Source organism: Scyliorhinus torazame, chromosome 21, assembly GCF_047496885.1.
Source record: "Scyliorhinus torazame isolate Kashiwa2021f chromosome 21, sScyTor2.1, whole genome shotgun sequence".
Classification (NCBI taxonomy): Eukaryota; Metazoa; Chordata; class Chondrichthyes; order Carcharhiniformes; family Scyliorhinidae; genus Scyliorhinus; species Scyliorhinus torazame.
Genome location: NC_092727.1, coordinates 33,366,388 through 33,654,745, shown reverse-complemented (window position 1 = coordinate 33,654,745; position 288,358 = coordinate 33,366,388).

The following is a 288,358-nucleotide window of genomic DNA, read 5'->3' as shown; positions in this document are numbered from 1 at the left end:
GGGTGCTCTTTCAGAGGATCGATGCAGACTAAATGGGCTGAATGGCCTCCTTCTGCACTGTAGGAGTTCTATATTCTATGTCTATGTCAATCCCAAACTCTGATTGGCACAGAATTTCAATTAGGATGAAATGTCAGATGGCATGCGCAGCCACCTGTATCTTCCGAATGGCATCCAGAATTTAGTCAGAAAACTGCTGCTTTCATCCAGTGTCACCTTGCCAGGAAGCATCTTTTGCACGTAGAATGTCTTTGCCTTGGCAAGTTGTGGCAAAATTCCTTTATTGGCATGGGGCAGTCAGAGCTCTTCAAAGCTTTGTTTAGATCCTTTGGGTCAAGGCACATTCTCAACTTTGCAGGTTGCTTCACAGCATCCATGCTGCTAATCCAGTCTGGGAGTTGTCACTTTTTTGAATAGCCCCCTTTTTTCCATCTCATTTTTTAAAAGCTGGATTTGAGGGCAGCTGGAGCTCGTCTCAGCAGATGCTGAATTGGTCTCGCACTCTGTGGTAGTCACCACTGTTGTATTATATTGTATATATGGTATTATGGTAAGGCCCCTGTACTACAGGTATGGGGGTAGATCCCTGCCTGCTGGCTCCACCCAGGAGGTGGGGTATAAATGTGTGTGCTCTCCGAACAGCAGCCATTTCGTAAGCTGCTGTCGGAGGCCACACATCTCTGTGTAATAAAGCCTCGATTCCATTCGACTCTCGTCTCGTCGTAATTGATAGTGCATCACACTCTCATCAACTTCAAGCTGATATTCATGGGGAAGGCACCCAAATCCTGGAGACGCATCTTTTTACTTGGGTGACACGATGGCACAGTGGTTAGCACTGCTGCCTCACAGCGCCAGTGACCCCGGTTCACTTCTGGCCTCTGGTGATTGGCTGAGTGGAGTTAGCACTTTTTCCCGTCTCTGCGTGGATTTCCTCCGGGTGCACCGGTTTCCTCCCACAGTCCAAAGATGAGCAGTTAGCTGAATTGGCCATGCTAAATTGACCCTTAGGTTCGGTGAGATTACGAGGATGGGGTCAGAGCGTGGGCCTAGGTCGGATACTCTTTCCAAGGGTCGGTGCAGACTCGATGGGCTGAATGGGTTCATTCTGCACTGCAGAGATTCTATGCTACTCCTCTAGGTTCTGTTCAGCAGTTAATGCACTGAGATATATTGTAAATCCCTTTAGGTTCGTTTGGGGTTACCAGTCCAAGCTTTAGACTGGTTCTGGCTGAAATGGGTGGCTGTTGTATACCGTCTACGATCTGGAGCTCTAGGTTGTGCTTTTTGTCATTGCTTTGGGCTCTCAGGTTACTTTCTCCTCTCAGTATGATTATTAGGTCATCAAATAACCTAAAATTCCTTTCCAGGGCTTTGTTTTTGGATCGCCATGTTGAGTCGCTTTGCCAGGTGTGTGAAGATCCTGATGTTACACGATGCATCAGTGTCTATCTGACACTTCTTGCTCACTTGATGTTCTCCTTCTGCTGTCATCATTCCAACAATCGTAAGCCATTTATCACCGAAAGACCTGTTGTATGGTGTATGTGGGGCGGGATTCACCGAACCCCCGCCGGGCCAGAGAATCGCCGGGGGGCAGCGTGAATCCCGCCCCCGCCAGATGCTGAATTCTCCGGTGCCGGGGTTTTGGTGGAGGCGGGAATCTCGCCGCACCATTCGGCGGTGTCATGATATACACCAGTATATCATGGTGCAGATACACACACACTGATGGACACACAGCAAGACCAATCAACACACATTGTCATCCCCCATAGCATGCGCCAGCTCGTCCTGGAACAGATACACGAGGGCCATCTTGGCGTGGAAAAGTGCCGCCGACGGGCCCGAGAGGCAGTGTACTGGCCCGGCATTAAAGAGGACATTGCCAACACAGTGCTCAACTGCCCCACTTGTCAGCGCTTCCAGCCGGCCCAACCACGTGAGACCCTGCAGCCCCATGAGTTGGTCACGTCACCATGGACGAAGGTGGGCATCGACCTGTTCCACGCACTGGGTAGAGACTATGTCCTGATCGTGGACTAATTTTCGAATTACCCGGAGGTGATACGGTTGCATGACATCACCTCGTCTGCCGTCATTCGTGCATGTAAAGAAACATTTGCTCGACACGGCATCCCGCTCACAGTTATGTCGGACAATGGCCCCTGCTTCGCCAGCCAGGAATGGTCCAACTTTGCCAGGCGGTACAATTTTGTCCATGTCACATCCAGTCCCCTGTACCCCCAATCCAACGGCAAAGCCATCTAGTCAAACGGCTCCTATGCAAGGCTGCCGATGCTGGGTCCGATTTCCACCTTGCCTTGCTGGCCTATCGCTCCGCCCCGCTGTCCACTGGCCTGACGCCAGCCCAGTTACTCATGGGTCGCACCCTGAGGACGACGGTGCCGTCCATCCATGTCCCAGCTCTCGACCACGTTCCGGTCCTTCGTCGGATGCAGCTGCCTCATGCACAGCACAAGGCGGCTCATGACTCCCGTGCAGCTGATCTCCCTGCTCTGGCTCCAGATGACAACGTCCGTGTCCATCTTCTCCGGATGGGGGCTGGTCGGCAACCGCTGTTGTCCTTCGGCAGGTGGCCGCCCACTTGTTCTTGGTTTGTCTACCGGATGGCTCTATTCTGCGTCGCAATTGACGCGCCCTTCGTCTCATTCCACGCTCGCCACGTGATCCTCCACTGTCGCCTCGCCCTCCTCCTGACCCTGCCATGAACTATGCAGAGCTCACTGTCCCTCTGCCTCCGCCTGACTCTGATGCAGTCCAGCCCGCTCCTGAACCGACGGCTCTCGACCCACCCTTGAGGCAGTCAACCAGAATTCGTCGCCCACCTCAGAGACTTAATTTATGAACTTTGCGGACTTATAGACTCTCTGAATTGTTTTGTTGCTTTGTTTGATCGTTTCCTTGGTTTGTACATAGTGTTGATCTTGTTATTCTTGTCGCAACTGCTTCTTGTTGCATACTGCATACTGTGGGGTTACTGGGTAATGGGGATAGGTTGGGTGTGTGGACTTGGGTAGAGTGCTCTTTCCAAGAGCTGGTGCAGACTCGATGGGCCAAATAGGCTCCTTCTGCACTGTAAATTCTATGTAATTCTCTGCGCCAGGCACCTTCCCATGTAAATAGCTTAGTTCTCATGTACGTATTCCTGTAAATATGTCTTCACACCCCACACGTAGTTAGGAACATTCTCACCATACATTATTTATTGCCACACATATACATTCTTTTATAAAAGGGGGGATGTCATGATATACACCAGTATATCATGGTGCAGATACACACACACTGATGGACACACAGCAAGACCAATCAACACACACAACACCGCAGCCAATCACCAGTTAGAGCACACTCACTATCTAGACAGGGGGCATCAGAGTTCCCGCTCACTCGGGATGCAGCCTCCTAGAAGGACAGAGCTTACAGTTTACAGCACAGATCCTCACCATGTGCTGAGTGCATAGACTGGTTCGGACAGGCATAGATCTTTAGTTTAATCTATCATCGTGTTAACCCACAGTGAAAGTATGTTCAACAGTTTCTAACTTAATAAAATAGTGTTGCACTATTTTTAGTGTTGGTGGCCTGTATGTGTTCCACGGATCCAGAACACCCAACACATCAAGCGGCAGCTGGCAGCCACTCCCCCAGCGATTCACCGGCCCCGATAGGCCGATCGGTCACCCGTTTTAGGCCGGTCCCACCGGCTTAAATTAGACCTGGTACTTACTGGCGGGGCCTGGCTCCACGGGCTGCCTCCAGGGTCCTCGGGGGTGGGGGGGGTGGGGGCGCTGGGGGGATCTGGCTCTGGGGGGTGCCCCAACCGTGGCCTGGCACATGATCGGGGCCCACCAATCCGTGGGCGAGTCTGTGCCGTGGGGGCACTCTTTCCCTCCGCAATGGCTACTGTCGACTTCCGCCATGGTCGGTGCGGAGACAAACCCCCCTGCGCATGCGCTGGGATGACGCCAGCACTCGCTGGCACACCCGCGCATGTGCCAAATCGCGGCAGCCGGCAGATGCCCGTCGGCGGCGGTTGGCGCACGCCAAGCCCCTTCCACGCCGGTTGGTGCGGCGCCAACCCCACCGTCACTGGCCTAGCCCCTGAGGGTGCGGAGGATTCTGCACCTTCCGAGCGGCCCGACACCGGAGTGGTTCACGCCATTTCTCGGGTAGAGGAGAATCCCACCCGTGATTTGTCAGAATCGCCAGTGGCCACCTGTGAAGGCTTGTTTTGCTTCATTCTAGCCAAACACGTGTGTGCAAAATTATTTGGCATCTTGTTGTTAGAATTTGGTTATCTCCAGGCTGGGCAAGGCTTCTTTACCTATGTGTGATGTCCTCTGCGGTATTTTCATCCTGCACTTTGTGACCTTTCTGCTCTTTCGGCCTGGAATGTGTATCAGCGGGATGCAAAGCCAGGTCTGTCTGCTATGAATATGCTCCAGCGGATGATTCACAATCACAGTGCTTCAGCGCACGTCGATCGCCTTCTTGAAAGTAAGTTTCACCTCACACAGTAGATGTGCTCTCACTGCAGGACCTCTTGTCTAAGACAATCCTATCTTCAATGAGATCACCTTTTAGATGCTCGAATTCACAGGATCCTGCAAGCTGTGTTATTGCAGTTACAAACTGATCAAGAGACTCTTTTTGCCTTTGAACCCTAATATTGAACACATACCTTTCGTAAGTTATGTTCACGTGGTGTTGAAAGCATGCCTCCAAGGCTTTCAAAATTTTTGCAGTCTGTTTTTTCTGTGCTTCGGAGAGATTTAAGGTGGAATAAAATTTGTAACAGTCTCGCTGGCTGGGCCTATGCTTATTGGAGTTGTTGTACCGTCAATAACGACGCTTAGCGAGCAAACGGTAAAGAAGGCTTTAATAAGCTAAGAACTAGCCTGGTGCCGAGACGGGTGCTAACAGAGGTGCCGCCCACAAGGCGGCCCCTGATATACGGCTCCCAGGTGGGCAGAGCCGGAGGCGGAGTCCGCCAGGGTTCCAAGCCCGGTCTTAAAGGGGACATCACCTTACATGGTGACAAGGGTACAGTATTACAGTAACCGTTCATCACATTCACCCCCTGTTTAAAAAAAGTCCGGCGGGGGTGAAGTGCCATCGTAAGTCCATTCGTCTCGGTGGCCTGATCGTCCTTATTGACCTCCTCAGCTCGGGTGGTGGTGCGGCGGACACGGACGTCTTAGTTGAGGGTACGTCCGGAAGCACGGTGGTCGGAGCTTTGGGTAGGGGATCGGGGTGCAGGGGGAATAGGTGGGGCCGGGGGTAGCGGTGCTGGTGCCTGCGGGGTGTGTAGGGGGGCGCTAGGGGGCACGCGCGATAGGTGGCCACCAACGGGGAGTGGGACCAGGAGGGGGTGTGTTGTAGGGGGTGCCGGGTTCTGCAGACGAGCGGCGTGGGAAGGGGCATCTATAGCGGGGGAACCAGCGGGTGCCAGATCCCGGAGGGAAACCGTATCTTGCCTGCCGTCGGGGTATTCAACGTAGGCGTAACTGGGGTTGGCGTGTAGTAATCGGACCTTCTCGACCAGGGGGTCCGTTTTATAGCTCCTCGTGTGCCTCTGGAGAAGAACAGGTCCCGGAGCCGTCAGTCAAGGTGGAAGTGAGACCCCGGAGGTAGACTTCCTGGGGAAGACAAACAATCGGTTGTGAGGGGTATCATTCGTGGCCGTGCAGTGGAGCGACCTAATGGAGTGTAGGGCATCGGGCAGGACCTCCTGCCAGCGGGTAGTTGGGAGACCTCTCGACCGTAGGGCCAGAAGGACAGCCTTCCACACTGTCGCGTTCTCCCTCTCCACCTGCCCGTTGCAGTTGAACACGTGGCTGCAGGAATGGTGTAGGAGGGAGGGCTTCAGGTATTTGGATAATTGGAGCGCATTCTGGGGAAGGTGGGACCTGTACAAGCAGGACGGGTTGCATCTGAACCAGAGGGGCACCAATATCCTGGGAGGGAGGTTTTCTAGTACTCTTCGGGAGGGTTTAAACTAATTTGGCAGGGGAATGGGAACCGGATTTGTAGTCCAGCAACTAAGGTAGCCGATATTCAGGACGCGAAAGCGTGTAATGAGGCAGTGGGGAAGGGAACACTGACAAAGGAGAGTACTTGCAGGCACGGAGAGGGGTTGAAGTGTGTATACTTCAACGCAAGAAGCATCAGGAATAAGGTGGGTGAACTTAAGGCATGGATCGGTACTTGGGACTACGATGTGGTGGCCATCACGGAAACTTGGATAGAAGAGGGGCAGAAATGGTTGTTGGAGGTCCCTGGTTATAGATGTTTCAATAAGATTAGGGAGGGTGGTAAAAGAGGTGGGGGGGTGGCATTATTAATTAGAGATAGTATAACAGCTGCAGAAAGGCAGTTCGAGGAGTATCAGCCTACTGAGGTAGTATGGGTTGAAGTCAGAAATAGGAAAGGAGCAGTCACCTTGTTAGGAGTTTTCTATAGGCCCCCCAATAGTAGCAGAGATGTGGAGGAACAGATTGGGAAACAGATTTTGGAAAGGTGCAGAAGTCATAGGGTAGTAGTCATGGGCGACTTTAACTTCCCAAATATTGAGTGGAAACTCTTTAGATCAAATAGTTTGGATGGGGTGGTGTTTGTGCAGTGTGTCCAGGAAGCTTTTCTAACGCAGTATGTAGACTGTCCGACCAGAGGAGGGGCAATATTGGATTTAGTACTGGGTAATGAGCCAGGGCAAGTGATAGATTTGTTAGTGGGGGAGCATTTTGGAGATAGTGACCACAATTCTGTGACTTTCACTTTAGTAATGGAGAGGGATAGGTACGTGCAACAGGGCAAGGTTTACAATTGGGGGAAGGGTAAATACGATGTTGTCAGACAAGAATTGAAGTGCATAAGTTGGGAACATAGGCTGGCAGGGAAGGACACAAATGAAATGTGGAACTTGTTCAAGGAACAGGTGCTACGTGTCCTTGATATGTATGTCCCTGTCAGGCAGGGAAGAGATGGTCGAGTGAGGGAACCATGGTTGACAAGAGAGGTTGAATGTCTTGTTAAGAGGAAAAAGGTGACTTATGTAAGGCTGAGGAAACAAGGTTCAGACAGGGCATTGGAGGGATACAAGATAGCCAGGAGGGAACTGAAGAAAGGGATTAGGAGAGCTAAGAGAGGGCATGAACAATCTTTGGCGGGTAGGATCAAGGAAAACCCCAAGGCCTTTTACACATATGTGAGAAATATGAGAATGACTAGAGCGAGGGTAGGTCCGATCAAGGACAGTAGCGGGAGATTGTGTATTGAGTCTGAAGAGATAGAAGAGGTCTTGAACGAGTACTTTTCTTCTGTATTTACAAATGAGAGGGGCGATATTGTTGGAGAGGACAGTGTGAAACAGATTAGTAAGCTCGAGGAAATACTTGTTAGGAAGGAAGATGTGTTGGGCATTTTGAAAAACTTGAGGATAGACAAGTCCCCCGGGCCTGACGGGATATATCCAAGGATTCTATGGGAAGCAAGAGATGAAATTGCAGAGCCGTTGGCAATGATTTTTTCGTCCTCACTGTCAACAGGGGTGGTACCAGGGGATTGGAGAGTGGCGAATGTCGTGCCCCTGTTCAAAAAAGGGACTAGGGATAACCCTGGGAATTACAGGCCAGTTAGTCTTACTTCGGTGGTAGGCAAAGTAATGGAAAGGGTACTGAAGGATAGGATTTCTGAGCATCTGGAAAGACACTGCTTGATTAGGGATAGTCAGCACGGATTTGTGAGGGGTAGGTCTTGCCTTACAAATCTTATTGAATTCTTTGAGGAGGTGACCAAGCATGTGGATGAAGGTAAAGCAGTGGATGTAGTGTACATGGATTTTAGTAAGGCATTTGATAAAGTTCCCCATGGTAGGCTTATGCAGAAAGTAAGGAGGCATGGGATAGTGGGAAATTTGGCCAGTTGGATAACGAACTGGCTAACCGATAGAAGTCAGAGAGTGGTGGTGGATGGCAAATATTCAGCCTGGATCCCAGTTACCAGTGGCGTACCGCAGGGATCAGTTCTGGGTCCTCTGCTGTTTGTGATTTTCATTAATGACTTGGATGAGGGAGTTGAAGGGTGGGTCAGTAAATTTGCAGATGATACGAAGATTGGTGGAGTTGTGGATAGTAAGGAGGGCTGTTGTCGGCTGCAAAGAGACATAGATAGGATGCAGAGCTGGGCTGAGAAGTGGCAGATGGAGTTTAACCCTGAAAAGTGTGAGGTTGTCCATTTTGGAAGGACAAATATGAATGCGGAATACAGGGTTAACGGTAGAGTTCTTGGCAATGTGGAGGAGCAGAGAGATCTTGGGGTCTATGTTCATACATCTTTGAAAGTTGCCACTCAAGTGGATAGAGCTGTGAAGAAGGCCTATGGTGTGCTCGCGTTCATTAACAGAGGGATTGAATTTAAGAGCCGTGAGGTGATGATGCAGCTGTACAAAACTTTGGTAAGGCCACATTTGGAGTACTGTGTACAGTTCTGGTCGCCTCATTTTAGGAAGGATGTGGAAGCTTTGGAAAAGGTGCAAAGAAGATTTACCAGGATGTTGCCTGGAATGGAGAGTAGGTCTTACGAGGAAAGGTTGAGGGTGCTAGGCCTTTTCTCATTAGAACGGAGAAGGATGAGGGGCGACTTGATAGAGGTTTATAAGATGATCAGGGGAATAGATAGAGTAGACAGTCAGAGACTTTTTCCCCGGGTGGAACAAACCATTACAAGGGGACATAAATTTAAGGTGAAAGGTGGAAGATATAGGAGGGATATCAGAGGTAGGTTCTTTACCCAGATAGTAGTGGGGGCATGGAATGCACTGCCTGTGGAAGTAGTTGAGTCGGAAACATTAGGGACCTTCAAGCAGCTATTGGATAGGTACATGGATTACGGTTAAATGATATAGTGTAGATTTATTTGTTCTCAAGGGCAGCACGGTAGCATTGTGGATAGCACAATTGCTTCACAGCTCCAGGGTCCCAGGTTCGATTCCGGCTTGGGTCACTGACTGTGCGGAGTCTGCACGTCCTCCCCGTGTCTGCGTGGGTTTCCTCCGGGTGCTCCGGTTTCCTCCCACAATCCAAAGATGTGCAGGTTAGGTGAATTGGCCAATGATAAATTGCCCTTAATGTCCAAATTGCCCTTGGTGTTGGGTGAAGGTGTTGAGTTTGGGTAGGGTGCTCTTTCCAAGAGCCGGTGCAGACTCAAAGGGCCGAATGGCCTCCTTCTGCACTGTAAATTCAATGATAATCTATGATTAATCTAGGACAAAGGTTCGGCACAACATCGTGGGCCGAAGGGCCTGTTCTGTGCTGTATTTTCTATGTTGTTCTATGTTGTTCTATGTTGTTTCCCCGTGGGTTATAACTGGTCGTTCTGCTCGAGGCAATGCCCTTGCTGAGCAGATACTGACGCAGTTCATCGCTCATGAACGATGTACCCCGGTCGCTGTGGATATAAGCGGGGAGACCAAACCGTATGACGATGCTGTGCAGTGCCTTTATAACGGTGGCAGAGGTCATGTCGGGGCAGGGAATGGCGAATGGGAAGCGGGAGAACTCATCGATAACGGTGAGGAAATAGGCATTGCGATTGGTGGATGGGAGGGGCCCTTTGAAATCCACACTCAGTCGCGCAAAGGGGCCCGAGGCCTTCACGAGCCGAGCCTTGTCTGGCCGGTAGAAGTGCGGTTTGCACTCCGCACAGATCTGGCAGACCATGGTCATGGCCTTGACCTCCTTGGTTGAGTAAGGTAGGTTGTGGGACTTGATAAAGTGGACGAGCCGGGTAACCCCCGGGTGGCAGCAGAGGTCATTGTGGAAGGCTTGCAGGCGATCCTCCTGCGCGTTGGCGCACGTGCCGCGGGACAGGGCATCTGGGGGCTTGTTGAGCTCCCCTGGACGATACTTGATATCGTATGTGTAGGAGGAGAATTCGATCCTCCACCTCAAAATTTTATCGTTTTTTATTTTGCCCCGTTGCATGTTAGCGAACATATAGGCGACCGACCGTTGGTCGGTGACGAGGGTGAACCTCCTACCGGCTAGGTAGTGCCTCCAGTGCCGTATAGCCTCCACAATGGCTTGTGCCTCCTTCTCGACTGCAGAGTGTCGAACCTCGGAGGCGGTGAGGGTCCGGGAGAAGAACGCTACTGGTCTGCCTGCCTGGTTGAGGTAGCAGCCAGGGCAATGTCTGATGCATCGCTCTCTACCTGGAAGGGGATAGTTTCGTCCACCGCGCGCTTGGCGGCCTTGGTGATATCAGCCTTGATGCGGTTGAAGGCCAATCGAGCCTCAGCTGAGGGGGGAAATATGGTGGGCTTTATGAGAGGGCGTGGATGCTGGCCCTGCCCGCAGAAGTAGCACGGTGTGCCCCCAGGATAAGCGGGTTGCGCGCGGCGTAGGCCCGTTACGTTGCTGAGTCTGAGGAAGTCCGAGGGGGGCTCGCAGATTACGTACCCAAATTATGTCGGGCCACCTCCAGCGAGGAGGCGAGCGTTAGCATGTCCTGGAGGTCTTTTGCCCCGTTTTCGAGTAGCCGCTGTCGGATGTAGGTCGAGCAGATACCGGACACAAACGCGTCACTGATGTGCAGGTTCACATGGGTTTCCCCTGTCACATCCTGATGGTCACAGTCCCTGGCAAGCGCGGTGAGTTTTTCAACGAATTTGTCTAGCGATTCCCCCGAGCGCTGCCGGCAGGTAGAGAGCAGATGCCTGGCGTGTACCTCATTGATGGGTTTGACGAACCACTTGCGTAGTAACTCGACTGCCTCTTCATAAGTAGTCGCCTTTTCGAGCGTAGCGGAGAATCTGTGACTCACCCGGGCGTGGAGTAGGCACAGCTTGTGTGGCTCCAGGATGGGTGTCTCTGAGGAGTCCAGATAGGCCGCGAAACATCGGAGCCAGTGTTTAAAAATTTATTTTGCCTCCGGTGTCCATGCTTCCAGGTTGAGCTTCTCTGGTTTCAGACCTGCGTCCATCCTGATGTAGTTTAGCTTATTAAATTGTTGTAACCTCAATGACGACGCTTAGAGATTAAATGGCAAAGAAGGCTTTAATAAGCTAAGAACTAGACTGGTGCCGAGACGGGTGTTAATCCCCTTATATACGGCTCCCAGATGGGTGGAGCCAGAGGCGGAGCCAGAGGCGGAGTCCCCCAGGGTTCCAAGTCCGGTATTAAAGGGGACATCACCTTACATGATGTCAAGGGTACAGTAGTACAGTAATCGTTCATCACAGGAGTTTAGATGAATGAGAGGCGATCTTATTGAAACAGATGTTGCGGGATTCACCGTTCCCGAGATGAAAGGCTGGATTCTCCGTTTCTGCAGCTAAGTGCCGATGCCGGCATGGGATCTGTGGCATTTTACTGTGATATTGACCCTCACCGATTCTGGGACCGGGTAAAACTCCTGGCTCCCGTGCCAAAAACGGCTGGAGAATGGCTTGGTCCGTGGCTGGAGAATGGCTGGGTCCATGGCTGCGCATGCTCATGTGCGACAACCTGCAGCGGTCTCGCCATACAGCATGGTGCCAGCCATGTGCAGACCCGACCTGCCAAATACGGCCAGCCAGGACAGCCCCTTGCCACCCCCCACCAGTCCCCCCAGCCCTCCCCACCCTGGCCAGCAGCATGGCTCCCGGCCGACTGTGGCAGCGCTGGTCACAGTCCGCGGCCACCGCGCCGAGTTACCCACCATTCAGACCACACGTCAATCAGCCCATCAGGGGTGGAGCATCGGGGGAGAGCCTTCCGATGCTGTGCCAACGCCATTCCAATGGCGTGCGGCACGCAACACGGTGACGCTATTTCAGATTAGGCGGAGTCTTGAAAACCGGCATCAAACTGGCGGCGCCCCCCGATTTGGGCGTCGGAATGGATTCTCCGCCCGATTGATGATTACGAATCCGCCGTTGGGCCACGGAGAATCGCGGCCAAAGTGTTGACGCCAGGGCAGGATTCATGGACTTCTATGACAGCAAAACTGGCATCACACCTGGACCAATTTAGCGCCCGTTAAGGGACCCACCCTATCACCAGCAGGTCCTGTAAGACACAAGATAGGGGTGCGTGAAGCATGGGTGAGGAGGTGATGTGGGTATGGCGGGGAGGGGAGGGGCCTGAGGGGGGAACAGAAAACCCACAGTGTTAGACAGTTCGATGCATGCATCCCAGGGGGTTAGTAGCTGGTGGCTTCAGTGACCAGGGCACCCAGCAATGGCAGCCGGTATGGGCGCCGGCATGTGGTGCAGGGTGGGGGTTCGGCTGCCCTCCGGTTGGGGAGGTGGGGTAACAGGTGTGTAGGACAGGGATTGGTGCCAGGGGCACAGAGTTGCCTACTCATTCTGGCCGGCCTGAGGAGCCTGTACAGTTTCCTCCGACACTGCTGGCCGGTCCAAATGGTGTTGCTCACAGCACTGACGGCCTTCGCCACCTGCGCCCCTGCATGGCGAATATCGATGGCTGGCAGCCTCCTTCCTGGGCCGGGGTACATGGTCGCCCGCCTCTCCTCCAGAGCGTCCAGCAGGGTCTCAAGCTCGGCGTCCACGAAACGGGGTGTCACTCTCCTCGCTGCCATCTTGTTGGCTGGGATGGTGTATGTGGGGAGTGAAGTGTGTATATGCGGTTGCAGCTTGTCAACTTCCTGAGTGTCAAGCGCGAATCCGGCGAATCCCGCACCGTTTCTCATTGGAATCGATTGTGTTCTACGTGACGCTTCTACATCTTATGTTTTTATGATAGGCTGAATGTCTATTGGATGGGAAGTTCACTTCACAAGGCCGAAGCCTATGAGAGTCAGTAGATGCATTGGGAAGTGAGAGACATTCTTCCTCCTCTCTGTCATTTCTAATGTTATTATTCTAATTTAAATTAGAATAATTGATCCCACCTATTAACACTGTTCTATAGTTTTTGCACCTCACTGTGATTTAACCAAATGGAGTCTGTTCTTGACAACACAAGGACATCATCCCTCCAGCATTGCAATATTCTCCTTAATCAACATCCCAACCCTCCTCCTCTCTTTGCTACCTGACCATTCCAGAAAACCTTGCACCAGGAATATGTTTCACTCAATACCGCCATTTTAGAAGCCAGTTTTCTGTTGTTGCCATGGCATTCATGCAATCCATAGAATCATGGAATCCCGACAGTGCAGAAGGAGGCCATTCGGCCCATTGAGTCTGCACCCAACTCTCCAAAAGAACACTGTGCTTGGCCCACTGCCCTGTCCTATTCCCATAACTCCGCGCATTGTTCATGGTCAGTCCATCTAATCTGCAAATCTTTTGACTGCGGGAGGAAACCTACGCAGACACGGAGAGAACGTGCAGACTCTACACAGACAGTGACTCAAGTCTGGCATCAAACCTGGGTTGCTGGCACTGTGAGGCTGTAGTGATAACCACTGTGTCACCGTCTCCTCAACCTCACATTCATCTGCTCTATTTGTCAACTTCTGACAGTGGGAATTAGAAGCACTTTTCAGGTAACTACCTTTGAGGTCCTGCTTATTAATCTTTCTCCTAGATCTGCCTGTAGGAACTTATGCCCTATTTCTACCCAAATCATTGGTATCGATATGACTCTCTTGACCACTCTTCATCACTAATCACTCCAGAATGTTTTTCAGCTACTCCGTGATACATGGTAGCACAGTGGTTAGCACTGTTGCTTCACAGCACCAGGGAGCCGGATGCGATTCCTGGCTTGGGTCACTGTCTGTGCGGAGTCTGCACGTTCTTCTCGTGTCTGTGTGGGTTTCCTCCGGGTGCTCCGGTCTCCTCCCACAAGTCCCGAAAAATGGTGCTTATTAGGTGAATTGAACATTCTGAATTCTCCCTCAGTGTACCCGCACAGGAGCCGGAATGTGGCGACCAGGGGATTTTCACAGTAACTTCATTGCAGTGTTAATGTAAGCCTACTTGCGACACTAATAAAGATTATTGTTCTTCTACCAGAAAGGTAACTATCATTCTAGAATCATGTTTGTGGCCTGACAGATCCCAGTCTGTTCCCTAAGTACTGAATTTCCAATCAGGTTTGCATTTCTGATCTTCCTCCCCCTTCCCTGAGCCACAAATGATGTCTTAGACTTGCCTTGGATGTTCCAGAGGAACCATTGCCCTCATCAGTGTTCAGGACTGAATACTGGTGAGAGAATAGAGTGAGATGCATTCAGGGGACTCCTGCATTACCTCCCTGCTTCTCCTTGTGTGTCTGGTGATAGCCCTTGGCATAAAGTTCTACATTTTTTCTTCGGACACTGTAGAAGGGACTTTAGTTGGCGGATTAGTTGCCTTAATGCCCTGTATTCATTTTAACCAGCTGCTTGACTATATTTCATGGAAATAGGCCCTTGGGAAAGCATGATGGATATTTAGCCTTATTTTAGTCAAGAAGTTCTGTATGAAATAGTCAGAAGGTCATACAATGTAAACAAGCGTACAGCTGCACATTGTTTTGCTGACAGCATACAATTATTATTTTTCTTAGGCAAGGAACCCAAGGCCTGTTATTAAAATCTAACTCCGGCCTGCTCATTTTTCTGTCTCTTGCTAATCTATAGAATGCTTTCTGTCCTAGATATTGCTCACTGTATCATATAAATTGCCTGCCTTTACCTCTGTAAAGCGGGGACATTTGGAATGACTGTATGACTGTGGTCTCTCCAACCCCCCCCCCCCCCCCCCCGAACTTTGTGTTTAATTAAAGGACCTTTGGCGAAAACTCGAAGTGCTGACTTATAATTTCTTCGACAGACACATTCTACTCATTGGAATTCTTCACTCAATGTGCTTGATGGGTAACATCCTCCTAATCTCAAAATTCACACCAAGCTATCCTCTCTGCATTTTCGCAGTCTCCTCCACACTAAGCAACTTATCCTCAGTACTGAGCCTAAACCTAAACTCATTGAGCAAACATCATCTCCTCCTCCTACATACACCTATCGCATAAATTCCTTATCCTTAAGTCCCCAGGCTCACCATATTTCATAGCTGATCCAAATGTGAGGATTTGATTGCTCACAAGGTATCTTCTAGCCATCTCTTTGTCACCATGTGACTTTAGCTTTGCTCAAATCCACCATCTTTAACATCTACAGGTGGAAGGAACAGTCTCAAACTTGCTCACTAATTCTCTCAAGCTCCCAAACCTTACTTGTGATTCTTCACAATAAAGGTAAAGCCACCATAATCCCAGATGACCATAGGCTGCTTTCCCTTTTGAGGGGGAGAGCTGACTGGTGGTAATTTAACCTGAGGATCATCACAGATAAGGTGAGGAGCACGGTTATTTCTGAAGCCCAGGCCTTCATATGATAACCTCAGCTGATACGGGAATTGAACCAACGCTGCTGACCTCGCTCTGCCTAATCAACCAGCTGTTTAACCAACTGAGCTAAACTGGTTCTTGCCAATCACAGCAATGGCTGCTGTTGACCTGCTAAATTATTCTTTGTCCTCTCGGAGTGTCCCACCAATTGAAGTTCACTTTCCCTTACTCAAGCCCAAGGGCCATAACCTTCAACGGGTGTGGCTTCATTCATGCACTTCACTTTCTTCAGTCAAATCCTGATTACTTAGGAAAGCAGTGTCAAGACGGCACAATGCCACCCATGTCTCCACGTCCAGCCACCCTGCAGCTTTTGCTACCTTCATGCCCATTTCCTACTCAGAGCCATCTAATCCTTTGAGAAGTAATAATGAACAATTAATCATGTGAAAGCATTATGTAAGCACATATTGAATAAGCTCACAATATTACTAGATTATTTTCCTAATAGCACAGGTTATTTCTGCAAAAAAGTAGGGGAAGATTCAGCCTTTCTAATGCCAGCAAGGATAATTTTACTAGTTCATAGCTTATATTAATCTGACTACTTTTGGTCTGTCTTCAATGCAGGAGTTAAATAAAATCGACAGTATGAATATAAAATAATTTTTAAAAGGATAAGGAGTTAAGTCGGAGATTCAGTTAAATTATCGATATGGTATTTAGTTTCAGTGATGTAGGTTTGACTTTGAATTCACTGGTCTGTTCCTAACAAGGTCACATTGAATAAAATATTCAAAACTGTAAGAGGGCCTGGAATCAATGTTGATTCTCTCAAGATAACAAACACATGAGAACTTTCCATTTCTTTCACAGTGCTTCCAGTTTTTACATGTTTGCCAAAGTTAAGTATATTAGTGCTTGGGGATGTTGTCCATCAAAACTATGATACCATCCTTTACTCAGTTCTGTTTTTGAGTTTGTAGCACCATTGTGTTCACATATCTCAGTCTAATCTTCTATACCTGTAGTGCTAAAATTTACATAGACCAGGATTGTATGGCCCCACCACAATGTGTCCCCTCCCCAACCCCGGATGCAGTGTGCAATTAAATTGCTGTTTAATTTGGTGAGACCGTAAAATCCCTCTGGGTGAAAGGGGGTGTAAATCCTGGCCATAGCCAGGAACAGATGCCCAAAAGGCCACCAGGTTAATAGTTAAACTTAGTGATCACTAACCACGAGCACAGCACAGCACTCCTCTGTCAACTTTGGCCTTGGCTTACTTAGATAACAGACACTTTGGAAGAACTTTGCTAGGCCCCACACTGCCTTTGAACCTTGCACACAATAAGCTTCTTATTCGTAAAATCGCAGGGGCAATAACCTGTGATAACAATCTATTGGTGACAATAGATGGAAAACTGTGAGCCAAGTACTGTAAATCAGGCACCATGACAAAGCCTTGCCAATGAAGTGGGTCTCAACATTAGCCATCTCACTTATCTTACAATGAACCATCAAGGTCTAATTATCTTTTGTAGTCCACTGCTCAATGGGTTTGTGCAAAAACTATTTTGCTTAATTATAACAGGTTAGCAATTGAATTAAAATAAAGGAACTTTGGATAAGTGTAATGGGTTAAAAATTTATCTTGGACAATATTGTGGAAAAGGGATACTGAATTAATTTTGTTACACGCAATGCCTGATATTCAGCTGCATTGCAGTTCATGGAATTATCACTGGCCGCTGCCTACAATGAGCAGCCAATCTGATACCACCCATTCTGTTCTCGCGCACCAGACAAGCACAAAGTGCCTTGAGCCATATGAAGAAATTAAATGCCTTAAGGCCAAAATGCATTTGGCCAAGTTGTCACTTGGTTTGACCTATGAGCATGCATCAATGGTTATCTTAGATAATAACCACACCCAGTGTTTCTGTTCTGGGTTTCAATTGGCCTGCGTGAGAAATAAAAATGTTTTTAGACCTAGATCTTAATTCATCCAAAAAAAGCACTTGGTTTTCCAAAGCTGCTGACACATTCAAAAGTGTAAGAAAAGAAAATGTAAGAAGAAGGAATTGAAGACAGCAATTCCATTGAAACATGAGCATAGACACAGAAAAAAAGGGAAGACAATCATCTCTCTAAAAATTCATTGGTTATGAGTAACTGTTCTTTCCTTCACATAATGGTGGACAAGTTTCACTCTGAGCAATATACAGTTAAGAGCTCCCTCTGGGTTGCTGCAACAACGCACTACATTTTATACTTTAATGCAATGCAATTTTCCATCTGGAAGACCAGGACCAGCTGCAGTGGCATTGGTTTGTTCAGTACTGAGTTATCACTGTCTGACTTCACTCCAGAGCTAGGAATTTGTTCATAAGACAAGCTTAAGTGTGCCTCAGCTGTTACTGACCTTATTCTGTTTTCAGCAATGCCCTGCAGCAATATATAAGCCTTTCTACTCTGTTATAATGTAGCATGCGTAATGCTAAAGGATGAAAGCAAGTTCAAAGCTAATATCCTGCTCTCGGACTGCTGAGAGACTTTGTACGTTGATGCAGCAAAGAAAAGGGATGGCACGCAAACTAGATTTTTGACACTGTCCTACCCATAATGTCAGGATCACATAAGAGTAAAGGTTGACTCAGATGTCTTTACAGTCTTCTTAGTAACATAAAAGAAATCAAGGATGACAAAAGGTTATTTGAATCATTGAAGCCCATCCTGTTGATGTCATGCCTCAATCAATCTGGTACTGATGCTCAATTCCTATTTTATTTATTATCCCTTGCTGGAGATGTGCAAAACATCAGCGAGTCTACTGTGATAATTGATATAGTCAGGTTAACACCACGTTGGCCAATTCAACTGATTGCTGGCCTGTAAGGCTCAAGCAGCGAGAATGATATCCGAATGATGTTTTTTTTCATGGATCTCAGAGGAAACAGCTTTTAAGTAACTTGTTATTTGCTAAAAGGCTGCAACATAGGAATAGGCTATTCGGAATGTCATATAAATGCTGGCACTCTGCGAGAACAATGCAGCAAGTCCCATGTCCCTGTCCTTTCTCCGTAACCCGACTGATATTATCTGTTCACTTGCATATCCGATACCCTATTGAAAATCACAACTGAATCTGTCTCCACCATGATTTCCAGCAGTGCATCAAGCCTAACCACTCTCCTCATAAAAAATACTTTTTTTGTGTTGCTGTTGGTCCTTTTGGCAGGCACCTTAAATGGACATTGAGCTAGAGGGGATACCAAAACCATCATTTCTGCTGGTTTCTTACCTAAGATTATGAAATAACCCCTTTATTTAATTCGAATGTTTCCTTCATAAGTTGTAAACAGACACAAATCTCAGCGGATGTTTAGCAACCATTAGCATTTATGGATTGAAAGACTCATTCCATTTCTACATCCACAATTGTTACCTACCCCCGCAAAAATAAAAATTAAATCATGTCACCAGCAGGAAGCACCTTTGTTCTGTTGAAGATGTACTTCAAGAGTTACATAATCATCTAATCCTCAGGGCATCTGCACAATCTGGTGGAATGCAGAATAGTGTACAGTATTAATATTCCATACACAATCCAGAGGAGACTTGAGATTCCTTCCGACACAGAATGTGTGTCTCCTTTCACCTACAATGGTTCACGCTAATGTGCACAGGACAAAAGTGCTAACGTGCAACTGACCCTATAAATCTTTAAGTGCACTGCCAACAATTTCTGAGGGAAGGTGTCTGTCGGATACAGCTTGAGCATTTGATCTGGGTTCCAGATGATTTTCTTTTAGCTCCTTACCCACAGGTGACAGGCACTCATTTTTAATGTCAGCTATGTCCTATAATAATACCTGCATCCATTGCTATCACTGACATCTCCTGCTCCTATCTCTGAGACAAAATGCATGAGGCAATTCAAACCATCTTGTACTTTAAAATGGTCAATATTGTTTTCATCTGGAGCTACTTGACTGGGCAGGAAAGTGTACTCCATGTCAGGCACTTGTGCAATAGAATAACATGCATTAAAAGGAACAGTAATTTTGTACTGCATTTCGACCAAGTTGATTATTTTTTCTCAATGTGTTTCTGCTTCAAGCACAGAAAAGCTCCTTTGCTTTCAACAGAATGAAGTTTCCAGTATCCCATACCGCAACCCAGTTTGAGGTTTCTGTGATCCAGATTGTTCAATTAGTGTTGAATTGTGGAGTGTTCTTGCTGTGGGCACTGGCCCATTGGGAACTGTGCTGAGGATGCCAAACCTAAGTGTGTTTGAGATCCTTATCAGTGATCAAAAGGAAAAGACATGCATTCACTATGCCTGAACTGTTTGCTAACATAGATTCTGAGAGTAAATCCTCTTTATTGCCCTATCCCCAGTTATTAAGATTTTTCTTTCATCTAAAATATCCAGATAGAGGGGTAGTCACCCCCTGGGTCAGATTTTGAGCCTGCGTCAACCAATTCTCGCCGGTTCAGTATCAGCATCTCAGGGGGAGGGTGGGTCACTCACAGGCCTTTGTGGACTTTCATGCCTGGAAAACTCATGGTTTAATGGGGGCTGGTGGCAGGTTTGCAGGCAGCGCTTCTCATGTTCTCCTTGCTGGGCTGGTGGTGATAGAACCACTGAGGGATTGCCCACCCAGAGTGGCAGCTGGAAAGTGGTTGGGTGAATCCATAGGGTCAGTACAGGGGATGACTCAGAGATTGTTGGGTAGGGCACCATTAAATGCCAGGCTGCATGGGCAGAGTGGAGGCCTCTGACAAGGGCTGTTTTCCAGTCTCATGAGGCATGAGGACCCTCACACAGGGAAGCGGATGGCTGCAGTGAGAACGAACCCCCACACTCGGGCCACACAATAAAACCAGAGGGCATGGGATATCTGGAAGGTCAAGGCCAATGGTTATGGAGGCCAATTTATGGGATTAGTGTACGGTGGCTGGATGTTCAAGTTGGAAGGTTCCATTAACACGCAGCCCTTGAGAGCTAGGGGAAGGAAGGTCGAAGTTGACATGCTAATTTCAGTCTTCATATGCATTAGGTGTGCCTTACGTGCCACAAAAGGAAGCCAGTAGCCCAATCAGGTCCACGACCTTTCCTTGATGAGTCCATTGTGCCATTTTAGTCAACACCGTGCTGCTTGTGTATGCCACTGATTTCCATCCAATTTTTAACCATTTGGAAGTGTAGCTCCAAGCATTGAACTCTAAAGCTCATACTCACAGCGACATACAGGGAAGTACACAGATATGGCCCCAATGCAAGGTGTTATGGTGAGGTTATCATCAGTCACCCCATTCAAGGGATGATAGGGGGCCGCATCATGTTCCCACATGAGGTTAGAATGCAGGTCCATTGAATGCACTCAACTGCCCTCACTCCTCATACATGGACCGCTGAGGCTCTCAAGGCTTGAAGCATTTCCTTCAGGTGGAGTTGAGAGGAGCAACTGTGGAGAAATAGCTATTTGGTGATAGTGGAGGGAATGATGTTCAAAGGAAAGGTGCTCACATAGGGGAATGCATATGGGAACATAGGAACATAGGAATTAGGATCAGAAGTAGGCAATTCTGTCTTTCGAGCCTGCTCCGCCATTCAATCAGATCATAGCTGATCTCTTCCTCGTCTAAAATCCACCTACCCACCTGTTGTCCATATCCTTTAACCTGCTTTTGTTTAAATCAGAAATATATCTAACTCCTTCTTGAAACCATTTAATGATTCAGATTACACTGCACTATGGGGCAGCTAGTTTCACAAATTCACCATCCTCCGCGAGAAGTAGTTTCTCCTCATCTCAGTTCTACATCTACTGCCTATCAACCTATATCTGTGACCTCTCATTCTAGATTGCCCCACAAGGGGGAACATTTGGTCTACATTTACTTTATCAATTAAATTTGCTATTTTATACACTCGATTAGATCCCCTCTCATCCTTCTAAACTCCAGCGAGTGTCAGCAAAAGCTGTTAAATCTCTCCTTACATGTCAACCCTTTCATCCCTGGAAATAATCTGGTGGACTCCCTATGAACTGCCACCAATGCCACCACATCCTTCAACAAATAAGAAAACCAAAACTGGACACAATACTCCAGGTGTGGTCTCAACGACACCCTATACAATTGCAACAACACTTCTCTACTTTAGTACTCCAGTTCTTCTGCAATAAACGCTAACATTCCATTTGCCTTTTTTTTTTAATTTAGAGTACCCAATTATTTTTTTTCAATTAAGGGGCAATTTAGCATGGCCAATCCACCTAGCTTGCACATTTTTGGGTTGTGGGGGCTAAACCCACGCAAACATGGGGAGAATGTGCAAACTCCACACGGACAGTGACCCAGAGCCAGGATCGAACCTGGGACCTCGGCGCCGTGAGGCAGCAGGGCTAACCCACTGCGCCACCGTGCTGCCCCCATTTGCCTTTTTAATTATATGCTGTACCTGCATGCCGACTTTCTGTGATTCATAAACAAAGCCCTTTGCCCAGTCGCATCTTATACCTGCTTTCCATTTCGATAATAATTTTTTTTTGGCCAAAATGGATAACCTCGCTCTTATCTACATTAAACTCCATCTAAAAAATCATTTATATAAATCGTAAACAGTTGAGGTCCGAGATCTGACTCCTGTGACACCCCGCTGGTTACAGTTCGCCAACCAGACAAGGATTCATTTATCCCGATCCTCTGCTTTCTATCAGTCAGCCAATCCTCAATCCATTCTAGTACTCTACCCCCAATTCCCTGCGATCTCAGCTTCAGAATCAGTATTTTATGCGGCACCTTATCAAACGCCTTCTGGAAGTCTAGATATACCACATCCACAGGTTCCCCATTGTTCACCTTGCTGGTTACGTCCTCGAAGAACTCAAGCAAGTTTGTCAAGCATGACTTAATAAAACCATGCTGACAATGGAGGATTGACCTTTATCTTTACAAATGTTCAGTCATCTCCTCCTTAATGGTTGATTCCAGCAACTTCCCACCACAAAGTCAAGCTAACCAGTCAAGTTTCTTACTTTTTGCCTCTCTCCCTTTTTGAATAGGGGCAACACATTAGCGTGTTTCCAATCCACCGGTACCCTTCCAAAATCCAGGGATTCCGAAATATCATAACCAATATCCACTAACTCCGCTGCCACCTCCCTTCATACCATAGGTTGCAGGCCATCAGGTCCTGGAGACTTAATCCCATCAGTTTATTCAATACCGGCTCCTTAGTGATTAACTGTAGTTTTTGCAATTTGTTTTTTGAGTGAATGTCCCAGATTCTGAGAGGGCTGGGGGTCAAGCTCAAGGGCTCATTCCTCAAATGGAGTTAGGGTCTTGAGCTCTGTCATCACTCCTGCCAGCTGTGCCCTCTAATGCCTGTTGTGCTTGTGTTTTTTCCTGCAATGAGATGGGTGGAGTGTAAAGATAAAGGTAAAGTCACCAGAGTCCCAGATGACCATAGGCTGCTTTCATCTTTGAGGGGGAGAGATGACTGGTGGTGATCTAACCTGAGGATCACCACATCTCAGGCAAGGGACAAGATTGAGAAGTGGGGCCTTCATGAATAACCTCAGCTGGTACGGGAATTTAACCCATGCTGCAGGCCTTGTTCTGCATCACAAACGCAGCTGTCATTCCCACTGAGCTAAGCCGGCCTTCGGGGTAGGGTTTCGGCAGGCGTCATGTCGCGTCAGTTGGGGATGAAGTGTGGCATATGTGGGAGGTGAGTGGGAGTGGGCATTTAAGGGGCACGTGTAGCCATCTCAGATGGCCACCTGCAAAGGACCATGGGAATTATGGCCAACCCAGGACTCAGACTGACTCAGAGGTTGTGTGTGTATTTGCAACCCAGATAGCTAGACGCGATCGAAACCCCCGCTAGTTTGCATTCTAATGGCCCATTTCCCCAGAACAAAAGAACAGTGCTCAGGTAATCGATACAGATACAGACTAATCGGCGCCATTCCCTTTACTCAGAGAGCCCAAACAGCCAAGGTCAATGACCGCTCAGGACACGCCCCGCCATCAAGGCACCCGCCCCTTTATTGGACAAAATCGAAGGCAGTGATCGAAGCCTGTTGAATTATTGGGTCCAAGTTAAGGACCACCCCAAAGAGCATGAAATCCCAGAGGGATAAGAAGAGACACAGCCATGTGCTCGGTCTCTCTTGGATCCGGCCTATGCCAATCCAAGTGCAGCATAACGACCAGACAGACAAGTTCAAGACCAACAATCGCTACCAGATGTATGAGCCCAGCAGAAACAGAGCCACTTCTTCCACCCAGCCACGCAAGATCCGGACAAAGGCATAGAGCTGGTTGCCCTGAAGTTAAGTATGGGTTATTGTAGTTGTTAGGTGTAGTTTAACTTGTAGTGTTTTGTGTTGCATGTCGAAGTAATCCTTGTGTGTAAATAAACCATCTTTGGACTTGAACTGACTAACTGGTTGTGAGGTCCTTTGATCGATATCCGGTAAAGCCTGTGGTGGTATCATTTGATACCTGGTGACTCTAAAGAGCACCATTATTAATTGACAACCTTACCCCGGTGCCGAAAGAGCACCATTATTGGCGACATCTGACGGGACTCGAATTAGATGTGATTTTGTCACTCCGAGAGAACCCACAAAACTTTGAAATCCAATTGTGAGAAAAAGGGAAAGAACCACAAGTGTGAGGCCCGTATCGATCAAATCACGAAGATTCGGAAGTGTGTATTAACTTGCATGCGTACTAACAGGTATATAAGGGTGAACTTGTTAGATTTTGCATAAAACTATCGGGAGTATTGTGAACCGGAAAATAGCCTAAGCCATACCCGCTGTTCGAATCACCGTCTTATTCCCCCTGTCCCAAATTAATGGTAGGAAAACAGAGATTAACGATAGGAAACAGAGATTAACGGTAGGAAACAGAGATTAAAAGTAGAGCAAGAGAGAACAGTAGCAATGGCCACAAAAGCGATGGAATGTTTAATGAACCCGCAGGAACCCGAGGTCGCAGCGACCAACAGAGCAGAGTGTTGTGTTCTGCTGCTTCGGATAACACAGGCTGCCTCATCCCTTTCATGGTGTTTATGTCATGCCCCCTTGTGGTGATGCCACCTGAGTGTCCTGACTGCCCATTAGTTGTGTCCTATTCTGAGTGTTCATTGGTTGCATGTTTGCATATCATGACATCTCCCCCCCTTTCTTTTTAGATGTATATACATGTGAATGTGTCTGTCTAATGTGACTGACTGAGGAATACAGTACCGAGCAAACAAAACAAATGCTCTTAAGTCCAGCCTCTGAAGCTTGTGTCTGATCCTCGCCGACCGCCGGAGAGGTTGGTGGAGGGGATGACGGTGTCTTGACAGGCGAGTGGGAGGCATGACTGGTGGCCTCGTGGTTCGAGGTGTCTGGAAGTAGCAATTCGACATGTGAAAATGGAGGGAAAGTGATTGTGGGAAAGCAACTTTTTGCAATGCCCTTCGATTCTTTCGCACAATGGGGCCATCAGCCATACGTATGACATAGGATATTGGCGCGGCCTGTTGAACCACCCACCATCCGGTATCTTGATCCTGACTGTGTCTGCCGAGGATAGCACGTCCAGGTCGGTGGCATGTGCGTCATAACCCTGCTTCTGGCTGTCGCGAAGCTGCTGCATCTTCTGGTGATCAAGGTTGGGCAGGTGTACGGCTGGAAGCGTCGTCCGCAGGTCCCTGTTCATCAGCAGTTGAGCTGGTGACATGCCAGTGGACAAAGCAGTCACCCGGTACGCAAGTAGTATGTCGGAAGCAGAGTCCGAGGCCTTGCGGATGAGCTGCTTAATGATGTGAACCCCTTTTTAACTTTGCCATTGGACTGCGGATAGTGCGGACTGGAGGTGACATGCCTGAAATTGTAGCTCTTGGCAAACGTGGACCATTCTTGACTGTGGAAGCACGGGCCATTATCGCTCATGACGGTGTTCGGGATGCCATGCCGTGAGAATGTCTCTTTACACCCTTTGATGACGGTCCATGAGGTGAGGTACATACATAGAATTTACAGTGCAGAAGGAGGCCATTCGACCCATCGAGTCTGCACCGGCTCTTGGAAAGAGCACCCTACCCAAGCCCACACCTCCACCCCATCCCCCAGTAACCCCACCCAATACAAGGGCAATTTTGGACACTAAGGGCAATTTAGCATGGCCAATCCACCTAACCTGCACATCTTTGGACTGTGGGAGGAAACCCACACACACATGGGGAGAACGTGCAGACTCAGGTCTGGCAGCTTCAACACTTCAGGATAGTTCGAAAAGTAATCGATGATTAAAATATAGTCAATGCCAACCTTGGACCACGGAGCGGTCTCTAGGTCATGTGGTTGGAGCGTCTCCTTGCTTTGCGCTGGTTGGAACCTCTGACAGGTTTCGCAGTTCAGGACCATGTCCGTGATGTCCTGGCTGACGCCGGGCCAGTAGACAGCTTGCCGGGCCCTGTGTCTGCACTTTTCTACGCCCAGGTGCCCTTCATGAATCTGCCGCAGCACCATGCTCTGCAGACGTTGCGGGATGACTATCCTGTCCAGCTTGAGCAGGATGCCGTCGATCAGCGTCAGGTCATCCTTGATGTTGTAGAATTGAGGGCATTGCCCTTTCTGCCAGCCATTGCTGAGGTTGTGGATGATCCGCTACAACAGGGGGTCTTTGGTCGTCTCTTCTCGGATGAGAACGATCTTCTCATCTGTTGCCGGGAGAGTGCTTGCACACAGTTGTACCTGCAATTCAATGTGCTGGATGATCTCCAGTGGTTCACTGGGTGAGTTGACGGAGCAGGACAATGCATCGGCGATGCTGAGCTCCTTGCCAGGTGTGTACACCAAATTGAAATCATACCTCTGGAGTTTGAGCAGAATTCTCTGCAAATGAGGCGTCATGTCGCTCAGGTCCTTTTGGATGATGTGGACCAGAGGCCTACGATCCTTCTTAACAGTAAACGTTGGCAAGCCGTAGACATAATCATGAAATTTGAGGATGCCAGTGAGAAGAACTAAACACTCCTTCTCAATCTGCGCATATCTGGTCTCAGTGGGTATCATTGCACGTGACGCGTATGCTACTGGTACCCAGGATGACGTGTCGTCTCTTTGAAGCAACACCGCCCCAATGCCATCCTGACTCACAGCTGTGGATATCTTGGTCTCTCGGTCTGGATCAAAGAATGCAAGGACGGGTGCAGTGGTGAGCTTGGCTTTCAGCTCCAGTCACTCTGTTCGATGCTCCGCCTTCCACTCAAAGGCGGTTGATTTTTTCACCCGGTTGAGTAGGGCCGTGGTGTGTTCGTGGCCAAATTCGGGATGAACTTGCCAAGGAAATTGACCATTCCCAGGAAGCGCAGTACAGCCTTCTTGTCCTCGGGGACTTTCATTACCTCGATGGCTTTAATTTTGTCTGTGTCCGGGCGCACACCGTGTTGCAAAATCTGATCGCCCAGGAACTTCAGCATGAATGTCCCAAAACAGCACTTGGACCTCTTTAGCTTGAGGCCATGATCATGTATGCGTCGGAATACTTTCTTGAGTCGTGACACATGTTCCTCTGGGGTTGTGGACCAGATTATGATATCGTCAACGTAGACACGGACGCCTTCTATTCCCTCCATCATCTGTTCCATGATGCGATGGAAAATCTCTTATGCTGAGATGATGCCAAATGGCATTCGGTTGTTGCAGAATCTGCCAAAAGGTGTGTTGAAGGTACAGAGCCTTCTGCTGGATTCTTCAAGTTGGATTTGCCAAAATCCTTGGGATGCGCCCAATTTTGTGAAGAAGCGCACGTGTACCATCTCACTCATGATTTCTTCCCTCTTCGTGATGGGGTAATGTTCCCACATAATGTTTTTGTTTAGATCCTTGGGGTCAATGCAGATGCGTAGGTCCCCCGAAGGCTTCTTTACGCACACCATCGAGCTGACCCAGTCGGTTGGTTCAGTGACCTTGGAGATGATGCCTTTTTGTTGTAGACTCGTGAGCTCTGCCTTCAGGCGCTCTCTCAGTGGAGCAGGGACACGTCGTGGTGCGTGGACCATTCGGTGTTGCACACTTTTGATGCGCTGCTGTTGGAATTGAGAGCGCTGGCTCCTGACTGGTGGTGCAGATCTGCACAGGGCTGCATAGTGGTTTGGTTTCCTACAGTTTAAACATCGTCTGCCTCTTGCAGGGCAGTTTTGTTTTAAATGGGCTGTGCCGCAGTTCGCCCACGTCATGACGTCAGCGTCATGACGCTCAGTGCATCGTTGCACATGCACGGTGCGGTTCTCGGATGTCTGGACCTGCGCAGTGCGGTTTTTGGTCGCTTCGTGTTACTGAGCGCCTTGCGCATGCGTCGGGCCCCGGGAAGAGCGCGCAAAATGGCTGCTTTCATCAATGTGGAGGCACTGAATCCGGGAGATGGCCTGAAAACACTCCACCTCATGGGAGGCTTGTTTTTTACTTTCTGCCGTTTTGTACTGTGAATAGCGATTTTTAGAATGCTCATGCACGGTACACATTTCAATCGCAACTGGCAGGGTCATATGCTTGATTTTCAACAATTGCTCTTGCAGAGGATCAGAGTGGACTCCAAAAATGATTTGGTCTCTGATCATGGAGTCAGTGATATCACCAAAGTTGCAGGATTGCGCTAGCAGTCTAAGGTGAGTTAGATAGGAGTTGAAGGATTCGTCTTTCCCTTGCATCCTCTGCTTGAAGATGTAGCGCTTGAAGATTTTGTTGGTGTCCACCTCGCAGTGAGTGAAAGGAGTCGAAGATCTCTATCGCCTGGTCACCCGCAGTGGTGAGTAGAAGAGCTATCTTCCGAGCATCAGTCACGCCATTGAGGTCGGATGCTTCCACGTATAGTTGAAATTTCTGCTTGAATGATCGCCAGTTGGCACTAAGATTGCCAGTGGTCCTGAGCAGTTGAGGAGAGCCTGTATTCAGTAGCTGGTTGTCACGGATCTTGCTGAGTTGAACGAAATAGATTGAACAGTCACTCCTGGCATCATGTTGTGTTATGCTGCTTCGGATAACACAGGCTGCTTCTTGATGCAGTCTTAACTAAAGGATGCTCCATACTCTGAAATGTGTTCAACGTGTTTATTGAACTATTAAGACAGTTCTCAAATGAGTTTGACTCTCTGCTAATCTAACTGTAGTAACTCAGTCTAACTGTACCAGCTTGCTCTAAGCCACGTGCTGGGGTGTGATGCTGCTGATCAACCCTGTCTAACTCTGTAGATGTCTGTCTGTGGAAAGAGGCCGGGTGTGAGTGCCTCATCCCTTTTATAGTGTTTATGTCATGCCCCCTTGTGGTGATGCCACCTGAGTGTCCTGACTTCCCATTGGTCGTGTCCTATTCTGAGTGTTCATTGGTTGCATGTTTGCATATCATGACACAGAGCAGTGCCCCATATGGGAAGAGGAATTGAGGAATTATTTGAAGTGGAGTTTTGTTCAAATGATGTGTCAGGTCCAGGAAGCATAGGACAAACCTGGTGGGACAACCTAACCGTGGTACATAAGAAAGACGCAGCAAAAGTTCGAAAGCCGATGGTAAGTGTCCTGTTTGGCACAGTTGCGAGCCACAGAGGAGGTTGTGAGGATGCTCCGCAGACAGCTAGTTGAGAAAGAGGAGAAGAATGAGGGAAACTACAGTGAAAGTGAAAAGATTAATGAGCAACTCCGGGATCAGTTGGCAGCTAAAGATAAAGAGATGGCTGATGTCAAATGGGCACACCAATCTTGATTAGTTCACTTTAGCAGCTTTCAGACCCAGTACGATAAAGCCTACCAAGATACACAGCCCGCAGTCTTGGTACAAGAAGAGACAGAACAGCAGGTAGCACAGTTAACGAGACAATGCGCGGATTTAAATGCAGTTTTACGAGCGCTCAATAGCTCCACTACAGAACAAAGACAGAGCACAGTGGATCACACGAAATGCAGACAACAAATAGAGAAGTTGCAGTCACTGCTGGCAGTGCAAAACGGATTCAGAGATACCTTTGGACAAAATTTAGATGAGGAAGGTGCCCCCAATTGGCAAGAACGAAATGAAACCGCCCAGAGTTATGTGGAGAACACAGAAAATCGCAATAGAGCCCCCCATGCCCCAAAAAGGAAAGCACCTGCACCACTGACTGCACAGGCAGCACACATCCCCATGAATCACCACACAGCGCACGTCATCGGATCGGGAGGAGACCGATTGCGTTTACACCACCCCATTATCCATCACCCAATTGATAGATGCCTCCGCTAAAATTGATCTATTCGAACCCACCGCAGACCCGTATAATTTCTTTGAGAGAGTGCGCCAGCAAAAGGTTATGTACGGTCTTGACGAAAGGGAGGAAGTTAAACTTATAGTAATGAGCCTTGACCAGTCCGTCAACTCAGCTTTACCAGAACCCCAGAATGTAGGAGGAGAAACCCTACAGGAGATGAAAATGGCCATTTTAGATGCGATCGGGTACAAGAAGGGAGACCCCGTAGAATGTTTGAACCGTTGTAGGCAAAAGAAGGGAGAGCATCTGACCGCATTTGCAGGTCGCCTTTGGATCCATTTTAAAGCAGTATTTGGGGATTTGAATCGCGCACTTAGATAACGACGACACAACTAAATGGGCCCACACTTTAGTCTCCCACGTCACAGAAGCAGGCCAAAAGGCTTGTGTGAATTACGACCCCGCAAACTCCACACACAATGAAGTTTGGGTTTTAAAGCGACTCTCCAGAGCTTGGGAACAATCCCTACACAGTAAGACAGATCAGGAACAGATAGAAGCAAATATGCACCCAGTCAGGACTAACCAGGACCCAGCATGGGTAAATGAGGGCAGACATGCAGGACAGCACCCCAGAGCACAGGCACCACGAGGTTGCTATAATTATGGACACATGGGACATTACGCCCGTGAATGATGACAAAAACCTCGAACCAGCAACACCACCAACAACCAGGCCCCCCACCTAGGAACAATGTTAGGCCCGTACATAGCGCCCGTTCAGATAATTTAGCAATCAATACCACAGATTGACAGTGTTCGGACTCCCCAACTTGGGTCTGCGACACACTCTGGGACAAATCAGGCAGACCAGTAGTCACAGGCACAGTCTGGGGACATCGAGTAGAATTTATTTGGGACACAGGAGGGTCCCGCACCACTTTAAACTCCTCTACAATGTTCCAGCGTGACAAATGGACCAGCACAGACACCATCACCGTTTGTGGATTTACCGGACACGTACAGCAGGGATAAATCTCAGCCCCCATAGATACTCCGATAGGTACCATTAGCACCAGACACCCCGTTGTTTTAGTCGACTTGCCCCAAACAGCCGAGCACATTCTAGGAATCGATTTTATGAGCTCCCACAACCTTTCCTTTGATCCTGTGAGCCCCCGCTACGCTCACAGAAGGGAATTATGAACATAGGATTTGCTCAGTAGGAGACTATTGGTTTGATCCGCAAACAATTAGTACAGACCAGACAATTAGAGAGGTCCTCAGAAAACATAAAGCTTCCTTCGCCCAACACAAACACGATTGTGGGAAGATCCCAGGAATGGTCACAATTTCACATCCCGATCCCAAGCCCCAGAAGCAATACGGTTTCCCACAGCAAGCCGAGGGTGAGATTTCAAAAGTCATCAATAGCTTATTAGATCAAGGAGTAATTCGGCTGGTAGCCTCAACAAATAATGCCCCTATTTGGCCCGTAAGAAAACCCAATGGTTCTTGGCGACTGACAATCGACTACCGAGAACGTAACAAGCTCACCCCTTTAGCAGCCCCCACCGTTGCCACGAGTCCCGAGACCATGCTCAAGCAGGGAGTACAGGCAAAGTACTTCACAGTGCTGGACATCAGCAATAGATTTTGGTCCATCCCGCTAGATAAGGCCTGTCAATATAAGTTCACGTTCACATTTCAAGGGTAGCAGTATATGTGGACATGCCTCTCGCAAGGATTCCACAACTCCCCCTCCATTTTTCACCGACAATTGGCCAACGGACTTTCCAAATTTTCCCGCCCCGAATGCCTTATTCAGTATGTGGATGACTTACTCCTACAGACGGACACAAGGGAAGAGCATGTAAAGCTTCTTTTGGAATTACTTGGCCTCCTACAATCCATTGGATGCAAGGTCAACCCCCAAAAAGCCCAGATCTTAAAAGAAAACGTTCTTTATTTTGACACCATTATCACACACGTGAAGAGAGAGATCGAACAGAAGCGAATTGAGTCAATAGTTAAATTGCCCCTGCCCCACAATATCACTGCACTCTGGTCATTCTTAGGATTAGTTGGATATTGTAGGAACCATATAGATGGTTTTGCCACAAAAGCAGCCCCACTCTAAGAGCGCCTTAAAAAGAACACCCCATTTGAATGGCTTCCTCCGCACACAGACAAAATCGATGAATTAAAACACGCCCTAGGCACAGCCCCCACTCTCCCTATGCCACAGAAGTAGCAACCACCAACCGAACCCTATCAGCAGTACTCCTACAGGAAAGACATGACCGCTTAGGACCCGTAGCCTATGCCTCACAAATTTTGGATCCCGTAGAGCAAGCATTCACAGCCTGTGAACGGCACTTGCTTGCAGTCTTTTGGGCAGTACAGTATTTTGCATACAGCACAGGCCTTAACCCAGTAATGATTTTAACCGAGCACACCACAACGCAGCTGTTGTTAGATGGTAGGCTAAAGGACGAGTCAGTCAGCCAGATCACAGCAGCTCGCTGGACACTGTTGTTACAAGGAAGGGACATTGCAGTCAAACGTACAAAGACCCACACATTTCTAGCAGACAACCTTCAGTATGCAGGGACCCCCACATGAGTGCCAGATCATAGCAGCCCAACACCACAACCCTTTATTCTGAAATCACTGCACACACGAGCAGGCAGTAAAACACAGAATCCACAGACCATAGACGTTTTAAAAATTTATATAGACGGTTCCTCCACTAGAAAATGGAAAGAGAATAACTGGTTGTGGAATTTATGTGGAAGACGCACAGGGATGCTCAATAGAAGAAATAACTTTAAAATTGCCCGGCCGCCTAGGATCACAAGCAGCAGAACTAGCAGCCATAGCATATGTAGTGCAGCACCCCGATTCCTTTCCAATCCCCACAGACATACATTCGGACAGTTTATATGTGTGCAATAGCTTGACAGAATTCCTGCCCCTGTGGAAATCTCGAGGATTCGTATCCGCTGATTGTAAACCCCTACCCTCAGCCCCATTGTTGAAACACCTTCTTAGGACAGCTAAAGACCGCACGTATGGCATAATCAAAGTGAGAAGCCATCATCGTTCCTCCCCACCCGGTAATGTAAAGGCAGACGCCTTAGCTAAGTCAGGATCACGCCACGGTCACTTTTGGCAACCCCCGAAAGTGAACCGATACACACAGTCCAGGTTTCTCAGACCAATATCGAGGATCTATCCCAGGCCCAAAAGGTAGACGACACTCTCAAACAAGTTTTAGACGGTAACTTCCCAGCCTCCTACGACAAATGCAAGGACTCACTGACGGTACAGGACAGTATAGTTTTGAGAAATGGAATTTGTGTGGTCTCGACCCAGGACAGAAACCAGATAATTTACCAGTTTCATGACGGACACGGACATCAGGGGATAGACAATACCATTGCCCATTTAAAACCTTTGTGCTGGTAGCCCGATTTAAAAGCAGATGTCACGCATTATGTTGAGAATTGTTTAATCTGTGCACAGAACAATCCTGAAAGGTACTCCAAGAAAAGACAATTGAGACACACCCAACCTGTTAATGGCCCTTGGACAAATTTGCAACTCGACTACATTGGCCTCCTCCCCCCTGGCAGGAATGGTTTCAAATACGTATTAGTAGTAATCAACACCTTTACAAAATGGATAAAAGCATTTCCCTCGCGGACAAACACTGCAAAGGCTACAACTAAGATTTTGACCCAACAGATATTTACATGCTGGGGACTGCCCCGTAGTTCCCATTTCACCAGCAGAGTAATGCAAAATGTTCTAACGATTTTCGGAATCAAACAAAAGTTCCACATTGCGTATCACCCCCAATCCAGCAGCATTGTTGAATCACACTTTAAAAGCGACCATTAGAAAGATGGTGCAACAGAATAATACCACATGGGACACAGTTCTCCCATTCACCCTTATGATTATTCGGAACACAGTATCCAGTTCCACAGGTTTCACCCCCCACACTCTCATGACCGGACGGCCCATGAAAAAAATTGAATATTTATTCGGTCTCGATTTGGCAAGCCCCACAGTCACTGCCCTCACCCATGAAAAAGCAGTCCAACAGGCAATATTAAAGCAGCACAGCTCGATGCAGCTGTCCAACTTGGCGCTAGGAAAAAGCAGAGTACGGCCTGCTTTGATAAAACTGTCCACCCCGTAGAGTACATAGTCGGTCAGCAAGTAATGGTTTCCCTTTACAATCCCAGTTCTTTTCTCTCCCCCAAATTTGCAGGACCCGACTCCATTTCGGACAAAGTAAGCCCCTCTGTGTACAAGATAATGTACCCCAACGGTAAAACTGGTTGGTTCCACATCAACCAGCTGAAAGTCTATGGAACCCAATGTAGCCACTCCCACCACATCTCTTTGGCAATAGGAGACGATTCTGCCCCGCTCTTTGACAACCTAGTCCAACCCTCCCCCAGCCCTGACAGCGCATCCACACCCACAGACCCAACCTTGTCTCCGCCCACAGGTACGACCTTCCACCTTGAGCTTGACTCCGACGACAGCGCCAGCCTCCCTGAATTAACCACGATCACTGACCACTGGTACAACCTCCCCGGCCCCAGTCACTCCAGCCCCCAGTACCACGACCAAGACATGTTTGGCCCCCTGTACCTTCTTCCACAGCCACAGCCAGAGCCACCGCCACCGCCCGACAACAGTAACTTGCCCTTCACTGCCACCGCCCCTACGCCTCATGACAAACAAATCCCTTTTTTGCACCGCGACAACTCTTGTAGACTGGTTAGCTATGATGATTCGGATTCCACGACGGCCCACGCAGCCACAGCACAAAAACGGCAGACACGAGTCTGACAACCGGGATATGGTGATGATTCAGATTCTGACTCGGGTTATGGTAATCCATTTACAACGCTTTTTGATACAAAATACTGAGGTGTTCAGATGATGAGCAAAGGGAGCCGCATAAGAATTACGTTTGGTGGAGCCTGCCCGCTTTTTAATTTTTCTTCTTTCTTTTTTCTTGTTACATGGTTTTAATTAGTGTCGGCCTCACACCCAATTTCTTGATAGAGTCATAATTACTCTTCCGACGCCATTTACTGATCAATGGCCATTAAAGGAACAGTTGTTGGATCTCACATGTGTTACAAATTGTTTCCGCTCTTTTACGTCACCCAGGTAGGGAATAACGGTACTAATCCCCGCCCTGCTTGAGGACCCCAACTGCATCCGATCAGTTAAGCTCGGGTAGTGAAGCAACGGCACTGATGACCGCCCTACCCGGGGATTCCACCCATTCCTGACCTGCCATGGTCCACACGCACCTCATGTTCCCGTCACTTTGAGTACTCTGGAATAGCTCTTTCCACTTTTCACTGTCTTTGGCAGGTTTTAGTTTTCTCTTAGTTTCCCTTCTCTGCTCTTTTATTGTGGTTTAAAGGATGCCCTTTGCCACAATCTGTACACTCATCCCTTTACCTTCCGTGACCGTCTGCTCATTCCCCACCTGCTATTTACACGTTTGACACACTTGGTTGCCACATATGCTGCTACACACAAACTATCTCTGGACCCTGGGATGACCAAACTCTATAAAACTGGCCGCCTTAAAATTCCGCTAGTTAAGATGAGCCTCAGCCATCACTGGTTGCAGTAAAGGAAAGACTGGATGGAGAAATTGTCCGCCCACTCCCAGCATCGACCACGAGCTGCGAGAATCTCTGCACTTACAAAGACATTTTTCTTTTGACAATGTCTCGTCTCTCAAAATGTTATTTCAAAAAAAAAAATGAGGGAGTCACACATGGTGACAATTCTAATGGGTAATTAAAGTTAAGGAGAGAAAGACAAATAAACGAGATATTAACCGAAGATAATAACATATTATGCTTGCACCCCCAGGAATATACGGAAAATGGAAGACAAAAGACAAGATGAAGAGAGGACTGATGACCTACATTGTGATCATCGCTGGTCTCCTACAACTGTGCGCGTTACAAGCTTCTGTACCACACACCACACCAGCCCCGAACACCACCATTCAACATGACACCCCTAGCCCGGGCACCACACCACACATAGAGATAGACACTGAAACCCCCACTTGGTACGGAAACATTGCCAAATGGTACCCCCTTTCATGCACAGTAGAGGCCCTTCTGGTAATTGCAATAATCTGCAGTGTCATCCAGACACTTAGACTCTGCAAATGGCGAAAAAGAGCCTCCCACTCCCCGATATAAACACTCCGAGCCCCCTTCTTTGGAATTCACCCAACTCAACAAACACTGTAATCGCTGATAACAATAAAGACGTATACCTTTATAACTTTGATAGATTAAGTAGAAATGTGATGCTGCTGTTTTTAAATTTTGTATTGTACATAAGTTTGTTTTGATATTTGCCAGCAGCATGAGAGTAGCTTAGATAGTGATAGGTAGATGTCCCCTTGTGAGATTAAGCTAAATGTGGAATAGTGAAATGTTTATAGTGACCCGTTAGAAATTATGAATGTATGATGTGTTAATAAAAATGTAAGGTAAATGCTCCAAAAGCATAGGACAGAGAGGTGTAGAACCTGTCCTTGACCAAGGGTAACCGGCACACCAGGGATGGATAAGGGATCAACAGTGTGATCCATCATGCTTCGCGTTCAGGATCAAGAGGACGGGATGTAGCCATCTCAGATTGCCACCTGCAAAGGACCATGGGAATTATGGCCAACCCAGGACTCAGACAGACTCAGAGTTTGTGTGTGTCTTTGCAACCCAGATAACTAGACGTGAGCAAAACCCCCGCTCATTTGCATTCTAATGACGCATTTCCCCAGAACAAAAGAGGTGTACTCAGGTAACCGATACAGATACAGATTAAACGGCGCCACTCCCTTAACTCAGGGAGCCAAACAGCCAAGGTCAATGACCACTAAGGACACACCCTGCCATCAAGGCACCCGCCACTTTATTGGCCAAAATTGAAGGCAGTGATCGAAGCCTATTATTGGGTTGAATTATTGGGTCCAAGTTAAAGACCGCCCCAAAGAGCGCAAAATCCCAGTGGGATAAGAAGAGACACAGCCATGTGCCCGGCCCATGCCAACCCAAGTGCAGCTTAACGACGAGACAGACAAATTCAAGACCAATGATCGCTACCAGATGGATGAGCCCAGCAGAAACAAAGCCACTTCTTCTACCCAGCCATGCAAGATCTGGACAAAGGGCTTGTCCATCTGCATTGAGCTGGTTGCCCTGAAGTTAAATTTAGGTTATTGTAGTTGTTAGGTGTAGTTTAACTTGTAATGTTTTGTGGTGCATGTCGAAATAATCCTTGTGTGTAAATAAACCATCTTTGGACTTGAACTGACTAACTGGTTGTGTGGTCCTTTGATCAATATCCGGTAAAGCCTGTGGTGGTATCGTTTGATACCTGGCGACTCTAAAGAGCCTCATTATTAATTGGAAACCTTACTCTGGTGCTGAAGGAGCAACACACGGGAGCTAATGAGGGGATTATGGTGGCGGGCTAGGTGATGCATGACAAGTGATGTGACCCCACATGGTGGGTGGGAGAGAGATCACGATGGAGGTGTGAGGGTTGTTTTAATGGTGCTGAGGCAGACATGGAGAGGCAGACTTACCCTGGCTGCACAAAAATGTGGGGGCCTGTATCAAGAATACCCCAGGGAAATTGAATATTGGCAGATTGAGGCCAGGGAGGGAACGATTGGTGTCGAAAAGTTGTGAGAAGTGAAACCAGTGGACAGAGGCAGGGGAGATAAATAGTAGAAGAAACAATAGTACGGGCAGCACGGTAGCATTGTGGTTAGCACAATTGTTTCACAGCTCCAGGGTCCCAGGTTCGATTCCGGCTTGGGTCACTGTCTGTGGGGAGTCTGCACATCCTCCCCGTGTGTGCGTGGGTTTCCTCCGGGTGCTCCGGTTTCCTCCCACAGTCCAGAGATGTGCAGGTTAGGTGGATTGGCCATGATAAATTGCCCTTAGTGTCCAAAATTGCCCTTAGTGTTGGGTGGGGTTGCTGGGTTGTGGGGCTAGGGTGGAGGTGTTGACCTTGGGTAGGGTGCTCTTTCCAAGAGCCGGTACGGACTCGACGGGCGAATGGCCTCCTTCTGCACTGTAAATTCTATGATACCCTCAGTCTAGGTGAGTGAGATAATCGATTTAGAGCTGAGAGGAGAGAGTTGTCCATTAATGAGGAGGCTGCATACAGTAGCCAATAAGCTGATTCAGGCTAGTTTTGTGCTGGGTGCAAGCCTGCTATCTGATCCTAGGTTGCCACATGTTTATCGCACACCAATAAGGTGCAATCGAGCAGTGTTCACAGGCAGACTCAATTTTATTGTATTAATTAATACATTTATTCACACAATTAATGTCAGGATGTGTCACAATTTTTTAGCTGTCCATCTATAATGTTAAAACTATTTTATTTGACAGTTCTCATATGACTGTTGTTAATTCACAGAGTTGAAAGGTAGTGGTGCTCTTGGCAGAGTCATTGGGTTGCTGATGAAATGATGCTATTCAAATAGCTTCTGTTTTGGCTATTTAATTTTAACAAGATATGTAGATGGTCCATTTGGCTTCAAACATTGAGACTATTTCACACCAGCACTGAAGAAAAGCTTTGAATTGCAGTGGTTAGATTTAAATATCCAAAGATGTCTTCTCTCTCAGTGGTCCTAGTCTCACCATCTACAGTCATGAATCTGGTCATCCAGGTAAGAGGTGCCTTCCATCATCGGCACCAGTTTCCAAACGGAACTAAAATTAAGATTTAAGATTATAATTCTAAACTTCAAAGCCTGCCAGTTTAATCTTTGCTTAACATTTGCATGGAGGCTTCATCGTCCTCACTGGTTGAAGTTTGAGCGTTTAGATGCAAAACTCAAAAAAGTGTTAACCACAGATGCAGATTCTGCACTGGAACTTGTTAGCATGTTGCAAAAATACATTTTTTTAAAAGACGGAACAGCTCATTAGCTGCAGCTTCTTTGAATTTTCACCGAGTCTACCCATCTATTGAGTTATGTACTCTGGGATAACACAGGCTGCAACTGGATGCAGCTTTAACCAAAAGATACTCCAGATATTGAAGCTAGTTCAATCCGATTTATTGAACCAGTAGCACAGTTAGCACAGTTCTCTATGAGTTCGACTCTGCTAACCTAAGTGTGGTTACTCTGTCTGACTGAACCAGACTAGCTCTTAGCCACGTGCTAAAGGTGTGATACTGTACATACACCCTGACTCACTCTGCAGCTGTTCATCAGTGGAAAGAGGCGGAGTGTGAGCGCCTCGTGCCTTTTAAGTTAGATACCATCCCTGAGTGTCCTGCCTGCTCATTGGTCACGTCCTGTTCTCTGTGTTCATTAGCTGCCTGTCTGTGCCTGTCTGTATATCATTATCTGCATGTCTGCATATCATGACACTATCAATCCTGGAACAAATGTTGAAGGTATGGAAATGACTCCGGCTGAGAAGATAATGAAGGAAGATGACGTGGGAAAATTCATGCCTCAGCTTAACTAGCCTCGGCTCCTGAAATGAATGAAGAAAAAAACAGTGAAATATTATTTTGTTTAAAATTGTATCATGCCCAAGAAACAAGATGACATTTTTCAAGACACAATGACACATTCCAATATAAACATCATTAACATGCAGTGTTTGGGAAACAGAGGGAAAGGTTTGACAAAGGGTCACCTGGACTCGAAACGTTAGGTCTTTTCTCTCCCTACAGATGCTGCCAGACCTGCTGTGATTTTCCAGCATCTTCTCTTTGGTTTCATATTCCAGCATCCGCAGTAATTTACTTTTACCCAGGGAGAAAGGTTTACTTTTTAGGTTTGACAGTGATGAAGGGAATCCATAAGTAACAAAAAAAAATTGCAAAGACCTATTTAATAAAGTTTTCATTTGGAATGTGCAATGCTTACATTATCTGAGTGACTGAAATGTTAACAGACCTAACATGAAGACTTAATGACTGATTCATTCATTGTTAATTAAATGGATCAATCACTATTAATGAATTGTACTGTTCACTATGAATGAACTTGATTTGTGTTGAATTGTAATTGTGTTTTGTTTTAATGCACTCACATCACTTTAGGACACTCTGATCCTCTACTAGGACAAATCCATAACCCTGCAACCTAATTTTTCAGAGTGCCGTCAACACAATATGACAGAATTGAAGTTTGCAAAATCTCATTATTGGCATCCTTCCACTTGTGTAAGGGAATGGACATCGAGTGGATGAAATTCCTTGGGCATGGGGTAGCTTCTTATTGTGCACTTTTGCTAAATATTTTAAGAGACCTACAGGGACAGGCAGCTTCTGCCACATGTCCCTGAAAAGATGTGGCTATCAGATGTCATTGTGGGTTGTTGTTTTTGATGTTGACACCTATTGCCAAGCTGCTGTAGCCTTGGATCATCCTGAGGACCAGTGATGACTCAATGGTGATGTCCCCATCTTCCTCTGCCATCAGCTAATGTCTCCAAGGTCTGATAGTTAATGTTTCGGGCCTTCATGTCACACCTGCAAGCAGCCCTGAAGCAGAATGTGGCGGGTCCTCCTGACACAGTAGGCCGTGGTGGGGGAGAGAATCAAGCAGGAAAATTGGTTAGCCCTCTGGGCCCCCTCCCTTCACGGAGCAGAGTGTTTGGCAAGCTGAAGGGCGCAGCCAGAAGGCCTGAGGTGAGGGAGAAAGCGACAAGGTCAAGTCCGAGGCTTGTGAGTGGCAGGAACCTAGGATAGCTTGGGGGCCCTGCGGTTGGCCAATGAGCCAGGAAGGAGATTTGGAGACATAGTCAGTCAGACTGGCAGTACACCTGAGTACGAGAAACTTTATAGAGAGATAGGAGAGCAGGACTGCCACCAGGGGCTGAAGCAACAGTGAAGACTGGTGAGTAACGGTGATGAGGACCTGAAGCCATGAATTGGGAAGAGATCTGGAGAATTAACCAACAATATTACCTGTAAATCATTTGTTCCTCAAATATAAGCTTTCCCTTGAAAGTTTAAGCATCTCTGATGCCAGTGGAATAAAGGAAACTTTAAAAAAAATCTTTGTGCAGTCCATGGGCTTAAATCCAATGTTGCAAAGACTTTAGGTGACCCACTGGTTGCCTGGATCTGGTTATGACTCTGTGCAGAAAGTCCTTAGCAAAGCAACCGTCTAGCACCGTGCGAATGTGCCAAGTCTGCGAGGTTTCTTCTGCATGATTAGTGACAACATATTTGGGAGCTTAGCCTTTGAGAGAACTGCATTATTCATGATATCCTTCCAAGATATGTCCGGAATATGCCATAAACAGTGAAGATGCAAGTTTTAAAAAAATATTTACAGTGCAGAAGGAGGCCATTTGGCACATTGGCTGAGCACCTTGGAAAGAGCACCCAACTTAAACCCAGGCTTCCACCCTATCCCCGTAACCCAGTAACCCAACCAAACCTTTTAGACACTAAGGGGCAATTTAGCGTGGCCAATTCACCTAACCTGCACATCTTTGCACTGTGGGACGAAACCGGAACACTCGGAGGAAACCCACGCAGACAAGGGGAAATAGTGCAAACTCCACACAGACAATAACCCGAGGCCGGAATTGATCCTGTTACCCATGGTGCCGGGGACGGGGGGATGAGTGGCGGGTACGGGGGGATGAGTGCCGGGTACGGGGGGATGAGTGCTTGGGACTGGGGGATGAGTGCCGGGGACGAGGGGGATGAGTGTCGGGGACGGGGGGATGAGTGCCGGGGAGGGGGGGGTGACTGCCAGCGAGGGAGATGGGGGGGATGAGTGCCGGGGGCGGGGGGATGAGTGCCGGGTATGGGGGAATGAATGCTGGGTACGGGGGGTGAATGCCGGGAAAGGGGGGGTGAGTGCCAGCGAGGGAGACGGGGGGGGATGTGTGCCGGGTACGGGGGGGGTGAGTGCCGGGGAGGGGGGGGGTGATTGCCGGCGAGGGGAACGGAGGGATGAGTGCCGGGTACGGGTGGGTGAGTGCCGGGGAGGGGGGGGGTGAGTGCTGGGTACGGGAGGGGGGTGAGTGCCGGGTACGGGGGGATGAGTGCCAGGGATGGGCGACAGCAACTCCTCCTCCCTCGGGGTTCCCAATGGCCCCCAGGCCTCTCCATGGGTCGAGGGTGCGAACGGACCGGCCATCCGACGCCCCTCCGACACCTGGCGCTGCCAGTCCTGGAGGCCTGTGCTGGCATCGACAAGGGTCTGCAGGTTTGCAGCCATGGAGCTCAGGGAGTTGGCCATCCCTATCTGTGACTGTGCGACTCCGGTTAGCACATGGGCAATGGCGCCGGTGCCCTCAGCGATGGCCTGCTGAGACAGGGCCACGGCATTGAGCGCCTCTGCCATCTGCCGCTGGCGCTGGCTCATGGCCTCCTGTGAGAGGGCAGCCATGTCCTGGGCCACAGACGCCGCCTGCACGGAAAGCCCCAGGCCTCGCATACTGCTCCCCATGTCTGACACCGTCGCATCCATTGCCTCCACCGCGGACGCCACCCGTGCGGTGTCGGCCTGGGTGGCACGCATGACCGGCACCACTCCCAGCTCCTGGACGCGGGTGGACTCCTCCACCTGCGACTGCAGCCGCTGCAAGCCGGTCGTCACCCTCTTCCCTCGTCCCAGGTTCAGTGGTTGCATCGGGGCTATGGGTGGGTGTGGAAACTCCAGGAACCCGGGATCCATCTGGGCGGCAGATGTTCGCTTGCGCCAGGATGCCCTCCGACCTCCCAGCCCCTCTGCTGCTCCTACCTCCACCTGCTGTACCTGTACGGCTGTGTTGTGCGCACCAGTGAGTGTACCAAACGCCTCATCACTAAAGTGCCCAACCGAGGTGAATGTCTCTGCGATGGTGGAGGGTGTTGGAGACAGCAGTGGCGTTGTGTGGTGCGCATCGTCCGACTCTGAGTCCATGGTACTTTGGGGTGGCGGTTCGTCTCCACCCATCCACTCTGTGTCACTGTCCTGTATTTCGGTTTCCTGGTTAGGGGTCTCCTGGGTAGGGCTGTCCTGGGTAGGGCTGTCCTGGGTAGTGGTTTTGTGGCTCGGCTGCGACGGGGGCCTATGGCTGCCCCCCCTCGTCGCTGGGTGGCACACACTTGCGTTGCCGCACCCGTACGAGACGGGGGCGTGGTCTCCCTATTGCTCCAGGTCTCTCCGTCTCCCGTGGTCGCCCTGGGGCATCCTGCAAGCATCGCGTGCCAGAGGGTCCGGGTCTCTCCGTATCCCGTGGTCGCCCTGGGGCATCCGGCGGGCATCGCATGCTAGAGGGTCCGGGTCTCTCCGTATCCCGTGGTCGCCCTGGGGCATCCTGCGGGCGTTGCATGCCAGAGGGTTCGGGTCTCCCCGTATCCCGTGGTCGCCCTGGGGCATCCTGCGGGCGTCGCGTGCCAGAGGGTCCGGGTCTCTCCGTATCCCGTGGTCGTCCTGGGGCATTCTGCGGGCGGTCGGCATCTGCGGGGATGGATGCCTCGACATTTGTTCCTGCGATACACAATGAAGCATGCATGGTTAGACACGCAGGCGGTGATATGGGGGATGGGGGATATGGGGGAGGGAGGATATGGGGGATATGGGTGAGGGGGGGATATGGGGAGGGGGATATGGGGGATATGGGGAACGGGATATGGGGAAGGGGATATGGGAGATATGGGGAAGGAGGATATGGGGGATATGGAGGAAGGGGGATATGGGGGAGGGGGATATGGGGGATATGGGGAGGGGGGATATAGGGGAGGGGGCATATGGGAGATATGGGGGAAGGGGGATAAGGGGGATATGGGGGAAGGGGGATGTGAGAGATATGAGGGAGGGGGTATATGGGGAGGGGAAATATGGGGGATATGGGGATGGGGAGGTATGGGGGAAGGGGGATATGGGGGAACTCTCAGAAGCATCTCACAGGAATCAATCACTGACCGTTGTCAGCCAGAACCATGGCCCTGGCCAACCACAGGTTGGCAACAAGCAGTCGAGCTGAATTCCTCCAAGCTGGTCCTTTAGATTCACCCGGGAATTTACCATAAGCAGCCTGAGGTCTGACTTGTACAGCCAGAGCCAGGAAAAAAGAAAGTGTCTTCCAGAGAATTAGTATGTTCAAAAAACTATCAGAATGAAAGCCACAGCAAAAGCATTACACTGGGCTCAGTCTGTTGGATTGAGTTTGAGGTAGAAGCTCAAATTGTTTCGAATCATCAGGCGAGAGGGGGGATGTGGTCTTACCCGCCATTGCACTAAGTGAAAAAAAGTAATTGACCCCACCCGGCGCAGTTGTTGACCGCTAACATTCTGATTGGTTGACGTGCATATGTGAAACAGGGCAGCTCACTGGTGGGCAGCCTCTGATTCGCCTGCCCGCCATCAGCTCACCGCATCCTCACTCTGGGCACCATACTTAAACGGCACCCCTGCACAGCTCTTCAAAGTCTGCAGGCCAGAGCTGGTCCACAGAAAACATGGTTCCCAAAGGGAAGAAGCCTGCTGCTCTGAAATTCAATGACATCTTATTGGGAGTGGCCTTTGGATGCAGGTGAGGCCTGCCACCATGTCCTCTACTCCCACTCCGGCCACAGGAGAACCAGCAAGGTCACGTATCCGGCTTGGGAGGCGGTGGCAGCGGTGGGCAGTGCCAACGCTATGCAGAAGAGATCAGCCAACACCCACACATTGTTATCATCTGCCCTGGTATGTGTCTTGCTCACGCGCTTTCCATCTGTCTTCATGCAGGACAAGATAGCACACGATAAGAGGGAGACATCCCAGACCGGGTGTGGAGTCCCCGATATCAAGGACCTCACAGAGTTTGAAAACTGTGCCATAGAGCTGGCCGGAGAGGACACCGGCTGTACCTGTGCCGACGGTGAAGTGGGTGGCGGCCACCCGAGTGAGGATCCTGCGCCAACTCAACCCTCAGACATCCAGACAGTGAGAGCTTTCTCCAGTTTTAGAGTTACCTGCCATGCACTAATGATCTCTCCTTTCTTTCATAGGCACCTATGGGAAGCTCCCTAGGACATCTACACGTCAGGCCCTCAGCTCCAGCCCCGTCAACACCTCGAATGAGGAACTCGAGGACATCACAGCGCTCACCCACACTGTCAACCAGTGCGCACACACCTCAGTGGGACTTATTTCTTGAGCAGCCTCAGGGTCATGAACTGGTGAGGACAGTGCACAAGCTGGCCCACAGCAGGTGGAGGCAGGGGTATCCGAAGTCGTTGGCACTCAGTAGACTGCTGGAAGCCATGATTCTGCTGAGTCCGAGTCAGATGATGAGCCTCTGGACTCAATCCAAAATTGGTTGCTGGAGCTACAGAGATCATCAGCTGCATTCCTCATCTTGCAATAGATAAGGAGGAATCCGTCCATGTACAGACTGAGGCATTAGCTCCGACATACCAATGCACCGAAGTCAACTAGATTGGCAGCTACCCTGGCGACTTTGGTCAAGGACATCAGTTGTGCACTGCTGCAGGAGTAGCACTCCATCACTGGAGCCATTGGTGGCATCCATCAGTGGCTATGCAAGGGGCGGGCGAGGCACCTTGATCTCACTCCAGCTGCCCCTTCTCCCGCGAGCCGGGGGCCCTCGCGCAGACATTGGCAGGAGGACCAGCAGCTGTACATACCAGAATCATCCACCCAGGTGACTCCAGGACTCTCCAGACAATGTAAATCCCCTCTTCCTGTGACCCCTGTAGTGATCTCTGTGTGTGCATGTACATAAGGGGTTAATGTGTAATCGGTAGAATCAGCACTAGGGCAGCACTAACAGGGGTATAAAATCAAACTCATTCTGTTTCCCACTCTCTTTTGGGTGTATTGTGATTGGAGGATAGAAGTGTAGATTAGCTCAGAGTGTTAGTGTAGATAACCATAGTTACTGCATTTAGATGTTGTTAACTTTATTGCTGATATAAATGTTAAAGTAAAGAACTCACAATATTATTGTTTTAGTTACTCAATAAATCTTTTGTTATTACTGGACAACTTTGAGTCTTTCTCATCAAGATTCAGAAAATCCGCACAGTGGTGAGCACTGCTGCCTCACGGCGCCGAGGTCCCAGGTTCGATCCCGGCTCCGGGTCACTGTCCGTGTGGAGTTTGCACATTCTCCCCGTGTTGCGTGGGTTTCGCCCCCACAACCCAAAGATGTGCAGGGTAGGTGAATTGGCCAGGCTAAATTGCCCCTTAATTGGAAAAAATGAATTGGGGACACTAAATTTAAAATAAAAGATTCAGAAAATCTCGACAACTGTGTTGAGTAACATATATTACATTCAGTATTATGTCGTAACACACTGCCGGAAGTGTAATAAAACAACCCCATCACCTCCAGGTTCACAGGCTGAGGGGCCTGCACCTGTTTCACAGCAGAACACCCAAAGCAGGCCAGCGCTTTCCAGGTCATGGACCTCCAGAGGAAAAATGCAAGGGCATCACAGACAAGAGGGTTTACCAGTCAACGGCAAGATGTAGCAACAGGGTTAGGAAAAACAATTTAGCAGCACCAAACAAACAAACAAAGAACAAAGAAATGTACAGCACAGGAACAGGCCCTTCGGCCCTCCAAGCCCGTGCCGACCATGCTGCCCGACTAAACTACAATCTTCTACACTTCCTGGGTCCGTATCCCTCTATTCCCATCCTATTCATGTATTTGTCAAGATGCCCCTTAAATGTCACTATCGTCCCTGCTTCCACCACCTCCTCCAGTAGCGAGTTCCAGGCACCCACTACCCTCTGCGTAAAAAACTTGCCTCATACATCTACTCTAAACCTTGCCCCTCTCACCTTAAACCTATGCCCCCTAGTAATTGACCCCTCTACCCTGGGGAAAAGCCTCTGACTATCCACTCTGTCTATGCCCCTCATAATATTGTAGACCTCTATCAGGTCTCCCCTCAACCTCCTTCGCTCCAGTGAGAACAAACCGAGTTTATTCAACCGCTCCTCATAGCTAATGCCCTCCATACCAGGCAACATTCTGGTAAATCTCTTCTGCACCCTCTCTAAAGCCTCCACATCGTTCTGGTAGTGTGGCGACCAGAATTGAACACTATACGCCAAGTGTGGCCTAACTAAGGTTCTATACAGCTGCAACATGACCTGCCAATTCTTACACTCAATGCCCCGGCCAATGAAGGCAAGCATGCCGTATGCCTTCTTGACTACCTTCTCCATCCGTGTTGCCCCCCTCAATGACCTGTGGACCTGTACTCCCAGATCTCCTTGACATGCAAAGTAGCATGGGAGTTCACAACATGTATGTAATGTACACAAATGTAAATGGAATCACACTCATTTCACATTTCCAGTGTGTATGATGAGCTGTCTTGCTGAGAATCACATGCGATACTTTGATACCCCTAATTATCGCACTTTACTATCATGGGAATTGTTTCTTTCGAGTGCCTACGGTATGCTCCACTAATACTCAGCTAGCAGAATGAGGCTCATTTTACCTCCTCTCTGCAGACTCTGAGACCACTGCACAGGCATCATCAACTACTCCATTTGCAGCTACCCTTTGTCACTGAGGAGCTAGCCCTGGATCCTGTGTGGTTCCTTGAAGATATTTTCGATCTGAACCTACTCCGGATGTATGAGTTGTGGATATTTCTTGGGGATCTGGCGCATGCCTGCATGGTCAATGTCTTATGGAGGCAGGCGAGCTCAACATTGAGCAAGTGGTGGCCTTTCCGGTTTATGTACTGGACATGTGAGTTCTTTGAACCCTGCGTCTTGTGAGGCATCTACACAGCATCTCAATGAGCATCGTCTCCTGCGTTCAGAGGAAGCCCTGCTGGCCGTTGGTCTTGAGGGCACTGCTCCTCCCTTTGGCAATCCAGATACCTCCATCTCAATCTTCTCCTTCTTACATCCTGCCTGTAAACGATAATGCAGGCACGATGGATCTATGTTCCATCTTCCTGAAGGTTTCCTCTCGGCAGTATCAATGAGAAACATACAAGCTTCAGCATTAGTCTGTAAAGATCCTCGCTCTGTCAATGACTCTTCAGTGAATGGGGGTCCAAAGCTTTGCTCTCATGCAGGAGAGTACTTCCCCTGAATTGATGACCAGTGTGGAGTGCACAACACCGCCCCCCCCCCCGCCCCTCCTCAGCATGACCACCTGCTGTGACATTGCTTTGGCCAGGCACTTGGATCTGCTGCTTTCAGCCCAGCCACTGTGATACTCATTCACTGAGCTCTTATCCTACATTCTCAGGAATAAACGTGAGGGTAACTGTTTCTTCAGAAAATAAGACAATGTGAGGGGGGCCTGATTCTTCTCTTCAGTGAACCGTTGGGTGCCAACTTTCCAGCAGGCTTCTGGATCATGGCCATTAGCCCAGTTGCTGTGGAGTTCATTATAACTGTGTGTGATGAACGGTTACTGCCTTGTCATCATGTAAGGTGATGCCCCCTTTAAGACCGGGCTTGGAACCCTGGGGACTCCGCCTCTGGCTCCGCCCATCTGTGAGCCATATATAAGGGGCTGCCTTGTGGGCTGTGCAGCAGTTAGCACATGTCTCAGCGTCATTATTGAGGGTACCTCAATTTAATAGACTAAACTAGATCAGGATGGACGCAGGCCTAAAACCAGAGAAGCTCAATCTGGAAGCACGGACACCGGAGGCAAAGGAAATGTTTAAATACTGGCTGCGGTGCTTCAAGGCCTACCTGGACTCCACAGAGATTCCCATCCTGGGTCCACGCAAGCTTGAGCCTACTCCACGCCCGGGTGAGTCACAGAATCTCCGCCACGCTCGAAAAAGTGACGACTTATGAAGAGGCGGTCGACGAATTCATCGAGAAACTCACTGCGCTTGCCAGGGACTGTGACCATCATGATATGACAGGGAAAGTCCATATGAACCTGCACATCAGAGTCGCTTTCGTGTCCGGCATCCGCTCGACCTACATCCGGCAGCGGCTGCTCGATAACGGGGCAAAAGACCTCCAGGACATGCTAACGCTCGCCTCCTCGCTGGAGGTGGCCCGATATAACTTGGGTATGTACCCCACGGACACTGCGAGCCCCACTCGGACTTCCTCAGACTCAGCCGTATTACAGGCCTGCGCCGCGCGGCGACCCGCTCACCATGGGGGCACACCGTGCTACTTCTGCGGACAGGGCCAGCACCCACGCCCACGCTGCCCAGCCCGCTCCGCGATCTGCAGTGACTGCAGGAAGAAGGGGCATTTTGCGAGGGTCTGCCTGGCCAGTCCCAGGGGCCAGAAAAACAAAGAACAGCCCGCCCGAAAGTCAGGTTCTCAGGCCTGCAGGCCTCGCAATGCGGCTGTGCACTGACACGACACGACCCCTTCTGACGCGTCATTAGCCTCGTGCGAATCATGGGAGCGGCCATCTTGTCGGCGGCCATCTTCTCGACCCGACACGTGCGACCGACGGCAGCGGCCATTTTACGAGTCCGACTCAGCTGAGGACTTGGACGACCCGTGAGTGGGTGCGATCACCCTCGACCAAACTCGGCCAAAACACCTGCAGAACTCTATGATGCAGGTCCAGGTCAACCGGCGCGACACTGCATGCCTCTTCGACTCCCGGAGCACGGAGAGCTTTATCCATCCTGAAATGGTAAGGCCCTGCTCCCTACGCACCCATCCCGCATCCCATACCATAGCCCTCGCATCTGGGTCCCACTCGGTACAAATCAAGGGGTACTGTATTGCGGATTTCTCGATCCAGGGCGCCAAATACCCCCATTTCAAATTTTATGTCCTCCCTCGCCTCGGTGCCCCCCTGCTGCTCGGACTGGATTCCCAGTGCAGCCACCGAAGCCTGACACTGAAGTTCGGCGGACCCTTGTCCCCCCCCTCACGGTATGCTGCCTTGCGACACTGAAAGTCGCACCCCCCTCGCTATTCGCGAACCACACTCCCGACTGTAAGCCAGTCGCCACCAGGAGCCGGCGCTACACTGCCCAAGATATGGCTTTTATCAAGTCAGAGGTCCAGCGTTTACTGGGAGAGGGGGTCATCGAGGCTAGCAACAGCCCTTGGAGTGCGCAAGTGGTGGTAGTCCGGTCCGAGGAGAAGAAACGGATGGTCGTGGATTATAGCCAGACCATAAACCGATTCACGCAGCTTGACGAGTACCCCCTTCCTCGCATCGCGGAAATGGTAAATTGGATCGCCCAATATCGAGTCTTTTCCACGGTCGACCTGAAATCCGCCTACCACCAGCTCCCCATCAGACCAAAAGCTCACCCCTATATTCCCTTTGAAGCAGCCGGCCGGCTCTTCCACTTCCTCAGGGGCCCCTTCGGTGTCACAAATGGGGTCTCCGTCTTTCAAAGGTCGATGGACCAATACGATGTGCGGGCTACATACCCGGACTTGGACAATGTCACCATCTGCGGCCATGACCAGGAGGGGACCATGACGCTAACCTCGAAAAGTTCCTCCAAACCGCCCAAGCCCTTAACCTGACCTATAACGAGGAAAAATGCGTTTTCCACACCACCCGGCTGGCCATCCTCGGCTATGTCGTGGAAGATGGGGTCCTAGGTCCCGACCCCGACCGCATGCGCCCCCTTAAGGAACTCCCTCTCCCCCGCAGCCATAAGGCCCTGAAACGGTGCTTGGGGCTTTTCTCTTATTACGCCCAGTGGGTCCCCAAGTATGCGGACAAAGCCCGCCCACTCGTAAAGATCACCATTTTTCCCCTCTCGGCTGAGGCTCAATTGGCTTTCAACCGCATCAAGGCCGACATCATCAAGGCCGCTATGCACGCAGTGGATGAAACCATTCCTTTCCAGGTAGAGAGCGATGCATCAGACATCGCCCTGGCTGCTAACCTCAATCAGACAGGCACACCAGTAGCGTTCTTCTCCCGAACACTCACCGCCTCCGAGGTTCGACACTCTGCAGTCGAATAGGAGGCACAAGCCATTGTGGAGGCTGTGCGGCGCTGGAGACACTACCTCGCCGGTAGGAAGTTTACCCTTCCCGACGTTCCGCTGTGGGAAACGCGGCGGCCATTCCCAGCTGGAGCACACAATCGCGACCTGGTTTCATCGCACCATAAAACAAATTTCCGGCTTTCCCGCAATATTTTCTGTTCCTGCCCATCGTGCCATTGTCTAATTTGCTCAGTGTGCCCATTTAGTCATTGTTGCTTGCATGTGTTTTCTTCAAATTCGCATGGCAAAGATTGTTTTGGTATTTACAATTTAACCTTGGAGTCCTGCTGCTTATTTGTCTCCTCTCTATTCTTCTGCAGATTACATTATTTAAAAGATTATCGTCTACCAAGTCAGGTCTTAGCAAGACTTGCCCACTATTCTCATTTTCATCTCACAACCAACTGATTTGGTTACAGTTTTTAAGTACATAAGCCATCATCTATCTCAAACTTCCCTGTATCAGACACTCTCCTCGCAGCAACAAAAGCAATAAGTATGTCATGTGGGTCCTGAAAACAGTCTACATTAACATTTAGAAGCAATCTTCTCCTGGGCTATGTCATCTGTATTATAAAGAGACAATAGCTCCTGGCCATCTCTCTCAGTATACTGACTGGGGCTGATTGAAACCAACTGCTCGCTTTGTCCCCCTGGTCCAGCTGCACACCAAACACCTTGGCCGGGATTTGCCGACCCCTCACCGGGTCGGAGAATCCCTGGGGGGAGGCGCGAATTATGCTCCTCCGCCTCACCTCCAGCTGCCCTATTCTCCGGCGCCATTTTTCGGGCAGCGGCGGAATTCCCGCCATGCCAGTTAGGGGCCATTGACAGCGGTCCCCCCGGCGATTCTCCAGGCCCCGATGGGCCGAGTGGCCATCCATTTTTGGCCAGGCCCGCCGGTGTGAATTACTCATCTCACGCACGGCAGGACCTGGCAGGTAAGTATGTTGGGGCGGTCCTGGGGGGGGGGGGGGGGGGGATCCGACCCTGGGGGGGCCCCCACGATGGCCTGGCCCGCGATCGGGGCCCACTGATCTGCGGGCGGGCTTGTTCCGTGGGGGGACTTCTTTCTCCCATAGTGCTCCACCACATTGCCCGGGGGCCGGGGCAGAGAAGAGAACTCCCACACATGCACGGACAGAATCCAGCCAGTCCCCACATGCGCGAGATCACACAGGCCGTTCCGCGCATGCGCGAACTCGCGCCGGCCCTTCGGCGCCAGCTGGAGCGGCGCCAACCACTCCGGCATCACACTAGCCCCCGAAAGTTCGGAGTATTCCTCTCTTTTGGGGGCTGTTGACGCCGGAATGGTTGGTGCCGGTTTTCCCGCCGGCGTGGGGACTTAGTCCGCAGAAGGGAGAATCCCGCCCCTTGACTTTCTCCCAGATCTCTGCATTCTCTTTTAAATAAAGCAAAAAATCAATCAAATAAACCAACGAGATGGGATAACAGCCCCGGGTGCGGCACTGTAACAAAAATATCAAAACGTCAAAGGATACAGATCAAATGAAAATGTTGGCCCTAGTGGGTGATGCAGCCCAATTGCCATAGCACCCACCAGTCGCAGAAGGCCTCAGGCGTACCGACGGACACCTTGTTCTCCCTCTCAAGGACCACCCAGCTGTGCATATACCCACAGGAGATGGGCAGACTGTGGCTGGACAGCTCCCTCAGATTTCTGTATATGGGGATTGGTCAAGAGAATTATTAACAAAACAAATTACTTCTCCCATGCGCAATGCTCCCGAGAAACACCATCTGGTCGTGGCCCAATGAATAGGGCCACGACCAATTAATGATTCTCATTGGCTCCAAGGTACATTAGCAAAATCTACTATGAGTTAAAGACAGTTTACTGTCTCAGGTTGAAGTGGTGTTCAAAAATGCACAGAGTCAACAAACTGAACCGTTTCATTTTATAACAAGTCCTCTCTCTGCAACAATAATCTCCTCTCCCCGACCCTACCTCCAGTCATTGGCTGCAATGAATACAGTAATCCCTTGCATGCAAATTTGATGTCATATTGTTTTAATAGAAAGTTATTTTGAGCTCCTACTTTGTCCAAATGGCCAAGTCACAATAGGTAGGCACCAACTGTGTTGAGGTATTGTATAAGACAAACATCCAAACCTTTGTGCACTTTTGCCTTTCTCCAGGGTAACGATGGATGGGGAATAAATGCTGGCCTAGTCGGCAATGCCCACATCCCGTTAATGAAGTTAAAAAAATCTTTAAGCACATGATAAAAGGATTTTTTTTTATTAATAGTGACTGAATAGGGCGGCACAGTAGTCAGGCATCCGAGTTCAATTCTGGCCCTGGGTGACTGTGTGGAGTTTACACATTCTCCCTGTGTCTGTGTGGGTTTCCTCCAGGTGCTCCCAATCCTCCCACAGCCCAAAAATGTACAGGTTACATGGATTTGCCATGCTAAATTGCCCTTGGCGTCCAAAAGGTTAGGTAGGGTTACTGGGTTTCGAGGATGGGGTAGGGGCGTGGGCTGATGTTGGGTGCTCTTTCGGAGGGTCAGTGCAGACCTGATGGGCCAAATGGCCTCCTTCTGCACAGTAGTGATTCTATGATTCTATAATGTTAATTATTTCAAAAATTGTACCTCAGTCAAAATAAAACTTTGGAAAGATCAGCTCAGCACTTGACTGTAATTACGTATATTTATTAATAAATTATATTTCAGATCCAACCAATTAAGAAAATAATTCTCAGCATGAAACTACACACAGATTTACTGTTGTGCATGCCATTCCGGAACTTTCCTCCAATGCCCAAGGTCATCTAAAGATAATGAATAGGTGCAAACTGAGAACATGGGGCTTTAGAGTATCACAAGGCTGTCTGTATTACAATGTCAACCAACCGCAGATATTGGCCTTTGTTCACATGCAATGTCAGTTAAATTGACAGCGCCAGAATAGAAATAGTGGCTCCATCGTGAATGATTCATGGGACAAGCAGATTAGACTCGACTGCATTCTGAAGCATTGCCATGGGAACAGGTAACCACTTATTTTCTATATCGTCCATAATCACAAAAATGTTACTGACCCAAAAAGACAATAACTGAAAATTTGATTGACCAAGCTTTGGTGTGTTAGATTCAGCAAAATGACACAAATCCACAGACACATGTATAGAATAAAAGCAACTCACACCTGTGTCATGCTTCCAATGTAATAAAACATCTCAATGCGCAACATTGAGGTGAAAATAAGCAGAAGCTGAGAAGTAGAGGCAGAATAATTGGAATGATGATGAAAAACTAATCAATCAGACAGTCTTAGAGGAAGAAGACTTTCAAAGGGTGGGCAGCAAGCAGAGGTTTAAGAGCACTGAAATAGCTCACAGCTGAAAGTGGAAGAGGGAATCCTGAGGAGGCTAGAGTTTGAGTATCGAAAGGCACATACTAAAATAAACAGGCTGAATAAGTTTGATAGATAGGTGAAATCATACAATCCCTATTGTGCAGAAGGAGGCTATTCGGCCCACTGAGTCTGCACCCCCCCCACCTTCCCCCCCCCCCTCCCCCCTATCCCCGTAGCCCCACCTAACCTCTACACCTTGGGACACTGAGGGGCAATTTAGCATGGCCAATACACCCACCCTGGACTGTGGGAGGAAGCCAGAGCACCCAGAGAAAAGGTTGTAGAGAGCTTTTTTGATCAGTATGCCCACTTTCACATTAATACATAGGTGGATAGAGAGGTGAAGGATACAAGGTCCAGAGGTAATAGGAATGGGATTTAATTCAGGACAGAGTCCGAGTGATAGCATTTGGGAAGAACACTCAGGAAACCAGGAATGGCAGCACTAAAGTAATCGAATCAGAAGGTGATAAGCCTTTCAGCAGTGCGGATAGGTCAAAGGTAGGCAATATTATGAAGTCGAGACAAGGCAGTAATTGTGACGGCAAGTCTGGGGTTTGAATACAATTCGTGGTGAGGCAGGGCACTGAATTGCTTCCTCCCAGGCTTTGCCTGAATGAGTTGCCGAGTTGGAGCAGAAATAAATCAGGTGCTAATGTGTTAGTTAAATTTAAATTGAGAAAGGAAATATTTTGAGAAAGAAAATGCTGAAAACCTATGAACATGTCAGAGCAGGCCATTTCTCCCAAAAAGCAGCTCCGCCATTCATGCAGATGCTGACTGATGTTACCTTAAATTCAGTTACCTGCCTTTGTTCCATATTATCACCTAACATAAAGCCAGCAATCTCAGCAATTTCAGTGGATGCCAAAGCTAGAGCGAAAAACGGGGACTGAAAGGATACCGGCAGGTAAAATAAAGTAAAACCCTAAGTTGTTTTACAAATACATTAAGAGTAAAAGGATAACTAGGGAAAGTGTGGAGCCCATTAAAAACCACAGTGGTAATTTGTGTATAGAGCCGAAGGACGTAGGTACAATTCTAAATACATACTTTGTGTCAGTGTTTAATCATGACAGGGACTGTGTGGGTAAAAAAATCAGGGAGAAGTACTGTGAACAAAGAACAAAGAAAATTACAGCACAAGAACAGGCCCTTCAGTCCTCCAAGCCTGCACCGACCAAAATGTGATAAAATGAAAGAAATTAACATAGGCAGAGAAATGGTTCTGAAGTGGTTCATGAGCCAAGTGCTGGAAAATGGGATTGGAATACTTAGATGATTGCTTTTGAACATGCCGACACGATGGGCTGAAGGGTCTGTGCTGTAGACCTCTCTGATTCTATGACTATCCTGCTCCTCACACTTTGTAGCTTCTTTACATTTAGGGCCAAATTGTATGACATTATACTTTCCAAGACTGACCTCACTCTCCCATAGTTAATCTATCAATGCCCTTTGCAGCTTTATGTTCCCACCCCCTGCCCACACCCCCCACCCACACTTACTGTGCCACAAATATGATGAAACCTTGAAAATACGGCACTTTGTTCCACTGTTCATATCATTGCTGCATATCATGAAAAGCTGCTACCTCAGTACATATCCCAAGGAAACACATACCACTAATCACGTCATGCCAGTTGGCATACATACTCATTCTGCCTTTGTCTTCTACCTCCTGAGCAATTCCATACCCTTGTCGAAAGGTTGTCTACAATTCCGCATGGTCTCACTTTTGCTAGGATCCTCTCGTTGTGCAGCCTCAACAGTTACTGACCAGAAGTCCACATAAATAACATCCAATCACAGCCCCTCATCTGCCACATTTGTGATCTCCACTACAATTCCAAATGAGGTTTGCTGCCCTTTCTAAAGCAAAGTGTGCCTTAATCCGTATACGTGGACAAATGACTATGAGACTCAGTTTATAAAACAGAACAATATTTATTCACGCGCACACAATGGTTATTCAATCACCCACTCCCAATCATAGTTTACACTATAAACCAATAGTTCCAAGATCTTAAACTTAACTTAGCAGTGACTGACAGTAAACATGCCACGTGTAAAGTTACATAATAATATGGTGCAGATTTGAATAGTTCCTCGGATTTAAAATAAGTAACAAAACCTATGTTCATTTACAAATATTAAATAATAATCTTCAATCGTAAAAAATAAAACAAACACAGGAATACAGCCACTCAGGGTCCACGCCTACTGTATGACAGACAGCAATCAATGTAGAGTTCAAATAGTACATGGAGGCAAGAAACTTCTCGGAAAATTGTGATTGGTTCAGTGATACCCTGTCCTACCAGCAGAGAAAGAAGGAAGAGAGAATGCGGGTAGAATTGAGCAAAAAAGATAGGAAATGATGGAAGTGAAATCAATCAAGAAGTAAGATGGAAAGAGAGAAATGGTGAGGATGAAATAAATGGGTGAAAAGGAGTGGAATAAGAAAGAAATTGGGAGAGTTATGCTATCGTACAAAAATTGAAAAAGCAAATTGATGTAGTAAATACTCAAGGTTGATTTGCCCTTTTGTACAGACCGGCATGGTTTTACATGGGCTGGGATCAACTCCGATTATTTACCTAATTGCGTCTGCGTAATCATGAACAGCTGTCATCAACCTGAATAATTCTGTATTTCTTCATAACATTTCTCCCATTGTAGAAGGAAAAGTAGTCTACAGCTCATTAAAAATTTAATATTTTTCATTTTAAAATAATTAGAACACAGCAATTGAATATGCAAAAAGCAATTACATGACTTGCAATGAAGCATCATTTCACCATTATTTAAGTCACTGGGGAAATTCTTTGAGATGCTTGTCGTAACATCAGTCTCTCTGGAGCACTCCTTTGTGACAGTAACCTAGAGGGACTCAACTCCCCAGTTATCTTTGTACAAAATGATTAAAGGTGGATTGTTCTGGGCCCATTAGAAGCAAAGCTATGTCAGTTTGCAGATAATGATTTTCCCCTTTTCTCTGAGGATTTCACTGTATCCTCCTTCACAATCACACAAGCTCGAAGGTATCCACTTCCCAACCCAGCCAGCCATGAAAATAACAAAGGAAATTTTTGTGTATGTCAGGACAACAGTCCCAGTAGACTTAAAAATGTTTTATGTGCATCAACCGTTAAAATTAGTTCTTTATTTGGCTTGCATTTTGTAGTGTTCTATGGAGCAATTTTCCTCATACTTATTTTTAATAATAAATGTCTTAAGAGAGAGTGGAGAAGGAGAATATGGATTCATTAAAGGCGGATGCAGACAAGAAATGAATGAAATGAAATGAGGAATTTGCAGACATGGTAAATGCGAACTCTCATGGAACCGTAGAATCCCTACAGTGCTGAACGAGGCCATTCAGCCCATCGAGCCTATACTGACCCTCTGAAAGAGCGCCCGCCTTAGTCCCACTCCCGTGCCCTACCTCTGTAACCCCACCTAACCTTTGGACAATTTAGGCAACCTTTGGACACTAAAGGGTGATTTGGCATGGCCAATCTGCCTAACCTTTGGAGGAGACCGGAGCACACGGAGGAAACCCTCGCAGACACGGGGAGAAAGTGCAAACTCCACACAGTCACCTGAGGCTGGACATGAATCTGGGTCCCTGATGATGTGAGGCAGCAGTGCTAACCACTTTGCCACCCTTTGTAGCTGTTTTCATCGTAAAGAACGAAGACAAAGAACCAGTGGCAGTAGAACCTAAAAATAAGTCAGCGGGGGGAATTGTGACAGATTTAACAAAAGTAAGAAAAATATAATGCAAGAGATAACGGGATAGACAAATCCTCAGGATCTATTGAATTCCACCTAGTTTGTTAAAATAAATATGTGAAATAGGAGTATGACTATGCCATTCAGCCCATCAAGCCTGCTTTGCCATTCAATAAGATCAGAGCTGTTCTTTTACCTCAAAACCATTTTCTTACTCTATCCACATATCCCTTGATATCTTTTGTGTCCAGAAATCCATCGATTTCTGTCATCAACAGACCTCTATCGGTGGGATTTTCTAGTCCCAACCGCCCATGAGAACAGAAATTCCAGCCCAAGGTGACTCATCTTCGGCTAGCTGAGTTCTGTATAAAAGGCAAACATAAAGTACACTCAGTAAGCTTGCAGGATGAAGGAGACACATCCTGAGTGAGAGACAGCCAGAGTGGGGTTTGGAACTTGGTAATTTGGTGCAGTGAGGTAATTCGGTGCAGAGTGGGAGGAGGTGCTTTTTCCCTATCGTTTTGTTTTCTTACTTCTGGCTTCTAACTTTTAATCTGCAGGGAGAGATCCAGAGAGCATCCCAGGAAGGTAAGTGATTTTTATTACTGTTTCAAATTGTGTGTGTGTGGGGGGGTGGGGACTGAAGTGACATCACAGTAAAGCTGTGACTTGGTTGGGAATCAATAATATTGCAAAACAAATCTAATTGATTAACTAGATAGTGGAATAACTAAACCTGAGGGCAGAGATTGATATTTAGCATTTAATTTTACAGTAAAAGTCTAGCGACAGGGCCATATAGTTAATTGTAACTCAATCTAACAATAATTCAAGTGTTTATTTCAAATTAATTAACTAGTGCTTAAATGTCACCTAGCGGGGTGCAGTGCTCCAACTGTGAGATGTGGCAGATCTGTGACACTTCCAGCGTCCCGGTCGATTACATCTGCAGCAAATGTAACCAATGGCAGCTCCTCACAGATCACGTGGTTTGGTTGGAGCAGCAATTGGATGCACTTAGGAGCATGCAGGTGGCGGAAAGCGTCACAGATAGGAGTTATGGAGATGTGGTCACACCCAAGGCAGAAAGATGGGTGACCACCAAAAGGGGCATGCAGTCAGTGCAGGAATCCCCTGTGGTTGTCCCCCCCTCAAACAGGTATACTGCTTTGGATACTGTTGGGGGGAATAGCTTATCAGGGGAAAACAGCAGCAGCCAGAGCAGTGGCACCATGGCTATCTCTGATGTTCAGCAAGGAGGATCAAAGCGCAGAAGAGCAATAGTCATAGGGGACTCTATAGTCAGGGGCACAGATAGGCGCTTCTGTGGATGTGAAAGATACTCCAGGATGGTATGTTGCCTCCCTGGTGCCAGGGTCCAGGATGTCTCAGAATGGGTAGCGGGTATCCTGAAGGGGGAGGGCAAACAGGCAGAGGTCACGGTACATATTGCTACTAACGACATAAGCAGGAAGGGGCATGAGGTCCTGCAGCAGGAGTTCAGGGGGCTACTAGGCAGAAAGTTAAAAGACAGGACCTCTAGGGTCGTAATCTCGGGATTACTCCCTGTGCCACGTGCTAGTGAGGCTAGAAATAGGAATGATGTGGAGATAGGAAGATAGTGCAGCTAAACACGTGGCTAAACAGCTGGTATGGGAGGGAGGGTTTCAGTTTTCTGGACCATTGGGAGCTCTTCTAGGGCAGGTGTGACCTGTATAAAAAGGACGGGTTGCATCAAAACTGGAGAGGCATAAATATCCTGGCCGCGAGGTTTGCTAGTGTCACATGGGTGGGTTTAAACTAGTATGGCATAATGGTGGGTAAAGGAGCAATTGGTCAGAAGGTGAAAAAATTGAGGGAGAACTAGGGAATAGGGCCAGTATGGCTCTGAGGAAGATCAGACAGGGAGATTTTCCTTATATAAGGAAAGTTGGAAGGAACTTAAGCAAGGAGCCAGAGGGCTAAAAGGGGTCAGGAAAAGTTATCGGCAAATAGGGTTAAGGAAAATCCCAAGGCTTTTTGCACGTATATAAAAAGCAAGAGGGTAGCCAGGGAAAGGGTTGGCCCACTGAAGGACAGGGGAGGGAATTTATGTGTGGAGCCAGAGGAAATGGGTGAGGTACTAAATGAATACTTTGCATCAGTATTCACCAAAGAGAAGGAATTGGTGGATGTTGAGTCTGTAGAAGGGTGTGTAGATAGCCTGGGTCACATTGAGATCCCCAAAAAACGAGGTGGTGGGCGTCTTGAAAAATATTAAGGTAGATAAGTCCCCAGGGCCTGATGGGATCTACCCCAGAATACTGAAGGAGGCTAGAAAGGAAATTGCTAAGGCCTTGACAGAAATCTTTGGATCCTCACTGTCTTCAGGTGATGTCCTGGAGGATTGGAGAATAGCCAATGTTGTCCTTTGTTTAAGAAGGGTAGCAAGGATAATCCAGGGAACTACAGGCCGGTGAGCCTTACGTCAATGGTAGGGAAATTACTGGAGAGAATTCTTCGAGACAGGATCTACTTCCATTTGGAAGCAAGTGGACGTATTAGCGAGAGGCAGCACGGTTTTGTGAAGGGGAGGTCGTGTTTCACTAACTTGATAGTTTTTCGAAGAGGTCACAAAGATGATTGATGCAGGTAGGGCAGTGGATGTTGTCTATATGGACTTCAGTAACACCTTTGACAAGGTCCCCCATGGCAGACTGGTACAAGGTGAAGTCACACGGGATCAGAGGTGAGCTGGCAAGATGGATGCAGAACTGGCTAGGTCATAGAAGGCAGAGAGTAGCAATGGAAGGGTGCTTTTCTGATTGGAGGGCTGTGACTAGTGGTGTTCCGCAGGGATCAGTGCTGGGACCTTTGCTGTTCATAGTATATATAAATGATTTGGAGGAAAATGTAACTGGTCTGATTAGTAAGTTTGCGGACGACACAAACGTTGGTGGATTTGCGGATAGCGATAAGGACTGTCAGAGGATACAGCAGGATTTAGTTCGTTTGGAGACTTGGGCGGAGAGATGGCAGATGGAGTTTAATCCGGACAAATGTGAGGTAATGCATTTTGGAAGGTCTAATACAGGCAGGGAATATACAGTGAATGATAGAAATCTCAAGTGTATTGACAGTCAGCAAGATCTAGGTGTACAGGTCCACAGGCCACTGAAAGGGGCAACGCAGGTGGAGAAGGTAGTCAAGAATGCATATGGCATGCTTTCCTTCATTGGTCGGGGCATTGAGTATAATAATTGGCAAGTCATGTTGAAGCTGTATAGAAACTTAGGCCACACATGGAGTATAGTTTTCAATTCTGGTCACCACACTACCAGAAGGATGTGGAGGCTTTAGAGAGGGTGCAGAAGAGGTTTACCAGGATGTTGTCTGGTATGGAGGGCATTAGCTATGAGGAGAGATTGAATAAATTTGGTTTGTTTGCACTGGAACGACGAAGGTTGAGGGGCGACCTGATAGAGGTCTACAAAATTATGAGGGGCATAGACAGAGTGGATAGTCAGAGACTTTTTCCCAGGGTAGAGGGGTCAATTGCTAGGGGGCATAGGTTTAAGGTGCGCGGGGCAAGGTTTAGAGGAGATGTACGAGGCAAGTTTTTTACACAGAGGATAGTGGGTGCCTGGAACTCGCTGCCGGAGGAGGTGGTGGAAGCAGGTACGATCGTAACGTTTATGGGGCATCTTGACAAATACATGAATCGGTTGGGAATAGCGAGATGCGGACCCAGGAAGTGTAGAATATTTTAGTTTAGACGGGCAGCATGGTCGGCACAGGCTTGGAGGGCCGAAGGGCCTGTTCCTGTGCTGTACTTTTCTTTGTTCTTTTGTTCTTTGTATGGTCAACGGATCTGTTACCAATCCGTCAAATTATCCATCCAGCTGCAACGATTCCTGCGGCAGGCAGGACTGGATCATTTAGGTCAATGACTAACTCACTCAGATCTCTCGGGTAATGAACTCCAATGATTCACCACCTGACAAGTGAAATGATTCCTCCTCATCTCAGTCTTAACTCATCTGTACCTTATTTGGAGACAATTTCCCCATGTTCTAGATCCCTCCCCCCCCCCCCCCCCCCCCCCCCAGTCAGGGGAAATCTCCTTCCTGAATTTACCCTGTCAAGCCCTGTAAGGGTTTTGATCACCCTTCCCATTCTTCAAACATTCCCAGGACTGGTACAGCATGGGGTTAGATACAGAGTAAAGCTCTCTCTTCACTGTGCCTATCAAACACTCCCAGTATAGGTAGAGCACATGATTAGTAAGATCGCGGGTGACACCACTGATTAGCAAGTTTGCGGATGACACCACTGATTAGCAAGTTTGCGGATGACACCACTGATTAGTAAGTTCGCGGGTGACACCATTGATTAGCAAGTTCGCGGGTGACACCACTGATTAGCAAGTTTGCAGATGACACCACTGATTAGTAAGATCGCGGATGACACTACTGTTTAGCAAGTTTGCGGATGACACCACTGCCTAGTAAGTTCACGGATGACATGAAGGTTGGTGGAGTGGCAGGCAGTGTTGAGGATTGTTAGAAAAAAAAGCAGGACATAGATAGGTTGGAGACTTGGGCAGAGAAATGGCAAATGGTGTTTAATCCGGACAAATGTGAGGTGAAGCATTTTGGTATTTCTAACATAGAGGGGAAATATACCATAAATGGTAAAACGCTTAGGAATATAGAAAGTGAGAGAGATCTGGGCATGCAGGTTTACAGATCTATGAAGGTGGCAACACAAGTGGACAAAGTAGTCAAGAAAGCATATGGAATGCTTGCCTTCATTTGACGGGGCAGGGAGTATAAAAACTGGCAAGTCATGCTACAGTTGTATAGAACCTTGGTAAGGCCACACATTGTTCTTTGATTAGATACAGAGTAAAACTCCCTTTGCACTCCCATGCAGCACGGGGTTAGATACAGAGTAAAGCTCCCTCAACACTGTCCCCATCAAATACTCCCAGTACAGGTACAGCACGGGGTTAGATGCAGAGTAAAACTCCCTCCACACTGTCCCCATCAAACACTCCCAGGACAGGTGCAGCACGGGGTTAGATACAGAGTAAAGCTCCCTCAACACTGTCCCCATCAAATACTCCCAGTACAGGTACAGCACGGGGTTAGATGCAGAGTAAAACTCCCTCCACACTGTCCCCATCAAACACTAGCAGGGCAGGTATACAAGACCAGTTCAAACCAGAACCAGTCAATTTCCAAGATTTACTCATTTTCCCTTCTGGGAGTAGATCAAAACTGTACACAAGAGGAGAAGAAATTACAGATGAATTAGTCATAATTTTCTAAAGTTCTCTTGATTTAAGAACTTGCCTACAGAGTGGAAAATTGCAAATGTTCTTCCATTATTTAAGAACAAAGGGATAAAAGTGAGGCAACGGCACATCAGTCAGTTTAACATCAGTCGTGAGGAAGCTCCCGGAATCTATCATCAGGGAGAGAGTGACTGAGCGGTGAATACTTGAACGATTATGAGCTGATACACAAGAGTCAATGTGGATTTGTGAAAGTAGGTCAAGTCAGATAAATCAAGATGAAACTTTTGAAGAGGTCACTAGATCTTCAAAAGGCATTCATCAAGGCACAAAACGGTACTGAAGGAATGGAAAGTTGCATATCCAACTTTGCAGATTGCAACAACGACTCCTAACGCTATATTGTCTTTAACGTGATAAAACGGCCCAGCCGCTTCTCATAAGCATTATCAAACAGGAGATGCTATCAAGCTACATAAGGAGCTGATAAGTACCCTGGGAGGCATAGCCATTTCTGTAGATGAGAGCAGAAAGTTAGGAAGTGTCCTTCTAAATGAATGAGCAGAACAATGGGTGGGATCTTTGGGTCTGGCTGATGGAGGCCTTGTAGCCAGCCAAAATGGCTGATTCCCGAGTATTTGGTCAAACCCCGATCTAAAATGGCGAACGAAAGAAGCTGATGGGAAAATCAGCCAACAGGACTCAAACCTGAATTCACCCACACTTAATAATTTTTTGGGGGCCTTTGGGAAGATTCTCCCCACTCTAGCCCACACTAAGAGATGTTTTCAGCAGTGGGGAGCTGAACTTCCCGGCGAGACTGGAACCTCAGAGATCAGGCCGCAATTTTGAAAGGGTGCCTCGATCTCTAAGTGAGCCTGAGGGTCCCCACACCCCTAACCCAAGGGCAATGCCAACCCCTGCTGGGCATTGCCCATGGCACCATGGCAGTGCCAATTGAGTGCCCAGTTGGCACTGTTGGGGTGTCCGTGTGCCATAGGGAATACTAGGGTACTTACCTGCCTTGTTCCCAACCACCCAGGGGACTCTAATGGCCTACCAGACCCCGGAGTGCCATCATGCCTGGCCTCCGTTTGTGCAGATGGCTACCAGTACTAATCGGTGCCCGGATGAGGCCTGGTCGGTGACTCCCAGGCGCCAGGAAAATGCAGCATAGTGGCTTATTTAAATATGATTATCTGGATCACACCCAGCATCCAGATTGTGCCAGGCCCTGGGCATCAGGTGACTCACCCAATGTTTTGTGCCCGACGTGAAGCCCGATTTGGGCCTCGCTGGTGATGCACCCGGCACGCCTGAATCAGCAGCAGTCGCATTGCAGTGGTTGAATCGCACCTGGAGTTTCTTTCGGGTTTGCCGGTCACTCTGAGAATGCCACCATAAAATATTATTGATAAAAACCATGCTTCGTTCTATGTACATACATAAATATCCATGTACATCTCAGCCCTCCGCACAAGGTTGCACTTCTGCTTCCCACCAGGTCTCAGTCTCTTGGATATTTTATCATAGGGCAGGATACTCCGGCCGTTCCCACCGATGCAATCGTTTGATCCCACCGATGGCGAGGTTTTCCGATCCCACCAAAGGTGAGACCCCGCGGCGGGTTCCCTGGCGACAGAGGGTGCGAACAACCGGGAGATCCAACCGCCTGCCATTGGCGGGTCACCTCTGCTGTCACAAAACACGCTCCGGGGTGGAAAATCCCGCCGATTGTTACATCAGTATTAGGTGATGCTAACCCTCTACTGTACAAGAAGTTTGTATTCTCGTTAGTTTAGAAGTTTGAGACATGATCTGATTGAAGTGTTTGACAGTAAAAAGGGATTTGAGAGGGGTGACATACTGAAACACAGAATCAAGAACATTAAAATCAGAGCTGGATCATTTAGGAGTGTTATCAGGAAGCCTTTTTAAAGCAAATACTCATAGAAATTTTGAACTTTACCCCTCAAAAGGCTGTAGATACTGGATGAATTGATACAGCTAAAATTGAGATATTTTTTTTGTTGATAAAATTACTAAGTGCAATGGAGCAATGGAGAATAATTAGAATTGTGGTTCAGATCAGCTATGATGGAAATGGAAATGGAACAGAGTACAAGGAGCCTGACTGACTTGCTCCTTTACCAATGTTCCAATATAAAATCCATGTCCTGAGACCAGGCCCTGCAGCTACCAAGAAGCAGTGATAGCAATAACCAGTAACATGACTTTAGCTGTTAATCTGCACTCTCATGAATAAATTCATCATGACACTGGCATCTAAAAATTTTGATTTGGTGCAATCCAAAGCAATCAGGGAGAATTAACAGGACATAACTGATTTCCAGGATAGTAATTATTTTGTGGAATTATTCCTTTCCCCAATCCAACACTTGCCGACTACGCCACTGATCTGTGGCACGATTCACTCAAAGATTTTGAAGTGTCTTTTTGGGAGCTTTTGGCGGGGTGTTTCGTGTCAGCCACATCGGTGAGATTGCCGCCTGTATTCACCCGTACTTAGGACCAAAAATGAGACCCCCCCCACGTGACTCTCACCATGCCTGACTCCCTCGTCGCCCGATTCACCCGATTCATGCCTCAGCGTCTCGCCGCTAACAAGGGGGAGCTGCTTTTAAACACTCCATCACCACTCACTCCCAATCAAGAAATGAGGGAGGCAGTGCGGAGACCTGTTCCTCGGTTTGGGAATGCCAAATTGGCCAGGCTTCTCGACGCAGTGGAGAAACCCTGTTCCGTTGAAGGGGTCGGAGAACCAGCAGCAGGATCAGCAATGCCACCTGTGAGGCAGTAGCAGCGGCTATCAGTGTGGACAGCATGACCAGGAGGACTGCCATCCAATGTTGGAAGAAGACGAATTACCCCCAATGTGCTGCAAGGATACGTTACCACCTCTCTCATGGTATCAATCCCACCTTCCACCCATCAATTTCCCAAACCTCTCCCCCCTTCCCCGCAATACACTGGCTGATACCTCGCACTTCCCCAATGTCCGGTGTTCAAGCTTGTCTTCAGAACCCCTTAGCACCCACCCCTTCATATCTAGCTGTGGTGTCCACATGTGCCACCTGCTATAGACCCCCTGAACCATCAAGCGTGCGGCTCACAATGCCCGCTCTTTTTCCCCGCAAGATACAATATCCCACAATAAGAGGGAAAGGGGATGTCAGAGGTCCGAGTCCTCACCTCTTATGAGGAACGGGCGCTGGAGATCACGGGGTTGCCCGAGGAGAGAGCAATGACTGACAGCGAGGTCAACCTGCACCAGAGAGCTGAGGATCCACTGCCCCTTCATTCAGATGCCTCGTCTCAAGTGAGTGGTTAATGTCCCACAAAACTATCCTCTCTCACTGACCACATGTTTATTGTCTTGCAGGATCTCCATATGATGAGGCTGAGCCATCTGGAGTTGTGCCCCCACTCGTCCGCCACACAAGAGAACATCATAGAGGAGAGCGTGAGCAGACCACCATCGACTGTCACAGCTCCCCTGCACTTTTCAAAAGCGCAGAGACGCACACTTCGATGGGCAACATTAGTGGACAAGCGTAAGGAACACAATCTGGGAGCACCACACAGTTGCTGATGCACATCAGGTGGAGGCAGGAACATCCATAGGAGGCAGCAGTTGGAGATCTGCAGGATCTCAGGACTCAGCTGGGTCCAAAGCAGAAGTTGAGTCTCTGGACAAGGTTCTCCCAGAGCAGACGCCAATGATAAGATACAGCTGTGACATTCTGGAGGGTGCGTCAGTGATATTCCAGCAGCTGCAAGGTTGAATAGAAGAGTGCAAACTCTTCAGATGCAGGAGAAAGTGCGGGCAATGTGCGGCATCCAGGCCAAGACTACTAAGGATGTAAATGGCTGGCACAAGGGGACATAGCTTTAAACTGAGGGGTAATAGATATAGGACAGAGGTCAGAGGTAGGTTCTTTACGCAAAGAGTAGTGAGGCCGTGGAATGCTCTACCTGCAACAGTAGTGAACTCGCCAACATTGAGGGCATTTAAAAGTTTATTGGATAAACATATGAATGATAATGGCATAGTGTAGGTTAGATGGCTTTTGTTTCGGTGCAACATCGTGGGCCGAAGGGCCTGTACTGCGCTGTATTGTTCTATGTTCTATGTTCTATGTCGCAGTTGATGAGGGACATGTCTCAGACATAGGTGGACATTACTAATGCACTCCAGAGTGTGGCCTAGTCACTGAGGACCATCGCTGAGGGCATCTACACCATGGTGCAGAAAAAGGGCAGTCTCCAGGGCTGGCAGTGTCAGATGACTCAGAAACCTTTGGAGCTCACTCCAGCTGCCCCTCCATCCAATGGAGTCACTCAGGGCCCCTTAGGGCACCCTCAGAGAGGATGAAGTGCTGTAGCCCAACCTGAGGTCTTCCAGCAAGGAGACTACGGTGATTTCCATTTGTTCTGAATTCCCACCCCGCTCCTGACACTGCACTGTCTCTTTATTGAGCTGCAGTCTTCTGTGGCACATGCTGTCCGTCAGGTCATGGAAGGACCAACGACAACGGTACAGCTTAGCCTGTTGCTGGCCCCTGTCATAATGTGTATATTGACTGGGGTGTAAAAGGTTAACAAGTTAATGATAATGATTCATACCACTAGAGGGAACCACAGACAAGTCATATATATATATATATATATATCATGTGACTTGGGGATTCTGGGATTAGAAAATCAAGAAGTTTAGATAGTAAAAGGATTAGATAGTGAGGTGTGAGAGAGAGAGAAGTTGTATACTTGAGTTAGAGAAATCATAGTTCAATACAATAATCTTCTACGTTAGGAATGTGAATGAATCTTAGCTAGTAGTGTAAAGAAATGTATAGTTTTGTTTGTTAACAATGCTTTGTGTTCTTTATTCAACACTGTGCATCCGAGCCATCCAGGTAATGCAGAATAGAGAACATGACAGCCCCCTCACTCTGGTCCCCTCCTCTGTCTAATGGGTGGTCGGGTGTTCAGGATGTGTGGCAGCTACCTGCACTAGTGGTGGTGCCTCCAGCCTGCATTGGCACTGCTGCTATCTTCGGCGTCTGCCACCTCGGCTGCTACAAGCAACACGAAGGCAGACTCAGCGGGATCCATACCAGCAAACATATTTGTATCTGAAAGGAACTGGAGAAGGCGAGAGACTAACAGTCGGTTAGGGCTTCCGTGCTGGGATTCTCAAATCCCCCAGGCCTCCCCGACCCTTAACATGACTGTCCCTTCTTCTCTCAGAGTGCCATCCAGCAAGCCAGTTGTGCTGGCAAACCTCGCTCTGCACACTCACCCCTGGGTAGATCTGGAGCCCATGGATCTCAGACCACTGCCAGCAACATTAGGGAGGCCGTCTCAGCTGTCCTCTGCTCATCCAGAGTCTTACTCTTTAGCCGCGACAGGGTCTTCAGTGGTGAAGCCTTGGTCTTTAGCAGCTGCTTCCATGGTGCTGACACTCTTAGAGTTCAGGCACTCTGTTCAAAGATTGCTGGATAGGCAGTGCCGTGATCATCCTCTCAGGCATTGCACCCGTGGCTTTGAGGAGGCACTGGAGAATTCAAGGGTGTGACGTGCTCTCACAACTAGCAAGGCCAGTCCCTCCTTTGAGATAGCCTTCAGCTGTGAAGTTAAAGGCTGTTCATAGTCACCAGGGGTGAAATTGACTTTCATGAGAAAAGTATCTGTCCTGGAAGAGTTTGGTTGGACAGACATGCTACAGCTGTGGTTGCCCCTGTTATGGGTCTCCACAATATTTAAAGATGGCTTGAAGGCCTCACAAGCGCAAAGCTCCTCACTCCCCCCCGACCCAGGGGCAACCCCTGGCCTGGACCCTGCCAGTCCCCCAACAGGCCTCACCCCTCGATTGGTCTCCATTCCCCCGAGCACTGGGACAGCAGTTCCGGTGCTCTTGAACTGCATGCCAGTAAATGGAAAGAGCTACTCACCTCCTCAGTTCCCCTCGGCTGCCATTGCGCCAGCTTCCACTTTTTAAAAAGGAGTACTAAACGATGCCCGTGTAACTTCTCACAGGGGAGTTGGGTGACTCCTGGGAGGCCACTGCATTCCATTTCAATCTCGTTAATGAGATAGGAATGAATGCAAATTAGACTTAATTACCTTCTCGCCATCTTTGGATGAGATCCGGATTTCGCCATCAGGATGGGGGCGGGTGAATTTCAAAATGGTTTCTGCCCGACGTGCAGCTCGATTTTGGCCTTTCCCGCTATTCACCTGGCATGCCCAGATCTGCTCTGGGAGCAGCGCAGTGACTGAATCATGGCCTTTGCCTCTTTTCTTTATGAATATTAAGAAAAAGTACGACTCATTCATTCAAAGGATACTGGCAAAGGATGAAAGTTTCATTTATAGCTTGGTTTTATATAAATGGCATTTCATTCAAGAAAGGCTGAATACAAAACATCAAAACATCTTACTTAAACTAAGAGCATTTCCCATGGCCGCACTCCCATACCACCCCCCCCTGACAGATTCTCAAAAAGCTCAGTGGTAGTAGTCACGCTCAGAATGTGGAACCAAATGCGACATCACTTTGGCCTGACAGGGATGCCCACCCGAGAGGAAACAAGCCAAGATACAATCAAATGAAAAACCTCCTCCACAAGGGGACAACAACATTCCCCAGATACCAGGATAATCACGAATGGGCAGACTACTGACTGAAGGCAAACTAGGAGACGAGAAATGTGCGACATACATGGATGACTACTGGAGGAGGTATGATCATGAGACAGTGGAGAAATGGGAGGAAGAGCTAGACAGGGAGATGGGGGAGGACTTTGGACCGAAGCACTGCACAGGGCAAACTTCATCTCCACATGTGCAGGGCTAAACATAGCGCAGTTAAAGACAGTGCACAGGGAGAGCCTAACCAGGACATGAATGAGCAGGTTCTTCCTGGAGGTGGAGGACAAATGTGAATGGTGCCCAGGGAGACTCAACCAAACACTCCCACATGTTCTGGTCTTGCCCCAAACTTGTCAGGTGCTGGATGTCCTTCCTTGAGGCCATGTCCAAGGTTGTGGGGGTGAGGTGGAGACGTGCCCTTCTGTGGCGGTCTTCGGGACATCAGAATAGTCAACTTTATGAGGAGAGGGGTAAACGCCCTAGGCTTTGCCTCCCTGATTGCCCGCTGAAGACTCCTGTTCGGCTGGCGGTTAGCAGCACACGCAAAGCTGCAGACTGGCTGGCTGACCTGGCAGAATTTCTCAAACTAGAGAAAATAAAATACACTATTAGAGGATCGGAGGAAGACTTCCGCAACACATTGAGGCTGTTCACCAACATGTTCCAAGACTTGTTTGTAACCAATAGGTTAAGATGGGTGAGGGGGGGGGGGGTGGGGGCACCAGAACAGACCACAAAACAAAGAGAGGAGTGGGATCCGGGGGGGGGGGGTGGGGAGGACAGTGGGGAGGGCAAAACACCAAGGGAAATGGGCAAGTGGGAGGAGAGAACCAAAAGGGATACAGGACAATAAGTGAAAGCAACCACGGCGGCAAGCGCACCCAGCGGACACCAGCCCCCCGCCCCCCATCTCCAGCACGCTCAGCACCAGGAGACTGCCAAGGTGGGGGGGTGACCAAGGCCGCACAGCAGTAACGGCAGGGGGTTCTCAAACAAGGACCCCCCATAACCGTAAAAAAGCCCCCTCTCAAGGGAAACACCACCAGCTATCGGCCCCACATGAACTAATAGGCTCACCTCGGGCCCCAGTCTGGTCCAGCTGGCTCTCAGATGTCTTTTTCATTACTTTTTGTAGATTTTTCAACTTTCTTTTAGTCTCAATAAGCGCACCTTGTAATATAACTTTTGCATGTCGACACTATATACTCTGTGAATGATAATTGAAGCTCCTGTTGGTGTTGGAATTTTTTGATACATGTGTTGGTTTTGGCTTGTTTTGTAACTTTCGATATAAAATGTAAAAAGCCCAATAAAAATATTCAAGAAAAACAATGAATGTAGTCTGAAACACATACCTTAACCAATTTTCAACAGCAGCATTCAATATTTTCATAAGCTTTCTATGTCCACGTTTCTCAATAATATATGCTCCAGCAGTATGCTAAATTCATGTAATAGCTTAGTTGCTTGGTATCCTAATTTCAAAGTGGCCATTCCAACAATGTTAGGAGGAGATTAAATCTAATTTGTTTTTACAGAATTACTATGAATTTTGGCACGATTAGCTTTAGTGATTTTATTGATGAATGTATATAGCTTGTTCAAACATGCATTAAAATGTTGAACAAGATTCCTCCAAGCCAGTGAATTTGATGTGAAATCTGAAAAACTGTAGCTCTCATTCTGGTCTTCCTGCAGCTCAATAGCACATGGTACAGCAAACTGTAATTTACCAGAGGAACGGCCATGGTGTCAATGGGTCAGGATATTTTATGTCACGACTTAGTTTGGAGCCCTCAAACCTGTGTGATTTATGAACAATTCAACACAATGCATTCAATGGGTTCTGAACTTACAACACTGTAAGGTGGTACGGTAGCACAGTGGTTAGCACTGCTGCCCTACAACGCCATGGACCGTGGTTCAATTCCGACCTCGGGTGACTGTCTGTGTGGAGTTTGCACATCCTCCCCATGTCTGGGTGCTCCGGTTTCCTCTCACAGTCTAAAGTTGTGCAGGTTAGATGGGGTTATGGGGATAGGGCAGGGGAGTGAGCCTCGGAAGGGTCCTCTTTCGGAGGGTTTGTGCAGACTCGATGGACCGAATGGCCTCCTTCTGCACTGTAGGGATTCTACTCTATATATATTACCCAAAACATTTATATAAAATGATTTTATCTTCTAACATAAATGGCAATCATTTGAAGTGCAAATTTGATGAATACACTCTTGCCTCAGGGGATTGTAGATTCAAGCCCACCACAGGTAGTTGAGCACATGATCCAGGCTGATAGGAGGACGTTGTACTGGTGGAGGGGCTATCCTTCTTGTTGAAACATTAAATCGGGGCCCCAGCTGTCAGATCTGGTGGCTGTAAAAGATACCATGATGCTCCCTGAGGAGAAGCAGTGGATCTCTCCTGTGAACTGTAGTCGACAAACATCTCACTCAGCATTGTGAGAAGAGAGCAACACATCAATCAGCCATGATCCTCATGAATAACGGAGCAGGCTCGAGGGGTTGAGTGGCCTACTCCTGCTCCTTGTTCGTATGGTTGGATGTATGCTCATTTATCCCTTTGCTACTTGTAGGATTGGACTGTGCACCAAATGGCCTCCATCTTCATCTGTGAGGTGTACTTCAAACGTCGTTGGTTGTGAACCACTTTGAGGTTCCTGAGCATGTGAAAAGCCTGGAGCTGGGTTATTTGGTCCCCGGTCACATGTTTCTCGGCTGCGTGCTGTTCACTGGTGGGGGGATCCTATCCTGCCGCCGATTGTCAATGGGATTTCCCATTGAAACCACCCCACGCCGCCAGGAAACCCACTGGCGCAGGTGCGTTGCCAGCAGGAAATGTGACCGGAGAATCCTGGCCCAGAAATCAAGCTCTTTTTTTACAAGTTTCAAAACTTCCTTGAAAAGCAGAAAAGAAAGTTCAGACAAACAGAACAAGTGATCACATCCTCATATCAACACAGCTCTTCGAATCATAGACTCCCTAAATAATCTACAAAATAATAGACGGAGTCTGATTGGAATATAATAGAACATGATATTGTTGCAATAAACAATGCACTTGCTTGAATAAGCTCCTTGAAGAGTGAAGTGCATAGAATGAAGGCAGATTAAGTGGAAGAGAGGCTCCATGTTCTGCTGAACAACATATATCAGCATGGAAAAATAGAAAATTCTGGGCTTGTTAAGTGTTGAATCCAAATTCAAAACACCATGCATTTACAATCAATTCCATTATATGTTTGGGTACATTTTGAGCAGATTAGACATCCTACTGTGAAAGTGGACAGTCTCAGTAAAACAAAATGACACATTATTTTTTTAACAGCAAGAGCACTAAAAGCATTTTAGGCAGTGGGTTATATAATGGGAGAAAATAAAACATCCAATATGTGCCTGAAGCTGCTGTTCGCAACTCAGTATTCACGGATTTAATGATAATAGATCAATGATGTAGAAAATGGAACCCTTTTCATATTAAACAGTTGGGCGCACAAATGTTTTAAAGCTTTAAAAAGAACAAAGGGAAGAAAAACACTCAATTATAAATAACATCGATTTTCTTTTTCATGCAAAATATATTAAAAGGGACAGCACAGAATAAGGTTGTGAGCACCACAGGCTCATTTGGGGGGAAAAAAGCTGAGAAATTATCTCCTTGCTGGGAACTGCACTAATAACCATTGCGCGAATTCTCTGAGCCCTCAATTCAAATATTCGCTATGTGCCGAGAGCCCTATAATCTGCCATTGCCATCTCCGCAAATATTATTGTTCAGGGGTCCTGTGATCTTTCCCTCACTGCAATGCTTTATTGCGATGCTGTTTCGCAGTTTAAATTATCCAGCTGCATTTCAATAGCTATATTTCGTACTGTGTTAGCCAGTGGATGCATAGCGCTTTATTTGTGCTGTGGAGCTATGTGCACCTATGAAACTCAATCTTCCAGCCAGAGGTTGCTGCAGATGGTTTTCACATCTGGTTCACTATTAACTAACTAAACGTTACCAATGGTACGGATTTGCAGCGAAGGTCATTTTTCAGATCAGAATATCTTCTATAAAACCATGGTGTGAAAACACAAAATGTATTTTCTTTTGCCTAATCACCTGGAGTAACGCACATTTCCCCCTCATCTAGGTATGAACGGAGAACAAATAGTATCCCGGAAGTTTGCTGATGACTGTATTTCACATTGGCTGTTCCAATGACAGTCACTCGTTGAGCCTCCATATATTTATCGAAAATGAATTTGACTTGGCGTGGATTGCAGAAATCTAAACGTTTCAAGTTACATCTAAAGCTGACACTGGAGACATCTGATCATTAGCATGTCTTTTACATTTGGATGATGAATTTACCTGACACTCAGACCATACTTTTTTTCAGCACCTTCATGTTAAACTTGCCATCGTGTTGATGTATCAGGATTATTGGCATAGAGTCCCTCTCCTTCAATAAATTTGCTGATGTGTTTGGTGGGTTCAAGGCTCTTTCTCAGTAGACTGCATGTGATTTACTCACTCAAAACCAACATGCTTAAATGTCAGCTAAACAAGGACAACACTCTTTGTTCAGTCATCACCTTGTAAACTATGCGTGGACTAATCTCTGATTATTGCATTTGCAGGATTGATATTTCTTTTAATTGTTACTTCTGCGGAGCATGAGGTGGATGCATTCCTTAAAACAATGTCATCTTGTTGGTGCTCAGCCTTCCTGAAGTCTTAAGGTGCAGCTGTTACAATTACGCCTTTGGGAGATGTTAACGTTGAGGCCCCACCTGCCATCTCAGGTGGGTGTAAAAAAATCCCCAAAATTGGACAAAGAGCGGCAGAGGTCTTTTGGTGTCCTGGACAAAATGTGCCCCTCAACAACCATGACCAAACATGTTCAATGGTTATTTATCTTGCGACCTCACTGAATGCACATTGGCTGACAGGTTTTCCTATATTACAACAGCGACTGAATTTTGTATTGCCTGTGAACTTTGTGACATCCTGTGATTGTGAGAGATTCTGACTAAATGCAAATTCTTTCTTTATATCATAAGGTGATAAATAATACAGTACATGCTTCTGGTTGCTCCTGGTTACTGTCATCTTCCCCAATCTCACTGTTTTTCATTAATTTTATTTTTTCTATCTAATCTAATTTATTTTATTTTATTCATTTCTCTTAAAGAAAAGACTTTTTAAGACATTAAGTTTTTTTTTCTTTTCCATCCTGTTTTACAACATCCACTTTTTGATTGGGGGCAGAACTGGCTGGGAAAGGTGGGAATTAAGTAAGTTTGGTAGGTTAAAATAAGAAGGAACAAGGTGCTGCATGGAAAAAATTATTTCCCCACACTAAACGTAAAGGATATGATTCAATATTTTATCTTTAATTTTCCCTTTAGTATTACAGCTCTAATGTGAAGCCCTGAAGTACAGAATAGAGGTATTTCACAAAACATGACCCAGAATTTCTAGTCACTTGCCATTTTAGTTCTCCACCTTGCTCCCGCTCTGACGTCTCTGTTGGCCTCCTGCAATTTTCCAATGGAGATCAAGGTAAGCTTGAGGAACAGCACCTCGTTTTTGAGTCAGCACTTTACAACCTTCTGGACTCGACATTGAGTTCAATCATTTCAAGACCACAACTTCTATCCCAGTTCTGCTTCCATTCCTATGTTGGTTTGGATTTTTTGCTAATTTTTCACTTTTCCTTTGATTTCATATGGCGATTATTCACGATTCTGCCATTCATACATTCATACCTTCTCGTGTGTAGGTAGGGTTGTGTCATCAATTTAATCTCAAAACCAATCACTTTTATGGTCTATTTACTGTCATAAGTAACAAGGTAAAGGAGGTCATTTTAACACTAACACTAACTTCCTAAAGCCATTTTACATTCTGTTCTTCATATTCATATGTATTAACTAAAAATATTGATTTTGTATTAGAAGCGAGTCATGAAATAAATGATTATAAAATAATTAACCTTGATTCAGTTCAAAGAGTGAATAATCTTAATCTAGAAAATGCAGAGTTAACAGAAACTGTTCAGAAATCTTTGATAAGCTCCAGGATATCAAAGGTTGCCGAGGTGTGGTTCATTGTTCACAAAGATTAACAAGTTAAGAAGTTACTGTCTTTCATTTGTCCTTTTGAACTAAGGTGTTATCAATAAAAGATTGATATCACAGTGGTTAGCACAGTTGCTTCACAGCTCCAGGGTCCCAGGTTCGATTCCCGGCTTGGGTCACTGTCTGTACGGAGTCTGCACATTTGTCTCCCTGTGTCTGCATGGGTTTCCTCCGGGTGCTCCGGTTTCTTCCCACAGTCCAAAGATGGGCAGGTTAGGTAGATTGGCTGTGCTGAATTGCCCTCAATGTCCAAAAAAGGTTAGGTGGGGTTACGGCGATAGTGTGGAGGTGTGGGGAGAAGGTGGAGGTCTGAGCTTAGGTAGGGTGCTCTTTCCAAGAGCTGGTGCAGACTCGATGGGCAGAATGGCCTCTTTCTGCACAGTAAAATCTATGATTCTATTTTATAAATAATGACCAATTAAATTATCATAAAAGCTGGAACCAATCAACAGTTTTTCACCTTTTTGAAAATCTTCTTTTTAAATAAATTTAGAGTACCAAATTATTCGTTTTTTCTCAATTAAGGTTTTTTTTAGCGAGGCCAATCCACCTACCCTGCACATCTTTGGGTTGTGGGGGGGGGGGGGTGGAGGGAACCCACGCTAACACAGTGAGAATGTGCAAACTCCACACAGACAGTGACCCAGAGCTGGGATCGAACCCAGGTCCTCAGCAACGTCGGCAGCAGAGGTTGACAGGTTAACAGTAGCCTGAAGCAACATGACATTAAAATCGTGCTCCTGTAAAGGGTTCACTGCCTGCCAGGTTTTGAAGTTTCAGGATAATGCCGAGCTGTCAATCTCCACAAGCAAGTTCAAGATCAAAGACCAGAGACCTGAGAGGGAGGTGGAAGTTACCAGCATTTCAAATAGATTGCACAACCAGATGAAATGCAAAAGCTAATATCCAAAAGTCTGATAATTAAACCATTTTGTTAATAAACTTACTGGATGTGCTATCCAAAGACTCCTGTTGTGCCTTGTGCCTCAGTGAGTTAAATCTCTTATGAATGAAAGTGAATTAAAGCTATTTGAAAACAAAGCTGGTTTGCACGGCAGCATGGTGGAACAGTGGTGAGAACTGCTGTCTCATGGCGCCGAGGTCCCGGGTTTGATCCCGGCCTCGGGTCACTGTCCGTGTGGAGTTTGCACATTCTCCATGTGTTTGCGTGGGTCTCACCCCAAAAAGATGTGCAGGGTGGGTGGATTGGCCATGCTAAATTGCCCCTTAATTGGAAAAAAAGAATCGGGTACTCTAATTTTTTTTTTAAAAGCTGGTTTAAGCAGATCAAAATTAAAAGAGCAATCAAAATTATTACATTAAAATCTTACACGAGACACATCTTTTCTTTCTTTACTTGTTCAATTAGTAATTCCTTCGAACTTGCACCACCAACTGATCTGTTCTGATATCTACCCTATCAAAGGCTTTCCCATTTGTTCTTTTCCACGTTTCCCCTTTCGCTTTCTCAAAACATGTCTAACTTTTTCCAGTTCTGATGAAAAGCCAATCAACTGAAATGTTCTCAGTTTCTCTCTCTGCTGATGCGGCCGGACCTGCTGAGCGTTTCCATCATTTTTTGTTTTTTCTTTTCATTTCAGAACTGATGAATGGCATGGTGGCACAGTGATTAGCACTGCTGCCTCAAAGCTCCAGGGACCCAGGTTTGACTCTGACCTTGGGTGACTGTGGTGTTTGTACATTCTCCCTGTATCTGCATGGGTTTCCTCCGGGTGCTCAAGTTTCCTTCCGAGTCCAAAGATGTGCAGGTTATAATAATAATAATCATTATTAGTGTCACAAGTAGGCTTACATTAACATTGCAATGAGGTGAAGGGGCAGCACGGTAGCATTGTGGTTAGCACAATTGCTTCACAGCTCCAGGGTCCCAGGTTCGATGCCCGGCTTGGATCACAGTCTGTGCGGAGTCTGCACATTCTCCCTGTGTGTGCGTGGGTTTCCTCCGGGTGCTCCGGTTTCCTCCCACAGTCCAAAGATGTGCAGGTTAGGTGAATTGGCCATGCTAAATTGCCCTTTGTGTCCAAAATTGCCCTTAGTGTTGGGTGAGTGCTCTTTGAAAGGGCTGCCGTTGCAGCTTTGAATGGCCAAATGGCCTCCTACTGTACTGTAAGAATTCTAACTGTGTTGACAATTTGTTTTTATTTGTTCTCCATTAGTCACAACCCTGTATGATACGCAAATTATCAGGATGATCCTCATTATGTTTCTCCTGGGGTCAGGTGAAGAATGATGTCAGGCCTGCGAACCGCAGAAGCAGATGAGAGGAAAACATGTTGCAGGTGAGTGCCAAAACAGGCTGGATCGAAGGCCTGCCTTGGCTCTCTGAGACTTGGTCCCAGGAGTTTCAGAAGATTTTCGACCATCTAGCCCTCACCTACGCATACTCCATATGTTCGCACACTCCCATATCAACTCAATGCCAACCCATGCACCCCACCAACCCCTGATGGCCCCTTATACTCCCATGCTAACTCACCCAGTATCCACCATGGGAAGACCTCATGAGTCATGTGGAGATTAAAGTAACTTCTAAAAATTGAATCCACTCTCACTATATGGACTACAGTGAAAACTCCACTTCAAAAGTCCCAAATCTTTAAAACCTCCTAAAATGGTTAACCTTTTATGAAAACAACCAAACTTCTGATCCTTTTTTAGACTCGTTAAACTGTCAAGTCAAACTGTGAACTCAGCATCCCCTGTTGAGATAATTTCAGCTGTTACAGTACTGGGCCAAACTCCAATTATCTTCGAAAACGGGGTGAGTCGCTAACAATCTTTAAAATTTAAGAAACTTATAGCCAAGTTCCGCACACATGAGTGCGGCCTCAACCGGGACCTGGGATTCATGTCATATTACATTCATCCCCCACCCTTTGGCCTGCGAAATCCTACCAACTGTCCTGGCTTGAGACAATTCACACCTCTTTAACCTGGGGTTACCCCATCTCTGGATCTGTAAAGATTTAATCACCTGCTAATGCTCGCATTCCTAGCATTGTTTGGCATCTTTGAATTTGTCTATATATGTGTTTCTGGAACAGACCTCTTCATTCACCTGAGGAAGGAGCAGCGCTCCGAAAGCTAGTGACATCGAAACAAACCTGTTGGACTTTAACCTGGTGTTGTAAGACTTCATACTGTGCTCACCCCAGTCCAACGCCGGCATCTCCACATCATTTCAAATTTAAGACTGCGAGGAAAGGATACTTCACCCCAGGAGTGATTCCACTGACGAATAGGGATCTTTCATATTAAAATAAAGTTTATTATTGACACAGTATTAACCACACTAACATCTCAGAAACTAGCTCTACAATTAACAGTTAAACAGTTCTAATAAAAACAGGGAAACACCTTAACTACTACCTTCTTTATTTACTATTAAGCAAAGCCCATTATAGGTCAAAAGCCACTTATAATTAAAGCTAGCAGGGATTCTTGCTGTACTATTGTGTAGAGGTTACCTTTCAGAAAATGAGAGAGAGACCCTTTCAGGAACAGCCTGCAAATCCTTCTGTCTTTGTCACACCAAGAAATCCAACTGCCAAATCATGACCTCCCCTTTTATTATCTCTTAATTGCAGCTTTAGCAGTCACTGGGCGGGATTCTTCGCCAGCAGGATGCCCCATTTTGCCAGCGCCTGGGGGTTTCCCGACGGCGTGGGGCTGCCCCACAATGGGAAACCCCATTGACCGGCCGGCATAATGGAGAATCCCGCTGGCGGGTCGACGCAGACATGTGGCGAGGAGTGGCTAAGAATCCAGCCCACAGAGTCTGGATAATTTAACCTAAGTTCTTTAATAATATGACTGCACATATATAGATAATATATTTTAAAATTCCTACATTCACCACACAGCTTTTGAAACTTGAGCCAAGCATTCACAATGAATAGCCCTTTGGAAAATAACAACAAAGAACTCCATTGAAGCTGGTTAAACAGATGCCACACCAGCTTGCCTATCAATCAAAGCAGTCCAGCAGAGGAATTTTTTTTTAAATTGCTGACAGCTGCAACAAGTTGTTTTTATCATTTGTGGAAGCTAATGTGGAATGTGGAAGTTAAAATAATCCAGTTATGACAGTTAAGTAGACCTTATCCATCCTTCAAAGAGGATTTATATCTACTTAATAATTTTGTGACTCGCACATGGTGGCTGTTTAGCACAGGGCTAAATCGCTGGCTTTGAAATCAGACCAAGGCAGGCCAGCAGCATGGTTCAATTCCCGTAACAGCCTCCCCGAAAAGGCGCCGGAATGTGGTGACTAGGGGCTTTTCACAGTAACTTCATTTGAAGCCTACTTGTGACAATAAGCGATTTTCATTTTTCATTTTCATTTTTTTCATGGGTTAAGGCCTTTACAACAGCCAAAATGAGGTATGTTTGAACTCAACGCTAAGTTCACATGACCCTGGTGAGTTTGGGTTTCCCTTCTGTGTGAATCACATCCTACCCACTTCTGCCTTGAAAAAAATGGATCTGTCAAAAATGGTGGTCAGACATCTGCATCCAGGGCCACCATTTTTAAAGGTTCATGGGGGCTTCCCAACTCTGCAAACCTGTCTCTAATGTTTCATGTTGAGGACAAGGTCAGGGTGAGTTTTATGACTGACCACTGTACCATCCTAGGAATATCATCTCAACAGTTTATAATTTGGGTCAAATTAATTTAATTAATTTAAGGAGATTTAATTAGGTATTACATTTGGCATATTACCAAATTAAAATGTGGACGTGGCTCAAATCTGGAATGCTTGAGATAAATAGCATTTAGTAGCACCCTACGTAACTGCAGAAGATGAAAAAGAAGTAGAAAGATATGGGGCGAAATTCTCCGTTATCGGCGGAAAGTCCGCCGATCGGCGCAAAAAACGGCGCAAATCCCACTTGCGTCACGTCATAAAAATGGGCCGATAGTCTCCGGCCTGAAATGGGCCAGCAGCGACGTGACGGGATCCACGCTTGCGCAATGGTTCACGCCGTGCAGCGTCATACGCGCTGCACGGCGTGACGGCTCATAAGGCCGCGCAGCTCCCCCCCACCCGACCGGAACACCCGACCGCAACACCCGACTGGATGGCTAGCCGTCGCTCAGCCCCGAGGTTCGAGTCACGCGATGTGGAGGCGCTCCTGGACGCGGTGGAGCAGAAGAGGGACGCCCTGTATCCCGGGCACGGCCGCAGAGTTGCCCCACGCCACAGCCGGCGTCTGTGGAGGGAAGTGGCAGAGGCCGTCACCGCTGTGGCCCTAACACCACGGACAGGCATCCAGTGCCACAAGAAGGTGAACAACCTCATCAGAGCAGGCAGGGTGAGCCTCCCCATATCCCCCCCTCCCCATATCCCCCTCCCCCATATCCCCCATATCCCCCCCTCCCCCATATCCCCCCCACCACCATATCCCCCCTCCCCATACCCCCTCCCCCATATCCCCCCTCCCCCATATCCCCCATATCTCCCCCATATCCCCCCTCCCCCATATCCCCCATATCCGCCCCTCCCCATATCCCCCCTCCCCCATATCCCCGCTCCCCCATATCCCCGCTCCCCCATATCCCCCATATCCCCCCCTCCCCCATATCCCCCCCTCCCCCATATCCCCCCCTCCCCCATGTCCCCCATATCCCCAAGTGAATCCAGCACTAACCTTAACCTCTGCAATGCACGCGCAACCGATGGCGTGCATTCATATACCTGCCTAACACTGTTGCCTTTTACCCCTGCCACCAACCGCCCCCCCCCCCCCCCCCACAGGAGAAGCGCGCACACAACAATAGGGAGCATGTGAGGACTGGAGGAGGGCCCGCTGATTAGAGGCCACTGACCGTACACGAGGAAAGGGCCCTGGAACTGGCTGGCGGACCTGAGGACCGGGAGGTTGCTGATGCAGAGGTCGGGGCCCCACGAGCAAGTGACCCACCAACAGCCCGTCCCCATATCCCCCCTCCCCTATATCCCCCTCCCCCGTATCACCTGATCACTGCCTGATGTCTAACCATGCATTCTTCATTGTGTATCGCAGGACCAAACGTCCAGGCACCCATCCCCGCAGATGCAGACCGCCCGCAGGATGCCCCTCAGAGACCACAGGAGACGGAGAGACCCGCACCTTCCAGCATGCGACGCCCGCATGATGCCCCTCGGAGACCACAGGAGACGGAGAGACCCGCACCTTCCAGCATGCGACGCCCGCATGATGCCCCTCGCACACCACGGGAGACGGAGAGACCTGGACCCTCCAGCATGCGACGCCCGCAGGATGCCCCTCGCACACCACGGGAGACGGAGAGACCTGGAGCAACAGGGAGACGACACCCCCGTCACGTGCGGGAGCGACCACCCAGCGATGAGGGGGGCAGCCACAGGCCCCCGTCACATCCGAGCCAGGACACCACTACCCAGGACACCACTACCCAGGACACCACTATCCAGGACACCCCTACCCGGGACATCACTACCCAGGACACCCCTACCCGGGACACCGCTACCCAGGACACCCCTACCCGGGACACTACTACCCAGGACACCCCTACCCGGTACAGCACTACCCGGAACAGCACTACCCGGGACAGCACTACCCAGGACACCCCTACCCGGGAAGACGAAATACCGGACAGTGACTCAGAGTGGATGAGTGGAGACGAACCCCCACCCCAAAGTGCCATGGACTCAGAGTGCGACGAAGAGCACGACACAACGCCACTGCTGTCACCAACACCCTCCACCATCGCAGAAACACTCACCACGGTTGGGCACTTTAGTGATGAGGCGTCTGGTACACTCACTGGTGCGCACAACACAGCCGTCCCGGTACAGCAGGTGGAGGTAGGAGCAGCAGAGGGACCGGGCGGTCGGAGGGCAGCCCAGGCCAAGCGAACATCTGCCGCCCAGATGGATCCCGGGTTCCTGCAGTTACCACACCCACACATAGATCCGATGCAACCACCGACACGGAGACGAGCGAATAGGGTGACGGGTGGCTTGCGGCGGCTGCGGTCGCAGGTGGAGGAGTCCACCCGCGTCCAGGAGCTGGGAGTGGTGCCGGTCATGCGAGCCACCCAGGCTGACACCGCACGGGTGGCGTCCGCGGTGGAGGCAATGGGTGCGACGGTGTCAGACATGGGGAACGGTTTGCGAGGCCTGGGGCCTTCTGTGCAGGCGGCGTCTGTGGCCCAGGAAATGGCTACCCTCTCACAGGAGGCCATGAGCCAGTGCCAGCGCCAGATGGCAGAGGCGCTCAACGCCATAGCCCAGTCTCAGCAGGCCATGGCCCAGTCTCAGCAGGCCATAGCCCAGTCTCTGCAGGCCATGGCCCAGTCTCAGCAGGCCATGGCCCAGTCTCAGCAGGCCATCGCTGAGGGCATCGGCGCCAGTGGCCATGTGCGAGCCGGCGTCGCACTGTCACAGACAGGGTTCGACAACCCCCTGGGCTCCATGGCTGCAAACCTGCAGACCCCTGTCGATACCAGCACGGGCCTCCAGGACTGGCAGCGCCAGATGTCGGGGGCGCGTTGGATGGCCAGTCCGTTCGCATCCCCCACCCATGTAGAGGCCTGGGGGCCATCGGGCACCCCGAGGGAGGAGGAGGTGGTGTGGTCCGTCCCGGCTCCCCCTGTAGGGGAGGTCCCGGTACACCGCGACACCTTGGACTCCCCCCCTTCCGTCCCAGGTGCATCGGGTGGGCAATGGGCAGGACAGGCTGGCAGCTCGCCATCCCAGTCGCCCGGGCCGCAGCCTGGCCCATCTAGGCCAGGACGCCCCAGGAAGCGGCCGCCAAAGGGATCCAGTGTCAGAGGGCAGGAATCACAGGAGTCCACCTCCAGTTCTGCTGTACCGTCTGGGGAACCACATAGACGTAGTCAAAGGGCCCGTAAGGCTAAACAATTAGACACTGAGTAAGTTGGCACGGGTGCAGGGCACAGATGAGTTTTAGGGGCTAGGGCACGTGCATGAACTCCTTTGGTTATTAAAGTCAATGTTACACCTACCGAAGCTGCCTTTGTGCTCTGTCCAAAGTGTGCGGGCGTGTCATGTACGTTGAGCGCAAGTGTGTGTGTGACGGGTGGTCTTACCTCAGCCCCAGGTGAGTCTGCCCCCTTCCCCTGGGCCGCCATCAACATCCCCCCGGGCAGAGGACGGGACCGTGCGTTGCAGTGTCACAGCCGCATGCAGGGATGGTCCGGGTGGATGGTGGTACTGTGGCCATGGGTCAGACATAGTCCAACGATGTAGAGCCAGGAGCTCATCGGAGGCGGGTTGTCATCATCCTCCATGGCCTGCGATAGACACGCGTCCACCCGCAACTGGGTGAGCCCGGCCCGTTGTGCCGCCGGTGGATCGGCAATTGGGGGGGGGGGGGTGGTGTGCATGCGGGTGGGGTGTGTGGGGTTGGGGAGGGGGGTGAGGGTGCTGGGTGGGTGGATGGGTGGGGGGTGTGGGTGGTCGGCTGTTGTCATGGTGTGCGGTCTGTGGCCATACTACCCGATTCCCACGCCCATCTAGTCAGTGAAGCGGGCGTCTATCAGTCTGTCCCGTGCCCGCTGGGCCAGCCGGTAACGGTGGACAGCCACCCGCCTGTGTCTACCCCGTCTGCCCTGACCATTGCCCCCATCCCCCTCATCTGGGGAGGACTGGGCCTCTTCCTGCTGCTCCTCCACTCCGCCCTCCTCTGCCTGCGGCACATCGCCCCTCTGCTGGGCTATGTTGTGCAGGACGCAGCACACCACAATGATGCGGCCGACCCTATCTGACCGATACTGGAGGGCGCCCCCAGAGAGGTCCAGGCACCTGAAACGCATCTTCAGCACGCCAAAGCACCTCTCGATCACTCCCCTTGTCGCTACATGGGCATTATTGTAGCGGTTCTCCGCCTCATTGCGTGGCCTCCGTATAGGCGTCATCAGCCACGATCGCAATGGGTAGCCCCTGTCGCCCAGCAACCAGCCCCTCAGCCGGGGATGGCGTCCCTCGTACATGCCGGGGATGGATGACCGCGACAACACGAATGAGTCGTGTACACTGCCTGGGTGACGGGCGCAGACGTGCAGGATCATCATGCGGTGGTCGCAGACCACCTGTACGTTCACTGAATAGGTCCCCTTCCTATTAGTGAACACAGCCCTGTTCTCTGCAGGTGGCCGCACGGCGACGTGCATCCCATCGATCGCGCCCTGGACCATGGGGAACCCAGCAATGGCAGAGAAGCCCACGGCCCGGGCATCTTGGCTGGCCCGGTCCACGGGGAAGCGGATGTAGCGGTGCGCCATGGCACAAAGGGCATCTGTCAGTGCCCGGATGCACCGATGCACCGATGTCTGCGATATGCCGGACAGGTCCCCACTCGGTGCCTGGAATGACCCCGTTGCATAAAAGTTCAGGGCCACCGTAACCTTGACGGACACGGGGAGAGGGTGTCCCCCGCCAGTGCCACGCGGTGACAGGTGTGCCAGCAGGTGGCAGATGTGTGCCACGGTTTCCAGGCTCATCCGGAGTCTCCTCCTGCATTCCCGGTCCATGAGGTCCTGGTATGACTGCCGGGGCCGGTACACACGGGGCGCCCTCGGGTGCCTCCGTTGCCGTGGGGCCGCGACGTCCTCCTCGTCCTGTCGGTCAGGTGTCCCTCCAGCCTGGGTGGCTGCCGCCTGCCCCTCTGCGGCAGCCTGCGCCGCCTCTCTGGCACGCTCCTCCTCCTCCTCCTCCTCCTCCTCCTCATCCAGGGCAACATAGACATGAGCGGCTGCCACCACGGCGGCCAACATCGCTGGATGGTCTGAAAACATGACGGCCTGGTGGGGGGGAGGGGAACAACGACATGTCATCATTGCCCATATCCCCTCCTCCCCCCAGCCAGGTGGCATGGACCGCATGGGTCCAACTGTTGGAGGCTGGCACCTGGCCAGGTGGACCAACTCATTTGCCCTCCCATCACCCACCCCGGCACGGACCCCCTCCCCAACCCCCAACCTCCACCCCAGTACGGACCCCCCCCCCAACCTCCACCCCAGCACGGACCCCCCCCCCAACCTCCACCCCGGCACGGACCCCCTCCCCAACCTCCACCCCAGCACGGACCCCCCCAACCCCCAACCTCCACCCCAGCACGGAACCCCCCTCCCAACCTCCACCCCAGCACAGACCCCCCCCAACCTCCACCCCAGCACGGACACCCCCCAACCTCCACCCCGGCACGGACCCCCTCCCCAACCTCCACCCCAGCACGGACCCCCTCCCCAACCTCCACCCCAGCACGGACCCCCCCCAACCCCCAACCTCCACCCCAGCACGGACCCCCCCCAACCTCCACCCCAGCACGGACCCCCACCCCAACCTCCACCCCAGCACGGACCCCCACCCCAACCTCCACCCCGGCACGGACCCCCCCTCCCAACCTCCACCCCAGCACGGACCCCCCCCAACCTCCACCCCGGCACGGACCCCCTCCCCAACCTCCACCCCAGCACGGACCCCTCCCCCAACCTCCACCCCGGCACGGACCCCCCCCACAACCTCCACCCCGGCACGGACCCCTCCCCAACCTCCACCCCAGCACGGACCCCCCCCCAACCTCCACCCCGGCACGGACACCCTCCCCAACCCCCAACCTCCACCCGAGCACGGACCCCCCCAACCTCCACCCCAGCACGGACCCCCCCCCCAACCTCCACCCCGGCACGGACCCCTCCCCAACCTCCACCCCAGCACGGACCCCCTCCCCAACCTCCACCCCAGCACGGACCCCCCCCAACCCCCAACCTCCACCCCAGCACGGACCCCCTCCCCCAACCTCCACCCCGGCACGGACCCCCCCCCAACCTCCACCCCGGCACGGACCCCCTCCCCAACCTCCACCCCAGCACGGACCCCCCCCAACCTCCACCCCAGCACGGACCCCCCCTCCCAATCTCCACCCCGGCACGGACCCCCCCCCCCCAACCTCCACCCCGGCACGGACCCCCCCCAACCCCCAACCTCCACCCCGGCACGGACCCCCTCCCGGCACTCCCCCGGAGCCCAGCCTACTCTAACCACCCCCCCCCCCCCGCCGCACACACACAAGCCGAGACACACCTCTCCTCACGCAATCAGTCTGCGGCCACGCCATTTCCTGCCCAGAGCCAACCCCCCAGGCCGTCACTCACCTCCTCGTTGGTCGGCGTGAGCCTGGAGCACCGGGTCACGCCGATGAAAAGGAGGTTTGATTCACGTCGATGTGAACGGTCATCACGTCGACGGGACTTCGGCCCATCCGGAAGGGAGAATATCGGCAGGCCGAAAATCGGCTGCCTTGCGCAGACCCGTGACATTCTCCGCGGCAGCGGCGCCATTAACGCCCCGCCGACTTTTCTCCCTTCGGAGACTTCGGCGGGGGCGGGGGCGGGATTCACGGCGGCCAACGGCCATTCTCCGACCCGGCGGGGGGTCGGAGAATGACGCCCATGGTAGCGCCTGATAAAGTAAGTCAAGAGGAGGCTTAAACAGACTATAAATTGGCATAGTCCTGTGGCTGAATCAACGGTTTCTGTGCTGTTAATACTATGTTATATGAAGTAATGTAGTTACATTCATTCCCTGAAATATGCAGCCTGCTAAAATAGTCAATTATGCTGTCATCATTAAAAGATCCTCTCTACAGAAATCAGATGTGAATTAGAAATACATTAAAATTAGCGACTAACCATTTTTGAACACTTACAACTTTTCTATGTCTGTGGGCTGATCAAATGATGGAATGTCACAGCTAAAGGATTAAACATTTCCTACATTTCCAACCTTTTGTCTGCATGAAGGCAATATAAATCATATACAACATGTTTCTTCAAAGCTTACACTGCTTTATCCTTGAGCCCATCCCAGCACAAGTTACAACACCTCCCATTGGGTCTGGAGGCAGTATCAGTTCCGACAAATAGGCATTCCCATAAAATATTTTGAGCCACGGTTGTGCTTGCATTGTATTCGCAGGATTTGCATACTTTAGGACCTGTAGTACGATTGTCAAATCAACTACGCTTGAGAGACATATAGTTTAAGAGGCACATAGGAGTGGCACTGTGGTTAGCACTGCTGCCTCAAAGGGACAGGGACCCGGCTTCAATTCCAGCCTTGGGGGACTGTCTGTGTGGAGGTTGCACTTTCTCCCTGTGTCTGCATGGGCTTCCTCCGTGTGCTCCGTTTCCTCCCATCGTCCACAGATGTGTAGGTTAGGTGGATTGGTCATGCTAAATCACCCTTTAGAGTGGGGTTTCCAGAATAGGACGGGGAATTGGGCCTAGGTAGGTGGCCTTTCGAAGGGTCTGTGCAGATTCAAGGGGCCGAATGGCCTCCATCTGCACTGCAGGGACTCTAAGATCCTTTGATTCTATGATAGTTAGCAGAATATTTGCGTCTATTGGTTTCTGCTCGATTACACTGAAAATTAAAAACACTGTGTCATACTATGGTTTTACTTTGAGTTATTGGATGCAGTCACACAGTTGCTTCTAGATTCATGCTGCTTTTTTGGCACTGTGAGAAGTAACATTTGGATAAAAAAATATTTTACACAGATAGATTTGATGATTAAAAAGTGAGTAACTTGTCTTGGAATAAAATGAGTCAACAGAAATCCAATAATTTCTGTTCTGGTTTATTGTGCTACACTTTAGAATTATCAGCAAAACATTTGGTTGCAATTGTCTGATTGAATGTTTTGATTCTTCAGCAGAGCTCTCCCAATGTTTTTTAACACCACAATGTTCTTACCAGTACACTTTCTGCAGATGTCAGTATGCTCCATGCTGTGTGCAAGAAGATTAATTGGATAGACGAGCAGGGCATGAAAAACATAATGCCTTACAATCGAACCTGTCAGCCTGAAGGATCAACACATTTGCTTTAATTTTCAGCCGACCGTTTTTAGCTCCATTTTGCTCCCCATCTCCCATCACCTAGCCAATCTAATTCTCATGAACAGTGGCTTTAGAATCTATCTTTGTCAGTTCCAATCTCTGAACTACCCTCTGCAATCTCTTCCTTTCTAGTGCCAGTTTAAAACCTCGTCCCCTCTTGAATTTTATTGCACATGCCGAGTCTGTTTGGGATCTGACCTGGTTTCTGATATCCCTTTTTTACCTCTGATTTCTTATTGATTCCAGCGTAAAGCTGCCAGACCTTTAGGGTGAGATATGGAAGCGTTGCTTCAGCATTACACTTTCAATTCAGTTTGACACAGCGGGCGGGATTCTCCGCAAAGGGCGCGATGTCCGCTACCCGGCGCCAAAAACGGCACGGATCAGTCCGGCGTCGGGCTGCCCCAAAGGTGCGGAATTCTCCGCACCTTTAGGGGCCAAGCCCTCACCTTGAGGGGCTAGGCCCACGCCGGAGCGGTTTCCGCTCCGCTGGCTGGCAGGAAAGGCCTTTGGCGCCACGCCAGCCGGCGCAGAAAGGACTTCGCCGGGCGACGCATGCGTGGGATTGTCAGCGGCCGCTCACGGCATCCCCGCGTATGCGCAGGGAGGGGGTCTCTTCCGCCTCCGCCATAGTGAAGACCATGGCGAAGGCAGAAGAAAAAGAGTGCCCCCACGGCACAGGCCCTGCCCGCGGATCGGTGGGGCCCCGATCGCAGGCCAGGCCACCGTGGGGGCACCCCCCAGGCCAGATCGGGCCACGCCCCCCCTAGGGACCCCGGAGCCTGCCCGTGCCACCTTGTCCCGCCATTCAAAAGAAGGTCTAATCCACGCCGGCTGGCGAGGGTTGACAGCGGTGGGACTTCGGCCCATCACGGGCCGGAGAATCGCCGGGGGTGGGCCCGCCGACTGGCGCGATTCCCGCTGACCGGCGCGGCACGATTCCCGCCCCCCGCCGAATCTCTGGTGGCGGAGAATTCGGGACATGGTGGGGGCGGGATTCACGGGCTTCATTCTCCGACCCCCCCAGCGGGTCGGAGAATGGCCGTTGGCCGCCGTGAATCCCGCCCCCGCCGGTTGCCGAAGTCTCCGAAGGGAGAAAAGTCGGCGGGCCGTTATTGGCGCCGCTGACTTCGGAGAATGGCACGGGTCTGCGCAAGGCAGCCGATTTTCGGCCTGCCGATATTCTCCCTTCCGGATGGGCCGAAGTCCCGTCGACGTGATGACCGTTCACATCGACGTAAATCAAACCTCCTTTTCATCGGCATGACCCTGTGCTCCAGGTTCACGCCGACCAGCGTGGAGGTGAGTGACGGCCTGGGGGGTTGGCTCTGGGCAGGCGATGGCGTGGCCGCAGTCTGAATGTGTGGGGAGAGGTGTGTCTTGGGTTGTGTGTGTGTGTGTGCGGCGGGGGTGGTTAGAGTGTGCTGGGCTCCGGGGGAGTGCCGGAGGAGGGTCCGTGCCGGGGAGGAGGATGGGGGGTCCATGCGGGGAGGAGGTTGGGGTCCGTGCCGGGGAGGAGGTTGGGGTCCGTGCCGGGGAGGGGAATGGGGGGTCCGCGCCGGGGAGGAGGTTGGGGTCCGTGCCGGGGAGGAGGTTGGGGTCCGTGCCGGGGAGGTGGATAGGGGGGTCCGTGCCGGGCAGGGGGGGGGTGCGAGGGCAAGTGAGTTGGTCCACCTGGCCAGGTGCCAGCCTCCAACAGTTGGACCCATGCGGTCCATGCCACCTGGCTGGGGGGAAGGAGGGGATATGGGCAATGATGACATGTCGTCGTTCCCCCGCCCCCCCCCCCGCCCCCCCGCCCCCACCAGGCCGTCATGTTTTCCGATCATCCAGCAATGTTGGCCGCCGTGGCGGCAGCCGCTAATGTCCATGTTGCCCTGGATGAGGAGGAGCAGGAGGAGAGTGCCGCAGAAGGGCAGGCGGCAGCCGCCCAGGGCTGGAGGGACAACTGACCGACAGGACGAGGAGGGGGAGGAGGACGTCGCGGCCCCACGGCAACGGAGGCACCCGAGGGCGCCTCGTGTGTACCGGCCCCGGCAGTTATACCATGATCTCATGGACCGGAATGCAGGAGGAGACTCCGGATGAGGCGGGAAACCATGGCACACATCTGCCATCTGCTGGCACACCTGTCACTGCGTGGCACTGGCGGGGGACACCCTCTACCCGTGTCCGTCAAGGTTACGGTGGCCCTGAACTTTTATGCAACGGGGTCATTCCAGGCACCGAGTGGGGACCTGTCCGGCATATCGCAGACATCGGTGCATCGGTGCATCCGGGCAGTGACAGATGCCCCTATATGCCATGGCGCACCGCTACATCCGCTTCCCTGTGGACCGGGCCAGCCTAGATGCCCGGGCCGTGGGCTTCTCTGCCGTGGCCGGGTTCCCCATGGTCCAGGGCGCGATTGATGGAATGCACGTCGCCGTGCGGCCACCTGCAGATAACAGGGCCGGTGTTCACCAATAGGAAGGGGACCTATTCGATGAACGTACAGGTGGTCTGCGATCACCGCATGATGATCCTGCAAGTCTGCGCCCGTTACCCAGGCAGTGTACACGACTCATACGTGTTGTCGCGGTCATCCATCCCCAGCATGTACGAGGGACGCCATCCCCGGCTGAGGGGCTGGTTGCTAGGCGACAGGGGCTACCCATGCGATCGTGGCTGATGACGCCTATACGGAGGCCACGCAATGAGGTGGAGAACCGCTACAATGATGCCCATGTAGCGACAAGGGGAGTGATAGAGAGGTGCTTTGGCATGCTGAAGATGCGTTTCAGGTGCCTGGACCTCTCTGGGGGCACCCTCCAGTATCGGTCAGATAGGGTCGGCCGCATCATTGTAGTGTGCTGCGTCCTGCACAACATAGCCCAACAGAGGGGCGATGTGCCGCAGGCAGAGGAGGGCGGAGTGGAGGAGCAGCAGGAAGAGGCGCAGTCCTCCCCAGATGAGGGGGATGGGGGTAATGGTCAGGGCAGACGGGGTAGACACAGGCGGGTAGCTGTCCACCGTTACCGGCTGGCCCAGCGGGCACGGGACAGACTGATAGCCGCCCGCTTCACTGACTAGATGGGCGTGGGAATTGGGTAGTATGGCCACAGACCGCACACCATGGTAACAGCCGACCACCCACACCCCACACCCATCCACCCACCCAGCACCCTCACCCCCCTCCCCAACCCCACCCACCCCACCCGCATGCACACCAGCCCCCCCCCCATTGCCGATCCACCTGCGGCACAACGGACCGGGCTCACACAGTTGCGGGTGGAGGCATGTCTATTGCAGGCCATGGAGGATGATGACAACCCGCCCTGCGGTGAGCTCCTGGCTCTACATCGTTGGACTATGTCTGACCCATGGCCACAGTACCACCATCCACCCGGACCATCCCTGCATGCGGCTGTGACACTGCAGCGCACGGTCCCGTCCTCTGCCCGGGGGGATGTTGATGGCGGCCCAGGGGGAAGGGGGCAGACTCACTTGGGGCTGCGGTAAGGCCACCCCTCACACACACTTGCGCTCAACGTACATGACACCCCCGCACGCTTTGGACAGAGCACAAAGGCAGCTTCTGTAGGTGTACCATTGACTTTAATAACTAAACGAGTTCATGCACGTGCCCTAGCCCCTAAAACTCATCTGTGCCCTGCACCCGTGCCAACTTACTCAGTGTCTAATTGTTTGGCCTTACGGGCCCTTTGACTACGTCTACGTGGTTCCCCAGACGGTACAGCAGAACTGGAGGTGGACTCCTGTGATTCCTGTCCTCTGACACTGGATCCCTTTGGCGACCGTTTCCTGGGCGTCCTGGCCTAGATGGGCCAGGCTGCGGCCCGGGCGATTGGGATGGCGAGCTGCCAGCCTGTCCTGCCCGTTGCCCACCCGATGCACCTGGGACGGAAGGGGGGGGAGTCCGAGGTGTCGCGGTGTTCCGGGACCTCCCCTACAGGGGGAGCCGGGACGGACCACACCACCTCCTCCTCCCTCGGGGTGCCCGATGGCCCCCAGGCCTCTACATGGGTGGGGGATGCAAACGGACTGGCCATCCGACGCCCCCCCGACATCTGGCGCTGCCAGACCTGGAGGCCCGTGCTGGTATCGACAGGGGTCTGCAGGTTTGCAGCCATGGAGCCCAGGGGGTTGGCAAACCCTGTCTGTGACAGTGCGACGCCGGCTCGCACATGGCCACTGGTGCCGATGCCCTCAGCGATGGCCTGCAGAGACTGGGCCATGGCCTGCAGAGACTGGGCCATGGCCTGCTGAGACTGGGCTATGGTGTTGAGCGCCTCTGCAATCTGGCGCTGGCACTGGCTCATGGCCTCCTGTGAGAGGGCAGCCATGTCCTGGGCCACAGACGCCGCCTGCACGGAAAGCCCCAGGCCTCGCAAACCGTTCCCCATGTCTGACACCGTCGCACCCATTGCCTCCACCGCGGACGCCACCCGTGCGCCTGGGTGGCACGCATGACCGGCACCACTTCCAGCTCCTGGACACGGGTGGACTCCTCCACCTGCGACTGCAGCCGCCCCAAGCCAGCCGTCACCTTCTTCGCTCGTCTCCGGGTCGGTGGTTGCATCGGATCTATGTGTGGGTGTGGAAACTCCAGGAACCCGGGATCCATCTGGGCGGCAGATGTTCGCTTGGGCTGGGCTGCCCTCCGACCGCCCGGTCCCTCTGCTGCTCCTACCTCCACCTGCTGTACCGGGACGGCTGTGTTGTGCGCACCGGTGAGTGTACCAGACGCCTCATCACTAAAGTGCCCAACCGAGGTGAGTGTTTCTGCGATGGTGGAGGGTGTTGGTGACAGCAGTGGCGTTGTGTCGTGCTCTTCATCCCACTCTGAGTCCATGGCACTTTGGGGTGGGGGTTCGTCTCCACCCATCCACTCTGAGTCACTGTCCGGTATTTCGTCTTCCTGGGTAGTACTGTCCCGGGTAGGGGTGTCCTGGGTAGTGCTGTCCTGGGTAGTGGTGTCCTGGGTAGTGGTGTCCTGGGTAGTGGTGTCCTGGGTAGTGGTGTCCTGGCTCGGATGTGACGGGGCCTGTGGCTGCCCCCCTCGTCGCTGGGTGGTCGCTCCCGCACGTGACGGGGGTGTCGTCTCCCTGTTGCTCCAGGTCTCTCCGTCTCCCGTGGTGTGCGAGGGGCATCCTGCGGGCGTCGCATGCTGGAGGGTTCGGGTCTCTCTGTCTCCCGTGGCCTCCGAGGGGCATCCTGCGGGCGTCGCACGCTGGAGGGTCCGAGTCTCTCTGTCTCCCGTGGCCTCCGAGGGGCATCCTGCGGGCATCGCATGCTGGAGGGTCCAGGTCTCTCTGTCTCCTGTGGCCTCCGAGGGGCATCCTGCGGGCGTCGCATGCTGGAGGGTCCGGGGCTCTCTGTCTCCCGTGGCCTCCGAGGGGCATCCTGCAGGCGGTCTGCATCTGCGGGGATGGGTGCCTGGACGTTTGGCCCTGCGATGCACAATGAAGCATGCATGGTTAGACATCAGGCAGTGATCAGGTGATATGGGGGAGGGGGGATATGGGGACGGGCTGTCGGTGGCTCACTTGCTAGTATGCCCCCGACCTCTGCATCAGCAACCTCCCGGTCGTCAGGTCCGTCAGCCAGTTCCAGGGCCCTTTCCTCGTGTTCAGTCAGTGGCTTCTCATCAGCGGGGCCTCCTCCAGTCCTCACATGCTCCCTATTGTTGTGTGCGCACTTCTCCTGTGGGGGGGGGGTGGTGGCAGGGGTAAAAGGCAACACTGTTAGGCAGGTATATGAATGCACGCCATCGGTTGCGCGTGCATTGCAGAGGTTAAGGTTAGGGCTGGATTCATTTGGGGATATGGGGGAGGGGAGATATGGGGGAGGGGGAATATGGGGGAGGGGGTTTATGGGGAGGGGGGATATGGGGATATGGGGGAGGGGCAATATGGGGAGGGGGATATGGGGATATAGGGGAGGGGGATATGGGGGAGGGGGGATATGGGGAGGGGGGATATGGGGGATATGGGGGAGGGGGGTAATGTGGAGGGAGGATAAGGGGGAGGGGGGATATAGGGGGGATATGGGGGATATGGGGGAGGGGGATATGGGGAGGGGGGATATGGGGAGGGAGGATATGGGGAGGGGGGTTATGGGGAGGGGGATATGGGGGAGGGGGGATATGGGGAGGGGGATATGGGGAGGGGGGATATGGGGAGGGGGGATATGGGGGATATGGGGAGGGGAGATATGGGGGAGGGGGGATATGGGGGAGGGGGGATATGGGGGGGATATGGGGAGGGAGGATATGGGGGAGGGGGATATGGGGAGGGGGTATATGGGGAGGGGGGATATGGTGGAGGGGGATATGGGGGAGGGGATATGGGGGAGGAGGGATATGGGGGATATGGGGGGGGATATGGGGGATATGGGGGAGGGGGGATATGGGGAGGGGGATATGGGGGAGGGGGGATATGGGGGTGGGGGTCTATGGGGGAGGGGGGATATGGGGAGGGGGGATATGGGGGATTTGGGGAGGGGGGATATGGGGATATGGGGGAGGGGGATATGGGGAGGGGGATATGGGGGATATGGGGGATATGGGGAGGGGGGATATGGGGGAGGGGTCTAATGGGGAGGGGGATATGGGGAGGGGGAATATGGGGGATATGGGGAGGGGGGATATGGGGAGGGGGATCTGGGGATGGAGGATATGGGGAGGGGGGATATGGGGGAGGGGGGATATGGGGAGGGGGATATGGGGAGGGGGGATATGGGGGAGGGTGGGATATGGGGGATATGGGGAGGGGAGATGTGGGGGAGGGGGGATATGGGGGATATGGGGGCGGGGATATGGGGGAGGGGGATATGGGGGAGGGGGATATGGGGAGGGGGATATGGGGGATATGGGGATATGGGGGAGGGGGATATGGGGTAGGGGGGATATGGGGAGGGAGGATATGGGGAGGGGGGATATGGTGGAGGGGGATATGGCGAGGGGGATATGGTGGAGGGGGGATATGGGGAGGGGGATATGGGGGAGGGGGGATATGGGGGAGGGGGGATATGGGGAGGGGATATGGGGGAGGGGGGATATGGGGAAGGGGGATATGGGGGAGGGGAATATGGGGGATTTGGGGGTGGGGGGATATGGGGGAGGGGGGATATGGGGGAGGGGAGATATGGGGGAGCGGGGATATGGGGGAGGGGGGATATGGGGGTGGGGGGATATGGGGGAGGCTCACCCTGCTTGCTCTGACGAGGTCATTCACCTTCTTGTGGCACTGGGTGCCTGTCCGTGGTGTCAGGGCCACAGCGGTGACGGCCTCTGCCACTTCCCTCCACAGACGCCGGCTGTGGCATGGGGCAACTCTGCGGCCGTGCCCTGGATACAGGGCGTCCCTCCTCTGCTCCACTGCGTCCAGGAGCGCCTCCACATCCCGTGACTCGAACCTCGGGGCTGAGCGGCGGCCAGCCATCCAGTCGGGTGTTCAGGTCGGGTGTTCCGGTCGGGTGGGGCGGAGCAGCGCGGCCTTATGAGCCGTCACGCCGTGCAGCGCGTATGACGCTGCACGGCATGAACCACGTGCACAAGCGCGGATCCCGTTACGTCGCTGCTAGCCCATTTCGGGCCGGAGACTTTCGACCCATTTTTCCGACGTGACGCAAGTCGGATTTGCGCCGTTTTTTGCGCCGATCGGTGGAGTTTGCGCCGATAACGGAGAATTTTGCCCCACGCCAGCTGCCGGCGATTCTCTGACCCGGTGAGGGGTTGGAGAATCGCGCCCAGCGTTATTATGCCTTGACCAAAGCATGTCACTGTGCCACTGCCCAGAGATGTATAAAAGGGCAGCATGGTAGCACAAGTGGCTAGCACTGTGGCTTCACAGTGCCAGGGTCCCAGGTCCGATTCCCCGCTGGATCACTGTCTGTGCGGAGACGGCACGTCCTCCCCGTGTCTGCGTGGGTTTCCTGCGGGTGCTCCGGTTTCCTCCCACAGTCCAAAGGCGTGCAGGTTAGGTGGATTGGCCATGCTAAATTGACCTAAACTACCAAAAAGGTTAGGAGGGGTTATTGGATTACGGGGATAGGGTGGAAGCGAGGGCTTAAGTGGGTCGGTGCAGACTCGATGGGCCGAATGGCCTCCTTCTGCACTGTACGTTCTATGTTCTATGTTCTAAAACCAACGTACCGACACAACAAAATCTGGCAATGGCCTGAACAGTATTTTTCAAAATTCATGCTCGTCATTTACCTGTTTGAAATTTTGTGATGTGCTAACAATGAAATAAAATCGCTCTGCTTTAAATTCAGTCATCTGAAAAATAAAAGCAGCAGCTCTCCCCACAGGACTAAAGAGAATCACGTACCAACATTCCAAGTTACCAATCAGGAAGTTACTTTCAACATCAAACCAGGGTACCACAAAATATACCCGCCACACTGTTTGAGAAGTTCCAAATGACCGTGAGGTTTCATACACAATGAAAACATTTCTAAAACGCTCTCTACTCTGAAGGCAGAACAGTTTAACTCTGAACACAGGTGAAGAAACAGAAGAAGAAAGAAGAATCCAACTTGAAGCTGCACAGTGCCTTTCGCATCATTTGGATGTTGCAAATGTCTTCATCGTCCATTAATTACTTCTGAAGGGCGGTCGCTGTTCTTGTGGAGGGAAATGTATTTCAAAAGGAAATTGATTGGCACTTGAGGGACATAAACTTGCAGAGCTGTGGGGCTAGAACGAGGGAAATGGGACTCATTTGGTCGCTCTACAGAGAGTCAGCAGAGACTTACTGGGCCGAATGGTCCCCCTCAGTGTCGTGATGACTCCATGACTCTAAGCAGCACAGTAATTTGTGCAGAGTAAGGTTCCACAAACAGCAAAGTGGTTGATGCACTATCAATTACGACGAGACAAGAGTAGAGTGTAATCGAGGCTTTATTACGCAGAGATGTGTAGCCACCCACAGCTGCTGCCAAAATGGCTGCAGCTCAGAGAGCCCATACATTTATACTCCGCCTACTGGGCGGTGCCAGCAGGCAGGGATCTACCCCCGTATCTGTAGTACAGGGGCATTATCGTAATACCCCTCGTATGTGCTATATACAATACAACAGTGGTGACTACCACATTTACCCCCTGTTAAAAAGAGTCCAGCGGGGGTGGTGGGAAACTATTTACATTCAGGTGTTTAACATTTTAAGGAAAAGTTTACAAATTCAGACGATCAGGCGCCTTGATCCGTCGGCGCGAGCGCCACGGTTCTGGTGGCGATTTTGGCGTCGGTTCGGTCGTCGGTGACTCCGGGAACGTGTCGACCTCATCTTCATCCCCGGGTGGGACCAAGGAGAGGACAGATCATCCTGGAGTGGGGGCTGTGGTGGGGTGCGCTGCGGGGAGGGAGGGTGGCGCCGGGGCAGAGGGGGCGGGAGGTGTGGGGACCCAGCTGGTGCCAGGTCCCTGAGGGAGACTGTGTCTTGGCGGCCGTTGGGATACTCTACGTAGGCGTACTGCGGGTTCGCGTGAAGTAGCTGTACCCTCTCAACCAACGGGTCCACCTTGTGTAGCTGCACGTGCTTGCGGAGGAGGATGGGTCCTGGAGCTGCCAGCCACGTTGGGAGCGAAACCCCGGAGGTGGACTACCTGGGGAAGGCAAAGAGACGTTCATGGGGAGTTTCGTTAGTCGCGGTGCAAAGGAGCGACCGAATGGAGTGAAGGGCGTGGGGGAGAACCTCCTGCCAGCGGGAGGCCGGGAGATTTCTGGACCGTAGGGCCAGCTGGATGGCCTTCCAGACCGTCCCATTCTCCTGCTCCACCTGCCCATTTCCTCGGGGGTTGTAACTGGTCGTCCTGCTCGAGGCGATGCCCCTGTTGAACAGGTACTGGCGCAGCTCATCGCTCATAAATGAGGATCCCCGGTCGCTATGGACATAGGCGGGGAAACCGAACAGAGCGAAGATGGTGTTGAGGGCTTTGATGACGGTGGCAGACGTCATATCAGGGCATGTGACGGCGAAGGGGAATCTGGAAAATTCATCGACCACATTAAGAAAGTACGCGTTTCGGTCAGTGGAGGGGAGGGGCCCTTTGACGTCCATGCTGAGGCGTTCAAAGGGGCGGGAGGCCTTCACCAGGTGCGCTCAGTCTGGCCTGTAGAAGTGCGGTTTACACTCCGCGCAGACCTGGCAGTCTCTGGTGATAGCCCTGACTTCCTTGATGGAGGAGGGCAGATTGCGGGCCTTTTTTATGAAGTGATAAAAGCGGGTGACCCCTGGGTGACAGAGATCATCGTGCAGGGTCCGGAGTAGGTCCACTTGAGTGCTGGCACAAGTACCTCGGGATAGGGCATCGGGGGGCTCGTTGAGCTTACCGGGGCAATACAAAATCTCATAATGGTAGGTGGAGTGCTCAATCCTCCACCTCAAGATCTTATCATTTTTGATCTTACCCCGCTGTGTGTTGTTGAACATGAAGGCAACCGACCGTTGGTCAGTGAGGAGAGTGAATCTCTTGCCGGAAAGGTAATGCCTCCTATGCCGCACAGCTTCAACGCTAGCTTGGGCCTCCTTTTCGATGGAGGAGTGCCATATTTCGGAGGCATGGAGGATGCAGGAAAAGAATGCCTGGTTGAGGGTGGCGGCTAGAGCGACGTCTGATGCATGGCTCTCAACTTGGAAGGGGAGCGTCTCGTCAACCGCATGCATCGTGGCCTTGGCGATGTCGGCCTTGATATGGTTGAAGGCCTGGTGAGCCTCGGCCGTCAGGGGGGAAAACGGTGGAGTGAATGAGTGGGCGGGCCTTGTCCACATAGTTAGGGACCCACTGGGCGTAGTACGAGAAGAAGCCCAGGCATGGTTTGAAGGCCTTGGGGGAGTTCCATGAGGGGGCGCATCCGAGCGGGGTTGGGCCCTAGCACTCCGTTCTGGACCACATAGCCGAGGATGGCTAATCGATTTGTGCTGAACACGCACTTCTCCTTGTTGTAGGTTAGGTTGAGGAGTTTAGCTGTGTGGAGGAATTTGGAAAGGGTAGCGTCGTGATCCTGCTGGTCGTGGCCGCAGATGGTGACGTTATCCAGGTACGGGAAGGTGGCCCGCAGTCCGTACCGGTCAACCATTCGGTCCATCTCCCGTTGGAAGACCGAGACCCCGTTAGTGACGCCAAAGGGAATCCCAAGGAAGTGGTAAAGGCAGCCGTCCACTTCAAATGCGGTGTACGGGCAGTCCGTCTTGTGAATGGGGAGCTGGTGGTATGCAGATTTTAGGTCCACTGTCGAGAAGACCCGGTACTGTGCAATCTGATTGACCATATCAGATATGCGTGGGAGGGGGTACCCGTCGAGCTGCATGTACTGATTGATGGTCTGACTGTAGTCAACAACCATCTTGTTTTTCTCTCCAGTGGTTGTTGCTGGCCTCGATAACACCTTTCCATAGCAGCCGCTGGACCTCAGACCTGATGAAGGTCCTGTCCTGGGCGCTGTTCCGTCTGCTCCTGGTGGTGACGGGTTTGCAATCCGGGGTGAGGTTTGCAAACAGGGAAGGCAGGTCGACCTTAAGGGTCATGAGACCGCAGACAGTAAGAATCATAGAATTTACAGTGCAGAAGGAGGCCATTTGGCCCGTCGAGTCTGCACCGGCTCTTGGAAAGAGCAACCCACCCAAGGTCACCTAAGGGGTGGTAGGGGCCCGCCAAATTTCAGGGTTAGGCTCTGGAGGTTGCACTCGAAGTCCAGGCAGGGTAGCAAGGCAGCGCAGAGGTCGGGGAGGATGTAGAGCCGGAAGCTGCTTAACTCTACGCCGTGGATGGTGAGGACGGTGGTGCAATATCCCCGGATTGCAACGGAGTGGGATCCGGAGGCAGGGGGATTTTCTGGTTAATGGGGTGTACTGTGAGAACATAAGAACATAAGAACTAGGAGCAGGAGTAGGCCATCTGGCCCTCGAGCCTGCTCCACCATTCAGTGAGATCATGGCTGATCTTTTGTGGACTCAGCTCCACTTTCCGGCCCGAACACCATAACCCTTAATCCCTTTATTCTTCAAAAAACTATCTATCTTTATCTTAAAAACATTTAATGAAGGAGCCTCTACTGCTTCACCGGGCAAGGAATTCCATAGATTCACAACCCTTTGGGTGAAGAAGTTCCTCCCAAACTCAGTCTTAAATCTACTTCCCCTTATTTTGAGGCAATGCCCCCTAGTTCTGCTTTCACCCGCCAGTGGAAACAACCTGCCCACATCTATTCCCTTCATAATCTTATATGTTTCTATAAGATCCCCCCCTCACCCTTCTAAATTCCAACGAGTACAGTCCCAGTCTACTCAACCTCTCCTCGCAATCCAACCCCTTCAGCTCTGGGATTAACCTAGTGAATCTCCTCTGCACACCCTCCAGTGCCAGTACGTCCTTTCTCAAGTAAGGAGACCAAAACTGAACACAATACTCCAGGTGTGGCCTCACTAATACCTTATACAATTGCAGCATAACCTCCCTAGTCTTAAACTCCATCCCTCTAGCAATGAAGGACAAAATTCCATTTGCCTTCTTACTCACCTGTTGCACCTGTAAACCAACTTTTTGCGACTCATGCACACTAGCACACCCAGGTCTCTCTGCACAGCAGCATGTTTTAATATTTTATCATTTAAATAATAATCCCTTTTGCTGTTATTCCTACCAAAATGGATAACCTCACATTTGTCAACATTGTATTCCATCTGCCAGACCCTAGCCCATTCACTTTTCCTATCCAAATCCCTCTGCAGACTTCCAGTATCCTCTGCACTTTTTGCTTTACCACTTATCTTAGTGTCATCTGCAAACTTGGACACATTGCCCTTGGTCCCCAACTCCAAATCATCTATGAGGGAGCAGCGCCTTACCGTATTGGGGAGGATGAAGCTTTCAGTGCTCCCGGAGTCCAGAAGGCAGCATATCTTGTGCCCGTCGACCTTCACTGTTGTCGACGCGGACGCGAGGTTGTGCCGTCGGGCAGGCAGGGATCTACCCCCGTACCTGTAGTACAGGGGCCTTACCATAATACAGTATATATAATGAAACAGTGGTGACTCCACAGAGGTAATGATTACCTCAGAGGATAGAAATGGGTTGACATCTTTGTAAAATTATCAAGGCTTAATGTCCCACCTGAAAGGCAGCACTCAATGATGCAACACTTTCTTTTTTGCGATGCAAGATACAATTTAAGAACGAAACACTAACAAACTGTGAGAACATTTGTAAACGAGGTTAAGGAAGTCCTTCACTCATCTCGCAGGGAATCCTTGAAACAAAGGTCATGTCACACCCAGTACAAGTGTGTCATATTCGTGACTTTAAACAAGCGGGAACAATTTCTCCCTACCTCCTCTGTCCAGAGCAGCCTCTGCATGATTTCAAACACCTCGATCAAATCTCCTCCCAGCCTTCGTCTCTCCAAGGAGAATAGTCCCAACCTCTAGAATCTGAAGTGTTGGGTACTCTGACACACAGACGAACCAACACGGTTGCGTCTGGTACAACGCAGTTTTATTTCATTGAACTATAAACATAGTAAACTCTGGTATTCAGCAGATGGTGAGCCTCTGAGTGGCTGGCAATGAGGTCTGTGCCCAGAGCTCTCTCCTGCTCGAGTGCCCAGGAAGTGTCGTTTTCCCTGCTTTTGTACTGTGTATGCTCTTGTCCGTGATTGGCTGTCGTGTTGTGTGTGTTGATTGGTCCGTTGATCTGTCCATCATTATGTGTGTGTGTATGTGCTGTGATGTTTCACCTGAATATCATGACAGAATCTACCCTCATAACTGAAGTTTCTCTTTCCCCAAAATAATTGCAGGAGTCTCAGGCACAGAACAATCGTCACCTGCCAACTTGTTGGGAGTGCACAACTTCAGAGAGGAGCCTCTGGAGCTGACTCTGCCCAACACATGAAACCAAGTAACATTTATACAGTTCACGCTACGTAGGCATCGATATGGTTTACATTTGAGCATTATCCGGTTCAAAATTTACATTAAACAAGCTGCATATGTGCACCCAGGCAAATTTAGTGTTATCTACCCTTCATCTTTCTATTGATTCCTCTCCAACCTCCCTACTTAATGTTCAACCAATATATGTGTTTGGTCCAACATGTTGTTAGGAAAACATGTTGTTGACCTTTATCCTGACGACTTGTAGATTGTGTCTGAAGAACACGCTGTTAAGGCCACTATGAACCTTATTCTGACTACTGCAGATGGTGCCATATCAGCTTTTAGTGGACATCTTTATAAAATTATCCTTGACTGCTTTAGTATTGTTATGAGCCAGAGTTTAGAGAACCCCAAAGTGTATGATGGAGTTCACCTGACCCACAACTTTTAATAGATTGCGGTATGGGGAGCACACGGCCCACTCTACAGGCGTGGGACAGCAGAAATGGAAAAGTATTTTTTAAAGCAAAACAATGTTTATTCTATGAACTCAAGTTAACCTTTTTAAAACATACAGTGAACATCTTAGCAACCATTAATTCAAATACCACCCCCAAAGAATACAACACTAAGTAATCCTTAATAAATTCCCAAACAACATCCAGAAGACAAAAGAAACACCTTTTAATAGAAGCACATTAGGTTTACATTCACTACTGAGAACATTTATAATTCTGAATTCACCAAATGAACAAGAGATAGTCTTTTCATGACAGAGAGAACAGCAGTACACCTGCTTTGTCTGGCTTCAGCTCCAACACTGAAAAACAAAACCAAAAACACACAGACACACCCAAGCTTTTCTCAAAGTGAAACTAAAAAGCAGAGCCAGAGCTCAGCTCCACACGCACTCTGACATCACTGCAGTAACATGAGCAGCCAAACATTTCTTAAAGTGACATTCTCATGACAGTATACTGTACTACACTAAATAAATTCAAAAATCCCTAAGAATAATTGTTGATTGCACGGATAGATTGTTGTTAGTAAACCTTAATCATTTGTCTCCCTACAACAGCATCATGAACAAAATCTCAAATGCAATCAGGAACAATATCTACGCATGATAATCCCACAGATCACTGCAAACAATTGAAAGACAAGGTTACCATTACAATATTTGGCCACACCAACAGATTACCTCTGCACTTTAGAGATTCATAGATTCATCAATTCTAAGTCCTTAAGTAATGGCAACTAAATATGAACATGTATGTTAAACAGAAATACTTTGTTCGAAAGGAGAACATACCTTTAAAAAGAAAGAGGGATGTTGTGATATGCCTTGAAGAAATATCAGCTTGATATCACCAGAAGTGAAATGCATCATGTAATCCTGTCTTAGTTTTACTTTGTCTTGAGCAGAGAAACCACTTAGCTCTTCATCGGTTTTCTCCGTCGGTGGGATCTTCTGCTTCACCGGCAGCACACACGACGGCGCGGGGTGGCAACAATGGGAAATCTCATTGGCCAGCTGCAGGAATGGAGAATCCCACTGCGGTGGGGCGGCCGCACCGCAAAACAGGGCTGGCAGGACGGAGAATCCCACTGCTGGTGTCTTCAAGGTTTATATCTAAATGTAAGTGTTCTTAATGTGCATAGTCTTAATAAATGGTAGTTCTGTGGCAAGTAATTCACCTCCTGACTCACCAAAGCCTTCCCACAATCTACAAGGCATAAGTCAAGATAATGATGAACTACTTCCCATTAACCTGGATGAGTGCAGCTCCAATAACATTCAAGAAGCTCAACACCATCTAGTACAAAGCAGCCCACTTGATTGACACCCCACTGACCGCCTGAAACAGCTACTTGCTCCACCACCGACATAGATTGGCATTCTGAGTGCACCAACTACAAGGTGCACTGCAGCAACTCATCAAGGCTCCTTCGGCAGCATCTTCCAAACCCCAAATCTTTCCCACTTAGAAAGACAAGGGCAGCAGATGCATGGGAACACAGCCATCTTCAGGTTCCCCTCCACTCAGCATCCTGACTTGGAAATGTATCACCTTTCCATCACTGTCAATGGTATTACGGGCCAGGGTTTAGAGAACACCAAAGTGTATCATGGAGTTCACCTGACCCACAACTTTTAATAGATTTCGGTTATGGGGAGCACAAGGGCCCACTCTACAGGTGTGATGCAACAGAGAGCTAAAGTATTTTTAAACAAAACAATGTTTATTCTTTGTGTCCAGTTAACATGTTATAAACACACAGTAAACATCTTAGCAACTATCAACTCAAATACTTCCCCCAAACAATACAGTACTCTATAAGTAACCCTTGATTTTTCCTCGCAACATCCATAAGACAAATACCTTCTTTAACAAAGATAGCAGGTTTTAATTTATCTACTGAGAGCAGTTATCACTTTTAAATTAGCAAGTGATCTGAAGACATTCTTTTCATGCAGAGTGATCAAAATTACACCTTGTTTGGCTGGATGCAGCTCCAACTCTGAAAACGAAGCCAAACACACACTGTAGCTGCCAGCTCAAAAACAAAAGTAAAAACAGACAGACAGCCCAGCTCCACCCACACTCTGACATCACTGCAGCTATTTGATAAACACCCATTTCTTAAAGGTACTCTCACATGACACCTCCCCCCAAGAAAAGAAAAACCCATCAATTTCAAGATGGTTTCATTTTTCAACTTTTCACTTTCCTTTCAGAAATATTGACAGGGAATATACATTTTTTTTGAACAAAACAAAACACACAAACATTTATAATAACATAGTCCATTTCAGTTCTTCTTCCTCCACAGAACCTGCTTCCATTCATCACATTTGTGACAAAGCATCGGCTATCACGTTTTCTCGTCCTGCCACATGTATTATTTTTAAATGAAATGGCTGTAACAATAAACTCCATCGAAACAGTCTTGCATTGTTATTCTGGAATCGCTCCAAAAACGTCAATGGATTATGATCAGTATATATAATTGTGTCAGATGGATTGCTGGTCACATAAATTTGAAAATGTTGCAAAGCCAGCACCAAGCTCAAAGTCTCCTTTTCAATCATTGAATACTTCTCCTGGTGAGAATTCAATTTCTTTGAAAAATAACAAATAAGGCTGCTCCAGTCCTTCATCGTCGTCTTGTAGAAGCACCACACCTATGCGTCACCTACATCACTCGCGTCGACAGCCGCTTTGAATGGTTTTGTATAATTTGGGATGGCTAACACAGGAGCAGTGGTTTACACAGTCTTCAGGCAGTCAAGTGCCTGTTGACACTCCGCTGTCCACTTAAATTTGCTACGCTTCTTTAGCAAGTCCGTCAGTGGAGCAACAACACTGCTAAAGTTCGGCACATATTTCCGGTAAAATCCACTAATGCCAAGAAATCACATTAATTCCCTTCATGTCAAGGGTATTGGAAACTCCCCAATAACGTTTGTTTTCACATCCCATGGGACCATTCGACCCTGTCCGATTGTATGGCCAAGGAAAGCGGCTCGGCTTTTCCAAATTCACTTTTGGCTAGGTTTACCACCAAACCCACCTCCTGAGGTCGATCGAGTAACTCTACCAGATGTTTGAAATGTTCTTTCCATGTCTGAATGAAAATTACCAGATCGTCGATGTATACCGCATAATTGGGTAATCCAGAAACAACTTTGTTAGTTAACCATTGAAATGTGGCTGGAGCATTTTTCAAACCAAATGGCATAACTTTGAATTGGTATATCCCACCTGGAGTCACAAATCTGAATTCTCCACTGGCAAAACTACGAACTTTGGATTTCTTGTCCGCTACCCGTTTCATCACATTTTGTGCAACTTTCAAATGTTGTCTAGCCAATTCACCTGCTCTATTTAATTGTTCCTTAAAATTGACACGTAATCCAATAATGTAAGTTCTGACTGCTCACTCACCAATATTTCCTTAATCAATTTAAGTGGTCCTCTTATCTCATGGCCAAAAATTAGTTCAAAAGGACTGAATTTGGTTGACTCATTAGGTGCATCCCTAATTGCAAACAGTACGAATGGGGTTCCTTTATCCCAATCCTCTGGATAATCATGACTATAAGCCCTCAACATTGTCTTTAATGCCTGATGCCACCTTTCTAATGATCCCTGCGATTCTGGATGGTTCTGATTTAAATTGTTTTATTCCTAAGCTATCCATAACTTCTTTGAATAACCTAGAGGTAAAATTTGACCCTTGATCCGATTGTATTTCTGTGGGTAGTCCATATCTGGGAAACAATTTAAATAACTCCTCCACAAAAATTGCATGCTCGAATGGCCTCTGGAAACCAAGTAGACACATCCATTTTCGTCAAAAGATATTGATTCCCACATTTCGTTTTAGGAAGCGGTCCTACACAATCAATTAAGACCCTTGTAAAACGTTCCTCAAATGTTGGAATGGGTATTAAGGGCATTGGTTTGATCACTGCTTGAGGTTTCCCTATCACTTGACATGTGTGACATGATCGACAAAATTTAACTTCATCTTTATGTAGTCCAGGCTAATAAAAATGTTTTTGAATTTTATCTTGAGTTTTCCTTACTCTCAAATGACCTCCCACTGGTACCTCATGTGCTATTCACAACACCTCCTTTCCATACCCTACCGGCAATACCACTTGGTGAACTTCTGCCCACTTTTCATCCGCCTGCATATGTAAAAGTCCCATCTTCTCATCGAGACATAATTTTTACAGTAATAGCATTCTGGTATACATGCAGATTCCTCTTCCGTGTATGCTTTCTGATACATCCGTTTTATTTCTATATCTTTCTGTTGCAACTCCGCCAATCCTCCCGAACTAAAAATATCCGCCTCATCCTCCACTTGTTCTCGTTCTTTTCCAACCATCTGATCAAAAATCATTTCTGATAATTGAACTTCAACTTCATCTTCACTCTTTGATTTCTCCTCTTGTCTTAACCTGTGACTTTGCGACCTTGTTACTGCACAATCCCGAAAAATCCCAGGATATTCGTCCTTCAACACTTCAGTTGTCTGATTTTCCACTGGCTTATCAACCACAGTAGACATCACTCCCACCTGCGATCGAGCTATTTCATTACCCAAGATAAACTGTATTCCTGGACAAGATAGTTTCTCTATTACTCCTACTACCACTTCACCACTCTTCACTGGACTTTCCAACCTTACCTTATATAATGGAACACTACTCTTCTCACCCTGAATTCCACATATTACCAACTTTTCTGGCAATATTCTTCCCAAACTACATAACTCCTCATCTCTTACCATTAGTGATTGACTAGCTCCCGTATCTCTTAAAATTGTGACTTCTTTGCCTGCTCCTTCTGGTACACATGAATAAACTACCCACACAAGTAAATTCATTAAAAATATCTGACACCTTCTCATCAATCACCTCTTGATCATGCTGTACAATCTTTTGCACCTCCTTCACTTCACTTGGGCTTTCCTTTCCCACTTTAATAAACCCCACTGTCTTATCCTGTTTTACCACATCAGCCTGCCCAGCGCTTGTCTTCAACCTCCAACACTGACCTAGTTTACTACAGTGAAAACATTTGAAACTTTTAATTCTCTTCCACCCTCCTGGATTTCTTTTTTAATCTGATGTACACTCTCCTTATTATCTCCCATCAGATCACCTTTACTTCTGCCACTTGAGTATTTCTCTTTTCCCCAGTTTCTATCCCCCACAAGCTGAAATTGATTTTGGAAACCAAGCTTTGATTTATGAACTAATTCATAATCATCTGCCATTTCTGCTGCTAACCTCGCAGGTTAAACCTTCTGCTCTTCCACATGAGTTCTCACTACATCAGGAATTAAACGTTTAAACTCCTCCAAAAGTATAATTTTTCTAAGAGCTTCATATATTTGGTCTATTTTCAACGCCTTTATCCACCCATCAAAATTACTCTGTTTGGTCCTTTCAAACTCCATGTAGGTTTGACCAGGTTCTTTTCTTAAATTTCTAAACTTTTGTCTGGAGGCTTCAGGCACTAGTTCATATGCACCTAAGATGGATGTTTTCACCTCCTCATACGTCCCAGATACCTCCTCTGAAAGTGATGCAAGAGCTTCACTAGCCCTACCTACCAGCTTTGTTTGAATCAGTAGTACCCACATGTCTGGTGGCCATTTCATTTGTTTAGCTACCTTCTCAAATGAAATGAAAAGGGCTTCTACCTCCTTATCATCAAACCTTGCAATGCTTGGACATATTTAAATAGATCCCCACCAAGCCTTTGACTATGACGCTCTTCCTCTTTATCGTCATCACTATCCACTCCAACTGTACATTCCTCTTTACATCCGCCAATTTTAACTGACTGTCATGTTTCATGGCCATTTTCTGAAGTTCAAACTCTCTCTCTTTTTCCCTTTCCTCACTTTTTTTTTTCTTTTTCCCTGATCTGTACCTCCCTTACTCTTTATTTTTGTTCTGCTAGGGCTATTCTTTCTTTGTTTCTTTCTTCTCTCTCCTTTTCTTTTTCCCTTATGTGTAGCTCACGTTCCCTCACTTTTTCTCTTTCCTCTCTCTTTTTCTTTTCCCCTGATCTGTATCTCTCGTTCTCTCTCTTTTTCTCTTAACTCTCTCTCTCTCTTTTTCTTTGTCCCTCATTGCGTATTAAAGCTGCTTTAATTTTTTTCTCATGTTACAGTTGTTTAATCTGTAACTGAATTTTTGCCAGTTCTAATGCGTCAGACTGTATCTCAGGCAATTTTAAATGCCCAGCTAGTAAGTACCTCTTCTTTTCACATGCTGCCAGGTAACGTTAACTGCAATGTTTTTGCCAAATCTAAAAGCCTTTTTTTAGTCTCTGTTCGTAAGGTACTGCGTGTGACCTTCTCAACCGCCAAAATCTTCCGAGCTTCTGAACGAACCATTGTCCACAACACACTCCCTACTTAAACCGGTATACCACACCAGAAAAGCAACCACAAATATGTTCACCCCTCACTGTCTTTAAGTTCACTAAGCCAATCCAATCATGAAAGATAAACTTTTATCCCGGACAAGCCCCCAATTTATTACAGGCCCGGGTTTAGAGAACCCCAAAATGTATCATGGCGTTCACCTGACCCACAAACTTTATGAGATTTTGTTTATGGGGAGCACAAGAGCCCACTCTACAGGTGTGATGCAACAGAGATCTAAAGTACTTGTAAAACAAAACAATGTTTATTATATGAATCCAGTTAACATTTTATAAATACACAGTAAACATCTCAGCAACTATCAACTCAAATACTTCCCCCAAAGAATACAGTACTCTCTAAGTAACCCTTGATCTTTCCTAGTGACATCCATGAGACAACTACCCTCTTTAACAAAGATAGCCGGTTTTATATTGTTTACTGAGAGCAGTTATCACTTTTAAATTGGCAAGTAATCTGAAGACTTTCTTTACATGCAGAGAGATCAAAATTACATCTTGTTTGGCTGGATGCAGCTCCAACTCTGAAAACGAAACTAAACACACACTGTAGCTGCCAGCTCTAAAACGAAAATGAAAATAGACAGACAGCCCAGCTCCACCCACACTCTAATATCACTGCAGCTATTTGATAAAAACCCATTTCTTAAAGGTACATCCACTACAGCTATTTGATAAACACCCATTTCTTAAAGGTACTCTCACATGACAATGGGTCAAAAACCTGGATCTCCTACTCTAACGGCTCCTATGCCACATGGATTGCAGTGGGTCATGAATTTATCAGAGAATTTATCATAGAATTTACAGTGCAGAAGGAGGCCATTGGGCCCATTGAGTCTGCACCGGCTCTTGGAAAGAGCACCCTACCCAAGGTCCACACCGCCGCCCGATCCCCATAACCCAGTAACCCCATCCAACACCAAGGGCAATATTGGACACTACGGCAATTTAGCATGGCCAATCCACCTAACCCGCACATCTTTGGACTGTGGGAGGAAACCCGAGCACCCGGAGGAAACCCACGCACACACGGGGGGAATGTGCAGACTCCGCACAGACAGTGACCCAAGCCGGGAATCAAACCTGGGACCCTGGAGCTGCAAAGCAATTGTGCTATCCACAATGCTACCATGCTGCCCAAGCGACACACAACCACCTTCTAAAGGACAATTAGGCATGGGCATTAAATGTTGGTCTACCTAGCGACGCCCACATCCATGAATACATTTTTTTTAAAATTAGAAATTAAATTGATCAATATGCTGCACTGACGAGAATGTCTAAAGTTTTAACAGATTTTTATTGACAGCTTATCCAGTTTCATGGATAGATTAATTGGAAATTAGAAAGCTTTTATAAATTACTCCTTTTAAAATTACAATTGTCTAGAAATTAGAGGATGGCACTTAACATGTGTCAGTCCAATCTCATAGATGGTAACCTGTTCATTTGATATCAGTTCACTCCTCTGCTACAAGAACAGATAATGGAAGCTTTAAGAATTTAATTTACATAAAATAGTGAAGTATTTTCTAATCCCTCAGTTGTGATATTTCGGCAAAAGTCCTAATTTCTGTCGCTAATATTCTTGATCTTTCCAATTAAGTTAACTTATCTGACAAAATTAATATTTTTTTCAGTCACTCAGATTGTTTTTATTGCTCTCTATCACGTTTCGTTTTGTTTTTTGGTTTCCAAATCGGCTGGCTTGTTTCAGAGAATTAATGATCTCCCAATCCCTCGGTTATGTTATTTTTGCAAATGTGCTCATTTCTCTTGTTTATCACGGTTTCATTTTTTTTCTTCAAGTAAGCTAACGCACTTCAGAGGATTAATGGTTCTCATAACTAAGTCAGGAAGTAATATATTTGCAGGCCACTGGGACAGGGTTGCCATGGCAGCTGACTAGAAATGAGTTATCGGTGACACCATGTAGATTTTTGCAAGGAGCAATTTGTAAACCTGCATATTTTGGTTTTTCCTCCAATTTTCTCTGCTCTCCCAAAAACATTAGCTCGGACTGCATTACAGTTCAATGGTGACACTTCTTCACCAGCACTACAGGATGTGAGTGTTTACAAGATATCACGAGCAATGCAGGTAAGCCAGGTCCCATACCTGTTAAAGCACACAAGTACATTTTCCAGCAATAGTCTTTGGATTTTAGGGGCAGCAATCTTAGCTGATATTTCCCTTTTGGAAGCCAATTGTAGCACCCCACAAAACCTCCTCCCCCCTTCTCCCAATCCTGCCTTGCTTCACAGCAACTTAATCATTGCAGACTGGGATCCAAACTGAGGCCATCCTGGTCTATGTAGCCCACCTCCAAGTTAGGCATTCTGCATCACATTGAAACTTTATGCTATCATTTCACAGCATCCAACAATTAGCTTATATGGGAAAGGAATCAGCAAGTTTAAGAAAAATCCTGTACACGGTCATTCATTAACACAAACCCTTGTGTATTATATTTGCAGGATAAAGGAATTGAAATGTTGAAGCACGTGGGGTTGAACGTAATAATCAACAGAAGTTTATTTGATGGCTGTGAACGGTACAAAGGCTTGCTCTCGACGGAGGGAAAGATCACAAAGTACCCGATGATGTCATGGACTATCACGTGACTGCACTCTTAAAGTGACGAAACTCGTAACGTCTCTACCCTGGAAGGCGTCACAGTCTCTTTTTCAGAAGGAAGGCTAGTAGCAACGGAGGATTCATTGGCAATCTCTGCTTCAGTAGATTGACCAGGCGTCGCAGTCACACAATCTGGTTGTATGGAAGGCGGTTCCTCCTGAGGTAAGCAGAATCGTAGAATCATAAAATCTACAGTGCAGAAGGAAGCCATACGGTCCATTGAGTCTGTACCAGCCCTTGAAAAGAGCAACCTACTTAAGCCCTCGTCTCCACACCATGCCCGTAACCCAGTAACCCCACCAGTTTTTTTTTTTTGGACACCAAGGGCAATTTTAGCATTGCCAAAGCACCTAACCTCCACGCCTTTGGACTGTGAGAGGAAACCGGAACACCTGGAGGAAACCCACGCAGACATGGGGAGAAAGTGCAAACTCCACACACACAGTCACCCAAGGGTGGAATTGAACCCCAAACCCTGGAGCTGTGAGGCAGCAGTGCTAACCACTGTGCCACCGTGTCGCCCCCCCTGTTCTTGCATAGTTCTGGTACACACGGTACTGGCATTTTGATGTGTGTTGGTAACAGCTGATCTGCATGTTGTCTCCACACTAGCTCAGCTTCAGTTTGTGCTGTATGGGAGATTAAGCCAGTTTGCGTCAATACAATTGCAGGAACCCACTTCTCACTATGGTATAGCTACACAACAAAACTTGCTCTCCTTGTTCGTCTCAAGATTTGTGAATGCTGATTCCATTCTACCGCCTCTCCTGTGGTAAGAGTCGATCAAGGGCTCCATTTAACGGAAAAGTTTCTAAGTGTGGTAGCGAGCGGGAACTGCCATGAGCAGCCCGAAGCTCGGCCAGGCAAGGCCGTCACCGCGATAATACGCTAATTGGTCCACTTAACGAGGCACCAAGGGCTTCTCGCCGCAAATCATGGTCCTGCCGGCTGATTCGGCAGGACCGCGCTCGCCAGCTCTCCGCTAACAATGGAGAGTAGAACTTAAACCGATCAGTTGCCCCTTAGTGTCCAAAAGGTTAGGTTGGGTTACTGAGGATCAGGGGATAGTGTAGAGGCATGGGCTTAAGTAGGTTGCTCTTTCCAAGGGCCGGTGCAGACTCGATGGCCAAATGGCCTCCTTCTGCAATGTAAATTCTACAATTCTATTCTATGATTCTATGAAGTGACAGCTGCAGTCAACTCAGAGAGTGTGACCAGGAGGACAGGCACCCAGTTCCACAAGAAGGTCAATGACCTCCAACGACAGCTCGGTTGAGTTTGTACCAGACGCCTGACCACCCCCCCCCCCACCCCACACACACACTCCCCATCCCCCCTATACTTCCCATAAGGCCCATCTCCCCAAGCCTCCTCCCCAACCCCCAATCAACCCCCCCCCCGCCACGATGAACCACGCGTGAGGCTAACGTTGCCCCCTCTGTGTCCCCGCAGGAGAAGCTGGTCCACAACCGGCAGGAGAGGTCCCAGACGGGTGGCAGGGTGCCGGACATCAGAGTCCTCACCCCCTATGAGGAACGGGCCTTCGAGGTTGTGGGGTAGCCGAGGACAGAGCGGTGATCACTGTAGAGGTCGGCGCACCATACAGAGGTGAGGATCCACCAGCCCTCATCCAGATGACCTGTCAAACGTGAGTTGTTAATGCCATACAGACTGACGAATCCCTCGCTCTGACCACATGACCATTCTCCTGCAGGACCTGCAGCCAACGGCACCAGCCAATCCGGGGTACTCCCCCCCCGACTCCCAAAAGAACACCATGGAGGAGAGCTCCACGGATGCCACCGTTATCGAGGCACAGCTGTCATCTGCACCCTCCACCAGCACTGAGACACACACCTTGGTGGGCGACAGGAGTGGTCAAGCTTCTGGGGCACATCCTGGTGAGCACTACACAGCTGTTGATGTGCATCAGTGGAGGTAGGAACGAGACAGCATTCGGAGGTCTGCTGGCTCCCAGAACCCAGCTGTGTACCAGCCAGATGCTGAAACTCTGAATCAGGTTTACCCAGAGATGATAGGGTGCTGCCGTGAGATTCAGAGGGGGATGTCAGCAACGCTCCCACAGGTCGATAGCCGAATGAAGGAGAATGTCCCAGTCCCAGGTGGGCATAGCCAAGGCGCTGCAGAGCATGTCCCAATCTCAGGTGAGCATTGCCGAGGTGCTGCAGAGCATGTCCCTGTCACTGAGGATGTGTCCCGGTCACAGGTGGACATTGCTGGGCGCTCTATCACATGCTGAGGAGCATCATCAAGATCGTCGACACAATGCTTGCAGATATTGGGGAGCCACCCTGACTGGCAGAAGAAAATGATGCAGGGCAGCCGAGGCTCAATCCAGCTGCCCATCCATCCTGAGGTGAGCCCAAGGGTCCTATGCGCACTGACAGTGAGGAGGGGCACTGGGTGTCAACCCAGAGCCACCCTACCGAGTACAGTAAGAAGCCTTACAACACCAGGTTAAAGTCCAACAGGTTTGTTTCAAACACTAGCTTTCGGAGCACTGCTCCTTCCTCAGGTGAATGAAGAGGTATGAAGAGGTACATACCTCTTCATTCACCTGAGGAAGGAGCAGTGCTCCGAAAGCTAGTATTTGAAACAAACCTGTTGGACTTTAGCCTGGTGTTGTAAGACTTCTTACTGTGCTCACCCCAGTCCAACGCCGGCATCTCCACATCATCCTACAGAGTGCCAGCGGCGGCCACCAGCTCTACTGTATTCCATCCCCTGACAATAGCATGTCACTCAGTCATCACTTCGATGGTGCATGTGCCGCTAGCAAGTGCGCCGGAGCCCTCCGGCCCCAGAGGACACCCGCCAGGGCATCGAAGGCCAAGGGACGCAGTATCAGCAGGCTGTCTCCACCTCTGATGTGCATCCCGGAGACACACCTAGATACAGCGGAAGAGTGCGGAAGACTAAGTTGGTCAAGGATCACTGAGGGGAGAGGGATAGGGGGTACAGGGTTCTGGGGAAAGGGTGGGGGAGGATCTGGGAGGGGTAGGAAGAGTGGGGTAGCACCGTCGGGAGAATGGGGCAGTTGGGGACATTCATGTACATCATTATAATCTGTTGACCTCAACCAATAATACGCCTCTTGTGTGTGGCCAGCTCTGCCACAAATTTTGCTATAGTTATCCGTGTTTCAGCAATGAGTTTTAATGTGAATGGCTCATTTTTACACAGCGATGACACAGCCGTTTCTGGGTAGACTTTCTCAGGGTGGCAGTTTATGGATCCTTGTGCCTGCTCTGAGCTGAGAAGCCTCCTTAGCACCCAGCTCCATCAAACCATCTATGGGTGGAATTCTCCAACCGCCCCCATCCAGCGACCAGAGAATCCCGCCCGAGGTCAATGGATTTCTCCATTGTCCACGTCTCGCTTGTGGAGTTCTTGCGGCGGGCGGGGCAGAAGAATCCATCCCTATATCTAAGGCTGTCTTCAGACTTAAATTTTGTTTCATTAGCATTATTCCTAAACCCACAAAGCAATCTCTAATTGCATCACAATAATAATAATAATAATCTTTATTGTCACAAGTCGGCTTACATTAACACTGTAGTGAAGTTACTGTGAAAAGCCCCTAGTCGCCACATTCCGGCATCTGATCGGTTAAACAGAGGGAGAATTCAGAATGTCCAATTCACCTAACTGCACGTCTTTCGGGACTTGTGGGAGGAAATCGGAGCACCCGGAGGAAACCCACGCAGACACGGAGAGAACGTGCAGACTCTACACAGACAGTGACCCAAGCGGAAATCGAACCTGGGACCTTGGCGCTGTGAAGCAACAGTACTAACCACTGAGCGACCATCCAGAGAGTCACCAAATTCATAACACACCGTGAGGCGTTTTAGACTAGCTACAAACTGTACTATCTTTTCCTTTTCCAGCTGATTCCTTCGACTAAACCAAAACTGCTCCACGATTATTAATGGTTAAGGTGCGCAATGGTCCTCTAATATTTTAACCAGTTCTTGATGTGTTTTGTCACCGGGTTTCTTGGGCTGGACCAGAGTAAATGAAATGTTTTACTACCAAAGATATAAGGAAAGCAGGGATCATAATATCTTGTGAAACCTCGTTGTCTAGGATACAGTTGTGAAGTATTTCTGCATATGATTTCCAATTTTCAGCTTCTTCCTCAAATGGGCTCATGGTGCCAAATTTGCCCGCCATTTTGCAGTGTTATCTGCCTCTCGGTGTAACTTCAATTAAATAAATGGTCTAGTTAATAATGTTGAATAAGCCAATTGTAGCAGGATGTGATGCCAGAATTCATTTATTTTTGCCCCACTGTACCTCCGTGTCTTACTCTGCTGCACGAGGCACGATCTGCAGCCTGAACTCCTCAGGATGCCCGTTTAAATTTTTAAAGGGACCTTCTTTTTTTAAATTTGTGCCGAACCAGTCCGATGCCAGGTATTGCCTTTTCTTTCCTATACTTTTTTCTCTGTCCTTTCTGTGGTTCTGTTCCAATTATGGCAATCAGTGAATTTGCCCTTCTTTCTATGTTATTTATGTCCCAATGCTTAGAATCACCAGGTATCAAATGATACCACCACAAATTTCGACCGGCTATCGATCAAAGAGCCAAACACCAGTTAGTTAGTTCAAGGTCAAGGGTACTTTATTTATACACAATTAGTCATGCAACATAAACACTACTAGTTAATTACACCTATCGATTAAGACAACCTGTACTTAACTTCGGGCACCCGGCTTAGGTCAGAAAACTGGCCGCTGTTCGATGCTGGATCTATCGAGTCTGAAGGAGTAACTGCTGCTCAGCTGGGCTCATCCGTCTGGTAGCGAGTGTTGAACTTGTACTTGCTTCTGCTGTTGCTGCACTTGGAGATGGCCGTGACCGGGGTACCAGGACTAAGAGAGGAGGAACATGTGGCTGGCTCTTCCTCTTATACTTAGGGCTTTTGCGCTCTTTTGTGCTGTCCTCCGGTTTGGGCCTTACTAATTGGGTGATCCCTGATCACTTTGTTCGATTCCTTAGCCAATAAGTGGGCGGAGATCTGGATGGCTGGGCGTGTCCCAAGCGGTCACTGACCCCGTTGTTTGCATTTCCCTTGAACAGAGAGTGGCGCCAAAATGTCTGGGACTGTCCCGGTTGCTCGAGTACCAGTCCTTTGTCTCAGTGAAGATGGGCCATCAATTGCTAATCGGCCCCATTAAAATGCTAATTGGACGGAGTTTCGATACTGTCTGGACGTCTTGCTTACAAATATGCATTTCAGGCACTGAACCTGCCTGAATCTTGGCTTGTCCATTTTACCCGCTAGGCTTTGCGAGTTTCTCTGTACCTAGTTGGAAGTGGCCAACCCAGATGGCTACACAGGTACAAGGTGAGATGGCTGACCTACTGTTGAACTGCCTCAACATCGACCATTGAAAGCTTTGACTTTCTTTTCTTCTTCAGAAAAGATTTTGTCTTCTGATCCGTTCCTCATCGCAATTTGTTTTTATCCTGTTGTGTATTGTACTTGCAGAATTAAAGAATGGGAATGCTGAAACACATGGGTTGAACGCAATGATCAACGCAGGTTTTTGAGATGGCTGTGAACTGTCCAAAGGCTTGATCTAGACTGAGGGAATGCCCGCAAAGTAGCTGATGATGTCACGGACTATCACATGATTAGACTCTTAAAGTGACCAAAAAGCAACACAACACAACCGACATATATAACACAAACAGCAACGTAATTAAACTCTAATAACATTGCTTCTTATTTGTCAATAAAATGCCTGAGACATAAAACTTTTAATACGCAGGTTATAAATATTGTCTCAGTTTATCATTATCACAGCACAGTTTACCTTTTACATACTCGTCAGCATATAAAAGTGGAATTTGAGATAACTGATGTTGCGATCTCTTCTCACCAACCATCCAGCAAGTTATATCTAAGCTTTGTGTTTTGCAATACATTAAGATTATTATGAGAAATACAAACTGACAGCAAAACTTTGAGACCACTTCAGCTGCAGTACATTAACTTTGGAGAATCTCAAACCAGTCTGAACTATACCAAGTACACATCAAATTGTCAACTCTGCCCCGGCTTTTCCAAGGAGGTTCTATGTTTTCATTTCCATCGCCCAATCCAGTCAAACAGCTTTTTTTTCTCATCTTCAATATTGTTCTAAATCATAAACAAAAGTGTTGAAAGGCTTTTTAAAAAATGTTTTGGATTATGATGTTTCTGAAGACAGTCTCCAAAAGATGAATTGTTAATTCCTGTGCAATCAGGACAATCCTGGAGGATTATAGAATCACAAATCAAGGGCGGGATTCTCTGCGAACTGGCGGGGAGGGCCACTCCGGCGACGAGGAGTGGCGGGAACCACTCCGGCGTCGGGCTGTCCCGAAGGTGCGGAATCCTCCAGACCTTCAGGGGCTAGGTCGGCGGCGGAGTGTTTGGCACCCCGCCGGCTGACGAGGAAGGGCTTGGCGCCACGCCAACCGGCAGCAAAAGAATCCGCCGGCCGGCGCAAGTTGGCGCATGCGCGGGAGCGCCAGCATGTGCTGGCATCATCCCAGCGCATGCGCAGGGGGATTCTTCTCCACACCGACCATGGGGGAGGTTGACAGCGGCCGGTGCGGAGGGAAAGAGTGCCCCCATGGCACAGGCCCGTCCGCAGATCGGTCGGCCCCGATCGTGGGCCAGGCTCCCGTGGGGGCACCCCCGGGGCCATATCCCCCTCCGCACCCTCCCCCAAGGACTCTGCAGGTCGCCCGTGGAGCCAGGTCCCACCGGTAAGGACCTGTTGTGATTTACGCCGGCGGGACCCGCTGAAAATGGGCGGCCACTCGGCCCATCGCGGGCCGGAGAATCACCGGGGGGGCCGGAATCCCACCCAATAGAATTTACAGTGCCGAATGAGGCCCATCGAGTCTGCACCGACTCTTGGAAAGAGCGCCCTATTCAAGCCTACACCTCCACCCTATCCTTATACTAGGTGATCTCTAGTATACCCCAAGGAAGGTGAAAGGGGAACATGGCCCGTTGCAGTGGGTAACCAAGATTCAACTTTTGGAACTGGAAGAATATTTGCCTGTGCAGACTGATCAACTTAAAAAAAAAATCAGTTGGATTCCGATTGGTAATTGTATGTCCAAATATTCTAGAAAATATTCCAGAAAATTATACCTCATCTGAGGAAAGATGTGGAGATGCCGGCATTGGACTGGGGTGAGCACAGTAAGAAGTCTTACAACACCAGGTTAAAGTCCAATAGGTTTGTTTCAAACACTATCTTTCGGAGCACTGCTCCTTCCTCAGGCGAATGAAGAGGTTTGTTCCAGAAACATATATATAGACAAATTCAAAGATGCAAGACAATGCTTAGAATGCGAGCATTTGCAGTTAATTATGTGTTCACAGATCCAGAGATAGGGGTACTCCCAGGTTAAAGAGGTGTGAATTGTCTCAAGCCAGAACAGTTGGTAGGATTTCGCAAGCCCAGGCCAGATGGTGGGGGGTGAATGTAATGCGACATGAATCCCAGGTCCCGGTTGAGGCCGCACTCATGTGTGGAACTTGGCTATGGGTTTCTGCTCGGCGATTCTGCGTTGTTGCGCGTCCTGAAGGCCGCCTTGGAGAATACTTAACTGGAGATCAGAGGCTGGATGCCCTTGACTGCTGTAGTGTTCCCCGACTGGAAGGGAACATTCCTGCCTGGTGATTGTCGCGCGATGTCCGTTCATTCGTTGTCGCAGCGTCTGCATGGTCTCGCCAATGTACCACGCTTAAGGACATCCTTTCCTGCAGCGTATGAAGTAGACAACGTTGGCCGAGTCGCACGAGTATGTACCGCGTACCTGGTGGGTGGTGTTCTCACGTGTAATGGTGGTATCCATGTCGATGATCTGGCATGTTTTGCAGAGATTGCCATGGCAGGATTGTGTGGTGTCGTGGTCACTGTTCTGAAGGCAGGGTAGCTTGCTGCAAACAATGGTTTCTTTGAGGTTGCGCGGTTGTTTGAAGGCAAGTAGTGGGGGTGTGGGGATGACCTTGGCAAGATGTTCATCTTCATCGACGACGTGTTGAAGGCTGCGAAGAAGATGTCGTAGTTTCTCCGCTCCGGGAAAATACTGGACGACGAAGGGTACTCTGTCGGTTGTGTCCCATGTTTGTCTTCTGAGGAGGTCGTTGCGGTTTTCCGCTGTGGAGCATTGGAACTGTCGATCGATGAGTCGAGCGCCATATCCCGTTCGCATGAGGGCATCTTTCAGTGTCTGTTAATGTCTGTTATGCTCCTCCTCGTCTGAGCAGATCCTGTGTATACGGAGGGCTTATCCATAGGGCATGGCTTCTTTAATGTGTTTAGGGTGGAAGCTGGAGAAGTGGAGCATTGTGAGGTTATCCGTGGGCTTGCGGTAAAGCGAAGTGCTGAGGTGACCGTCTTTGATGGAGATGAGTGTGTCCAAGAATGCAACTAATTTTGGAGAGTAGTCCATGGTGAGTTTGATGGTGGGATGGAACTTATTGATGTCATCATGTAGTCGTTTCAGTGATTCTTTGCCGTGGGTCCAAAGGAAAAAAATGTCATTGATGTATCTGGTGTATAACGTCGGTTGAAGGTCCTGTGCGGTGAGGAGGTCTTGTTCAAACTTGTGCATGAAGGTCATCTGAGGAAAGTTTGATGAAATTCACACATTTTATACCTCATGACCTAAGTAAAACATTTGAAGGAACGATATTAACTTTCCTCATAGAATAACAATGGAATTGATCGGGTAAGATTTCAAGGATAGCAAACGATCCTGAGAATCAGTGCCTAATGTACAGCCGCCACCTCCTGTACTCCCACTGCCATTTAACCCTCACTTGAGTATTGATTGGCAGTGTGCTGCTCCTGCACAAAGAGGTTTATTCTCCATCACCAAATGTGAACTATTCTGCTGTTGATGTGGAAGATTACACTGGTTGTGAGCTCCCTGGAGAACTCAGGTTTGTCTCAGAAGCAGCTTGAGACAGATGGGTGAAATTGGTCAATGCCAGTGCTGCAATTGGGTCTGAAAGCGAATCACCAGACTCTCTTTTAAACTGTGTTTGGTGTTATTTGCAGGCGATAGAAAAGTCCTCAGTGTTGCTCTCCTGTTATTGACACATTTCATTCTCAGGGGACTTGAGAAGTTAAATGAATTTTCAATGTTTTCTTTCTCGTTCCTTTTATTTGTGAATTCGCCATCCTTATCTGCAGGGTCATTGGAGCAGTTTGTTTTCCCCCAGCATCGACTGGGTGGCAAGCTATTTGTTCGCGACTGCAAGAACGTAGAGTCAAAAGGCTCGCATCTCTCAAATGCGGTTCCATCGTGCCCAGGAATTGAAACCAAACCTTAACTGCAATGGGAGGAAGATGTTGACTGCTCCTTCGCCAATCCTTGAATGCCCAGTTTACTTGGACAGGCTTTGGGGTAGGCACGTACACAGTAGTATCCCCACCAAATGATGAGGGAGATAGTATGACATTATTTAGTAACCACTCAAATGCTTGCATCTGTTCTGGAGGTCAGCTTCCAGCACATACCAGTGAAAAGCCCGGAAGGACAGGTGTGAATATAGGCAGGACAGAGAGCAGTGTTATGGGTTTCCACTCTATTTTATTTTATATTATATTTATTCGTTCACAGGGTGCAGGCATTGCTGGCCAGGCCAGCATTTATTGCCCATCCTCAATTGCCCTCGAGAAGGTGGCAAAGCAGTGAGTTGCCATCTTGAACCTCTGCAGCCCACTTGATGTTGGTACACCCACAGTGCTGCTAAGAAGAGAGTTCCAGCATTCTAACCCCCCTCTCCCTGTGGTGTTATGTATCACTGTAAATACACAAGGGGTTAATATGAACATACTACACCTAGCTAGACACCAGAGGGAGCACCAGAGACATCATGACACACATACATTCAACCAATAGGTCAGTAAGATAGGACACGACCAATGGGCAGTCACGGCACACCCAGAGGTGACACTGCCACAGGGGGGCATTACACCAACCCATATAAAAGGACACAGCACACATGCTCAGCCTCTTTCCAGTGGACACACTTAGTGAGTACAGACAGGGTTGATTTGAAACACATCACACCCACCACGTGGATTGTAGTCTGAGTAGCTATAGCAGGATTAACAGGAGAGTCAAATCCAAGTGCGAGAATCGTTAACAGTTTAATAAATGTGTTAAAGCTATCTCCAAGTCTGAACCTTCCTTTGTCAGAGTGCACATCAAGAAAGCAGCTTATGCTATGTCAAGAGCAAAACAAAACTTGATACCAGTGAGTGACTGTTTAAATCCATATAGTTTCAACTCAGCTAACAGTGACAACCAGCAAAAGCATCCAGGCAAGTTGTTCGAGATTCCGGTTCTACAGTCATACAGGTGCCACGGCAATCTCAGTGCAAACTGGTGTGCATTCAGGCAAAGGTTTGAGATCTTCCTGATAGCAGCTGACCTACAAGACGTGGCCGATGCTGAAAAGACAGGGATTCTGCTCACCATCGCGGGTGCAAGAGCAGAAGAAATCTTCAAAACATTCAAGTTCTCCAAAGGGCAAGACAAGAGTGAATTCCAGAGCGCAGTCCTTGCATGAACAAGAAGTGACTCCAGTGACACAAGCCTCCACAGCGAGCTCGTGGACAGACTCCACGATAGAAGCAACGCAAGACTCCAGAGCGCAGTCCTTGCATGAACAAGTGACTCGAGTGACACAAGCCTCCACAGCGAGCTCGTGGACAGCCTCCACGATAAAAGCAACGCAAGACTCCAGAGCGCAGTCCTTGCATGAACAAGAAGTGATGACAGTCTCCACAGCGAGACCAATGCACGATTCCACACAATGCAAGACTCCACAGAGGGAGTGACACAAGCCTCCACAGCGAGTTCGTGGACGAACTCCACGATGGAAGGAACGCAAGGCTCCAGAGCGCAGTCCTTGCATAAACAAGACCACGAGGGTCTAGCAACCTCCTCTGAGCAACCAGCAACAGACGATGGAAGTCTACCACGCTCAAGTGAACAACAGAAAGACTATGAAAGTCTGCCATGCTCAAGTGAACAAGAAGAAGACTATGACAGTCTACCATGCTCAAGTGAACAGCAAGCACACTATGACAGCCTACCACGCTCAAGTGCAAAGCAAGAAGACAATGAGGCTCTACCCACTGTATGTGCGACAAGTGACGACGGCATCCCACTTCCCATACCAGATGTACAACATGACAGACCTCAGCTAGTGTGTACAGAAGCACTTGACAATCATGGTGAGACTACTGGTGACTCCTGTGACACCACGTTAATTCAAACCTCATCCACACAAGCCTCTCCACAAGCAAATGTATTCCTGAATGTTTTGACTCCAGGGGATGGGGAGCATCAAGAAACCTCAGCTGACTCAAGTGAACCTGCAATGACTCCGGATGGGGAGCATCGACAAGCCAAAGCTGATTCAAGTAAGCCGGATATCACTCCAGGCGGGGAGAGCCGCAAACTCAGTGACGGCACGCTCAAGGAAACAACAGATGCCACAAAGGACGCTGACACGAGTAACTGTGTGAAGGACCCGTATTAGCCACAGACTGTGGTCCTTGAGTGCAACAAAGCACGACAAAAACAACAACACTGGGACTACGACTGGTACGACATGGTACAACTCTGCAAATGAGGGACACGGTTACTGCTCAGCTCAGTACAATGACATACCATGGCAGGACGATGCATCTTACCAATTCACGTTTGCTACACTACCAACAGGCAACCCGGCTTTCAGGACAGACGCCATCAAGAATTGCTACCATAAGCATCGAAAGAAAGAGTCCAAATCAGTCAATGAAGTGATTTGAACATTTAAATACCTCCTGATGACCAAACATCAGGACACACTTGGCGTTCACAAGGGAATGACAATGTCACCATTGACACTTCTATACTAGAACATATAAATTCATGAACTATTGGACTCATAACTTTTATTTTGTATTGTCTTGTCCTCAAAGTTATCGCAACTATTATTTGGTCTTGTATACTATGGTATTGTTATCACAGTCATCATAACTTGTACATAGCATCGCTTATCTACCTATTTTGTTCAATTTTCTTTAACACTGTACAGAAAATATGTAACACGAAAAAAGGGGGGATGTGGTGATATGTATCACTGTAAATACACAAGGGGTTAATGTGAACACACTACACCTAGCTCAACACCAGGGGGAGCACCAGAGACATCATGACACACAGACATTCAACCAATAGGTCAGTAAGATAGGACACGGCCAATGGGCAGTCACAACACACCCAGATGTGACACTACCACAGGGGGGCATTACACCAACCCATATAAAAGGACACAGCACACATGCTCAGCCTCTTTCCAGTGGACACACTTAGTGAGTACAGACAGGGTCGATTTGAAACACATCACATCCACCACGTGGATTGCAGCAGACTGGTTAGTTAGCCTGAGTAGCTATAGCAGGATTAACAGGAGAGTCGAATCCAAGTGCGAGAATTGGTAACAGTTTAATAAATGTGTTAAAGCGATCTCCAAGTCTGAACCTTCCTTTGTCAGAGTGCACATCAAGGAAGCAGCTTATGCTACGTCAAGAGCATAGCAAAACACTCCCTAAAGCAAGGGGCAGGGGGAAATCAGGCCCTTCTGTGTTTTCAAAAGTACACACATTTTGCACAGCTGGCCGATCAAGCAGGCCTCTTGTGCATATTGTTCCTCAGATAATGTTCGTCAATAAATTATCTCAACAGCAAGGCATGGGAGATAATGCCAAATTCACAAAGAGGTAGTGTTTTAATAGACTGCTGCACTCAAGCAGATCTTTCCAAAAAGGAACTCTTTAGGCCCAGATACAGAGCAGATTATCTGTACGATTCTGCAGCATTAAATGTTTCAATGTGACTGAAAATACAAACTTCTTAGATTGCAGAGTGACTTTGCCCTGTTTCACTGTATGTGTTGCAATACAATAGAGATCAAGACCCTGATGTTCACCTAAAGGTGGCTTCGAAGTTATACAATGTGGTCTGAATCTGCAATCTCGACTCAGATGGAACAATTAATGTCGACTTCCCAGTTTTGTGGCTCCAAATGGCTTTGTGGGTGTGATGAACAGCCAGGTTTCAGCTTTATTTAACAAAACAAAACGCAAATGTTTAGGACACAAAGCACTCAGGCAGCACTCAGATTCAATGGCGCAGTGCAGGAAAAATTGCTGGGCGTAGTCAGAAGCAGGGGAGACAGACATTTCCTCAGTGATAGGAGGAAAAGACATGCAATTCTCACCAAGAAGGCTGGTTGGACACAGCTGAAGAGTTTAGATGAAGCATTGCAAGTGGCTTAATGTCCTAATTAGGCCAGGGAAATCCAATGGATTTGATGAGGTAACTAAAACCCATCTTTAAACACTGATTCCCCACCACCCTTCCATTGTATGGACCCACACACCCTTTTCATTCTGTTTTGCTAAGTATTCTCTATCACACACTCCTCACACACACTCAACTTTCAGAAGCACCCAGCCTTCAATTTCTATGCATTTCCTCACCCTCCCCACATTTATCCAACCACGATTGCCATCCACTCGAATCCTTATGATTTCAGTCTCACAGTCACCCTCACTGATTGCGCTGCCTCCAGGGGGTGAATAACTTATCTTCATTCACTCGCAGGTCTGCCTTTCTCACCCCTTCTTGAGAAGGGAGTTTGGATTGCTCGGAAGAGGGACAGCAAGAGGACTACCACATTGAGTACAGCTCTCACATACAGAGGAGGAAGGCCCTGGAGGTAATTGGCATGTCTGCCTCCTGTCAACGGGACAGGGAGGAACAGTGTGCTCAGAGAATTACACATACCACTGACATGCACACATTGACTTTATTTCATTCTTACAGGTTGGCCATTACACTTGCTGTGTGTGAGTCCAGGAAGACTAAAGAAAGGAATGCGGTTTAATTCTGGCAAAGTCACAATCTTGACAACCACAATTCTCAGTTTCTCATCATTCAATTATTGATCTCTCCCTCCACTGAAACTCGAAGGGATATAAAGGCACACCTGGCACCCTGGGCAGCAATGCAAGCAGCTGGTTCGGTAAGAGGTGCCCATTCTTCATCCTCTCTGTCTACATTCTTCCCATCCAAAGACAAGTGATGAGACACTTCATCTTCTTTCTCCTCCTGCATCCTCTTGGTGGCACAAAGTTGTGTTGGGCACAGCCCGCCGACATCATTGTGGACACCCTCAGTGGGGTCGATCGAAGGACACTTCCCGACCTATCTCAGAACATGAAGCACATTTTTAACATCCTAATGACTTGTTCAATAGCATGCTTGGCGTTCCGTGAGACTGTTGAGTGTTCCTGTACTTCATTGGTGAATTCTTCACAGGGTGCGTGCGCCCAAGTTTGGAGGGGACATGCTCTGTCATCTTTTAGACAGCCACTAAGTCTGCTTAAACCTCTTCTTGTGGTTCCATGCCAAATGTTTGTTGTGTTATGCTTCTTCATGTAGCATAAGCTGCTTCCTTGATGTATGCTCTGACAAAGGAAGGCTCAGACTTGGAGATAGGTTTAACACATTTATTGAACAGTTACCAATTCTCCTACTTGAGTTCGACTCTCCTGCTAATCTTGCTATAGTAACTCAATCTAACTAACCAGTCTGCTCTAAGCCATGCGGTGGGTGTGATGCTTCTGATCTGCCCCTGTCCTTCTCTCTGAGTGTTGCCTGTGAAAAGAGAAAGAGCATGTGTGCCCTGTCCTTTTATATGGGTTGCCCGCTTGTGGTAGTGTCACCTCTGGGTGTCTTGACTGGCCATTGCTCGTGTCCTATTCTAAGTGTTCATTAGCTGTCTGTCTGCATGTCATGATGTCTCTGGTGCTCCCTCTAGTGTTTACTTAGTCTTAGTGTATTTACAGTGATGCATATCACCACAATGTTCATCAACGGACACATGTCACTTGTCGTTTGTAAACATTGCTGGTCATTGTAATGCTGCTCACACTGCCATGCGTGTGCAGTTGGTTCTGCCCTGTACCTGTGGGAATCCTGTCGTAGAGACAAATTAAAGTTTCCACTCGTTCTGGCTGTTGATAAGATTGGGGAAATTTACTGCCTGACCCTGTTATCAGTGACCTGTCTCGTGTAGTCAAGTGCAGTCCACTGGGGGAATTTGGGTCAGATGGCAATTGCATCCTGGAAAGCTCCTGAGGCATAAAATGTTGACAATCGTGGTCACTTCCACAGCCATTAATAACATGCACGCACCAGGCTAACAGGCAGCAGGCCTTCCTGGAAAGAACTACAGATGTCTGTCATGTGATAATGTCAGCACAACTCCCCTGATCGGTCCAGAAAGCTAACTGTCTGTCTGTAAATCCTACGTCACAGGCTGTGCCTCCTGCAATCTCCAGCCCTCTCCACCTCTGCCCTCTGTATGTGCTGATCCTACCCCAACATATTGCCACTGCGGCAGATGGTGGCAGTCTTTCCCCCAGCTGATTTTTCTGTCAAACATATCTACATGCCTCCCATCATGATTTTGTCACTTTGCAAGCCTCCCAAGCTGAAAAAGAGCTGCATCCACACAAACAAGCTCTGCCAAACATTTGTCAGAGGAATCTGTGGCACCAGCTGCTAGAAGTGAGCAATATTTTTTCACAATGGACAATGGGAAGTTTAAATACACACCTGAAACTTGCCTCGCTTTCCCTAGTTCGTTCCCCAAGCTCTGGAAAGCCCTTGCTGCTCAAGTACAATTTGGAGCCAAGTTAGAAACAATTTAAAAAGAGCTCATTAATATCTCCTATGGAGTGTAATTGTGCCAGCAAGTATCCACCTGCCCAAAATAATTAAATCCCTGGCTTTGGAAAGTCACATTCACACTACCGTCCAAACGTGCCTCCATTGGCAATGCTCCCAATCAAAATTTAACCCTGTCACCCATTCGCATCCCAGCTGATTCTTGAGAGTTTAAAAGTCCCGCTGATAATTTATAAATGTAACAGATTTTTCGTGACCTGGCACTCTGACAAAGGACAAAACATAATTTTGAGCCTTATACAAAACTACGATTCAGCTTTTTCCAAATCATTTTACACACTTTGCTGTTTTTAAAGCTCTTACGTCAATATTAAATGTTGGCTATATTTTACATCATTCCAGTCTATATTATTGTTAAATTGTTTTTAAAGGAATTGCTGTGGGACATTATTTGGGGATTAACTTTGGGTTCCTAAAGTTATTCTAGCAAAACTGAAGCTGGCGATTAATTGCCTGTATTTCTGTTTTCAGCTGGTTCATGTGATCTTCCACCCAACACAAAGGGTTGGTCACTGTTGAACTGCCTGAATAGCATATTTAATTGTTCAGTCATTTAAAGGTCACATTCATACAAAAGAGAGTTGTGGAGAAGTTATTGATAAACTATTATTCATTTGACGGTCCTTTATCTGGGAAATGTGGGTTCAGGCCGGCATCATGTGTCACACAGATGTTCACCCTGCTGTTTCCCTGATCCTGATCAATGCTTGGGAAGATTGGCCAGTTATGATTTTAATATCATTTTGGGCTTACATGTGTAGATGGCTATCTTTAAGGAAGAATGTGGCGGGTTATGGAGAGAAGGCAGGGGGATGGCACCAGGTGAGTTGCTCATTCGGAGAGTTGGTGCAGACACAATGTCCAAATGGCCTCGTTCTGCAGCCAAACAATTCATGGAGTCATAGAATTTACCGTGCAGAGGAGGCCATTCGGCCCATCAAATCTGCACCGGCCCTTTGCAAAGTGCACCCTACCTAAGCCCACACCTCCACCCTATCCTCGCAACCCAGTAATCCCACCTTTGTGTGCACAATTGTGTGCTTCCGTATGATAAAGTCCAAAATCCAAATTCTATTTCTTTGAAATTTATAAGTTTGAATTGTTTTCTGCTCTCTGCCGCCATCTGAAACTTTTCCTTCTGTGACAATCTTTCAGTAATATGTACTGGATTATAGGTGGTGAGCGTGCTATACATTTGTCAAAATAACAACAGGCAGTTCAGCTTAATACAATTCATTATGCAATAACCAAAATCTTCATACAGAGGTTTTTTAAATCTTATTTTTATATGGAATGAAACATTCACAGTAGTGTTTGTGATATCTCTTGAGATGACAGTGGTAGGAAGGGTTCGATAGGTGTTAATGGACTTAGTTCAACTTTGCTTTTGTGATTTATGCGAGCATTTCCACCTCTTGATGCGCCGTATAGAGAATATTTGATGGCTTGCCGTGTTTTCAAGGTTACCTCGGAGCACTTTCACAATCTTCATCCAAACCCCAAGGGTCTTCTACAGCCTTGAAAATATTCCCAAACATAATTTCCATCTTATCAGAGCTTTACTCTTGAGAATTGTACTGAAGTCTGTATCTGTGGTTAAATCAGTATTTTGGTTACCTATTTTTGCTGTGCTGCTCCACATAAAAAATAGATCACAATGTTTCATGACACATTCTTTGGTGGTTATAGTGGGAGGGGTTCAGAAGGTGTTAAGTGCTTATTGAAGATTTACGATTATGATTTATGCTATCATCTGAACCTCCTGCTGTACCCTGCAGAGATAGGGAGAAAGAATGTTTTTCAGCATTACAAAACAAAATTGGGATTGTAACTTGGTGCAAAGCATGATTATTAATGAAAAGAATGTGTTTTGAGTAACCTAAGGTGTTCCAGCAACATTATAGCTGTCTAACATACAGATAAGTTAGTTTATAGTGTACAAAATTCACCCAAACTATTATTTCCCATTTATTTTTAGATCGAAGAAGTTGTTTTTGGTCTTCAGTTTAGTTACAGGCAGTGATGATGCTTTTGTGAATAAAACACATCAAGTGTGGACAACAGCTGTTAAAGTTGATTCATTCTCAACAACAACAATATTCATTTAACAGCAAGCCCAAAGACACCATTATGATAAATGTTTTGTGAAGCATTTGATTTGCTTTCAGCTCACCTACCTCTGGAAAAATCTTCAACAACTTTCCAAATATGTGTCCATTTCTCATTTCCTCTAATAATTTTGCACAAAGCAACAGGAACCATAAGACTCCGTTTTCAATATCGGTTGTGGCATCCACAAAGCAATCCATGCCATTGTGGTACTCATTTGTCACGGAAGGTCTCAGCTGTGTTGGTGGGCACTGCCATTGTCCTTCTCCAAGGTTGTGAGTATTACATCCTTAATAACTGTCTATTGTGGGTTATATTAAGAGTACAGAATATATTTTGGGTGGGATTTTCTAGCCGGTTCTGCCAGCAGGACCTTTTAGTCCTGCCAACGGTTCCCCCTGCCGTGGGTTCCTCGGCGGTGGAGGGTACAAACAATGGGAAATCCAGCACATCACAAGTCCGATGATAGGGGGCGCAATTCCAGATTTAATCTTAGGAAATGAAGCTGGGTAAGTGGATGAATTAGCAGTGGGGGACCATTTTGGTGATAGTGACCATAACCTAGGTAAGTTCAGCATCATTATGGAAAAGGACAAAGCTAGGACAGGAGCGAAAGTTCTGAATTGGGAGAAGACAAATTTTGCAGAGCTGAGAGATGAGCTGGCAAGAGTGGACTGGATATAGCTATTAGAAGGAAAAACTGTGTCAAATCAGTGGAAGGCTTTCAAAAGCAGAAGTCTACAGGCCCAGCGTAAATATGTCCCACCAAAGAAAAAGGGGGCTACTGCCAAATCTAGAGTCCCCTGGTTATCCAGCTGCACACAGGCCACGATAAAGCAGAAAAAGAAACCTTATGACAGTCACAAAGGATATTATACGATACAAAGCTGAGAGGTGTATAGGGTGGAGTAAAAATGGAAACTAGGAAATCAAAGAGACAATATGAAAAAATTGAGACTACCAGAGATGTGCATAGTAACTTGTGGGTTAACTCAGAAGATGTAGGAAGGGTTCTCAGTGAGTGCTTTTTCTCTGGAGCGACTCGCTGGGGGGCTTCTGCCAGTGCCGGGGTGGTGGGCAGGAGGTGGGCTGTGGGGATGGGGTGGATGGACCATTGGCCCTCTCAAAGAAGGGAAAAGGTTTCTTCCTTCCAACCCTAACCAAGCCCATTTTGTACACCTCAATCAGTTCCCCCCTCAGCCTTCTTTGCTCCAGCCTCTTTTCCTAGCTGAAATGCATCAGCACAGGCAACATCCTGGTGAATCTCCTCTCTGCACCCTCTCTAGTGTAATCACATCCTTACAGAAGTGCGGTGACCAGAACTGCACACAGCACTCTATCTGTAGCTGAACAAACATTTTATACAGCTCCATCATAAACTCCCTGGTCTTATATTCTATGCCTCGGCTAATAAAGGCAAGTGCCCCACCTGCCTCCTTAATCAACTTATCTATCTGTCTTGCTGCCTTCAAGGATCTATGGACATGCACCCCCAGGTCCCTCTGGTCATCTGTACTTCCTAGTGTCCTATCGTGCATTGTGTATTCCCTTGCCTTGTTAGTCATAAATGACTCACACCTTTCAGAGTTAAATACCATTTGCCACTGTTCTGTCCATTTGATAATCCCACCTATGTTGGCCTGTAATCTAAGCCTTTCCTCCTCTATGGTCTTTCTTTAGTGTTTGGATGGCTACCTATGGCAGACTGAGGAACAGACCCAAAAGAAGGTCCTCTGACTTGCCTGTGTCCCTCTACAGCACGTAACCAAAGATCAGGGTCATCGGACTGAAGTAAAGCCAGAAATTGAGAAGCAATGCTCTTTAATAATTGAATAGGGTCTGCAACCTCTCGTAGCCAAGATACACATGAAAAAAAGACTCAACCAGGCAACGAGAGGTAAAGCAGCCCAGGCATCATTGTTAATCTTGCTGCCAATCCTAACTGCAAGTTTTGGTTTTGCTGGGCGCAGTCTGCATTATTAGATCCACACTGCAGAGCACAACCTCACACTTAACCCACATTTCCTTTGTTTCTACACAATGCAGCACAACAGCATGTTTTAATACAGTTGACGTAAGTATAATCACCGCTCGCCACAAAGAGTGGGGGTCATTGGCTTAGCTTTAATAATTTGCACAGATTCATCATTCACAGGCTGAAAGCAATTTTCTGCAAATTCTGCTGGATTGCCATACTCTAGACCCTAGCAACATGATAAATGTGCCTTATCCCCAAGTGAATAGGGTCCATTATTCTAGTTTACCTTGCCTGTAAGTAAAGTGCGCCATTAGCATGAATTTACTTTCCAAGCAAATAATTTTTGTGTTACAGAAAGAGGGTACACCTCAATGTATTAATAAGCACAGACGGTCAATGTTTGTGAATACAGAGTAAAAATGCTTGCATTTCACTATTTGGAATTGCTCACACCTACCTCACTCATCTTCTTGAGGAATTTAAGAAGTATTTCAGGCATAATTACAAATCATGTAAAATAATTCTTATTTCTTTTCTCCGAAGATCTGTAGCAATTTCTAGCCCATTTAAAATATAAAAGAAATTAAATTTTCCAGCGTATTGCAACCACCAAAAAAACCCAGCTGTGGTGTTTATTCAAACTGCCGATTCCGTGGACCAGAGTGTGAAGTAGAGATAATGGTGAGGTCAATGACACTCATCGTATTCACATTGAAAGCAGACAATATCTTCTAACAAACCCACAGGTGCAGTTAAAGACAGAAATCGTGATTGCAGTTTGGTGTCCAAGATGATCTGCTCCTCCAGGAATTGTGTGAGAATGATATCTTACTGAGAAACATGGTTGCGTACTCGGAAAATAATTGAATCAGTGTATGACAGAACATCTAGTTCAAGACTAGTTATTTAATGTTGAATAAACTGTGGGTAGGGTAAACTACTGCAAACCAAACTGTGGAGCTTCTAACCATGCTACGGACATCTTCTGTAACTCTGGCCATGACTGGCTCTGTCTGGTTCTAGTGTCCCGTTCCTCTTGTACCTCATATTCAGAGGCTATATAAACTTGTCATATACACTTATAAGAACATGAGAACATAAGAACCAGGAGCAGGAGTAGGCCATCTGGCCCCTCGAGCCTGCTCCGCCATTCAATGAGATCATGGCTGATCATTTGTGGACTCAGCTCCACTTTCCGGCCCGAACACCATAACCCTTAATCCTTTTATTCTTCAAAAAACTATCTATCTTTATCTTAAAAACATTTAATGAAGGTGCTCCTACTGCTTCACTGGGCAAGGAATCCCATAGATTCACAACCCTTTGGGTGAAGAAGCTCCTCCTAAACTCAGTCCTAAATCTATTTCCCCTTATTTTGAGGCTATGCCCCCGAGTTCTGCTTTCACCCGCCAGTGGAAACAACCTGCCCGCGTATATCCTATCTATTCCCTTCATAATTTTATATGTTTCTATCAGATCCCCCCTCATCCTTCTAAATTCCAACGAGTACAGTCACAGTCTACTCAACCTCTCCTCGTAATCCAACCCCTTCAGCTCTGGGATTAACCTAGTGAATCTCCTCTGCACACCCTCCAGTGCCAGTACGTCCTTTCTCAAGTAAGGAGACCAAAACTGAACACAATACTCCAGGTGTGGCCTTACTAACACCTTATACAATTGCAGCATAACCTCCCTAGTCTTAAACTCCATCCCTCGAGCAATGAAGGACAAAATTCCATTTGCCTTCTTAATCACCTGTTGCACCTGTAAACCAACTATTTGCGACTCATGCACTAGCACACCCAGGTCTCTCTGCACGTTTTAATATTTTATCATTCAAATAATAATCCCTTTTGCTGTTATTCCTACCAAAATGGATAACCTCACATTTGTCAACATTGTATTCCATCTGCCAGACCCTAGCCCATTCACTTAACCTATCCAAATCCCTCCGCAGACTTCCAGTATCCTCTGCACTTTTTGCTTTACCACTCATCTTAGTGTCGTCTGCAAACTTGGACACATTGCCCTTGGTCCCCAACTCCAAATCATCTATGTAAATTGTGAACAATTGTGGGCCCAACACTGATCCCTGAGGGACACCACTAGCTACCTATTGCCAACCAGAGAAACACCCATTAATCCCCACTCTTTGTGTTCTATTAATTAACCAATCCTCTATCCATGCTACTACTTTACCCTTAATGCCATGCATCTTTATCTTATGCAGCAACCTTTTGTGTGGCACCTTGTTAAAGGCTTTCTGGAAATCCAGATATACCACATCCATTGGCTCCCCATTATCTACCGCACTGGTAATGTCCTCAAAACATTCCACTAAATTAGTTAGGCACGGCCTGCCCTTTATGAACCCATGCTGCGTCTGCCCAATGGGACAATTTCCATCCAGATGCCTCGCTATTTCTTCCTTGATGATAGATGCCAGCATCTTCCCTACTACCGAAATTAAGCTCACTGACCTATAATTACCCGCTTTCCGCCTACCTTCTTTTTTAAACAGTGGTGTCACGTTTGCTAATTTCCAATCCGCCGGGACCACCCCCGAGTCTAGTGAATGTTGGTAAATTATCACTAGCATTTGCAATTTCTCTAGCCATCTCTTTTAGCACTCTGGGATGCATTCCATCAGGGCCAGGAGACTTGTCTACCTTTAGCCCCATTAGCTTGCCCATCACTACCTCCTTAGTGATAACAATCCTCTCAAGGTCCTCACCTGTCATAGCCTCATTTCTATCAGTCACTGGCATGTTATTTGTGTCTTCCACTGTGAAGACCGACCCAAAAAACCTGTTCAGTTCCTCAGCCATTTCCTCATCTCCCATTATTAAATCTTCCTTCTCATCCTCTAAAGGACCAATATTTACCTTAGCCACTCTTTTTTGTTTTATATATTTGTAGAAACTTTAACGATCTGATTTTATATTCTGAGCAAGTTTACTCTCATAATAGTTCTTACTCTTCTTTATAGCTTTTTTAGTAGCTTTCTGTTGCCCCCTAAAGATTTCCCAATCCTCTAATCTCCCACTAATCTTTGCCACTTTGTATGCGTTTTCCTTCAATTTGATACTCTCCCTTATTTCCTTAGATATCCATGGTCGATTTTCCCTCTTTCTACCGTCCTTCCTTTTTGTTGGTATAAACCTTTGCTGAGCACTGTGAAAAATAGCTTGGAAGGTTCTCCACTGATCCTCAACTGTTTCACCATAAAGTCTTTGCTCCCAGTCTACCTTAGCTAGTTCTTCTCTCACCCCATTGTAATCTCCTTTGTTTAAGCACAAAACACTAGTGTTTGATTTGACCTTCTCACCCTCCATCTGTATTTTAAATTCCATCATATTGTGATCGCTCTTTCCAAGAGGATCCCTAACTGTGAGATCCTGAATCAATCCTGTCTCATTACACAGGACTAGATCTAGGACCGCTTGTTCCCTCGTAGGTTCCATTACATACTGTTCTAGGGAACAATCGCGGATACATTCTATAAACTCCTCCTCAAGGCTGTCTTGACCGACCCGGTTAAACCAATCGACATGTAGATTAAAATCCCCCATGATAACTGCTGGACCATTTCTACATGCATCCGTTATTTCTTTGTTTATTGCCTGCCCCACTATAATGTTACTATTTGGTGGCCTATAGACTACTCCTATCAGTGACTTTTTCGCCTTAATATTCCTGATTTCCACCCAAATGGATTCAACCTTATCCTCCATAGCACCGATGTCATCCCTTACTATTGCCCGGATGTCATCCTTAAATAGCAGAGCTACACCACCTCCCTTGCCATCCACTCTGTCCTTCCGAATAGTTTGATACCCTCGGATATTTAACTCCCAGTCATGACCATCCTTTAACCATGTTTCAGTAATAACCACCAAATCATAGTCATTCACGATGATTTGTGCCATCAATTCATTTATCTTATTCCGAATACTACCAGCATTTAAGTAAAGTACACTTATGTTGGCTTTTTTACCTCTGTTCTGAATCTTAACACCTCGATCAGTAACCTCTCCTAAGTTATATTTCCTCTTAACTTTTCTCCTAATTTTCCTTGTCATTGAACCCATATCTTCATGTAACAACCTGCCGCGTCGCTTACCATTAATGTTTTTACTTCCCGTTTTATTCCTTTTAGTATTACTGGGCCTATTCACTGAGCTCCCCTCAGTCACTGTACCTTGTACTGTCGCCCTTTTTGATTTTTGACTATGGCTTCTCTGCCTTACACTTTCCCCCTTACTGCCTTTTGTTTCTGTCCCTGTTTTACTACCTTCCAACTTCCTACATCGGTTCCCATCCCCCTGCCACATTAGTTTAAACCCTCCCCAATAGCTCTAGCAAACCCCCCCCCCCCCAGGACATCGGCTCCAGTCCTGCCCAGGTGCAGACCGTCCGGTTTGTACTGGTCCCACCTCCCCCAGAACTGGTTCCAATGCCCCAGAAATTTGAATCCCTCCCTCTTGCACCATCTCTCGAGCCACGCATTCATCCTATCTATCCTGACATTCCTACTCTGACTAGCTCATGGCACAGGTAGCAATCCTGAGATTACTACCTTTGAGGTCCTACTTTTTAGTTTAACTCCTAACTCTTTATATACACTGTTACTGCACATCATTACAAGAGGCTCCATGGAAATGTGGTTGAATGCTTAAGTTTGGTGTATTTACCTCTTAGGCATAAACTATAATTCATCGTTATGATTCGTCTGCATGGGTTTCCTCCGGGTGTTCTGGTTTCCTCCCACAAATCCCGAAAGACATGCTTGTGAAGTGAATTTGACATTCTGAATTCTCCCTCTGTGTACCCGAACAGGCGGTAGAATGTGGCGACTAGGGGATTTTCATACTAACTTCATTGCAGTGTTAATGTAAGCCTACTTGTGACAATAAAGATTATCAGGATATCAGATTATCTATTTCAGTATAAACAATTGTTGACTTCGTGATAAATTGCAATCACTGTCATTACTCTGTTGTGTCGATCATTAATATTTTACAAGTGCTATTCCTTCAGGGTTTAATTATTGCTGGAGATCTAAAATACATTTTTTTAAAAATCTTTCCTCATTGCTGCTATTCTTCTCTCATTTAATCAAAACCTGTCTTCCCCTCTCTTCACTTCCTTTTCCAAACTTGATTTGATGGTGGATTGACCATTCTAACTGACACTTCCTGACCCAGACTCTGCCCTGCTCATTAATGATTCCTCACTCCAATTGGTTAAGGGGGTGCACAGTTCCTTGCGCTGTTAACACAAATGCCATAGAGGGTACTGCGCTTTTTATTTGAATCACAGGCTGACTGGAACTTCTAATACAAAAGTCCAGCGAAAGCGTATATTTAAGTGTGGAGTTAACACTTTCTCCCGTGGGTTTCCTCCGGGTGCTCCGGTTTCCTCCCACAATGTGAAGATGTGCAGGTTAGGTGGATTGGCTATGCTAAATTGCCCCTTGGTGTCCAGAGATGTGCAGGTTGGGTTGAGGGGGGTGGGTATTGGGATGGGGCAGTTAAGTGAGCTTGGCTGGAGTGCTCCTTCAGAGTGTCAGTGCTGACTCGATGGGCCAAATGGCCTCCTTCTGCACTGTCGGGGCTCTAAGTAAAATTACATGAATAGCTGACCAGAATATTTAGGTCATTATTGACCATTAGTTCAGCTGCTTGTATGATGAAACATTTATATTAACAATGATAGATTGAGAAAATTGTTTTGAAGGAAACTATGTTAAATCATAACATATTGCCTTTCACTTGTACTTTATGTTCACAAAAAAGGACACCCATGCATCAAACTTAAAATTGATTTCCAGTCAAAACCTAAGTACAACAACTTGTACACGTCGGTAGATCTACACAATGTTGCCTAGTTTATAGATCAAGATATTTATTTTTCATATTTGGCATGTTCCCTTTCTTGGTCTAGTCTTTCAAATGTGGATGAACAACTAAGCATCACAGGATATAAAGAGTTACTTATTTACCGGGTATGGATGTCACTGGCTGAGCCAGCATTTATTACCCATCCCTAATTGCCCTAGAGAAGGTGGTGTTAAACTGCCTTCTTGAACTGCAGCAGTCCATGTGGAGTAAATACACCCACAGTGCAGTTAGGGATGGAGTTCCAAGATCTTGACCCAGCGACAGTGAAGGAACAGCGATATATTTCCAAGTCAGGATGGGGAGTGGCTTGGAGGGAGACTACCAGATGGTGGTGTCAGGGTAAATCTGCTACTTGTGTCCTTCTAGATGCCAGTGATCGTGAGTTTGGAAAATAATACCTAAAGAGCCTTGGTAAGTTCCTGTAGTGTATTTTGTAGATGGTACTGTGCTGCGGTAATGGAGGGAGTGAATGTTTGTGGTAACGGTGCCCATGAAGCAGGCTGCTTAGTTCTGGTTGGTGTCCAGCTTCTTGAATGTTGTTGGAACTGCATTCATCGAGGCAAGTGGAGAGTATTCCATCACACTCCTGACTTGTGCCTTGCAGATTATGGACGGGCTTTGAAGAAACAGGAGGTGAGTTATTCCCACAAGATTCCTGCCCTTTGATCTGTTTTCGTAGCCACGTTATTTACATGGCTAGTCCAGTTCAGCTTCTGATCAATGATAACTCCCAGGATGGTGGTTATGCAGAGCAATGGTGACACCACAGAGTACTCTGTACCCTTTCTGCATTTGGACATGACCTGCTTCAGTGACGGAGAAGTCGTGAATGGTGCTGAACATTGCACAAGCATTAGCGCACATCACCATGTCTGCCCTTATGATGGGACGAAGGTCATTGGTTAAGCAGCTGAAGATGGTTGGGCCTTGAACACTACCCTGAAGTAGTATATACAAAGATATGAATTAGGAGCAGGCTTAGGTCATTTGGCCCTTCAAGCCTGCTTCGCCAATGAATAAGATCATGGCTGATATGACTGTGACCTCAACTGCACATTCCCACCTGCTCCAATAGCTTTTCGCATCCTTGCTTATCAAAATCCCTCCACCTTAAAAACATTAAAATAAATTACTTTCACCACCTTTTGAGGCAGCTCCAAAATGTTATGACCGTCTCAGAGAAAAAATGTTGCCTCATCTCCGTCTTAAATGGTCGACCCTTTATTGTTAAACATCAACCCTCGTGCTAGTCTCTCACAAGAGGAAACGTGGAGCTGGATTCTCTGGTTCTCTAGCTGTGTGTTTCTCGGTGGCGTGCCTGCAATCCGCTGACAGCAGGGTTATATGCACCCGCTGCTTGTCAATAGGATTTCCCATTGAAGCCACACCACGCCGCCAGGATATCCGCAAGCGGGGGTGCGCTGCCAGCGGGAAAAGCGAATCGCACTGGCCCGAGAATTCCGGCCATCCTCACCACATCCACCCTGTCAATACCCCTCAGGAGCTTATGGGCGTCATTCTCCGACCCCCCGCCGGGTCGGAGAATCGCCGGGGGCTGGCGTGAATCCCGCCCCCGCCGGTTGCCGAAGTCTCCGGCACCGGGGCCAACCCCCACGATTCTCCGGCCCGGATGGGCCGAAGTCCCACCGATAAATTGCCTGTCCCACCGGCGTGGATTAAACCACCTTTTGAACGGCGGGACAAGGCGGCGTGGGCGGGCTCCGGGGTCCTGGGGGGGGCGCGGGGCGATCTGGCCCCGGGGGGTGTCCCCACGGTGGCCTGGCCCACGATCAGGGCCCACCGATCCGCGGGCGGGCCTGTGCCGTGGGGGCACTCTTTCCCTTCCACCTCCGCCACGGTCTCCACCATGGCAGAGGTGGAAGAGACTCCCTCCACTGCGCATGCGTGGGAAACTGTCAGCGGCCGCTGACGCTCCCGCGCATACGCGCCCCGAGATGTAATTTCCCCGCCAGCTGGCGGGGCAACAAAGGCCGTTTCCGCCAGCTGGCGGGGCGGAAATTCCTCCGGCGTCGGCCTAGCCCCTCAATGTTGGGGCTCGGCCCCCAAAGATGCGGAGCATTCCGCACTTTTGGGGCTGCGCGATGCCCGTCTGATTGGCGCCGTTTTGGGCGCCAGTCGGAGGACATCGCTCCGTTTCGGGAGAATTTCGCCCTATATGTTTAAATCAAGTCAACTCCTACTCTTCTAAACTCCAGCGGATACAAGCTTAGCCTGTCCAACCTTTCCTCATTAGTCATCCAGTACATTCTCAGCATTAGTTTAGCAAACCGTTTCTGAATGGTTTTCAATGCATTTACATCCTTCCTTTCATTAGGAGACCAATTTTGTACAGAGTACTCTAGACGTGGCTTCACCATTGCTCTGAATAACTGAAGCATAACTTCCCTACCTTTGTATTCAATTCTCTTCAAAATTAACGGTAAGTGGCCGTAAGTTCCACAGAGTGGCAATTTCCGTCAGATTGCCACTCTCGGTGGACTTAGCTTCATTGGGATTCTGAAGCAACTGTCACCTAACATTCCTCTCTCACTCAGGCTGGGTGAGGCAGGAGCAGCGGAGCGCGCCCCCGGCAGCAACTGGGGTGAGAAGAGGTAAGTTCACCTTTTTATGGCAGTAGCTGCCATCAAGTGGAGGTTTAAAGGGACAATTTAAAGAGCGCAGGTAAGTTGTAAAGGTTAGCCAATTGGAGAAAGATTGTGCGGGGGAGAGGGGGGGGTGGTGTTTGATCAGAGGGGTCATTAGTCTGCGATGAGTGGAGTCGGTCAGGTGGGGTGGTGGTGTTGCTAACTTTCCGGTTGTTCAATTGCTCTGTTTTATTACCTTTGCTCACAAGTCGCCAGGTATCTTTATGATACCGCCACGAGGTTCAAATCTGAGTAATGATCAATAACTCAATACACCGATTAGTAAGATTCAAATCAAAGCACATTTATTGTACACCGTAATCACTACTCATGCACAAATTCTACGCCGAAGCTACTTCTACAACTAACAGGCCCATACTTAACTTTGGACTGGCCCACCAGGTCAAGGGAACAAATGGCCTTTCATTCAGGTTCTGAGTCTGCGGGATTCGAAGTTGGTACGGGTTGGTAGCTAGGAGCGCCTATCTCGTAGTGAGCGTTGAATTAAGACTTACTTCTTTCGGCGGTCACTGCACCGGTCATGGTCAATGTTGATTCGTGTTGCTGGGTGACCCGGGCAGGACGAAGAGAGAGCTGAAGAGAGACCAATTTGAACTTGGGGCTTAACTCTTTGTCCCAATCGATTGGTTCAATTTCTCCAATACTGGAGGGGTACCCTGATCGATGGGCGGTCTTGAGGTGTTCGTTCACCTCCTTTGTGTTGGCTCTTGCTGGCGCCGGGGAGTCTGGCTTTGCTTTGTGTGTCCCAAATGTTACTTATTGTTCCCGGGGATTGCTCATCAGTATGTGTGGATGGCTGCTACATTGTTATGCTGATGGTCGCTGGTATTGATGTTGTCTGGAATTTTGCAGAGTTAAATACACAGCAAACCTGCACCTGCTGGTTTCTGTCTGTGTTGGCTGACTTTCCCATCAGCCTTTGCCGTTCGCCATTTTCAATCGGGAGTTGGCCAATTTAGGTGGCTACACTGGTATGGCGTGCGGGGGGGGGGGGGGGGGGGGGGGTCAGTCCAGGAGGTCTGAGGGTCGGACCAGGAGGGGGGCTCGGCAGTGCACTCCCGCCTCCGGGTTTCCTGGGGCTATGGAGAGGCTTCAATGGGAAATCCCATTGACAAGCGGCAAGAGTAGAGAATCCTGCCGCCAGCGAATGGCGGGCCACCAAAAAACATGAGGCAGGGAGACCGGAGAATCCAGTCCATGATTTCACGAAACCAGATTGGCTTTGCATGATTGCTCTGAATTTTTCCAAGTGTCCTGAATAATGCCTTTTAAATAGTGGCATAAGTGTCAATGGTATTGTGGTATCGTCACTAGGCTACCCCTCAGAGGCCCCAGATTCAAATCCCACCATGTCAGATGTGGAAATTTGAGTTCAATAAAAATCTTGGAACAGTTTTAAAGCATATCATGATCAGCGGCAGATAGGGGGTCAAATTGTTTTGTTCCAGCAAGTCAGAAGGTTTGGACCAGCCTTCATTCAATCCACGGCAATTCTTTATTTTCCAGGCCTCAGAGAGAAAGATTTCAATTAGGACACACCACAACAACTGTTGTTACGTTGCAAGTGGTCTTGCAATTGAAAAAATGTATATTGATTGCTTTGGTCACAACTGATTGACCTGCTGATAACCTTCAGCGACACGATAGTGTCTTCCTGTGTTTGTACTCAGTAGCACTGTGTCTCTCGGCCAGTGTATTGGACAGCAAAGCAGTTAACTTCTGTGGAGAATTGCCTCCTTTCTGACAATTCTCCGAGCTATTTCAGGTGGCTCTCTGTGAGTTTTGATGTTTACCTTGAGTTTCTTTAGTTCAGGATGTCAGAAGGCAGGGCAGACTGGAGGGAAATTCTTTTTTTTTAAATGTCCAATGTCAAATTGCTTCCATTCCCTCACCACTCACCACTGTACATAGCCCAGAATGCACAGTGCTGTTTGGGATCAGCTTTGTGGATGTGATTTGCTTTCACTCCATTTAAGAATGAAGAATTGCAAACTTGCACTGATGGATGGTGCTATAAATTATAAATGTGACACCTACTGGAACTGAAAATTGTGTCCAGGTGCAAATAACAGTTGGAGAAAACCATCAAATTTGTAAAAGTTGTTTTTTTTCAGTTTAAGTGCATCTGAAATAAATAAATGGAAGGTTTGGTTATGGTAAAACTAGCTGTAAGGGTAAAACCATCTACACAATTAACATAGTGTGCTGGTGAGCCAATGTGGCATAATGGTATTATCAGGGGACAACTAATCCAGAGACCCAAGATAATGCCCTAGGGACTTCGCTTCAAATCCCACCATGGTAGATGGTGAAATTTGAATAAAATATGGAATTAAAGGTCTAATGATGACTGTGAAACTATTGCTGATTGTTGTAAAAACCCATAGGTTCACTAGGGAAGTCATTTCTTGGTTTGGCCTACCTATGACTCCAGACATCAATGTGATTGTTCTCTTAGATGGCCTGGCAAGGAGTTGTATCAAATCACTACGAAAAGGCATCAGAAATGACAATGGTAACTCAATCTTCCTTGCTAACATCTGGGAGTTTATGCCAAAATTATGATCACAGTCTCACAGACTAGGCAAGAAACAACCTGAATAATAACACTCTTGGAATCATACCGTACAGACAATGGCTCAGACACCACCATCATCATCCCTGGATCGATCCTGTCCCACCGGTATGACAGCCCCAGCGAGGTGGCAGCACAGTGGTGTGCAATCGCGAGGGAGTTGCCTGGGAGTCCTCGACATCGACTCTGGACCCCATGAAGTCTCGTGGCACCAGGTCAAACATGGGCAAGGAAACCTGATGCTGATTGCCACCTACCGTCCCCAGTCAAATGATGAATCAGCACTCCTCCATGTTGAGCACCACTTGAACAGGGCACTGAGTGGCACTATGAATGTACTCAGGATGGGGCACTTCGATGTCTATCACCAAGAGTGGCTTGGTAGCACCATTAGAGACCGAGCTGGCTGAGTACGAAAGGATGTAGCTGCTAGATTGCATATGTGGCAGGTGGTGAGGGAATCAACAAGAGGGAAAAACATAATTGATCCCATCCTCTCAAACCTAAATGTCACAGATGCATCTGTCTATGACAGTAGCGGTAGGACTGACCATCGCACAGTCCTTGTGGAGACTAACTCTCGTCGTCACATTGAGTACATCCTCCATCATGTCGTGTGGCACTACCATCGTGCTAAATAGGATAGACTTCAAATAAATCTAGCAATTCAAGACTGGGCACCCATGAGGTGCTGTGGACCATCAGCAGCAGCAGAATTGTACTGAACCACAACCTGTAACCTCATGGCCTGGCGTATCCCCCATTCTACCATTACCACCAAGCCAAGAGATTGACCCTGGGTCAATGAAAAGTGCAGGACGGCATCCCAGGAGCAGCACCAGGCATACTTAAAATTGAGGTGTCAACCTGGTGACGCTATAACTCAGCTATAATGTACCAAACAGCGGAAGCAGCAAATGGTGGTGGACAATCAAACATCTCACTGGAGGAGGAGGATCCACACATATCCCCATCCTCAATGATGGGAGAGTCCAGCATGTAAGTGCAAAAGATAAGACTGAAGCTTTTGCAACCATCTTTGGACAGGAATGTCAAGTGGATGATCCATCTCGGCCTCCTCTGGAGATCCTCAGCATCACAGATGGCAGCCTTCAGCCAATTTGATTCACTCCCCATGTTATCAAGAAACAGCTAAATGCACAGGATGTTGCAAAGGCTATGGCCCCTGATAATATTCTGGTAATAGTACTGAAGACTTGTGGCCTAGAAGTAGCTGTGCCCCTAACCAAACTGTGTCACTACAGCTACAACACTGGCACAGACAATATGGATAATTGCCCACTATACGCAAGAAACAGAACAAATTCAACTTGGTCAACTACTGCCCCATCAGTCTACTCTCGATCGTCAGTAAAGAGATGGAAGGGGTCATCAACAACACTATCAAGCAACTCTTGCTTAGCAATAACATGCTCACTGACACTCAGTTGGGTTCCACCAGAGCCACTCAGCTCTGAACCTTGCTATAGTTCAAACATGGACAAAACATCTGGGCCGGGATTCTCCGAGCCCGCGCCGGGTCAGAGAATCGCTGGGGGGGGGGGGGGGGGCACGAGAATCCCGCCACTCTGCTGCAGCATCGGGTCGCCAATTCTCCGACGACCGGAAAATCGGCGCCCGTGCAGTCGCCGCGGCACCGGTCGGGGCCCGTTGAAAGCGGCCCCCGCAGCGATTCTTTTTTTAAAAATTTAGAGTACCAGATTATTCTTTTCCAATTAAGGGGCAATCCACCTGCACAGCTTTGGGTTGTGGGGGTGAAACCCATGCAGACACAGGGAGAATGTGCAAACTCCACATGGACAGTGACCCGGGGCCGGGATCAAACCCGGGTCCTCAGCACCGTAGACAGTCCCCCGCAGCGATTCTCTGCGCTCAACAGCCGAGTGCCTGCCGAGTTCCGCCGGCGTGGTTCACATATGGTACCACCCGACGGGACCTCGGCGTTCTGGCTGCGGGGGGCAGGGGGAGCCGGCTCCAGGGGGGGGACTCCGTGGTGGTCAGGCCCACGATCGGGGGCTACCAATCGACGGGCGCTCTCATTCCAGAGGGGGCCTATGTTCCTCCATGCCGGGCCCCTATAGGGCTCCGCCATGTTGCGCATGAGCCGGCGCGGAGACGGCAACCACGGGCACGCGCCGGCGCGGACACGGCTGTTGCGCACATGCGCAGACCCGCGGCATCCGTCGCAGACCTGCGGCGGCCGTGCAGGGCCAGCTTTCGGCGCCGGAGCAGCCCCCAGCACTCCGGCACCATTCTAGCCCCCTGAAATCTGGAGAATAACTGGGCCAGGAGGCCCATGACACCAGCGTATACCACTCCGTTGTTTACGCCGGCGTCAACATTTGGACAGGATTTCGGAGAATCCCGGCCCTGAACTCCAGAGGTAAAGTAAGAGAGACTGCCCTTCACAACAAGACAGCTTGAAACGAGTATGGAATAATAATAATCTTTAATATTACATTAACACAGCAATTAAGTTACTTTCAAGGGGGAATCAAGGGGCCCGAGCAAAACTGGAGTCAATGGAAATCAGAAGGAAACCCTCCACTGTTTGGAGTCATACTTGACACAAAGGAAGATGATTGTGGTTGTTGGAGGTTAATCATCTCCATTCCAGGAATCACTGCAGGAGATTATCAGGGTAGTGCCCCAGGCCCAACCATCCTCAGTTGCTTCAGTGATGACCTTTGCTCCAGCATAAGATCAGAAATGGGAATATTTACTGATGATTGCAAATGCTTTGGAAGTGGTTCAGAGGAGGTTTACTATATTGATGCATGGAATGAGCAAGTTGCCTTATGTGGATAGGTTAGAAAGGCTGGGCTTATTTCCACTAGTGTTCAGGAGAGTGAGGGATGACTTTATCAAAGTATATAAACTTATAAGATAAATATATATATTTAGAAATTTATATAAATAAACTTATATATAAACTTACAAGATACTGCGAGGCTTGGATAAAGTGGATGTGGAGAGGATGTTTCCACTTGTAGGAAAAACTAGAACCAGCCGACACCATCTCAGACTAAAGGGACGATCCTTTAAAACAGAGATGAGAAGGAATTTCTTCAGCCAGAGGATGGTGAATCTGTGGAGCTCTTTGCCGCAGAAGGCCGTGGAGGTCAAATCACTGATTGTCTTTAAGACAGAGATAGATAGGTTCTTGATTAATAAGGGGACCAGTGGTTATGGGGCGAAGGCAGGAGAATGGGGATGAGAAAATATCAGCCATGATTGAATGGAGGAGCAGACTCGATGGGCCGAATGGCCTAATTCTGCTCCTATGTCTTATGGTCTTATATAAGATTCTGTATGGTATTGACAAGGTGAATGTTGAATGGATGTTTCCTCTTGTAGGTGAGTTCACTGTTGTAAAATTAGAGGCCGCCCTTATAGGACAGAGGTGTGGAGAATTTATTTTTCTCAGAGAGTTTTACGACTTTGGAACACGCTACATCAGAAGGTGGTGGAAGGAGAGTTACTGAATATTTTTAAGGTGGAGGTAGATAGCTTCCTGATGGGCTAGGGAATCAAAGGTGATCTGGGGCAGATGGGAAATGTGGAGCTCAAGAAAACAGACCAGCCATGATCTTATTGAGTGACGAAGCAGGCTCGAGGGGCCGAATTATCTACTTGTGATTCAATTTTGTGTGTTTCTATGTTCAGCACTATTCACAACTTCTGAGATCCTGAATCAGTCCATGTCCAAATGAAGCAAGACCTGGACAACATTCAGGCTTGAGCTGACAAGTGGCAAGTAACATTTGTGCCGCACAAGTGTTCGGCAATGTTTGATAATACAGAGGGTGAAAAGAAAGAGCTTGCATTTGTATAGCACCTATTGTGATCAGGTGATCAGATTATTAGTATTGATATTTTCTTTTCATCAACATGGGTGAAAACTCAGAATGTGAAAGCTAAGCATAGCCAGACCTTGTAATTTGCAAACTACACAGCTGAAAGAGACCGTAATCATGCAAACAGGCTTTGGACAGTCAATACCCCATCAAAGCCAGGCAGGTCTGCAACTGCTTGGACAGATACTGACAGCAACATTGTTTCAGAATGAACTGTTGTTTACACCTCCAGTGAAGCCACATTGTTTCAGAATGAACCATTCTTTACACCTCCAGAGAACCTGCTTTTATTCGGAGTGCTGCTCAGACTTGGTGGCACCCAGCCCAGCAAGGGGCCAAAGGCATGGCGTGACCTGACAGTTGGAAGTTCAAAACTATGTTCTGTGTTTCCAAACATGGAGGCAGCCACCCCATTGGACCTTCCTGCTCCTCACCGATGCGAGTATTGGACAGGCCATAGAATCTTGGAGAAGGGTGCGAAGAGGAGTATAAAATGACAACCTGGAACCCCAGCCTTTGATGATTGCATTGGAGGTGGTTCAGAGGAGGTCTCCTGCCTTTGCACCTTTATCAAGGGCGCCTCCCGAGAGAACTGCCCCGGCGAGACGACCCGAAGACCAGAACCGGTCCTGGATGAGAAGGGAAGCACAAATCAATGACTGCAGATCCTGAGACATCAGCCAACCCTCAAAGACCGAGGAACAGCCTGTCCCAGCCTCATTGAAGAGTATTACCAGTCTTTTCAGGTAAACAGTTTGAATACAGTGATAGGGACCTGTGGATAGGGTGTAGCAAACCCCCGGAAGCGGGTGTCAGAAGTAGGTAGCTAGGGTATAGTGGAGGCTGTTTATTTCTAGAGTGGTCCCAGGTTCGATCCCGGCTCTGGTACTCTGTCCATGTGGAGTTTGCACATTCTCCCTGTGTTTGCGTGGGTTTCAACCCCATAACCCAAAGATGTGCAGGGTAGGTGGATTGGCCATGCTAAATTGCCTCTTAATTGGAAAAAATGAATTTGGTATTCTAAATTAAAAGAAAATGTTGGACCTTCACCCTGAATCTTTTCTCCTTTGTCTATCTCCCTGCGTAATGCACCTGAGTTAAAGAGGGCTACTGCAAACTGGTCAAGGTCAGTCGGAGTACATTGACCCAACTCCTTTCACTTTGCAACACTTTCATGATCTCAGGATATTCCAAATCTTTTACAGTCAGTCAAGTACTTTTGAAGTGAATTCAAAATGTATTAACTATGAAATGTGGCAGTTAGTTTGCACACAGCAAGCTCCCATACATAGCAATGTTTTGATGTACTAAATTAGAGCGTTAGTCTAGACTGTGCTTAAGTGACTGGAATGGGATTTGAACCTAAACCTTCTGACTTAAATGTGTGAGTACTACCATTAATCCATTGCCAATACAACACAGCTTTGGCTTTGGTTCAGTCTCCCTTACACTGCAGTGATCATACAGGAATTGGAGCATATTTCTCGCACTTTTCTCCGGAACAGGCTATCGTCAGTATAATGCCACCACATTGTTTGTGAAGGAAGAAAGCGCAATCATTTCTGTAGTAGAAAGATGAATCTTCACTTACCATTTATATTTATAAGCGTTGGTCGCGAACATCTTCAACTAATTCGCTACCACAGAAGAATTTTAAAAGGTTAATTCACTGCCGTTTGAAATCCAAACAGTGCTACTAACTGTGAGAACTTGGATGTTGATGACGGTACCTGTATGCTGCACATTACCACTAGTTCATCGGAAACTTGGTTTCGGGAATGCAATCATTCTGCACTGTTGCAAAAGAAAGCTGATGAGTTTGATGCCAGGTTTAACCTTTGGATTGTCACAAATTGATGTTGTTGTCTTCCTCCTTGTATAATTAATCAAGCGATAATGGATGCACATGTGTAGTTCTACAAAAACTAAGAGCTTTGGGACCGAAAAGCACAACTGTAGGTCAAAGCTGTCAATCATGCAGACTCGGTTTTATTGAGCGCAAGAGCACACAACAATTTATTACCGTTACTTAATCAGGTCAGAGGGATTTTTGTAATTGCACTTTGCAATTTATTTTCAGATTTTGAAAAACCTTTATTCAAAACTGGCAACCGTTACTGGATAATGGAGTGAATGTTCTGCATTGATTAGCTGGTGGGGCCAAGCAAGACGAGAACAAACTCCCCAAATTAAATGAGTTGTATTTTGAGGTCAAAGTGACAGCAATCACCACCGACCTTGAAGAAAGTTGACCACAAAAATCTAATGATCTCATGGATTTCCTTTTCCCAGTGGCAGTTTAAATCCAAGTTGAAGGGATTCCCAGAGGTGCAGCCGCAGTGAAATCACGAGGCAGACTAATCAGCCAATCACATTGAAACATTCTCACTGACAGTAAACCAGGAAGTTAAAAGAAAAACTACAGCTCCCTTCACTTTTAATTTAAAATTTTGCAGACAGTGAAATAAATGATTGTGGTTGCATTAAGATAGAAGTTAAAATATCATGGAAAAACTTTAACATAAATATTATTTTATAATATGTGAACGCTTTTACCATAATGGAGAAATTTAATAATCCACAAATATAAAATTAGTTTTTCAGAGCAAGTGAAGGTGTTTAATAGTAATGATGAGCTTAGACATCGTTAAAACCTAGCTATACCTTGTTCACCAAAGTATAACTTTCTCATCGGCTTTTACAGTGAGACTAAATGTGTAAAATTGGATTGACTGATCAATTAGGGATTGCAATCTATGATTGCCTCAACAGCATACCCTCTGAAAGAGAGTATGGAATCGATGACAGGATTTCCCTGTTATTCGGCACAAGTGTAGACTCCCAATGTTGCTGTCAGTTTCAACGGAGTAATAGCAGTGAATGCTGACAGCTTCATTAAGGTGGAAGTTAATGCGCTCCCCCTTGGCAAGTGTGATAGCAGGAAGGTCTTCTGAGGTCAGGAAAAGTGCCATATAAATGCCAGTTCTTTCTTACCAGTTACATTTTGTGAGATGTTTGTTTTCATCATCTTATTCAATTAACTGGAAACAATGCTCCTTCCAGTCTGTCAGCTGTGTTGCCCTCCAATATTTCCCTCCCATAATGTTTCGCTGGTACGTTATGATGATGGAGAAAAAAAACATGGAATTTTGCATGGAAATATTGGACTTTAAAAATTACCTTGAGTTTTATATTTTAAAAATGGACACAGACCCCAGCCACTGACAGGAAGAGCTGCAGAAGGTTTCCCTGAGGAACAATGGAACCCATCCTTGTACTTCCAGGCAAGGTAATTCTAAAATAATCCAATGACTGATTGCCATCTCCAGCAAAGACAAACAAATATAATGGCTATCTCAGCCAAAGACCCTGGGTATAATTGCCTAGAACGGTTCGTGGACTCCAGTTCAAATACACAAAGATGGGATTTTTTAAATGGCCAAGAGAACTGCCCAGTGTCTGTCCATCTATCTATCTGTGTGTGTACTGTGGGAAACAGCAGCTGGACGTTTTCCACACTGAAGGTATCACAGTAACTGATGCAGGGTCTCTGCCAAAATTAACCAGCAAGAGCATCTATAACTCTCTCTCTCTGACTGTGGAAGTCAATCAGCCAGCAGAAAGATCACAGCTGGAAGAAGAACCAATATCTCTGAACCAAACCACAGGACATCTGAATCAAAGCATCAACCTGCAGAAGTCAATCATTATTGGAATCAATTCGTAATGGTCGCAACCCTCTTCATTTATGCCTCACGACACAAGGACTGTTCCATGTCACCTTTCATTTTTTTAAACTTTCCATTGAACTCAATTTTTGCTTCTAATATATATGAATGCATATGGATGTGTTTTACCATTTCTCCTTACCGTTTTAGTAGTTAATAAACTTAAATCTATCTTACCTCAAGAAAACCTGGTTAAAATGAACCCTTTTTAAACATGCAAATTGGGCTTGGAAAAGATACCCAAAGGAAAGGGAACCTCGTTAGATTGAGGGTGAGCTTTTCCACTCGTTCCCACCAGCGGGAACTTCTGCTCCCACCGACGGTGCCCTCCACCCTGCCCCCCCACCCCACCCCACCCCCACCCCCATGGTGTGGGTGCCCCTTTGGCAGAGGGTGCAAACAAAGGGAAACCTCAGTGACAGAACTGGAGGATCCTGCTACTGGTCAATGGCAGGCTGCCTCCAAAGCTGCAAAACATGCTGGGGGGGGGGGGGGGGGAGGGCGGGGAGGGGGGGGCGGGCGGAGGGGGGGTGTTGGCAGAACGTCTTGCCCTAAACCTTTGTTGCTACCGGCAGAGAGTATGTTGAATAAAGTTGATAACAACCTTGAGGATATCTCAGCTGTATGGTGACAACTCCAGGGGTCTTGCCCAGGTCAACCACTTGTGGTGAACCTCACTTGGGTTAGTCTGAACAGGTACTATCATACTTACTTTTTATTCCTCGCTCATATTTTGTTAATTTCTCTGAATGTGTTGAAGTTGTTGTTGAGCTATAGTTCCTGATATAAAAACATGCTCGGGGCGAGATTTGTTTCAGGTAGGGAAGGTGAAAGAATTTTGGGTGCTGTTTTTCATCTTGCACCCTTCCATAACACACCCGGAAACCTATTTCCAAACGTTCTGGATACCATTGCCGTACATTACAGACTTGACATTTCGACTCTTCTTTGGAACTTTGGAGTTATTGGACTCAAAACCTCCGTTTGTCTCTCCAGAGATACTGCCAGACCTGCTGAGCTCTTCCAGCATTTTCCAGCCCTTACAAAGAGGACCCTACTCAAGCCCACGTATCTACTCTATCCCGTAACCCAGCAACCCCCACTTAACCTTTTTGGACACCAAGGGCAATTTAGCATGGCAAATCCACATAACCCGCACATCTTTGGACTGTGGGAAGAAACCGGAGCACCCGAAGGAAGCCCATGCAGACACGGGGAGAACATGCAGACTCCGCACATACAGTGACCCAAGCCGGGAATCAAACGTGGAACCCTGAAGCTGTGAAGCAACTGTGCTAACCACTGTGCCTACTGTGCTATCCCGGTATGAGGTATGCGTTGACCCCGTGCTGGGGCTCTACATTGGATGACCCTGTAGAAGCTGGAGATGAGTCAGGAATGCAGCTGAACTGTGTGGCTGTGCTGCGAGTGGCCCCTATTCGCATCACTATGCGCATCAACAGGCAATTAATTAAATTGGAATTGGACACGGCTGCTGCCGTCTCGGTGGTGCCGCACCACGTGTTTGATCGGATCCGACATGGGGTGAGTTGATTGTCATGAGCTGATTCAGCCACCCGTCTCGCCATGTATACCAGGGAGTGTTTGTCTATTGAAATGAAAATGAATGAAATGAAAATCGCTTATTGTCACAAGTAGGCTTCAAATGAAGTTACTGCGAAAAGCCCCTAGTCGCCACATTCCGGCGCCTGTTCGGGGAGGCTGTTACGGGAATTGAACCGTGCTGCTGGCCTGCCTTGGTCTGCTTTCAAAGCCAGCGATTTAGCCCTGTGCTATTGTGGTCTTCATGCTCACCCGGTGATCTACAGATGCCTTTCCCTCGTTGTGGCATAGGAGGGCAGCCCCAACCTGCTGGGTCGGGATTGGTCGCACCCTTTGCAGCTCGACTGGCAGCGTATACTGAAGGTAGAAATGGGCGGCCTCTATCTGGTGCTGCAGAAATTCCCTGACGTTTTCATGCCCAGCATTAGAAACATTAAGGGGTCCTGGCAAAAATCCATGTGGATCCACAGACCTCGGCTAATTTTGGTTACTGCTCAGCCGGTCCATTATCCGATCGTTGGTAAGGCAGAGGTCAAACTGCAGTGATTGGAGAGCCTGGGTACAATATGACCGTTTCTTTTTGCCGACTGCACGGCACATTTGGTTCCGGTGATGAAACCGGATCAGATTGTCCGCCTTTGCTGCAATTACAAATTAACCGTCAATACGGCTTCATGTTTAGGTCGCTACCCACTTCCTCGAATTGAAGATCTCTACGTCATCTGGCTGAAGCGTTCCCCTACTGGAAGGGAACATTCCTGCCTGGTGATTGTCGGCATTGGCGAGACCATGCAGACGCTGCGACAACAAATGAACGGACATCGTGCGACAATCACCAAGCAGGAATGTTCCCTTCCAGTCGGAGAACACTTCAGCAGTCAAGGGCATTCAGCCTCTGATCTCCGGGTAAGCGTTCTCCAAGGCGGCCTTCAGGACGCGCGACAACGCAGAATCGCCGAGCAGAAACTTATAGCTAAGTTCCGCACACATGAGTGCGGCCTCAACCGGGACCTGGGATTCATGTCGCATTACATTCATCCCCCACCACCTGGCCTGCAAAATCCTACCAACTGTCCTGGCTTGACACAATTCACACCTCTTTAACCTGGGGTTACCCCATCTCTGGATCTGTAAAGATTTAATCACCTGCTAATGCTCGCATTCCGAGCATTGTCTGGCATCTTCGAATCTGTCTATATATATGTTTCTGGAACATACCTCTTCATTCACCTGAGGAAGGAGCAGCGCTCCGAAAGCTAGTGACATTGAAACAAACCTGTTGGACTTTAACCTGGTGTTGTAAAACTTCTTACTGTGATATAATGATGACAGGGGCCATGGAGGCTGAACACCTGAAAAACCTTGAAGCAGTGATTTTCAGAGTATGGTGTCCGCCTACGCAAAGCAAAGTGCCTCTTCAATGTGATGGAGGTGATGTATTTAGGGTATCGGGTTCACCGGGATCGTCTAAAACCAGTCGCCGACAAAGTACAGGAAATCAAGATGGCCCCTGCAACGTGTGACACTACGGAGCTTTGATCCTTCTTGGGCCTGATCAATTAGTATGGCCATTTTATCCCATACTCAGCGTCAATCCTGGCCCCCTCCGCTTTCTTCTACAGAAACACCGGCCCTGGGTTTTGGGTGATGCACAGGGGCTGCTTTCCACTTGGTAAAGTGGATGTTGGTTTCATCCAGAGTACTGACTCATTTCCACCCAGCTATGCCCCTGTATGTGACATGCGACGCATCTTCGTAGGACATCAGCGCCATCCTTTCCCATTGCACGGTGACAGCTACGACCGTCCGATAGCTTTTGCTTTGAGGCGCTGACATCCGCAGAGCGTACCTATATGCATATAGAGTCTGGCAGTTGTGTCCAGAGTCAAAGTTTTAATCAGTATGTTTACGGCTGCCATTTATTCATAATTATGGATCGTAAGTCACTGCTTGGTCTGTTTCACCCAGATCCTAAGGTGGGCCCAGTATTCTTTGAACACTGCCCGGGCACGTTGATAGTGCATGCAGATGCATTGAGTCATTTCCCCTTGCCCGTGATGTTGGTAGATCCACCCATGGCCGATGATTGCTCTCCTAAATTTCAAGGACACTCTGACGGCTGCTTGCATCCATGAGTGGCCACAGTATGATCCGGTGCTGGCTAAGGTGCGACAATTAGTTTTGCCCGGAGCACCACCACGACAGCTTCCAGTGGAATTAAAGGCTTTCTCTACCGAGATGTTGGAGCTGACCATCGAGTGGTGTCCGCCTTTGGGGCATGAGAGTCATTGTCACAGAGAAAGGCCAGCTGTTAGGTCAGAAAGACCTTCATGCTGTACATCTGGCTGTCTCCAAAATGAAAATGCTGGCCAGGAGATACGCCTGGTGGCCTGGCATCATTGTGGACACTGAGCTGGTGGCCCAGCACTGCCCTGTTTGTCAAGCCCATCAGAAGCTTCCGGCAGCAGCACCTCTGCACCCAGGGGAGTGGCCTGGACGTCCCTGGGCCCATATTTGCTGGCCCGTTTTTATGCTCACCTTGGTTGATGCACACTCAAGTGGCTGGAGGTCCACAAAACGGCATCCAAAATCTCTAGCGCAACCATTAAATGGTTTGTTGCTCCCCCACATCGGTGCAAAAGTGCACTGCACACAAGATTTCCAAGGGCATTGCCCAAATAGGCTTCGCACCTGACGAAGAGGTCAATGCCCATAACTTTGATGAACTGTGACCATCGTGTAGACTGGGTGGTCGCATGGACGCTGGGATGATGTAGGTACATAAGCCGTCAGTTATTGGTAGCGTGGGGGTTTTTCCCAGAGCACGGCCAGCATACAGCATGTAAAAGCCGCTCAGAGTGCACAATAATCTGTTATGGCTCTAAGGCCTTGGCCGCCAGTCATTGGAACCCAGCGCTTCTACACAAATATTCAAAATCCTCAGCAAAGGCCTCTTTACTCTAACAACAGCAACTAGGAGATTCGTTAATTGAAGCATCAGTCATTCAGCCTTGTTAATGAAGACCATCAGGCACCTGCAATTATCAATCAGATCCTTTACGATCCTCTAAGTGACTGTTCTTAGTGCATGTTTCAATTTCTTTGTCAAGATGGCATCTAGCGCTAAAGGCTGGGTCAAACCAGGAGGACAGCTCAAGTCCTCATCATGGCTATGTCGGAGTCTTTCTCAGCACCTAAAATCTCCAGTGAAACTCACCATCTTGGACTTAATCCGGCCTTTGTTTTTAGATCTGTAGTATTCAAGTCTCGATTCAAAATAGTTTCCAATTGTTTCAGTTTTAGGTACCATCTCCAGTAACATCTGTTTCTTTGCTTACATGGAAGCAAGTGTTCTTCGAACACTGAATTGATTCCAACTGAACAGATAAGAAAACACACTTAAATAGATGTGAGTGGATTCAATATTTATTAGGGAGAGACAACAATGTGTTTGACATTTGCCTTTCCATCTTTGTGTTCCAAGCCCAACAAAAAAGCCAATATTTCGTTTCAACCAGCTTCATTCATTTTAATCACTTTTTTCCCCACAAAGGAAGCTCAACAAAAAAAAAACATATTTGGATGTCAGGTATCTTCACATACGGGCAGCATGGTGGTGCAAGTGGTTAGCACAGTTGCCTCACGGCGCTGAGGTCCAAGGTTCGAGCCCAGCTCTGGGTCACTGGCCGTGTGGAGTTTGCACATTTTTCCTGTGAGTGTGAGGGTTTCGCCCCACAACCCAAAAAGATGTGCAGGGTAGGTGGATTGGCCATGCTAAAATTACCCCTTAATTGGAAAAAATTAATTGGATGCTCTAAATTTTTTTTTAAAAAGGTATCTTCACATGCGCATTGAATTGGCTGATAACCTGTGTTGGGTAGACTTGTGTATGGCAGGGTCGCAGTGCAATGTTGCTACAGTGGAGGAAATGACAAATAAATGGACAAACGGAGAATCTCAGTTGGTTTTATTTTCCTTTCACCGCGAGAGAATCCTACTTCCATAGAAACGTCAGGGCTTGGAAAGGACAAGGAAGGTATAAATATGGAACGCCAACACCGAATGCTAGCCAAAGCCTAAAATATTATGGCCTTTATATCTTCATAACTATTACTCATAACTATAACGGACAAACGTTTAACATTTTCACACAGAATTCTTCAGTACATGCTAAGCCTAGGTTAGACAACATGCTGTACCCGATGTTATCGGTCATCAACTGTCTTGCAGTTCCTATTAAGTGCTCTCCTGCTGCTAATAAACGGCCTTAAGAAGCACTAAAGTTATTTTGAAACACTGCTTCAAAGGTAGTCGATGTAGACTACATCCATCATTGGAGATGGACGGTGATATCAGCTAATACCTGCCCTCCTCCCTCACAAACGGGTATCTCCATGGGTGATATTGAGGACACTAGTATGGACAGTGCACGTAAATGGATGTAGTTTATATAGCCCTGCTTTGAAGAAACAATTTTTAGCCCTAAAATCTAAAACTTCTCCTTGCCCAGATACCGGGCAGCACAGTAGCATTGTGGATAGCACAATTGCTTCACAGCTCCAGGGTCCCGGGTTGTACAGCTGCATCATCACCTCACGGCTCTTAAATTCAATCCCTTTGCTAATGAACGCTAGCACTCCATAGGCCTTCTTCACAGCTCTATCCACTTGAGTGGCAACTTTCAAAGATCGATGAATATAGACCCCAAGATCTCTCTGCTCCTCCACATTGCCAAGAACCCTGCCATTAACCCTGTATTCCGCATTCATATTTGTCCTTCCAAAATGGACAACCTCAGACTTTTCATGGTTAAACTCCATTTGCCACTTCTCAGCCCAGCTCTGCATCTGATTATATTGTTGGGCAATAAGAGCTTTAACTTCAAAAGTAGTGAACATGCAATTAGGAGGCATGTAATCATGAGGAACTGTTGTATTGTCAGAGGTGGTGAGCTGGATTCTCCGTCCCGCTGCGCCACATTTCTATTTCACCCCGCCGGCGGAATTCTCTGTTCGTTTACGTCGGCGGTATTCTCCGTTCCCATTATGGTGAATGGAGTTTTGACCAAGAGCCAAATTCTCCCATTCTCGCTGGCAGCAGTGGTGGGGAGGACTCTGATCGGACAATCTTGGCCTTCATCTTTTCAAGAGAAAAGAGCTAAACCTGTTCAATCTTTTCTGACTAATGTAACCTCTCAGTTCTAGCATCAACCTTGAAAATCAGTTTTGCTCCTTATCCGCTGATTCTGTACCCATTAGAGACCAGGGGCGAAATTCTCCGGAAACGGCGCGATGTCCGCCGACCGGCGCCCAAAACGGTGCAAATCAGACGGGCATCATGCCGCCCCAAAGGTGTGGAATGTTCCGCATCTTTGGGGGCCGAGCCCCAACATTGAGGGGCTAGGCCCGCGCCGGACGAATTTCCGCCCCGCCAGCTGGTGGAAAAGGCCTTTGGTGCCCCGCCAGCTGGCACGGAAATGACATCTCCGGGCGGCGCATGCGCGGGAGCGTCAGCGGCGGCTGACAGCTTCCCACGCATGCGCAGTGGAGGGAGTCTCTTCCGCCTCCGCCATGGTGGAGACAGTGGCGGAGGCGGAAGGTAAAGAGTGCCCCCACGGCACAGGCCCACCCGCGGATCGGTGGGCCCCGATCGCGGGCCAGGCCACCGTGGGGGCATCCCCCGGGGTCAGATCGCCCTGTGCCCCCCCCCAGGACCCCGGAGCCCGCCCACGCCGCCTGGTCCCGCCGGTAAATACCAGCTTTGATTTACGTCGGCGGGACAGGCAATTCCTGGGCGGGACTTCGGCCCATCCGGGCCGGAGAATCCAGCGGGGGGTCCCGCCAACCGGCGTGGCCCGATTCCCACCCCCGCCCAATCTCCCGTACCGGAGACTTCGGCGGGGGCGGGATTCACGGCGGCCAACGGCCATTCTCCGACCTGGCGGGGGGTCGGAGAATTTCGCCCCTGAGCTGTGCACAGCACTCCTAAGTGTGATCCATCCAAGGTTCTACACCAACCCTCTCTTCAATTCTAGCCAAGAAAGGAACCAAAGTATTTTTTTATGGCCTTATTACCTTCCATTGTTATTCTGAGCAATTTGTGTTTCTACAATCCTGGATGCCTTTGTTCCTCGCTTCCATTTAGACTTACTTTTTTCTAAGGCTTTCTTTTTCTCCTACCAAAGTGGACCACCTCACATTTATCTTGATTGAAATTGATTTGCCAATATTTCTCTCCCAATTAGAGCAGCCAGAGAGAAAAAATAGATTAACTGCTCATTCACCTCATGGCGGTTTGCTAGGTTTCAATTGGATATTACCGTAAATAACAGTCACCGCACTCAGAAAGTAATTTGGAGGATGAAACACATTCTAATATTTCAAGAGTAGGATGAAATTTGAATTCAAGTATTATTATATCAGAACTCTGGACTATTTTACTCATCACCATAACAACAGCTGTTTGGAAAAGCAGCTATGCAGAATAATAGAATCTTTAGAGGCCATATACTGATCACGTTGATCAGGTACAAATATATTTAGATTGCAGTCTAAATTCTCTCTCTTACCCCCGAAGAACTAAATTGTTCTCCTCTCTTATTATCTCCAGTCCTATAGCTGTTTGTTAGTTTTCAGAAAATTAATGATAATCTGAAACCGCAGGTAGTGTTTTCGATTGGAAGTGGTATGCTGCTACTAACTTCAGTGGTGTGAAGCATCTGTATCAAGCAGAATGTCTGCTAGTAACCGAAGATGTACTCCACGTGAAAGCAGACCTGCTGAAGGTGTCATCTACATTGTTGAGATTGCTTCCAGCGTGTTGTACTGGGCGAGCCTGGGCCTGAGGGAAGATAAATGCTCGTATATGTCCCAATAAACTGTTTCAATCTTGTTCCATGTGAATTCAGTCATATAAATTGGGGTCAGGGGCTTGCTCCAAAGTGACACCAGGCTGAGGGACCATAATGCCTCCCTTCACATAAACATATGGGTCAATCTTCCACTCCCAACTGCCACGGGAATCATCGCAGACGGACCGGAGAATTTAACGGACCATTTGAAAGGTCAGTTGACGGGACTTCCGGTGGTGGCCATGAAGGAGTAGGCCGTACATTTGGTGGCTTCCGCTCGGGACGGACCTTTGGACACTTTCCCCGAGTTTTTCTCGGATTTTACTTGGAAAATCGATAGTGGACGTGACCGTGAGGAGGAGTCCCACACCAGTGCATGGATAGGCGGACCAGGAGTGCTCGCAAAGGAAAAAATAGGTGAACAGAGAAGGCCTGGGTTGAAGCTGCAGCGGGCAAAAGCATGGCGGACGAGCGGAGTTCTGGCTTGACGTCCCAGCCGTCGATGCAGCAGTTGATGAAGTTTATCCACGAGGGCTTCACCAAGCAGAAACGGGAATGCTTGCACCCGATTAGGGAATCGATTGCTCGGCTGGAACAGAGGTTGGAAGCTCAAGATCGGGCGATCCAGAAAGTAGGAGAAGGCACTGACTGAACACGAGGAACACCAAACAACAATGGAGGTGGAGATGGGGATGCTGAGAGACCAGCAGAAAAGGCTCCAGGAGAAGGTGGAGGATCAAGAGAATAGGTCCCGCCGGCAGAACTTGAGGATCGTTGGTGTCCCGGAGGGGTCCAAAGGAGCAGGTGCAGAGGCATATATAGCAGGTATGCTTGAGAAGCTAATGGGGGATGGGACGTTCACACAACACTTGGAGGTGGACAGGGCGCACAGAACACTAGCGAAGAAGCCACGTGTAGGTGACCCCCCAAGGGCGATGGTGGTGAGATTGCACAGGTACCTGGATAAGGAGTGTCTTCTACGGTGGGCCAGCCAGACATGGAGCTGTAAGTGGGAGAACAGCATCCTACGCATTTACCAAGACCTGAGTGCGGAGGTAGCCAGGAGAAAAGCGGGATTCAACCAAGTAAAGTCGACCCTTTTCAAGAAGAAGGTGAGATTTGGACTGCTGTATCCGGCCAGTCTTTCGGTCACCTATGAGGAGCAACACTTCTATTTTGAGTCGCCTGAGGAAGTGATGGACTTTGCCAGAAGGAAAGGGCTGGCAGGGGACTGAGGTATTTGAACTTTGCTGCAGCGTTCACATTAAAAATACTTTTGTTTTTGCACTATATTTGCAATGCCTTCTGTATTGATCCTCGAGTCACCGCGTATTTTTGTAAGTTAAAGTTTACATTTGTACTGGTGGGGGATGGAGGTGTGAATTTTCGATGTGGGGTTTTTCTTTTCTTTTTGTTTCTTTCGGTTAACTGGGATGGGAATGTTTTCTCTTGCATATGTGTGTCCGAGCAGGGGGGAGGACAATAGGTGGGAAAATGTTTGGCGCCATGGGCGGGGGCTACCAAGCTAGCTGGGCAGGTTGGCTCACGGAAGTGCAGTGGGGGGTTAGCAGATGTTATGCTTGTTGAAGGAGGCTGTTTTTACTGTGCTGTTACTGGGTGGGGGGGGGGGGGGGAATTGCTCTGCTGACGGGAGAGGGACAGTTGCTGGGGGACAACAGGCAGGTCAGGGAAGGAGGCTGCCTGGGGGGTGCCTGCGGGTGCGCGGGGCGCGAGCTAGAGACTGGCCTTAGAAAGGTGATGGCTGATCGGCAGAGGAGGGGGACAAGAAGCCCCCCGACCAGCCTAATCACATGGAATTTTAGAGGGCTAAATGGGCCGGTTAAGAGGGCACACGTCTTTGCACACTTGAGGGGATTGAAGGTGGACGTGGCAATGTTACAGGAGACGCATCTTAGGGTAATCGATCATTCGGGGCTGGACTCGAGGGGTCTAGAGTCTAAAGTCTAGAGGGGTCGCAATCCTGATTAATAATCAAGTGTCATTCAAGGTGGGAAGAATAGTTGCGGATATGGGAGATTGGTACATCATGGTTAGTGGAAAGCTGGAAAGGCTGCCAGGGGTACTCGTGAATGTCTACGCGCCAAACTGGGATGATGTGGAGTTTATAAGGAGGATGTTGGGGAAGATCCTCCCGGACCTGGACTCGCATAAGCTGGTCATGGGGGGGTGGGGGACATCAACACAGTCATTGACTCAAGGCTAGACCAGTCAAACCCAAGGATAGGCAGGGTGCCAGCAATGGCAAAGGAGCTAAAGGGGTTTATGGAGCAGATGGGGGGAGTGGACCCATGGAGGTTTGGGTGGCCGAGAGTGAAGGAGTTCTCTTTCTACTCACACGTACATAAAGTGTACTCCCGGATCAACTTTTTCATCTTGAACAGGCTTTATTGACGGGGGTAGTGGACACTGACTACTCAGCGATCACGATCTCGGATCATGCCCCACACTGGGTGGACTTACAGATGAGCAAGGAGTGTGACCAGCGACCGCATTGGAGATTGGATGTCGAACTGTTAGCGGGTGAGGAGGTGTGCGGGCGGGTGAGGAAATGCATCCAGAACTATCTGGAAGTTAATGACACAGGGGAAGTCTCGGCATAAATGGTCTGGGAGGTGCTGAAGGCGGTGGTCAGAGGGGAGCTGATTTTGATACGGGCCCACAGGGAGAAGGTAGATAGAGCAGAGACAGATCGACTAATAGGGAAAATATTTCAGGTCGATAGGAGATATGCGGAGACCCCAAAGGCAGGTCTTTTAAGGGAAGGACGGAGGCTACAGGCAGAGTTTGGCTTGCTAACTACAGGGAAGGCATGGAGCAGCTGAGAAAGGCTGAGGGGGGGAGGCGATATATGAGTATGGAGAGAAGACCAGCAGAATGCTTGCATAGCAACTCAGTTCTATTGGACCAATAAGGTAGGGCACCCAAAGCAAGGAAGCCATTGCTTCTAATGACCTGGCTTAAATGTTTCCCTCAACACAGGTAATACCCTATTAGTTAATGAAGGACTGTCATTCAGACTACAATAAAACCATGAACTGTCTGTGGTAATTCATGGAGGCCTCTCTCCTTACCTTACCCCACGCTCGCAGAATGTTGCCCTTAAAGCTGTACATAGCCAATTTTTTTCTCTCTCCAATGGAAGGAGATGCCCATGGCCCTATGTGGGCTATGGTTACTTACTTATTGAACACCTCTCAAATTAGTGAAAAGCCTTATATTTGTTTTCAGCACTTTACTGTGTTGTTATCTTCAAATAATCAGAACAGGCCATCAAGTGATTAATTAGTCTGTTTTTGCTGGTGCTGTTTGAAGGATAAATATTGGCCAGGTACAATTCCCTACTTTTCTTCAGCGTGCAATCTACTGGAAGAGACTCATGGGTTTTCAGTTTAATGTCTTATTAGGAAGCACAGCACTGCCCAGAATACTGCAATCCCTCAGTGTGTTAAAATGTCAACCAGCATTGTACAGGAGGCCTGGAGTGGAGTAAAACAACGATGTGACAGACTAACAGATCAGCACTCCAAAATACAAGGGGGCAGAGACGTCAAATGCAGAGCTGGATATTATGCCACCAACCTCCACCAACAAATTGTTTGAATGTGGGGGATTGTAAAATGTAGTGGTGGCCTGCCTCGTCACCTTCCCACCAGCTCTGACCTTTATCCCATTTAATGGGGAGCGGGTAGAGCCACGTAGCTGCCTCTTGTCCCTGCTACTATTTTCCCTGTGGCTAGGGCAGGCCCAGGTCAAGTGGATGGATTAACAGGTACTCCTGGGTGAGCTGGTGTCAACACAATGCATTCCTACGCAAGTAATAATTGAATATAAATAATAATGTGTTAGCCGCGGCTCAGTTGGTATGATTATCATCATGATTATTTTGGCCTTTTGCTAAATGATGGCAGACACCCCTCGTCCTCAAATGAGTGTTTACCCACAGCCTCTGCTATTGGAAGCTTATGGGACCATTTAGCTCCTGAAAAACACATTTCTAGGCCTTGGGATGTAACCAATGACCTTGGAAACATAATCCCAACATTCTCAGCCTTAAACTTATTAAGTTCCATGTAAAGGAATCTCAGTTAAAAGGTTATACAGCTTTGAGCTAATAATAGATCCTCCTCCATTTGATTTGTCCTTTGATTGAATTTTCAATATACAAAGACATATGTTCCAAGAGGAACCCATTTTAGCAGCCGCTAACTGCAAGATACTCTGCAGCATTAGATTTTTTTCAAAATGACTTTCATTTAATCTGTATAGGCGGTTAAACACTGAATTGGTTTTCACAGCTGCACACTGGGAAGCTGAATATTTTTTTCACTTGCAATTATCTTTTGTTGTGTCAATGTCAATCATGCACAAACTGGAGACTGAAAGTGCACATTTGCTGTCAACCTTCATTGAAGAGCATTGCAAACTCATTTGGGCATGGTGAAATGTATTCCCCCAAAGTAAAAGAGTGAGCTTGCCTCAACGTAGCTCATCTGAAGCGTGAACAAATATACATAGGTTTCAATAACACACGTGATAGGTTTGGTGTACAATTTCAAAAAGTCAGAATATAAATTACCTCAACTTCGAGGACATCTTTCAAAGCCCTAATAGGATCAAATCTATTACCAGAGGCTCTGCTATAATGGAGTACTTGCTTCACTGCCACATTTAAAACTCACTTTGCAGTTGGTTAAACGAAGTGTAGCTGTAATCCGATCACTGAAATGGATCCTCAGTGTCAATTTAGACAGGAACTAAACACTGTCACTAAGGCATAGATGAAACATGATTGTGAGCCAGAAATTTCAAAGCATGCGCTCTTCCTTTTAGTTCCAGGAAGAGCTACAAATAATGCCATTTCTTGCTCGTTCTGTCTATCACTGCAATTCCTGGATTACTTCCCTGGTCAGAGTTATGGATTATGAAAATGTCTACCAATATAGATAGCTGAGTGACCCCTGATGCCTTTAAGAGATTGCAGCATGATATCACTGGAAAGATAGTGGCCGGGATTCTGCAATACGGCAGCTAAGTGTTGACGCCGGTGTAAACGCCAGAGTGTTTCACGCCGGCATCAACGGGCCTCCTGGCTCCACACAGTGCTCCACACAGTGGCGGCGCCGATATGAAGCCCTGCACTGCCGGCCGCGCATGCGCGCGGCGGCCGCTTCCACGCCGGGCCCGCACATCATGGCGGAGCCACACAGCGGGACATCGTGGAAGATGGTAGGTCCCCTCGGATCGCGCATGCCCGCCAATCGGTGGCCCCCGATCGCCGGCCTGGCCGTCGTGGAGGGTCCTCCCGGAGTTGGATCCCCCCCGTTCCTCCACCAGGACAGCCACCGTGGATGCGGGTCGGAGCTCCCGCCGAGTGGAACCATGTTACCATGTTGGAACCACGCCGGAGGGAACTCGGCCGGCCGACCGCGGAGAATCGCCGCGGGGCCTCTTTCAACGGCCCCCCAATCGGCGCCATGTTGATCGCGCGCGCGGCTGGCGGCGTTTTTCCGGTTGCCGGAGAATCGTGTCCTGTCGCCGGACTGTCGTCGCGGGCTGTCTCACCGTCAACTCCGATTCTCTGAACCGGCGCAGGCTCGGTGAATCCCGGCCAGTGTGTCTTGCGAACCCGTTTTATTTTCGCTTTTGCTTTCAACAGATCACATACACGCACAGCTCTGCAACACTGATGTCTTCAAGCTTTCTGGCCATGTATACCTGTTCACAGGTGCCTAGAATTAATAAGCAAGTGATTGGTGCTTTTACATCATTCTAAAAACCACGACAATGACTTAATTGGAATATAGAGACAAGAGAAAAAAATCACCCCTTCAAGTCTGTTCCACCATTTAATTAGTTCATGACTGATCTTTATTTTAACTCTGTTTTACTCCCTTGGTTTTGTATTCCTTCACCCTTACCTAACAAAATAAATCAATCTCAATTTTGAAATTATGAACTGACTTAGTCTCAATCATCGTTTGGGAGCGCATTGCAGACTTTCACTGTCCTTTGTGTGAAGGATTGCTTCCTGATATCATCCCTGAATGTCCTAAATGTGCCCAGATCGACTCATAGGGTTTTTTATAGCACGGAAAGAGGCCCTTCAGCCCATCGTGTCTACGCCACCCTAAAGCATCTGTAGGAGTGTTTTCAGAGGCTGAGTATTGAGCAGGCGTTTATGTGGGGGGAATCTTCCCACCTAATTGAGGCTCAGCTAACACAAAGATCGCGGAGACAGCAACTCCGGTTGAGACGGCTTTACTTTCCAAGCTTGGTCAACGTACGAGGGAGAAGGATTTGGATAAGCGCCACAACTACTCTGCTTTACATTGCTTTAGGTTCCACAGTTATACAATTTCCACAAATCAGTAGCCCTGCCTCAGCTGGACTTGGTCCAATCCTTGTACCTATAGATTATACATTGACCAATGAATTTTACTTTAGGCCACATGGTAACTGTGTGATCAGCTCACCTTAATCATATAATTTACAGTGCAGAAGGAGGCCATGCAGCCCATTGAGTCTGCACAGGCCCTTGGAAACAGCACCCTACCTACACCCACAGCTCCATCCTATTGCCGTAACCCAGTAACCCCACCTAGCCTTTTTTTTGGACATGAAGGACAATTTAGCATGGCCAATGCACCTAATCTTGGACTGTGGGTAGAAACCGGAGCACCTGGAGGAAACCCTCACAAGCTTGCCACCCTCACATTGATTCTGTATACACCTCCTGCTGCCTCAGGAAGGCAGACAGCATTATCAGAGACCCCTCCCACCCAGGCATTACCTTCTTCCAGACCCTTCCATCAGGCAGAAGGTACAAAAGCCTGTAGACCCGCACATCCAAACATAGGAACAGCTTCTTCCCCACAGCTACAAGACTCCTCAATGACTCCCCCTCGGACTGATCTGTTACCTGTAAGAACACTTTTCGCGATGCCCTATGCTGCTCTTGCTCATGTATTTGCTTTGTTTGGCCCCTTGTTCCGCACTGTAACCAATCACTGTTTGTCGATGTACCATTAGTCAATGTATTCTGTTGATTATTCTTTTTGTCTGCTATGTATGTATTGTGTACGTTCCCTCGGCTGCAGAAAAATACTTTTTACTCTACTTTGATACATGTGACAATAAAATCAAATCAAACCCACGCAGATATGAGGAGAATGTGCGGACTCCGCACTGACAGTAACCCAAGCCGGGAATCGAACTGGGACCCTGGACCTGTGAAGCAACAGTGCTAACTACTGTTCTACCGTGCCACCCTGTAGTCATGTCCTGTCCACTGGCCATCTGTTGTTTTTCAAGACCCTCACATCCGCTGTCCTTTGCTCTCCCTCACTCCCATTTCTTCTTATTATAGTTTGGTTCCTAGCTGTACCATTGTCTTGTCTGAGCATGGGATGCCTGGGGCTGCTGATAAGAACTGCTTCCTCTGGATGTGTTTCTGCTGACCACATTATTTCTGTATTGTTGACTTTCTTAGGAATGTGGTCAAGTTAGCTCGCTTAAATGCCATCATACATTCTGGCCACTACTATTGGCAAGAGTTTAAATGCCTGTTACTGCTATTTTCTAAGAATACATATTTAATGGTTAATAATAATATACCAGATATATTTCCAATGGTTTGTTTCAGTCCTCAATAAACTAACATGTAGAGCTATTCTAGTGTTATCCTAGCTATCTGGTGTAAGGGGTCTCATCTCAGGAGCCGCCCCCCCCCCTCCCCCACCTCTCAGCACCTATTTACTCTAATTCCATATTCCAATACTTGGCCCACACCTTTTATACTATGGCATTTCAAGTGCTCATTTGAATATTTCTTAAAAGTTGTGACGGCGGGGGGTCGGAGAATCCTGCCCAGGTTCTCTCCATCTATCCTAGCAAATCATTTTAAGTTACTTCATTTCGATACTTGAAGAAGCCGATAGTCCATGGCACTAGTCGTCATAGGTTCTAGGTTTGATCCCCAGTCTGTGCTAAGCAAGCTGATCTCATTTGGGCTGGCAGTGGAGAAGTGTTGCACTTGACTGCGGAGACCTTGGGATTGAAAGGCTGAAATAAATCATGGTTCTCACACCTGCTCACTATCCATTACATCACTGGAAGACTGTGCTGTTTGTGCGCACATGGATAATAACAGAATAAAGGTTTGACTGTGAACACCGAGTCAAAATGGTCCCACCAGCACTTTCTGTCAGGCCACACACATGCAGATTAGCGGTTCAGACACAGTTCCATCTGGATTTTACTCATCATGTTAATATCGTGGTCAGCGAACAGTACTTGGCTTTGAAATTGTAGACAGAGTAGTCAAGTGATAATCTGAGGACGCAGCTACAAAAGAGGTCACATGATGGGAGTTTGGGAGTTATTCCCAGGAACGAGGGAAGAGCACACGTGTTGAAATAACTGCTAAGCCAGTGAATAAACTATTCTTTGTTTTATGTCCTTGTTCTCAGTGATTCGGGAACCCAACACATTTACAGAAATGATGTGTATTTTAGAAATTCTACTTTCATAAATAATTCTTACAAAACCATGGGAAGAAACCAAGGTACCTGTGGGATATTGCCCAGAGTTTCACCAGCCAAGTGTAAAGCTTTCATACTCCTACTTGCTGCACACACACAATCCCAGGTAGATTCTAAGAATCTGATGAATATATTTGAAAGTCACTACAATATTCAGGAACAATTCCTAATTGCCAATGATGTTAATTTTGCTTTATGACCCTTATTTGAATCCTCTGTTAGTTTGAAATATGTGTTTACTTTAATATTAATAAGCATCAGATCGCTCCGTTTCTAAATGTAACTGTTTGAAAATCTAAATTTGAAATGCAAAAGAAGACATTGGAATGAATTAAATTCTATTTGAATTCAAATCTCCACAGTCTCATTCTGTCAGTGTGTTTAATCATCACAAAATAAGGGCTTTCTCAGGAAAGGCACATTGGTGAATGATTCAATCGGAGGCATAGTTGCATACTCAAATATTGGAGCTTGCCGACTGACCAGGATGCTGTACGACATATGGAAAATAAAGAGGGGATGAAATTATAAGTACATTAGTTATACAAGAAGTATTGCTTTGGAATCAAATTGTTTGAGATACAAGCACCTTCACATTTCACTGACAGTTCTCTGTCGCAGTTGCTTTTACTCTGGGAACTAAGAGTTTGAACTGGAGGCTTTTAGTTAGCAGTTTATGAAAGTTGCTCAGCTTCAAAGAGCATGGTTATACTGGAAAATTCAATCTTACGAATCCCTCTTCATAACGTTTCAGATCCTCTACTGTTCAACAGTGACTTACGGAAATGTTCATTATCTTTCATTGGCATAAGTCTGTAATATGTCAGGGACAGACAAGAACATACAGATGCAAAATATTGCATGTTAAATGTGTAGTGTAATGGGTTAATTGAATAGCTATGGTAGTGTGTGATGTAGATCATGATGCAACCATGAAAGTAGCAGCCATGTGCTCAATACTCAAGAGAGAGGGTGGAACAGTCAACATGCTTGACAAACATACCTACCCAGTAACCTAGAATCATAGAATCTACAGTGAAGAAGGAGGCCACTCGGCCCATCAAGTCTGCACTAGCCCTTCGAAAGAGCACCCTACCTAAGCCCACACCCCGTAACCCAGTAACCCCACCAAACCTTTTTGGATGCGAAGGGCAATTTAGCATGGCCAATCCACCTAACCTGCACATCTTTGGACTGTGGGAGGAAACCAGAGCACCCGGAGGAAATACACGCAGACACGTGGAGAAAGTGCAAACTCCACACAGACAGTGACCCAAGCCGGGAATCGAACCAGGGATCCTGGAGCTGTCAAGAAACTGTGCTAACCACTGTGCTACCGTGCCCCCCCCCCACCTTATTAATGGTGTTAAGGACTGGAGGGGGGTTTAATTTAAACAGCCCTGATTTCTCCACTCATCCTCAAACAAAAAGGTGTTTCGCTTTTGATTTCCCCCGTTATAAGTATTTCTGAACCCCTTGGTTTTGACTTGATTCAATTTCTATTAATAAACCCACAGTAAACTGAGATAGGGTCAACTCAGAAGGTTAGTTCATTCACGCATACTCAAAGTCCAGGAAGGGAAGTCACTACATAGCATTGACATAATAAACGATGGATAGAGAAATAAAGATTTACAGGGCAGAGAGCACGGAGCAAAGAACTATCGCTTCACATGAGTCCGGAATCAGAAGAGGTTGGCAGGTTGAAAACTTTTTCAATTCACTTTTCCAATAGAGATAACTTCCATGCTAAGATAGGCATGCAGAGATGAATTTGCCTTATGAGTGATGGTATAGACGTTCAGATGTTCCATTAAAAGTAGTGTTGATGGGGGCCGGACATTCAAACCTGGCCAGAGTCACTTTTCTGTGCTGCTGCTGGATAGATGGAAGATGGCAGTCTGATCTTTGCAGCTCCACAAGGCAATAATACAGGCCCTAGCAGATGGGGCGGGGGTCATGTCACATGACATCCATCTCTGCATTTTGGCTTTGGCAAATGGTGTACATTCTTTTGCCTCGGTTCCGAAGATTGTTAATGATTCAACCATTAAGAACTTGAGGAAAGGTTGCAGGGTTCTTTGTCCTAGCAGAGTAGTAGACTTCAACTGACCAGGCATGGCTTATAAAATGTAGAATTTATATCGTCCCTTTGAATTTGTCCCCTGTAGTCCACAGGGTTCATTAGTCTCTGTGGAACACAAAGGCAGACATTTCTTCAATACTACCAGATTAGTTCCTATTGTTCCAGGATGTCAGCCAGACATGGCTTCAGTCATTTTAAAGCTCATTGTCCAGTTTTTAAATTTTAGAAATTAGCCGTGAGATATATATCAATTTCTGAAATAAATATTATAAAATAATGGGTCTTAGTCTGGTTACAATTGTGTTAATAGACCAGTTTAAAGCAAGTGCAAGAGTGGTGAGTTAGAAGGGGGTAAGTAGTAATTAAACTTATCTTCAGGTCTTATATCGTGTAATCAAAAGCTGCTCTTTTGGGTAGTTGCATTCTGGAAACAAGGGTCAGCGAAGTTACACTCAACTGTAGCTAGTAAATTGTGCAACTCATTTACTAAATTGATTCAATCCAGAGCATTGAAATTTGAGGCCCACAAACAGGGACTCCACTCAGTGCCACTTGTCTGCACTATGAGTACTACTTGCCAGGACGAGGGTGCTTTGGGGTTGGGTGAAAAACTGGGAGAAGGTGAAACCGAAACATCGGGAGCAGAGTTGAGCGGGAGAATTTTAAACGGAGGCCTGGGAAGGTAAGTGGCTTCACTGACTCAGTGGTCCGACAAGAGAAAAAAAACTGAAAAGTGGCAGCACAGGAAGACTGCGATTTCATTGGCTAATAAGAAACCTGTGCAAATTTGAAAAACCATTGTAAATTTAATATTTTGTATTTCACATTTATAGTAGATATCTAATGCTAGAAAGCATATAGTTAACTGACTTATTTTGATTTAATAAGCATTTATTTCAAAATTAATTTATTAATTAGTTCTAGAAATGGCAGTTAGAGGGGTAAAATGCTTCATTTGTGAGATGTGGGAGGTCCATGAAGCTTGCAGCATTCGGAACAATTACATCTGCAGGAAATGCACCCAATGGCAGCTCCTCACAGACCACTTAGATCGGTTGGAGCAGCAGTTTGATGCACTTAGGAGCATGCAGGTAGCGGAAAGCACCATAGACGGGTGTTTTAGAGACATAGTTACACCCAAGGTGCAGGAAGATAGATGGGTGATCACTAGAAGGGCAGGCAATCAGTACAGGAAACTCCTGTGGTTGTCCACCTCTCTAAAACGTTTCCCCTTTTGGATACTGTTGGGGGGTGGTGACCTATCAGGAGAAAACAGCAGTAGCCAGAGCAGTGGCACCAAAGCTGGCTTTGTTGTTAAGCAAGGAGGGACAAAGTGCAGAAGAGCAACAGCTATAGGGGACTGTATAGTCAGGGGCACAGATAGACGCGTCTGTGAATGTGAAAGAGACTCCAGGATGGGATGCTGCCTTCCTGGTGCCAGGGTCCAGGATGTCTCTGAATGGGCAAAGGGCATTCTGAAGGGGCAGGGTGAATAGCCAGAGGTCGTGGTACATATGGGTACTAACGACATAGGCTTGGAGAGTGACAATGTCCTGCAGCAGAAGTTCAGGGAGTTTGGTAGAAAGCTACAAAACAGCACTTTTAGGGGTGTAATCTCGGGACTATTCCCTGTGCCACGAGCCAATGAGGCAAGAAGTAGGAAGATAGTAAAGCTAAACATGTGGCTAAACAGCTGGTGTAGGATGAAGAGTTTCGGATATCTGGACCCTTGGGATCTCTTCCAGGATGGGCTGGACCTCTACAAGAAGGATATGGCATAAATATTCTAGCCACATGGTTTGCTAGGAGGGTTTAAACCTGTGTGGCAGGGGGTGGGAACCAGAGCAATAGCTCATAAGGTGAAATAACTGAGGGGAAACTAGAGGTTCGGGCCAGTAAGACTCAAGAGGAAGACCAGGCAGGAAGATGTTGCAACACACAGTGGGATTGGTGTCCTGAAATGCATTTGTTTCAATGCGAGAAGTATAACAAGTAAGGCAGATGAATTTTGAGCTTCAATTAGTACTTGGAACTATGATGTTGTTGCCATTACAGAGACTTGGTTGAGGGAGGGACAGGGCTGGGGCAGCACGGTAGCATTGTGGATAGCACAATTGCTTCACAGCTCCAGGGTCCCAGGTTCGATTCCCGGCTTGGGTCACTGTCTGTGCGGAGTCTGCACATTCTCCCCGTTTGTGCGTAGGTTTCCTCCGGGTGCTCCAGTTTCCTCCCACTGTCCAACGATGTGCAAGTTAGGTGGATTTGCCATGCTAAATTGCCCTTAGTGTCCAAAATTGCCCTTAGTGTTGGGTGGGGTTGCTGGGTTATGGGGATAGGGTGGAGGTGTGGACCTTGGGTAGGGTGCTCTTTGCAAGAGCCGGTGCAGACTTGATGGGCCGAATGGCCTCCTTCCACACTGTAAATTCAATGATCTATGACTGGCAGCTAGACGGTACGGTATTTAGATGTTTCAGGCGGGATAGAGGGGTGAAGTAAAAGGGGTGGGGAGTTGCACTGCTGGTTAAAGAGAATATGACAGCTGTACTGCAGGGAGGACACCTCAGAGGGCCCATGCAGCGAGGCAATATGGGGAGAGCTCAGGATTAGGAAGGGTGCAGTGACAATGCTGGGAGTTTACTACAGGCCTCCCAATCGGCAGCGGGAGATAGAGGAGCAGATATATAGGCAGATCTTGGGAAGTTGTAAAAGCAACAGGATTGTTGTGGTGGATGATTTTAACTTCACCTATATTTACTGGGACTCACATAGTGCTAGGGGCTTGGATGGGGGCAGACTTTGTGAGGAACATCCAGAAGAGCTTCTTGAAACAATATGCAGATAATCCAACTAGGGAAGGGCCGTACTGGATCTGGTATTGGGGGATGAGCTCGGCCAGGTGGTCGAAGTTTCTGTTGGGGCGCATTTCGGGAACAGTTACCATAATTCAATAAGTTTTAAGGTACTGCTGAATAAAGATAGGAGTAGTCCTCGGCTGAAGGTGCTCAATTGGGGGAAAGCTACTTTACAACAATATTCATCAAAAACTGAAGAATCAAAATGGGGATGGATGTTTGAAAGTAAATCAACATCCGACATGTGGGAGGTTTTCAAATGTCAGTTGATAGGAATTCAGGACCAGCATGTTCCTGTGAGGAAGTAGTATAAGTATGGTAAGTTTCAGGAACCTTGGATAATGAGGGATATTTTAGCATCGTCCAAAAGGAAATGGAAGCATCTGTAAGGGCTAGAAGGCTGGGAACAGACGAAGCCTGTGACACCACTGTTTAAAAAAGGAGGAAGGCAGAAAGCGGGTAATTATAGGCCAGTGAGCTTAACTTCGGTAGTAGGGAAGATGCTGGAATCTATCATCAAGGAAGAAATAGCGAGGCATCTGGATGGAAATTGTCCCATTGGACAGACGCAGCATGGGTTCATAAAGGGCAGGTCGTGCCTAACTAATTTAGTGGAATTTTTTGAGGACATTAACAGTGCGGTAGATAACGGGGAGCCAATGGATGTGGTATATCTGGAGTTCCAGAAAGCCTTTGACAAGGTGCCACACAAAAGGTTGTTGCATAAGATAAAGATGCATGGCATTAAGGGGAAAGTAGTAGCATGGATAGAGGATTGGTTAATGAATAGAAAGCAAAGAGTGGGGAATAATGGGTGTTTCTCTGGTTGGCAATCAGTATCTAGTGGTGTCCCTCAGGGATCAGTGTTGGGCCCACAACTGTTCACAATTTACATAGATGATTTGGAGTTGGGGACCAAGGGCAATGTGTCCAAGTTTGCAGACGACACTAAGATAAGTGGTAAAGCAAAACGTGCAGAGGATACTGGAAGTCTGCAGAGTGATTTGGATAGGCTAAGTGAATGGGCTAGGGTCTGGCAGATGGAATACAATGTTGACAAATGTGAGGTTATCCATTTTGGTAGGAATAACAGCAAAAGGGATTATTATTTAAATGATAAAATATTAAAACATGCTGCTGTGCAGAGAGACCTGGGTGTGCTAGTGCATGAGTGGCAAAAAGTTGGTTTTCAGGTGCAACAGGTGATTAAGAAGGCAAATGGAATTTTGTCCTTCATTGCTAGAGGGATGGAGTTTAAGACTAGGGAGGTTCTGCTGCAATTGTATAAGGTGTTAGTGAGGCCACACCTGGAGTATTGTGTTCAGTTTTGGTCTCCTTACTTGAGAAAGGACGTACTGGCACTGGAGGGTGTGCAGAGGAGATTCACTAGGTTAATCCCAGAGCTGAAGGGGTTGGATTACGAGGAGAGGTTGAGTAGACTGGGACTGTACTCGTTGGAATTTAGAAGGATGAGGGGGGATCTTATAGAAACATATAAGATTATGAAGGGAATAGATAGGATAGATGCGGGCAGGTTGTTTCCATTGGCGGGTGAAAGCAGAACTAGGGGGCATAGCCTCAAAATAAGGGGAAGTAGATTTAGGACTGAATTTAGGAGGAACTTCTTCACCCAAAGGGTTGTGAATCTATGGAATTCCTTTCCCAGTGAAGCAGTAGAGGCTCCTTCATTAAATGTTTTTAAGATAAAGATAGATAGTTTTTTGAAGAATAAAGGGATTAAGGGTTATGGTGTTCGGGCCGGAAAGTGGAGCTGAGTCCACAAAAGATCAGCCATGATCTCATTGAATGGTGGAGCAGGCTCGAGGGGCCAGATGGCCTACTCCTGCTCCTAGTCCTTATGTTCTTATGTCTTATGTTCTAAGCCCATGAGGAATCTGAGGAAAGTACAAAGGAACTTAAGTCAGGTGTCAGAAGGGCTAAAAGCAGTCATGGAAAGTCATTGGCAAACAGGATTAAGGAAAATACCAAGGCTTTTTACACGTACATAAAGAGCAAGAGGGTAGCCAGGGAAAGGGTTGGCCCGCTCAAGGGCAGGGGAGGGAATCTATGCATGGAACCAGAGGTACTGAATGAGTACTTTGCATCAGTATTCACCAAAGAGATTGATTTGGTGGATGATGACTCCAGGGAAGGGTGTGCAGATAGTCTGGGTCAAATTGAGATCAAAAAGGAGAATGTGTTGGGTGTTTTGAAAAACATTAAGGTAAATATGTCCCCAGGGCCTGATGGGATCTACCCCAGAATACTGAGGGAGACAAGGGAGGAAATTGCTGGGGCCTTGACAGAAATCTTTGTATCCTCACTGGCTACAGGTGAGATCCCCAAGGACTAGCGAATTGCTAATGTTGTTCCTTTTTTAAAGATGGGTCGCAAGGATAATGAAGGAAATTACAGGCCGATGAGCCTTACATCAGTGGTAGGGAAATTATTGGAGAGACAGGATTTACTGTCATTTGGAAGCAAGTGGACGTGTTAGCGAGGGGCAACATGGTTTTGTGAAGGGGAGTTCGTGTCTCACTAACTTGATCGAATTTTTAGAGGAAGTGATGAACATGATTGATGAGGGCAGGGAGGGGAATGTTGTCTACATGGACATCTGTAAGGCCTTTGACAAGGTCCCTCATGGCAGACTGGTGAAGTCACATGGTATCAGAGGTGAGATGGCAAGACGGATACAGTACTGGCTCGGTCATAGAAGACAAAGTATAGCAGTGGAAGGGTACTTTTCTGACTGGAGAGCTGTGACTAGTGGTGTTCCGCAAGATCAATGCTGGGAGCTTTTGCTGTCTGTAGTATATATAAATGATTTGGAGGAAAATGTAACTGGCCTGATTAGTAAGTTTGCGGATGACACAAAGGTTGGTGTAATTGCGGATAGTGATGAGGACTGTCAGAGGATACAACAGGATATAGATCGGTTGGAGACTTGGGTGGAGAGGTGGCAGATGGAGTTTAATGCGGACAAATGTAAGGTAATGCATTTTGGAAGATCTAATACAGGTGGGAGAAATATAGTAAATGGCAGAACTCTTAACAGCATTGACAGGCAGAGGGATCTGGGTGTACAGATCCACAGGTCACCCAAATTGGCAATGCAGGCGGGGAAGATAGTCAGGAATGCATACATCATGCTTGCCTTCATCAGTTGGGGTGTGGAGTATACAAATTGGCAAATCATGCTGCAGCTGTATAGAATCTTAGTTAGGCCATACTTGGAATATAGTGTTCATTTCTGGTTGCCACACTACCAGAAGGATGTGGAACATAGAGCATAGAACAGAGAAAATACAGCACAGAACAGGCCCTTCGGCCCACGATGTTGTGCCGAACCTTTGTCTTAGATTAATCATAGATTATCATTGAATTTACAGTGCAGAAGGAGGCCATTCGGCCCTTTGAGTCTGCACCGGCTCTTGGAAAGAGCACCATACCCAAACTCAACACCTCCACACAACACCAAGGGCAATTTGGACATTAAGGGCAATTTATCATTGGCCAATTCACCTAACCCGCACATCTTTGGACTGTGGGAGGAAACCGGAGCACCCGGAGGAAACCCACGCAGACACGGGGAGGACGTGCAGACTCCGCACAGACAATGACCCAAGCCGGAATCGAACCTGGGACCATGGAGCTGTGAAGCAATTGCGTTATCCACAATGCTACCGTGCTGCCCTTAAGAACAAATAAATCTACACTATATCATTTTACCGTCATCCATGTACCTATCCAATAGCTGCTTGAAGGTCCCTAATGTTTCCGACTCAACTACTTCCACAGGCAGTGCATTCCATGCCCCCACTACTCTCTGGGTAAAGAACCTACCTCTGATATCCCTCCTATATCTTCCACCTTTCACCTTAAATTTATGTCCCCTTGTAATGGTGTGTTCCACCCGGGGAAAAAGTCTCTGACTGTCTACTCTATCTATTCCCCTGATCATCTTATAAACCTCTATCAAGTCGCCCCTCATCCTTCTCCGCTCTAATGAGAAAAGGCCTAGCACCCTCAACCTTTCCTCGTAAGACCTACTCTCCATTCCAGGCAACATCCTGGTAAATCTTCTTTGCACCTTTTCCAGAGCTTCCACATCCTTCCTAAAATGAGGCGACCAGAACTGTACACAGTACTCCAAATGTGGCCTTACCAAAGTTTTGTACAGCTGCATCATCACCTCACAGCTCTTAAATTCAATCCCTCTGCTAATGAACGCGAGCACACCATAGGCCTTCTTCACAGCTCTATCCACTTGAGTGGCAACTTTCAAAGATGTATGAACATAGACCCCAAGATCTCTCTGCTCCTCCACATTGCCAAGAACTCTCCCGTTAACCCTATATTCCGCATTCATATTTGTCCTTCCAAAATGGACAACCTCACACTTTTCAGGGTTAAACTCCATCTGCCACTTCTCAGCCCAGCTCTGCATCCTATCTATGTCTCTTTGCAGCCGACAACAGCCCTCCTTACTATCCACAACTCCACCAATCTTCGTATCGTCTGCAAATTTACTGACCGACCCTTCAACTCCCTCACCCAAGTCATTAATGAAAATCACAAACAGCAGAGGACCCAGAACTGATCCCTACGGTACGCCACTGGTAACTGGGATCCAGGCTGAATATTTGCCATCCACCATCACTCTCTGACTTCTATCGGTTAGCCAGTTCGTTATCCAACTGGCCAAATTTCCCACTATCCCATGCCTTCTTACTTTCTGCATAAGCCTACCATGGGGAACTTTATCAAATGCCTTACTAAAATCCATGTACACTACATCCACTGCTTTACCTTCATCCACATGCTTGGTCACCTCCTCAAAGAATTCAATAAGATTTGTAAGGCAAGACCTACCCCTCACAAATCCCTGTTGACTATCCCTAATCAAGCAGTGTCTTTCCAGATGCTCAGAAATCCTATCCTTCAGTACCCTTTCCATTACTTTGCCTACCACCGAAGTAAGACTAACTGGCCTGTAATTCCCAGGGTTATCCCTAGTTCCTTTTTTGAACAGGGGCACGACATTCGCCACTCTCCAATCCCCTGGTACCACCCCTGTTGACAGTGAGGACGAAAAGATCATTGCCAACGGCTCTGCAATTTCATCTCTTGCTTCCCATAGAATCCTTGGATATATCCCGTCAGGCCCGGGGGACTTGTCTATCCTCAAGTTTTTCAAAATGCCCAACACATCTTCCTTCCTGACAAGTATTTCCCCGAGCTTACCAATCTGTTTCACACAATATCGCCCCTCTCATTTATAAATACAGAAGAAAAATACTCATTCAAGACCTTTCCTATCTCTTCAGACTCAATACACAATCTCCCGCTACTGTCCTTGATCGGACCTACCCTCGCTCTAGTCATTCTCATATTTCTCACATATGTGTAAAAGGCCTTGGGGTTTTCCTTGATCCTACCCACCAAAGATTGTTCATGCCCTCTCTTAGCTCTCCTAATCCCTTTCTTCAGTTCCCTCCTGGCTATCTTGTATCCCTCCAATGCCCTGTCTGAACCTTGTTTCCTCAGCCTTACATAAGTCACCTTTTTCCTCTTAACAAGACATTCAACCTCTCTTGTCAACCATGGTTCCCTCACTTGACCATCTCTTCCCTGCCTGACAGGGACATACATATCAAGGACACGTAGCACCTGTTCCTTGAACAAGTTCCACATTTCACTTGTGTCCTTCCCTGCCAACCTATGTTCCCAACTTATGCATTTCAATTCTTGTCTGACAACATCGTATTTACCCTTCCCCTAATTGTAAACCTTGCCCTGTTGCACGTACCTATCCCTCTCCATTACTAAAGTGAAAGTCACAGAATTGTGGTCACTATCTCCAAAATGCTCCCCCACTAACAAATCTATCACTTGCCCTGGTTCATTACCCAGTACTAAATCCAATATTGCCCCTCCTCTGGTCGGACAATCTACATACTGTGTTAGAAAAGCTTCCTGGACACACTGCACAAACACCACCCCATCCAAACTATTTGATCTAAAGAGTTTCCACTCAATATTTGGGAAGTTAAAGTCGCCCATGACTACTACCATATGACTTCTGCACCTTTCCAAAATCTGTTTCCCAATCTGTTCCTCCACATCTCTGTTACTATTGGGGGTCCTATAGAAAACTCCTAACAAGTGGAGGCTTTGGAGAGGGTACAGAAGAGGTTTACCAGGATGTTGCTTGGTATGGAGGGTATTAGCTATGCGGAGAGGTTGGATAAACTAGGTTTGTTCTCACTGGAACGACAAAGGTTGAGGGGCAACCTGATAGAAGTCTACAAAATGATGAGGGGCACAGACAGCATGGGTAGTCAGAAGCTTTTTCCCAGGGTGGAAGAGTCAATTACTAGGAGACATAGGTTTAAGGTGCGAGGAGCAAAGATTAGAGAAGATGTGCGAGGGCATTTCTTTACACAGAGGGTAGTGGGTGCTGGAACCCGCTGCCAAAAGAGGTGGTGGAAGCAGGTAGGATAGTGATATTTAAGGGGTGTCTTGATAAATACATTTTTAACCACAATACATTATAAAAAGTAAGGGATAGAAATTTGTCTTACCAAGTTTTCTGCCCCACTTTGTGCTATCGCACATCGGTCGACTCTTATATGTCCTGCTCGATATTTGGTTCCATTGACTTCAATAGGATAGAGTATCAGGAGGGCCATGTAACAGGCAACCAATGCAATACCATCCCTACTGCATGAACACCAAAGATGGATTTCTACCTGTAAATTTCAAAATAAACTATTACTAAAATATTGGGTTTTTAAGTTTGTTGTTCTCTGGGTGTAAGGATGAGTACTCCTCCCTGAGGAAATGCATTGAAGGACCGAGCCTCGCTATTTAAAATTGATGACTCAGAACTGTTAATATGACCCAAGGTGGAAGGAGTTGGATGTTAATTAATTGGCACAGTAGTTTTTTGAAATGAGTGTTGAACTCTCATTAAAAGGGTTCAAGGTCCATCCTCTACTGTCATTCTAAATCAATTACCCTCTCGGAGCAAGTACTTTACTGACTACTTAGAACACTTCAAAGTGGCAGAGCATCGTAAATAGAGAGGGGAAGGAGTGTAGAGGTGTCAGAAGCTGCCAATCTGACCGAGTAGGTTGGCTGCTCACCAACAAAGAACAGAACTTGACAGTAACTGAGAAAAAAGTCACATTTGCTCTCCTGCTTGAATGCAGCCAAAGGGAAAATCATCTGAAAGATCTGAAGAAGGGCAGAGTAGGGCAGGTACAGTCATCTGCCGGTGCATTTTCATATAAGGATACTGAAATAAAATAGAATCATTGCCTCCAGTTTTAGAACCCTTCCCCCTCCCAAATTAAAATTAAAATAGCAAGTCCCCCCTGAGCATGAGCAGTTTGTGCACATAGTGACTAAACCCCGGGAAGTGTTCCACATGATGAATCCCACAAAACAAACACAGGGCTCCAAAAATCGATCTCAACGGAACATGTGCACTAAATATAGAAATTACAACATTATTGTCATTGCCATGCAAAGAATAATGGGAAGTTGCAAGTGATGATAAGACGGGTGTGGCACTGAGAATTTAAACAGTGACAGCGAAACCAGAATCACTTCTAACTAACCATCTGAAACCCAAGATAAGTTTGCTGTCTTGAAATCATTTAATTTGTAATGTGTGGCTGAAGAATTTACATAATCTGTGAAGCAGGGTTGCAATGCCGTCTTCAAGATCAGTCTCAGGGTTTGAGAACTTGGTTTCATTTCTGTATCAAATCCAGTTTACCCTCTCAAAATTTCCCGACTTTGCATGTCGAGCTATGGTTCTGTAATTCCTCCACCCCATTTCTTGCATATTTTTAAACAGCGACTTCATATATTCCTCATCCATCTGTTCCGCATATTTACTTCCAGATCTTGCTGAACTGTGATTATTTAATTTCCTCGCCTTCATTAGATCATCTAGGATGTAAACTGCAAAGAGGAGTAATGAATAATGTTTGAAAGGAGATTCAAGTCAATGTAAAGCAGACTTCGATAGTATGAGGGATGAAATGCAAGGCAAAATGACCATGTTGGCAGAAGTGAAAACTCAATGAGCCGAGTCTAGAAAGCTCTGAAGCATTAACAATTAATTTTAGAAAGAGGTCACTCTACCTCACAAGTCTATCTTTTAAACATGGTCAAGATTTTCAGTGGAAGAAATCAATTGGAATAATGATGAATCCACCTACAATCACAGCATGGTTCATTTAGCAGGAAATGTTAATTATATTTCAATATGTGAATCATAAGGACATAGGAGCAGGAGTAGACCATTCAGCCCATCAAAGCTGCTCTGCCATTCAACATAATCATGGAGGATCATCCACTTCAGTATTTTCTTCCCACACTCTTCCAATATCCCTTTATGTTATTATTTTTTGGAATCTATCACTCTCTGTTTGCCGAGTGAGCGTCCACGGTCCTCTGGGGTAGAACTTGAATCAGAATTTGTCAGTTCTAGTCTTTGTTGACTGTCTGATCCCCAAAATGTTTGAGAGAAAAAGCACAATGCAGTTATGTATTGAAGTTGTCGCTCAACAATCAGCTTCAATCACCAGTTGTTTGGATGCTGGGAATGAAGCAATTAGATGACACTAGTTGGACCTGAACATCATCAACCTATAACATGGTGTATTTCCTGAGATTTATGATGACCAGTTATTGTCAGTCAGTTCAACGAAAGGTAGCATTTTCAGGAGGTTTTCAGCAGAGTCGAGAGAGAAGGGTAGTCAACGAATGTGATCAGATAGTTTCAGAAGGAAATTAAGGCATCAAATTCTGGTTCTCAATTTTCCCTCTTTCTTTTCTAGGAGCATTTCAAAGACACCAAACACCAATTACTCTCTCATATGTGACACAATTGTCCATTTTTCTAAGTCTAGACACTGTGGGCCGTATTTTTTAAGGGTCAGGACCCGATGTCGGCAGAATTGCTTCACAGCATCAGGGTCCCAGGTTCGAATCCGGCTTGGGTCACTGTCTGTGCGGTGTCTGCACATCCTCCCCGTGTGTGCGTGGGTTTCCTCCGGGTTCCGGTTTCCTCCCACAGTCCAAAGATGTGCAGGTTAGGTGGATTGGCCATGATAAATTGCCCTTCGTGTCCAAAATTGCCCTTAGTGTTGGGTGGGGTTACTGGGTTATGGGGATAGGGTGGCGGTGTGGACCTTGGGTAGGGTGCTCTTTCCAAGAGCCGGTGTAGACTCGATGGGCCGAATGGCCTCCTTCTGCACTGTAAATTCTATGAAAAAATTTCAAAGTTTCCGACCCGGAGATTGTTCCAGTATTCTGATGGCCATAGGACAGATTAGAATTTTCAAATTCAGCAATGGAATGAAGGGAAAACCAGTTCACTACCAATTAACAGTTCCTTAAGCTCCTTAATGTAAGAAGCCTGGGCATTTTCAATTGCAACATTGAGTTTTTAATTCAGCGAACTGAACAGTCTGGTGTACATTAGCACACAGCTCTTGTGCTCACTGCAGAGGCATCAGAAATGTTCCCTCCATTTGTTTAAAGGTGACATTTCGTGGACCTCCTTGTGCTGGTTCTAGTGCTGCCCCATAATCTCACCTGCAATCTATCGCTGGCTCCCTAGGGAGCTAACTGCCCTCTTAGGCAAAACAGTGGCAGTCCCCAACATGGCTGCCACCTGCCTTTGTTGCTGGCATGAGGCAGGCAGCTCTCACCTCTTGGGGCTATTTGGTGCCTCTAATTGGGTGCCAAGAACACCTGCTGGCCAATTAGGCTATTTGAATTGAAAAATAGCTTAATGAGAGTCGTGCAGCTGGGACTCGGAATTCAGCTTGGTGTTGGTTTCCTGACCCTGCATTGAAAATCTGACGACAAATTTCAAAGTTGCAGGGCATCACGCTTGGTATATCCATTGGACAATTGGGCACAGAACCAGAGGTTTGCAGTTCCAATTTTCAACTTGGAAATCTGGGTGCATAAATTCTGAACTCACTTTTCTGATCAACAAAGCCCTGAATCAAAAGCATGGGTTCAGAATTATGTTGCTCAAGTGAGAAAAGATTGTTCGCACCAGACTTCATAACATCCAAAGTTTCTAACTGGACACCGTAAGGCTGCTGAGAAAGCTTGTGGGATACCTGGGTTTGCAACTCATTGCATTGTATTCACAGCACAAAAGTCATGATCAACCTTGAAAAAAATAATTGAGTATGCTTCAGTTGATCAGAGAATCATAGATCAAAGAATTTACAGTGCAGAAGGAGGCCATTCGGCCCATCGGGTCTGCACCGGCTCTTGGGAAGAGCACCCTACCCAAGCCCACACCTCCACCCTATCCCCATAACCCAGTAACCCCACCCAACACGAAGGGCAATTTTGGATGCTAAGGGCAAATTAGCATGGCCAATCCACCTGACCTGCATGTCTTTGGACTGTGGGAGGAAACCGGAGCACCCAGAGGAAAACCACGCACACGCGGGGAGAACGTGCAGACTCTGCACAGACAGTGACGCAAGCCGAGAATCGAACTTGGGACCCTGGGGCTGTGAAGCAATTGTGCTAACCACTGTGCTACCGTGATGCCCCACGGCAGTTAGAGTACTGTGCCTAAATCTGGAAGGATGTGAATGCCCTGGGAGGTTGATGAAGCCAGGGATGAAGGAATTCAGTAGCATGGAGAGATTGAAGAAATTGCAATTATTCTCCTTGGAGCAGAGAAGATTAAGGTGGGTCTTGATAGAGCAAGTAGGAAGAAAGTTTTTTCTCTTGAAAAGCGGGTCAGCAAACAGGGATCACAGACTTAAAATAATTGTCAAAATAACTCAAGGGAGAGAGGAGAGTTGTTAAAGTTTTGAATGCAGTACCTGAAAGAATGCACCTACAAGCACAATCAATGGATATTGGTTTATACTTGAAGAGAGCTCATTTACAGGACTATGGGGAAACTCAGGGTTGTGGAATTAAACTGGAAAGCCCTTTAATGGAATAAGAACAGAATGTGCTGGAAAAGATCAGCAGGCCTGACAGCATCGGTGGAGAGAGAAGTTATTTTTGAGTCCGACATTACTTCTTCTGCTGAGTTCTGAAGAAGGGTCATAGAATCATAGAATGCCTACAGTGCAGAAGGAGGCCTTAAGGCCCATCAAGTCAGCACTGACCCTCTGAAAGAGCACCCGACGTAGGCCCTGCCCTATCTCCATAACCCCATCTAACCTGCCCACCTTCGCACACTAAGGGGCAATTTTAGCATGGCCAATCCACCTAACCTGCACATTAATAGGGGTGGACGTATAACCGCATGTGGCAGATAGTATTAGAGGATTAGAGGAGTCATATTGGACTTAAAACATTAACTCTGTTTCTCTCCACCAGAAGCTGCGAGACCTGCTGGGTTTTCCCACATTTTCTGTTTAGATTTCAGGGGCGAGATTCTCCGACCCCTGCCGGGTCGGACAATCACCGGGGGCTGGCGTGAATCCCGCCCCCGCCAGTTGCCGAATTCTCCGGCACTGGATATTTTGCGGGGACGGGAATCGCGCCGCGCCGGTTGGCGGCCCCCCCCCCCCAGCAATTCTCCGGCCCGGATGGGCCGAAGTCCCGCTGCTAAAATGCCTGTCCCGCCGGCGTAGATTAAACCACCTCTCTTACCGGTGGGACAAGGCGGTGCGGGCGGGCTCCAGGGTCCTGGGGGGGGGGGCCGGGGCGATCTGGCCCCGGGGGGTGCCCCCACGGTGGCCTGGCCCGCGATAGGGGCCCACCGATCCGCGGGCGGGCCTGTGCCGTGGGGGCACTCTTTCCCTTCCGCCTTCGCCACGGTCTCCACCATGGCGGAGGCGGAAGAGACTCCCTCCACTGCACATGCGCGGGAATGCCGTCAGCGGCCACTAACGCTCCCGCGCATGCGCCTCCCGGAGATATCATTTCTGTGCCAGCTGGCGGGGCACCAAAGGCCTTTCCCGCCAGCTGGCGGGGCGGAAATTCGTCCGGCGCGGGCCAAGCCCCTTAAGGTTGGGGCTCGGCCCCCCCCAAGATGCGGAGCATTCCGCACCTTGGGGGCGGCGCGATGCCCGACTGATTTGCGCCGTTTTGGGCGCCAGGCGGCGGACATCGTGCCGATACCGGAGAATTTTGCCCCTGATCTCCAGCATCCACAGTACTTTACTTTTGTTTTAACTCTTTAATGGAGCTGGCAGAGGCCAACAGGCTGAATGGCCTCCACTGTGCTCTAATTTTATATGATTCACATTATTTTCTGAAAACTCTGACCTTCCACTTCTTCGCTGAACAGCGAGAGATGCTGCACTGCATCGCGACAAGAACAGCCATTACAATTTTGTTAGTTGTGTAAAGTGACAGGCTCAAAGATGAATTCCAACTGAACAGTGACACTGTTTCATGTTGTAACTTGGTCACTTCCCATCACAACAGCCAGCAACACTGCATTATTACATCAGAACTGCCCTCAGCACTTTACTGTCCCTTCATGTCATCTGAAAGGATTTTGGTCAAAGCCTCCTGGAGTGATAAGAATTGATTTTTACTTTTAACGATATTGATGGAAAAAATTGAAAACTGGGTTGACTTGCTGGAATTCATTAATATCTAACCAGAGAAATAGGTCAGCAAATTATATTTACAGTGCGCTATTTTTGTTGGAACACCTGTGAAGGCAAATTTAAACACTATGGCTACAGAAAAAACAGTTTCAACTCTGTCTTCATCACTGCTCTTTGTATTACCAGGTTCGTTGGAACTAGACTGGGTGGATTTATGTCTCAAAACATAATCTTTGCATTTTTAAACTGTTAGAGTAGAGGCTGTGTGATGGAAGTTAAATCAAGAATTTACATTTACTCAGTGAATTTCACGACCTCAATTTAATAAGGACACGGGGAGTCCACAATGAGTGAAATAAAGAAACGTTGCTTTATTTACAACATGGTATGTACACTGCCCGGTAGATCCCTGCTGGTTTCCTGTTCTGGTCGGTGACTTACTGGCCGACCTTTTATACAAAGATTAATAGAGATTCCCTCCGCCCCTCGTGGGGGAGCTCGTACTCAGCAAGGACCACGGGGCAGATCATCATTCCCACTCCATTGGCCCCGAACGGGCTATTCCACTCAAGTTCCCCAACAGTGATTTACAGCCAGTTAAGAGGAGTCACTGTTATAATGTGGGAAACATGGTAGACAAGCTGTGTGGACAATTTCCCACTTAACTCAATGTGGTGATGGCCAGGTAATCTGTCTTTGTGATATTGGTTGAGGAATAAATATTGTCCACCACGGGGAATAACTCAACTGCTCTCCTTCGCAAAAGCACCTTAGGATCTTGCACATGCACCCATGGGGGCAGGCCAGGCCCCGATTTAAAGCCTCAGCTGACCGTGCTCCTGTTTTCAAGGCTCTGGAGTGAGTAAGAGAAATATCCCAGAGACAAAGCCGATCGCTGCCATGCTGCAGGACATTTTCAATGTTCATCTTCAACTCAGAGCTTCGGAATCATGCACCATCTGAAAGAAACTGCAGCAAGACAATATCTGAACTCCCCAGTCAGATACGGTGTGCAATCATATTGTAACTCACCATAAAACCGTATCCTTCCTCCTCCCCCCCCCCCCCCCCCCCGCCCCCGACACCACAGGGGATTTCCCGACCTGGAGGCGATTTTACTGTTGGGCAGGCAGAGCTTCTGAGGGGGACCCTGCCTTTGCTCTTTAGCTTGTAATAAACATTTCTCCCCTCCTGCCATTGTGGCCCTGACCCAAAGCCTGCTGGGGGATATGCCCAAGTAAAAGGGACACTCAAGCACACAGCATCAAGAGCCTGCTGTGAAATGTGGCCAAGTAACAAGAGACACTGGAGAAACAAAAGAGGCATTAAGAGCTGAGAGTGCAGATTTTGAAACAGAAAACAGGGCAGCAGATGGTGGCCCCCGACTGTGAGATCGACCATTATCGACAAAAGGAGCCAGAGGCAAGAGGTGGAAACAAGGTCTGGGAATGATCACCCGGCAAGGGGAAGGAAGAGAGATAAGTGGGTGTAAAATATAGTGGGCCATAAACATGAGTGATGCACGATCAATTACAATCAAAAACGAGGTTGTATCATAACTGAAGGCTTTAATCGACTAGAACTGTTCCCCAGCAGCTTCGGTACAGAAAATGAGGGCTGCTGGGACGGCACCGGTTCTTATACCCCGCCTGTCAGGGCGGGGTTACGTACCAAACAGCCAATGGTAATCTCCTAGGTCTTCAGCCTCTCGGACTGTAATACCTGATAATACCACATTCACCCCCTGTTAAAAAAGAGTCCAGTGGGGGTGGTGGCCAGTGGTAACAATCTCATCTAACATGGTATGATCAGATATGGAGGTACCGTGATACCTCCTTACAGAGTTGTCGAGAATATTTACATGCAGTGTTCGTTTACAGTTAAAGTTACAGTGAAGCTATCAGTCGGTCGGGTGGCCTGGTCGTCCTCCTGTGTCGTCTGGGCTTCGGTGGTGATTCTGGTGGGGGTCCGCGTGTCAGCGACTCCGGGAGCATGGCTTCGGCCTCCATGGCTGTTTAATCATCCCTAGGCAACGCTAGTGGGGCAAACGGTTGACCCAAGAGGGGGGCGCCTGCAGGGGGCGTCGGTGGGTGGGAGGGGCTAGGCAGGAGCGACGGGAGGACTGACCCTCCTGTGAGGTGCTGTGGTGAGGGGGGGGGGTAATTGTTCGGGTGCGCGTGGGGTCCCGGCGGGCGCCAGGTCCCGAAGGGAGACTGTATCTTGCCGGCCGTCATGGAACGCCACGCAGGCATACTGGGGGTTAGCGTGCAGCAGGCGGACCCTCTCGACCAACGGGTCAGACTTGTGCGCCCGCACGTGCTTCCGAAGCAGGATGGGTCTGGGTGTCGCTAGCCAGGTTGGGAACGAGGTCCTGGAGGAGGACTTCCTGGGGAAGTCAAGGAGATGTTCATGAGGTGTCTAGTTGGTAGTTGTACAGGGCAGAGACCGGATGGCATGGAGGGCCTCCGGGAGGACTTCCTGCCAGCGGGAGACTGGGAGGTTCCTGACCGTTCTGTTCTCCCTCTCTACCTGACCATTTCCCCGGGGGTTGTAACTGGTCGTCCTGCTTGAGGCAGGAATTGACACAGTTCGGCGCTCATAAAGGAGGACCCCCTATCGCTGTGTATGTAAGCGGGGAAACCGAACAGTGTAAAGATACCCTGGAGGGCCTTGATGACGGTGGTTGTGGTCATGTCTGGGCAGGGGATGGCAAATGGGAACCGGGAGTTCTCATCAATCATGTTCAGGGAATACGTGTTGCGGTCAGTGGAGGGGAGGGAGCCTTTGAGGTCCATGCTGAGGTGTTCAAAGGGACGGGAAGCCTTTATCAGGTGCACCCTCTATGGCCGGTAGAAGTGCGGTTTGCACTCCGCGCAGACTTGGCAGTCCCTGGTGACTGTCCTGACCTCCTCGATGGAGTAGAACAGGTTGCGGGTCTTAATGAAGTGGAAAAAACGAGTGACCCCTGGGTGGCAGAGGTCCTCGTGGAGGGCTTGGACGTGGTCCACTTGTGCGGTGGCACATGTGCCGCGGGACAGGGCATCAGGAGCCTCGTTTAGCTTCCCAGGACGGTACAAGATCTCGTAGTTGTAGGTGGAGAGTTCTATCCTCCACCGCAAGATCTTGTCTTTTTTATCTTACCCCGCTGTGCATTATCGAACATGAAAGCAACCGACCGTTGGTCAGTGAGGAGAGTGAATCTCCTGCCGGCCAGGTAATGCTTCCAATGTCGCACAGCTTCTACTATGGCTTGTGCCTCTTTCGACTGAGGAGTGGCGAATTTCGGAAGCATGGAGGGTACGGGAGAAGAAAGCCACGGGCCTGCCCGCTTGGTTGAGGGTGGTCGCCAGAGTTATGTCGGGCGCATCGCTCTCGACCTGGAAGGGGAGGGACTCATCGATGGCGTGCATCGTGGCCTTTGCAACGTCTGCTTTGATGCGGCAGAAGGCCTGGCGGGCCTCCGTCGACAGGGCTGAAGACTGGATTAGCGGTCGGGCTTTTTCTGCGTTGTTAGGGACCCACTGGGCGTAATAACTGAAAAACCCGAGGCAGCGTTTCAGGGCCTTGGGGCAGTGAGGAAGGGCGAACTCCATAAGGGGGCGCATGCATTCAGGGTCGGGGCCTATAACTCCATTTCGCACTACGTAGCTGAGGATGGCTAGGCGGTCTGTGCTAAACACGCATTTATCCTTATTGTATGTTAGGTTAAGGATTTTAGCAGTCTGGAGAAATTTTCGGAGGTTGGTGTCGTGGTCCTGCTGGTCATGGCCACAGATGGTGACATTATCGAGATACGGGAACGTTGCGCTTAAGCCGTACCGGTCAACCATTCGGTCCATCTCTCGCTGGAAGACCGAAGACCCTATTGGTGACACCAAAGGGAACCCTTAAAAATTGATCGAGCCGCCCATCTGCTTCAAAGGCAGTGTATTTGCGGTCACTAGTACGGAGGGGTAGCTGATGGTAGGCGGACTTGAGATCCACCGTGGAGAAGACCTTGTATTGCGCGATCCTGTTTATCAGGTCGGATATGCGGGGGAGAGGGTACGCGTCCAGCTGCATAAACCTGTTGATGGTCTGACTGCAGTCGATGACCATCATATGTTTCTCCCCGGTCTTTACCACCACTACTTGAGCTCTCCAGGGACTGTTGCTAACTTCAACGACCCCTTCCCTCAGTAGCATTTGGACCTCTGACCCGATGAAGGTCCGGTCCTGGGCACTGTACCATCTGCTCCTGGTGGCGATGGGTTTGCAATCCGGGGTGAGGTTCACAAACAGGGAAGGCGGGTCGACCTTAAGGGTCGCGAGGCCGCAGACAGTAAGGGGGGGGAGGGGGGTATGGGGCCGCCGAATTTAAAAGTCAGGCTTTGCAAGTTACATTGGAAGTCCAACCCCAGGAGTATAGCCGCACAGAGGTGCAGCAGGGCATAAAGGCAGAAATTGTTGAATTTCCTGCCTTGGACTGTGAGGCTTGCTCGGCAGAACCCCTTTATCTCCACTGAGTGACCCGGAGGCCAGGGAGATACTCTGGTTTACAGGGTGGGTAACAAGTGAACAGCGCCTTACTATGTCGGGGCGTATAAAACCTTCCGTGCTCCCAGATACGATCAGGCAAGACGTCTCGTGGCCGTTGATGAAGACCGTCGTTGTTGCTGTTCCGAGTGTCCGAGGTCGATTTTGGTCCAGAGTCACCAAGGCCAGATGAAGCAGTTGCGGGTTTTGATCGGGCAGCGTGTAGTCGGCCGAACTGGGGGCTTGGGGCCCCATCCAAGATGGCGTCTCCCATGGGTCGCATATGGTGGTCGGAGATGGGCAAAATGGCGGCAGGGATGGGCAAAATGGCGGCGCCCATCCGTCCAGCATGGTGTCCGGGGGGCAAGATGGCCACGCCCGTGGGTCACACGTGGCCCTAGGATAGGGGGGTGGCAGTGAGTGCTGGCCACCTGGGGCCCGACGGGAGGGTTGCCGCGGCGGTCCGGAGTCACTGGAGACCGCGGCCACGGCTCATGCCTGGCAGACCTACACAAAGTGGCCATTCTTGCCGCACCATTTGCAGGTGACGGTGCGGGCCGGGCAGCGCTGGCGGGGATGCTTCGCCTGCCCGCAGAAGAAACAGTGAGCCCGACGGAGTTAGCGGGCCGTCTTATGGCGCAGGCCTGCAGGGACAGGGGGAAGGTCTGTGGGGCTGCCGCTGCAGGATGCCACGCAGCCCAGGGGGCCGCCGCGTGGTCGGGCGCATAGGACATCGCGTTTCTGGAGGCAACATCCATGGACCCTGCCAGGGCCCGTGCCTCTCTAAGTCCCAGGGTGTCCTTTTCCAAGAGTCTTTGGTGGATCTCTGATGAGCTCATACCTGCTACGAAGGCATCCCGTATTAAAAGTTCGATGTGCTCGCTCCCCGAAACTTGCGGGCAGCCACAGTTTCTGCCCAGCACCAGTAGCGCGCGGTAGAATTCCTCCAACGATTCCCCGGGGCTTTGCTGTCCAGTTGCAAGCAGGTGACGTGCGTAGACCTGATTTACAGGGCGGATATAATGTCCTTTCAGCAGTTTTGATCGCAGAATCGTAATCCTCCACCTCCTCAATGAGGGTGAAGATCCCAGGGCTTACCCTTGAGTGCAGGAGATGCAGTTTTTGTTCTCCTGAGGGGGTGCCTCCGGCCGTCTCGAGGTAGCCTTTAAAGCACGCCAGCCAGTGCTTAAATATCACAGCCGGGTTCTCCGCGTGGGGGCTGAGTTGTAGACACTCCGGTTTGATTCGGGGATCCATCCTTTCAGCTTAAGTGTAGTCGATTAAATTGATGCACGATCAATTACAATCAAAGACGAGGTTGTATCGTAACTAAAGGCCTTAATCGACTAGAACTGTTCCCCAGCAGTTTCGGTACAGAAAATGAGGGCTGCTGGGACGGCACCGGTTCTTATACCCCAGGCGGGGTTACGTACCAAACAGCCAATGGTAAACTCGTAGGTTTAACCAATGGTCTTCAGCCTCTCGGACTGTAATAGCTGATAATACCACAATGAGCATTTGCTGTGGTCTGTCCGATGAAAGGGGTGTGGTCATCGGTTATGTATAGGAATGCACGTAGACTATCGGACAAACAGTCCCAAGAAAGCTTTAAGTATCACTGCAGAGGTGGCCAAGAGGAAGAGCAATTGCAGAAGAAGACCTCAAGCCTCTGGCTTGAAGATGACGTCCAATCCTTGCTTCTCCCTGGCCAGTGCGATTGGGTGGTGAAGTCTCCACAGATCCACTGAAAGTTATTAAATAAGTATTAACAGTCTAACCTATGCTTATAAATTTATAGTGGCTGGACAGGAAGGGAGAATCATTTGTAAGCTTTTGATACAATGGATGATAAAATCACTCTTGAGTAGGGATAAGCATTGGGATTTTTATATTGTATTTAATAAAGAAGTGATTTGATTCAAAGTTAAACTTGTGTCTATCAATCGACGGAGCGAGGGTCCTGGTCAGCACTATTGGAGGCTTTTAGAATTCAAAATGTGAATGAAATGGCGCGGCATTACTGAGCCATTGCGTTTTTCAAATATTCTGGACTCGATATTTCAGTCATTGTTCCTAGTGTTTCACACTGGAAACAGAGGGCATGTCCCACTGCTGAATTAAAGGTTCAAAATGTCTCAGTGTCAAGCTTGTATCTTTAATTCCAAGAAGGCCTGACATAGCTGTAAAATAGATGCCGTTACTCTTTTTAAAAAAGTAGCATCATTCATTGCCTTCCACGCATTTCAAGATACAAAATCGCAAGTTACTTTGGAAAATGCTCCTGTCTGCTGATGGATAATTCAATATCAGGATCATTTCACAAACCAAACTGTGCCTGACTATGGGGGGCGATTCTCCCATGCCGCGCCGTCGGGGAGAATCGCTGTTCCGATGCCGTTCCTCCATTCTCCCAACCAGGGAGAACAGCTTCATCGAGGTCGGCACCGCGCATGCCGGAGAATCTGCCGAGCAGGCAGTAGAGGCGATTCTCCCAGCACCCCCCGCTATTCTCCAGCCCGGATTGGCCAAAGCCCCGGGGTCACGCCGTCGCAGTTCACTGCTAAATAAGGATGAGGGAGGTGAGTAAGCGGGCCCATCCCTGGAACCAGGAAGTAGCGTCCATGGCTGGTGATAGCGGGTGGGGGGGGGGGAGGCCTGTCTGAAGCATTTTCCGTGATCCCCCTGTGGGGTGGGGGGGCAGGGGGCTGGGGTGGGTGGGAGGGGGTCAGGGGGGTGGGAGGGGGTTGGGGGGGCCGGGGGTCGGGAGGGTTGGGGGGAGGGGGGAGGGGGAGGGGAGGGGGGATGTGGGGGAGAGGGGAAGGGGAGGGGGTTAGGGGGAGGGGGAGGGTGCTCGGGGGTCGCAGGGGGGTCGGGGTGGGGGAGGGGGAGGGGGTGGGGAGGGGGATGGGGGAGGGGTTCAGGGGGGTGAAGTGGGTTCGGGGGTGAAGAGGGGGAGGGGGGGTTGGGATGGGCGACGACTGGGCTAAGGAGGATGGGTTGTGTAAAAGAGTACAGGGAAGGGGGGATGGGGTAGGATAAGGGGGCGGTGGGTGGAGGATTGAGAAGGGGAAGGAGGAGGGGGAAGGGCAAATGATGCCACCATCTTGTGGGCTTGGAGGGGGGGGGGCTTCCACGGTTGCCCGCGGGATCGAGACCCCCAGCTGGAGTGCCGTGGCAGGAAGGTGGCGAAGACACCCTTCCAATTCGATGGCATGGTGAAGGGCTGTGTCCGCTGGCGCTGCGATGAGGAAGGACGGGTTGAAATGTGCGGGATACGGATACTGTGGGCAGGTGGCACGGTGCGGCCTGAATGAACATTGACCAGGCAGCCTGGGCACCCATTCATCGAAATGGCACTGGCTGCCTATGTGCCAAAGCACCCTCCCAACAACTTTTGTTCCCTCTCCCTCCCTTCAAGTTCATGATGTATTCACAGCAGCCTTCGATGTTCGCCGCCGTGGCGGCAGTGGCAGCCACGCAGATTTGCATTCGTCGCGGGAGAGCATGGCGGCTCAGAGAGGGTGCTGCAGAGGTGGATGCAGCAGAGGGAGTGGCTGCGGAGGGCCCCGTGCTAGGCGTTCCTGCTGCAGGCCATCACACCCAACAAGTCCAAGAGGAGGTGGAGGGTGTGGATTACCTCCACGTCGTCCGCCAGGAAGAGGGCGACGACTCCAATCCTGATGGGGCACCAGGGGATGCGCACGAGCAGGTGGTCGTGCCAAGGCGGCGGAGGCATCCCATGCAGGGACTGCATTTCCTTCGAGGACCTAATGGAGGCGGCATGTAGGAGGAGACTCCAATTGAGCCGTGAGACGGTCGGCCATATATGCCACCTAATGGCACACCTGGCACCACGCGGAACTGGGGGAGGACATGCCATCCCAGTGAGAGTGAAGGTGACGGCCGCCCTGAATTTTTTCGCGACAGGCTCCTTCCAGACGTCGAGCAGGGACCTTTGCGGAATCAGTCAGGCCTCGGTGCACCGACGGCCTTTATGCCGTCGTGGGACAATACATTAATTTCCCGGAGGACCACGCACACCAGGCTGCCAGGGCAGCGCAATTTGCCTCAGTTGCCGGCATCCCGATTGTACAGGGCGTCATGGATGGGGTGCACATCAACCTGCGTGCACCAATGTGGGACAGGGACGTCTTCCTGAACAGGAAGGGGACATATTTGATGAACGTCCAGGTGGTATGCGACCAGGGGATGCGAATAATGCACGTGTGCGCCCAGTACCGGGGAAGCGTGCATGGCGCCCTTATACTGCCACAGTCCAACATCCCTGTAATTTTTGAGGATCACCCCCCCCCCCAAGATGAGGGGCTAGTTGCTGGGTGACAGGGGTTATCCGTTGCGGCCGTGGCTGATTACGCCCATACGGAGGCCGCAGACCAAGGCGGAGACCTGCTACAATGAGGCCCATGCAGCAACCAGGGGTGTAGTGGATGTGGTGATATACATCACTGTAAGTACACGAAGGGTTAATGTGCATACAACACACTGGCTAGACATTAGAGGGAACACCAGAAACATGACACACAGGCAGTCAACCAAAAGGTCAGTGAGATGGGACATGACTATTGGGCAGTCATGATACACACAGAATTACACCAACCTATATAAAAGGACACATCACACATGCTCAGTCTCTTTCGAGTGGAGACACTCAGTGAGTACACAGGGTTGATTTGAAACACATCACACCCACCATGTGGATTGGAGCAGACTGGTTCGTCAGTCTGAGAAGCTACAGCAGGATTAACAGTAGAGTCGAATCCAAATAGGAGAATCGTTAACAGTAATAAACGTGTTAAAGCTATCTCCAAGTCTGAACCTTCCTTTGTCAGAGTGCACATCAAGGAAGCAGCCTTTGCTACGTCAAGAGCATAACAAAACAGTGGAGAGGTGCTTGGGCCTCCTTAAAATGAGGTTCCGGTGCCTGGACCGCTCTGGAGGTGCTCTACAGTACGACCCCGACAGGGCCGGAAGAATCGTCGTTGCATGTTGCGTCTTGCACAACAGAGGGACGATGTAATGGAGGAGGATGAAGCAGTTGAGCCCGATGAGGCATCGACTCTGAACATGAGAAGGAGGAGGAGGAGGAGGGGAGGAGGAGGAGGAGGAGGAGGGGGACGATGGGAGGGCGGTGCAGCACGGACACCTCCGGGGTGCGGGATATGGCCGGGAGGCTGCACGACGCCACCGTTTAGGGCAGCAAGCATGCGATGACCCAAAGAAGGGTGCAGTCACAATGTTGGGGGTTTACTACAGGCCTCCCAACAGCCAAGGGAGATAGAGGAGCAGATAGGTAGACAGATTTTGGAAAAGAGTAAAAACAACAGGGTTGTTGTGATGGGAGACTTCAACTTCCCCAATATTGACTGGGACTCACTTAGTGCCAGGGGCTTAAATGGGGCAGAGTTTGTAAGGAGCATCCAGGAGGGCTTCTTAAAACAATATGCAGACAGTCCAACTAGGGCTGGGGCTGTACTGGACTTGATATTGGGGAATGAGCCTGGTCAGGTGATAGAAGTTTCAGTGGGCGAGCATTTCGGGAACAGTGACCACAATTCAGTAAGTTTTAAAGTGCTGGTGGACAAGGCTAAGAGTGGTCCTCGGGTCAATGTGCTAAACTGGGGGAAGGCTAATTATAAAAATATTAGGCAGGAACTGAAGAACCTAGATTGGGAGCGGATGTTTGAGGGTAAATCAGCATCTGACATGTGGGAGGCTTTCAAGTGTCAGTTGAAAGGAATTCAGGACCGGCATGTTCCTGAGCGGAAGAAGGATAAATACTGCTAATTTCGGGAACCTTGGATAACGAGAGATAGTGTAAGCCTCGTCAAAAGGAAAAAGGAGGCATTTGTCAGGGCCAGAAGGCTGGGAACAGACGAAGCCTGTGTGGGATATAAGGAAAGTAGGAAGGAACTTAAGCAAGGAGTCAGGAAGGCTAAAAGGGGTCACGAAAAGTCATTGGCAAATAGGGTTAAGGAAAGCCCCAAGGCTTTTTACACGTACATAAAAAGCAAGAGGGTAGCCAGGGAAAGGGTTGGCCCACTGAAGGATAGGCAAGGGAACCTATGTGTGGAGCCAGAGGAAATGGGCGAGATACTAAATTAATACTTTGCATCAGTATTCACCAAAGGGAAGGAATTGGTGAACGTTGAGTCTGTAGAAGGGTGTGTAGATAGCCTGGGTCACATTGAGATCCAAAAAGACGAGGTGTTGGGCATCTTGAAAAATATTACAGTAGATACGTCCCCAGGGCCTGATGGGATCTACCCCAGAATACTGAAGGAGGCTAGAGAGGAAATTGCTGAGGCCTTGACAGAAATCTTTGGATCCTCACTGTCTTCAGGTGATTTCCCGGAGGACTGGAGAACAGCCAATGTTGTTCCTTTGTTTAAGAACGGTAGCAAGGATAATCCAGGGAACTACAGGCCGGTGAGCCTTACGTCAGTGGTAGGGAAATTACTGGAGAGAATTCTTCGAGACAGGATCTACTCCCATTTGGAAACAAATGGACGTATTAGTGAGAGGCAGCATGGTTTTGTGAAGGGGACATCGTGTCTCACTAACTTGATAGAGTTTTTCGAAGAGGTCACAAAGATGATTGATGCAGGTAGGGCAGTGGATGTTGTCTATATGGACTTCAGTAAGGCCTTTGACAAGGTCACTCATGGTAGACTGGTACAAAGGGTGAAGTCAAACGGGATCAGGGGTGAGCTGGCAAGGTGGATACAGAACTGGCTAGGTCATAGAAGGCAGAGAGTAGCAATGGAAGGGTGCTTTTCCAATTGGATGGCTGTGACTAGTGGTGTTCCGCAGGGATCAGTGCTGGGACCTTTGCTGTTTGTAGTTTATATAAATGATTTGGAGGAAAATGTAACTGGTCTGATTAGCAAGTTTGCAACAAAGGTTGGTGGAATTGCGGATAGCGATGAGGACTGTCAGAGGATACAGCAGGATTTAGATCGTTTGGAGACTTGGGCGGAGAGATGGCAGATGGAGTTTAATCCGGACAAATGTGAGGTAATGCATTTTGGAAGGTCTAATGCAGGTAGGGAATATACAGTAAATGGTCGAACCCTCAAGAGTATTGAAAGTCAGAGAGATCTAGGTGTACAGGTCCACAGGTCACTGAAAGGGGCAACACAGGGGGAGAAGGTAGTCAAGAAGGCATACGGCATGCTTGCCTTCATTGGCTGGGGCATTGAGTATAAGAATTGGCAAGTCATGTTGCAGCTGTATAGAACCTTAGTTAGGCCACACTTGGAGTATAATGTTCAATTCTGGTCGCCACACTACCAGAAGGATGTGGAGGCTTTAGAGAGGGTGCAGAAGAGATTTACCAGGATATTGCCTGATATGGAGGGCATTAGCTATGAGGAGCAGTTGAATAAACACGGTTTGTTCTCACTGGAACGACGGAGGTTGAGGGGTGACATGATAGATGTCTACAAAATTATGAGGGGCATAGACAGAGTGGATAGTCAGGGTCTTTTCCCCAGGGTAGATGGGTCAATTACTAGGGGGCATAGGTTTAAGGTGTGAGGGGAAAAGTTTAGAGGAGATGTACGAGGCAAGTTTTTTACACAGACAGTAGTGGGTACCTGGAACTTGCTGCTGGAGGAGGTGGTGGAAGCAGGGACGATAGTGACATTTAAGGGGCATCTTGTCAAATACATGAATAGGATGGGAATAGAGGGATATGGACCCAGGAAGTGTAGAAGATTGTAGTTTATTCGGGCAGCATGGTCGGCACGGGCTTGGAGGGCCGAAGGGCCTGTTCCTGTGTTGTACTTTTCTTTGTTCTTTGTTCTTTGATGCGTTGATTGCCACTCGATTCGCACACTAGGAGGAGGGCATCATTGTTCAGGGCACTTGCACCATTGACCGCGCGCACTGGCACTACCAAGCACCCCCCTCACCCATCTCCCGCACCATTGCACAACCCTTCCACACACCGCACCACTCTCAAGCAACACTACACCTGCGGCACCTCGTCACTGTCGGTACACTTTTACTTCCGTTAGCGGGTATGAAGAGTGCCATGTTGGATCATGACAACCCGCTCTGCGATAAGCTGTGAGCTACAGATCACTACTGAATGTCTGACTCATGGCCATCTCTGAACACCACCACCTCGGTGTCCCCTCTATGCATCACGGACACTCCATCACATGTCCATATGGGGCAGCAGGCGTCGGAGCACTGGGGACGACGGCGTGTTTGGTGTTCTGGGGGGGGGGGGCACATCCGTCCTCACCCTTGCAATGATTTTCGGACACCATCGTCACCAGGCACCTTCACCCCCCCCCCCCCCCCCCTCCCAGGCACCGGAACTAGGACAGACGCATGTAGGTTTGGTGGAACAACTTCAATTGTGATATTGAAAGACATGTGCCCTAGCCCCTATAACTAATTTGGCACCCGTGCCAACTTACTACGTGTCTAACTTTTTTGCCTCACGGGCCCTAGCACTATGTCTAGGTGTTCCCCCAGACAGTGCATCAGGAGTGGAGGCGGACCACTGAGAATCCTGCCCTTCGACGTTGCTCCCCGTCGGTGTGCGCTTCCTGGGGCGGCCCGGCCTGGATGGGCCAGGCTGCTCGGCAGGCGTGCTGGATGGTGTGATGCCACCCTCCCCTGCCCACTGCCCATCAGATGCACCAGGGACAGGACGGGGGAGTGTGAGTGTTACGGTCCCTCCCTTGCTGGGGTAACCGGGACAGGCACCGGGAACCTCTCCCTCGGGGATCCCGTTGGCCCCTGGGCTTCTTTAAGGGACAGTGGTGCGTGTGGAGGCAAGCCCCGTTGCACCACCGACACCTGGCGCTGCCAGTCCTGGAGGCACGCTGTGGAATCGACCAAATTCTGAACGTTCCCAGCAATGGAGCCCAGGGAGTGTGCCATCCCTGTCAGGGACAGCGCTACCTCCCGCTGGGTCTGTGCGACGCCATCCATCACATGGACAAGGCCGACGATGCTCTCAGCGATGGCCTGCTGAGACTGGGCCAGAGCCCGGAGCGCGGCGGCAATGTCCATGTGGCTCTGGAGCTTGGCTGCCTGTGAGTGGGCAGCCCTGTCATGGGCCACGGATGACGCGTGCGCACTAAGCCCCACGCCCTGAAGAACCTGACCCATGGCCAAAACGGTTCCCCCATTGCCTCCATCGCGGACACCACCCGTGCGGTGTCGGCCTGGGTTTCAACCATGACCGGCACCACTCCCTGCTCGTGGACGCGGGTGGACTCCTCCAGCTGCGTCTGCAGTTGCCGGAAGACAGCCGTCATCCCGTCGTCTGGTCCCTGGGGTTGCAATTGCATTGGGTCTGTCGGTGGCCCTGGAACGCCCAGGAACCCGGGAGCCACCTGGGCAGCAGCTGAGTACTGGGCCTGGCCTGCCCTCTGACCATCCAGTCCCTCTGCTGCTCCTACCTCCACCTGCTGTGCCAGTTCAGCTGTGTGGTGCAGACCAGTCTGTGAACCAGAAGCCTCGTCACTTACTTGCCCAACCGAGGTGAGTGTATCTGCGATGGCTGAGGTGATGGGTGACAGCAGTGCCGCGGCCGCTAGGTCCTCGTCTGTCCCCAGCTCTGGGGTCTCCTGGCTGGAACCTTGGCCCGGTGCATTGACACCACGGCCCATGCAGGAGCCGTGCCCCTGTGCCTCGTATGTCACAACGTCCTCTGTGCGTCACTGTCCTGAGGGGCTGTCCTGTCGCCGTCACTGTCCTGGCTTGCTGTACCCTCCTCATCCGTCTCACTGTCATATAAGTCATTACTGTCCGTCCTGACATCCCTGTCTGTCCTCTGTGCATCACACCTCGATGCCCCAACCTCAGAGGATGGCCCTCCTGCCCGTGATCCTTCCCATGCATCCCTGTGGCCGGAAGAGGTTGGAGCTGCACGGTGGTGGAGTGACCGAGCAGTTCCTCGGCGGTGCTCGTGTGGCCCTGGAGGACACAGTAAGGCACGTTTCGTTAGACACGTGGGGTCGTATGTGAGGGGGTGGAGGGGTCAATGTGAGGGTGTGGACATGGGGTGGTGCAGTGTCAGGCGGTGGGGTGTGAGGGGGTGGACTTTTGGAGTGGTGCAGTGTCAGGCGGTGGGGTGTGAGGGGGTGGACTGTGGGGGTGGTGCAGTGTCAGGCGGTGGGGTGTGAGGGGGTGGACTGTGGGGGGTGGTGCAGTGTCAGGCGGTGGGGTGTGAGGGGGTGGACTGTGGGGGTGGTGCAGTGTCAGGCGGTGGGGAGGTGAGGGGGTGGACTGTGGGGGTGGTGCAGTGTCAGGCGGTGGGGTGTGAGGAGGTGGACTGTGGGGGGTGGTGCAGTGTCAGGCGGTGGGGTGTGAGGGGGTGGACTTTTGGAGTGGTGCAGTGTCAGGCGGTGGGGTGTGAGGGGGTGGACTGTGGGGGTGGTGCAGTGTCAGGCGGTGGGGGGGTGAGGGGGTAGACTGTGGAGGTGGTGCAGTGTCAGGCGGTGGGGTGTGAGGGGGTGGACTGTGGGGGGTGGTGCAGTGTCAGGCGGTGGGATGTGAGGGGGTGGACTGTGGGGGGTGGTGCAGTGTCAGGCGGTGGGGTGTGAGGGGGTGGACTGTGGGGGTGGTGCAGTGTCAGGCGGTGGGGTGTGAGGGGGTGGACTGTGGGGGGTGGTGCAGTGTCAGGCGGTGGGGTGTGAGGGGGTGGACTGTGGGGAGTGGTGCAGTGTCAGGCGGTGGGGTGTGAGGGGGTGGACTGTGGGGGTGGTGCAGTGTCAGGCGGTGGGGTGTGAGGGGGTGGACTGTGGGGGGTGGTGCAGTGTCAGGCGGTGGGGTGTGAGGGGGTGGACTGTGGGGGTGGTGCAGTGTCAGGCGGTGGGGTGTGAGGGGGTGGACTTTTGGGGTGGTGCAGTGTCAGGTGGTGGGGTGTGAGGGGGTGGCCTGTCGGGGTGGTGCAATGTCAGGTGGTGGGGTGTGAGGGGGGTGGTGTGTAAGGGGGGTGGGGGTACTGATGGGCTGAGGGACTGCATGCATACAGTGGATTCTCACTTGGTGCTTCGCCTCCGACCTGGCACGGCGCTCCCGTCCGGCTGGCGGCTCCCCCAGCAAGGTCCAGTGCCATTTGCTCATAGATGGTACGGGGGTGCAGCTGAGGTGATCCCCCTCCCGTTCTTGCACGCTCCCTCTGATTGTGAGCTGTCTTGCCCTTGTTGGGGGAGGGGGGGAGGGGATGAACCTCAGGGTTAGGCGGACATTCGCAGGACACACACATGAACGCAACATTATCACAAGGTGGGAACACAAGGACAAACGCCATGCACCTGCCCACTGGGTGTGGTGGGGGGTTCCACATGTGTCCCGGATGCAACTTGGGGCCCCCCCAGGCATGAGCCCGGGGGGGGGGGGTGGGGGTGTTGCCCGGGGAGAGTGTCAGGATACTCACCCTCGCTGCCCTCGTGAGGTCGTGCAGTTTCTTCCTGCACAGGTCTCCAGTGCGGGGCATGTGCCCCACAGTGCTGACGGCCGTCCCAACCTCTCACCATCCACGCCTCACGGTGCTGCATGGCTGCCCATGTCCACGCCTGGGGAAGAGGATGGCCCGGCACTCCTCCACAGCCTCCAGGCGTGCCTCCAGGTGGCTGTCCCAGAAGCGGGGAGCGGTGTGACGGGGCTCGTCCATGTCTGACCCTGGTCTCTGTGCCGATCCACGCACTTCCTCATACCCAGCGCGGCGTCATCCTGGCGCCGCGCGATGAGGCCGCTGGTCCTGCGCCACGCCCACCGTGTTTCTCGCGGTGCCATTGCTGGCCCCTTTTCTGGCTCTGACTCGGTCGCGGCAGGGGCCTGTTCGCGCCATCGTGAAACATGATGGCGTTCATGATGGCGCGGGCACTTAGTCGGAGAATCGCCCCCAACTATCTTTGACCGCACAGGATTCTGATATTCTTTTTATTCCCCCACTGTCTATTTTGTACAAAGGTGTAGACTGTTGAATATCTTCTTGCTTTTGTTTTGCTGCCCAACGCGGGTTTGCTTTCGCACGGCACCAGGTCGCCAAAGCAACCTCAGTTGCTTGCGGAAAAATAATTCATCCTAACAAGTTGTCACAGGTTTTGTTTACAACGCTTTGTAGTCGTAACTCTTTAGCACTGTAAATATGCATAGTTTTGTTTTAATTAGTTGCTCAGTAAGGAGTTCAGGCAGGGAGCACACTCATTAGCAACAGGGTTAGATGTCAGTATTAATAACATGTATTTACATTTATTTAATATTTACAGTGCTGAAGCATTCACTGATAGAAATTCAAATTGACTCCATGGAAAACCATTAACATATCCAGTTATTGTGGCTATCTTTGTCTATAACTTCCAATTTCAAATCCCAATAGAATGCACTCCCATTGTCATTTAATTGAATTGTTTAATTTGTTTTCTCACCTCAGGTAAGGTTATGATTTTGAGTGAAATGGGGAACTCTTGTGCCAACCTGTGTCTGTCAGTAGCGAGCGGATGCAATTAACACACTTTTGTGATAATTACCAGTGCTCCAATTAAGGTAGCTAAGAAATAGCCATAAGTTAATAGTGATGATAAATGCGAGAGGAGTGCTTTTAGAATATATTGTAGTTTATTTAGTATCAATGAACAAATATCAGTGCTCAGAAGACAGAGTTAATATATTTTAACGAATAAATGTATTGCTGAGGCAGCGCAGTGGTGCAGTGGTTAGCACTGCTGCCTCAAGGTGCCGAGGACCCAGGTTCGATCTCGGGTCATTGTCCGTGTGGAGTTAGCATAGTCGCCCCATGTCTGTCTGGGTCTCACCCCCACAACTAAAAGATGTGCCGGGTAGGTGGATTGGCCACGCTAATTGCTCCTTAACTGGAAAAAAAAGAATTGGGCACTTACACATTTTAAAAAATAATAATTAATAAATTTGCCGCTGGACCTCTACACGGTGGCATTATCTCTTCAGTCACAAAATTCATCTATGCATTCACACTCTTTTCCCTTGGTTTCTGTGGCTATTAGCACTCTTTTTCCCTGGTTTCTGTGGCTATAACTCATCTTTCAGTCCCTCACCCCACAGTATAAATATTTCCCATTTTCTATGCCTTTTAACTTTGACAAAGGGTCATCTGGACTTGAAACGTGAGCTCTTTTCTCTCCTTACAGATGCTGCCAGACCAGCTGAGATTTTCCAGCATTTTCTACTTGGGTTATACAACATAAGTTTGCTGGAGAAAACAAGCGCTCAAGATGGGAGGTGTAAATAGGCATATTCTAAATGAATTACCACTCCATCTTACATTGGGTATTGCTACAATGTCTACCACTGATGGTTATTAAATCCCAAATACTATGCTATGATGATATTTAATTTCCTACTTCAGAGCACAGTACATCCAAAATAATTTGTTGTGAACCTACTTTCCACTATTTCGGAAACTGGCTTTCAGTTACTTTCTAAAAACTGCAATGTTGCCTCCGTTGTTTTGTAGAGGTTCGAGTGCAGAGTATAAAGTTACTGAATCAGGGCCATTCGGGTGCACACCGGGATCTGTGATTAAGCAAGTCAAATGACAATAATAAAGGTTGAAAAGCCAATGAAAGCAGAGCACCTTTCTGGATATCATCATCAAATTTGGAATTGGCAATGAATCATAGAACTGACCCATGTACAAACACATTGTGCAAATTTTAGGAGAGTGGTATGCATTGTTACATTGAACTTGCTTTTAAACTGTGCCAACATTTCCATGTGAGGCGCTTTAATGCCAACCGGGTTTTTGCTCTCTGAAAGAATCCGTTCACACTTTACAAATTTCCAGCTAGAAAATAGGACATTACCGTCCGCCACACATCATTATTACCGAGCTGCAACTTAGAAAACATGTTCTCCAACAAACTGCCAATTAAAAACAAAGGAAAAGTAAACAGAATTTAAGAAGAATAAGGTATACGCACAAGGAAGGACTCCAGAGGAATTGCACGATGCGTGGAAAATATTAAATGCCACAGGGTATTTATTATATAAAGAAATGCATCTGTATCGTGAATGGGAACCTAATAACTAATTAACATAAAATTCTGGAAATGCACCAATCAGTCAGTATCTCTATATAAAAACACAAGCTAACATTTTTAAAAGCCTTTTCATCTTTCAGCTGAAACACTAATGTGATGTTTCTCTTCACAGATGTTAACTGATCTGCTGTGTATTTCCACAATGGGCAGTGGTCCACAATGTTTTTGTATGGCTGAGAGGAAGCATTCCTTCTCTTCCAGGCCCACCATAAAAGGTTGGTTTGGAGCCGCCACTGGTACTCCCTTCAAGGTTGTTTCTTCAGTCTGCTCGGTGCCTGGTACACAAGTTGGCACAGTCAGCTGCTGTTCCACTCAACTTGCATGCTCCATGCAACAACACTTCAAAACTGCAAACAGTCTTATAAGGGACTCAAATATACTTCTGGTTACTTCAGACGAGAATGAGCCGCACCCATTTACAGGCTCACCTGTAAACACGATCGGATGAACTCTCAAACACCCATGGGCTGCTCCATTGCCATTTTCAACTGCTAGATGCCTCAAGAACATTGGCAGCTGCTTTTGAGCATCACCCTCCTGAGAACAGAAAATGAAAGCAGTAACAAAGATTTTGTATGCAAACAAAGTTATATCACAGTTGGGTATTGTGTACAGATTTGGACACCTAGAGAAATGGTTTGAAAGCAATGAGAAAAGTACAGTCTGGACTCACTTGAGTCAAAACTCCGGAAAAATAAAGCAGATAGAGATTGGCACCTGTATGACCAGATCTAAGAAGGTTAAAGATGGCCTGATAGATTTTTCAAAGGATTTTGTAAAAGGAATAATTTCCACTGGTCAGCGAGGTGGGCAACAAGGAGTTTGAAAGGAATTTGAGAGAAAATTGTTGAAAATCTTGTACTGTAGGTGATTAGAATGTAGCTTTGTAGTTCACAAACAGTTGATGAATCAAGAGCTAATTAGATCATTGCAAAGAAAGGTGGATGAATTGTGGAATAAACAGGAGGGTGGGGGTAAATTGGTTGGCTGAGGTGGCGAAAATAAAAGTCCAGATCTTATTGGCCTGTTCCTGTGTAGTAATTTTGTTTTTAATCCATTCATGGCCATTTGTTGCCCCTCCCTAATTGCCCTTGGGATGGTGGTGATTAGCCCCCTTCCTGAAACCCTGCAGTCCATCTAGTGTTGGTATACCCACTTGTATTGTTGGGGCATAAGATACAAACAAGGAGCAGGAGTAGGCCATTCAGCCCCTCAAGTCTGCTCCACCATTTTGTAAGTTCATAGTTGGTCTGATGGTAACCTGAAATCTGCATCCCACCTACCCCAACAGCCTTTCACCCTCATGCTTACCAAGTATCTATCCCCATCTGCCTTAAAAATATTCAAAAGTCTGTTTTCACCATCTTTCCAAGAGGAGAGTTCCGAAGACTCAGAGTCCTCAGAAAAAATTCTCCTCATCTCTGTATTAATGGACAATCCCTTATTTTTAAACAGTGGCCCTTAGTTCCAGATTCTCCAGAAGAGGAAACATCCTCTCCACACCCACCCTGTTAAGACGCCTCAGAATCTTACATGTTTCAATCAAGTCGCCTCTTACTGTTCTAAACTCCAGTAGATGGAAGCGTTGCCTCTCCAACCTTTCCTCACAAGACTACCTGCCCATTTCAGGTATTAGTCTAGTAAACCTTCTCTGAACTGTTTCCAACACATGTACATCCTTCCTACAATAAGGTGACCAATATTGTACACAGCAATCCTGATGTGGTCTCACTAGTGCTCTCCTCGCATTTTACGATAACATTCTATTAGCTTTCCTATTGCAAACTAGCCTTTTGCGATTCATCACTGAGACATCAAGATCCCTCTGGGAGGGCGTTCCAGGATTTTGACCCAGCAAGGTGAATTTCAATCCCAATTCTCTTCCCGCACCTAGCGGTGCATGCAAGAAGTCGTTTCTCTCTTTCCATAGCTAGTAATTCCTGGAACAGGTTGCTAGTCTGTCACCGGAGGCTAATAATTTGAGGGGTGCCTCTCCACATCAAGCACTGCTGACCAGGAGTCTCCCCTGTTCTTACCGCCAGCCATTGGTTGTTTGGAAGGGTTTGCAGTTGAACACTCAGCCTGTTTGACCGCATTATGGACGCACCTCCTTTGACCATCAAGTCCTGGGGTGGAACGTCTGTCTCAGAGGGAGGGATGCTAGTTACTGCACCACAAGATCCCCCAGAAAAGTGAAGCAATGACAATATATTTCTAAATCAGGATGGTGTGTGGCTTGGAGGGGAACTTAAAGGTGGTGTTGTTCCCATGCATCTGCTGCATAATTAATGGAGAGAAAGAATAATGGACAGGAAGCACAGGTTTTGCAATGTCTTTCGCCTTTGTTCTCGGTTTCTTACCCGGTACCCAGCCTGACAGATGGGATGACAGCCTGTTAGTAGGAAGGGCTGCAACAGAAGGACACACCAGAAGAGCATTTTGGGAGATAGGAAAGATTGTGGTCAGGGGCGGAGGCAAACAGATGGATGGGGAGGTGGTGGTATTTACAGATTATTGGATCAGGAGGAAACATTCCAAATCATTCTGGCCCACAAGCTGTGCTGTAAAAGCACTCACCATGCTCCAGCCCTTCTAGCCTCATTTTGCATGTTGGGTTTCTCGAGGCCTGGATTAAAAATAGAAACACTGTTGAAATGGAAGCTCGCAGAATCCTTAAATATCTCCTCCTCAGAGTGAACTGGTCATCGTAAATGTAAATGTAAATCGCTTATTGTCACAAGTAGGCTTCAAATGAAGTTACTGTGAAAAGCCCCTAGTCGCCACATTCAGGCGCCTGTTCGGGGAGGCTGTTACGGGAATTGAACCGTGCTGCTGGCCTGCCTTGGTCTGCTTTCAATGCCAGCGATTTAGCCCTGTGCTAAACGTTCTCTCGCCCTAACTGTATTGAAACCAGAAGTGGGTGGGTTCGAACTTTCAGATGTTTTACTTTTAATTTCTCATCCAGCCCAAATCTTCCCATTTTTAGTAATTTAGCAATTACCCCCTATGTGACTGTCAGGTGTCCAGGCTGTCCTGGATATTAATTGCAAAGTAGGTCCATGTGCTCAGAAAGGGTGACTAAATTTTGACGGATTGACAATAACCCCAAAGATGGGCTGGAAAGCAGAATTAAACCCCGTCTTGTCTGTATCTGGGAATCCTAACCGGTTTCAATTACTTGCCTGGCATTGGGGCTCTAGTCTCTTTGAAGACTGCAAGAGCTGCTGGCCAATCAGAGAGCCAGAAGCAGTGGCCTTTGCTAGGACAGCAACCAGCTGGAAGCAACAGTATGGACACTGCCCTCAGAAAGGAGGGGCCGCCAGTGTTGTTCAGGTAGGCCCAGGTGAGAGGTAGGGTGGTTGGTGAGGGAAGGGGTGTGTTTCCGTAAGGGCACTGCTAATAGGGAGGAGTCCTGCATGGATCACAGAGGCCCCTTCTGGATGGTGGGTTCCTAGAATCCCGACAGTGAAGAAGGAGGTCATTCTGCCCATCGAGTTTGCACCAAGTCTTCAAAAGTGTACCCTACATAGACCTACTCTCCTACCCCCATATAACCATATAACCTACACCTCTTTAGACACTAAGGGGTAATTTATCATGGCCAATCCACCTAACCTGCAGCTCTTTGGACTGTGGGAGGAAAACGGAGCACCCGGAGGAAACTCACGCGCACACGGGAAGAATGTACAAATGCTCCACAGTCACCAAAGGTTGGAATTGAACCAGATCCCAGACACTGAGGCAGGAGTGCTAACCACTGTGCCACCGTGCCGCCCCTTGAGAGGTGGTCTCTCCACAGAGAGGATGGGCCCCTCCCGCCATTGGTGAAATGCCTACTGGCAGCAGGAAAAGATCCTTATGTGGCCCTAACATGCCTCAGTTGGCCTCTGGATGGGTAGGTCATCCTATACCTTCCCTGCTGTTGAGTGAATTCCACAATCCTTTTCCATTTCCAGAATGTCCGTGTTACCAAATTTTATACATGCTGTCCTTCTGTTTAGGATGGTTAATCGTAACTTAGTAGGGTTGATATGAAGGAGGGGGAGAGGAGTAATGTGTCCAGCAGAAATACAGTATAAGCTGATTTAACTGGATGGCCTAGTTCTGTGCTTTAAATTCTATGCAACATTGCAACGCGGGCTCTCCAAGTTGTCGTCCTTTAGATGTGCAACCCGCCTCCCCCCGCCCCCCCCCCCCCCCAGTGGGAGAACAGGATTACTGAATCCCCCCCCCCCCCCCACACCCAGTTAATTGCACATTGAAAATAAATTCAAACTGCACTTGACCTTCAATATCAGGGCACCAATCAGTAAGTGGAAGGTTATGATACACACGGCAGCAGTGATGAGAGAAGCACTGGGTTTTGACAAGGCCTGCATCATTTTACTTCACAATGAGATATTTCATGAACTCAAATCAATACAGCTGCGAAATAATGGAAGAAAATAATACGTATTGAATTTGTGTCTTCAAATCTTTTCTTAATTAAAAGTGTGCAAAGCTTTTTTGATTTATGTACAATTGACAATATTTAATTCTGTGTCCATTGGAGGATGTAATTCGAATCGATTGGTCACAACAATTTGAATATTGGTCAATTGACCATCGGTGACATTAAAATCATATTCCTCCCGCAAACACTTTGTGTGAATTGAAGAATTTTCCCAGTGATTATGAAGCATTTTCCTGAAAACATTCAAGTCGAACAATGTATTCTTTAAGAAAAGGCCGCAGTTTAATGTAATTGTTACATTTGCATGCACCGTGTGTGCTTACAGAACAAAAATCTAACTATCTCCATCATGTAAGCTCACAACTATCCAGTATCCACAACATTTTAGGGAAAGAGTATTTCAAATTTCTACAATCCTTCACACAACAACAATGCATGTTTTTATATAACATTGTAGACATAATGAAATGTCCCAGGATCTTTCATATGAGCATTATAAACTAAGGTATGATACCAAGTCACAATTATGCCAACAAGTAATTTAATATCATTAGTCAAGCTGACAGTGTGTGTGCTGAAAGCTACATTTATTAACACACAGAGTCCTGGGGCGAAATTCTCCGTTATCGGCGGAAACTCCGCCGATCGGCGCAAAAAACGGCGCAAATCCCACTTGCGTCACGTCATAAAAATGGGCCGATAGTCTGCGGCCCAAAATGGGCTAGCAGCGACGTAACGGGATCCGCGCTTGCGCAGTGGTTCACGCCGTGCAGCGTCATACGCGCTGCACGGCGTGACGGCTCATAAGGCCGCGCAGCTCCCCCCCACCCGACCGGAACACCCGACCGCAACACCCGACTTGATGGCTGGCCGTCGCTCAGCCCCGAGGTTCGAGTCACGCGATGTGGAGGCGCTCCTGGACGCGGTGGAGCAGAGGAGGGACGCCCTGTATCACGGGCACGGCCGCAGAGTTGCCCCACGCCACAGCCGGCGTCTGTGGAGGGAGGTGGCAGAGGCCGTCACCGCTGTGGCCCTAACACCACAGACAGGCACCCAGTGCCACAAGAAGGTGAACGACCTCGTCAGAGCAGGCAGGGTGAGCCTCCCCCATATCCCCCCCTCCCCATATCCCCCATATCCCCCCTCCCCCATATCCCCCATATCCCCCCTCCCCATATCCCCCCTCCCCCATATCCCCCCTCCCCCATATCCCCCCTCCCCCATATCCCCCCTCCCCATATCCCCCATATCCCCCCTCCCCCATATTCCCCCCTCCCCCATATCCCCCCTCCCCCATATCCCCCATATCCCCCCTCCCCCATATCCCCCCTCCCCCATATCCCCTCTCCCCCATATCCCCCATATCCCCCCTCCCCCATATCCCCCCTCCCCCATATCCCCCCTCCCCCATATCCCCCATATCCCCAAGTGAATCCAGCCCTAACCTTAACCTCTGCAATGCACGCGCAACCGATGGCGTGCATTCATATACCTGCCTAACACTGTTGCCTTTTACCCCTGCCACCACCCCCCCCCCCCCCACAGGAGAAGCGCGCACACAACAATAGGGAGCATGTGAGGACTGGAGGAGGGCCCGCTGATGAGAGGCCACTGACCGTACACGAGGAAAGGGCCCTGGAACTGGCTGGCGGACCTGAGGACCGGGAGGTTGCTGATGCAGAGGTCGGGGCCCCACGAGCAAGTGAGCCATCAACAGCCCGTCCCCATATCCCCCCTCCCCTATATCCCCCTCCCCCGTATCACCTGATCACTGCCTGATGTCTAACCATGCATGCTTCATTGTGTATCGCAGGACCAAACGTCCAGGCACCCATCCCCGCAGATGCAGACCGCCCGCAGGATGCCCCTCGGAGACCACAGGAGACGGAGAGACCCGCACCCTCCAGCATGCGACGCCCGCAGGATGCCCCTCGGAGACCACGGGAGACGGAGAGACCCGCACCCTCCAGCATGCGACGCCCGCAGGATGCCCCTCGGAGACCACAGGAGACGGAGAGACCCGCACCCTCCAGTATGAGACGCCCGCAGGATGCCCCTCGGAGACCACGGGAGACGGAGAGACCCGCACCCTCCAGCATGCGACGCCCGCAGGATGCCCCTCGGAGACCACGGGAGACGGAGAGACCCGCACCCTCCAGCATGCGACGCCCGCAGGATGCCCCTCGGAGACCACGGGAGACGGAGAGACCCGCACCCTCCAGCATGCGACGCCCGCAGGATGCCCCTCGCACACCACGGGAGACGGAGAGACCTGGAGCAACAGGGAGACGACACCCCCCTCACGTGCGGGAGCGACCACCCAGCGATGAGGGGGGCAGCCACAGGCCCCCGTCACATCCGAGCCAGGACACCACTACCCAGGACACCACTATCCAGGACACCCCTACCCGGGACACCACTACCCAGGACACCCCTACCCGGGACAGCACTACCCGGGACAGCACTACCCGGGACAGCACTACCCAGGACACCCCTACCCGGGAAGACGAAATACCGGACAGTGACTCAGAGTGGATGGGTGGAGACGAACCCCCACCCCAAAGTGCCATGGACTCAGAGTGGGACGAAGAGCACGACTCAACGCCACTGCTGTCACCAACACCCTCCACTATCGCAGAAACACTCACCACGGTTGGGCACTTTAGTGATGAGGCGTCTGGTACACTCACTGGTGCGCACAACACAGCCGTCCCGGTACAGCAGGTAGGAGCAGCAGAGGGACCGGGCGGTCGGAGGGCAGCCCAGGCCAAGCGAACATCTGCCGCCCAGATGGATCCCGGGTTCCTGCAGTTACCACACCCACACATAGATCCGATGCAACCACCGACCCGGAGACGAGCGAATAGGGTGACGGGTGGCTTGCGGTGGCTGCGGTCGCAGGTGGAGGAGTCAACCCGCGTCCAGGAGCTGGGAGTGGTCCCGGTCATGCGTGCCACCCAGGCTGACACCGCACGGGTGGCGTCCGCGGTGGAGGCAATGGGTGCGACGGTGTCAGACATGGGGAACGGTTTGCGAGGCCTGGGGCCTTCCGTGCAGGCGGCGTCTGTGGCCCAGGAAATGGCTGCCCTCTCACAGGAGGCCATGAGCCAGTGCCAGCGCCAGATGGCAGAGGCGCTCAACGCCATAGCCCAGTCTCAGCAGGCCATGGCCCAGTCTCAGCAGGCCATGGCCCAGTCTCAGCAGGCCATAGCCCAGTCTCTGCAGGCCATGGCCCAGTCTCTGCAGGCCATGGCCCAGTCTCAGCAGGCCATCGCTGAGGGCATCGGCGCCAGTGGCCATGTTCGAGCTGGCGTCGCACTGTCGCAGACAGGGTTCGACAACCCCCTGGGCTCCATGGCTGCAAACCTGCAGACCCCTGTCGATACCAGCACGGGCCTCCAGGACTGGCAGCGCCAGATGTCGGGGGCGCGTCGGATGGCCAGTCCGTTCGCATCCCCCACCCATGTAGAGGCCTGGGGGCCATCGGGCACCCCGAGGGAGGAGGAGGTGGTGTGGTCCGTCCCGGCTCCCTCTGTAGGGGAGGTCCCGGTACACCGCGACACCTCGGACTCCCCCCCTTCCGTCCCAGGTGCATCGGGTGGGCAACGGGCAGGACAGGCTGGCAGCTCGCCATCCCAGTCGCCCGGGCCGCAGCCTGGCCCATCTAGGCCAGGACGCCTCAGGAAACGGCCGCCAAAGGGATCCGGTGTCAGAGGGCAGGAATCACAGGAGTCCACCTCCAGTTCTGCTGTACCGTCTGGGGAACCACGTAGACGTAGTCAAAGGGCCTGTAAGGCCAAACAATTAGACACTGAGTAAGTTGGCACGGGTGCAGGGCACAGATGACTTTTAGGGGCTAGGGCACGTGCATGAACTCCTTTGGTTATTAAAGTCAATGTTACACCTACCGAAGCTGCCTTTGTGCTCTGTCCAAAGTGTGCGGGCGTGTCATGTACGTTGAGCGCAAGTGTGTGTGTGACGGGTGGTCTTACCTCAGCCCCAGGTGAGTCTGCCCCCTTCCCCCTGGGCCGCCATCAACATCCCCCGGGCAGCGGACGGGACCGTGCGCTGCAGTGTCACAGCCGCATGCAGGGATGGTCCGGGTGGATGGTGGTACTGTGGCCATGGGTCAGACATAGTCCAACGATGTAGAGCCAGGAGCTCATCGGAGGCGGGTTGTCATCATCCTCCATGGCCTGCGATAGACACGCGTCCACCCGCAACTGGGTGAGCCCGGCCCGTTGTGCCGCCGGTGGATCGGCAATTGGGGGTGGGGGGGTGGTGTGCATGCGGGTGGGGTGTGTGGGGTTGGGGAGGGGGGTGAGGGTGCTGGGTGGGTGGATGGTTGGGGGGTGTGGGTGGTCGGCTGTTGTCATGGTGTGCGGTCTGTGGCCATACTACCCGATTCCCACGCCCATCTAGTCAGTGAAGCGGGCGTCTATCAGTCTGTCCCGTGCCCGCTGGGCCAGCCGGTAACGGTGGACAGCCACCCGCCTGTGTCTACCCCGTCTGCCCTGACCATTGCCCCCATCCCCCTCATCTGGGGAGGACTGCGCCTCTTCCTGCTGCTCCTCCACTCCGCCCTCCTCTGCCTGCGGCACATCGCCCCTCTGCTGGGCTATGTTGTGCAGGACGCAGCACACCACAATGATGCGGCCGACCCTATCTGACCGATACTGGAGGGCGCCCCCAGAGAGGTCCAGGCACCTGAAACGCATCTTCAGCACGCCAAAGCACCTCTCGATCACTCCCCTTGTCGCTACATGGGCATCATTGTAGCGGTTCTCCGCCTCATTGCGTGGCCTCCGTATAGGCGTCGTCAGCCACGATCGCAATGGGTAGCCCCTGTCGCCCAGCAACCAGCCCCTCAGCCGGGGATGGCGTCCCTCGTACATGCCGGGGATGGATGACCGCGACAACACGAATGAGTCGTGTACACTGCCTGGGTGACGGGCGCAGACGTGCAGGATCATCATGCGGTGGTCGCAGACCACCTGTACGTTCATTGAATAGGTCCCCTTCCTATTCGTGAACACGGCCCTGTTCTCTGCAGGTGGCCGCACGGCGACGTGCATCCCATCGATCGCGCCCTGGACCATGGGGAACCCGGCAACGGCAGAGAAGCCCACGGCCCGGGCATCTTGGCTGGCCCGGTCCACGGGGAAGCGGATGTAGCGGTGCGCCATGGCATAAAGGGCATCTGTCACTGCCCGGATGCACCGATGCACCGATGTCTGCGATATGCCGGGCAGGTCCCCACTCGGTGCCTGGAATGACCCCGTTGCATAAAAGTTCAGGGCCACCGTAACCTTGACGGACACGGGGAGAGGGTGTCCCCCGCCAGTGCCACGCGGTGACAGGTGTGCCAGCAGGTGGCAGATGTGTGCCACGGTTTCCCGGCTCATCCGGAGTCTCCTCCTGCATTCCCGGTCCGTGAGGTCCTGGTATGACTGCCGGGGTCGGTACACACGGGGCGCCCTCGGGTGCCTCCGTTGCCGTGGGGCCACGACGTCCTCCTCCCCCTCCTCGTCCTGTCGGTCAGGTGTCCCTCCAGCCTGGGCGGCTGCCGCCTGCCCCTCTGCGGCAGCCTGCGCCGCCTCTCTGGCACGCTCCTCCTCCTCATCCAGGGCAACATAGACATGAGCGGCTGCCACCACGGCGGCCAACATCGCTGGATGGTCTGAAAACATGACGGCCTGGTGGGGGGGAGGGGAACGACGACATGTCATCATTGCCCATATCCCCTCCTCCCCCCAGCCAGGTGGCATGGACCGCATGGGTCCAACTGTTGGAGGCTGGCACCTGGCCAGGTGGACCAACTCATTTACCCTCCCATCACCCACCCCGGCACGGACCCCCTCCCCAACCCCCAACCTCCACCCCAGCACGGACCCCCCCCCCCAACCTCCACCCCGGCACGGACACCCTCCCCAACCCCCAACCTCCACCCCAGCACGGACCGCCCCCCCAACCTCCACCCCGGCACGGACCCCCTCCCCAACCCCCAACATCCACCCCAGCACGGACCCCCCCCCCAACCTCCACCCCGGCACGGACCCCCTCCCCAACCCCCAACCTCCACCCCAGCACGGACCCCCCCCCAACCTCCACCCCGGCACGGGCCCCCTCCCTAACCTCCACCCCAGCACGGACCCCCCCCCAACCTCCACCCCGGCACGGACCCCCTCCCCAACCTCCACCCCAGCACGGACCCCCCCCAACCTCCACCCCGGCACGGACCCCCTCCCCAACCCCCAACCTCCACCCCAGCACGGACCCCCCCCCCCAACCTCCACCCCGGCAGGGACCCCTCCCCAACCTCCACCCCAGCACGGATCCCCCCAACCTCCGCCCCGGCACGGACCCCCTCCCCAACCTCCACCCCGGCACGGACCCCCTCCCCAACCTCCACCCCAGCACGGACCCCCCCCCCAACCTCCACCCCGGCACGGACCCCCTCCCCAACCCCCAACCTCCACCCCAGCACGGATCCCCCCCAACCTCCACCCCGGCACGGACCCCCTCCCCAACCTCCACCCCAGCACGGACCCCCCCCCCAACCTCCACCCCGGCACGGACCCCCTCCCCAACCTCCACCCCGGCACGGACCCCCTCCCCAACCTCCACCCCAGCACGGAACCCCCCCCCCAACCTCCACCCCGGCACGGACCCCCTCCCCAACCTCCACCCCAGCACGGACCCCCCCCCCCCAACCTCCACCCCGACACGGACCCCCTCCCCAACCTCCACCCCGGCACGGACCCCCTCCCCAACCTCCACCCCAGCACGGACCCCCCCCAACCTCCACCCCGGCACGGACCCCCTCCCCAACCCCCAACCTCCACCCCGGCAGGGACCCCCTCCCCAACCTCCACCCCAGCACGGACCCCCCCCAACCTCCGCCCCGGCACGGACCCCCTCCCCAACCTCCACCCCGGCACGGACCCCCTCCCCAACCTCCACCCCAGCACGGACCCCCCCCCCAACCTCCACCCCGGCACGGACCCCCTCCCCAACCCCCAACCTCCACCCCAGCACGGATCCCCCCCCAACCTCCACCCCGGCACGGACCCCCTCCCCAACCTCCACCCCAGCACGGACCCCCCCCCCAACCTCCACCCCGGCACGGACCCCCTCCCCAACCTCCACCCCGGCACGGACCCCCTCCCCAACCTCCACCCCAGCACGGAACCCCCCCCCCAACCTCCACCCCGGCACGGACCCCCTCCCCAACCTCCACCCCAGCACGGACCCCCCCCCCAACCTCCACCCCGACACGGACCCCCTCCCCAACCTCCACCCCGGCACGGACCCCCTCCCCAACCTCCAACCTCCACCCCAGCACGGACCCCCCCCCAACCTCCACCCCGGCACGGACCCCCTCCACAACCCCCAACCTCCACCCCGGCACGGACCCCCTCCCGGCACTCCCCCGGAGCCCAGCCTACTCTAACCACCCCCCCCCCCCCCGCCGCACACACACACAAGCCGAGACACACCTCTCCTCACGCAATCAGTCTGCGGCCACGCCATTTCCTGCCCAGAGCCAACCCCCCAGGCCGTCACTCACCTCCTCGCTGGTCGGCGTGAGCCTGGAGCACCGGGTCACGCCGATGAAAAGGAGGTTTGATTCACGTCGACGTGAACGGTCATCACGTCGACGGGACTTCGGCCCATCCGGAAGGGAGAATATCGGCAGGCCGAAAATCGGCTGCCTTGCGCAGACCCGTGACATTCTCCACGGCAGCGGCGCCATTAACGCCCCGCCGACTTTTCTCCCTTCGGAGACTTCGGCGGGGGCGGGGGCGGGATTCACGGCGGCCAACGGCCATTCTCCGACCCGGCGGGGGGTCGGAGAATGACGCCCCTGTTCTTTGCAGACAGAAAGAACATGTACACGCATTGCACCTATTTTACCTGAACAGAATTGGCAACACTCGTTCTCTGGTTCATTCCCCAGGGAATGAATGCCTTGACCAATCAGTGTCTACCTGCTTGGTTTGAATTTAAACAAAGTTTGGTAGTTAACTGTCAGTCATCTGTCAACTGGTGCATTCTCCATGCCAACAACTCTACCAATTGACAACCAATCAACACTCCCTTCTCATGATGTATAAATAGTTGTACCCTTTTTGTTTGATGTTCTTGCAAAGTTTGAGTTCAAGATGAAAAGCGATGACATATCTCCTTTTTCAGTGATACACAAGTTCTGTACTACCAAATCCAGCAGAGGGCAGTAGAGCAGAGCTGCTGATTGGCTGTAGCGGGGAAAATTTGCATACGACCGGTACGGTCACTCTAGCTTGAAGGTGTACCTGTGCAAGAGATCCTAGCTGTTCAAGTGAAGACAAGCATCCAGCAGAGGGCAGTAGAGTGGAGCTGCTGATTGGCTGTTTCGGGGAAATTTTGCATACGTCCGGTGCGGTCACTCTAACTTAAAGGTGGTTAGTGGAGGAGCTGTTAGCAAGTGACACTACAACCCGAAACACTTCTTCAGTGTTTCAACAAAGAACAAAAAACAAAGAAATGTACAGCACAGGAACAGGCCCTTCGGCCCTCCAAGCCCGTGCCGACCATGCTGCCCGACTAAACTACAATCTTCTACACTTCCTGGGTCCGTATCCCTCTATTCCCATCCTATTCATGTATTTGTCAAGATGCCCCTTAAATGTCACTATCGTCCCAGCTTCCACCACCTCCTCCGGTAGCGAGTTCCAGGCACCCACTACCCTCTGCGTAAAAAACTTGCCTCGTACATCTACTCTAAACCTTGCCCCTCTCACCTTAAACCTATGCCCCCTAGTAATTGACCCCTCTACCCTGGGGAAAAGCCTCTGACTATCCACTCTGTCTCTACCCCTCATAATTTTGTAGACATCTATCATGTCACCCCTCAACCTCCGTCGTTCCAGTGAGAACAAACCGAGTTTATTCAACTGCTCCTCATAGCTAATGCCCTCCATACCAGGCAATATCCTGGTAAATCTCTTCTGCACCCTCTCTAAAGCCTCCACATCCTTCTGGTAGTGTGGCGACCAGAATTGAACACTATACTCCAAGTGTGGCCTAACTAAGGTTCTATACAGCAGCAACATGACTTGCCAATTCTTATACTCAATGCCCCGGCCAATGAAGGCAAGCATGCCGTATGCCTTCTTGACTACCTTCTCCACCTGTGTTGCCCCTTTCAATGACCTGTGGACCTGTACTCCTAGATCTCTTTGACTTTCAATACTCTTGAGGGTTCTACCATTCACTGTATATTCCCTACCTCCATTAGACCTTCCAAAATGCATTACCTCACATTTGTCCGGATTGAACTCCATCTGCCATCTCTCCGCCCAAGTCTCCAAACGATCTAAATCCTGCTGTATCCTCTGACAGTCCTCATCGCTATCCGCAATTCCACCAACCTTTGTGTCGTCTGCAAACTTACTAATCAGACCAGTTACATTTTCCTCCAAATCATTTATATATACTACAAAGAGCAACGGTCCCAGCACTGATCCCTGTGGAACACCACTGGTAACAGCCCTCCAATTAGAAAAGCATCCTTCCATTGCTACTCTCTGCCTTCTATGACCTAGCCAGTTCTGTATCCACCTTGCCAGCTCACCCCTGATCCCGTGTGACTTCACCTTTTGTACTAGTCTACCATGAGGGACCTTGTCAAAGGCCTTCCTGAAGTCCATATAGACAACATCCACTGCCCTACCTGCATCAATCATCTTAGTGACCTCCTCGAAAAACTCTATCAAGTTAGTGAGACACGACCTCCCCTTCACAGAACCATGCTGCCTCTCACTAATACGTCCATTTGCTTCCAAATGGGAGTAGATCCTGTCTCGAAGAATTCTCTCCAGTAATTTCCCTACCACTGAAGTAAGGCTCACCGGCCTGTAGTTCCCTGGATTATCCTTGCTACCCTTCTTAAACAGAGGAACAACATTGGCTATTCTCCAGTCCTCCGGGACATCCCCTGAAGACAGTGAGGATCCAAAGATTTCTGTCAAGGCCTCAGCAATTTCCTCTCCAGCCTCCTTCAGTATTCTGGGGTAGATCCCATCAGGCCCTGGGGACTTATCTACCTTAATATTTTTCAAGACACCCAACACCTCGTTTTTTTGGATCTCAATGTGACCCAGGCTATCTACACACCCTTCTCCAGACTCAACATCTACCAATTTCTTCTCTTTGGTGAATACTGATGCAAAGTATTCATTTAGTACCTCGCCCATTTCCTCTGGCTCCACACATAGATTCCCTTGCCTATCCTTCAGTGGGCCAACCCTTTCCCTGGCTACCCTCTTGCTTTTTATGTACGTGTAAAAAGCCTTGGGATTTTCCTTAACCCTATTTGTCAATGACTTTTCGTGACCCCTTCTAGCCCTCCTGACTCCTTGCTTAAGTTCCTTCCTACTGTCCTTATATTCCACGCAGGCTTCGTCTGTTCCCAGCCTTTTAGCCCTGACAAATGCCTCCTTTTTCTTTTTGACGAGGCCTACAATATCTCTCATTATCCAAGGTTCCCGAAAATTGCCGTATTTATCCTTCTTCCTCACAGGAACATGCCGGTCCTAAATTCCTTTCAACTGACACTTGAAAGCCTCCCACATGTCAGATGTTGATTTGCCCTCAAACATCCGCCCCCAATCTATGTTCTTCAGTTCCCGCCTAATATTGTTATAATTAGCCTTCCCCCAATTTAGCACATTCATCCTAGGACCACTCTTATCCTTGTCCACCAGTACTTTAAAACTTACTGAATTGTAGTCACTGTTACCGAAATGCTCCCCTACTGAAACATCTACCACCTGGCCGGGCTCATTCCCCAATACCAGGTCCAGTACCGCCCCTTCCCTGTCTACATATTGTTTTAAGAAGCCCTCCTGGATGCTCCTTACAAACTCCGCCCCGTCTAAGCCCCTGGCACTAAGTGAGTCCCAGTCAATATTGGGGAAGTTGAAGTCTCCCATCACCACAACCCTGTTGTTTTTACTCTTTTCCAAAATCTGTCTACCTATCTGCTCCTCTATCTCCCGCTGGCTGTTGGGAGGCCTGTAGTAAACCCCCAACATTGTGACTGCACTCTTCTTGTTCCTGATCTCTACCCATATAGCCTCACTGCCCTCTGAGGTGTCCTCCCGCAGTACAGCTGTGATATTCTCCCGAACCAGTAGCGCAACTCCGCCTCCCCTTTTACATCCCCCTCTATCCCGCCTGAAACATCTAAATCCTGGAACGTTTAGCTGCCAATCCTGCCCTTCCCTCAACCAGGTCTCTGTAATGGCAACAACATCATAGTTCCAAGTACTAATCCAAGCTCTAAGTTCATCTGCCTTACCCGTAATACTTCTTGCATTAAAACATATGCACTTCAGGCCACCAGACCCGCTGTGTTCAGCAACTTTTCCCTGTCTGCTCTGCCTCAGAGCCCCACTGTCCCTATTCCCTAGTTCTCCCTCAATGCTCTCACCTTCTGACCTATTGCTCCCGTGCCCACCCCCCTGCCATACTAGTTTAAACCCTCCCATGTGACACTAGCAAACCTCGCGGCCAGGATATTTATGCCTCTCCGGTTTAGATGCAACCCGTCCTTCTTATATAGGTCACACCTGCCCCGGAAGAGCCCCCAGTGGTCCAGATAACGGAAACCCTCCCTCCTACACCAGCTGTTTAGCCACGTGTTTAGCTGCTCTATCATCCTATTTCTAGCCTCACTGGCACCCTTACAGGATTACAGGGAGTAATCCCGAGATTACAACCCTAGAGGTCCTGTCTTTTAACTTTCTGCCTAGCTCCCTGAACTCCTGCTGCAGGACCTCATGCCCCTTCCTGCCTATGTCGTTAGTACCAATATGTACAACGACCTCTGCCTGTTTGCCCTCCCCCTTCAGGATGCCCTCTACCCGTTCGGAGACATCCTGGACCCTGGCACCAGGGAGGCAACATACCATCCTGGAGTCTCTTTCACGTCCACAGAAGCGCCTATCTGTGCCCCTGACTATAGAGTCCCCTATTACTATTGCTCTTCTGCGCTTTGACCCTCCCTTCTGAACATCAGAGCCAGCCGTGGTGCCACTGCTCTGGCTGCTGCTGTTTTCCCCTGATAGGCTATCCCCCCCGACAGTATCCAAAGGGGTATACCTGTTCGAGAGGGGGACAACCACAGGGGATTCCTGCACTGACTGCCTACCCTTTCTGGTGGTCACCCATTTCTCTGCCTGCACCTTGGGTGTGACCACATTTACATAACTATGAGCTATGACGCTTTCCGCCACCTGCATGCTCCTAAGTGCATCCAATTGCTGCTCCAACCGAACCATGCGGTCTGTGAGGAGCTCCAATTGGGTGCACTTTCTGCAGATGAAGCCATCCGGGACGCTGGAAGCCTCCTGGACCTGCCACATCTCACAGTCAGAGCACTGCACCCCTCTAACTGACATTGCGTCAATTAATTAAAATTAAAAAAAAATGTTTTTTGTTTTTATATAATTTTTTTTAAATTTCAAAGTTACTGTTAACTATCTGTTTCCTAGCACTAGATTTCTAATAGAAATAGAATTTTCGCTCCCTACCTCCTCCTCTAACCAAAAAAAAACAACCGCTGTAAAGATCAAGAGTAAGGCTCAAGGGCAGGTAGAAGTAGAAACAAGTTGAACCTTGACGTCACAGCCTGCAGGTAAGGGATTGGCTGGTGACTGGTAAGTAGTTTTTCTTTTATTTTCCCTCAGGTGTTATTGTGCGCGCGGCAGAGGTTGCTGAGTGAGTGCTTGCTGAGAAGGGGAGTGAATAACAGGTAAGCTCTTTCTTTTTATTTTTTTATCTAGAGTGGATGGCAGGGAAGGTAGTGCAATGATCCTCCTGCAGAATGTTTGAGGTGAGGGACGCCGTCAGTGTCCCTGCTGATTTCATCTGTGAGAAGTGCACCCATCTCCAGCTCCTCAGAAACCGCATTAGGGAACTGGAGCTGGATGAACTTCGGGTCATTCGGGAGGCAGAGGTGGTCATAGATAGAAGCTTCAGTGATGTAGTTACTCCGAAGAATAAAGATAGATGGGTGATGGTGAGAGGGGCTGGGAGGAAGCAGTCAGTACAGGGATCCCCTGTGGTCGTTCCCCTTAGTAACAAGTATACCGCTTTGGATATTGTTGTGGGGGGGGGACTTACCAGGGGTAAGCCATGGGGTACAGGTCTCTGGCACAGAGTCTGTCCCTGTTGCTCAGAAGGGCAGGGGAGAGAGGAGCAGAGCATTAATCATTGGCGACTCCATAGTTAGGGGGATAGATAGGAGATTCTGTGGGAATGAGAGAGACTCGCAGTTGGTGTGTTGCCTCCCAGGTGCCAGGGTGCGTGATGTCTTGGATTGTGTTTTCGGGATCCTTAAGGGGGAGGGGGAGCAGCCCCAAGTCATGGTCCACATAGGTACCAACGACATAGGTAGGAAAAGGGATAGGGATGCAAGGCAGGAATTCAGGGAGCTAGGGTGGAAACTTAGATCTAGGACAAACAGAGTTATTATCTCTGGGTTGTTACCCGTGCCACGTGCTAGCGAGATGCGGAATAGGGAGAGAGAGGAGTTGAACACGTGGCTACAGGCATGGTGCAGGAGGGAGGGTTTCAGATTTCTGGATAATTGAGGCTCATTCTGAGGTCAGTGGGACCTCTACAAACGGGATGGTCTACACCTGGACCAGAGGGGTACCAATATCCTGGGGGGGGTGGGGGGGGGGGGGGGGAATTTGCTAATGCTCTTCGGGAGGGTTTAAACTAGTTCAGCAGGGGCTTGGGAACCTGCATTGTAGCTCCAGTATACAGGAGGTTGAGAGTAGTGAGGTCATGAGTAAGGTTTGAAAGTTGCAGGAGTGTACTGGCAGGGAGGAAGGTGGTTTAAAGTGTGTCTTCTTCAATGCCAGGAGCATCCGGAATAAGGTGGGTGAACTTGCGGCATGGGTTGGTACATGAGACTTCGATGTTGTGGCCATTTCGGAGACATGGATGGAGCAGGGACAGGAATGGTTGTTGCCGGTGCCGGGGTTTAGATACTTCAGTGAGCTCAGGGAAGGTGGTAAAAGAGGGGGAGGGGTGGCATTGCTAGTCAAGGACAGTATTACGGTGGCAGAAAGGACGTTTGATGAGGACTCGTCTACTGAGGTAGTATGGGCTGAGGTTAGAAACAGGAAAGGAGAGGTCACCCTGTTAGGGGTTTTCTATAGGCCTCCAAAAAGTTCCAGAGATGTAGAGGAAAGGATTGCAAAGATGCTTCTGGATAGGAGCGAAAGCAACAGGGTAGTTGTTATGGGGGACTTTAACTTTCCAAACATTGACAGGAAACGCTATAGTTCGAGTACTTTAGATGGGTCTGTTTTTGTCCAATGTGTGCAGGAGGATTTCCTGACACAGTATGTAGATACGCCAATGAGAGGCAAGGCCATTTTGGATTTGGTACTGGGTAATGAACCAGGACAGGTGTTAGATTTGGAGGTAGGTGAGGACTTTGGTGATAGTGACCACAATTCCATTACGTTTACTTTAGTGATGGAAAGGGATAGGTATATACCGCAGGGCAAGAGTTATATCTGGGGGAAAGGCAATTATGATGCGATGAGGCAAGACTTAGGATGCATCGGATGGAGAGGAAAACTGCAGGGGATGGGCACAATGGAAATGTGGAGCTTGTTCAAGGAACAGCTACTGCTTGTCCTTGATAAGTATGTACCTGTCAGGCAGGGAGGAAGTGATCGAGCAAAGGAACCGTGGTTTACTAAAGCAGTCGAAACACTTGTCAAGAGGAAGAAGGAGGCTTATGGAAAGATGAGACATGAAGGTTCAGTTAAGGCGCTCGAGAGTTACAAGTTAGCTAGGAAGGACCTAAAGAGAGAGCTAAGAAGAGCCAGGAGGGGACATGAGAAGTCTTTGGCAGATAGGATCAAGGATAACCCTTTCTCTAGATATGTCAGGAATAAAAGAATGACTAGGGGAAGAGTAGGGCCAGTCAAGGACAGTAGCAGGTAGTTGTGCGTGGAGTCCGAGGAGATAGGAGAGGTGCTAAATGAATATTTTCCGTCAGTATTCACACAGGAAAAAGATAATGTTGTCGAGGAGAATACTGAGATTCAGGCTACTAGACTAGAAGGGCTTGAGGTTCATAAGGAGGAGGTGTTAGTAATTCTGGAAAGTGTGAAAATAGATAAGTCCCCTGGGCCACATGGTATTTATGCTGGAATTCTCTGGGAAGCTAGGGAGGAGATTGCTGAGCCTTTGGCTTTGATTTTTAAGTCATCTTTGTCTACAGGAATAGTGCCAGAAGACTGGAGGATAGCAAATGTTTTCCCCTTGTTCAAGAAGGGAAGTAGAGACAACCCCGGTAACTATTGACCAGTGAGCCTTACTTCTGTTGTGGGCAAAATCTTGGAAAGGTTTATAAGAGATAGGATGTATAATCATCTGGAAAGGAATAATTTGATTACAGATAGTCAACACGGTTTTGTGAAGGGTAGGTCGTGCCTCACAAACCTTATTGAGTTCTTTGAGAAGGTGACCAAACAGGTGGATGAGGGTAAAGCAGTTGATGTGGTGTATATGGATTTCAGTAAACCATTTGATAAGGTTCCCCACGGTAGGCTACTGCAGAAAATACGGAGACATGGGATTCAGGGTGATTTAGCAGTTTGGATCAGAAATTGGTTAGCTGGAAGAAGACAAAGGGTGGTGGTTGATGGGAAATGTTCAGACTGGAGTCCAGTTACTAGTGGTGTACCAGAAGGATCTGTTTTGGGGCCACTGCTGTTTGTCATTTTTATAAATGACCTTGAGGAGGGCGTAGAAGGATGGGTGAGTAAATTTGCAGATGACACTAAAGTCGGTGGAGTTGTGGACAGTGCGGAAGGATGTTACAAGTTACAGACGGACATAGCTAAGCTGCAGCGCTGGGCTGAGAGGTGGCAAATGGAGTTTAATGCAGAAAAGTGTGAGGTGATTCATTTTGGAAGGAATAACAGGAAGACAGGGTACTGGGCTAATGGTAAGATTCTTGGCAGTGTAGATGAGCAGAGAGATCTCAGTGTCCATGTACATAGATCCCTGAAAGTTGCCACCGAGGTTGAGAGGGTTGTTAAGAAGGCGTATGGTGTGTTAGCTTTTATTGGCAGAGGGATTGAGTTTTGGAGCCATGAGGTCATGTTGCAGCTGTACAAAACTCTGGTGCAGCCGCATTTGGAGTATTGCGTGCAATTCTGGTCGCCGCATTATAGGAAGGATGTGGAAGCATTGGAAAGGGTGCAGAGGAGATTTACCAGAATGTTGCATGGTATGGAGGGAAGATCTTATGAGGAAAGGCTGAGGGACTTGAGGCTGTTTTCGTTAGAGCGAAGAAGGTTAAGAGGTGACTTAATTGAGGCATACAAGATGATCAGAGGATTGGATAGGGTGGACAGTGAGAGCCTTTTTCCTCGGATGGTGATGTCTAGCACGAGGGGACATAGCTTTAAATTCAGGGGAGATAGATATAGGCAGATGTCAGAGGTAGGTTCTTTACTCAGAGAGTAGTAAGGGCGTGGAATGCCCTGCCTGCAACAGTAGCGGACTCGCCAACTCTAAGGGCATTCAAATGGTCATTGGATAGACATATGGATGATAAGGGAATAGTGTAGATGCGCTTTAGAGTGGTTTCACAGATCGGCGCAAGATCGAGGGCCGAATGGCCTGTACTGCGCCGTAATGCTCTATGTTCTATGTTCTAAATGAATGATTGTCTTCAGAGAGGAAAGCAAGGTACAGAGGCAAAGAGTTGTAGGGAGCGAATTCCAGAGCTTGGGACCGAGGCAACTGAAGGCAAGGTCACCGATGATGGAGCAGTCATAATTAAGAATACACAATAGGGCATAATTAAAGGAGCGCAGATATTGCAGAGGGTTGTGGGGCAGGAGGAGATTACCAAGACAGGGAGGTGGAAGACTGGGGAGGAGGACTTGAAAACAAGGAAAATAATTTTAAAATCAAGACGCTTCTTGACCGGAAGCCAACGTACGTCAGCTGGCACAGAGGTGATAGGTGAACAGGACTCGCTGTGAATTAAGTCATGGACAGCAGAGTTTTGAGGTGACTTCAAATTTACAGAGGGCAGAATGTGAGCGACCAGCCAGGATTGCATTGGAATTATTGGGCCAAGAAGTAACTAGGGTCTGACTGAGGTCTTCATCATCAGTTGAGCTCAGGGAGAGATGAGGTTGAGTGATGTTCCGGAGGTGGAATAGACAGTCTTAGTGACGGCGCAAAGGACACCTCAGGATCAAACATAAGACCAAGGTTGCGAACAGACTGGCTTAATCTCAAACTGTTGCCGGGGAGAGAAAAGGGAGAACAATGTGAAAAACTGTTTTCTGATTTTACTCCTGACTGACCGAGCTCAGGTGAGACATTAAACTGAGCGCTCTGGTGGATGGAAAATGTTCCATTACATTCTTTCTAGGAAGCTCAGCAGAGTTATCCCTGGTGGCCTGGTTAATATGCATCCCTCAATAAACATCAGGGAAAGAGGCTGAGGACAGGAGCCATTACCGAATAAAACGTTTTATGGTGCAAAAGTCAATGTTTTTTAAAAATTTGTGATGTTAAGCATTTTGAAAGAGCCAAGCTACTTTTTGTAAACAGTTAGAAACTTTAAGTAAATTGAACATTTTCAGAACAGTTTATAAAGTTTTAAAAGTCTGCTGAGGTTTGTCCCTTGGAGAGATGAATACCACTGGGCATCCTGGTACATGAAATGACAAGAAGTTGTTATTCCACAAGTGATTAGGAAGGCAAATGAAATGTTGTTGTTTATTGCAAGGAGAAAAGAATATAAAAGTATTTTTTTTAATATAACTTTAGAGTACCCAATTCATTTTTTTCCAATTAAGGGGCAATTTAGCGTGGCCAACTCACCTACCCTGCACATTTTTGGGTTGTGGGGGCGAAACCCATGCAAACACGAGGAGAATGTGCAAACTCCACACGGACAGTGACCCAGAGCCGGGATCGAACTTGGGACCTCATCGCCATGAGACTGCAGGGCTAACCCACTGCGCCACCGTGCTGCCCCTAGGATATAAAAGTCAGAAGGGAGTTTTGCTGCAGTTGCAGAGGCTTTAACAGTTCAGTGTACAACATTGAACTTCTTATTTAAGAAAGGACAGAGGTGAATTGGAAGCAGTTCAGGGAAGAGTCACTTGACTGCTTTTTGGGCGTAGAGGGGTTAGCTCTTATGATGAAAGATTTAGACAAGCCGGGCCTGTATCTGTTGGGAGTTTAGAAGCATGAGAGGTGATCTTGTTGGAACACGTAGGATTCTGAGGGAACTTGGCAGGGTGGATGCTGAATGGATGTTTCCCCCAATGAAAGAGACACAAACTAGGGGACACTTTAAAAATAAAGGGTCTCCCATTCTGAAACAGAGATGAGGAAAAATGCTACTGGAGGAACTTTAGGCTGTGACATTCTTTTCCCCAGAAAGCAGAGGAGGCAGGGTCACTGAATATTTGTAAGGCTGAGTTAGACAGTCTTCATTGACAAGAGAGTCAAGGAGTGTAGTGGGTGAACAGAAAGGTAGAGGGGATGAATGGCCTGTCCTACTCCAAACATGTATGTTCGTTGTGCCCAGCACCTTCACCATCTGTTCCCAACTTGTGCTATGTGTTCTTCAGGATCTTTTTGCTGGTTTGTTCCACTCGATGTCACCTCATTTTGCACCCATTTGCTTTGCCCTCTGCCTAAGCCCAGATCTTCCCTTTCATTTTTCTTGCCACTGCACTCCCCCCCCCCCCAGTGGGGCATTCAACAAGAATAACACATCAAAAAGAAAAACTCCATTAATTAAATTAAAATGCCATTCCCGGGGGGTGATGATGCACCCCAGCCCCCATGGTGCCCACTGGTCATGTAAGGCCAAAAGTGTGCCGGTGGACTCAGTGTACTCCATCTCTAAGGCCACCCAGCTGCAAATGTAACCAAAAGAGAGGGGCAGGCAGTTGGATCGGATGACTCCCTCAAACGCCCACTGCCTGGATCTGTTCATGGCCAACTTGGCCAGACCCAGGAGCAGGCTTACGAGGAGGTCCTCTTCGCCCCTCCCCCTTGAGTGTTGAACTATTTTTATACGTGAACATTAATTTTCTCTGGCTTCCCTAGTACTGGGATTTTATAGGATGGCAGGGTTTCTCTCCCTGCCACAGGAAGAGTCGTTGGAGTATCACGTCCCCTCTAATACTGACTGCTGCGCAGCAATTTAACGCTCCAATGAGCATTAAATGATGGGACTTCTGTCTCTCAGAGAGCTGTCAACCAATCAGATGGTCTCAACAGCAGCTCGAGCTGCAATGGACAGGACTGGGAAAACAACAGACCTGACATTTGTCTTAGGGGAATGTCCAGAACCTATAACTAAGGGGGTGATAGCAGGGAACATAGAACATCAAAATTTAACCAGGCAGAGTCAACATGGGTTTGTGAAAGGGAAGCAATGTTTAACCAATTTATTTGATGTGCTTTGTGAAAGTGACAATGTGGTGTACTTGGATTTCCAGAAGGCATTTGATAAGGTGTCACATCAAATATTACAACATAAAATAAGAGCACATGGTGGATGGCAACATATTGGAATGGATAAAAGAATGCTTAGCTAATAGGAAGAAGAGATTAGGTATAGATGGCTCTTTATCTGGTTGGAAAGGTGTAATAATTGGAGTGCCACAATGTTTACAAACACCCAAATACTACGGTAAAAAATAAGAACTGAAAGTGTTTAGTATTTTTGAAGTTGCCTGCAGCTGTCAGTCAGAACAAGGATTTTATAAACATCGTGGTTAAGAACAGTGCAGGGGGTGGGGTCAACTTCAGATGCATTAAGGTTTCAAGGGCAAGATGATTAAACAAAGCTCTTGCCTGTTGTGCACAAACCATTAAGCTGTCAATAAAAGTCTAGTTAAAGGTATTGGACCATAAAACTGAATGAAAACAAAGCATTTCAAAGACTCTCAGGGGATTTCAAAGTTCTTCAAGGGTTGTCAGCATTCTAGGAAGGCTCAGAGAGTTGGAAAACCTGCAGTATTAAAAGCATGAGGCTGAGCGAGCAGATGTGGAGAAAATGAAAGTACTTGAGGTTTCCTGGCTTGTATCTCAATTAACTCTTTGATCTGCTCATTAGCTGTCAAGCCGAACAGTTCAAATTGAGCAGGCCACTTTCAAAGTTTTCACAGAACACAGACAAGGATGATGATTTTGAACAGAGAGCTGCCTGAAATCACCATGCCAAGTGTGATCTTCAGTTTGCCCAGGGCTGGAAAGGGCAGTCAAGCCAAGGAACTCCCATCCCGGGAGAAGAGTCCTGACGTCAGCACCTTATCCTCGCTCAAGCCCACCCATCACCCAGGACCCTTGAGGGGCCCTCCTTCAGGAGCCAGGTAGCAGCAGAGGGACACATGAGCACTAGACTAACCTCATTGACCCCTGCTTCAGGGTCCTTCATGCCAGACCTGAGCTTGTCAAGACCCGCATCAAAGGCCCGCTGGTGGGGGGAGGGGGAGAGGGGATTGGAGCATAATGGGAGGGCATAGCATCGAGGTTGAAGCCCGCTGATGATATGGAAATTAAGTTTCTCACATAATTATCGGCTTCCCACCCACACATGCGGGAATCACTACTGGTTTCCAAAAATGGAAATCACTTGTGATAACCACAACAGTGGTGCAGAGGAGCCCCCAGGTGGTGAGGGACCTGATTGGGAAGTGCCCTAGCACAGCGCCCGAGCACTGCCCCCAGGGTGTGGGACCGGGGTGGAGGTCTCAAGAGAACCCCATTTTGGGGGAGGAGTCCCATTATATGGCGGAGACGATGCTGCAGGAAGGTGGCTGTACGGCGGTAGGAGTGGGGATATCTATAATGGGGGGATGCCCCAATGCCAGCTAGGATGGGGGAGAATTGGGTAACCCTGATGCCTGCAAGGTGGGGGGCAGTAACCCATCCATTGAATGGTGGGGGGTGCAGGACGATTGGTCCTCTGGGTTGGATAATGTGTATGCTCAGGTACCAGAGGTAGAGCATATGTACCTCTCCCTGTCCTCTCCCCGACCACCCGCGGGTCTCTAAGATCTGGCAGAATCCCCCAGGTTTTCTCGTTTTGCCTCTCTGTCTCTCTGTCTCTCTATCTCTCTGTCTCTCTATGTCTCTGACTCTCTATCTCTCTGACTCTCTAACTCCCTATCTCTCTGTCTGCCCCCCCCAAAAAAAAATGTTATCCATCCTCTGCTGCTGAAGCTCCACAACCCAGAGTTTAGGTGTCTTTCGGCGATGACACTTCTTGCAGGTGTAGTAATTGAGTGCAATTTATGCCTGCACCATTTCCCACATCTTGCTGGATGCACATCCCACATGGCCAAGCCGTACTAACATACGTTAAACTTCATGTGAAATTTTTAATACAATATGGTATAATGGAATAACTCATCTGCCACTCACCAATCATCTCCTCTGTGCCGAATCTGGAAAGGCCTATACTTACCAACCGGTCAACTCATGGGAGTCTTAGATGTCACTTTTAGATTTTATCTGTAAACACCTGGTTCTCTTTCTTCAATGTTTTGTGGACTCTCTCACTGAATTAGCACTGCTTTTTTGTCTCGCTTTATCCAAACTCACACTCCTTAATGGGCTCACTCTCTGAATTCCAGTTACTTTATTGGCTCTCTCTCTCTCTTCAATCTCCCACTGCTTTATGGGTGCTCTCTCTCTCTCTCTCTCCAAACTCCGCCTTCTATGGGCTCTCACTCTGCAAACTCCTGCCATTTTATGGGCACTCTATGTACTGTGAGTACTGAGTGAGAGAGCCCAAAAGCAGTACTAATGTACTGAGACTTGAGAGTCTTGAAGTTATGAAACAAAGTCCGTGAATTATGCCTACTAATCGCATATATTTCTACTTTTAGAGATAAAAATATAAACAAAATTGTGGAAAGAAAAATAAGAGAGGAAAAAACAGAAGCCCTTTGTCTCTAACTATAGAGAAAACTCAAAGTAGAAACTGGGTATATTGAATTGTATAGCAGGGGTGGGAAACCCCATTGGCCGGCTGGTGGGATGGAGAATCCCGCTGCTGGTGGGGGCGCGCCACACCCGAAAACTGGTGTGAATGGGCGGAGAATCCCAACCATGATGTGTTCAATTTAAAGGTTTGCTTTTTCTGGCCATGTTGCACCTGGCATCAATCCCGTTATGTCAGGAGCACCCAAAAATGGGAATCGCGCTGGTCGCCAAATAGTTTGACCTTCTCCCAGCCTGCCCCAGCTGGCGTAACCAAGATCTCGCTCAAAAAGGGCAGGAACCTGATAAAACCTACTTGCATTCATTTCAATCCCATTAGCAAGATTAAAGTTGTTGCAGCCTCCCTCAAGTCTTGTGCTGCCCTCCCACCCCCAGCGAGATGTCAAGAGGGCGTCACTTATTACTCCTCTACAAAAGCAGGGGCCATGAGCCATGGACACCGAAGGGCTGCAAGGAGGTGAGTAGCCCTCTCCCCTTCCCTCTCTGCAAGGCACTGTTGCTGATAGCTCAGTGCTGGGGGGTCTTTGAAGGAGGCTGAGATTGTTTGGGATGGCGGGACGGGGTATGGATGCGCATGTGAAGCATCCAAGCCACCTTTATATCTTGGTGACACCCATAGCAGGGCCAACCACAGCTGCAGCCTCTCTGACCTACCAAAATCTCTCAGGACAGAGCCATGCTGCAGCTTGCCTCATGAAAACCCATTTCACTCCCCTTGAAGTTCCAATCAATTCTGTGGTTTCAATTTTGCAGTCTTTTGTCCCTTTGTTCATTGTTGTTGACATTCCATTGTGCACTCCATTAAATGTGACAAGCCTCTGGCTTGACAGCTGAAGGCTATCTCAAAGGAGGGATTAGCATTATAAATTGTGGTAGCACATGACGGTCCTTGAGCTCGGAAATGCCTCCTCGGTCAGGTGGCCTGTTTGATAGGATTATTTGTGGACTGGAAGCCTTTACAGCATGCCTGTATTCTTGGAGCATCAGCAACAGAGATGCAGCTGCTCGCACACAAACAGTAAAGAGCGGGGGTTCGCTACTGAGGACCCTCTCATGGCCAAAGGGTTACCAACTGGCTGAGCAGAACACAGCTGAGCATGACCTCCCTAGTGTTTCTGGCAGAGGTCTGGGGTCTCGGAGCTCCTGATTTGGGTGGGAGTGAGTGTACAGAGTGAAGTTGCTCGCTGGATGGCACACTGAGAGAAGGTGGGACGGTCATGTTAAGGGTGGGGGGAGGTTGCAACATCGTCACCCCGTCAGGCTTAAAGGCACAATGCAAGCTCTGGCAGCCCTGGTGCTTGGAGTGTGATGGCATGACAACAACAAGATATGGGTTCCCCAAATACACCCAACTAGAGAGGAAACAACTAACATTTTGAGAGTTTGAGTCATTACCTTCAAATTATAAAAGAACGTTTCCCTCTCAGTCCATCAGAAGATGCAATGCTTTGTGAATTCAAAACATAGACACTCAACTAAAAATGCATTCAAATTACAAAATCATGAAGAGAAGAAATTGTCTCTCCAGCTCCAACTTAGTTAAAGAACAACTATTGAAAGCATTTTTTTGAGAAAGCACTGACTGATTGTTTCTAGAAAATCAATAAATAAGCCAGACTGAAGGTTATTGCAGAAAACACAGTTATCCAACAGCACTCTTAATTTACATGATTAATTGTGTGAAGTTTACTTGCAGTAATCAAAAATTCCTCAATGCGGCTATTGTAGTGACAACCCTTGACATTCAATACACTACTCAGTCAACCGCGTAAAGCGTTGCCTGATCAATTTCAAACAGCACACACAGTTTGACAAAGCCTTAATATTAACCTAAGGGTACTCCAATACCTCGATGTCCATTTTATTAAACTGTCGTCCATTATAAAGCCACTTGGCTTGATGGAGGACAGAGTGTACCTGGTTGTATGATTTAACACCTCGTATGTAGTCATCCTTCAAACATGTCAGTTGGTAACTCAGTCTTGCAGTAACAAAGCAATCCACTCTATTTACACTTTAAATCTTAATCTAATACTAAAACATTTTAACTCTTGACCAGTGTGTTCTCATGAACTGCCAGCATATTTGATCTCAGTGCTGAAGAGTGACAAACTTTATGATGGACAGCATGTAAAATCACAATTCTATTTTGCTAAATTTATGACCCATGCCATAGAAAACGATTTATGAATCGTGGTTTTACTTGCCATCAGCATCACTTTTCTTTGCAATGCAAGGTACCCCGAATTATGTTACTGCACGCATGATTGATAATTTAGTCTAAGTCTGAAAGATTTGATTAAAAAACTATGTGCATGAATCAGAAACCATTAAAAAGATACAACTTCCAAATCATTTCACAACAAACTCTTGGTGCACTGACTGTGTGTTCAGTAGCTGTCGAATGCAGAGCTAGTTAAGCATCCATTGCATACATAAACTAATGCCCGAACAACACCAAGCAATCTTTTGGAGCATTTCTTTTTAAGTATGATCAGTTAATTGATACATTCTTTTTTTTGATGGTCTTGATTCACACAGTTCCAAGGTCAAATTTGACTATGATTCTGTAAGGCACTTCAGATGATCAACTCACATTTAAAGTGAATGCTTCAAGGCGGACACTTTCACCACTGGTTTTCTTAGTTCTTAATATTAGTGCAAATCTTGCTGTTAATATTTCTTCTCAATAACTGATCTTTGCTGCAGGACATTTACAATCCTTGCCTTTAGTTCAGCATTATAAGAACATTTCAATATTGTTCTATCAATTCCTACACCCAGACTACAGGGTTGCACAGTGGTTAGCACTGTTGCTCCACAACGCCAGGGATCCGGGTTCGATTCCCAGCTTGGGTGACTGTGAGGAATCTGCACGTTCGCCCCGTGTCGGCATGGGTTTCCTCCAGGTGCTCCGGTTTCCTCCCACAAGTCCCAAAAGACGTGCTTGTTAGGTGAATTGGACATTTTGAATTCTCCTTCAGTGTACCCGAACAGGCGCCGGAATGTGGCGACAAGGGGCTTTTCACACTAACTGCATTGCAGTGTTAATGTAAGCCTACTTATGACACTAATAAAGATTATTATTATTACAAAAAGTGAGACAAATCCTACCTCAGGCCCAGATGGCGTACCTAGAAAAGGCTGGATCAGTTCCTATACATCTATTTTGCATTATATTACATCTTTACGTCTGTCAGGTTTCATTTCAACCCAATTAGCTACTTTTCATTGAATCATAAAATGCAATGCCTACCACTGTCCTGTAACCCTTAAACCTGCCTTTTCTCCATAAGCATGTGTAATAATAATAATAGTCTCTTGAATACATTAGTGGTTTTCCTCAGTGATTTATTGCACAAGCCCACTATTCTTTGTCTGAAAGGTTTGAGCAACATCTAGTCTCAATTATACTTTTTCCAATTTTTGAACTCGTACCTCATGGGAGCTTGAACTCTTCACAATACTGAATTGCACTCAGGACAATCAGTGTACAAATGTTAACAATTTTCTGCATATTTCACAGCAGAACCAGATGCTATCATTGCACGTCCCTCCATATTTAAAGAATTTAATCTCTATATGAAACAAAAGAAAATCAAGGACATTCCAGATGTAGAGCAAATTGTGTGTGAAATAATGTTGACGTTCAGGGATCATGGTGCATTGTTCTTCTGCACTATCATCAATTTTCTGACAGTCCTTAAATTATCCTTTTCATATTATCATATTTCCACAAATCTGCTCTCTACTCCTGCATGTCTGAATGATGATAGTGTTCATTCATGTCAAGTACATTGGATAATTATTCAGTAAAGCACCTACTTAGTTTTTTTTCTTGTTAAAAATGAGTGCCTAGTCTCAAGTGAGCTACCTTTTATCACTATATGTCCTTGTCAGGCTACTTATACTTTCATATTGATCAGTGCTAAGGGGTAAATCTCTATAGAGTGCCATATGTTTGATGATAAGGGCCTGGAAAAATTCTACTGTGAAAAGTTATTGAACAAATGCAAAATTGTTATGTCAAATTTGTTCCCTTGCTATTTTTAACAGGGGTATTAATCCAAGCAAGTTAACGCTCTCATTGAAACCGCAGAGAGACATATCCAAAATGAAAGGTTTGCAATGATAACATTGCATTATTCTGGGCTGAAGAAGAGAAATCTTTGAGATACAGACAATACATGGCAGGTTGGCTAGCATCTAAAATAGAAAGGCAGGTTAATATTTCAGGTGGATTTCTTTGTCAAAACTTGTCGTTGATCGACAGTAGCTGGTTACCAATTGCTTTGGGCTGTAGAAATTATCAATCAGTGTGACAAGAAAGGTCACTGTGCTCTGAAACATCATTGCATTCTTAAAATGATGCCATTCATCTGTTGAAGTTGAAGCTGCTCTTGTGTCGTCACCAGATATTTCTTGGATGGTTCTACCAATCATCCATCGTATCTCCAGTGAAAAATGTGCTCAAACCTTTATTTATTTTTATTTTTTTTCAAAAAATATACTTTATTCATAAAATCTATACTAAACATTACAGAACATTTTGAATTGTCTTGACTGTACATTTCCATCAGAGTTACACATTCCCTTGACTTTCTTCCATTCAATTTTGATAACGTTACACACATATCGCTCTTTATGTTACAATTCTTTCTTAAACATTTACATTGTCATGTTTCTTTTATACATTGGAGTGTTAATGACCCAGACCGAGGGGGGTTTACACTGTTACCCGCCCCTCGGTGTACATTTGTTGGTAAGACCTTACACAGTGGTCTTTCCCCATTGCGCCTTGGCGGCAGCTGCCCCAAGCTTGAGTGCATCCCTCAGCACGTAGTCCTGGACCTTGCAATGTGCCAGTCTGCAACACTCGGTCGAGGACAGCTCTTTGCACTGGAAGATCAGCAAGTTTCAGGCAGACCAAAGAGCATCTTTCACCGAGTTGATGACCTTCCAGCAGCAGTTGATGTTTGTCTCGGTATGTGTCCCTGGAAACTGTCCGTAGAGCACAGAGCCCTGTGTCACAGAGCTGCTCGGGATGAACCTTGACAAATACCACTGCATCTCTCACCAGACTTTCTTTGCAAAGGCACATTCCACAAGGAGGTGGGTGACCGTCGCATTTCCCCCACAGTCACTCCGAGGGCAGCGTGCAACGGCGCTGAGCCTTCGGGTGTACATGAAGACTCTGACAGGGAGGGCCCTTCTCACCACCAGCCAAGCTAGGTCTTGGTGCTTGTTTGTAAGTTCTGGTGATGAGACGTTCTGCCAGATGACTCTGACAGTCTGCTCAGGGAACCATCCAACGTCCTCCACAGTCTGCTTTTCCCTGAGGGCCTCGAGGACATTACGTGCTGACCACTGCTTCATTGCCCTGTGGTCAAAGGTGTTTTTCTTCAAAAACGTTTCCACGAGACGCAGTGTAGCCAGTGTTTCCACTGATCCTCTGCCAAAATTACAGCAGACAATCAGAAGACCTAAGAGGATGTTCCCACCTTTTGCGTATTATGAGTACTCTCTCTCCCTTAAATGTTGTTCTGCAGTGGCTGCATTATAAACCTGTAATTGGCATTGACAACTGCAATTGATCGCATTTTTCCAATTTTAGCTCTTTTTAGGCTAATTTGACAATAGCTCAGAAGCAGTGTTCACAAGCAGATCTTCTCTCTTACTGTTGATTTGTGCTTTCCGAGCTGAGTGACCCAAGGATTTATGTCATCAATTCATTAGAATAGTCTGACACTTCACTCGTGAATTATTTTAGAATGTTAAACACAAACTTAATTCACACCTGAATCACTATGCACAGCCTTTTCTTTATATTTAAATAGGTAAATGAGCAACTTGACAAAAGCAACTGGCAAATTTGAACACAGTAAATAAAAAGGCAAGAGGGCCAGTCCCCTTTCGGAAGAACGATTGGGATACATGCAAAGTATTAGGCTTGGTTTGAACTCCTGGGGTGACTGACAGTCTTGGAGTTTGAGCAGGAAGGCTAAAATGATTTTAACAGGTGAGGATTATAAACATGCTGCTTGCCAACACTGCAAATAAAATAGCCAGGTGTGCGGGAAGTGGCCATCTAGTCTGTAAAAGTGGGCTAGAAACTGCGGGAAATAGTCCCCGATAAGCGGCACATTCTCTCGGAGGGAAATGTGGCAAAGCCCGGAGCAGAGAAAGGATTTCTTCCAGGGTGACAAGGATGCGCCAAAGTAAAAGATTTAATTCACGGGACCGCTTCTGGCCCTGATATTCCCCATTGGTTTGACATGAAGTGGAAACCACGCATCAGGAAAAGAAGCCCAGCAAAACTTAGTCTCGGTCTGAACTCAAATTCCGTCTTAAGTTAGAATCAGTTCAGACCAGTGCCAGTTATTTCCAATGTTTTACTAGTATTTTCTTCTGGCTGCTGTCACTTTCCCTACTCGAGCCCAGATTAAAATAACATATCAGGTACCAGTGACATCATAGGAGGCTAAACTGCATATTTAAAGAGGGTCCTGCTGGTTTGTGGTGGCCATCTCCCACTCCATTTTAACTTACACACACATACTCCTCCCCCTAACCCACAAGCCCCAACTCCCCAATTGATTTCTGCAAAGCAGAAGAATTAAACTCAACCTAAAGATCTACGATAAGTTTTGCGAGGGTCATAACTGATCATCTACCACTAGCGTCAATGTAAAATGTGTGGAAGCACCCAGAGCAAATCTAAACTTCATTTACACTGTTGCTGTGGGATTTTCATGGATCTTACAAAGTAATGGTGGTCAATCTATTATAACGGAGCCCGAAATTGGCTGATTACACTGTTTCCAACTAAATTTACAGCTTTTGAAAGCAAGATATAATTTTGAAAACATCGCATGATTTGATAATATGACTGACATGACAGAAATGAAATGGAAAGCTTGTTGGAGTAGATACCAGCATGTGGAAGATAAAGTTGAACTGAAGTAACATTTTTATCGATTACCTCTTTAGAAGTCACGTTTTTCAATGGATAACATATTACATTCAAGTACTGTAATTGACAATGTTCCATAGCCATACAAAGATCAGTATGAAACTCAAGATGATTCAAATACCCTAACCAAAAGGAAATGCCATTATATCTGTTGTAATAAACTGCAATGTTTGCACTGAGTGCTGAATTTGGTGCATTTGAGTGCTATAGTGAGAGTTTGGTGACTGAGGGAGTATAAAGGTTCATTTTTATCTAAAGTCTAGTCTTTCTTTTATTCAGTTAATTCACTTAAACTTTGCTGTTTGGTTTAGAAGAAGGTGAATTTTGAATCAGCTTTAAACAAAGGTTCTGCTTGTAGGTACTTGCAGCTGGAGCTTGTTAATTAGTTAATTGGATTAGGCTGGTTTTCAGAGGCTAGATTAACAGTATAAAAGAGATCCACCTACAGTGCAGACTTTGTTTGCACTGAGTGCTGAATTTGGTGCATTTGAGTGCTATAGTGAGAGTTTGGTGACTGAGGGAGTGCTGAATTTGGTGCATTTGAGTGCTATAGTGAGAGTTTGGTGACTGAGGAAGTGCTGAATTTGGCTGCAATTGAGTGCGACAGTGAGAGTTTGGTGACTGAGGGAGTGCTGAATTTGGGTGCAATTGAGTGCTATAGTGAGAGTTTGGTGACTGAGGGAGTTAGGTGAGGAGGGAGTAAGGTGCTCCTTTCATTTCATTTCCTACATTTTCGCAAAGAGCGAGAAGGGAGCCAAGAGTTTACAGAGAGTGCAGCTGACTGGGAGCAGAGTCGGAGGGCGGAGGTTCAGTTTGTCCACAGAGCAACTATATTCTGTAAGGTAAGATGGGATGGAGGCTAGGCCAGTTGCATGCGCCTCGTGTAGGATGTGGGTGGTGAGGGATACCACCGGTGTCCCCCCTGACTATACCTGCGGGAAGTGCACCCAACTCCAGCTCCTCAGAGACCGTGTTAGGGAACTGGAGCTGGAGCTGGATGAACTTCGGCTCATCCGGGTGGTAGAGGGGGTTATAGAGAAGAGTTACAGGGAGGTAACCATACCCAAGGTACAGGACAAGAGTAGCTGGGTTACAGTCAGGGGAAAGAAAACAAACAGGCAGACAGTGCAGGGATCCCTCGTGGCCGTTCCTTTAAAACATCGTCTGGACACCTCAGTTATCGGTTGCGAACAAGAAGACAGAGTCCATTCATAGTGTTAGCGCCCGTTCAGATCAGACGGACCTGACTGGAACAGACTGACGGTGTTCGGGCTCCCCCAGTTGGGTCTGCCACACCTTTTGGGATAGGTCCGGATGACCGGTAGTTGCAGCGAAAATTCAGGGACAGCCCATCGAATTTCTATGGGACACAGGAGGGTCCCTCACCACAATAAATTCCTCCACCCTGTTTCAAAAAGACACGTGGCCCACTACAGCCACCATCACCCTCAGTGGCTTTACAGGCCATTCACAGCAGGGACACATCACAGCCCCTGTACCCATTCAAATCGGTACCATCACCACCAAGCACCCCGTAGACCTGCCCCACACAGCAGAACACATTCTGGGAATCGATTTCATGAATTCCCACAATCTATCATTTGATCCAGTCAACCAGTGTGTCTGGAAAATGGCAAAGTCTGCAAGAGCCCCCGCAACGCTCAACATAGGAGAATATGCAAACAAAATTAGCGCAGTAGGCGAATTTTGGTTCAACCCGACCACACTTAGCACGGACAAGCAGGTTAGGGCAGTTCTGCAAAAGAACAGGACAGCATTCGCGACCCACAAACATGACTGTGGACGGATGACTGGTTCCGTACAAATTACAGGACCTGACCCTAGACCCCAAAAACAGTATGGATTTCCCCAAGAGGCAAAGGGAGAAATCGCAAAGGTAATAGATAGCTTATTAGAGCAGGGCGTACTCAGATCAGTAGCCTCCACTAATAATGCCCTGATTTGGCCAGTGAGAAAGCCCGATGGATCATGGCGACTGACCATCAATTATCGGGAACTCAACAAAATCACCCCCACAGCAGCCCCCACAGTAGCAATAAGTCCCGAGACCATGCTCAAGCAGGGACTCAATTCCCGATTCTTTACGGTTTTGGATGTCAGTAATGGATTCTGGTCCATTCCATTGGCAAAGGTGTGCCAGTACAAATTTGCATTCACGTTTAAAAATCAGCAGTACACATGGACATGCCTGCCACAAGGATTCCACAACTCTCCCTCAATTTTCCACCGACAGCTGGCAAATGGTTTAGCCAAATTCTCTCGCCCCGAAATTCTCATCCAGTACATAGACGTCCTACTACTGCAGACAGACACCAAGGAAGAGCACATCGAGCTTCTGTCCGAACTCCTGCAACTCTTACATTCATTTGGTTGTTAAGTTAACCCCAAAAAGACCCAGATTTTGGAAGACAAGGTGATATATTTGGGCACAATTATCACACATGGTAAATGCGAGATCGAGCACAAAAGGATTGACTCGATTGCTAAATTGCCCCTTCTCCAGAATGTTTCAGCCCTCCGGTCGTTTTTAGGACTGGTTGGCTACTGCCGAAACCACATTGACGGTTTCGGCAGCAAGGCAGCACCCCTCTCAGACCTCCTAAAGAAAGGAGCCCCCTGGGAATGGCTTCCGCAGCATACGGATGCTGTGGACCCATTGAAAAGAGCACTCATTGCAGTCCCCGCATTACAAGTTCCAGACCCGCTTTCCCCTTACGCTATAGAGGTAGCAACCACAGACCGCACCCTTTCGGCCGTGCTCCTTCAGGAACGGCATGACCAGTTAAGGCCCGTAGCTTACGCCTCCAGAATTTTAGATGCTGTGGAGCAGGGATTTTCAGCCTGTGAGAGGCACCTGCTCGCAGTATTCTGGGAAGTTCAGTATTTTTCGTATATTACCGGACTGAACCCCATCACGATCCTCACAGAACACACCCCCACCTAACGTTTACTGGACGGACGACTAAAGGACGGTACAGTCAGTCAAATAAGAGCAGCCAGATGCACCCTTCTTTTGCAGGGACGGGGCATCACTGTGAAACGGACAAAGACACACACCTTTTTAGCCGATAACCTACAGTCCCCCGGAACCCCCCATGAATGTGAAATTATCTCTCCACACCACAACACAGGCCCCTTTATTGCTAACCACCCCCCCCACCCCCGAAAGATAGGTAGTTCAACCCAGAGCCCCCAGCCCACAGATACGTGCGAGCCCATAAGGATATATGTGTATGGATCTTCCACAGTATTGGATGGGACGCGCATAACAGGTTGCGATATTTATGTCGAGGACGCGCAGTGACGCGCCCTAGAGGAAATATCACTAAAACTTCCAGGCCACTTGGGCGCACAGGCAGCAGAGCTTGCGGCCATCGCATATATCGTGGAACACCCAGATTCCTTCCCCAGCCCAGCAGATATATACTCGGATAGCCTCTATGTCTGCAACAGCCTTACGGAATTCCTGCCCCTGTGGAAAGCAAGAGGATTTGTTTCCGCAGACAGGAAACCCCTCCCTTCAGCTCCATTGCTCCATCACACCTTAGAGAGAGCACAGAACAGGACTTTTGGGGTAGTCAAAGTTCGAAATCACCATCGTTCCTCCCCTCACTGGCTAAAGCAGGTTCCAGGCATGGATATTTTTGGACACCCCCGGAAAGTGCGCCAGTGAATGCAGTTCAGGTCTCGCAGACTAATATCGAGGATTTAGTGCAGGCCCAGAAGCAGGACAGCAATCTCAGGGAGATTTTAAAAGAAAACTATCCAGCACCCTAAGAAAGGTTTAAGAATACACTGACCACACATGACGGTGTGATGTTAAAAGACACACTTTATGTGGTTCTTGAACAGGACAGGAATCAACTGATCTGTTTGTTCCATGACGGTCATGGAGATCAGGGAATCGATCCCACTACAGCCCACCTCAGGCAGCTTTGTTGGTGGCCGAATTTAAAGGACGTGTTAATCACTACATCGAAAATTGTCTTATCTGTGCCCAGAAAAATCCAGACAGATATACCAAAAAGGCTGAGCTTAGTCACACCCGACCCGTTAATGGCCCCTGGACTAACCTCCAGATTAATTTTATAGGACCATTGCCCCCTTGCAGGAATGGTTACAAATATGTACTCATGGTGAGAGACTCGCTTACAAAATGGGTGGAAGCATTCCCATCCAGGACAAACACTGCAAAGACCACAGCCAAAATTTTGACCCACCACATCTTTACAAGATGGTGACTCCCCCACAGCATTGAATCCGACCAAGGTTCTCATTTTACGGGACGCGTCATGAAGAACGTCCTCACGATATTTGGCATTACCCAAAAATTCAACAATGCATACCACCCACAGTCGCGTGGTATCGTGGAGCGCATGAATCGGACTCTAAAATCCATCCTCAGAAAAATGGTCCAGCAAAACAACACCACTTGGTACTCAGTCCTCCCTTTTGCGCTGATGTTTTTGAGTAATACAGTTTCCACTTCTACAGGTTAAATCCCACACACTCTCATGACCGGACGCCCCATGAAAGGCACAGACTTTTAATTAGGTTTAGGCTTGACCAGCCCCAAAGTGACGGCCCTCACACACGAGAAAGCAGTACAGCAATTAGTGAATAATGTTAAAACGGCTCAGCTAGCAGCCGCAGTGAAATTGGGCACAAGGAAGAAACAGAGCAAGGCTTGTTTCGACAAGACAGTGCATGCGACTGAGTACAGTGTAGGACAGCAAGTCATGCTCTCCGTATACAACCCCAGCACATTCCTCTCACCAAAGTACTCGGGTCCGTACTCCATTGCGGACAAAGTAAGCCCTTCCGGATACAAGATAAAGTATCCCAAAGGAAAGACTGCGTGTTTTCATATCAACCAGTTGAAGGCATATGGAACACAGTCTAATCACTCACACCACGTCATGCTCGACGCCGCACACCTCACCCCGCCCACAGCCAACATAACCCTACCGTCCCCCAACACGTCCAGCCCAGCCACCGACTCGTCCTCGACTCCACCCCCGAAATATACACTCCGCCCCAGAAGAGACAGCGACTGTGACTCGGGCGATAGCCGCAGCACGCCTCCCTACTATCCGCATGCAACAGGACCCACACCGAGCGAATCTGACCACGATTCGAGTGATCCCTTCATGATCACTTTCCTGAACAAACCCCACCACTGACCACCGACCTACCATGACGACCCCGATTCCGTCCCCACACAACTAGACACCACCTATTGGCACAGAGACAACTCATACAGACTCGTCCGAAACGATGAGAGCGACCGCAAATAATACCAAGCAGCCCTTTCAGCCCTGATACACTCAAGAGTTTGGCATCCGGGAGAAGATGGTGACCTTGAGTCTGACTCCCAGAACGAGAACCCCTTTGCGACCCTGTTCGCAACCGATAACTGAGGTGTCCAGACGATGTTTTAAAGGAACCGGTTTAGGAGAAACGGTGTCCTTTCTGATGGAACCTGCAGCATGTTTTATGTTGTTTGTAGTGTTTTTTTAAATGTTGTATGTCAGACAGGAAAATATTTTCACGGCCCCACGCCCTTTCGGCCGAAACCTCTGAGGACTTGCCCACAGAGACTTGTTAAGGTCCCAGACGCCAGTTCAGCGGAACTTGTCTGTCGACAGATACCATGCGCCCGTTCGTAACTGCCCTTCTGGTTCGAGGGCAGAACCACTACGGCAGCCCCCCACGATGACTACATTTCTTGCCCATTCTTGTCGGTTACTCAGGCAGTGGAGAAACGGCTTGGAACCCGCCCTGCCTGGGAAGCCCCCTCTGGTCAACTACGCTCGGGTAGGGGAGACACAGCATTGGTAGCCGTTCTACCCGGGGACTCCATCCAACTCTTACCCGTCGCGGTACATACGCACCTCATTTTGGAAATTGTAGTTCAAACAGTTTTGTTTTGTTTCAGGTAACCCTTAGGTTGCCAACCATATGCTATTTACATCCTGAAACATTTGGATGGTAAACCGCACAGTCTGCGAGACGGCTCGCACTGGTTCATTATTTGTGTCTTGTCCTAAAATACGGTTTTTGAAAAAAAAAATGAGGGAGACACATAGCGACCAATTATAAAGTGAGTAATTGGCACTAAAGGACAGACAGGCTATCATACGAGATGTTAAACCAAGATAGTTACAGACACTATGCTTGATTCCACAGAACTCCAGAAGCTCCAGGACCAGAGAAGAGAAGAGAAGGGAAGAGAAGAGAAGTGAAAGAAGACGCACCATGAGGATATCCTCCGGATTGTACATCATGATAATGGACATTTGGTTGCACGTGAACGCAAACCGCATGACCTCAAGCCCCCCAGCCGTTAATGATTCACTTCCTCACAGTACCCAGAGCCCAGTCACCAGCGACACCACACCATCTTGGTGTGACAGGTTTATGACCTGGTATTCCCTGTCATACGTGATAGAATCCTTGCTAGTATTGGCGATACTCTGCTGCATCGTGCAGACTACGCATCTAAGAAAATGGAGAAGGAGAGCCTACCGCACTCGCACCCTGGTATATAGGATCAGAGCCCCTATTTTCGGGTACAACTAGACCCCCGACCCCCGCGATCTATAATAAAGAGCATTCATTTGCAGTTTTATTGTAAATAAAGAAATGTAAAGAAATGTTCATGAGCAATTGTACGATCCTGAGCTTGACTGCTAAGCCAGGAAAAACGTGTATAGACTGCTATGATTTTGTTTGTGTGGTTGAGGAAGTTAGAGTGATGAAATGTTTGAGTGAGAGTAATGTATTAAGGATAGTTAGAGATTCCCACTTTTTTTATTGTTTTGTAATGCATGTCCCTGTTTGACATAGCGCCCCTTAGAATTGTTAGTTAAAATTTTTTTGCATAGTTATGGTCAGTGTAGAGGCCATAAAAAAAGTGCTCCCCAGGTCAGGGAATGGAAAGCAACGTAGTTATGTGATCCTTCACGCTTCGCGTTAGGATCACAAGGAGAGTAAATAGCCACCTAAATTGGCCAACTCCCGATTTTAAATGGCGAACGGCAAAGGCTGATGGGAAAGTCAGCCAACATAGACAGAAACCAGCAGCTGCAGGTTTGCTGTGTATTTACTTCTGCAAAGGCCAGACAACATCGATACCAGCGACCATCACTATAACAATGTAGCAGCCATCAGCATACTGATGAGCAATGCCCGGGAACAATAAGTAACATTTTGGACACACAAAGCAAAGCCAGACTCCTCGGCGCCAGCAGGAACCAACACAAAGGAGGTGAACGAGCACCTCAAGACCGCCCATCGATCAGGCAAACCGCTCCAGTATTGGAGAAATCGAACCAACCGATTGGGACAAAGTCCAATCCCTTGGGACCAGGTACAGGGTCTGCCCCGAAAGGTGGAAAGCCCCTGGGGACTATAAGAGTGAAGCCCCAAGTTCAAATTGCTCTCTTCAGCTCTCTTCACCTCTGCGTCCTGCCCGGGTCACCCAGAAACACAAACCAACATTGACCATGACCGGTGCAGTGACCCCCGTCAAAGTAAGTCTTAATTCAATGCTCGCTACGAGATAGGCGCTCCTAGCTACCAATCCGTACCAACTTCGAATCCAGCAGACTCAGAACCCGAACGAATGGCCATTTGTTCCCCTGACCTGGTGGGCCAGTCCGAAGTTAAGTATAGGCCTGTTAGTTATAGAAGTAGCTTAGACGTAGAATTTGTGCATGAGTAGCGATTACTGTGTATAATAAATGTGCTTTGATTTGAATCTTACTAATCGGTGTATTGGGTTATTGATCATTACTCGGACTTAAACCTCGTGGCGGTATCATAAAGATACCTGGCGACTCGAGAGCAAAGGTAATAAAACAGAGCAATTGAACCAAGGAGAAAGTTAGCGACAGGCGACTTGATAGAGGTTTACAAGATGATCAGGAAAATTGATAGAGTAGACAGTCAGAGACTTTTATCCCGGGTGGAACAAACCATTACAAGGGGACATAAATTTAAGGTGAATGGAGGAAGATATAGGGGGGATGTCAGAGGTAGGTTCTTTACCCAGAGCACTGCCTGTGGAAGTAGTTGAGTCGGAAACAATAGGGACCTTCAAGCAGCTATTGGATAGGTACATGGATTATGGTAGAATGATATAGTGTAGAGTAATTTGTTCTTAAGGGCAGCACGGTAGCATTGTGGATAGCACAATTGCTTCACAGCTCCAGGGTCCCAGGTTCAATTCCGGCTTGGGTCACTGTCTATGCGGAGTCTTCACATCCTCCCCGTGTGTGCGTGGGTTTCCTCTGGGTGCTCCGGTTTCCTCCCACAGTCCAAAGATGTGCAGGTTAGGTGGATTGGCCATGATAAATTGCAGTTAGTGTCCAAAATTACCGTTAGTGTTGGGTTGGGTTACTGGGTTATGGGGATAGGATGGAGGTGTTGACCTTGGGTAGGGTGCTCTTTCCAAGAGCCGGTGCAGACTCGATGGGCCGAATGGCATCCTTCTGCACTGTAAATTCTATGATAATCTATGATTAATCTAGGACAAAGGTTCGGCACAACATCGTGGGCCGAAGGACCTGTTCTGTGCTGTATTTTTCTATGTTCTATGTTTCCAGATGAGTGACCTCTTTTCATAGTTTGGCATTCAAACGAGATATGCACTCAAAATTGAAGAAAATACAAAATAATTGAACAAATAATTTAAGTAAAAGTAAATGAAACAAAACAGAATGAAAAACCTCCAATCATGATATTGAACAAAAAATGATTTTTTGCTTTCCTCTCCATGGGCGTCATTCTCCGACCCCCCGCCAGGACGGAGAATGGCCGTTGGCCGCCGTGAATCCCGCCCCCGCCGAAGTCTCTGGTACCGGAGAGTGGGCGGGGCGGGAATCGGGCCGCGCCGGTTGGCGGGACACCCCGCTCAATTCTCCGGCCCGGATGGGCCGAAGTCCCGCCCAGAAATTGCCTGTCCCGCCGGCGTAAATTAAACCTGGTATTTACCGGCGGGACCAGGCGGCGTGGGCGGGCTCCGGGGTCCTGGGGGGGGCGCGGGGCGATCTGACCCCGGGGGGTGCCCCCGCGGTGGCCTGGCCTGCGATCGGGGCCCACCGATCCGCGGGCGGGCCTGTGCCGTGGGGGCACTCTTTCCCTTCCGCCTCCGCCACGGCCTCCACCATGGCGGAGGCGGAAGAGACTCTCCCCACTGCGCATGCGCGGTAAACTTTTAGCGGCCGCTGACGCTCCCGCGCATGCGCCGGGAAACTGTCAGTGGCCGCTGACACTCCCGCGCATGCGCCGCATTTCCGCGCCAGCTGGCGGGGCAACAAATGCCGTTTCCGCCAGCTGGCAGGGCGGAAATCCCTCCGGAGTCGGCCTAGCCCCTCAATGTTGGGGCTCGGCCCCCAAAGATGCGGAGCATTCCACACCTTTGGGCCGGCGTGATGCCCATCTGATGGCGCCATTTTTGGCGCCAGTCGGCGGACATCGCGCCGTTGGGGGAGAATTTTGCCCCATGTGTCTGTTTAGAGTAGATTTTGCCTCTTATCCCATCCCTTCGCAACTCAGTTACTCCTGAGAATTTAGAATAATGAGAGGTGATCTCATTGAAGCATATTCTTATGGTGCTCAATAGGGTCAGTGCTGGGTGGATGTGAGGATAGAACTTGGGACAAAGTCTCAGAGTAGGGGAACAGCCATTTAGAACAGAGATGAGATGAAACCTCTTCGCTCAGTAGTGCCACTAACCTTTGGAACTTTCTACCCCAGAGAGCACTGGATACTCAGTCATTGGGTGGAGTTTCCCAATGGTGGGATTTACTGCTCCTGCAAGAGTCAATGGATTTTTGAATGCCTCGCTGCATTTCCCGGCCCCACCACCTCCCTGTAGGGGCCAAAATATTCAGCCCATTGTGTGAATCAGCCAGAGATCAATGTTGCAGACGGGACTGGAAAATCCAGGTCCAATTTGTATTTACACAATTAGGGAAATACAGGATATGGGGATTGGGCAGCAAGATGTATCAGAGATCAAAGATCTTCTCCGGGAGCCAAATGGTCTATCCCTACTCCTATTCATATATTCTAAATAATCAAGAATCTTGCTAACCAATCCATTTCCAATTATGTCTCGCTGCTTCCAGCCAAAGCTGCTCTGTGTCTAATAGCACTAATACTCTATGACCATCACCTCGTGGTACATGTTCCCCTCCAAATCTATCCCAAATATTTCAAGATTTAATGGAGATATTTAATCAAGAGGGGGCAGGAAAATTATTCCCAGTTTGGTTGCAGATCAATAACAAAGGCATTGAAGTGTGGTGAACTTGTTATAATATTTATACATGGATTGTGGCTAATAATCTATTTGTATTGATTGCATAATGACAGGCAATAAATAGAGGCAGTTGTAACATTACAAAGGTTTTACACTGATGCTGGGATATCTGGCATGCAGAATTATTTGGAAATATTATAGACAGCAATAGGCAAATATCCTGCACCTTAGAATATGCTGCAACATTTTGGGTCATCATGCAATGATCACTCTCCTTATGTAACTCTATACAACAATGCAAAGTCCAAAGTCTTTCCTAGTTTTCACCATTTCCTGCTTCACTAATCTTTATTCAAAGGCTATAAAATGCATGTATGTTCAGCATTCAAGGCTGGATGTAGCATTCAAAACCTACACCTAGTAGATTTCAAAATGTAAGCATTACGTAATGCTTCTGACAGATGGAAGGTCCTAGGGAGAAAGGCATGATCCCCTGGAAAACTGGAGGAATGAGGGGGCTGCTGTTGGGCAGGGGAGTACTCAGGTCAGAAGGCAGCAACAGGATGAGAGCATTCACTGTGACTATTGGGGTGGGGTATCTGGTCAAGGTGACAAAGTATTGATAGAATTAGTGTAGTGAATGTGGTGTCAGTCTTTTTAAGACAGCACTGCAGAAGAGGGTCACCTGGCTTGAGGCACCCTTGGGGACCAAAAATGGATGAACACTTCAGAGGTGGAGTCCTTTCTTGGGTAGAGAACACCATGTAGTAAATATGTAAAGGCTGCAGCAGCTGGGGGCTGCTGCTTCAAGGTAGCTTAAGGGCTCGAAACCCATGTACGTAGTTTGTCTTTATTATTAAACACATTTTGTTCTTAATGAATCCCAAAAAAGGGGCTGTTTGAACACAGTGGGCTAAACAGCTGGCTTGCAATGCAGAATAATGCCAGCAGCATGGGTTCAATTCCCGTACCAGCCTCCCGAACAGGCACCGGAATGTGGAGACTAGGGGCTTTTCACAGTAACATCATTGAAGCCTACTTGTGATAATAAGCGATTATTATTGAAATGCCTTGATGCCATTACATAACATATTGGAGACAAGGTGAATAAATTGTGATGGCTTAGCCTACCTGTGAGTATCTGATTTCATTAAAGTTTGGAAAAATGTGATACTCATCCTCGCGCCTGTATTTAGGCAAATAGTATCAGAGAGAGCTGACAATAATGGGCGCGATTTAACCATGTTGCGCCCAAAGTACATCTGGATCCTGGCAAATTACCAGTCCTGGAGAAGGGGTGGGGTATTATCTCTCCTCCTTCCACTGTGCCCCCCGTGTTGGTGTGATCTTTTCCAGTGGTCTGTGCTGCTCATTGTCATGCACACACTCATGCTCACGCACAGTCATTCACACCAATACTCTTCATGCACCCACACTCTCGCCAATATGCACGCACTGATGTTCACACACATGCTTTCCTGTACATGCATTGGGTGCTGTTCCACCAATGTAGGTCTGTTATTGGGGCCAAACTAGGGGGGGGGGGGTGGGGGGGGGGGGGTGGGGGGGGGGTGGGGGGGAGATGCGGGCACTGGCTCGGCAGCTGGCGGTATTGTATCCTTTTTGTGTTTTGTCTCGATTTTGTTTTTGGTGTACAGCTGGTGTCCTCATTATATTCCTGCCTGTGTTGTGTTTACTTCCGGTGCACGCTACCGGTGCTGGTGAGGGGGAGGGGTACTCCATCTCCTTCCTCTGCTGGACCCATGTCGTTGAGTTGCTTTTGTAGCCAGTTAAAATGGCTAACTCCCGATTTAGAATGGCTAACCCCGATTTAAAATGGCGAACGGAAAAGGCTGATGGGAAAATCAGCCAACAGGACTAAAACAAGCAGCTGCAGGTAAACTGTGTATTCACCTCTGGGCAGGCCAGACAAGATCGATATCTGCAGCCATCAGTACAACAAAACACCAGCCATCTAAATACTAATGAGCAAACCCCGGGAACAATGTGCAACAAATTAGACACACAAAGCCAACCCAGACTTTTCGGCGTCAACAGGAGCCTACACAAAGAGAGGTGAACGATCACCCCAGGACCGCCCATCGATCAAGGAATCGCTCCAGCATTGGAGAATATCGAACCAAGTGATTGGGACGAAGTCCAATCACTTGGAACCAGGTACAGGGTCCGCCCCGAAAGGCGGGAAGCCCCTGGGGACTATAAGAATAGAGTCCAAGTTCAAATCGACCCTTCTCCTCTCTGCCACCCTTCTGCAACCCCTTCTGCCTCCTGCACCTTTCTGCTGACCTTCTGCAACAGCCACTCAAATCGTAAGTCTTACTTCAACGCTCGCTACGAGATAGGCGCTCCTAGTTATCGATCAGTACCAGCTTCAAATCCCGCAGGCTCAGAACCCAAACGAAAGGCCATTCGTTTCCCTGACCTGGTGGGCCATTTCCAAATTAAGTATTGGCCTATTAGTTGTAGGAAGTAGCTTAGATGTAGAATTTATGCATGAGTATTGATTACTGTATATAATAAATGTGCGTTGATTTAACTCTTACTAAGCGGTGTGTTGGATTATTGATCATTACTCAGACTTGAACCACGTAGCTGTATCAGAAAGATACCTGGCGACTGAAGAGCAAAGGTGATAGAACAGAGCAATTAAACTAAGACTAAAGTTAGCAGCAACACTTTTCAGCACCCTTCTGATTATATAGGTCTGATGCTGGGGTGGGGAGTGGTGGACGCTGCCTCGGCAGCTGGTGGCGTTGTTCATTTGTTTTGTTTTTTGTCCTTGGTGTACAGCTGATGTCTTTGTTGTCTTCTTGCCTGTTTTGTGTTTTTCTTTGGTGGTTCCAGCTCTGTAGTTGGTTTTGTTTATAATATGCCGGACCTGTTCTGGACAGAACTGTGCCCCTCTTGGGAGGGATGGAATGGTTTTCTCTCTCTCTCTCTCTCTCCTCCGCCTTGCTCCCTGTTGGAGTGGCCTTTTCCAGTGGGCTGGAATGGTGAGCTGTTCCGCTGATGTAGGTCAGGGAGGGGGATAGGATTGGATTGGATTTGTTTATTGTCACGTGTACCGAGGTCCAGTGAAAAGCATTTTTCTGCAAGCAGCTCAACAGATCATTAAGTACATGGGAAGAAAAGGGAAGAAAAGAAAGTACATAATAGGGTTACAAAAGGTATACAATGTAACTACATAAGCACCGGCATTGGATGAAGCATACAGGGTGTAGTGTTAATGAGGTCAGTCCATAAGAGGGTCATTTAGGAGTCTGGTAATAGCGGGAGTGGAGTGTGTTCTGGCTGCCAAGTGATTGGTGTCCTCATTGTACTGTCTTTTGTATTTTGATATTGTCAATAAACCAAAATATTTGCAGGTTGTGTTTGCTGCTTGCTCCTGCTGGTGGCTGCAAATGCCTGGAGGCTGCTGTTTCCTTCCTTTTCTGTACAGAAAGAAGAACTATTTTTTCTATGATAGCTTGGTCCTGGAACACCAGGCTCAGGGGATGCATGAGTCCAGAAGGCAACCTGGTTTAAAGCAAGAGGATGCTGCGGAACCGGTTGCATGGCATTGATCCAAATGGGCCAACTGATGACGCCGTTGAATAAATGCTTTTTCAGATTGCTGATGCTTTGGCTGGTGTGGTGAGTGCTGCATGTAATTGGCATGTCAACGCGGTTTAAACACCCTGGAAGTCAAGGATGTTCAACTGCACCTTGAGCGGCGATGGATTATGTGGATGCCAGGATTTGGTTCCAGTGAGATTGGGCCATGTTGTAGGGCCTGTACAGCTGGTGCTCCTGGATGGAGAATGGCTCTGATACATGGAACAAGTAACACATTTATGGACAGATCATTTCTATGACAAAGGTCTGGACATGATAACATATTCTCCAACTGATCTTCAGTTTCTGTTCGAGAACCTGCGAGGGGTGATACCATGTGTATTTTTTAAATGAAAATGAGCAAATATAGCTTTGTATTTGTACCAAAATGGAAAGGTGATGTTTCCTTGTTGTTTAATGATTAGTGTGATATGTGGAATATGACACAGTTGATTTTCAAATCTTTGTTACTGTTGACTGTTTAATGAACAAAATATTCTCAAGTAGTTCCTTGTGGCGACATGTGTCATGTCTCAGACTGCATCGTATTTTAATCAAATTCTGAAACCTAAACAGTTTAGCTGACCTCTCGAAGCACCATAGAGGTAGCAGCCAACTTTCAAACACTCAAGAGCTTACTCAAGAGTTTAACATTAACTGTGGGTCTAAAATATACAAAAGAACAGAGGAATAACTGTATGAACATGTACAAACCACCATCTCTCTCTCAGCTTCCTCGTCAGTCTGAGGTCACCTGACGCTAATATTCACTTATATATTAACAAGACTCCTAGTGGTCAGTTGGTGAATTACAACACATCCATTATATCACTACAGAGGGCAACAGAGGACCCTGAAGGACTAAAGGAACAGCTGACGGCAACAAGACTTTGTTGCGTCCCATCCTTTTGTATTGTAATGAGAAGTTCTTTGAAAGCTTTAGCAATGAATTGCAAGCAAACAATAAAGCTGTTATCAGTCAGAAAGTAAGACAAGCTACAGCAAAAGGTGCACGAAGAGCGAAGAGAAAAGAGTTGAATAAAGATAATTGAAAAGTGCAACAAGTAGAAAATGAATTAAATGTTTGTGACCCTAATCTAAATGAGAAGCAGTTTAGCTGCATCAAGGCCAAGAAAGAAAGAAAAAACAAGCACTATGAAGAAGGTAGAAGTAGCTAGGAAATCTATTAACGCCAGTAAGAAGTAGTACAACATTCACCAGATGGCGGTGAGGGAGCTGGAGTTAGAGCATGAAGATGTGAATAAAGGTTGATGGAAAAAGCACAAGCAGAACTCAGCAACAGAGGTCACAGCAATGAACTCGAGTAAAGCCAAGGAAATTCCATGTAATGGATGCCATCAGTTTTGTGATGAGTGAGAGAACTGCTAGTCTCAGTAAAACGCATCAAGATTTGATTGATGGCACTCACGTAGGATATCTTGTACCATTTACTACACAAGTCACCATGCTGTGGAAGCAGAAATTAGTGCAGAGCTATAGTTTACCAGAGTGCATGCTCTCTCTGTCTCCAAGGTTGCCAAAATGGTCACACGAATAGAAATGCGCAAGAACTAATATGACAACATGGTCAATGGAAAAGATGCTGAATAGTAATGCTGAAAAGAATAGGAACATTATCACACGACCCAAATACTAGAAATAGAGCACCACCACCATTTCCTTAACAAATGACAGTCCGGGTCTGTGAATGAGCTGACAAGACATAAGACTGTGTTGTATTGTAATGATGGTACCTGTGTCCAATGTAGGGCAAGCTGCTCGACAGAGAAAAGAATTGGTGAGTGACACCGTCCGCAGAGTAAAGTATGTAGTCCTTGGTCAGCGCAGACTCTAGACCAGGACTCAAAAAGCAGAAAGCCTGTCTGGAAGAATCCCATACAAGACCATAAATGGAACTGCGTATAGTTGAAGCCGACTAGGAATGAAATGAATGAAATGAAAATCGCTTATTTTCACGAGTAGGCTTCAAATGAAGTTACCATTGCCCCTAGTCGCCACATTCCGGCGCCTGTTCAGGGAGGCTGGTACGGGAATTGAACCTGCGCTGCTGGCCTGCCATGATCTGCTTTAAAAGCCAGCTATTTAGCCCTGTGCTAAACCAACCCCTAGAGAAGTGTTGTAGAACATAGAACATAGAATTTACAGTGCAGAAGGGGGCCATCTGGCCCATCGAGTCTGCACCAGCCCTTGGAAGGAGCACCCCACTTAGGCCCCACACCTCCACCCTATCTCTCTAACCCCACCTAACCTTTTTGGACACTAAGGGCAATTTAGCATGGCCAATCCACCTAATCTGCACATCTTTGGACTGTGGGAGGAAACCGGGGCACCCGGAGGAAACCCACGCAGACACGGGGAGAACATGCAGATTCCGTACAGACAGTGACCCAAACCGGGAATTGAACCTGGGACCCTGGTGCTGTGAAGCAACTTTGCTAACCACTGTGCTTCCTTGCTGCCCCTGTGCTACTGTGCAGGCCTCAAGGTTTCATAATTGAACAATCGCTACATTGATTTACAAATGTCTAACTTGTGTGTGTAATGTTTATTTAGAATGTGGGTTGAGCAGATGAATTTTGAAGATTGTATAAAGCAAATTAAAGAGAAGGGATAGAGAGATTGTGGTGCCTGTCTCTCAATCAACACAGCCGAATAGGGTCACCTGACTTGAGGGACCAATGGAGACAGAGAGCAGGGGATCACCCCAGAGGGTGGAGTCCTTTCTTGGGCAGAATACATGTCGTAAGCATGCTAGGACTGGAGCAGCCAGAGGCTGCTGCCCCAAGGCAGACTAGGGCTGAGACCCCTGTACATAGTTTCTCTTTATTAATAAATACATATTGTTCCTAACGAAGCTTGAAATGTCTTGACGATGCCTGAAGTGCCATTACGTAACAATTAGGATGTGAAATGAAGGTGGAAGCAGATTTTGTAGTTACTTTCAAAAAGGAATTCAATCTCCACATAAAAAAGAAACACGGGTGGAAACCTGCATTTTGTTGGAGTAATAATCAAATTATTAATTAACTTAGCCCAGTTGGCTGGAAGTTGGTTTAAGATGCAGAGCAAGGCCGGCAGCGTGAGGTCAATTCCCTGACTGGCTGAGGTTATTTATGAAAGCCTCGCTTTGTCAACCTTGCCCCTCATCTGAGGTGTTGTGAACCTTAGGTTCAATCACCACCAGTTAGCTCTCCCCCTCAAAGGGGAAAGCAGTCTATGGTCAACTGGGACTATGGCAGCTTTATCAGACAAATAGCATAGGTCCATTTTGGGGAAGTTAAATAAACAGATGAGATAGAAAGGATTAAATCTTGATAGATTAAAAGGAGGTTCAGATGTAGGATTAATTCCATAAAAGGCCAATTGTTGCCATGACCTGTTCCAATGCCATACATTCAATAAAATGACACACCAGCCTGACTTGGAAATATATTGCTACTCCTTCACTGTCGCCGGGTCAAAATCCTGGCACTCCCTCCCTAACAGCAATGTAAATATACCCACACTACATGAACTGCAGCAGTTCAAGAAGGAGAACCTATACAAGGGCAATTAGGGGTGGGCAATAAATGCTGGCTGTTCCAGCGATGCCCATTTCCTATAAACAAATAAAAGTATCACTGTTTTGAATTCATATTTTATGGATCAGCATAGTCATGCCAATAATTTATTTCCCTTTGCAACTATTTCCATATGACAGTAGTGTCATGTGGTCAAATATACCTTTCTATTCACCTCACTTGACGATTTAGCTTTTTAACCCAGTTCTCAACATTAGAGACAATTTGCGAAGTCCAACATCTGCATGGGTTTCTTCCGGGTGCTACGGTTTCCTCCCATGGACCAAAAATGTGCAGGTTAGTTGGATTGGCCACGCCAAATTGCCCAATGTCCAAAGGTTAGGTGGGGTTACTGGGTTATAAGGATAGGGTGGAGGCGTGGACTTGGGTAGGGTACTCTTTCCAAGGGCCGGTGCAGACTCGATGGGCTGAATGGCCTCCTTCTGCACTGTAAATTCTATGATTCTATATTATTTGTTGATTAATTTTTCTAGATATTTCTTATTTTATGTTTTCCCTGCAAACATCCTTTAAACAACTTCACAGCAACAGAACAATGTCCCATACTTGTAGAAGGGATCTTACCAGCCATAGAATCGTAGAACCATAGATTTTCTACAGTGCAGAAGGAGGCTGTTCGACCCATCAAGTCCGCATTGACTTTCGGAACTGACCTAGACCCATTCCATCGCCCCATCCCATAGCCCCACCTAACCTGCACATCCTTGATCACTAAGGGGAAATTTAGCCTTGCCAATCCACCTAACCTGCACATCTTTGGACTGTGGGAGGAAAGCAGAGCACCCGGTGGAAACCCACACAGACACGAGGAAAAAGTGCAAACTCCACACAGTCACCCAAGGCGGGAATTTGACTCAAGTCCCTGGTGCTATGAAACAGCTGTGCTAACCACTGTGCCACCTTGCCGCCATATGTAGCAGGAAAATTGCGGATGAAATCAATGAAAATAAATGGGCAAATACCCACAGTTTCCCATCATGCAACACATCAGTATTTTTCTAAAAACATTTCCCGGGGCTTTTACCAATCGGCCAACCTTCTGGACCCACGATGGCCAACCTTCCCGTCCCATGCTGACCAACCTTCGTAACACACCATTTTTGCTTACCTTTAATGCAACAGGTGAGCCTGCTCGGTCCTCACGATCTTACTTGATTTGTTATTCAATGTTACAATTTTGCTAAGGACTTCAGCTGATGATTTAAGTTCTCACTGCATCCTTTGAAAAAAATCAAGAGGTTTTTCCCCATGCTCCCCATGCTTCAAATGCCTTTGAAGTTTTGTGGTTTTAAAACTTTCATTCACCAGTACTTTCTTGCACATCACACACATGGGCTTTGCACCCTGATCTGCTTTGGCACAATTAATAAAGCCATGCCTCAAGAAACCACCTTTATACTGCTTTGTTCCTGATTTCAGCTTCTTCTTAATGGGCTGTTCATCCGAAGTCCTGGAGCTCACACCAGCACTGCTTTGTCCTGCCGTGGACTCTCCTGGGCAGCTCTCTTTCAGATTTAGTTGTGAGATCCTGGCCTGTTTATATCTCTGGCCCTCTCTTCCTTATTGTGAGAATGATCCATTTTCAATTCTTCAGTCTGACTGATGCTTGCTTGCAGCTACAAAATGGGGGAATTTCTTCTCCGTGATTTTGCGCTCAGAGCATGTGACATTAGTGTATGGGGCATCTGACCGCTCTGTCTCCACTTCTGGCAGGAAGACTCCATTGATTTTAAAAAGAATCTGTTCAGGAGGAGATGGTCTGTCCCACTGGGCTCCAGGCCAGCGTACTGCTAGACCTGGCTGAGAGGGAACGCATGCGCTGGACGGACGGCATTCTTGAAAGCCGGTCACGGCCATTGGGCACTTCTTCCCACAATCGGGACCGCTGCGACCAATCGCTCTGTGACCCTCCCGACGCCCGCCCGTGACCCACCTACGGCTCTCAACCCTGAGTTTTAAAATGAGGCTCCAAATAGAAGCACAATTATCCAGCACGTGCAAATTTTAATATTCTGCTTTGAACGCCTTCATCAAGACAATTCCACTCAGCAAGCTGATCTGATAGTATTCCACCGATCTTAACTGTCCAATAGAATTATCATTGTCATTTGCTTCTTATTAAATCAAATGATTTTTATTCTTTTTTTTACTCCCTTTCTCTTGAGCTGTCAGTTAAGCAGACATCTATTCTGATATTCTGAGGTAGAAGTGTCTTCTGAAAGTCAAAATGTCCAACAGTTTAGTTACATCTTCATAGAATTTAAATAAACTTAATAGACATTCATAAATCCATGACAACTTCTAATTACTATCTTTATTCTAGTCAAATGGTCTTGAATTGCTACCATTATAATGCATTCCATTTTTTTCTCTTTAGTGGATATGTCAAGCTAATATGCATAGAATTCTAGTGCAAATGCTTCTGACCTTTTTAAAGAGTCGAGCAAAGAATTTACCACAGAACTTACCTTGTATCGAATGAACGGTCGAAGGACAGTTCATCCGATGGCCTTCTTGTTTACAATCGAAGTATCAATCTTTTTTTATTTATGATGAAGAAGTAAAAATCGACCAGTCTATGTGTTTATCAAAACCTGGTAAGTCAGATCTTAAACCACAATAACCTGCTCATCTGACGGAACTGTCAAACTGATCGGTTCCAGAAAAGGTAACTGCAATAACCCTGACGAGGTCCATAGGGAGGACCTGACTGATCACCCCATGGGGCATGTGGAATTGGTGCTTTTTCGCTAGTGGTCTGAGGCCTACCCAGCTGGGGCTCATAAGAACCCAGTATAAAGGCCGGCCTAGACAGGGACCGGCATGTTGGTTGTCCCAACGGGACTTTACTCTGTGAATATATTCGCTGCCAAAGGCAGACCTCCTGTGACTGTAAATAAATTGCGTTAACCTTGCGGCTTGGCTTCCTGGGTCTTAATAGTCACAAAGCTTCCGGGGACGTCCAGAGTTCTTCTGGTGAAAGAGGTCTGCAGATTGAAAGAGATATTTTTTATATTTCCAGGTACAGATCAAGAGGACACAACACAAGATAATTGCCTATCGTTCTTCCATGATTCTTGCAATTTGAAGCACGACTCCCGGGGTATGACAGACTCGAAGCTCCCCTGCGGCTTTTCTCATGGTCAGCCTGAAGTAAATCATAACGGTGATGATTTAGCTGCAAGACATCCACTGTGCCTTTAAAGAAACTGCTAAAATAGCCCATGGGTGGAAATGAACTAAATAGACAGATGCTCGTGATTGTACTTCCCTCCGAGTATCTGTGGACAGCTTTAGGTCCTTGTAAGCAATTAGCCTCAGGTCAAAATACAACAGTAAATCACAGCCTCGTTAGCTTGTTTTGTAGAAAGTTATTTTTCTGCATCCGTAATATTGTGACAGCTTAGGCCTGCGAAAGTTCACCAGACATAACCATTTTATATAAATTAGACGATACTCCTTTCTCAACTGTTTCTTGGGGTCTGGAACAGAATTGTTGTCCTTTTTGGGCCACTGCTTGTGTATTCCCTGTGGGCATAAAGCTGCAACTCCAGCTGCGTGTAACATCCTGTGGACAATCACAACACAAAGTTATAATTGCTTCTAAATTTCTGGCTCCAGGTCATAAGAACCCATTAGGAAATGGCTGGCTTTATTTATCTACTTGCAGAAGTGTGCGTGTGTGTCATGTTTGCACTTGATGTGCTGAAATTTGGTAAACACTGATATATCACAGGCAAACAGGTACTGATTGCACTCATTAACTGATTATGTAGTAATGAAAACTAGTTTAAAAAGCTTTAAATCAAAAAATGAGCAGTGAGAAAAAAACTATTAATAGTATGGCGAACCAATGCACTAGCTTAAAATGTTACCAGCTGAGGAACTTAATTCATCAAATCATAGAAAGTTACAGCACAGAAGAAGGCCACCCCCCTCAGCATGCTTATCTGTTGGTCTTTATTCTTTCATGGGAATCGCTGGCAAAACCAGCACCTGTTGCCCATCCCTAATTGCCCTTGAACTGAACGTTTCAGAGGATAGTTAACAGTGAACCACATTGCTGCCAGACAGGGTAAGGATAGCAAATGTCCCTGAAGGACATCAGTGAACTGGGTAGATCCTTTAGGACAATCATGGAATCATAGAATTTACAGTGCAGAAGGAGGCCATTAGGCCCATCGAGTCTGCACCAGCCCTTACAACGAGCACCCCACTGAAGCCCCTGTATCTACCATGTCCCTGTAATCCATTAACCCCCACGTAACATCTTTTGGACACTAAGGGCAATCGATGACAGTTTCATGGTCACTGATACTGAGACAGCTTTACACTCCAGATTTATTTGTGCCTAGCTCTCTGAAACATACTTTGACCTATACCCCCACTTTCTCTGTCCCTATAAACTGCTCATCCTCCAGTACCAGTTTACTAGAACATACAGTGCAAAAGGAGGCCATTCGGCCCATCGAGTCTGCACCGACCCACTTAAGCCCTCACTTCCACCCTATCCCCGTATCCCAATAACCCCTCCTAACCTTGATGGCCACTAAGGGCAATTTAGCATGGTCAATCCACCTAACCTGCACGTCTTTGCACTGTGGGAGGAAACCGGGGCACTCGGAAGAAACCCACGCACATCACGGGTAAGCGTGCAGACTCCGCACATCCAGTGACCCAGCGGGGAATCGAACCCTGGCGCTGTGAAGCCACAGTGCTAGCCACTTGTGCTACCGTGCTGCCCAACTGCTTTCAAAAATAACACATGGAGTCAACTTCCACGACCTTTCAAGTAGAGAATTCCGAATTCTAACAAGAGAGTGAAAAACAATTCTCCTCGGGCAGAATTTTACACCACCTGCAGAATCGGCGGAGACACACCTCCCACCAAGTAAATGGCTGCTTTGTCCTGGAATGCGTCACGTTTCTTGAGTGTTGTTGCAGTTGCACAAATCCAAGCAAGTGAAGTATTTTCCATCATACTCCTGACTTGTGCCTTGTAGGTGGTAAACAGGCTTTGGGGAGTCAGGGGGTGAATTACTTGCCTTGAAGTGCAAGACTTTTCAAGTAAAGAGTGATCCACAGGAGAAGATTGAAGAGAATGGACCTCTGGACCCTTTGGGACTAGAAAAAAAGCACTCAAGAAACTGAGGAATGTGTTGCTTCCTCAAAGAAATCTGGGTAGAAGCTTTTGAAGGGCAATGATCTGAAACTTCTGCGAAGACTATCCCAGCTGTGCCATCGACTGCTGTATCAAAGGCTGAAAAGATATTGAAGATTTTAGTTTTCAATGGACTTAGACGGCGAGGGCAAAAAAACAACAGAATTCCAGTAATCATTTCAGGAAAAGAAAAAGAGGTCATAATCCAATGATATTTTGGGAGGACCTTCTGCTTTCATTAGGCAGAGGTAGGACAGCCCCATACCCCTCTGTGTGAGCTTGTTCTATAATGAGCAATGCAAAGGATTGCTGAGAATATGCAAGATAAGACAACCTCAAGTTCTGTAATGAAAATGAGAAATTTTCTGTACTGACAATCAACACAAGGACAATATTGCTGTATAGGATTCTGCCACTTCCGGAGTGCCAAAGATTCTGCCTCAGCTTCTGCACTGACCTTCAGCTCTGAAGGGAAGAAGACTTTCAGCTGGGAATGAAGTATGTGTGCCAATTGGCATTCGTCCTCGATACCAGCTCTTGAGTATGTTGATCCTCTATGGACTAATGATTGGTATCCCCTGTAGAAGACTCTTCATGGAGATAACAGGGATGGCACAGTGGCTAACATTGCTGCCTCAGAGCACCAGAGGCCCGGGTTCGATTCTGACCTTGGGTGACTGTCCGTGTGGAGCTTGCACATTCATCTCGTGTCTGTGTTGGTTTCCTCCCATTGTCCAAAGGTGTGCATGTCAGGTGGATTGGCCATGATAAATTGCCCCTCAGTGAGACTACAGGGATAGGGTGGGGGTTTGGGCCTAGGTAGGGTACTCTTCTAGAGAGTCGGTGCAGACTCAATGTGCTAAATGGCTTCCTTCTGCACTGTAGCAATCCTATGATCTTCGTCCAAGAAACTTTGTTTCACAAATGCTTCCTGGTTTTTGATCTCAATTAAAATTGCTGCATTTGCAGCGATGTTTAACATGTCCAGTTTTGCCATATTAGAAACATTCATCGTCCCCTGCTGTCCTGTCCTGGTAAACACGGCATGTTACTTTCAAACACTTTTGGCCTATTTGGCGGGCATTCATGTGGGTGGGGCGGTTGCACATTTGCTGGGCTGTATTAGTGAGATCGCTGCCCATGATTCCACCCAATCCATGGAGCCATGTAAAGCCTCAGAGTTGCCTTGCACCACAGCCAAATATGGTGCCTGAAATTCACCGCACATCGTGCTCTGAACTGCCTGCTTGTTAATAATAATAATTTTTATTAGTGTCACAAGTAGGCTTACATTAACATTGCAATGAAGTTCAGAATGTCCAATTCACCTAACAAACATGTCTTTCGGGAATTGTGGGAGAAAACTGGACCGTCGGAGGAAACCCACGCAGACACGGGGAGAACGTGCAGATTCCGCACAGACAGTGACCCAAGGCGGGAATCAAACCCAGGTCCCTGGTGCTGTGAAGCAACAGTGCTAACCACTGTGCTACTGTGCCGCCCATCGGAGTCCTCTGGCAGGTTAAAAAAGCTGTCAAGAGCTTTAATAATGGAATAAAAGTCCACAGTGGACTCTTGAAAATTCTGTCTTAGGAGAACGTCATCTGCTACTGGACCTATTACATAAAGAAAGGAACTGACTTAAAGGTTTAGCTCCTTTTCATGAAGACCTGATGTTGCTCGGTAACAGGGAAACTGGCGTTTCAATGACGCACACTATTGGCGTCTCTGCGAGTCTTTACGACAGTCAATAATAGGGGCAGGGATTACTCACTAGGTATGGCCATCAATGTCTCTCTCCAGTGTACTTCCTTCTGCTGAAATTTCTGGAGCTGTTTTCAAAGATTTCTTCGCTCTGTGGTTCCCTCTTTAACGCTGCTGCGCCATTTTACATCCAGGACACCATAACCGCTACCATATTGTGAGGTGTTTTTTTTACATTTTCATTCATGGGTTGGAAGCATCACTGACTAGGTCAGTATTTATTGTCCATCCCTAATTGTCCTTGAGAAGTTGGTGGTGAGCTGCCTTCATGAACGACTGCGGTCATAGAATCATCATAGAATCACTGCAGTGCATGTGGTGTAGGTACACCCACAGCATTGTTATGAAGGGACTTCCAGGATTTTGACAAAGTGACAGTGAAGAAACAGCAATATAGTTCCAAGTCAGGATGGTGAGTAACTTGGAAAGGAACATGTGGGCAATGATGTTCCCACGCTTCTGCTGACTTTGTTCTTCAATGTGGTCGAGGTTGTGAGTGCAGGGGAGGCAGTGGTGTACTGGTAAAGCATCTAACTAGTAATCCAGAGGCCAAGGATAATACTGTGGTGACAATAATTCAAATCCCACCATGGTTGCTCCCGTCTCCAAAATCAGGAAAACGGCCAGAGATAGTCCTCGTGGTCCCCACACCTCAGAATAATAATAATCGTTTTTGTCACCAGTAGGTTTACATTAACACTGCAATGAAGTTACTGTGCAAAGCCCCTAGTCGTGACATTCCGGTGCCTGTTCGGGTACACGGAGGGAGAATTCAGCATGTCCAAATTACCCGGCAACACATCTTTCGGGACTTGTGGGAGGAAACCTGAGCACCCAGAGGAAACCCACTCAGGCGTGATGAAAACACGCAGACTCTGCACAGACAGTGACCCAGGCCGGGAATCGAACCTGGGACCCTGGTGCTGTGAAGCAACAGCGATAAATACTGTGCTACCATGCCGCCGATCACATAGAGACCTTTAAGCGGCTATTAATTGCCTTACTTGCATGCTCATGTGCTGTACCACTGCCTTTGGCTGCTTACGGCCTCCAGGTCCCAACGGCTCCTCAAACATTAATGTGGGAGGGACCACGTCAGAGAGTGGAGTGTGTACTCCACACCTATTTCCAATGTTGCAGCCCAGTCTACCTCCTGTCCCATTTTGTCCAGGGAAATCAAACATCCAGCCCATTAACTCTGTTTCTTTCTCCACATGTGTTGCCAGACCTGCTGACCACTTCCAGCCTCTTTCTGCTTTTTTAAATTCGAGATTTTCAGCATCCACAGTATATTGCTTTTGTTTTTATTCATTAAAGCATTAATATTAATGCATAAAAATGAATTAGACAGGAGAAGAAATATTTCATTCCATAAATTTCATCACTGTTTCTTAAATCCAGACTCAAATCCCAGTAGGAAAATGATAAAATTTGAACAAACTGTACCATTCATTCCCTCAGCAGATATTTGGAAAGGTTAATTACAAATACCATAAATTAATTATTTTCTTCAGGACATCTATTATAGTTTAAATCACTGAATCATTCAAATTATTTGGATTATGATGTTGCCTTTGGCAAAGAGCTTGGTTTAGGAAGGATAGGGTTCTGTATGAAATTCCTTGAAAATGAGGATGTCAAAGGGAATGTAATTGCATTCCAGCCCTGATAATAAAGAGTGTTGTTTAGTATTTTCAGTTTTGAGAAAATTCCACTGCAGCAATTATTTGTGTGAAACGCAACAGAATACCGTACAGAATGTAATTTAATAACATTCATGACTTGGTTTTGAAATACTTCAAATTTATGCACAAAATAATTCACTATCTATCATGATTTAACAAGAATTATGCTTTCAAGAAGTACATTGCATTCCTGGGTTTGAGCCAGTATCCACCAACATCCACCCAGATGACCCGTCACACATGTCTTGTTCATGCCAGGATGACCACATGTCCATTCTCCCACAGGATCGCCATATGATGGTGCCGGCTGATCTGGGGTGCCCCCACCGCCACACTACACCCCCCTACCCCCCTCCCCCACTCCACCCATGAGAACCTGAGAGGAGAGCTCAGAGGATGCATCAAGGCTGTCATCCCCACCCTCCACCAGTGCAGAGAGACACATCTTGGTGGGCAAAAGTAGTGGGCAGGCTTCTGGGGCACAATCTGGTGAGCACTACACAGTTGCAGATGCTCATTAGGTGGAGGCAGAATCGTCCATGGGAGACAGCAGTCGGAGATCTGCTGGATACCAGGACCTAGCAGAGTCCCAGTCAGATGCTGAGCCTGGTTTGATTCCAGACTTGGGTCACTGTCTGTGCAGAGTCTACACGTTCTCGTGTCTGCGTGGGTTTCCTCTGGGTGCTCCGGTGTCATCCCACAGTCCAAAGATGTGCAGATTAGGTGGATTGGCCATGCTAAATTGTCCTTAGTGTCCAAAAAGGTTGGGTGGGGTTACTGGGTTACGGGGATAGGGGGGAGGTGTGGGCTTGGGTAGGGTGCTCTTACCAAGGGTCGGTGCAGACTCAATGGGCCGAATGGCCTCCTTCTGCAATATAAATTCTATGATATGATTGTATCCCAGAGCTGATGCAGTCGGTAGGGTGTTGCCGTGAGATTCAAAGGGGGATGTCAGCGACACTCCAGCAGGTTCGTAGCCAATTGGTCGAGTCCCAAAGACTACGGGCACAGGTGATTGCACCGGCAATGCGTGACGCCAAGGCCAACATGGCTAGGGTGGTGACTGCAGTGGTGAGCCTGGAGCATGATGTAAGTAGCATGAGTGGTGGTCCCAAGGCATTGCTCAGTCAGTGATTTTTGTGTTTGATGTTCGATGTCTAGCAAGGAATCTACCAAACGACTGTCCAAGCCAGGATTTTTATTAAATCACACATGGTAAGATAGCGATGTGATGCAGAGCAAGTTGTCATGGAGTTTCTTTATACACCCCTGGATCTATCCCTAGTGCACGACTGTCCTCATGATAACCATCTCCTGATCACCGGATATGCCTGCACTTATATTCGAATGCCTGGTCACATGACCACTGTCTCGAGACCTCATGGTCACCAGCTGGTTGGAGGTTGCACCACGAGCCGTCTACAATATTGCTGCAGGCATATCACCACAGTGATAGCCATGGCTGTGCACCTCAACAACATGTCGGAGTAACTGGGACGTGTCCCACTCTCAAGTGGACCTTACCGGGGTGCTGTGGAGTATGTCCCAGTCCCAGGTGGGAATTGCTGGGATGCTCCAGAGCATGTCCCAGTTGCTGGGACCCGTGTCCCAAATACAGCTGGACATTGGCGAGGCATCGCTAACTCACAGAGGGGCATCACTGAGGGCATCGATTCCACGGTGGAGGTATTGGTGAGCTGCCAGGGCTGGCCGAGCCATATGATGCAGGGGCATCAGCCGTTAAATCCAACTGCCCCTCCATCCCGAGGTGGTACAGTGGTTAGCACTGCTGCCTCACAGCACCAGGGACCCGGGTTTAATTCTGACCTTGTGGGACTGTCTGTGTGGAGTTTGCATGTTCTCCCCATGTCTGCGTGGGTTTCCTCCGGGTGCTCCGGTTTCCTCCCACTGTCCAAAGATGTGCAGGTTAGGTGGATTGGCCCTGTTAAATTTCCCCTTCATGCCCCCCCCCACCCCCGCACCCCGCTCCCCGAGGCTCTGATAATGATGAATGTTGTTTAGTGTGTTCAGATTTGAGAAAATTCTACTGCAGCAATTATTTGTGTGAAACGCAACAGAATACCATACAGAAAGTAATTCAATAACATTCATTACTTGGTTTTAGAATGCTTCAAATATATTATCAAAAAAATCAATATCCATCACGATTTAGTAAGAATTATGCTTTCAGAAGTACATCGCTGAGGGCATCGATTCCACGGTGGAGGTATTGCCCCTGAGAGCATCAATGGGCATCAAGGTATGAAGCACAAACTTTAGCCTCAAATGATTGCATCTTGTGTGAATGATGGGGTAGCATTCCATCTTTGGCTGCAGGCAGTGATCCGAGCCCAAACAGTATTCCAAATTGCATTGAATTAAATTTTTCACTCTTACTCATTTGAATGTCACCTAGCCGCTGTCAATGGGAAACCTCAATGATTCCCCCCACATCACTGGGAAACTCGCAGGTGGAGGTTCACTGCCGCCGGGGCAGGAAAATACCTCCCCCCCCCCGCAGCGAACGGCCGGAGACTTGGGGTCGAAATCTTCCACGGACCTGCACAATCAAACAATGAACGGGATTTCCCACCCTCCCTGTGGTGGGTTTCCTGACGACGGAGGCAGCTCACCATTGGCTGCGGGTGGGATCTTCCAGTCTGCAGCATTTTGTGTGGTTTACCGGCCCTGTTGCCCGGGAGCCTGCCACAGGGGCTCACCTTTGGCGTGGCTGGAAGATCCCACCAACCACAAGGCCTGGAAAATCCAGCCCAATATTTTTGGTTGCAGTTTAACAGAGGACGCTGGAAAAACATGGCAGGTCAGCCAGCATCCGTTAGGAGAGAAACAGAGTTAACCTTTCGAGTCCCTTGGCTTTTTGCCACACTACAGCACAGTTATGAAACATTTTTGGTGGGATTTTCTGGCCCCGCCCTCGCCAGGATCATCTGCTCCCGTCACATGTATGTACGGTGGGGTCAGTTTCAAACACAATGCTTTTTAAGCCAGCGCAAAATATTGCGGGAATTCAGTTTGTACGGGAATGTAATTTGGGCTTTAAAATCCATGATCCCTTGAACTGGTTGTGTTGATTTCAGGCCGATTGTTGTTCTTGAGTTCGCTGCCTGAACGTAGTGTTCCTGACAGCAGAGGTAGGGCAAAGAGGCAGCTCCTGCATCCAGCAAGAGCAGGGATGAAACCCTGAGTTGTTTGCATGATTCGGATCTACACTAGCCATCCAGCCCACTGAGCCAACTAGCCCTCCAATGAGTCTGAGTTGCTATAGCACATAGACCTTCCCATGTATATTGGGACCTGGGCCGACCATAGTGGTAGAGGCTCCAAATTTATTTCCACCCCATGGTTAACCAGGAATATTGCCCACTCTTACTTACCCTGGAAATATTAAGTAAATTAGGTTTGTATTATTTTAAATAGGTAATTCGCACATCTCAGCAAAACAACCTTCCTCACATGGACTGCTAAATGCAGACATTTCAAAGATTTTTTTTTAAACAGAGTTGAATCCAACACTCTATCACGTGGATGATTTCCATATGTGTTGGCTGCAATGAATTGAAGTGAAGTTTACTCCAGAACCCCACTTCACCGAACATACCTCTCCCTGGGTCCTTGTGCTCCCCCTCACCCCACCTCTTATCGGTAAGGCACTCTGCGTGGGAACTCGGTGTGGTGGCTACGGACTAAATCCAGCGCCGCCACAGTCGGGGGAGGAGCCGATTCGCAGGCAAGGGGTGGCTTTGGAGGGGGTTGGGGGCACTGGTGGGGGGTGGTCGGGGGGTGGCGAGCCTGGCCAAAGGGGCCACTTTTTGGCAGGCCGGGTTTGCACACGGCCGGCTGCAGGCCGCCGCCGTGCGCGTGTGCGGCCACGGACCCGGCAATTCTTCGGCCGTATCCATAGTTAGAGCTGGGTGCTCTACGCTGTGTGCCTGTTAGCCCCCCACCAGACAGAGGATCAGTGGAAGTTTTGCGCCATATCTTCAGTCGTAAAATGCCACTGTTCCCACGCCGGCGTCAGCATTTTAGTCTCAGAGTCGAAGAATCCAGCCCATTATCTTGTAGCTCAAGGACAGTACCATAGTATGACTTCCCGATGATAATCTAGTTATTCAAAACATTGAATCATAATATATCTTGAATTATTAAGCATTTTTTGGCCTGAGAAAATGGTATTTGCATTTCCGGAAAACAAATGAGTAATTCACATTATAATATTGTATTTAAATGCTTTGAATTGGTGGGTTAGGATTATTGACAGGAGCCAAACTTCTAAATGGGCTACGATCCAATGTTTTGCACTTCTTACTGGGATTGACACAAAGTTAATATGTAAATCGCAACAGCAAAATAATTTGAATTTGGTAGCAGTTTTTAATCACACATTGTGACCGAAAAATTCAACATTTAAAAATTGGAACATGCAAATACTGCATAAAGTATTTCCATGACAATCGTAATAATGATGAATTATGCTGAAGAAAAATTCAATAGGGCAAAATCCCAGAGCCTGCTTCTTGGTGTAATATCTGTCAAAAGGACTGCAAGCATCTATTATGCCCATCTGCAAGCTGAACCTAGGTGTTGAATGCTTGCTTGCATGCACTAATCGGCTTATGTTGATGATGCCAGAGGACTCGGTATGAGCGACAAAATTTATGATCTACTGAACAGATGAATATTTTAGTATTTTTCATATATAGCTTGGCGTCAACTAAAATTAAAGTACCATTTTTCAACATGACACGCCACATAGAATGACTATACATGGTAAATAACTTGAATGGAATTAACAGCATCCTAATATTGACAATAAAGTTGCCGTAGTCCCAGATGGCCATAGGACGGCTTTCCCCTTGAAGGGGGAGAGCTGACTGGTGGTGATTTAATCTGAGGATCACCACACCTCAGACGAAGGGCAAGGTTGAGAAGTCAGGGCTGCCTTCATGAATAACCTCAAGTATGGGAATTGAACACTGTTGGCCTTGCTTTGCATCACAAACCAGCCATCCAGCCAACTGAGCTAAACTCAGGGTGGAATCTGGAGGCAATTTGAGGACAAATTCACAGATCGATTGAGTAGCATTTGCCACTGGGTTTCAGAGTGGGATGTTATCCATTAAACCCGTGTACATTTGTGAAGGTAAGTGAGAGTGAAGGAATGTTGTATTCTCCTCAATCTTTTCATGTTGAATAAACATTTTTTTTTCTTGTTAACAGCTAAGTGGCAGTCCTGTGACTCTTCCTGCAATAGTTACAGTCTTTTGAGCCAGGGTTTCATTCTTGGATCTTCCCATCCAGTTATAAGATTAACTCTGATTGTACACAGTCCTCCCTGGGTTATGATATTGTGCAGGATAAGGAGGCTTCTATTACGTGGGAAACTGTCTCTCTGGAGTACATCTGAGCTATTGTTTATGGAGACCAATTAAGATCACTGACCATTCTTCTGGTTCCATCATTCTTGTTATTATCTGATCTGTTCTGAGAAGCAACATGAAGTAGCATGCAGCCATTTTCAAACTATCCTGGCAAGTTGATCAAGTTTAGTATTGTTTGGCTGTGCAAAATTAGTGCATGGAGGCAACGCTCTGGTAAGCAGGCACAGACAGGTATGATCCCATTTGTTTGTTCGTGCACACCCCTGCACATCGATAGAAAAAGAATCATTGGGATTGATGAAGCTTCCTGGCTCTTCCCCAGGTGCCTGGATGCCAGTGCATAGCAGGAGTTAATTATTGCTGCAAATATTAAGGCTCACTCATTTAGCCAAATGGAAACAAAATGTCTCGGTTAACCCTGGTAAAGAAAACATCGGTCAACTCCAAGATGTATGCGATGCCCCAAGCAGCTGTTGGAATAACTAGAGGCTGCAATATTCAAGGGAGTTGTCACCTTTAAAGCCGCTGGCATGACATGGCATGGTCCCGTGACATCACTGACGGCAGGTATTCACACAGGAGGTCCAAAACTATCTGTCCATACGGATCCCAGAAAGGTCACCATGAGCATGTAACCCAGTTATATGGAGACAATCTTCTATGAGTAAGTTCTCCAAATGCTTCTTTCTCAGTCTCAGCTCCTCCGGCATGTTGAGGGTTCTGCTGCTGTTGCTCCTTTTCTTCTTCTCCCTCCTTCCTCTACTCAATACTTGTGCAGCAAGAGTAAGCACCCCCATCATCGGGTTATGCCGTTTATTGAGGGCAATTAAAAAGAAAATGGCACCAATAGAAAATGTGAAAGCCAAAACTCAATTTGACTTTGATAGGCTCAGTAACATGCAAATGTCACTGATCTGAGCGTCGGGAATTCCTGAGAACTTCCCATCCTTCAGCCTATTGACATGTGAACCAATTTGATGAAGTGAAACCCAGTGAGCTAGCCAGTGGGTGGGACTCCAGTTAAAATCACATTAGGCTCTAATAGGGTTAGAGGACACTTATTTGCATGAGCTGCATGATGCTCCCCCCGGCTTTTAACAGGAACCTCAGATGCTTGGAAATCCGCAAATTAAAAGGCTCTGGAGGGAATGGGGTGCCTTCGGGACAGAATGTACTATTATCCCATTTTAACCCCCTGCACATCTCACTCCCGCCTACTGGGGTAGGTTAAAATTTCATGTGTTCATTCTGCTTACCTCCTTGTTTCCCTTATTCTCACTTTGCATGTAATATCATTTCTACCGACTGTAACTAATCCAGTCTATCCCCAACCATTGAAGTTAATTTCAAATGATCTATTTCCTCCTCTTCTCAGCACTGCTGCCAGTTTAAAAATTGATGAATCTTATCTTTCAAGAGGAAACAAACTACAGCTCAGGGGTTCAAACTTGCATTTTATTTCATAGCAGTCAAGCACTCAGTTGAATCATTGGGCCACCAGAGAACTCATGAATTTTGATTAAGACGTAAAAGAAAATTAGAACTGTCCCATCAAAGCCAGCACATTAAACATATGAAGTATACCAGTTGCTTTCTATAAATATGATAAAGTTATTTTGAATAAAGGGTCCAATATATATTCATGCTCTGGGGCATAAAGTTGATCACTATTTATATTTAATTAACTGATATTACTTTTATCTTGAAGTGCCATTGCAACGTGTGGACTCTGAGCGAATAGATTACATTGGAATAGTCAACATGCTCAGGTTAAAATCAAATTAATTGTATATTTAAGCAATTCTCAGCTATCCAATCCTTAATTTAATTGGATTATTACTTTGTAGCAGACTTCAAGGTATCCTATGCCCTCCAGGTACTTCCTGCTTAATTGTATACACAACTCTCAATCAGTACGCCATACTTTCAGCAAAGATACAAATGGAGCCTGATGTTTTAATGAACTCCCTGGACCATAATGTGGAGAAATAATGATAATAACTCGTTGTGCATTATAGTACTGCAACATTAAGTCTTAGCAATGTGCGTCATTACTAACAGGTTGACTTTCCTTTTAAAGTATAGTGAAAATCATTATGTTTTACATTCCTAATTATAAACTAAAAAAAGGACCTTGCTATCTCGCGAACAAAAAAAAATCAGAATATCATAGTACATTATTGCAAACTTTTGTTGGCGTAAAAAAAAATTAGAAATGTTTTCACTAGTTTGCATAAATAGGCTGAAATTCTCCCAAACTAACTATAATACTGCACATATTGGCAGTCTCACTCAGTAATTAATATGGGAAGGATGTGTTATTTCAGTATCTCTCCCTGTTTGTGAGGAGAGTTTACATAGACTTTACAAAACAGACAGAGGCCATTCATCCAACTAATATGTGCCAGAGCTTTAAAATTTTTGGGTAGCGGAGTCTCGCTTCCAGCCATTTGAACCTCGTCTACCCCGAGTGCCCCGCAGCCATTTCCTATTTGAATGAGCATTAAATGGTTGCCGATGGGATCAATCTGATTGGTGTGATGTGCACAGGAAGAAATGTACAAGGACATCAGAGGCTTAAGTTTGAGCACCAGTAGCCCAAGTATGTTCAAGGGGTCCAAGGGTGAGGAAGAGTAGGGACGGCTTGGAGGGGATGGGGGTGGGGGGGGGGGGATGGAAAGGGGGAGAATGGGGACTTGGGAGAGAGGACGGGGTGGTGGGGTTTGTAGAAAACTGGAAGCCACTAGACATTAAGGGAGGAGCACCCAACTTTGGAAGTGGACTTCTGGTGGAGGCAACCATCTCCCCTCTGCTTCCCACCTGAGATCATAGAATCATAGAATCCCTACGGTACAGAAGGAGGCCCATCGAGTCTTCACAGACCCTTCGAAAGACCATCTTACCTAGGCCCAATCCCCTGACCTATTCTAGTGACCCCACCCTAAGGGGCAGTTTAACAAGGCCAATCCACCTAACCTGCAGCTCTTTGGACTGTGGGAGGAAACCGGAGCACTTGGAGGAAACCCATGCAGACACGGCGAGAATGTGCAAACTCCACACAGTTACCAGAGGGCGGAATCAAACCCAAGTCTCTAGCGCTGTGAGGCAGCAGTGCTAACCACTGTGCCACCATGCCCTAACTGATATAACTGTTGAATTTCGGCCTTCCCGTACACATGTCCAATTTCTCCATCAGCCTACAAATTGGGGCTGGGCGAGAAACAGTCCTTAACTGGCCATTAAATGACCACCACTGGGCCTCAATTAGGGCAAGAGCAGGCTTCCCATCCTAGGCCTTGCCCACCCCAGTGCAAAATCACTGGATGATCGGGGCAGGCAGGAATATTCACACTCCCCTGCGCCCGTCCTAAAAAAACCCTGATACCTTAAACCTATGTCCCCTAGTATTTGACTTTTCTATCCTGGGAAAAAGCGCCTGACTATCCAATGTGTACATACCACTCAATTTTGTAAATCTCTATTAGGTCACCCCTCAACTTCCGCCATTCCAGTGAAAACAATTAGAGTTGATTGATTTATTGATTTGATTGCTTGATTTATTGTCACATGTACCGAAGTTCAATGAAAAGTATTTTCTGCGGCCAAGGGAACGTACGCAGTACGTACATAGTAGACAAAAAGAATAATCGGCAGAGTACATTGACTAATAGTACATCGACAAATGATGATTGGTTACAGTGCAGAACAGGGGCAAACAAAGCAAATACATGAGCAAGAACAGCATAAGGCATCATGAATAGTGTTCTTACATGGAACAGACTCCCACATGTCAGATGTTGATTTACCCTCTTCCCTAGGTGGACTATTTACATATTGTTTCAAGAAGTCCTCCTGGATGCTCCTTATCAATTCTACCCCATCCAAGCCTCCTGCACTAAGTGAGTCCCAGTCAACATAACATTAAAATCACCCACTACAACAACCCTGTTGCTTTTACATCTTTCCAAAATCTGTCTACATATCTGCTCCTCTATCTTCCGCTGGCTGTTGTGAGGCCTGTAGTAAACCCCCAACATTGTGATTGCACCCTTCCTATTCCTGAGCCCTACCCATATTTCCTCGCTGCATGAGCCCTCGGAGGTGTCCTCCCTCGGTGCATCTGTGATATTCTCCTGAACCAGTGATGCAACTTCCCCATCTATTTTACTCCCCCTTCTAATCTGCCTGAAGCATCTAAATCCTGGAACGTTTAGCTGCCAATCCTGGCCTCCCTCAATCAAGTCTCTGTAATAGCAACAACATCTTGGTTCCAAGTACTAATCCAAATTCTAAAGTTCATCTGTGCTACTTATTAAACTTCTCACGTTGAAACAAATACACTTCGGACTACCAGTCCTGCTGTGTTCAGCAATTGCTGCCTGCCTGCTCTTCCTCTTAGTCTTAGTGTCCTTAGTCTCTAGTTCTTCATCAGTTACTTCACCTGCTCATGACTGCTTTGGTTCCCACCCACCTGCCACACTACCTCTTCAAACAACTCCAGCAAGTTAGTTAAATATGATTTCCCCTTTAGAAATCTATGCTGGATCTTCCTATTTAACCTACATTTTTCCACGCAACCACTAATTCTATGTTGAATAACTGTTTCTAGAAGCTGCCCCATCACTGCAGTTAAACTGACTAGTCTGTATTTTCTGGGCTTATCCTTGCAACTTTTTTTGAACAAGGATGTAATGTTTGCAATTCTCCAGTCCTCTGTGTACCTCCCCTGAGACCAGGGAAGACTGAAAGATCGTGGCCAGCACCCCTACAACTTCCACTCTCCCTTCCTTCAATATCGTCTGATGCATTTCATCTGGTCCCGATACCTTGTCAACATTAAATACCAAGAATTTAGCCAACACCTCCTCCTTATCAAACCTTTCTTGTGCCAGAGATTCCACCACGATGACCTGGGTAACATCTACATCCTTGGTAAGCAAAGTATTTATTTAATACATTAGCTATGTTCCCTGCCTCCATGTGTAAATTCCCGATTAGGTCCCTATTCCTCCTTTTACCACCCTTTTATGTGTATGCATATGGAAGACTTTGGGATTCCCCTTTCTGTTGGCTGCCAGCATTTTCTCATCATCCCTCTTGGCTTCTCCAATGTGTTTTTTCATCTTCCCCCTGAACCTTCTGTATTCCTCTTGGGTTTTCGTTGTATTTTCTACCTGACAACTATCATAAGCACACTTATGCATGGTAGCATTGTGATTAGCATTATGGCTTCACAGCACCAGGGTCTCAGGTTCGATTCCCGGCTTGGGTCACTGTCTGTGCGGAGTCTGCACGTTCTCCATGTGCTCCGGTTTCCTCCCACAAGTTCCGAAAGGCATGCTGTTAGGTAATTTGGACATTCTGAATTCTCCATCTCTGTACCAAGGGGCAAGGTTTAAAGGAGATGTACGAGGCAAGCTTTTTACACAGAGGGTAGTGGGTGCTTGGAACTCACTGCTGGAGGAGGTGGTGGAAGCAGGGCCGATAGTGACGTATAAGGGGCATCTTGACAAATACATGAGTAGGATGGGAATCGAGGGATACGGACCCCGGAAGTGTAGAATATTTTAGTTTAGACGGGCAGCATGGTCAGCGCAGGTTTGGAGGGCCGAAGGGCCTGTTCCTGTGTTGTACTTTTCTTTGTTCTTTGTTCTACCCGAACAGGTGCAGGAATATGGCGACTAGGGGATTTTTACAGTAATTTCATTGCAGTGTTAATGTGAGCCTATTTGTGAAATAGAGATTATTATTATACTTTTCCTTCCTCATCCTAATTTCTGTGTCATTTTTCAACCTCTGGATTTGTTTGCCCCATCTTTCCCTTTTGAGGGAATATACCATGACTGCGCCAGAATCATTTCATTTTGTAGGTAGCCTATTGTTCAGTTACAGTTTGTACCACTCTGTTCTTGCCCCATTGAAGTCAGCTCTCCAACTGTTAATTATTTTTACTCTGGACTGCCTTTTGCCCTTTCCTACTGTTACTCCAAGCCTTACGGTACAATGATCTCTGTCTCCTAAATGTTCGCCCACTGATACTTGATATACTTGGCCCATCTCATTACCTAGAACCAAGTCCAACAATGCATCCTTTCTTTCTGGACTGCTGTAGAAAATATTCCTGAACACAATTGTGAAATATTTGCCCCTCTCTTCCCTGTACATTACCACTGTCCTAGTCTATACTCGGGTAATTAAAGTCCCCCATTATAATTTCTCCACAATGTTAGCATCTCTCTGTAATTTCTCTGCAAATATCTTCCTCTCTATCCTTCTCACTAATTGGCGGTCTATAGACTACACTGAGGAATTAAATTGCAGCCTTTCTTCCCTTAGCTCTCGCCAAATTGATTTTATCCTAGAAACCCCTGGGAGTTCCTTATTCTAACTGCCGATACTATATTTATTGGTGACTATCTTTTATTCATGACCCAAAGTTTGGATTTCCCCTCCTCCCATCCACCCCCCAGTAGAAAAATATTCTCTCCATCGACCTGATCAAATTTCATAATTTTAATGATCGCTAATGGGTGTGTAGTCCATCTTCCCTTCGCTAGAAAAGAGTGCGTCAGCCTGTTCACGCTTCCTGATAGCCATAACCTTTCAGTTGTGGAATTATCCTTGCAAATCATGTTCACACATCCGGCAGTGCCTCTGTATCCTTTCTGTAATATGGAGAAGAGAATTGTATGGAGTGTGATCTAACCAGGTTTCTCCACAAGTTGAAGATAAATCTTTGCTTTTCAATTCTACTTTTCCAGATATTCCTTGGACAATTTGGAAGGAAATCACTATACCTACCAAGAGGCAGGTTTGGGAGCCTCTTAGACATAATATTTCATAATTAAGAATGGCCCGGGATCTGGGAATTGTACTAATTACATAATTTAGCCCCAACAATGTTCGATGTGAAGCCTTTTGCAAAAACCATTTATCCATCTTCAGAAGTGAAACTGTTATTATACATTTACTATTGTACCTGTTGTGTTATGTACTGTGGCATAACACAGGCTGCAACTCGATACAGCTTTGACCAAAAGATACTCCAAACTTTGAAGTAAGTTCAATGTGATTTATTGAACCATTAGCACAGTTCTCTATGAGTTCGACTCTCCTGCGAATCTAGCTATAGTAACTCAGTCTAACTAACCAGTCTGCTCTAAGCCACGTGGTGAGTGTGATGCTTCGGATTTGCCCCTGTCCTACTCTCTAAGTGTCGCCTGTGGAAAGAGACAGAGCATGTGTGCCCTGTCCTTACATATGGGTTGTGTAATGCCCCCTTGTGGTAGTGTCACCTCTGGGTATTTTGACTGCCCATTGGTCATGTCCTATTCTATGTGTTCATTAGCTGTATGTCTGCATGTCATGACATCTCTGGTGCTCCCTCTAGTGTTTACTTAGTCGTCGTGTATTTACATTAATCCCTTGTGTATTTACAGTGATGTATATCACCACAGTACCAAGGGTCATTCCAAACCACTTTGTCAGATGGTAATCAAGATGACTAATGTTTGCTTCGGGGAACTGCAGGTTTTTTTTCCATTTCACTGCCCGGATTTGCACTCCCTGGCCAGAAATAGAGCAGGCAGATTTAGAAGTTCCAGCTCAGACATTCAGCCTTAACCACAGGCTCAAGGGAGGATATGCTGGATTGTTTCTCCCAGAGTTGGGAAAATTCTTGACTACAGAAATCTGCCTCGGGAGTAAACGCCCTAGATCTTTGAACTTTCATTCCGATGATTGGGGCTGGGCGGGTGGGGTGAGGGGGGGTGAAGGGGGCATGGTGGGGATGGGGGCTGGCGGCAGAGGAGCTCCTGTTAGTTGGGGGCAGACTCACTATCCCCGAAACAGTGCAAAAGCAGACACAGGGGCTGCTGTAAGCCAAGGCTGGCTGGTTAAAAGGCCTTCCCGTTGGTGCTCTGGGATTTTAACCCAATAATAATGAAAACACATAAACAAAAAAATAGTCCTCTATGCTTCATCACTCACATCACACAAACTACCCATGCCCAACCATGCAACCTAATGCCCCTCTACCCAACCCCCATGAATCCTCATAGCCAACTTATGATCCTCTACCCACCCCATGGACCGTCCCTATGCCAATTTAGTGCCAATTTAAATCAACCCATCAGATTTATTTCTTACAATGTGTGCCAATTCAACCAGCATCCACTATCGGCAGACCTCAGGGGCTATGGTAAGATGAAATACGTCCTAATTGTCTATTGCAAACTTCACGAGAGTTGAAAAAAACTTTCATTTGTAAAAACCCATTTAATACATAGAAATTTCTACAAATATATAACCTCTATTAAAACAAAAATTTCTTTCAAGTTCTTAATCATTCTTCAAGTATTTGATCCCTTAAGAAAACAGGCTTTTTTTTTTTACTTCCAGTGGCGGCATGCAGGAGGAGGTTGCACATTGGAGGACTCTTGCTCGAGGCTTGATTTTTTAGAATTTAATGCCTGGTCCCAGGCGCAATTTTGGTTAAATAAGTGCAGGAAGACATAAGGAAGAAAGATGTCCAAAACTAAAAGGAAAACGGCCATGAAGAAGGGGGCTAATGAAGGTTTGCCATCGAGTGGAAGGGTCGGCTCAGGAACTGGAAGGAAGGGGGAGGCTGGGTCGCAGGGTGAGGCCGCACTGCTCACGGCAGAAAAGATGACCGAGGTGATGGTCGTGGAACTTGAAAAACAGTTCACAAAGCACATGGAGGTGATGAGGAAGGAGATTGTGGCGATATTGAAGGTGCTGGTGCAAGAGGCATTTGCCTCAGTGAGGGCGGGGTATTGAGAGCATCGGCCGAGGTGCGGCAGCTGGGTGAGACACTGAAAGAAGTGGAAGAGGCATTGTCGCAACACAGTGATCAACTCACCTCGATGGGTAAGGAGCTGCGGAGGTGTGGTGGAGGCCAACAAGGGACTGCGAACCAAAATGGAGGACTTGGAAAACAGATCTAGGCGGCAAAATCAGAGGATCGTGTGTCTGCCTGAAGGCGTGGAGGGCCTGAGGCCGATGGAGTATTTTGCCAAGATGTTGGCGGAGCTGTTGGGGGAGGGGGAAGATCCCTCTCGGTACGAACTGGATCAGGCTCATAGGACATGGAGGCCGATACCAAAGGCGAATGAGCCGCTGTGGAAATCTGTGTAGAGGTATTACGGTACCTGGTAATGCTGGAAAACCATTGGTAGATATTGTATGTTTCCTATTGGTCAAGCTGAATGGTAGGTCTGCCCTGCAAGGCGGGGTATAAGAGCCTGTGCCGCCCCAGCAGCCTTCATTCTGTACCTGAGCTGCTGGGGGACACATCTAGCTTATTAAAGCCTTCAGTTGGACTACAACCTCGCTTTAGTAGTCATTCATCATGCATCAATTTAGTCCCCACGCAGCGAGCTCAGCCCCCACGCGGCGAACTCAGCGGCAACCTTCAAGCACTGGCTGGCGTGTTTTAAAGGGTATCTCGGAACGGCTGAAAACACACCCACGGGAGAACAGAAATTGCAAGTCCTGCACTCGAGGGTGAGCCCGGAAATTTACACCCTCATCGAGGATGCGGACGACTTCGATGCAGCAATGGAGCTGCTAAAAGGATATGATATTCGCCCGGTAAACCAGATCTACGCCTGACATCTGCTAGCAACCAGGCAACAAATCCCTGGGGAATCGCTGGAAGAATTCTACCGTGCACTCCTGGTGTTGGGGAGAAACTGCAGCTACCCGCAAGTTTCGGCGAACGACCACACAGAACTCTTGATCCGGGACGCTTTCATGGCAGGTATGCTGTCCTCACACATCCGCCAGCGACTGCTGGCAAAAGACACCCTAGGCCTCAAGGAGGCACGGGTCCTTGCAGGCTCCCTGAATGTGGCCTCCAGAAACGCTCTTGCTTATGTTCCCAACCGCACAGCAGCCCCCTGGGCAGGGTGAAACCCCTCCACTGCCGACCCCGAGACATCCCCCATCCCCCACAAGCTTGTGCTGCAAGTTGGCCTGGCAACCCCGGACAGCACTGCCCGGCCCGCACATCCACCTGCAAGGGATGCGGTAAAAAGTGCCACTTCATGGTGGTATGCCAGGCCCGTGCGGTCGCCGCGGTCTCCGGCGGCGAATGCGGACCGCCACCACAAACCGTTCCACGGTCCCCGTGCGGCCAGCGGGCGCCACCATCTTCCTCCTCCAGGGCCACGTGCAGCCCCCGGGCGCCGCCATCTTGTCTGCGGACGCCACATTCGATGGATGGGCGCCGCCATTTTCTGCACCCCCAGTCATTTGCGACCAATGGGAACCGCCATCTTGGATGGATTCCCAGGACCCCAGCTCACCTGACCGCACACCGCCCGAAGAGAACATTCAACAGCTGCGATTAGGCTCGGTGACCCTGGACCAGTCCCGGCCTCGAACACTCTCAACTGCTACAACAACAGTACTAATCAACGGGCACGAGATGTCCTGCTTAATCGACTCTGGGAGCACAGAGAGTTTCATACACCCCGACATGGTAAGGAGCTGTTCTCTCCCCGTCCACCCCGTTAATCAAATAATCTCCCTGGCCTCCGGTTCCCACTCAGTAGAGATAAAGGGGTTTTGTGTAGCAAATCTCACAGTCCAGGGAAGGGAGTTTAAAAATTACCGGCTCTACGTCCTTCCCCACCTCTGCGCGGCCACACTCCTAGGTTTAGACTTCCAGTGTAATCTCCAAAGTCTAGCTTTAAAATTTGGCGGCCATATACCTCTCCTCACTGTCTGCGGCCTCGCGACCCTCAAGGTCGATCCGCCTTTCCTGTTTGCGAACCTCACCCCGGATTGCAAACCCATCGCCACCAGGAGCAGACGGTACAGTGCCCAGGATTGGATTTTTATTAGGTCAGAGATCCAAAGGCGACTAAGGGAAGGAGTCATTGAGGCTAGCAACAGTCCCTGGAGAGCTCAAGTAGTGGTGGTAAAGACTGGGGAGAAGCATAGGATGGTCATCGACTACAGTCAGACCATCAACAGGTTTATGCAGCTGTGACGAATGTGATATAAAATAGTTACTTTAGAGATACTAGTTAATGTAATGTAGAAATAAGCCACTTTGATTCTGGCAGTTAGGGACAAAGGGATTTGAGACCGCATGGAAAAAGCAGGAAGAGGTGTGTCTATGAGAGTGATGCTGCATTGATAGGGGCCAGGGAAAGGGATTGGAAGTGAGCCAATCAGAATAGATCAAACAGGTCAGGAGGGATATAGGCTGACCTATGGGCGTCGAGTATGTGAAACTTGATACCATTTGAATTGATTTGCAGAGATCCCTTTGTTTCTTTGTTCATTCGCTTTCTGGGATATAGGAAACTGGATGTCTCTTATGTTTCTATGAAATGAATCAAGCTTGCAAGCTAAATAAATAACTTCTTTTTACGTGCGAATCCATCTCAACTTTTATTGAGGCCAGACTGACAGAGAAAGAAATTTGGGAATCAACATTTGGTGCCGAAACCCGGGATTTCTCAGGGCGGTCCTGATCCAACTGCGAAATCAGAATTAGACTGATAATGAACAGGAGGATGGGGAACAAAGGGCCCTCAATGTAGAACTGGAAAACGACCGCGCATTGATTGTTCCCCTCTTCTTATCGTCTGATTAGTCTGGTCACTCGCGGTTGGCACAGAAAGACCGCCTCGACGAAATCACAGGTCAGTCTGGGGATTAGCAATTTAATTGATGGGATTTCATATTGTTGTTTCGGCTTGGGTTAGGGTTTTGGGTTGATGGGACATCTCAAATGATGATTCAATTCCAAGTATAAGGGTTCAGAGGCTGATGTGACTTCAGTAATGAAGGTTCAGTCTATTATATGGGTTCAGAGGCTGATGTGACTTCAGTAATGAAGGTTCAGTCTATTATATGGGTCCAGGGGCTGATGGGACTTCAGTAGATGAAGGTTCAGTCCAGTATAACTGTTTTTAAATCTGAAGATGGTTCAACTCTATGTGTGAGTGTTTTAAATATATAGTTGATTAAGCTAAAATTGTCTCCTTGGACTGTATTGGCGAAAAACGCAGTTCCGAGGTCTAGTTGAGATTGTGAGGAATGCTGCATATTGGTTGAAGCAGAAGTCTCTCAAAGGGTTAACAGCAGCAGGCGAAGTTGAAAACAGACAGTGCTTCTCACTCAGGCTTTGAGATAACAGCGCCAGTCTGTAGTGTAATCGGATACCTTTCCTTTGAGTCAGTGAACACCAGCAAAGTTACGTTTTGAATTAATTAAAGGAAACCAGTGGGTTTCTCCACCTCTTTGATAAAAGTTATTATTTTCGAAAGCAATTGATTGAAATTGCCAGAATCTTAAGTTTTACTTACTTGAAATAAGGTTTATCTCATTTTATCTGGAGATTAATAGAAACTTAAAGAAGATCATGGACACCATTTTAAAAAGTGTCAATCTGGAGATGATAGTTGATTTTGCTAATACTTATGCGTATGTAAAAGAAAAAAAAACTTGTTAAAAGAAAAATTGTTAAGATAAAGAAATAATTAAGTTGTAAATGTTATACAAGTTTGTGTTAAGCAAATTGTAAATTTAGTTCTGAGTTGAGATCAGAGCTAAGCTTGCAAGTTGCAGTAATTCAATTTGAATTTTCAAACATTTTTAAGTTTAAAAAAAAAAGAGCAAATAGAGAAAAGAAGGACACAGATCTTGAATGCGTTGAATAGCACATTTCAAAGGCCCATAAATCTTTCTGTTATCTTAGACCTAAAACCTAGGAAGACTGAAGAGCCAGAGGAATTTCTGGAGCGTTTTAATGAAATCTACCGGGGGCAGTCAGGCGATTTGCTGTATCAAAATGGTCAGAATTCCCCTCAATACTGTGCTATGTTAATGCATTGCCTACCACCTTCTGTGGTTACTGCTGTGAAATGTAATAACATGAATTGGACAGAGAACGACCCTTCCCAGATGGCAAGGGCAGTCAGATTTTACTGGAAGGAGGGTGTAGGCCAAGAAGGAGGCTCAGTTACAAAGGTTAAGACTGAGTATGTAATGAAAAAGGATGATCTGCGACCCCAACAAGCGGCAGAAATGGTAGTTTACCAGCAGGAGCCCCAATATAGTGACTTTGGGTGGGTGGATCAGCGAAGGGGTGGATCAGCGAAGAGGAGGATGAGACAACAGTGCTATATTTCTATCACCCCCCCAGTGGTGGACGTTAGACGTTGAACAGTCACTGCATCACGTTACCCTGGCCTATGACAGAACTGGACGAAACAGGGAGTTGGAGGACAAATACCGGCCATTACTTGAGACCGAATGGCCAGTCAAGGTTACAGCCACAGTCACGGGAAAAGAAGGTACAGCCGATTTTGTTACAATATCACCACATTTATGGCCACAGTCAGCTTCGGTAAGCCCTCATATTACACGTCAGGTCCATGACCAGTACCATGCCAGGGATATGGGGCGAATGGTCAGCATCTTACCGCAGCTCGTCAGAATAGGTATGAGATATACCTTTTGAACAATCCACGTCTGACATTTAAATACTGTACCACTATCAATTCAGCCTGTTTTCTTAGCGGTCCCCCTGTCCATGAGGACGCGCCTGGTCAAGAATGTTTAGCCTTGATTCAGGAAACTACCACAATAAGGGGCGATTTGAGTGACATTTCGTCAGAACAACCTGACATGATTATGTGTGGTCAAATATCCCACCGGGGTTTAGTTAATGACCTACTGCAGGCCCTCCTTATGCCAGCGCAGATTTCCGTTATTAAATGCGTTGCCCACACAAATGGTACAACCCCAGTTGACGTTGGTAATGAACGAGCAGATCGTGCAGCGCGGACAGCCGCGCAAATTCAGCAAGTGATGGTGCCTAAGATGTTAAGTCAGACTAAACGATCTACTATAAATATGTCTGCTTCTGACAAGTCAATGCCAACCATCCAAGACGTCATAAGGTTACAGGAGGACGCTCCTGAGAGTGATAAACAAATGTGGAAACGGTTAGGTTGTACATATGATTCTGTTTCCTCTTTATGGACCACGCCTGCACATCAGACTTGTATGTCTGATGTGCTGGCTTTATGGGTCATTGAATGTGTACACTTTGCAACTCATTGTGGGGCTCGAGGGACTAGTGATTTGTTGCTGGACACTTGGTGGCACCCTAAAATGCAGGGGTTGGCCCAAAGTATCAGTAATCGGTGTTTGATTTGTCAGCAATATAACACCGGAAAAGGTATCCCTTGTGGGAAGGGGCAAACCCCGTTGCCCAGTGGTCCCTTTGAGACGCTCCAAATGGATTACATTGAGTTGGAAAGGTGTCAATGTTACAAATATGTTTTGGTCATTGTGGATGTGTTCAGCAGATGGGTCGAGGCGTATCCGACTATCGATAATAAAGCTGCTACTGTGGTTAAAGTCTTGATGAGGGAAATCATTCCCCGGTACGGTATACCAGCTCAGTTAAGTTCTGATAATGGGCCTCATTTTATTGGACAAATTAACAAGGAGTTTTGCTCCCAGTTGGGCATACGCCAGCAGTTACACTGTGCTTACAGACCGCAGGCGGCCGGGTTGGTTGAGAGACACAATCAGACCCTCAAAACTAAATTGGCTAAATTAAGAGCAGACACGGGACTGACATGGCTTAAGTTGCTCCCCGTTGCCCTCTTCCAGCTGCGGGTTACACCTGCGGGATCGGCCCGGCTCTCTCCCGCCGAGATTCTTTATGGCAGGCCTCTTAGAACTCCCTGGAGCCTGCAGGTTCCCAGACTGGTTCAGTTTCATCAGATGACTGAAGAAATGACCGCCTATGTTCTAGCCCTCACGCAAGTGCTCAAGGAACTCCATGGCCAGGTCCGCGCGGCTCACTAGCCATTGCCCCCAGTACCTAGCTCACTTTCAGTCCAGCCCGGTAGTTATGTCATGGTCAAAAATTGGACTAGGAAGGGGTCGGAGCCGCGATGGGACGGGCCCTTCCAAGTTCTCCTTACCACCCCCACAGCAGTTAAAGTGGAGGGGCGAAGTGCTTGGGTCCACCTACATCACTGTAAATTGAGTCCATCTCCACTACTGTAAAAGGTCGGATACTAACCTGCCTCCCTTCTCCAGTGCTATTTTACAGGTGTGGAGCATGATGGAGTGGCTACGCATCGTCTGTCTGATATTTGGCCTCACTTCGCATGGCGTGTTATTGGCGATGGACATGGAAAAGGGGAATATTATGTATCTGTGTAGCCCCAACCAATCTACAAGGATACATCACCTATGCAAAGGTGATGTTCTTCGCTGCCCCCATATACGAGGACATGGTATCGACTCATGGAAGGTCATCAAAGTTAAGGAGAATGCAGGAGTCATGAAGCAGTTGCACCGGTCCCGGCGATGGGAAGGGAACATTATATGGACATTGCCTTGTTTTTGGAATACATGTAAATTTGATTTTGGATGTGTTAAGAGTGGTACAATAAAGGTAAAATCAGGCTGTCAGAAGAGTGTAGGAAGAGGCTATGAGAAAGAGAAAGGGACTAGAGAGAGGACGGGGCGTATGAGAAGGGAAGTACAGCTAGAACGTAGGTTACCGGGAGATACACTTAAGTTAATTAAAGGCCAAACTGAGGAAAACCCGGGTAGTATGAATCTCTTCTACCAGATTTACCACCGCTTGTATGGCCAGGGACGGGTTGTCTGCTACCCAAACCCCGCAGCGGTGTCTAGGTTATTTTCTGTTTCACCGCTTTGGGGCACTCCCCAAACGGTGGTTCATTGTCAGCATTCTGAACCACTGCCCGATCAGGTCACTCTTCCTTACGATCCGGGTTCAGCACCACCGGCTATTTGCCTTCCCCTTCCTCGGGATAATTCCCATTCACAGTACGATAGGCTGCGACGGTGGAGGGCGTACATACCTAGCCACTTCACTCCCAATAGGGATTCACGGTCGTACGAGAATTGCTTCAGCAGTGAAGGATATGGCTGTTTGCTGGTAGAGGTGGACACAAATATAACATGTCTGTTTCCCACCTGTACGGACAGGAGGTGCCATATCACCCAGGCATCTGGCCAATGCGTTTGTTACAACACCACTTGCGTTCCATTGAACGCCGGCCTCCAGCTCCTCTGTGGCTGGGCGAATGTCTCTCATATCACTGTTGGGATAGGGCTTTCCGTATTGCTGGGCGGCCCGAATGGCATTTCAAAGTTGGATAAACTGGGAGGTGTGGGGGGTTCCTTGGCTGTCAGTGATCGGAATTATTTTATTTGCGGCCTTACCATCTTGGGAAATGAAACCTTGGGAGCCCTCGGGGCAATAACCAAGGAGTTGTCTCATCTACGGTTGTTTGCAATGCAGAACCGGTATGCTCTTGACTATCTTCTGGCCCGTGAGGGTGGGGTATGCGCCATAGTACAGGGCAAGTGTATCATGGGAGTTCAGGACTTGACCGCTAACATCACTAAATTTATGGATCGCATACGGGATCACTTGGACGGGATGCAGGATCCTGGCTCTTGGGGTAACTGGGGATTTGGAGGATGGAAGGACTGGTTGATAAATATGACCATGTATCTAGTGGTAGCTATCGGCTGCATCTTTGTGGGCCTGGCCATCCTTAAATGTGTGATGGGTAGAATGCGGGGTGCACTGGATCAGATCACCGCCCCAATCACCGAAAAAAAAAATTTAACTGTTAAAATCCATGAGGGTGAGGCAGATGAAGGGGGGCTAAGACAGGAATTGGAAATGCAGCGACGGATCTTTTAGATGAGGAACCGTAGCTATGGATTGGATAGTTCGGTTATCATGAAATGATAAAAGGAGGGAATGACGAATGTGATGTAAAATAGTTACTTTAGAGATACTAGTTAATGTAATGTAGAAATAAGCCACTTTGATTCTGGCAGTTAGGGACAAAGGGATTTGAGACCGCATGGAAAAAGCAGGAAGAGGTGTGTCTATGAGAGTGATGCTGCATTGATAGAGGCCAGAGAAAGGGATTGGAAGTGAGCCAATCAGAATAGATCAAACAGGTCAGGAGGGATATAGGCTGACCTATGGGCGTCAAGTATGTGAAACTTGATACCATTTGAATTGATTTGCAGAGATCCCTTTGTTTCTTTGTTCATTCGCTTTCTGGGATATAGGAAACTGGATGTCTCTTATGTTTCTATGAAATGAATCAAGCTTGCAAGCTAAATAAATAACTTCTTTTTACGTGCGAATCCATCTCAACTTTTATTGAGGCCAGACTGACAGAGAAAGAAATTTGGGAATCAACAGCTGGACGCGTACCCTCTCCCCCGCATATCCGACCTGGTAAACAGGATCATGCATTACAAGGTTTTCTCCACGGTGGAGAAAAGTCCGCCTACCCCCAGCTCCCCATCCGCACTAGTGACCGCAAATACACTGCCTTCGAGGTAGATGGGCGGCTCTATCACTTCTTAAGGGTGCCCTTCGGTGTCACCAACAGGGTCTCGGTCTTCCAGCGTGAGATGGATTGAATGGTTGACCGGTACGGTTTACGGGCAACATTCCCGTATCTCGATAATGTCACCATCTGCGGCCACGACCAGCAGGACCATGACGCCAACCTCCGAAAATTCCTCCAGACCGCAAAGATCCTTAACCTTACATATAACAAGGATAACTGCGTGTTTAGCACCGACCGCCTAGCCATCCTCGGCTACGTAGTGCGAAATGGAGTTATAAGTCGCAACCCTGAACACATGCGCCTTATGGAGTTATGGAGTTCCCCCTTGTTATGTAATAGGTTAAGAGACATTGCAATTAGTTGTCTCATTTATGTTAAGTCTCCATTAATTGACACTGATATGTAAAGGGGCTTCAGGTGGCCTGTCAGGTGATGTATAGTGAGAGATTTGTGCAAATTCTGTTGGAAGGAAATAAATGTGTGTTTGTGAAAAAGGAACAGAACTTTAGACTCTTCATATCACAGCAACTAAAACATCTAACAATTGGTAGCAGAGGATGGTTGCTGTGTAAATGTGAAGGGTTGAAAGATACAACTTTTCCAAATCAAATGAAGGAGTGAGTGAGAAAAAAAAAGGGATATATGGCTGAACTGAGGATAAAGATGGCTGGATATGACTATTCTCCCTTATTTTATGAAAGGGAATCGTACGACCAATGGAGAAGTGTAGTGGTTATGTGGACTAAGGTAACTGCTTTGGGAAAGAGTAAACAAGGTATGGCATTGGTTCTTTCTCTACCATATGGCAGTAAAATCCGAAACAAAGTGCTTTCTGAGCTGGGATTGGAAGAGTTAGACTCAGAAGGTCTGGAGACTTTATTACATTATATGGATAAGGTTTATAAGAAAGATGACTTGTTAAGTGCGTATGAAGCATGGTCAGATTTTGATAAGTTCCGGAAAATGGAGGATATGCCCATGGAAGACTATATAATGGAATTTGGTAGACTATATAAAAGGCTGCAGAAACACAACCTGGAATTTCCACAGTCTGTGTTGGCCTTTACATTATTTGACTGTGCTGGAGTGAGCAACATGGATAGGCTCCTGGTTTTGACAGGAGTTCAGTTTACTGATAAGGATACCTTATTCGAACAGATGACAAAAGCTTGACAAAAGTTTCTGGGGAAATATTCGATTCCGATGGCTCTGATGACCCAAATAGGTCAGCCTGCAATAAGGCAGAATATGGAAGATACACTACTAAAAGGATGGCGAAATCGTATGGCTACGAACAGGGCTCAAGACTATAGAAGGAGACCGAGACAAGGAAATTATGAAGACAGAAACCCAGTTAGAACCCACAATAGAAAGATGAACCCCAGAAATGCACGGGGAATGATAAATCTATGTTTTCGATGTGACTCTCAATGCCATTATGCTTTCAACTGTCCAACTCGTTATGATAGTGTTTGAAGGGACACATGACACGGAAGAGTCAGAAGAGGAAAAAGATAGTGACCAGAAAGAAGGCATTGTCCTATTGACAAGCAGTTTTACGCCAGTAATGAGGGTGTTGGTTGCAGAATCCTTCAACTGTACTGTATTGGACAGTGGCTGCACATCTACTGTGTGTGGAATTGACTGGTTAAAATGTTACCTGGACTTTTTGAATGCTGAAAATCGTAACAAGGTTAAGGAATTTGAAAGTTCCACAAGTTTCAGGTTTGGGGATGATAATACTCTGAAGTCACTGAAAAGAGTGGTGATCCCTTGCAATATTGCCGGAGTGAATCATTTCATTGGCACGGATGTTGTATCAAGTGAGATACCTTGGCTTCTGAGCAGACCGTCGATGAAGAAAGCACTACTGTATTCCATTACTGACAAATAACATTTCAAGTAGAATGGTTAAGGATGTGTTAATGGCAGTTGAAAATGGGACTTT